Source organism: Cervus canadensis, chromosome 8 (genome assembly GCF_019320065.1).
Source record: "Cervus canadensis isolate Bull #8, Minnesota chromosome 8, ASM1932006v1, whole genome shotgun sequence".
Taxonomy (NCBI): Eukaryota; Metazoa; Chordata; class Mammalia; order Artiodactyla; family Cervidae; genus Cervus; species Cervus canadensis.
The window spans coordinates 32488369-32695204 of record NC_057393.1 but is presented as its reverse complement, the minus strand read 5'-3'; the positions used below and the strand labels follow the sequence as shown (position 1 = coordinate 32695204).

At 41.2% G+C, this 206836-nt stretch overlaps 2 protein-coding genes and 1 pseudogene across 2 annotated transcripts; 1 reads left to right on the top strand and 2 right to left on the bottom strand.

The window, feature by feature from the left end:
• Positions 1 to 6425: 6425 nt before the first annotated feature.
• TM9SF3 (transmembrane 9 superfamily member 3) lies at positions 6426 to 64138 on the bottom strand. The gene is made up of 15 exons (XM_043475854.1): positions 63853 to 64138; positions 54861 to 55056; positions 41699 to 41821; positions 38728 to 38888; positions 37636 to 37713; positions 34448 to 34579; positions 32079 to 32245; positions 26658 to 26752; positions 24999 to 25129; positions 16139 to 16278; positions 13222 to 13290; positions 12234 to 12380; positions 11699 to 11782; positions 11498 to 11574; positions 6426 to 7783 (listed from the first exon to the last, which is right to left on the bottom strand). Exons 1-15 carry the CDS (start codon positions 63946 to 63948, stop codon positions 7716 to 7718), a joined length of 1764 nt encoding a protein of 587 aa, XP_043331789.1. The 5' UTR covers positions 63949 to 64138; the 3' UTR covers positions 6426 to 7715.
• Positions 64139 to 69317: 5179 nt separating this feature from the next.
• On the bottom strand, positions 69318 to 183054 carry PIK3AP1 (phosphoinositide-3-kinase adaptor protein 1). Its single transcript, XM_043475853.1, has 17 exons — positions 182730 to 183054; positions 173808 to 174224; positions 126886 to 127025; positions 123625 to 123769; positions 121738 to 121880; positions 121085 to 121217; positions 118404 to 118600; positions 115347 to 115536; positions 102070 to 102165; positions 98056 to 98247; positions 95162 to 95227; positions 92559 to 92764; positions 89500 to 89572; positions 84662 to 84817; positions 79959 to 80029; positions 78981 to 79099; positions 69318 to 72295 (listed from the first exon to the last, which is right to left on the bottom strand). The coding sequence occupies exons 1-17, from the start codon at positions 183037 to 183039 to the stop codon at positions 72238 to 72240; spliced, it is 2712 nt and encodes a 903-aa protein (XP_043331788.1). The 5' UTR covers positions 183040 to 183054; the 3' UTR covers positions 69318 to 72237.
• On the top strand, positions 130074 to 130484 carry LOC122445991 (annotated as a pseudogene).
• Positions 183055 to 206836: the final 23782 nt, after the last annotated feature.

Sequence of the window (206836 nt, the reverse complement as noted above, 5' to 3'; positions counted from 1 at the left end):
AAATAAGCCACTCACCATTAACTTGATGGAATAAAAACAACCAATTTCTGAAGTCTGGTTAATTTTTTGCTAATTAAAAACATATGCCCAAATAATGTAAGAATAATCAAGAGATATTTGAAACCCCCTCCTATGCTGTACCTTAAATGTAAAAATTGTTAGACTGAGCCAATTTGATTTATAGACATAAAAACGCTATTACCACGAGGCTTTTCAAAGACCTTTCTACAAAAGCAAAATTGCCCCATTAAGAAGTAAAATACATCAATGTGTAGTCAGCATCACACCCAGTAGAATCTTTTTTCCATTTAAACTGCAAGCAGAAAAAGGGACCAAGATTTCCTTTGTGATTTCCACATGGTTTCACAGCCACCAATGACAAAACAGCAGACAGGGAGCCCAGAGCTGGGCTTTACACAGGATTCTGAATTTCTTGCATTATGATCATCTAATAAGTAGGGTAACAAGTCCTACAACCCAGTAAAGGTTTAACTACTGGGTGTTTTGTCTTGGCCCTTAGAAATGTAAGTTGACCCTGCTTCATGCTGAGCTTTCATCAAATGGGCACATATAGGATGGAGCCAGATTGGGCAAGAAGAACTTGACAGAGGGGAGGGAGTAATCTGGGGCAGGTGGGGAGAGGGAGGGGAATGGATGCCACCAAATGGCAGGGAAGACCAAGTGGCCATTAAATAGGTATGGGAAGGAGTTGAACGTCATTTCTGCCTGAACACTGGAAGGAGTCAAACCCAACGCCATAGGTCTCTGCATTTAACCCAGTGAAGGTCACCACCTGTCAGTAGACAAGTCCACAAAGTCAACATCTCAAAAGCCTAACAAACTTCTGTGACACTTCCAGGTCTCCAGATGGCACTAGGCGAACAGCCAACTGGCCTCATTAGCAGGGAATTCCTCCGGAAAATAGACATTACAGGCGACCTCTTGTGCAAGCACCGAGGTTGTGAGCTTTTATTGCCTCTAATCCCCACCTCGTGAGTAGCTGCCAGGCTTCTCACCAACATTCTTTGCCCAAACATTTTGAAGACAATCATGCTCTGGGATGAGCAAACTGCAGCTTTATGTCAGATGCCCTGTTTGAATGCTATCTTAGAGGCTACCAAACAAGTATGAACAAACTACTTGAGTCATAATACAGAAAAGTTAGAAACAATTGAAAGTGATGGTTAATATTTTTCTCAGCTTCATGTTTTCTGATTTCACTCACTTTTATGTTTTAAACTCTAATTAGGGCTCAAATAATTTTATAAATGTATTTTTTAATTTACATGAAAAAAACTAGAGATAGATTTGGAATAAAAGGCTCTGGGATCTAAAGCCACTCAGCTCAGTTCCATTAGTTATTTGTGGGTTTCCTCCTCCACAGCTCATGATCACAAGTCCCTACAATTGTCCCTTTTCAGTCAGATGTCTGTCATCCACCCAACTCTTTGCTGCTATGCCCTATGCCGAGTTCCACAGCTCTCTTACAGCTGCTCTCAAACGCCTCCACCCCTACAAAGTTTTATCCTCCATAACTACTCTGCAGAGTAGAGGTCCCTTCTTCCTCTTCATGCCTTTCCAGGGTACCACACCACCTTCTCCAAGGCAGGGAGCAGCCCCTTCAGGGTAAAGAGGGCACTCTCATTTGCTGGTTTACTTCTTAGTTTACACGAACTGACCACTGAGACAGTACTTTTGAGTTTTTTAAATATTTCATACTGTTAACGATTTTCAGCAGCCGTTTAAAACCTTCTGTGGCTGAGACCCCTACCCAAGCCCGTTTAAGGGAGGCACATCAGGCCCTCCATCCACCATCAGGCTGTCCTTACATGTGTATCCCAGCCTTGAGCTCTTGCCATCTCCATTATGGCTACTCACATTGCATTAAACATCTTGCATTCATCCTAATAGGGCCTTGCTGCTCCATGTCTTTGCCGGGCACAACTTCGTGACCACACAGGCTGCATCTTCATGCCAACATTACAGCAGCTACCACACCTATGACACTTAACCTATTTGTCTATCCCTTCTGGGTCTCTAACCTGTATCAGACCTGTCTTACTCTCTGGACCCTCTTTGGACCCTCTCTTCCCTTCATTGACCTCCAAGGTTAGGTCCCACAATCTTAGTGGCTTACACAGAGCCATAAGAACTGTGACATGGGCCAGTTTAAATGACTTATGTCAAAACCCCCCCTACAACTATGTCCTCCATTTAAAAAATTTGAAACTCCTACCACCTTAAGTATGCAAAACCTTGAAGATAACTTTAAAAACATTTGTAGACTGCATTATCATTGACTCCATGTGTCCCAACACAAATTTATTCCCTCCCATTCTAATGTTAAAACTGTTGATTAGCTATTTACTAAAAGCTCTCACTGTGAAATTCAGAAGTTGGTTGTATAACAGTTTCCTCTATTAAACTCCTAGTTTTCCAACCAGACAAAAGTGCCCACTAAAGAGAGCTAAAGTACCCAAATTTGCACCAATTTAAACTATTCAGCTAACAAGAATTTCCAAGTAAGGTGTCAACTGGGGCTGGTAATAAAATCAGGGGGAGAAAAGAATCAAGGAGGCTAACAAGAATTTAAATAACTAGTTAAAACTCAAGATGAAAAAAAGTACAAATAGACTTGGAGAAGTTCGCCACTACTTTTGATATATTAGTAGTACAATAAAAACAACCCCATCCATTGCTATAGAACACTCATTTCCAGCATGATCTCTATGAATATCTCTTCCATAAGCCGGAGAAGTGACGTCCCCATTTTACAGTTACAGCCGTCAAAACAATAGGACCTAATTTTGATGACTTCTGGGCTAAAAAGGAACTCTAGCTGCTCTCGTTTCTTAAAATGTAGCTGCCTATGCTATCAGCTTCACAGGATAGTTGTGAGAGGATGCAAGTGAAACTGTTGTGCAACAGTAGTACTAGACAAATACCAAATATTCTCAATCAGGAGAATGATAGGGACAGAGGGGTTTGAATGCTGGAGTCAAGAGTTTGTACACAAAGAAAGTCAAAAGAATGGTAATGAGAGAAAAAATCATTTCTTAAAAAGACAAATCTGATTCACTATACCATTCTTCCCACTTTCTGTACATTTTTTCCCTCAAAGTATGAAGTTGGGGAAAATACCCAAATCTCAAGTTTTAAATCCTTTGTTTCAGGGGTCAGCACACTATGACCTGCGGGCTGTTTCTGCTGTTTTATTGGAACAGGGCCATGCTCATTAGCTGATGTACTGTCTCCCATGGCTGTTGTGCTACAACGGTAGAGCAGTTGTGACACAGGCTGCACGGCTCTCAAAGCCTCAAATACTTCCTATTGGGCTTTTCACAGAAAGCTTGCTCACCCCTGCTTTCTTTAATTGTGGAAAGCTATTAGTAATCTCTTCATATGCGTGCCAATAACAATGGGTTATCCTTTATGCTTGGATCATCTGTTTCAAAAAGGAAAGAAATAAAGCATCCGAGGGAAGAACATTTGACTTTTTATTACTTTTAAAAAATTCAACTTCGGTTAGATTAACAGACTAGATTAGAACTTCAAACGTGATACATTATATACTGCACTGGATTTCTATTACTAAAAAGTCAGTTGGAACATGGCCTACACAAATCACAGGTGAGTACAAAAATGGAAGTCATCACTGAGTAGTAACTGTTTCCTTCCAACTCTGTCACCAATTGTCCATACTCCGGGGATTTATAGGTTCAAGTCTGACACAGCTGAAAAAGCCCAAGTGGGACTGCTTTTCCAAAGATACTCTGTTGTCCTTCAAATAGAATGCCATGTTATTTCCTCCTTTCCCTTAAGCTCTTACTTTTAATGTTTACAACCTTCAAATGACCTAAACTGATGAACTGGGGCAAGCACACAAAATCCTGCTTTATCAATTATTAGCCCTGTTCACCAATACTTCAAGATGAACACTTTTCACAACAGCTTATTTCCATATCCTAGTAACAGTGAAACAAGAACTTAATTTTTCCTTTGTCTGCACAAGTCTGCCTACAGCTCTAAAGAGGTCAAATCAGGTGGCTTTTAGAAAATGCTCACAGAACAAGGGTTATTCCTCAAACTGAATGTAAATCTTATAAACTTTCTGCACCAATATGTCAACTTTCTGATCTACCTTACTTCTAAATCTATCTAGTCTATTTCTATACACACTTCCAGTCTTGGTAAATTTTCACTTCTCTGATCTCCTTAACATATTGTTAAAATATAGCTTCATAACTATGTAATTTTTGTGAAGATATAAAACATTCATGAATACTTGTATTTTCGTCACTACTCCTGTTAATTACGTGCCAATAAATCAATAGAATTAAGCACTAAGACACACTTAAAACCCAGATGAAACTGCAGTGTATAGATTACAAACAGGCTTTTCTTTCTCAAAATTCCTACACAGAAGCCCTTCGATATGTAGCCTTTCCTGAACAAACTGCACTAATACATTATTTCTTTTTTTTACATTTGTAAAAAAAAAAAAATTAGGAAATCTTCAACTAATATTTATTTGCAAAACATTTGGCATATGGTGATCAGTAAACATTTAGGAAACAAAAGCTTTATCAAAATGAATACAATTTGTGGATATATAACCCTGAATAAAGTGGTTTTTGGAAGAACTGGAGTTTGCAGCAACCACCTTTATAAAGGGATCCATCCACTCTCAATGGAAAACACTCAAGCATACCATTCACTATGTTCAGAAATCACCACAATGTAATTAATTCCAAGGGCATGGGGCTTAATTTATGGGCAAACTCCATACAATCCAGAAGCTCAACATGATGGATGCTTTCCCAACTTTCCAGTCACTACATTTCCACCTTATCCTACTCTTGCACTGCCAGGCTCCTCTGTCCATGGGATTCTCCAAGGCAAAAATACTGGAGTGGGCGGTCATGTCCTCCTCCAGGGGATCTTCCCTACCCAGGGATCAAACCCAGGTCTCCTGCGTGGTAGGCAGACTCTTTATCGTTGGAGCCATCAGGGAAGCCCACTCTTGTACTAGAGTATACGTATTAACAATGTCACTAGTGTAGCTAAGTTTCAGGTGAAGCGTGCTTACAGATACAAATCCCCAGTTTGTGAAAATATTCAAAACTTCAGTTGCTAAGTTGAGCAAATGTTAATAAATGAAAGACAAATAGCATTTATGAAGTGGAAAAATCCTACCCTTTGATTAACTTAAATAATATATTTTGCTATTCTACAACTGAAAGCTATGGAACTATTTGTGGATTACATCTTCTTCAAGACACACACACACACACACACACAAAACCCAGCCCCTCTACAAAGCCATAAACCAATACCTATTTTCTAAAGGACTTTTCAAGGTGACTTATACTCATTTTAATAGTTCTTCACATATTTGGATATTACAAAATTATTTTTCAGTGAAGATTCCAAAGATTTTCAAATACAGATTAGTTTAGTAAAAGAACTGGTGTACCTGAATGCAGCTAAATCACTCATTCTTTAAAAACCCTGTATCTTACCTGAAAGATTCATGAGAAACAAATTTCATTTTATAAAGATAGAAGCTTGCCACCCAATTTACAATATATCAGATAGACTCTATGTTCTTGTAAGAATTTTACATGTATTTTAAAAGTTATATAATATAAGCCATTAAGTACTAACTTTTAGTTTTCTTATTAGATCTTAAAGGCAGGTGTGAGAAAAAACAGAAAATGAAGGAACTAGCAGGTTACACTTAATATTTTGACTTGAAGAAGACGATTTACCGACAGCTTTTGATCAAATTTCTGTTTGTTCATGTCAGTCGTATTTAAGTGGTAAGAAATCAAACTTGCCACCCTTTATAGTCTTTAATGCTATATTAAAGGATGCAGAGTCTATTAATTTACAGAAACATATTTTGTAATAAAAACACCTTATGTAACTGAGTGGCATGAACTTCATGTTAAGGTTTAAATACATTAAGGTTAAAATGTTTTGAGTCTTTCTAAAAACACCAATATACAGTATAGTTTTTAGGTGGTCATTTGCATAGCAAACTATTAAACTAGAAACTCAATGGTTCTAGGAAAACTTCACATTATGGACCGTTCCAGAAAGATGTATTCAAAATTAAAATTACTTCTCTTAGAAAACTGTAAGCTTTATTTGCTCATCCTCTAGTACACTAACCACTTTTACCCATCCCCACTTTACATAGTACACTGACCTGAACAGATTTTGTGCCACAATTTCATTCAAAGGGCTTCTCATTCATTTTGTGACTGCACTGGATAATCTAGATGAAAGCAATATTGGGGATTTTAAAGTATGGGTCCCTTATATCAGAAAAGCATGATAAAAAAACCCCCTGCGTTCAGTAATACTGTCTTTTGAAAAGATATCTTCAAATTGCAAACACATGTATTTTCACAAAACAATTTGGTCAGGAAATTTTATTTTAACATTCTAAAGCAGTAATGCTTCAGATGTTACTTAAGTGCCCCAGACAGGATTAACAAAATTAAATGTTTCTAAATTACAAATTTGGCTCCTGTAGGGAGTCTCAGGAAGAAAAACAAAAGAAAACAATCCCCCCTCCCAAAAGAAGTATGACACACACATTTTGAAGAAACCCCAATGTTTCATGCACTGGTAGGCAAGATGTAAAAAGCCACCCAAATTCACACATTTCTACACCAATCATCATCAGAAAAAAGTACTCCGTAGTCAATCTGTACATCCAAATGCATTTGGGAATCTACACCTACATTACATTATTTAATGTTATATACATTTATTACCCACCCCCCTTGTTTTTAATAATTTCTTATGTAAAACCTTCATTCAAACCCAAAAAAGATGTAAGACTAACTTGGGGGGAGGGGGCAGATAATCACTTTAGACATTCAGTTAAAATGTAGTTTATCTAAATCTCAAAATGTTTAATAAAAACAAATATCTTCTCCATTTAACAATTTGCTTCCTAACTGTACAGTAAATTGCATTGTAGAGAGTACACCTCTATCTTCAAACTGTATCTTCTTTGGATGGAATTAAGATGTAACTGGATAGTTTTAAGATAAATAAATGGGAAGTTGGTCCAACTAAGATGACAGCAGATATATTACATGCAGGATTTAATATTTTAAAATTTTCTCTTAAAAAAAAAAAAGGATGCAGTTGAATTGGGGGCGGAAAAAAAGCAGGTCAAAAAAGAACCCAGGTTCAATATATAAAAATGTCCCACAACAGGTTGATGATGGCAGTAAAAATAAGAGAAAAAAAGTAATCTTTCTGGAACATCATTTTTCAGTATTGTAGAAACACTAGTGCCAGGAAGATTTCTATTCATGTAATTTTAGCATCCAAGTTTCCCTCTATTTATTTTATTGGAACAAATGCTTTAAATAAACTATTTGTCCTCTTCACTGAAGAGAGCTGGTCTATTTCATCTTTAATGAGCTAGTTTTTGGGAAGTTTAGCCATGTACTGTAGTAATGCCTACTGCATAAAATCCAAGCATTTGCTGTGAACAGTTGGAGAAAGCAGTCAGTAAGAACCTAGGATCAATGGAAATAGATGTTACTTTAAGCCATCCACGAAAGAGACCCACAAAGTACCCAGTGTTAAAGCCCAAATCTCTTCTTGCGCCTTTTTTTTTTTTTGCTGTGCAAGTTCCACCCCTGTGAAAGAGAAATTGATCCGAAGTTCCAGGCTTTCTTGGGTCTTTAGTCAATTTTCACATTAGTATAGATTTTTCGGACAAAGGCACTTGTTCCCATGTAACCAATCGCTCCTGTAAAGATAAAATAAGATGTTTTGAAACAAATACATACAGAGCATATACCCATCATTTACAAACAAACACTAAATGCTCTCTGCTCTGGAAAGTTATTCTTTTTTTAAGATAACATCTAATGTTAGCATTCTCCCTAAACTTACTAAAATAGTGTCACTTGTTTTGCAAATTACCTGTTGCTGTCATATACCAAGTCTGGCCTGATGTAACATTTTTATAGTTAAATATCAATTATTTCATGAATTATGAACTATATGAATTAAAATAATCTCTTAAAAAGACAGAATAATTTCAGAATGACAAAAATCCATTAAATGGAAAAAATAAGTCTTTTAAAAATTTAAGCATAGATTATTCTAGGTTATTAAAATAATACTAACATGTTCTCCAAACAATATGATACACTTATGGATAATTTAGTAAGAAGTGACTGGGGGTTCTCTCAGGGAAGGACTGAGACCCATGGCCCAATAGCATCTGAAGCTCTAGAGAGGACACATTTCTGATGACTTCCTTTTTATGTTTAAATGTAGAAGCTGTGTGACTGGTAGAAAGGTAGGCATTTGAGGACATGGATGAGACAGACAGATAAGTAGATCAGGAATTTTGAAATGCTGTTTTTGAATAATTAGCCTCAAACAGGGCCCAAAATATCAGAAAGCAGGGGTGTTTCTGTTTTGTTAAATTAAGTTTCTGCCTCCTAGCCCTTAAAAAGTACTTGGCACATGGTAAGATACTCAATAAATATTTGTTGAATCAATGAATTAACTGTATAGTTCTTTACTGTAAATACTAAGAGATCTTTAGAACAAGACAGGTGGTCATTCGTATGATAGAGAAGATTCTCCACTGGATTTAGGAATTTACCATCAAAGTCTAAAAGTCAGTCTTCCGTGAGTTAATGATACACACACATACACCTAACTGGCTACCTTTGAACTAACTTTTATTCACCCAAGGTGTATGCAAGGAAAAAATAAGTCTTTCTGCCTTTCCTATACATATGTAAACTGTAGCTCAATGGAATCAAATGGCTGATGAAAGGAAGTTTCTCCTTAGAGAAGTGTCCCAGCTAATAAATATAAAAGGAACAATGGAATGAAAATATTGTAACCACTAATGAACTTAGTGGAAGAACTAGGCAATGATCATCAACGGCTGCTAACCTCACAGAGACAACCAGACATTTAAGTGCCTCCTTATGAAAGTTTACAAACCACCTGTTAAGTGTTATTGGACAGGTATTCTTGAGTGTGATCAGGTCTACAGATCTAACTACCACTTTACAGGAAATACAGGGAAAAGCACACAGAGAAACATTAAATAATACCTTAGGGATGCAATCAGCCTAACCCAGAGTGAAAAACTCAACAGGATTTCAAACAAACAAACCAACCAAAACCTAAGTTTCTTAAGTAATTGTAAGGGAAAAGAGAGTAAACATCAACAGACTTAAAGCTGCTTAAAAGACAGTTTTACCAAGCAATGCATGGACTTTAATTGGATCTTGATGCAAACTGTATTAAAAAAGAAATGAGGATGTGTGGGATAAAAGTGAATACTAAGTGAATATTTGAGCACCTTAGGAAATTATATATATATATATAAATATTATTATATAATGCATTCTTATATATTATAGCTATATAATAATTATATAAACACTGCACATTTGATGTATCTATATACCCACATGCATATACACACACACACAAATATTTACAGCTAAAATGACATGAAGCTTGAGATTCACATCAGAAAAAAAGGAGGTAAAGTGGGAAAAGAACGAAGACAAGACAGGATACAAGTTGACAATTCCTGATGTTATTAGGTATGTTAGGTACATGGGGACTCACTACGTATATACTACTGTTTCTCTTTTTGCATATATTTGAAAATTCCCCATAATTAAATATCAGAAATATTTTAAAAACCCACTCAGACAATAAAGGAAAACTATTTTTGTAATAAATAGACACTTATTTTTTAATATGAAATTATATTATCCTTGAAAATTAGTGATAATTCACCTTAAAATAGCTATATATAAGTTCTTACAAGATAAGTGGAAATAACCATTCAATTTTAAAAACCTGAATTCTTTTTAATTTAAAGTATCTGTAAAATTTTAGGTAGAATCAAAAATTTAACTGGCACAATACAGTACTAGTCCAATAAGCAAATTCAATTTTCAAGACTTATAAAATATTGTTCCCTTTTGAGCAGAGATATGCTTAAAAGCAAAATAGTGTCAATCTAGAGAATCATTTTTCTTAATCTTATGACTATCTCAAGAATAACCTTATAAAATACTACTTTATAAAAGGAAGAGACTGAATATGCTCTCTAGAAAAAGAAATGTCTTGGGAATAATACCAAACTTAATTTTTTAAAAACTAAAATGCTATGCTCAAAACATAAAGTCTGCAGCAATCTAATTATTTCCCCCTTAACAAAATTATTTTTTTTCTACATTACAAAATATATATATTTTTCTTTCAATTACTGATTGAAAAAGCATATTAGCAATATAACCAGATGAGTATGTATAATTTTTGTATTATGATGACATTTTAATCATTTCCAGTGTGAACTTGTTCCCCTCCCTGACAAAAACAGATTAGCACTGAAGGCATATAAACCCATTAAAGAATAAATGTTGGGACATTGCCAGAACAGCAGGGAACTGTAAATGTGCCAGGACTGTCAGGCAGCAAGATGAAATTTCAACAGGAAAAGCATTCAAAAATTTAGCTATTAAGTAGGGGCACTACGATTCACAATCAAGACTGGCCCCCCAAAGTCCTGCTCCTCCCCAAAACTCCCCACCACGTCTCATATGTCTCACCACCTAATAACAGACCTGCATTATACCTGGTGCTTTATACACACGACACTATTACAGATAACTTCTCTGAAAGATATGCCCATTTTATAGATTAGAAAATGAGACAGGTTAATATGCCCTCCCATGGCCACAAAGGAGGTTAAGTGGCAGCATGGAGATTTAATCCAGATTTCTTAAACTTTCCAGTTCATGTCTTTTCCATTTTTCATGGTGCTTCTAAAAAGTTCTTTCATTTTCTAGCTATTTCACACACACTATACACTCTATTTATGGTGATAACTATTACCTCTTCCATTTAATGGAAGACTGTAATACATCCATGAAACAGTGATATCATCCTCCTTTTATAGACGCTTGGAGAGCTTGGGGAATTGGATCAAGGTATAGAACCACAGACTGCACAGCCAGAACTTGAGCCCGGTCTGCAAACACCCAAGTGTGTGTACTCAGAACCAGTCAATTGTGCTGCCTCCTGGACACTCTTACCTCAATGAACAGGGGAACAGAAACTTCCAAACAAAAATCATTTGGCCAAAACCTTAACTTGTTTACACAATAATCTTTTCCAAACAATCTAAGCTTAAAAAAAAAAAACGCAATTCTCAACATGAATGAAAAACTAATTGTGGTATGGGAAATAGTGCTATACACAATTATTAAAAACAGGAAATTAAAGAAATCAGTGAGGTAATAAATTAGATTTTGAGGAATAGTTAAAAGGACTGAAATCAGATGTCTGAGTTTCTTTTGGTGTTCCTGATCAAACAATAGAAGGTTATTTCTCAGTTTCCAAAAACTGTATTTTTCTGATTCAGAAACACTCAGAGATTTACTCATGATATTCCAAGAATTTCAGAACTTACCACACATTATCCCCAAGGCTGTGCTAAATACCGCCATATATCCAAAGTAAAATGATGTTTGAAATAAGCCATACATCCTGAAATAAAACAAAAAAATCATATACAGCATATCCATTTTTACTTTCAACATAAGGCCTAAATTCTAGCATTTAAATGATACTTAGTTTCTAAAATACAAAATGAGAAAATGTCTCCACTTACTTTGTTTTGAAAAAATAGTAGTAAAAGGAATACATGTAAACATAAATTGCAGTGGATGCAGCAGAGAGAAAACTTGTCCATTGCCTAAAGAAAAAAAGTAACTCTTTTGAATGGATCGCACTGAAAGATTTTAAAGCAAAGCATTTTATAAAAACATCCTTTATGATTCTATATATATAAAAACAAATGCATGTATAATGGCATTTAAATATATCAACAAGGAGAAAGCCAAAGAACTGGAAGGAGAGATCCTAAATTTTATCAGATATCTAATTATAAATGACCCTAAATAAACCATTTCCTTTTTCAAATGTCTCCTCATGTTTAAAACAGTGACCCTCATTAATACTCCCAATTTTTTTGACTGATACTATTCCTTTCTCTAAAATCGTCAATATTTTTATAATTGAAAAAACTCCTACACTATCTTAAGAAAACTTGTATATAGATTTTTACTTCACTTGATACATTTCAAATGCAATCTTATTTTACATTATATGGTCCCCAGAAGCTCCTCCCAGAAGTAAGTACTCACCACCTGTAATCCTCTGCATTGAGTAGAAAGTACGTGCACACGATGGTCACACAGACAGTCACGATGCACAGGATGACGAGCACCAGCATCATGAAGCCATAGACATAATAGATCTTGTACGCCCAGAAAGAGGTGAAGATGAAATACCTAAATACAGCCCAACAAAGACACAGTTCTCCAATCTTTATTCATAAAACTTACCCTGTTCTTGCTAAATCTCATCTGCACCTTAGTTATCACTTAAATCTCAATATTTTTCTTCCAAGCAACTTTCAACAGTTTCCCTTCCTCCCCTTTCATCTCTAAGTAAAACTGAATAAATGAGAAGCTTTAGGAGTGTACTGTGGAAAAGAAAAATGAAAACAGCTAAAAATTCATATTTTTAAAATAAATTCTCTCATTTATTTTTTTCTGCATACTACTATACAAGCAACACAGTTTACAAAACACCCGATTAAATTTTTTAAAAAGGTTTGATATGGTAATAATGTATAAAATTAGGAAAATAAAAATAATTAGGCAAAGAAAGTCTAAGAAAGCTCTATGCCATTTTCACAGGACTGCAAGAGAAAGGGCACTATGATTTTATACCAAAAAAAGATCCTTTCCTCTAATTCCATTACCTAAGCCATCATTAAAACAAAAAGGATTTTTTTAACCTTTTTTCTTTTTCTTGTTTCCTTCTGCTTGCTAGTTACCTTATCTATTACCCATTCTTTCAACAGATATTTACAGAAGCCCTACACATATCAGAGAAGCAGCGAGAACACAGTTAAACAGTCTCTACCCTCAAGGAGATGAGTTCAGCACGGAATATCAATAAAGGGACAATCATGACGCACCATGACAGGCGCTTCACCAATGCACCTGAGAGGAGCATCTAAGCAGTGCTCTGGGCAAGGGAAGGGGGAGCGCCCCTAACTCCCATATTTCCTTTATCTTATTACAATGAAATCTCTCCAAACATAAATACATTGCCAAAACTTACATTTCAATAAAGATTGAGCCAAAAGGTAAAATTCCTCCTAGGCAAACAATAACTGCAGGCTCCATGAACCTGGAAAATATTGAAATTAGCAGTGAACTTCTAGTATGATTTCCACATTATATTAACTCTGATAACAGGAATCGTTGGTACTTAAAAATAATCTAAAGGACAGAAATAAGCCAGTAAAGAGAAAAAACAAAAATTCAAAGAGGCACAATAGTGAAATGGGATTTCAAATTAGCCATAGTTAAAATTTTATTGTTAAAATTCTTTTTGGCATTAAAGCCCAAGATAAGAATTTCAGGAACACAAATTCTTGATACTGGCAGAACTCAAGAAAAACTCTGTCTCCTCCTGATCTATACTTTACAGTAACTTCTAAAAATTTTAGTCCTTTACTTACAGAAAGCCATAGGAAAAGAAAATACAAGTTTTGAAACTGCCTCCCCCATCTGAAATAATGTTTCCCAAATTGTGGCCTTGTCAGTCTCTTTGCTCATGCTTTCCTTGGTTCAGTAATTCCTTTTCCTTTGAATTATACAATTAAAGTATTATGAGTTCTGAGTTATAAAAGGAGTCAAAGAATGACTCAAAAATAAAATTCAAACCTCATTCATTTACTCAACAAATATTTACTGATTGCAGTCAGTAATTCTCCAACCCTGAATGCCCTCTCTTGTCTCATATTTCTTTTCCTGCAAGTACTGGCTCGAGTGTTCTCCCTATAACGCCCTTCCCAAGTCTCCCAGCCAGAGGTGGGTTCTTCGACTGCCTTCTGAATGTAACTCCAAGGCTGCACTTACCACACTATACTGTACTAATTACTTATATAATTACTCACTAGATTATAAACCCTGGCAGGCAGAAGCTATTCATCTAGGTATTCCCAGTGCCTGGCATAGTACACTGCACATAAAAGACAGCAAACTACCATTTCTGACATGAACAAACTACAAAATTGAGAAGAAAATGAGTTGAGAGCTGAAAAAAAAAAATTAAAGATCATTTAATCTCGTCTCCTTTCTTCCTTTTATAAGAAGTCAAGATCCACAGAGGTTAAAAATGACTTGCCTGCCAGATCTAGGATGTGGATTTTGGTTCCCATATAATGACATAGAGAAAATGAAGAGACATGTGAGCCTTTCCTATACCTAAACGTCACCCATGGTTAGTAAGAGTACAGGTTACTCCTTCCTCTCACCAATCTAGTGACCCAGAGCAACTTTTGTGATTTCTGACTAGGCTTTTACTTTAATCTTATCCTCCTAAGTAATGGGTGAAGGAACATCAGGATATCAATGGGCCTTAACAGGCTAATCTTGATTTGAAGAAGATAAAACTGACTTTAAAACACAGACTACAGACATCCTCATAGCACTAATCTAAAAAAAAGAAAAAAAAAAAATAGAACATGTATAATTCCTAAGACTAGAACAGATCACTCTCCTTTAAATTATGAGGCTATTTTATCCAGCTTCCACTTCTGCAAATGTCTACATACCTCCAGGTCTTCAAAAGACTGTATAAGTACTTGAAAATAAGTAATATTTATAATACAGCAAAATATCTATGAACAGAGGCATTTCAATATATATCCCCTATTATGAATATGTAGAGTCTACCATATAGTTGTTTTAAATGAGATGAGGAATAAAAAAATATGCAGTAAGATTGTTCTATTTATGTCTGTAAGAATTAGTAAAATAAAGAATGCAGAATAGCATAAATCAGCACTAAAACATTCAATATGCTAATTTTAAAGGGCAAAACATATGCACAGTGAGTTCACATTTTATTCAAATTTGAATTACAAAAATTAGAAATATAAACATATTAGTGATATCTCATTTTATGTCCAAGGTTGAAAAAATATAAACCATCTCAAGTTAAAAATCCATCAAGAATCACTATTTCAAAGCCAACTAAATGAACTATAAACTATGTTTAAACTACTGCAATAGAAGAATAGCTTTAGCTATTAAACAGAAATACCTGTCATCTTTTTGTCAGGATTAAATCTTGAATTACGGGAGATCCTCAAAAATACATTTTGTGCATAAAATGACAAAAATGTATCTAAGAGATTTCTATACTACCCCAGAAGTGAAGATAAAGAATGTAGGCCAGTAAATTATGTGCTCAGTCACATTCAACTCTTTGTGGCCCTATGGATTGGAGGCCGCCTGGCTCCTCTGCCCATGGAATTTTCCAGGCAAGAAAACTGGGGTGGGGTGCCATTTCCTACTCCAGGGGATCTTTCTGACCCAGGGATTGAACCGGCCTTTCCTGCATCTCTGGCATTGGCAGGCAGATTCTTTACCATTAGTGCCACCTGGGAAGCCCTAGTTAATCTCTCAATTGATTCAAAATATATGGCTATAAATGTGTGTCAATTTTATTTTGAATAAAAAATGTGGAAAGGACACTGAAATTGTAAGCCAGGTGTTGGCAAACTTTTTCTGTAAAGGCTCAGATAATATTTCATGTTCTACAGGTGATATGGTTGGTGTCTGTCATAACTGTTTAACTCTGATGCTAGAGTGGAAAAGCAGTCATAGACAATATGGGAATAAACAGGCGTGGCTATATTCCAACAAAACGTTATTTATAAAAACAGACTTGGTTTATAGGCTGCAGTAATACAACAGCTGCTGCGTTAGGTCCTATCTGCCTCTATGAACTAGTGTACTGACCAAAGCATTTGATTTCTCTGTGAATGGCACTAATATTCAAAAAGTGAAATAAAGATACCATTTATTACTACTCCTAACAATATAAGTTGAAGGAGAAAGAAAAATACAAATCTTAAGTTTAAACTTATAAATACATGCCAATTCTAAAAGTTATGTATACGCAATAGCCTTAAGAATTTATATATTGTGAGAAGCAATCAAAGAAAATTTAGCATTCTCTTTACCATTTTTTCTCCGGTATGGGACGAGGCACAGCATTGACACGACAAGGAAAGTTGGGTTGACCTGACAGATTTCGGCCAAGTATTGTACCAACAAGATTTAGAGGAAGGATAACAAAAAAACAGATGCAACAAACAGCCACCTGTAAATTAAATTAAAATGTGTGTGATTACTCAGAGAACAATAATATTAACAAAAACAAATAAAAAGGATAAAAAAATTTAAACACAATTTGATTATAAAAGAAAATGTTTAAGTTCAAAATGGGTTAAAATTGTGCAGAATACATACTAATAGCAATAGGAAAAGAATGTCCTTTAAAATATTAGAATTAAACTAAATACAAGTTGAACCATATTTCCTATCAACTGTAGCTCCCAATATTTCCTATTCTTGCACACTGCCCCTGCCATAGTCCTTTTTTCTCTGTTTCAGCTGTCATGATTTTAACATATCCTTTATCTTTTATCATTATAACCAACTTATTTACTTGCCTATACTTCACTGAGCTCCTAATAAGCTCAAGGACCTTTACACGTGTTATTTCCCTACTTCACAGGTGAAGAAAATGAGACAGAGAGGCTACGTGACTTCCCATGATCACACAGTTTAGTAGGTAGCCAAACTAAGATTTCATTTCAGATCTGCCTGTCTCATTCTGTCTGCTCGTTTCTATTCTACAGTGCTTTAGGATCTTAAAAATAAGAAAACATCACTATTTATGCATATATGTATATTACTAAAATAATATGACTATTTCTCTGCCTATTAGTAATCCAAAGTCTAACATTACAGGGGAGACCATACAGAGATTCTAGAACCAAAGTTAAGGAAGCATTTTTTTTGTGATTTTTTTTCTTTTTTATATGAACTTGTATTCTTACAGAGACACACTCAAGCTCTTTTCAGCCACCATGTAAATCAGGATTAGTTCACTCTGAACTTCTAAAACTGAAACAGAACTGAATCACCTCTAGTATCTCTCAAATATATATTTTGGGGTTCTAATAAATCAACAGTGAGAGAAACGCTGAATGAAAATTGTGAAGAAATTAACTGAGAGAAATGAAGAGGTGTGGGGTAGAAAATCCACAGTGATGACATGAGAAGGAAAGAATCTAATTTGAAGCAACATTACTGAAAACTCTACATCTTCATTATACCCTGATGTGTGCTTGCATGTGTTTAGACAAACCAAAGGGCATCATCATTTTCCCTTCAGGTCGTGCTTAGTCGCTCAATCGTGTCCATTCTTTGCAACCTCAGGGACTGTAGCCTACCAAACCCCTCTGTCCATGGGGATTCTCTAGGCAAGAATACTGGAGTGGGTTGCCATGTCCTCCTCCAGAGAATATTCCCAACCAGGGATCAAACCCAGGTCTCCTGCATTGCAGGCGGACTCTACCATCTGAGCCACCAGGGAAGCCCAGTAAAACTCGTACAAAAGTAGGAGAGTTAAGAGTTCTGACATTCCATTTTAAAGCTCAGACTTAGAAACTCAAATCAGTGGTATCTCAGTTTAGATGTGTTAATAATATGAATTTTTGCTTATATGAATAATAAGAAAAGGTGAAACATAAAAAATAGGCAGATGTTTTAAAGATATTTTAAATACTAGGATATATTGTGAATTATGCATATCCCATATTTGGGGGTTGAATTCTGTCTCAATTTTTGTTGTTTTTTAATTATTATTTTGCTACCATTAAGTATATAAAACTCATAAATACTAAAACATTGTAATAAGAGACCTACATATTTTCCCTTAATTTACCAGAACTCTAATTTCAAACAAGGACTGAAGAGAAGTTGTTGAGAAAACATTCCTATGTGGAATGACATGGTCTAGCAAAGTAGTTTTCAAACTGTTCCACAGAACCCTCAGGTCCTGCTGAAAAAAGTTTTAGTTAGGAATCCCACAAGCACTTGATTTGAATATCCTTTTGAAAATAGCTTTTTTAAAAAAATTATTTTTAACTGTAAAAAAAATAAGGTGGGAGAAGGGTCAAGAGGGAGGGGACATATGTATACCTATGGCCAAGTAATAGTTGATGTATGGCAGAAACCAACACAATATTGTAAAGCAATTATCCATCAACTAAAAATAAATTTTAAAAATAAAGTAAAAATAAAGAGCAACAAAAAAATAAACAGACTCAAATTATTTTCATACCAAATATTAATACCTGGAGATACCACAATCAGGTTAACTCATTTCATGTAAACTTCAGAATAAAGTTTCTTCTGCTATCTCTGTATATATATATATTTGGACTCCTACTAAATGTATCACTGATTAGGAAGGCCTACACTGGTCTTTTGTTCTTCTGTCCCATACCCCACTCCCACCCAATTCTGGCCTGCACATATTTGCTCATTAAAAGCTTTATAAGCAAATGCACTACAGTACATGCATGTCATAAGCAATTAAGTGGCAGGTGAAGTGAAGGCATACCCTGCCTGTGTGCTCAAAGCATTAACAACAGTCAATAAAGGAACCAATAAACAGTCTCATCAAGACATTATCACTGTTTATATTTGTTTAAATCCCCTCCCCTTTTTCCTGACTTTAATACATGGTAAAAATGTGAGCAGTATGTTGGAAACTATTAGTGACTGAACTGTGAAACCAATTTCCTACTCCTTTATGTCCAAGTTCTGGATGAGTTTACTTGAAGAAATACTCTGAGACTGCAATGTGAGTTGTTAAACAGTCACATGGAACTAAATCATCTGTGAAGTCAGAATTTTTCTCAGTACTGATACTCAACCAAATAAACTGGTTACTAAAGAAGAATGTTATCTTACCCCTTGATATTAGATCTGTATTCATCACAACTTTCTTGCCTTCATTAAACTTAAAATGTTAAAGTACTGAATTAGCAAAATTTATTTAGACTAATAGAAGCATGCTTATTATCTGTTTTCTTTCTTGGGTTTCTACATTAAGCTTTCAATTAACTTGAAATTTAGCAACTAAGAGTTAAAAAATCATTAGCTTAATACACTGGAGAAAACCTGGAACTCAAACTAATATAGGGCCTTCCCTTAGAGCTTCCTAGCCTTTGTTCACGGATCAATGTAAAGTGAAAACAGGGAGGGGGGAAGGAAGGACTCACTACAGGTTGAGGGCGTCCCCTACTGACAAGAAGAAGTTAGAAACAAATACTGCATATCACTCTTTAATACTCCAAAGATGTACCAATTGGTCAACTATTCTCAATCTCAGTCACAAGGCAAGATTGTGAATATTATTTTACCTTTGTTTCCAAACTGGCCTTTTAAGGAAATCTGCGGTGTGAGTAAAATGGAAAGGGAACAGGCAGCCCAAAATGTGCTATTTTGGAATGCTGCTGCTAAGTTGCTTCAGTCGTGTCCGACTCTGTGCGACCCCATGGACTGCAGCCCACCAGGCTCCTCCGTCCATGGGATTTCCCAGGCAAGAGTACTGGAGTGGGTTGCCATTCCCTTCTCTGTTTGGGATGCTAAAGGATATAAATTTCACTGAGGGTGACAGACAGTAATTGCTTATAGGTGGGGTGATTCTCAGGCTTCCCAGGTAGTGCCAGTGATTAAAAAACCCTCCTGCCAATGCAGGAGACTTGAGAGACTCAGGTTCAATCCCTGGGTTGGGAAGATCCCTTGGAGGAGGGCACAGTAACCCACTCCAGTATTGCCTGAAAAATCCCATGGACAGAGGAGCCTAGTGGGCTACAGTTCATGGGGTCACAAAGAGTTGGACACAACTGAATCGACTTAGCACAAGGTGATTCTTAGAAAATATATCATCTTCTCAGTCATTATGTTTAGGTATTTCCTTGACATGTGCTCAGAGCAGACAATTTTTATCGCTCCTTTTTTACTTATACATTTTATACCTTTATGTCGATATAAAAATTAGCTTCAATTTAAGCATGCTGACAATAATCAACCTAATAATCAGGACACTGCCAACTCAAACACAAATACTTATAAGAAGCCTATCTTATAGATATTTTCAACACTTCTCATTCTGATTCCTGGCAACTTCAATACTATAACAGAAGAACACACTGGATTTGAAGTTAACAACTTATTCTACAGAGCTGGCCAAAAAGTTTGAGGTTTTCTGTAAGCTGGTATGAAAAAATCTGAATGAATTTTTTGGCCAATCCAATATAAAGCTAGCATTATCCTGATATCAAACCATTAAAAAAAGATATTACAAGAAAACTGCAGATCCATATTTCTCATAAACATAGATGCAAAACAACAAAAAAGAACAAATTTCAGCAAATTAAATCAAGCTATATATAAAATGAATAATAAAGTGAAAGTGAAGTCGCTCAGTCGTGTCCAACTCTTTACGACCCCATGGACTGTAGCCTACCACACTCCTCCGTCTGTGGGATTTTCCAGGCAAGAATACTGGAGTGGGTTGCCATTTCCTTCTCCAGGAGATCTTCCCAACCCAGGGATTGAACCTGGGTCTTCCGCATTGTAGACTGACACTTTACCGTCTGAGCCACTACATCATAACAAATTGAGGTTTATCAATGGAATTCCAGAGTGGTTTAAGAGTCAAAAATCAATCAATGCAATCCACCATATTATCAGACTAAAAAAAGAAAAATCATAGATCATCTCGAAAGGTGCAGAAAAAATTGTTGCAAGAGCCAACCTCCCTTCACAATAAAACAAACTCAGCAAACTAGGAATAGAGGGGAACTTCATCAACCTGATGAAGGACATGTATGAAAAAACGACAGGTAACATTTCTTGATGGCATAAGGCTGAATACCTTGCCCCTAAGACTGGGAACACGATAAAGAGTCTGCTCTCACCTCTTCTGTTCAACACTGGACTGGAGGTTCTAGTCAGTGCAATAAGGCAAGAAAAAGAAAAGAACTAGAGGCTCTAACCAGTGCAGTGAGGCAATAAAAGGTATACAGATTAGAAAGGCAGAAGTAAAACTGTTTATTCTTAGACAACACAATACATGCAAAAAATCTCTGGGAATCTACAAAAGAGAAATAAGAACTAATAAGTGAGTTTAGCCAAGTTGCAGGATGCAAAGCCAATATGCATAAATCAACTATTTTTCTATACACTAGGAACAAGCAACCAAAATTTTAATTTAAGAAATACCATTTATGAATAAAATAAAAAATATGAAATACTTAGGAGTAATTTCAATAAAAGCTGTACAAAACCAAAACATTAAAATCTACAAAACATTACAAAGAAAAAGTAAGGATGTCTAAATAAATCAAGAGATATACCATGTTCATTAATCAAGACTCAATATTGTTAAGATGTGAATCCTTCCCAAATTTATCCAATAGATTTAATGGAATTCTAATCAGGTTTTTCTGTAGAATTTGACAAGCCAATTCTAAACTTCACACGGAAATGCAAAGAACCTAAAAAATCCAAAACAACTTTGAAAAAGAATTGATTTCAAGACTTATTGTAAAGCTACAATAATCAACACAGTGTGATACTGGAAAAACAAACCAACCAACCAACCCGAATCAATCAATGAAACAACAAAGTAGAAAAGAAAGTCCAGAAATAGATCCAACAAATATATGGTCAATTGATTATACTCTTCTTACAACCTTTGAGAGATCACAAAATAGCACCCATCCATTAATCTTTGTCTCCATTCTTCCCTCACTGTGTTAATTTCTGATTACACCTCATGAATTTCATTTCTGAGACCCCTGAATTCTCATGACATTTTCCCAGTAATGGTAAAATATTCGGATCATGAGAGAGCATTTCCCTAAATATTTGTGAAATCTTTTTTCCTAAAACATAGGGCACATTTCTGATAATTCCCCTCCCAAGGTAAAACAATCTTAAAATGACAAACATGGCTCATGACCGCTTACTTCTCCATCAACTACTCTACCCACTGAGAGACTAAATCATAAAGTATGATAAGTCACGGATCTATCAGTGCATTCTGAGGTGAATGATATTTAGATTGAAAGGTTATCAGTTTCTGTGCTACTTTGTCTCTATGAGTTTAAAACTCTACAATTTGGTTCTCTGTCCTTTGAAAACCTCCAATATCATTAAGAATCTGAGATTTACAACCCAGAGAAGACTTGATGCCTAAAACATTTTTCAGAATCCCCTGGCAAATCTTTCCTCACTCCCAGGAAACCCTCACAGGACCAAAAACTCTGGGTATGACACTTAAATCATTTTTGAACAAATTCCAAAGGAAAAAGGTTACTTTACCAGATTCAATTTAATTTGAAGTACACTCTCTCTAACTCTCTGTAGTATCTTGGCCAGAATAAGCCAACTTTAGGAACGGGTATGTTCATCTCTGAACCATCTTTGACCCCGAATTTCATTTAAATGCTCTCTTATAGAGTTTTGTAATATTCTCTAGGAATCATGCCTTAAGACTAGATGCTAGACATTAGCTTAGATTACTGCTACCACCCTCTATTTATGTTTCGTTTACCTTTAATAAGCTGCTAAGATTGACAAGTACTCAACAAGTTCAATCTGGCATGGATTTAATGGCTTTTATGTACAGGTACATATGACCAGAGAATTTGGGGTCCAGAGACAAACTTCTCCCACTTTCAATCTTATCTTGGGCTAGTCCTCGGGACAACAGAAGTATTCTGACAGAACTCTGGACTTCAAGTGGACACAATCCCCATTGTTCTGGTGCCTCTGCAGGGCAACACAGAAGCTGAAGTCACTCTTACTAAGAATGAATTAAGCCCTCAATTGTGGACTCTCTGAGAAAACAGAACTAGAGAGAAGATCACCCAGAGAAAGGGCTCAACGGGTATGAAATCAAAGGAACAGGGATAGAATAAGCCTGAGGAAGAGTATACAGGATTATTTGAAGACTCTGATTTTAGACGAGGGTATTAAAGTAAGGGATCCAGTTTCTCAGACATATGGGACTCGGGAACTTTACAACTAACAGATCCATCCTCAGACGCTGAGAACTAGAATCAGGTAAACACTAGAGATTGGGTTTAAAGTAGGACAGATAAACTGGCATAGGATGAAGCCCTGGGCATTGAAATTTTTTAAACTTCCATGTGATTCTATGTGTATCCAAGGTTGGGGACCATGGAGTTTATGAGAATAATATAACCATTTTCTTCATAATGTCAACAAGCCAAATAACTTAAAATACAAATTTAAGTAGTTAAAACACTTAATGGACAACTACGTCAAATATCTCAATTCTTACATTTCATGTTCTAAACAAATTACGACACTCTTAAAAGGAAGAAAAAATTTTAGACCACACACCTGATTACAACCTGAAAGCAGTAGTCCTTCATTACAAAGACCAGGACATTGTAGGAGGATGCTAAGCACCAACAGCCAGTCTTTTTATACAATGAAGATCAATTTTATAAACCATCAATTTTATAAACCAATTTTATAAACCATCTCTTGCTCAGCATAGAGTCTGATACTGTACTTGAGTAATCGGTAAGTAATAAAGTATCTAAAGGTAAATTACATTGAATGTTAACATTTAAAACCCCATTTACAGAGTGGCAACATTTATAATTTTTGTGAAACAAAGCAACTTTGAAATAACATTTCACCGTAACAAATTATAAAAATTAAAACAGAATCTGAATTTTAATTTTTAAAGCCCTATGATAGTAATTCATTTGGCAGATCACCTCTAAGTAACTTGACTCTCTCTATATAATTTCTGATGGCCTAGAACTACTATAAAGCAAATTATTTTCCAGTTCTCAATGTTACTAATTCTTTTACCCTTTCCTAACCATTATCAGTATCCGTGGCTTGAAAAACAAAAACCAAACCAAAAAAAAGCTTGCAATTTTGAAGCAATCTGCAAAATATTCCTAAATAAAAATTATTAAAGATTTAATAAAAACATATACGCAAGGTATCTCTGAAAAACTTGGACTGTAAAACAACCAATCATCTGGACTTTTCTGGGACCATTCAGTAACTCCCATATGATAGAAAGAAACCCAAAACAAGGTTAAAATTCAGAGATATGGGTTCCAGTTGCAGTTCTGCCATTAAATCTGTATGACGTTAAATGTTACATTACCTCTCTGAAAAACAGTAACCACCTTGCAACTTGCATTATGTGTGTGTATGTGCGTGTGCATGTCTGCACAAGTGTACACTAAGACTGAAGTCTACTCTAGGCCTAAAATTCTGTTTCTAGTAAAATGGTAACAACTGGAAGAATCAAGACTGTGAGTTACCTCTATAAAGCACCAGTATTCCTGTGCTTTAGTTTTAATATATTTAAAAAATTTAAAACATTTCAAACTCTGTAATAACATGTAAGATATAAAATAGGATTTAAATATTTATAGCATGTAAGTTATCAATATTAATATAAATGCTTTCATGAGGTTCTAAAAATAGTACTGTTACAAAAAAAAAATGCTACAGTCTTCACTTCCTACCACTGCACTCAACTATCACCTTAAAACACCCATGTTTCTTGCGTGTCATCATCCTTCCTCTGAAATATACTCACCAGTTTCCCTCATTCCTAATAAAACAATACAGTGTTCTCTTTTGTCTTACTTTAAAGTTGACCTTTCACTTCATTGGTTGACAAAATCAAGAAAAAATTTTCTTTACCTAACTTTCCAGGACTGAGTAGGGACTGGCTGCAAATAGTAAAAGGTAGCGTTATACTTAAGGTACCGCCTAGTTTAGAGGTACCCTGGATAGACGGTAGAGCTCATATTAGAATGCTTATCAGTCAGTCAGTCAGTCAGTTCAGTCATGTCCGACTCCTTTCGACCCCATCAACTGCAGCATGCCAGGCCTCCCTGTCCATCACCAATATACTCTCAGTCTAAAAGTAAGATTTGAGCAACTCACCATTGTTCCAAAAGGAATGGCTCTCGAAGCATGGTAATAAATGGCTATAAAATTGATGAAGAAGGCAGTGCCACACACCATAGCTGGGATGAGGAATGCACCAATGAACATCTGCTTTATCCATCTCCTTCCTGAAAGAAAAGGGAAACTCTAACGATCAGAGAAGCTAGGTAGACAGACATACATCAATGTTTGAAAGGTGGCTATTTCTCTTCTTAAGTTCCAACTCTTTTCTAGCCTTCTCTTATCCTATACTTTCAATGTCAGACATGGACATGATCAGATCTCCTCAGGACACTGTCAATCAGAAAATAACCTTTAGATTACCCTTGGTAAGATCTGATACTCCTAAGTTTAAGTCTGAACTCTGCCAAATTTCAAGAACAAGTGTAGTAAAGTTAAGTTTGGTTGGGTGTTCTTCACTTGCAATCAGACTAAAAGCGAATTTGTGTTCAATTTCCTGTTTTGGGTAACCTGTTCCTCCTGTGGAAACTTTTCTGGAGACCATAAACTGTACAGCTCTTAGCCTAACCAGTTTTCAGATCAAATTCAAAGCAGGCATTACCTCAGGCATCCCTACTTCCTCAGGATGGTAGACCTGTGTGCTAAGACTCATTTCCCATATCTAGAGGGAGAACAGAGAAACTGAACAGCTAACTAAAATAGTCAGGAATCTGCAATGACACTCCTTCAGGCAATCCAAAGAATTATCTCTGTTTACAGTATAGACCACATTAAGTCTGACAGGACCAATTTTTTTTAAAAGCCATGGTAAACCAGGATATCCTGGGGGAATTTTAAATGATCCTGTGCTCTGAGCTCCTCTAGCCTTTATGTCTAGCCTACTAAAAGAAGGGCAGGATCCTCTAATGCTTAGGAAGGGCTAGGAAAATCTCATTAGGAAGTCTCTATCCTGAGGAATATAATTTTAACATCTTTCAACAACCTTTCATTCATAAACTGAAATATGCAAATCTATTACTTTTATCACTTTTCTGACCCCAACCAATTATAGGAAAAACAAACGAACTTAAAGACCTTAAATGCCATCACAGAAAGAAACACCACAAGGCAGAAACCTCACATCATACATGAACACCCATCATTTTCAGGTCACAATAGTAAAGCAGCAGGGGGGTATTTCAGATGAAGCTCCTTTAGCAAAAGATTGTGATAGAAAATCTTTCTGCAGGATCTTTTGAAAAGTATTTAAGGGTCAACAGAAATAAACAGCTTTCCTTCCTATTATCCTCCCACTGCCCAGACATATATCCACAAACCATGAAATATGCCTTTATGTTCAGTTGTAAAGCTATAGAGTCTATGAGGAAGCCTCCCATGGAGCACTACTAGGGAATTAGACACCTCAAAGCAAAATAATAATAGTAACTTAAATACACTCTCTCCCACAGCTTCCTCAGGCCTAACTTCACAGTGGACAATGGAGATAATCTACTAATTATTCATAATTTTAGGAAATAAAATGTAAGGATTCCATAAAGAGCAGATGAGAACATGTAACAGGTTTGGTGGAGATTATGTGAAACTGGATAACAAATGACTTTATAATGGCTGTACTGCCCATTTGAAACTACATACACCTTACAGTGAAATATTAGAATCTGTAATTAAAAACACAAACAGTAACTCAGAAATTACCTCCTTGTCTAGCATACAGACTTCCTCCAAAATAACCATTCACTGGAGATGTAGCAGCATAGACAAATATGGCTGTACTGAGCATTGACCCCCTCCTAAAAAGGCAAAACAACATATATGATAAACTAAAACCAATGATTTAAAGAAAATATCATACTATCACATTAACATCAGTTTAACATCAAAGACAAATTTAGCAGTAACAGAAAAAATATATTCCTGGACTGCAGCGGACCTCAAAAGGTTGCCCAGTAAATGAATTTCTAGTTAAAATTACATGTAAATGGTAACAGACTGATCCTACTTTTCTTTAATTTGAAGTTAAATTTCATAATATTCCTAACAAACATTTCACATTTCTTTGGCAAACATACTAGAAGCTGGCACTAAAACTGTTTTGCAACCTTGTGAACCAATCGCATCACATGGCAAAGAATATTCATCTGTTAAGAAAATTAATTAGAATATTTCTCTTTATAGTTTAACTGCTTAAGAGTCTTGCCTGCTGACAGAAATAAGATGGAAGTACTGTAACCTATATTACTACTATTACTTTAAATGGTATAGTACTGAGACTTCTATTTAGTTTCCCTTATACTGTTAAAACAGTTTTTAAAAATTCATAAGTCTACAAATCAACATTAACTCAGATCAATAATTTCTAACCTCTTCTTCCAGTAATGCTATCTAGGCAATACAGATCAACTCCCCTATTGAACAAAACTGGACAAAGATATTTTAAATGCCTAATTGCAAAGAGAAATAATAAAATGATAAAATGACAGCATCATCTGCCATAATATAGAAATGTACTTAACTAAAAATAAAGACCATTTCTGAAACTCACCACAACTAGGAAGGTAAAAGTCTGTAGACAGAACGTATAGCCTTGTTAATTTGAGTTAAAGAATACTCTTTTAAACACAACTTACAAGAATATTACACTAATGTGTGTGCTGGAAGGAAACACAACTTTCAAAAATTAACCATTTTCTGGATAATAATTATTACATTCCATTGTCCGTCTACGTGGACTTACAAAGCCACCATACAGTCTTGAAACATGTACCACTTTTCTGCTCAAACACTTAAGCTCAATTTCTTAATGTGTATGTTAAAACACTATATAATATTCAATTACATAAATATACAGCTAAAAAGAAACGTGGCAGCAATATGTTTCCCATGTTTAAAAGATTGTGGGTTTCTCAAAGTTAATCAGTTTGAAAAGCCAAATTTGTTTTTTCAAGAATACAATTAAACATTGCAAGTACTAACTTTTTTTTCCAGACTATCATTAACAAATTGATCCATTTTGCTTATTACCGGGTGTGTGGATACTGACACAGACACTGACAGAGTTCAGGCTGCTGTCATGTGGTTAAGAGTCCAAAATGACTAGAGAGTTACATTCTCAGTCCCAGAGAGATTTCCACTAAGTGGAAGTGTGAGAATAAGTTACAGTTTTAAAAATCAGATATATACCCTTGCACCTCTTCGTTCATAAATATCTGATGGGCATTTTCCACCCAAAATAGACCACTTTCATCTACAATGAAGAAACCTACTAAAGTAGAGAACCATCCTTGCTCATCTCTCTAAGACTGGGGGTGGGGGGAGAGAGGGTGACATCTTATCTAAGTAGCTGCTTTACCTACACTTGCCATCCCACCACTACAAAGCATTTACCAGACTTACTCATACCTTCTCAAACACCATGCTTTCTCCAGGGTTAATATCACACTAATTGGCACATACACATTGATGCTGATCCTCTATCTAAGTATTTTCTTCTTTCCTGATTGCCATGATCATCACTGAACAAAGTAATTGTCACAGGTTATATACATTTATCTGCTTTTTATCCTCTAGAATCCTTGAGATTTCTACTCCTGGAGTGAGTCTTACAAATTTTACATGCAAGTTTTTTCATTTTCTCATCACTGTGCATTTTTATTATCTCTATCTTCATATCTAGAGCACTGAAGGTTAAGAGACAAGTGCAGGAGTCACAGTGACAGTGGTGTCACTTGCTCAGTCATGTCCAACCATTAGCTAGTCCATGGAACATAGCCCATCAGGCTCCTCTGTCCATAGGATTTTCCAGACAGGAATACTGGAGTGGGTTGCCATTTCCTTCTTCAGGGGATCTTCCTGACCAAGGGACTGAACCCAGGTCTCCCACATTGCAGGCAGACTCTTTACCATCTAAGCTATCAGGGAAGAGTGTCGAGGTTCAAATCTCAGCTTACTAACACTCCTTACTAATAGCTGTGTTATCTTACTCAAACTACTCAACCTCCCTGAGCTTCACCTTTCTCGTCTGTGGGTTGAAGATAATAATAGTCCCTTCACAGGGCTGATGTGAGGATTAAATGAGCTAATGAGCAAAAAGCTACTAACATGGAACCTCAATAAGGTTAGTCATTCTGATCTCATAATAATATTCAGAGGTGTAGTACTTATCATGTAAGTGATTAAGTATGTTCACTTCAAATGGTAGAAAAACCACTGATAACAATGACAGGCTTAAATAACAATGCATGACTTGCCTGCTAATAACCATCTATTAGGTGGGGATTCTTATTTCTAAAAGCTGAAGGTCTATAAGCACAAGAGCTTCAGCATTAAAAAATGAATTGCCAACATTGAAACACTAGCATTTGAGAAAGAACAAAGCAAAAATTTGGATTCTAGGAGAAGTTGCCTGTGTGTGCGCTAAGTCGTTTCAGTCATGTCTGACTCAGTGCGACCCTGTGGACTGCAGCCTGCAGGCTCCTCTGCCCATGGGATTCTCCAGGCAACAGTACTGTAGCGGATTGTCACTTCCTCCTCCAGGAAATCTTCCCAACCCAGGGATCGAACCTGTGTCTCTTATGTCTACCTACACTGGCAGGCAGGTTCTTTACCACTAGCACCACCTGGGAAACCCCTAGGAGAGGTTCAGTTCAATTCAGTCCAGTTCAGTTCAGTCGCTCAGTCATGTCAACTCTTTGCGACCCCGTGAATCGCAGCACACCAGGCCTCCCTGTCCATCACCAACTCCCGGAGTTTACTCAAACTCATGTCCATCAAGGCAGTGATGCCATCCAGCCGTCTCATCCTCTGTCGTCCCCTTCTCCTCCTGCCCCCAGTACCTCCCAGCATCAGGGTCTTTTGCAATGAGTTAACTCTTCACATGAGGTGACCCAAGTATTGGAGTTTCAGCTTCAGCATCAGTCCCTCCAATGAACACCCAGGACTGATCTCCTTCAGGATGGACTGGTTGGATCTCCCTTGCAGGGACTCTCAAGAGTCTTCTCCAACATCACAGTTTAGAAGCATCAATTCTTCGGCGCTCAGCTTTCTTCACAGTCCAACACTCACATCCATACATGACCACTGGAAAAACCATAGCCTTGACTAGACAGACCTTTGTTGGCAAAGTAATGTCTCTGCTTTTTAATATGCTGTCTAGGTTGGTCATAACTTTCCTTCCAAGGAGTAAGCATCTTTTAATTTCATGGCTGCAATCACCTTCTGCAGTGATTTTGGAGCCCAGAAAAATAAAGTCTGACACTGTTTCCACTGTTTCCCCATCTATTTCCCATGAAGTGATGGGACCAGATGCCATGATCTTAAGTTTTCTGAATGTTGAGCTTTAAGCCAACTTTTCACTCTCCTCTTTCACTTTCATCAAGAGGCTCTTTAGTTCCTCTTCACTTTCTGCCATAAGGGTGGTGTCATCTGCATATCTGAGGTTACTGATATGCCTCACGGCAATCTTGATTCTAGCTTGTGCTTCTTCCAGCCCAGCGTTTCTCATGATGTACTCTGCATAGAAGTTAAATAAGCTGATAATATACAGCCTTGACGTACTCCTTTTCCGAATTTGGAACCAGTCTGTTGTTACATGTCTGGTTTGAACTGCTGCTTCCTGACCTGCATATAGGTTTCTCAAGAGGCAGGTCAGGTGGTCTGGTATTCCATCTCTCTCAGAATTTTCCACAGTTTATTGTGATCCACACGGTCAAAGCTCTGGCATAGTCAATAAAGCAGAAATAGATGTTTTTCTGGAACTCTCTTACCCACTACTAAATACCCAATACTAATTTCTAACACTGTGACTATATAGTCAGTGTCAATTCCATAGTGATGAATTTAATCCAGTATTTAATGTGAAGGATGATGTAGTCTCATGTAGAAAGGGGCTTCCCAGGTGGCACTAGTGATAAAGAATCTGCCTACCAGTGCAGCTTTTCTTGAATTTGAGATTTAGTTTACTTGAAATATATTATATCCTAAAATTAGAACTACCTACAAGACACTGAAGTTTAGGTTTTGGCCAATTATTTTAAGGTTTATGTGGTAACTAAAATACAAAGGTTACATTAAAGAAATATAACAAACTACACAGAAATACCTTTGTTGACTAACACACATTCATTTCAGGTCAGTAAGCACTGACTGAGGAACCTGAATACACAGAGCTCTTCAGGCACTCGGAGACACAAAGGTAAGGCCCAGTCTCTACTCTCGAGGAGCTTACTGTCCAGTGCAAGGAAAAATCAGTTATAGTTAAACATTTAATATGTAACTAAAGAGTCCTGCTTCCAGCAACAATCTGTCACTTGTCCACCAAATGCCAGGCATATATAAGCAAGCACCATCAGGAACTGCAACAGAGGTATGAAATGTAACAGGAGACAAGTGTCATTCTGATTGAGGACTTCATGGGGTGGCATCTACACCCCAGGCTCAGAGTGTGTTTGCTTTGTTGAGGTCATGGCTCCCTGAGCACAAGGTTATAGGACTACTCAATAAAGACAAGATATCCATGAATGTACAACTTTTTCTTAGGATCCAAAGGCCTCACATTAAAGATTTCTTGAAACTGGTTTTGTCTTCAAAGACACAGTGTACCAGAAACCATGTAAAGACAGAATAAAGGAAAAACCATGCAATTATTGTTCTAACCTCATGTGCCTTTTCCACCACTCTTTTTAGTGTTATCTACAATGCTTTCTTCTATTCTGTAGAGCTCCAAATTTTGGAGGCAAATGTGAAGTACTAACTCACTAAATGGGTAATCCTTGTGTGCTTCTTAGAAGATCTAATTGGACCTTCAGCTTTCATAAAAGTGTCTACTCACTTTGTCAAAGAACTCTTGATTTGTAACTGCTCATACCTCTAATGAAAAATAATCTTTATAACCAAGCAAAGTATTCAATAAGGTTAGTAATTTTAGAAGATAACAGGAAAGTATATTTATTATAGCTGCAGAATACTGTTCACTATTTGTTTGCAATAATGGCACTTATGCTTTTTAAATTCTAAGATAATTAGGATCAGCGATATTTAATATGATTGACTTAAAGGTTCAATTATTAAAACTATTCAAGAACAATGAAAAGTAATAAAGTTATAAACATATGAACTTACTCTGTATACAGATCTTCTATCATTGCAACAATAATAACAATGAGAGACACAGCAAATATCTGACATCCAGAACCAATGAGAGAGGAAAATATCAGTGGGTGACTTGATGGTCTAAATACATCTCCATGTACCTGCTTCCATCCATACTCATCTCCAAGGTCTCTATCCTATATATATATATATGTGTTGAGAGAAAAGAAAATAATCCAGAATGAAATTAAAATACATAAAATAGCTTAAAAAATTACAACTACAGTTGTAAGTTCCCTCCCTACAAACTTAGAGCTATTAAAAGTTTCAAAATATCAAGAAAAGACATTTTAAATTTAAAATAATTTCTGACTTAATAACTTATTATGTTATAAAGTGTGATATTACTGAAACTCAGAAAGGTGGCTCCTGGTTGTACTCAGAAAATCTCAAAGAATGGAAAAAGAAGAGGTCTGGGAGCAAAAAGAAATGGTCACACAGGGAGAAAAGCCCAGCAGCTCTGAACATTACCTTCAGATGCTGTTCTTGACATTACATCATAACTATGGCTCACGTATGACCAGGGCCCAGGTGGAGAACAAAAGAAAAGATTAAAACCAGTACTAGATGCCCTAGCAATGCAGAAATGCCCCTTATAGCCTGGAGCCTAAGAAAGTACATGGGGAATGTACTGAATAGTTAAATATTATTTAACTGTCTTATCAGTCAGTTCCGTCACTCAGTCATGTCCTATTCCTTGCGACCCCATGGATGGCAGCACACCAGGCTTCCCTGTCCATCACCAACTCCCAGAGTTTGTGCAAACTCATGTCCATTGAGTCAGTGATGCAATCAAACCATCTCATCCTGTCGCCCCCCTTCTCCTCCTGCCTTCAATCTTTCTCAGCATCAGGGTCTTTTCTAACGAGTCAGTTTGTTGCATCAGGGGGCCAAAGTACTGAAGTTTTAGCTTCAGCATCAGTCCTTCCAATGAATATTCAGGATTGATTTCCTTTAGGATGGAATTGTTGGATCTCCTTGCAGTCCAAGGGACTCTCAAGACTTCAACATCACAGTTCAAAAGCATCAATTCTTTGGTGCTCAGCTTTCTTTATGGTCCAATTCTCATATCCATACATAACTACTGGAAAAACCATAGCTTTGACTAGACGGACCTTTGTTGGCAGAGTAATGTCTCTGCTTTTTAATATGCTATCTATAGTGCTTTTCTAAACAAAACATTCAATTATGCCTTTTCAACCTGAGTAAGCAAGTATCTAAAACAGTGTTTCTTAACAAATGTCAATCAGTCCCTCAAGATAATCTCTGGGTTTCTTTTGGTGGTGGCAGGGGAGGGGGAGTGGTCTGGGTCAGCTATATTTGAGAGGCAGCAAATATTTCATGTTTTCATACTGTTCATGGGGTTCTCAAGGCAAGAATACTGCAGTGGTTTGCCATTCCCTTCTTCAGTGGACCGTGTTTTGTCAGCAACTGAACTGAACTGAAATAGTTCATCGGGCCTCTGATATTTCACAAGACATATACGCATATTAAAGTTTTAATTGAACTGTTTTCAAAGCTTATTTAATGATGGAGCATACCTACACAGAATATTCATTAACAACTGAATCACTCTGCTGTACATTTGATACTACCACAACATTATAAATTAACTACACTTCATTTTTTAAAAAGGGAAAAAAAACAAACGAATAGCCATTAACATTCCCCGATGGTCAGGACTCTGTGCTTTCACTGTCAAGGGCATGCGTTCAACCCCTCGTCGAGGAGCTAAGATCCTACAAGTCGTGCAGTGTGGTCAAAAAAATTAACAAACAAACAAACCACACTTTTGCTCATTTATAACACTGTTCTATAATTTAGTAAAAATAATTTCAAAAGCAAACCTCTGAACCATCCGAACTAAATGTAAATCGATCCTTCCACCAGCTCTTAATTTCATGCAATATTTAGCAGCATTAGAAAGATACCAATACAAGTTGACAACCTCCTAGCTGCAATTCTGAAATCAAAAGCTCTGAAAAGTGAGTCTGTTTCACAAGCTTGACATATCCTTCTCTGGTGGCAAATCTCAAGACTGAACTAACAAGAGATTACTTACACTGTTTATTTTATTCATCCCACTTAGGGTGAACATTCATATGTTTTGCTGAAAACACATTAATGTATTTGATTGTAGGACATTTAATCAGGGCAACTTAAAAACATTAAAATATTTGATTAGAGACCCCTCTGGGAGTTTATATCTTTCTAAAGCCTGAAAATTCTGAATTCTAAAGATCAGCTGATCTCAGGATTATAAACCTACTTCCAATATTCAAAAACACTTGAGTTCAATTTTTTTGTAAATACAATGTATTAATAAAATGTTTGCTTACCATGTCATCCATTTCTTCTTCTTTACTATACCGGGCATAATCTTTTCTTAAAGTTCTCATTAAAATCATTGAAACTAAGCCCACCAAGAAGATAACCATCATGAAGGAGTTGAAAATTGAAAACCAGTGAATCTAGAATAACAGAAAATAAAGTATTACTTACATGAAATACCAGTTACAAAATTCACAGGTTTCATGATGACAATGGAATGTTTATGCAAAAGAAAAAAAAACACAACACAAAAATCTTCTAAAACTTTTACATGAAAATCCAAAATTAAAATACACTGAAGAAGAGTAATCAAAGAGATTGGCTTTCTTTCCAGTAAGCTTCAGATGCATTAAAAGTATGATACTGTATATATAGATTATCACAATCAAATTGTACAAATAAAGTACAATTTGGCCACATGAAGTATGCTATTCAGTATTACAGAGAAAGAAAATGGGTTTTGGAGTCAAAATACAGTTTAAACACAGGCCCTGAACCCCAGTTTTCCTTCATCAAAGATGAAGGAAATGATACTGTATCATAAGTGATTTGTACATTTTAATACATATGTAAGCCACATGTCACCATTGTCTGGCACACGTCAGTGAATACTCAATAAATATTAGTTCCCTTCCCTCTAACTGAGCAACAACCTGAAAACCTTATCAAAATGACAAGACTAAACCCATCATAGTTGGGTGCTGTGGACTTAAGCCACCTTCCTATCCATAGTACAGAGAACTCTGATGTACTCCATAGTTTGTCAACGTCCCCAAGGCTCTTGACTTTGATTTCACCCATACATTTGTCAAAAAATTACATTCAGATGCAGCACATCTGACTTCAACTATGTCTCTGGCACTGTCCATCAATTTCTTTACATTTTAATTCCCCAAAATTCTTCCTTATGGGTAGTTTCAAAATTTCTCCTCTCTCATTTCATTTTTTCCCCTTCCTCTCCATTCCCATGCCATCACCTCTCACCTGATAGCTCTAATGGCCTCCTACGTGATGACTTTTATGTTTGGTCTTTCCCCTTCCTTTCAGTCTATGCTGTAACAGCTAATCCAGTACATCTTTCTGAAACATCATGTTCATATATCGTTTCTCTATTCTAAAACTTACAGTAACATTCCCTATTTTTTCACATATCAAAGTGAAAGTGTTAGTCGCTCACTCATGTCCAACTCTTTGCAACCCCATGGATAGTAGTCCACTAGGTTCCTCCGTCCATCGGATTTTCCAGGCAAGAATACTGGAGTGGGTTGCCATTTCCTTCTCCAGGGGATCTTCCTGACTCAGGGATCGAACCCAGGTATCCTGCACTGCAGGCAGACTCTTTACCTTCTGAGACACCAAGGAAGCTTGCATATCGAACCTAAACTATTCACATATAAAGTTTATCACAAAAGTATCTCTTAAGATTTATAAATGCACTATATAAAAATAGGTTTTTACAAAGATTTGCTTTTGTTGCTACTCTGGAAATTAACGACCCAGAAAAGGACAAGAGAGAAAAAATTATACATACATATATATGTGTGTACATATACACACAGACACACAAAACTCATAACTTTTTTCAGTCAATTTATCAAATTTTTGAAAAGAAGTTTTATACAGTTACTGTTTGGTAATAAGAACGATATGCCCCCAAATGTTAAAATTTCTAGCAAAGCTCTCTATTTTCTAATCAAAGATGCAAACTTTAATACCTATTATAATGTACTACTAATAACCTGACATTTTATAATATTCCTTTATCCCCCAAATTATAAAATGTTGTATGATTCTGAAGTTATTAACCAAGGGAAATTATTTCTTTAAAACAATAAAGAAATGAGCTGTCACACAGCAGTGACTAACCCTATGAACTGCTGCCTCCAGCGCCCTCTAGCGTTGCTAATCCTAAAAGTGGCACTCCAGGTTTACCACCACCATTAGAACAGTGGAGATTAATACACCACCAGTGCTGCTGCTTCCTGAGCACCTGCTATGGAAGGTTTTATACCAGAGGTTTTATAAACATGGTCAAATGGAGTTTCACAACAACTCTGCAAAGTAGTAGAGTTGCAACCCCCGCTCCACTGCTGAAAAGAAGCTAAAGAACTGAGTCCTTTCATCAAGGTTACAGTAAATGACAGAGACAGAGTTTACATGCAGTTGGAGCTCCAAAGTCTGTGCTGGTAAGTCACTGTATAACAAACAATCCCAATGCTTCACAGCAGATCCCATCCACTACTGCCTACTTAAGGAAAAAGGTTCATTAATTCTCCCCATCTTCTGCATCGTCAGTTTTGTATTCTTTACGGAACCCCATCAACATACAAACATGTTTTCCTTACATTTCAAAAAACAAAACATAAAACACCCCAACTCCCTCCTGATCCCATCTTTCCTGCTGACTACTGCACCATTTCTTCACTCCCATTAGTAGCCAGACTTGTTGCCTCCAATTACTCTCCCCTCATTCTCTCTTACACCAGCTCTGTTGAGATTGTGCCCCACTACTATACCAAACTTGTTCTTTGTCAAGTTCACTGATGACTCCAGATGAATCCACAGTTACTGTCAGTACTCACCTTACTGGCCCATCAGCAACAATTCAGAACTAATCTTTCTATCCTCCATGACAGACTTTCTTCTCTTGGCTTTCAGGATACCATATAATTCTTTTTTCACACCATACAAGTATCTCTTCAGAGCTCCGAGCTGGTTTCTGCTTTTCTCTCTACACTTACACTCCTGCTCCCAGTGCTCAGTTCTCAGTGCTCTTCTATTTCTATACACTCTTTCTTGGTAACTGCATTCAGTCTCACAGCTTTAAATACTACTTATATGCCAATGACCACAAAACTTCTATCTATAGCCCAGGCCTCTCTCCTGAACTCCATTTGACAGATCCAACTAGCTGGTCATTATCTCCATCTGGATGTCTTGAAGACTTCAAAACTACTATGTCCCAAACTGTACTCTGATCGTCCCCTCCAACTCTCCAAACACAGCTTTTTGCCCCACAGACAGCAGCTCTAATTTAACAGGTGCTCAGGCCCCTCTGAGCTCACATCTGAAATCAGCATTATAGTTAAACCTTTGAGATTCACAGCCCTCACACTGTGCCCTACAGATGACAATTGCTTAATGTGTGACTGACTGAAGCACATACTGAATGTCGTAAAGTACACAATTTACCTACCCTGTGTTGAAAAAAGGATGGATCAAGATATTTGTCAAATCGATCTTCAAATTTTACATCTGATTTTTTCCATTTTACCTGAAAAAAAAAATTTTTTTTGAATATCAAGGACAGTAAACAATACTCTGAGCAAAATTTGAAAAGATTTACACTCTTAAGAATAAGAAATTTGAGAAATGGTAGAAAGTTACTACAAATCTGAGAAGGTGAAATATATGATTAAAAAAACTACCCAGCTTCCCTCTCTGTGTATTAACAAAACTTATGACTTTACTTAGAGTGATCATTTCAGTTTTCAAGGACTATTACCTGTTAAATTCTCTGACCTCATAAATGTGATAATAATTAAATAGACAAAATAAATAATCTGAACATCTTTGTCTCTAGATTGCATTAGTTTTATTACAAAGATAATGTTTCTTTATAAATACAGCTATGCAAATATTATTTGTACTAGGTACATATGCACAAACCTTGAAAAACTTTCAAAACCATCTAATAGCAATGGACTCATTCTAGCTACCAGGAAAAGAAACTCGCAAAGAGAAAGGCTACCTACATCAGATTTCTCTTCTTTCCACTACTTTTAATCATAATAGAAAAGAATTAACTTAACAGCTACAAAGGGTTCTTACTCTGCAAGAGCATCTTATTCCATCTGATAAAGCAAAATACGGTAAACTATACTCATCCAGAAATTTTCAATAGCATCGTCTCTTAATCTGCAACAGTAAAAAGCAAAGACAAGGAGCACTGCTAAAAAGTAACCAGAAGAATACATGGCTAGGTTAGCTAACTGCTCAGTTATAATGGTAAACTTTGCTGAAGCAACTGGTAGGTAGGTCCTGCCATTGCATAACAGGTGTCTATTACTACAGACCTAAAGTAAATCTCCTTGTTTTCAGAAGGCTTACTTACAGACACTGGGGAAATACAGTCTAATAAGATTTTTACTATATAAATTAAATGCTGAGCAGTATTTCTGTTGCATCCCATTTCAAGCTACATTTTCATTTACTGAAGTTGTAAAACTTAATTTTTGATGTTAAGTTACAAACACTTCTTCCTGTATACAATTATTTTAATACTTACTGAATATGACATCTGGATTTTAGTATTGGGAACCAGTTTCACCTTTCCTTCACTAGTAAGATTAACATCAACAATTCGATTTCCATTAAAGCCTATTTCAAGTTTTTTATAGGTCCAAAGATAATAATCTTCTCCATTTTCATCTGCTTCACCAACTATACCTACAAAAGAAATAACACTTCACGCAGGTATGTAACATCACTTAATATTTAAAACACATTAGAAACGAAAAGCTCAGTAAAAAGCATTTTTATAAAAAACAGCAACATTACTATTATTCCTTACAGTTAGAACAAGGAAAAGCTGCAGGCTGGACTTCTCTTTGTTAACTACTTGGCAAATACAAACCATTTTCACTTCATGGTAAAAAAGTGATGAACAGCTAAGCATAATCTATCATTAATTTGATCCTCAAAGTTCATACTTTGATCCTCAAAGTACACCTTCACTGTAATAATTATGATCATATACTTTATGTTCCCTGATATCTCAAAATTTCAAGGAAGCACTATATTACCATTCGGCAAGATTCTCACTTTAGTGGCCAAACTAAAATTAAAACCAAGGTTTCCAGAGTTCTAGTCTCGTATTTTCTCTAATAACCTATGATCAATCCATTCCTAATAGTTGTACATATGTATATACATATTAGTCACTCAGTCATGTCCAGCTCTTTGTGACCCCATGGGCTGGAGCCCACGAGGCTCCTCTGTGCATGGAATTCTCCAGGCAAGAATACTGGAGTAGGCTGCCATTTTCTTTCCAGGGGATCTTCCTGATCCAAGGATCAAACCCGGGTCTCCTGCACTGCAGGCTGATTCTTTACCATGTGAACCACCAAGGAAGCCTAACTTAAAATGCCTCCTCTTTATACCTCAAGTCTTAGAATTATCCCTAGGATTTTGTCAACAAAATGACAGAAGTGTTGAAGATAAATGGTAATGAGGCAATAGTTAAAATGATCATTTTGATCACAAAGGGACACTGAAGGAGAAGACCCAAACAAGGAATCAGGTAGTAGCTGAGGACCATCTCTGGTGCCCTCACATTGTCAGTTAGTTATTCAATGTTCCCTATACCCAAGCCTATAAATTCATTAGAAAATCTCAGGTTCTAAAAGTTACTCCTTGGGTCTTCCCTCTATGGTCAGTGCAACGCATGAAAGCATTAGGGGGAAAAAAAAAAGATCATTTTTTTATTAAGAATTATTTGCTTATTAACCAAAACTGCTCTAACTGGTACAAGTTCAAGGAATACAGATGCATTTTGTTTGAGGTTGTAGAGGGATAATAAAATCTACCTAATAATTAATTTCATGGAAGTTTATTTACCCATCTTCTCTGAAAACTCTGAGGGTGGAGACACAATTACACTATATAGGAAAGTATTCTCTGAGGGACTTTTAAAAGCTCTAAAACCTTTATCCCAAGAAAAGACAGGTAAAGATTTGTTTCTGACAAGGTTTTCCACGGTTCAGACATTCTAGGACATTCAAAAGTATCTACCCAAATATGGCAGAAACCCAGAGCTAAAAAAGATTTATGCTAAGACAGGAAAACACAGCTGCCATGTTGCTATGGAGGCGGAAGAAATGACTGGAAAAGCCAAAGGTTCCAGGCAGGAAACCCATAAGCAATGCAAAAGAGAAGGAGAGGGACTTGCTCTCTCACCAAAAAGAGGAAACCCAGATTAAAGGGTTCTCCTAAACTACAGGCTCAGAAATCTTCAGCGAATATTCAGCAGATCTTCCTGCTACCCTCAGAGCTGATCACAGAAATGTCTGTTACACTAATTACAGTCACTTACATGAAATGCTTCCTATTTATACCTAATTAACATGTGACACAGTAATGACGCTGCATGCAATTATATCCTGAGAGTAACTTTCTTATAAATTCCATCTTAGTCATAGTGTTAGTCGCTCAGTCATGTCCAACTCTTTGCGACCCCATGGACTGTGGTCTGCCAGGCTCCTTCCTCTCTCCATGGGATTCTCCAGGCGACACTGGAGTGAATCGCCATTCCCTTCTCCAGAGGATCTTCCCAACCCAAGGATCAAACCCAGGTCTCCTGCGTTGCAGGCAGATTCTTTACCGTCTGAGCTACAGGGAAGATCCTTAATTCCATCTTAGTACCATATTAAACTCTGAGTTGATATGTTCAGTCTTGCAATTTGCTTCTCATGAATACATCAGTCTGCTAATAATTTTAAGAATTAGAATATTAACTATATGTACTAACTATATATAAGAACAAATGTCCAAAGATCAAAAAACAAACAACAACAAACGCCACTAAGAGAAAAATGTGATCAAACATGCTGGCTATGACAGATGGCTGTGCTTTTGCATATTAAGTAATTTAATCAAGTCCAGCACAAACAATGGTTGGATTTTGCATAAACTGATACTACTATTCCATTGCTCCTCTCTATCAACAGAGATAAACACGGACATACAATATAAAAAAATAAAACATAAAAAAGTTTAAAAATTTTTTAAACATAATAGACTTTTGGAAAACAACACAGAACTAGCAAAACAAGTCATTCAGGAGACTCTTGTACCTAAAAATCATACCACCACAGTTCTGCATGAGATAAAGCCAGAATATAATTTTAAAATCCTATTCAGTCCCTTTGATTGTATTTGATAAATCAAAATAAGATATGAGAAAAATTGGGGCAAGAGGAATATTTTAGACTGTTCAAAGCACCTTTTAATCTCTTGAATCTGAATATTTTTACTGTATAAAAGTTATATTTTCAGGAATTTTCATATAAAGTTTGACACAATGTCAAAAATCTTTCAAGTAACAGCAGACCATATAAAATTGGTGTTAAAATAATTCTGTGGAAAAGAGTGAAAACACATTTATTGATTCAGTGTATAATCACCTGAATAGTCATTACAGAAATCTTGCTAATTATGCAAATATCCCCCAAACTTTAAATGTAACATACAGTACTTACCCCATATTGGTAAGTCATCTATGTACATCTGGTACCAGTAGTGATTTTTGATAGCATACACAAATGCATCTCTCTTTTCTTTATCTAAGTCAATTTCACAGTAAGTGCCTGGCATCACATCATCTACGTAAAATAAAAACTGCAAATCAGCACTCTCGCTTGCAGAAGAGTTACAGGAAAATCAGCACACACAAAAACAACATTTATTGAAGTTGAAATTTCTACTCATAACAGTTGAACCTGGGTGACATATATATGGGAATTCTTATTTCCTCTTTTGTGTATGTTTAAGATTATCACAATAAAAGAATTTTAATCATCCTCATTTTTCAAAGATATCTTATTAGTGAAGAATGCATCTCTTATAGAAAGAAAATTATTTAGAACATTTACAGAAAAACTTTCAAATGAATAAGCTGATTTTAAAACAGAAATGAAAAGCTTAAAACACATAGGAAAGCTTCATTTTATACAAAAACTCAAGAATATAATTCTAAGTAAAGCCAATAATGTCTAGCTATAAGATCTCTGTGATAAGTATTCATTTGAACATTCTTAGAAGTGCAAGTCACTGGAGGCTTCAGATTCTATGAAAAATGCCAGTGACTTTTCATAATTCGAAAAACTAAAAGGTAAACCTCTATCCAGTAGGTGTCACTGTATATAAATTACTGGAAAGTTCCTTCGAGATGAGTCATCTCCATTCTTGACTGCTTTTAAAAATACTGTTATCTGAAAATACTGTTCAGATGCTAACTTATAAACCTTTCAAAAATGTGCTTAGGATGATTAGTTTCTACACAAAACAAAACAAAATCTGAAAAACACTCTACATGACCAACCAAAGGATTGAACTGTTTTTTTTTTATGTTACTTAAGCAATGAGGGGAAAAAAGAGAGAAATCAACCTTAACAACAACAAAAAAGAAAGCATAAATTTTTGTTTTTAAGTTCTCCTGTACTAGAATACTGGTTATTTAGAAAATGAAAAACAACTTCCTCCAAGAAACAATGTTAAATTTCTCAAATTTCTCAATGCTGATTAAAACAACTTAAACATAAATTGCAGCCAAACCATAGTTAACAGCCATCTATAAGGTTATTTAGACCAGAAGTAACAATCTGAGGTATAACTCCAGATACCACCACCATGTCTCCCCAGTCCTCAACAGAGAGAACAGCTTCCCCTCATTACTGCTCAGCCCAGAGTGGATACCCCAAAACTATAAAACCAAAGATAGCAAGAAACACTGAAGTCCCATGAAAGAGGGACAGGGTAATACTCTCACTCTCAAAGTGGGAGAAGAAAATTGCTTTGTATCCAACAACAGGCAAGTGTGGCCTTGAAGAACAAAATGAAGCAGGGTGAAGGCTAACTCATTTCTGCCAAGAGAATGCATTGGTCACAGCAAATACCCTTTTTCAACAACACAAGAGACAACTTTACATATGGACATCAACAAATGGTCAATACCAAAGTCAAATTGATTACATTCTTTGTAGCCAAAGATAAAGAAGCTGTATACAGTTAGCAAAAACAAGACCTGGAGCTGACTGTGGCTTAGATCATCTGCTTCTCATAGCAAAATTCAAGCTTAAAGAAAGCAGGGAAAACCACTAGGCCAGCCAGGTACGACTTAAATTAAATTCTCTGTGAATATGCAATAAAGGTAACAGATTTAAGGGATTAAAACTTGTAAACAGTGTGCCTGAAGAACTATGGAAGAAGGTCCATAATATTGTACAGGAAGCAATGAACAAAACCATCCCAAAGAAAAAGAAAAGCAAGAAGGCAAAGTGGTTATCTGAGGAGGCCTTAGAAATAGCTAAAAAACAGAAGAGAAGTGAAAAGCAAGGAAGAGAGAAAGGTATATCCAACTAAATGCAGATTTCCAAAGAACTGCACAGAAACACAAGAAGGCCTTCTTCAATGAAGTGTATAAAACTAGGAGAAAACAAGAGAAGGGGAAAGACTAGAGATCTCTTCAGAAAACTGGAGATATCAAGGGAACATTTTGTCCAAAGAAGGGCACAATAAATGTCAGAAACGGTAGAGACCGAGTAGACACTGAAGAGATCAAGAAAAGATGGAAATAATGCACAGAAGAACTGTACAAAAAGGATCCAAATGAACTGAATTACTACAATTGTGTGGTCAGTCATCCAGAGCCAAAATTCTGGAGAGCAAAGTCAAGTGGGCCTTAGGAATAAAGCTTAGATAATAATAATAAATAATTAATTAATAATTAGTTAATAAAGTGACAAATTCCAGTAGAACTATTCAAAACCCTAAAGGATGATGCCATCAAGGTGTTGCAGTCAATATATCAGCAAATCTGGAAGACCCAGCAGTGGCCATGGGACTGGAAAAGGTCATTCCTCACCCCAATTCCCAAGAAGGGTAGCACTAAAGAATGTGCTAGCCATCAGACAATCACACTCATCTCCCACGCCAGTAAAGGAAGTTGCTCCGTTGTGTCCAGCTCTCTGGGACCCCATGGACTCTGGCCCGCCAGGCTCCTCCGTCCATGGGATTCTCTAGGCAAGAACACTGGTGTAGGTTGCCATTCCCTTCTCCAGGGGATCTTCCCAACCTAGGGACTGAACTCGGGTCTTCCACATCACGGGCAGATTCTTTACTGTCTGAGCCACCAGGGAAGCCCCTTATGCTAGTAAGGTCATGCTTAAAATCTTGTATGCTAGGCTAAAGCGTTATGCAAACCAAGAACTTCCAGATGTCCAAGCTGGGTTTAGAAAAGGAAGAGGAACCAGAGATCAAACTGCCAACATTCGCTGGATTATAGAGAAAGCTAGGTAATTCCAAAAAAGCATCTACTTCTGTTTCATTGACTACGCCAAAGCCTTTGACTGTGTGGATCATAATAAACTGTGGAAAGCTCTTAAAGAGATGGGAATAGTAGATCTTTTTACCTGTTTCCTGAGAAACCTGTATGTGGGTCAAGAAGCAACAGTTAGACCCCAGTATGGAACAACTGACTGGTTCAGGACTGAGAAAGCAGTAGACAGGGCTGTCTGCTATCTCCCTGTTTGTTTAATCTATATGCTGAGCACATCAGGAATGCCAGGCTGGATGAGTTACAGGCTGGAATCAAGACAGGTGGGAGAAGAACCCTCAACAACTTCAGATACGCAGATGATACCACTCTAACGGCAGAAAGCAAAGAGGAACTAAAGAGGCTCTTGATGAGGGTGAAGAAGGAGAGTGAAAGAACTGGCTTAAAACTGAATATTGAAAAAACTAAGATCATGGCATCCGGCCCCATTCAGTTCAGTTCAGTTCAGTCGCTCAGTCGTGTCCGACTCTTTGAGACCCCATGAATCACAGCACGCCAGGCCTCCCTGTCTGTCCCAACTCCCGGAGTTTACTCAAGTCCATCGAGTCCTTGATGCCATCCAGCCATCTCATCCTCTGTCGTCCCCTTCTCCTCCTGCCCCCAGTACCTGCCAGCATCAGGGTCTTTTGCAATGAGTGAACTCTTCGCATGAGGTGGCCAAAGTATTGGAGTTTCAGCTTCAGCATCAGACCTTCCAATGAACACCCAGGACTAATCTCCTTTAGGATGGACTGGTTGGATCTCCTTGCAGTTCAAGGGATTCTCAAGAGTCTTCTCCAACACCACAGTTCAAAAGCATTAATTATTTCATGGCAAATAGAAGGGGAAAAGGTAGAAGTAGTGACAGATTTCCTCTTCTTAGGCTCTAAAATCACTGCAGATGGTGACAGCAGCCATGAAATCAGAAGATATTTGCTTCTTGGCAGGAAAGCTATGACAAACCTAGACGGTGTGTTGAAAAGCTAAGACATTACTCTGCCAGCAAAGATCTGTATAGTCAAGGCTATGGTCTTCCTAGGGGTCACAATGTACGGTTGTGAGAGCTGGACCATAAAGAAGGTGGAGCACCGAAGAATTGATGCCTTTGAACTGTGGTACTGGAGAAGACTCCTGAGAGTCCCTTCGACAGCAAGGAGATAAAACCAGTCAATCTTAAGGGAAATCAACCCTGAATACTCGTTGGAAGGACTGATGCTGAAACTGAAACTCCATTATTTTGGTCACCTGATGCGAACAGCTGAGTCACTGGAAAAGACCCTGATGCTGGGAAAGATTGAGGGTAGAAGGAGAAGAGGATGAGATGGCTGGATGGCATCACTGAAGCAGTAGACATGAACTTGGGCAAACTTTGGGAGATGGTGGGGGACAGAGAGGCCTGGCATGCTCCAGTTCATGGGATCGAAAAGAGTCAGACATGACGGGGCGAGTGAACAAAGCAACAATCCAACAACAGTGGCTCCTATACATGCTTTCCTTCTCCGCAGGCCCTTTCAAGGCAGCAAGAAATTGAGGGTTTTCATAATGGCAAAAACTGAGACTGAGCACAGGAGAAGGAAGAGAGAATTAAGAAAGAGATTACTACAAAAGGAGCTAAGAGAACTGCCAGCAAGAGGGCTCCAAATGGGATTTCCACAGATTGTGTTAATGCACCAAGGGCAGCAGGCAACTGGAGCTACAGAGGGGAGAGCCAGAACCACAGGAAGGTCCAGGTTGAGCAGCAACGAATGGCCCCAGTGGCCGTGGGAGAACTCACAGCTACCTCTGCAAGGCCATCAAACTCCGCGTGTTAAATCAGACATTCACTGATAACTGTCATTAACAATGCAGTAATTTCCCCAATGAAGTTATGAGGTATACAATATGACATTTACCCATATGAAGCTTTGAAAAGATTCCTCACAGTCTGAACTTTAGCTTAACCCTCTCTTTCCCAACTATCTACCATCCTCTCTCCCTATACTCCAGAGAAAGTCAACCACCTGCAGTCCCCACATCCCTTGTGCTCCCAGGGCCTCTGGATTTTTCTGTTTGTAGAGTAAACCCCACCTCACGTGTCTATCCTAGAATCCTTCCCATTTCTCAACCCTGTCCCCCGCAGAGTGATCTGATTCCCCAACCCTTTCACTGCTCAAACCACTCAGCCTGCCCCTTCACTGAAGCCCCACGGCTTTCTTTCCATACCTCCTACAGGACCTAGGCCTGCACCACCTAGAATCTCACACCAGTACCTCAGATTCTCAAAAAGACCATGAGGTCTTGAGAGCAAGTCTATAACTGATCAGTCTATAACTGATCAGAACCTTTTTCAGCCCCAGCTCTGCCTGTTTCAGTATCCTGCACAGAGCAAGCACTGAACAAATAAACAAAACATTTTAACAAATTTTAAGAGCATGATTTTCCATTTATTTGACAAAGGAAATTACTAAGTATGCACACATACATGCATCTGCCTGTGAATGTGGGGAGGGGGGTATGGATGTGTGTGGGTGTAAGGAGAAAACACCAATATAAACAAATGAAATTTCTCAGCTGAGTATCTCAGAAGAAGCGATAAAGCAGTCTTGAAGACTATCTTTCAGTGATATAAAATCTAGAAAATAAATACTGAGGTAAAAGAGAAAACATCATTATGGCAGGCTATAATAAGGACCTAGGTTCGTCATATTTGAATGAATTCCTCTTCCAAGCATGTAAGCAAATACAAACATCACCAATAACTGAAGAGCTTGGTCGCTCAACTGAAACAAGCACTTCCCTCTGGAGAAAGCCACTTTGAAGACAAGGAACGTAATGTCTAAACTGAATATACCAAATCACTACTCAGCACTCTACATGACTGGAACACAATCTGAAACATCCATCACCACAAATCACGACTTTAAAATTACAATAGGATATACCCTCACCTGCTCCAATATTCTTGCCTGGGAAATCCCATGGACAGAGAGCCTGGTGGACTATAGTCCATGGGTTCGCAGGGGAGTTGCACACAACTTAGCAACTAAACAACAATAACATACTCTTCTCACATGAAATACACACCTATGAATCCTGAAGAGGATGCAATTAAGATCTTACCAATGCAATTTTTTTTTTTTTATGGGGGAAAAAGAAAACCAAAGTTATAAAGTGGCAAATGTCAACACTGATCTTCCAAACAGAAAGCAAGGGTATTTCTGGAAACTACATGCCAGTAAATCTGTCATCAATTCTCAACAACACTCCAGACTAATAACTGAATAAACAGTGAAAGCACTGAAAAAAGAATGTGATAATTATTCATGAGTTCTCTAAGAACATATCACGCCTTCCTTTGTTTACTTTCTCTTTTGATTGCATTACTGAATTGGAAAATCAAAAATATTCTCTCAAATTCAGCAGCACTCAGCAGTTTCTCATGAAGTCACTATAGACAAATGATAGAAAAATGGGCAGAAACTTGGATTTTAGTCTGGGCATCATTACGTGAAGTGAAGTGAAGTCGCTCAGTCGTTTCCGACTCTTTGCGACCCCGTGGACTGTAGCCCACCAGGCTCCTCCGTCCATAGGATTCTCCAGGCAAGAATACTGGAGTGGGTTGCCATTTCCTTCTCCAGGGAATCTTCCCAACCCAGGGATCAAACCCAGGTCTCCCACATTGCAGGCAGATGCTTTAACCTCTGAGCCACCAGGGAAGCCCCTTTGTGAATAAAAGCAATTCACTTAACCTCTGTGACCCTCAGGTTTCTCAACTGTAAAAGAGATAACATCTACGCTATCTCTGTCCCAGAGCTGTTTTAAGGACAAGTGCCCATATAGTCACAGATAGTGACTATAAGTACCTCTCTGAAAATCAAATGAAAGTGATATCTCCCTTATCCCCCGAAATGCATATTCACTCAAAGTTAAAAGTACAATTCCAGAGGGTCTACAGACCCCTGAAGCCATAGCTTCTTACTCAACTTTGTATACCCAGAGCCTATCATAGGGCTCTGGAATACAATAAGCACTGAAAAACTGCTGAATGAACCTTTTAAAAAAGGACTGAAAAACTGGCATTTTCACTGTTAATTAATAACCATGTACATAAACAATACTAACTGACCCAACTGACTGGCAGGATAATCTGTATAATTTTTTCCTAGATGGCTATCTGGCAACATGTAAAAACAAAAGCCATGTATACCTTTTGATTCAGTAATTCTACTTCTAAGAATTTAACCTAATGAAAGATTCAAAGATGAAATAAAGTACTTATGTGCTAGTATAGACAAATATCATTATTTCTAACAGAAAAAAAGGGGAGGGGGAAGGAAGGAAAGAAAATAATGAGTAAACTGGCACTGGGAAATGGGGGGAAATTATAATATCCACTTACAGAAAACTAAATAAAAACATTTTAAACAGTAATTAACAATCTGAAGACAAGCTTATAAGATGTTAAGAAAAAAAGATTAAAAACTAATTAATACATAACATTAAATGAGCAAGTGCTCAGAACAGTATCTGGCACACAATAAACATTACGTAAATGCTCATTAAATACATTTTAAAAATCATACTAATAACATGAACCCAATATTCAAAATCTTAAATAATGCAAGTGATTGTAAAGATGCTCAGAAAAAAAGAAGAAACTATTACTAGTATTTATATCCAGGTGATTTTTATACTCTTTACACTTCTCTGTAGTTTCTAAATTTTGTACATTGATCCTATATCACTGTTAAAATCAAAAAAATATATATATATACACACACATTGTTTTGAAAACAAAAAAGACAGATGTCAATCTGAAGAAAACGTTAGCAATGGTTTGAATAAGAACTTACAGAAAGACCGTGCTTATCAAATTTTCAGTTAGTGTAAAGTTTAAAAAATTGCTAATACCATGAATTCAAAATATCTAGTCAAGATTTAATATAAGATTCAAATTGCCTGGTTGAGCTAAAACACTTCAGTTGAAGCCAATAGGACAAAATATTGCATCAAGTTCCCACTTCCAATTAAACAAGGCAGATTAACCACAAGTGTCTTTTACCTTCGAAACTCTATTAAAATGTCAATAAAGGAATAAAAAGAATGTTGGTGCACAAGGACAGAAAGGAAAACAGTGAGAAAAGATTTCAATAAACGTTGAGGAAATGGAAAACAAATGGAAGATGGCAATGACTAATAAGGCAGAGGAAACTAACAGAAGGCACACAGGAGACACACTCAGAGGACTTGGAGGCACCACAGACATTGAAAGGTGGAGGACAGACAGACACAGGGCTGAACACACTGTATGAAACTACGTTTATGGAGGACTTGGATGCCCAGGTCCCCTCCTCCACCCATCACAGAACCAGATGAATACCCTCAACTTGCCCCTGCAGTTGACCAGAAGCACTTGCCCTAGAGAACTTCAGCAGAGAGGCTCCAGCCTCAGAAGAGCAGGAACAGGAGAATCCAGGGACTGGAGATGGGGTGGGGTTATCAAAAACAAAAATCTTCATTCAGGCTGAAAGGACCTGCAGCCTCCCAAGTCCTTTCCCCACCCTTTGGCAATCAGGCCTCACCAACCTGAACAGATATCTGGAGGAAAATACTGCAGAGTGGTTAAAACTCAAATTGGTTAAAGCTCAAACTCTAACCCTGGACTGCTCAGTTCACATTCTCACTCCCCCCACTTTTCACCTGTGAATCCTTAAACAAGTTTACTTCATCTCTGGGCCCCAACTTCCTCATCTGAAAAATAGGTATAATACACCTCTATAAGTTTATTTCAAGGATGAAAATAGACAAGATTGAGAATCACTGAGTAGAAATACACAAGAGTCTTAAACAGCCCCTGGTATATCTCCATATCTGCAGTACTCACCATTTCACTCTAGAGAAGTAGAAGAAATACCAGTAAGATAAGTTAACCCCTCTGTTAACTTGGAATATTCAAGGAAGAGAAAGTTCAAGGGAAGATCAATAAAATAAACAGGAGGAAGGAATCCATCAACTTTTCAACAATTAATATTTATATTTATATGATATTTATAAATATATATACAATATATATATTTATATATATTGTATATATATTTATAAATTTATATTTATATTAATTGTTCATTATACTGCAAGAATTCTTGTAAGAGAGGGAATGGAGTGTTTGGTTACCTCCCCTGCTTAAGAATTACTATTCTAGTTCAGCACTGCTAGTTATTAGAGAAATGCAAATCAAAACTATAATGAGATATCAGCTCACACCAGTCAGAATGGCTATCACCAAAGAAATCCACAAACAACAAATGCTGGAGAGGATGTGGAGAAAAGGGAACTCTCCTGCACTATTGGTGGGAACGTAAGTTAGTAGAGCCACTATGGAGAGTAGTATGAAGGTTCCTTAAAAAACTAAAAACAGAGCTACCACATGACCCTGCAATCCCACTCCTGGGCATATAACCATAGAAAAACATGATCCAAAAGGATACACGCACCCCGATGTTCACTGCAGCACTGTTTACAATAGCCAAGACATGGAAGCAACCTAAATGTCCACTGACCAGGGAATGGAAAAAGAAGATGTGGGACATAGCTACAACAGAATATCACACAGCCTTTAGAAAGAATGGAATGATGCCATTTGCAGCAACCTGGACGGACCTAGAGAGTCCATCTTACATCTTACTGAGTGATGTAAGCCAGACAAAGAAATATCAAATGACATCCCTCATATGTGGAATCTAAAAAGAAACGACACAAATGAACTTACCTACTAAACAGAAAGAGACTCACAGACTTAGAAACCAAACCTATGGTTGCCAGGGGAAGCGCTAGTTAAGGGCTTTGGGAAGGTCATGTACACACCGCTGTGTTTAAATGGATGACTCATGAAGACCCACTGTGCAGCACACGGAACTCGTGCTTGATGTTCTGTGCCAGCCTGGATGGGGGGTGTTTGGGAGAGAGGAGATACATGTATATGTATGGCTGAGTCCCTTTGCTGTTCATCTGAAACTACCACAACACTGTTAATTGTTTATACCCTAATACAAAATAAAAACCTTAAACAAACAAACAAAAATAACTATTCCAGATCTAAAGATCATTAATGAACCAGGTATAAAGAAAAGTAGGCACAAACTAGATGCCAGACAATTTATTAGAGCTCACTATAACTTAATAGCTAAGGATGCAGCAGTGAATAAGAATTCAATTGTCCTTGCCCCTGGGGAAGTAACTAAACCACCCAGCAGGCTAGTGCAGCAGCTTGAGGATAAGTCAAATCCTATACTATAGTCAATAAACTCAATTATTGTTTTATAATTGAATTTTATAATTTAGTCAATTAACATTTCATAATTGCTAATACAAAATCAAGTCTGAAGTACAGACACACACTATGTGCTATTAGTATTCATAACAATGACCTTTTCCTGAATGTAAACTTTCAGGAACTTTGATAAATGATGTATATGCATTATCTCATTTAAATCTGATGATTCTATCAAGTGAATATTATTTCCCTCATTTCACAGATGAGGAAAGTAAGATTAAAGAGGCTGAATAATTTGTCCAGAACCATATAGATAGGCAGAGGCAGAGCTGAGATGCATCAAGTCTCTGACTCTAAAGCACATGTTCTTTCCACTCCATAAAAACAAGACTCTAAGAGAGAGGTACCCTTGAAAATTACAGGGTAATGATTTCAAGTCTCACTCAAAGATACCCACCTTGAGTATGCCCTTTTCTTTCTAACTTTCTCTAAATGTTCTCGATGCAGCATTTTGCTAAGTGGTAGCATAAAAACTATTAAGCAAGGAAAAAACAAAGTTGTCCATAAAACCTTGAGAGAGGGGTGTCCTACATCAGACTCAAAACTACCACCCTCTCCTCTAAGAATGCTGAGTCATGTCTGACTCTTGGCAACCCCATGTACTGCAGCCCTCCAGGCTCCTCCGTCCATGGGATTCTCCAGGCAAGAAGACGGGAGAGAGTTGCCATTTCCTGCTCCAGGGCATCTTCATGACCCAGGGATCAAACCTGAGTCTCTTCTGTCTCCTACACTAGCAGGCGGGTTCTTTACCATTGCACCACCATCTATTTAGTGACCTTCATTTTACGAAACACCACCAATCCATTTAGCCTGACAGAATCTGCTAGGTTAAAAAAAAAACTTATGTTTGTGTGAATGCACACCTAAGTGTGTATCTGTATCTGTATATAGATAGTTTTCCCTAGTGTCACAGTATTTCCAAAATTGTATTATCTTACTTGAATATGCCTTCAGAAGAACCTTTAAAAATCAAATACTTAAGGGATGAAAGATTAACAATATAAATACTTCTACAGTTCACACAGGGACAGAACGCTCAAGTTTCCACAAGCATTAGCATGCTGCGGTATGCCTTAGGTAAATCGTTTCATCTCTGGGCCTCCCTGAGAGGAAATCAGATGACACAATCTGTAAGGTCCATCCCACCTTTAAAATTCTACGATACAAGAACAACCAAGAAACCCCACAAAACACTTTTCAAAGCATGATCAACTTTATCTCTGAACAGGGAGAGCAAGGATCTACAACTGAAAGAGAAATCTTATTAGCATTTTCTATTGCATCTGGACCACGTAACATGGCAGTTCCTTTAGCAGCATATCCATGCCGGAGTGCAGGGTTGACAGAACTCCAAGGAACTGCCAACTCTTAGGGAGTAACATCAGCCAGTTCTGACTCTTTTCATCTAAAAGTGTTTAGTCTGAAAGGAAAATAAATTCCACTTCTACAACCCATGAAAACCATCCCTCTCTATCTAAATAATCTTTCCATCTCAGCTTCAAGAAACTAATAAAATAAGAATCGTTAAGGCAGCTGAATGAGTAACTCTTCTTTAGTTAGTAAATGTGAAGATTTCAAAAAGGTATGAAATCTGTTCATAGTAGCAACGAAGGACTCAGGGTTTTTGCCTATTTTTTCCTCTGGTTCCTTTTTAATAAATTAGACATAAGTATCAAATATGGAAGAGGAGAGAGTATGTGAATAAATGTAGTACTGAGGCTCTCAAAGACTGCATATTCTAAGTTTCCTCCTTATTTCTGATTAAATAAATTACCTCATTAAATTAAAGCAAGCCTCAGGGCATGTTATAATAATTCATAAAGTTACAGGCCATGCCACTGTGGTTTAAACTTAATTTTATAATTAAACCCCAAGGAATAATACAGAAAAAAAATGTAAATGCATATACCTATTTTCAACAATAGGGAAAAACATCCTAAGAACAACAGAATTTAACAAATCAAAATTAAACATTACATTCAAAATATTATCTTTAAAATATCTCATTTTACACTCTCTTCCCAAAAGGCTAAAAATATCAGAGGGCCATTACTACTCATTTCATACATGTAGACAATAAAGTTAAAATTGGAGTAAACAACTTTACTAAAATCAATAGAGTAAAAGAAACAGGATTAAAATTCAAAGCTTCTGATTACAAGATCCATGCTCTATTCAGACATCAAGACACCTAATCAAAGATCCTGCAAAAATTCAATTACTCAGGTGTCTGCCCACCAGGTAAAAATGTCCATGCAGGAAATACCTGCTGGGACAAACTTCACAGAGAAAAATAAAACGTATAAACACACTCTTGGGCAATGATAAAACAAATAATAAATAGCTACAGGGGATTTTCACCCCCACCCCCAATTTTAACAAGTCTTTGACTTAAAATTTTAAACCGCACTAAACAGGTGTTGAGAGGATGAAGCAATACTACACTGACACACACTGAGCCAACAGCACAAACGTGAACTGGAGACTTTACACGTAATTCTTAAGTATCCATACAGCCCATTACATCTCTGCACCTCTGGAAATGACTCCATTAGGAATCAATGAAGGCTTTCCCCAAACACATTATGTCCAATCACTAAAAGATTTATTAGAAAACACCTTTCAGAAATAAATATGGTAAGGAAATGTAATTTTATTAACAAGATTCATGAATATTTTATAAATATTCAAAACAAATCTTTGTTACTATTATACTTTTCTAAATATAATACACATAACTTAAAGATAAAAACATCTTTTAGAGTCTGGAGCAGTGGATCTCAAACAAGGGTGATTACCGATGTTTAAAAATGTTTCGACTGTCCCAACTGGGACGTGCCACTGGCATCTAGAGGGTAGAGGCCAGGAGCTCTGCTCAGCGTCCCACCATGTACAAGACAGCCCACCCCCACACCCTGGCAAAGAATCATCTGGACCCAACATCAATAACGCCAATGTTGAGAAATCCTCGTCTACAGTCTAACTTTTATCACAAGGACTATTACGGTTTACGTACCTTTGAATTTAATATCCAGACCACTAAATTCCAATTCAACTCCTTGAAGTGCTTCTCCCAGAGTTTCATGGTAATGACTGATACTTTTTTTTGACCCCACACAGAATGGAAGTGAAAAGTACTTATATGTCTCTTGGCGATTATGGTAGGGCCCAACAGTATTCATCCATAAGACAACTTCCTCTTTATCCTGATACTGAAACAAACCAAAAAAGCAAGTAAGAATATGTTTTCTTAAAAAACCTAATTCAAGTTAAGGGCATATTTTGCTATTTATTCTAAACAAAAATGTACTATCTCAGTTTTGGAAGCTTTAAAATAAAATGCTGGAAGCTTGTTTCAAAATGATGATCAGTTTCTACACATTAAAAATGAAATTTGGTGAATTTTAAAATGATGTATTCTGATTATGGTCTCAGGCAGATTCATGTTTTCCAGACTTTGTTTCATAGAAGATACAGTTTAAATAAACTCCAATAACCTGTAAGAATATGTTTATACTTAATATTTACACTATCACATAATGATAAACCTAGAACCGACATGATTCACTATGCTAACGTGGACAAAGGAGGAGGAAACAAAATCAGTAGTTTATCCAGAACCTAATCACTGGAAACTCCAAAAATCTAATGTTGTCAGCAAGCACAAATAAACTCTCACCTCCCGCCCCCCCCACAATCATTGGTCAAAAGGAGGAAATGACCAAAGAGGAAGAGAAAGCCATACTATGCAACCTCCACAACTCATCCAAGTCATCATTCTATCTTTCCCTTTATCAGCCTGAAACACAGCTACTGCATGCAAATTTCTTTGAATAAACAATTATGGCTTTACCCATCAGTGAATACTTTACGTAGCTAAACTTGTGCTGTGGTCCAATGACTTTGGGTGACTTCACCTTTCCAGGGTCCAACTGGGGAACTGCCAAAGATTTCTAAGATCTCCTCAAGTTTAAAATTCCAATGATTCTATGAAGAGTGGTTACCTGAGTGATTTTAAAACTAATAATCCTAATTAGCAATATAAATGAAAGACAACATAAGACGCAGCTTGTCAACTAACAGTGCAGAACTTATATCACCAAACAACTATTTACTGAGTACCTACTATGTGCCAATAATTGTGTTCACAACTGAGACAGCTTTGAACAAGACACATTTCCTGCCCTACTAGAGCTTAGAGCCTAAACAAAAAGATGGACACTGAATGAGCAATTATAATCAGGCAGTGTGCTATGGAGCATATAAAAGAGAAACCTATCCAACCAGCCCAAATACCAAACATTACTCCCAGTCCTCCATCTAATGGCTTCCCTCATAGCTCAGTTGGTAAAGAATCCTCCTGCAATGCAGGAGACCCCAGTTCGATTACTGGGTCAGGAAGATCCGCTGGAGAAGGGATAGGCTATCCACTCCAATATTCTTGGGCTTCCCTTGTGGCTCAGCTGGTAAAGAATCCACCCGCAATGTGGGAGACCTGGGTTTAATCCCTGGGTTGGGAAGATCCCCTGGAGAAGGGAAAGGCTACCCACTCCAGTATTCTGGCCTGAAGAATTCCACGGACTATACATAAACAGTCCATGGGGTCACAAAGAGTCAGACACAACTGAGGGACTTCCACTTCACTTTTCCTCCATCTAAAATGAATAAACATTTTCCACCAAAATCCAACATCTCCAAAACAAACTCATCCCACCCAAACACAACCCCTCAAAACTTTTTCTAATGGTATTATCCTCTCAGACACGGAGACTCAATCTCCAAGTTCCCCTGCATCCAAAAACCGTTGACTTGTCTATTCTTATATAAGGCATCTGCCTCTTTTGATTCATACCACCATCAAACTAGGACTTAGATCTAATCACCTTCAAACATGATGTCTCACTGTCCTAAGACATCATTCAGGTACCTCATCAAGGAAATAAAAAACTACCTGACTTTTTGAATACATGACACGTGTACTAAGAATAGTACTAGGTGTTAATGCTATAAAGGTAAATCTTGTCCTATAAGTAGTTCACAGTCCAAAGTGGATCCAGAAAAGTCAATGATTAACAGTGAAGAAGTAAGTGTTACAATTAAGATAAAAAGAGTTATTGTAGCAACAGTAAAAGAATGATTATTTTTGCTTTGGCACAGAAGGATTGGGATGAATAACAATATGGAAAATCACAAGCTGTTTCAAGTGAATCCAGAAAAACTGTAGATAATCTTTAAGTACAAAGAAACCAATCAAAGGTCTTAATGTACCCACAGATCCCATTCATAACTACTCTTGTTACTTTAGGGGCTTGAAAAAATACATATGACATCACCCTTCTGTCCAGTGTTTAAGGTCGCACTGCACTAATCAATCAAGGTATTCCTTTCTGCACAGATACAGATACAGCATAACAAGTCTCAGAACAGTTCTCTAAACCAATCACTATCCACTGAACAGAGCTGGTATTATAATAGAATTGAAACCTGTTCACAGAGTAGAAAGCTTTTTGCATAGTATCATGTACACAAAAAAATATTTAATAAATATGATGACAAAACACTGAAGAAAGGCTGAAATGAAAGGTCGTTAGCAACTTAGAAGAAGTTTCAAGTATGTGCACTGAATGCAATAGTATCCTTTGAAAGAAGGAGAGGTAATCACATGTATCCATTCAGGATTATAACCCTGAAAGAGAGGAACTATTCTTGTCATTAATTCTGCTGAGAGTCTGCAGGAATTTTGTAAACGTAACAACTTGTGAAAATAAACAGAACACCTTCTCTATAAATCCTAATGCTCATATTCCTTTAAAAATAGACAAAAACATTAACACTCGTTAAAATAGAGCATTCATTTATTTCACACAGATTGAAACATAAGACTAAAATAATTTAAGGGTCATAGTGTGTGTTAACTACACATTCTGACGTCACTCATTTTAAACACTCATGAAACCTTAATGCGGTAGTAGAGTTCTGATGACATGATGCAAATTGTACTATAACAAAATGTGTACAATTCTGTAGCCTAGGATTCCTTCTGGGAAGAGGACTAAAGCAGGGATTGGGGGAAAAATAATATATATATGTTATATAGACATAAACACGCATACACATACACACACCGATTAGGGCGAATATTAAGGTTAAAAATGTTTCTTTTACATTGCTTCTTATACAGACCACAAATTTCAAGAATTTAAAATGTTTACTTTTCATTATAGTTTTTGATTATCCCTGAGAATAAGTATTTCCAAAGGGCAGAGTTCTTTTTCGAGAGAGAAAAATGTGTCTTAAAAGATCTTGAAATAAGAAAATACCAAAAGGAAGAAAGGTTTTAAGGAGAAAAACCTTTCCTTCCGCTAAGCTGCTAGAAAAGTCCCTGGGCTCCCCAACTTGGTGGGAAGACAGGACTGGTAAGACTCTCCCCTCCACCTGTGGAGGTCACAAGTGTGAATCGCTTAGTCATGTCCAACTCTTTGCGACCCCATGGACTGTAGCCCGCCAGGCTCCCCTGTCCATTAAATTCTCCAGGCAAGAATACTGGAGTGGGTTGCCATTCCCTTCTGCAGGGGATCTTCCCAACCCATGATCAAATCCAGGTCTCCAGCATTGCAGGCAGATTCTTTACCATCTGAGACACCAGTGGTGCAGCCAAAAGGCTAGTCTAACCTGCTTTCAAAACATCCCATGTCTTAGCAAGCTCTTTATAAATACTTTCCTCGGAAAAACTGAGTTGCCAAAGAGCAAGATGGAATTTAATAACTTACCTGCAGGATATAATCAGAAGAGGGGGAGAGAAAAAGTAAAGCAAGCATAGCAGTGGATCAGAGGTTCCCTGAACACGGGGGTGGTTCCTTCCATGAGGCTTCTTGTTAAGGACATACCATGTTCTGGGTGCAGTTCTAAGGTCTTTATATATACAAATATTTAATGTCTCAAAGCTTTATAAGACAGCTCCTATGAGTTTCCCCATTTTACAGATTCGAAAAAACTAGAAAGAGATGTTACACAATTTGTCCAAGATCATTCTAATTTGCATCGCGTTTATAAATTTAGGACTACACTTTTGCTAATCCCTAATCAGCTTCAGTTAACTGAAGAGCAAAAACTAAATAAAGGAATCTGGGGAAAGTACAGCTGTACAAAGCACCTAAGGAAGTGCTAAACAATGAACAACTTTTCCATTTGAGCCTTTAATCTGCCCAACAGTAAAAAAAAAAAAAAAAAAAAAACAACCTTCCTAAGAAGCTCCTTGTGCTTTAATCTCAAAAGCAATGACCTTTGTTCTCAAGACGTCACCAATGTTGGGTCTCTCATTTAAATACGGTTTATGTGCTGGGACAGTGCAGGTACAGAAGTTTCCCTCCTTGACAGACATGGTGAATTACCTTTTCTCAGGAGGAACACTTCAGGAGATAATGTTACTGATGATCTCATGTAAAATCCGAATAAAGAAATCAGAATTTATGTAGACAGGCAAAGAACTGAAGACTCAGACTAAGTTCCCAAATGCCAATACTTTTATAAGATGAGGGAAAAGATATATGCTTACTTTAAAATACATATCTGAGAAAGCAAAATCCAGTTCTGAAATGTTTCAAAAATCACAGTTTCAATGCCTTTTAATTATTTAAAACACATACATCAGAATGCAAATACAAACAAATTATTAGTGTATTTTTGGATACCTCTTGAGATAACTGCTCTCTCTCAAAATAACCCTATCCCTAAATAAACTTTTAGTCTTCCATAGAGTACAGCTGAAAATAGGACAATGAATTCTGGCACTTCCTAAAACTAGATCTATATTAAAACACTCACAAATTCACTTGTAGTAAACAGTTTATCCTCTTTATAAATCTTCACATATGTTTTAAGAGTTCCATACTCCCAACAGAGATAAAGACTAAAGGCTTCCATTTGTCTAAGCAAACATCTTTTTTCTAACCCAGTGGTGTAATAGTGCTTATGGCAGATTTTGAGAATAGGCTATCCTAAGCACAGAGCGGGTCCTTCCAACATTACCTATACGAGGTACAATGGGCCACAAAGAAATGGAATTGTAAGCTAGGAAGGGCCCCTAAGACACAACATCCCCAAGACCATGCATTTTAAATGAACAATGGTCTGCATTAAGCAACAGGGTTATCAAACTTCCAACCTTTCATATTCTTACCCCTGGCAGCTCCCCAATTACTCAAGTCACTCAACAAGCACTGATTAAATACCACTTGTGCTAAGCACAGAGCCTGGTATATGACAGACCCAGAAAAAAATTTTTTGATTTTGTGACCTTGAGGCAACAGAGCTCAAAATAAGTCAAGGCTTCAGTGTAAATGATAAAATGCTTTTAAGATTCCTGTGCCATTGACTGTTGGTTTTTTTATGCTGATATTTTTACATAGTATTACTATGGAAATTATATGTACAAGACAGGTGGAAAAAACAAGGACTAGAAATCATGTAGCTCAGACTCTTCCTGTGGCCCTGGGCTAGCCACTGGGCCTCTTCAGGTCATTAGGAAAATGAGTCTTGAATTCAATGGTCCTAAGTCTTTCCAGCTCTAAAATTCTCAATTTGCAATCTTTCTAATGAGTCCTCAGGAAGCTTAGGAGACATGATAATCTAACTCTAGTTGTTTCCGAGTGCTCCAACTTTCAGAAATCCAAATAAGCATGAGCCATAACCTATACACCTTTCACTCTTAAATGTTCTTTTTATGACTCTTCAATCATTTATTAAGAACCTGTCTTTCATGAAAGTATTCTTTAATTTTTATTTAAGAGTATGTTCCGTAATTTAAAAACTGAAAGGAACTCATTTTATATATTCTGCATGTGTATATATTCCAGAAGACAGCAGCATGTTTCCTTCCCATTATTCTCCTGAGAATATTAAGAGCATTGGACAAATAAGCACATAAAAAAATACCGTATGACTCAAATGGTCAGCTGAATCCTAATCCAGTAGGTAAAGTAAGAGAAATCAAGGGCTTTGAGGAACTGCATTAAGTAGTTGGTTGCTCTGTCTTAGGATCAGTTACATAATTTGTGGGGCCCAGCACAAAATAAACAAGCAAGACTCCTTTCTAAACAAGTACTAAGAATTTCAAATGGTGACAGCACAGCCTTCAGCTAAGCAGTCTCTATGTCTTGCACACACTAAGTGGCTGCAGGGGTCACATGCCCACTTCCGTCCCTCTTTAACACTAAACCAAACACAACCTCAGTAACAATTCCCTATGAAACCAGGCTTACCCAAACATTTCTTTTAAGCACTTAGAAGTATTTTCAATACCGAAAATAACTCAATTTGAAACCAACTGTTTTACTGTCCTATTTTTTAAGGATAAAAGGCTGTAGAGCATATCCTATGAGAGTGTAGGCGACTATTAATTCAGTTTGCCTGAGTTCAAATCCTACCTCTACCTGTACTAGCTGTGCAGCCTCAGGCAAGTAACTTCTTCGCCATCCCATTCTCTCATCTATGCAGAGGACATAATCCCATTCATTTCACAAGATTATCAATACATGTTTAAAATACAAGTTAATACATATTAAGTACTTAGGACAGTGCCTACCACATATTGCTACAAAAGCTTAGCTATTATTTCTATCTAGAAACTGTCTTCACAGAAAGTTAATCTTAAGGGCAAACTCTAACTTTTAGATGGTTCTTTGGTTAACAATCCAATTTCATAAGTATTTATTAAACACTTACTCAGTAACCTTCCCTTGACAATTTTTCTCTCCCTTCAGTATCATTCTGTCTTCATTAGCTACTTTTGCCTTCTTGGTGGAAAAAAAAAAGTCACTTGACCATACCCTTTTCAGTATTATTATCGGTTTGAGGTGAATGTCTAGTTTTCAAAAATATTTTCAATAAACTTTTAAGAAATAAAATATCTTGGCTAATAACCAAAAAATATATAATGACACTTAAATTTTTTACATATATCTTCATGCTATTTTCCCTATAATTTTTAAATACCTAAAGTTTTAAAATAGGTATTAACAAGTGAGAGCAGTTCAATGTAAACATGACTGAAATAAAAGAGTCAACATTTTTTTGTCCAACAATTTTCTCATACATGACGTATTCTCTCAAAAACCTTTTATCAAGTATTTTACATTCAATTTCTGGTTTTAAAATATTAAACGTTCCTGCCATAAAATTTCAGTTAAATTGGCACTTACATTTAAAATTTGTATATTAATCTTTTTATTCACCTCCAATTTGTAGCATTTTAATTAATGTTTTTTTTCCCTATTACAGCGGTTTATATAAAACACAATATAAAAAGGGGTTTCCCTGATAGCTCAGTTGGTAAAGAAGCTCCCTGCAATGCAGGAGACCCCAGTTCCATTCCTGGGCTGGGAAGATCCAATGGAGAAGGATAGGCCACCCACTCCAGTATCTCGGGCTTCCTTTATGGCTCAGCTGGTAAAGAATCCGCCTGCAATGCGGGAGACCTGGGTTCGATCCTTGGGTTGGGAAGATCCCCTGCAGAAGGGAAAAGCTACCCACTCCAGTATTCTGTTCTGGAGAATTCCATGGACCGTATAATTTCCACGGGGTCGCAGAAAGTCGGACACGACTGAGCGACTTTCACTTTCATAATATAAAAGTAAAATACTACTCTTAAGCTTATATGCCTGTACGGTGGAACTAAAGAGACAATTCCGAGTTTTATATGGTAACTTTTCCAAAGTGCTCAAAAAAAACTGTTAAAATATTAGTACTCGTTGGCCAAAAGAATGCCCATTGGAAATGAACACTTCTTACTCTTTGAGACAAGTTTTAAACTATTTAACCTGCGAATAAAACTATCTTAAGGTGAAAAGTCACAAATACAGTACAAAAACGTCCCCGGCTCCGGACTTAAAAAATATACAGATAAGAAGTTGCTGTGTCTGAAGTTGCTGTACCTTAAAGTTTAGAATTCGTGTTAACTAAATGAAGAGCACAGCTAACCTACAGACTTCTCTGGTCGCTTTATTTCCTCACTTGTCAGAAATGACAGAAGACTTTCAGATTTAGTACTACACAATCTCTCATGCAAAGTCATATCATTAATGAGTTAAGGTCTAAAAACACAAACTACTCACACTCACCCTCTAATTTACATGACTTTACTGCCCTGCTCACACCTACCATTACGAAAGCCAGTGAATTACATTCCTAAGTGAAAGTCACAAGAGTCGTTAATATCCAAGCTTTAACGTTGAAAATGCCAATTAAACGAACAGTCGACGATTTTAGGCTAAATGCAAAGCCGACTGTTCCCAGCAAGACAAGAGGGCAACTTAAGACCCTGCACAATCAGAAGCTGCCCTAGAGACCACTGGGACGCGAGCCTCATCTCGGGGCCAGAAGAGGTAAGGAGAAAGTTACAAGGCCTCCAAGGCGGATGCCGGTGGCTGAGCGCCTGTACACGTGTAAAGTGCTCTTCACCTCAAGTTTATCAAGGTTGTCCCCACGCCAGGGTTAGATTCCGGTTTGGGCAGGAGGGGGAAATCAAGGCCGGTGAGCACCATTAAGTGGTGGATATTTCCTGATTAGGGTATGACGAGTAATACGTGGTGCATCCATCTTCCGCCGTGTCGTAGCCCCCCAGCAGCACGGGCGCAGCTCCCTTCCCTGGGGGACACCAGCCCCGAGACTGGCTGCCTGCGGCCCCCACTGCCGCGGCCAAGTGAGCCCCGACCCTCAGACTCCACTTCTTTCCCGGCTCCCGGGGCCCCGGGACTCAGAGGTTCGGCGCCATTTAGGTCCGGGTTGGGGAAAGGAGGCCCAGGCACTCGAGAGTGGAGTCCTGTCCCGGTAGCACACGGAAATGCCTCCTCCCCGCTCCCGGGGTTCCTGCTCCGCCAGGCCCAACCGGAAGGCGGCCGCGGGGCTCGGCCGGGGAGCCGAGCCGTCCAGGCCGCGCCGGGCCTGCCGAGGCGGCGGGCCGCGGAGAGCGGGCGGAGGCGGCCGCGCCGGCAGGGAGCGCTTCTTCTCACCGTGTGCTCGTGCTCGTCCGCCCGGGCCCGGGGCAGCAGCAGCAGCAACAGCGCGGCGGCCGCCGCCACGCCGGGAGCGCCCGGCAGCGGCCTCATCCTCCGCGCTCCCACCGGCCCGGCGCCGGCCCACCGACTCCTCCTCCGCCGCCGCCTCCGCCGCGGCCGATTCGCATCCACGGGGCGCGGACAGACGCACGGGGCCCGGGCCCAGCCGCTTGCTCCTCCGCGCCGCCGCCGTCACCGCCCGCTCCGGAGCCTCCCCCGCCCCCCGCGCCTCCCTGCCTCTTCCTCTGACTCAGCCACGTCATCCGGCCACCCCGGCACACGCCGGAAGTGCCTCGCGACGCGGGGCCGCAACCGCCGCCGGCCGCCCCGCCCGGGAGGCGCGAGTCCGTGGCCGCTGAGGGCCGCCCGAGGGTCCGGCCGGTCCGCCCGCCGGCTCCCAAGGTTGGCGGCACGCATACTGGCCCCAGCCTCGCGCCCCTCGCGGCTGCCTGGCCCTCAGCGTAGGGCCGAAGCCGCCTCTGTTCTAGTTGTGCGACCTGGGTCAAAACGCCCAACTGTTCCTGGCCTCATTTTCCTCGGCTGTAAAGTGGGGTAATAGTCTGACCTGCCCCCTCTCGCTTGCGGGAATCAGATCGAAGAACCCACACAGGCGCTCGGCTCCCGCCGAGAATGAATCACCAGCTCCATAATCGTCATTAAGGGAGATTGCTAAACTGGTGCCGGGTTGGACGAGTGTGATAAAATCCCTGAATATTTTTGAACATCTAGTCAATCTTTTTAAAATTCTTGTTAGTTTATTTGTTGAATCGCCCGTCCACAGATAGAAACACCTCTTAGAATCTAAGCTTCTCTCCTAAGCAGAGATCCTGTTCACTGACATGTACTAGAACGGTGTCAGGCCCATTGTGGAAACTAGAAAGTTATTTGTCAAATATATACCTGAATATACAACTGCACAGTCCTCTAAGCCAAACATCTGGACCCTGGAGTCGAGTTGTCTCTATCACCCATCAGCAGTCAACAAGTTCTAGCATTTGTTATCTTAGAAATATCTAAAGAATTAATTTTTCCTCTCCCCTCCTAGTAACAGCCAGTTGTCTACACCTCCCTCACCATGTATTGCAACAACCTCCTAACAGGATCCTTTTTACTGGTCTTCCTTACCTATTTATCCTCCCCAACAGGTACCAGAGGGATTCTTCTATAAAGAAACCTGACTGTATCACTGCCTTGCTTAAAATACTCCTTGTATATTGTTTACATAAATCAAGAAATCACAGCTAATGTTTTCATCTGCCAGGCACTATTCTGAGCACTTCACATGTATTGACTCCAATCCTTAGGCAACGGGCACTGTTTGTTCATTTTACAGAAATGGTAACAGAAGCACAGAGGGGTTAAGTAGTTACTGAAGGACTTGATCCAAGCATCTGACTTCAGAATCAGTCTTTTGTTTTTAATATTTATTTTTATTTATGTATTATTTGGCTGTATTCGGTCTTCATTGCAGCACTTGGTTTTTTTATTTGCAGCATATGAACACTTAGTTGTGGCACGTGGGATTTAGTTCCCCACCAGGGATCGAATCTGGGCCCCCTGCATTGGGAGTGTGGAGTCTTAGCCATTGAACCACCAAGAAAGCCCCAGAATCATTATTTCTTACTACTTATGGACCGCCATCCATACAATCATTTTAAGAAATGAAGTAGACTTGTATACACTGGCATGGAATGATAGCCAAGAGACAATTTTAAGTGAAAAAATTTGCAAGTATAGATTAATTCCATTTTGAATGATATTAGTCTAACCACAGAAAATAATCTGAAAGATTATGACTCAAACCACTAACAGTGTACATGACTGCCAATATTTGAGTGTTTTATACAGTGGGTATGTGCTATCTGTGTAATTAGAAAAAAAATTCCTTCCTAAAGGATAATCCTATTAGCATGCAACTGAGGAATCAGTTCCCAATTTATCTCCTCAGCTTTACCTCCCACTGATCTCTGCTCAGGCTGAAAGTGAAAGTGACATGGGTCTTTGCGACCTCATGGACAGTAACCTGCAGCAGGCTCCTCTGTCCATGGGATTTTCTAGGCAAGAGTACTGGAGTGGGTTGCCATTTGCTTCTCCAGGGAATCTTCCCGATCCAGGGATCGAACCCAGGTCTCCCGCATTGTAGACAGGCGCTTTACCATCTGAGCCAGCAGGAAAGTCCTGCTGTCTGCTCAGACTACATCCCTGTATTTCCCAAATACAACAGATTCTTTTATACCTCTGTACCTTTGCTCTTGTTTTTTTAATTTTTATTGCAGATAGTTGATTTACAATGTTATATTAGTTTTTGCTGTACAGCAAAGTGACTCGGTTGTATATACACATTCATCCACTCTTTTTTAGATTCTTCAATGTTCCCTTTGCCTAGAATGGAAACGAATGGACAACCTTTATTTACTCATTTTCCTGGCCTAAATGAATGACCTCTTCAGTGAAACTTTGCATGATGCCCTCAGGAAGTTAAGTATCCCTTCTTCAGGATTCCAGCTGCATTTATGTCATAAAATAATTTATGTCATAATTACCATAGTCTCACATCCTCTTCTATACTGCATTCTGACCCTTTTTGATGGCATCCACTACCATTTGTTTATATCTGTCCCAGCTGTTGGGACAGTGCTTGTCACATCATAGACATTCAATAACTATTTACTGAAGACATACATAAGTGAAAAGTCAAATAGCACAGAAGCACTCAAAGAACACTTTCCAAATAGTCTAAGAGGCATCACAAAGGCAGTACCTGATTAATTGCTGAATGAATCACACACCAGTAATTGCAACAGAGGTCAGAGGAGGTGTCTTATCCATCTTTGTATATCCCTCAGAGCACCTAGCACTGTGACTTGCTCATAGTGTAAGCTCAGTGAATGCTCCGTGAATGAATAATCACAGCTCTTGAATCAAGTGATGATGGGCAATTGAAGAATAAGCAGTGTAAGTGCTGAATTAAGATGGATGAGTAGTTTCTTGGTTAACATCCATCACCAGCCTCCACAGATTTGAGGCATTAAGCATTTGCTCCGTATTGTCAGGAGCACTAGGTTGGCGATTGCTTGAGGGTGGGGATAACAGGGCTTCCCTGGCGGCTCAGACTGTAAAAAAATCTGCCCATAATGCAGGAGACTCAGGTTCAATCTCTGGGTTGGGAAGGTCCCCTGGAGAAGGAAATGGCAGCCCACTCCAGTATTCTTGCCGGGAGAATTCCATGGACAGAGGAGCTTGGTGGGCTACAGTCCATGGGGGTCACAAAGAATCGTACACAACTGAGTGAGGGAGGACACAAGAAAAAGTATTCATTTGAGGAGTGTAGACTTAGAACTAGGAAACGCTACACACATAACAGACAATAGGCGTAACAGTGTACAAAAAAAGAATTGCACAAAATGTGACCAACAGTGCAAATGTTCAAAAGGCAATATGAACAATGAGCAAGAAGAGAAAAGCAGACCCTGTTTTGGCAGCCTATTTGGTAAAGTTTAATGAGGGAAAGAGCATGTAGGGCCATTAATGCAAAGAGTGTTTATTGAACATCTGTTATGTGCCAGGAACTCTGGTAGGTACAAGGAAATGATGATAAATAGCTTTAGGTGTTAAAAGTCTGATAACGAGTAGGCTTGGGAAGAAGGAATAGGAGATAAAGTAATTAGAGGAAAAGGAATATGGCTTCAAAGATTTTTGGAGCCTGATGACCTCAAGGCTCAAAAATCACTAGTGCTAGGCTTCCCTGGTGGTCCAGTGGTTAAGACTCTGCCTTGCAACGCAGTGGACACCAGTTCGATCCCTGGTCTGGGAAGATCCCACATGCCATGGGGCAACTAAGCCCACGCACCACTTAATTTCTAACCCTGTGCTCTGGAGCCTGCAAGCCGCAGCTACTGAAGCCATGTGCCTAGAGCCTGTGCTCTCCAACAAGAGAAGCCGCCACAATAAGAAGTCCACACACAATAACTAGAGAGTATCCCCCGCTCTCCACAGAGAAGGCCCATGCACAGCAACAAAGATCCAAACAAAGCACAGCAAAAAATAAATAAATTTTTAAAAAAATCATTAGTACTCAAGGGCACCATCAAAATCAAGGTTGTTCTGCCAAACTGGGGACTGAAAAACATTGATAAATCTTATTTCATCAGTTTCTTCATCTAGATTTATGACCTCATTCCCTGACACCAAAAATATTGAGGGGGAAAATGCCAGTGAAAGGCCCATACCCATATATCACTCAGTCGTGTCCGACTCTGTGACCCAGTGGACTGTGTAGCCCACCAGGCTCCTCCATCCATGGGATTCTCCAGGCAAGAATACTGGAGTGGGTTGCCATTTCCTCCTCCAGGGGGTCTTCCTGACCCAGGGATTGAACTCAGGTCTCCCGCATTGCAGGGCGGGACTTTAACCTCTGAGCCACCAGGGAAGCCCAGTGAAAGGCAACCCCTCCCAAATGGTTGTAAAACCTCTTTTTTCTGGTCCTTCTAATAAGGCTCAATTGGTTAAAGAGTTTATGACTACCGAATGATCCAGAAAACCACAGTTTCAATCTTTTATTTTTGGTAAACATGACCGTCAGAAGTTTTGGTCTATAGATGACAAAATATCTTCTGATTTCCATCCTCAGCTACCCTTTCTTTGAAATTCTATTTCTTCTTTCTACTTTGTTATGTTTGTCTTGCTAGTAATCTACTTTTCTATTGCTATTTTTCACCTTCTGCCTCTACCTTTTCTGTTCTAGCTGAAATGTTCTAGATACTGAGGAACTTTATAATTGTTCTGAATTCTTTCTTTAGGAAGCAATCACTTAAAACATTTGGTTCTTAGACCAAAGAACAACTGAGGCTATTATAAGTTATAATATTATAAGTTGTATTATAATACAACTATGTTCCCATTTTACTGTTTCTCATACATTTCTTTTAACTGATCTGTCATACCAATAATAGAGGGCATGGAATAGGAGCTGCCACATAATAAGACCCCTTGCTAACTAGGTGGTCACTCCAGTATGGTGGTCTCCTTCCTTCTTCAGAATGCGTGATTCCTCACTCCTAGCCTTAGTCCTAAATTTACAGAGTTGAAGGGACTTAGGTTATTACTAAACACAAAACGTTTTATTTCACAGATGATGGGTAGTCAAGGTAGGTGAATTCATCAAGTCAGCAGCAGTCCAAAATAAAATTGTTTTCCTGACTTCCAAGCCAGTGTTCCTTCCCTGCATCATGCTAACTCTTACTGCATGGCTAGCTAAGACATTTTAAATGGGCTTTGGCAGGCTAGCCAGGGAACCCACGATTTATTACAGTTTTTATGAGAAAACTAATTCTGAGTTGTGCTCAGAATTCAGAATACATCTTTCAACCTCCTACTCATCCTCTCACCTCTCTGGTGAACATAGTATCTGGCCACAGGAATGAATAGAGAAGACCGTTTTTTATTCTTAATAACTTATTATACTTGCAAACGAATAGAACACAATTTGTTTATCAAACCAAAGCAAACATTTATACAGTCAGAGTCCTCAAAACTGAGGATCAATTTTTAGGATGAATCTTCTAGAGATATCCAAATTAGCTACTTGTCTTCTTTGGAAATAAGTCCGTTACTAATGCTTCCTCAGCCAACCAGTTGCAAAACCACACAGTATTCTTTGAAAGACAAGCACAGAAAACCAACTTACTTCCTGGAGCAAATGGGAGAGGGATCTAAAAATCCCAGCTATTGAGGTAATGTAGGGTGGACTAGGATCCCTGTTTTTTAATAACAAAGAAAGACAAAAGGAGGGGGAAAGAGTAGGTAGCTTAGCTTGATGAGAAAAATATTCATTGAAGTCATTTACATACTATTACTTTACCTAATTATGGCAAAGCCTTAGGGATTATTCACATCATTAAATATGTCAAGTTAAATTATTCAATTGTAATACAAACCTCCTGTTTAGAGTCTCTCAGTATTCATACTTTGTTGCTCATATAGTTGGGTTATCTGCTCACAGGTTTTAACATAAGATGAAGGAACAGTGCTGGACTGGGAACTGGAGGACAAAGTACCCTGCACAGTTAGGGGCAAAGGCAATGGCGGTGAATATGACTAAGAGCTTCACTGTCTATTGAGCCAGTTTATAACATCTTGGGGAAGGAGAGGCATCCTATAAGGAACTTTTTAACTGTCTCTTTGGATACCTAGTTACAATTTAGTTTCTGATTCTCATTGTACTTAAATTCATGGTTTTGTTACATTCTGTATTCCTAAAAATGTATACTAAGGTTGAGTGTGTAGAAATTGAGTAAATTTAAATTATAATGAGTGGTTCTGTTTCTGGAGAATGAAAAATTTCACCCCATCATTTAGAGATATTCCTTGATAACATGGTCCCCATGCTTCATACAAATTTTTCATTTCCTCCTTTTACACACAATCATTGTGGATGTTCAGTGAACATTCAATGAGGATTTAAAACTTGCCATTTTTGACTTGGCACTCCTGATCATTTGAGGCCACATCTCAAGTGTGCCACATTTATGAAACCCAGATTTCTCATAAGTACTTTCAATTTTATGTTTTCCACTTATTTTCCTACAAGAATAAAATGCCATACAATATTCCAATATTACACAGTGATGTGCATACCAAGATGGTAACACCATTGGCTAGCAGTAGGTTTTGTCATGTGACTGATCTAAATGTTTATTTATCAACGAATCTAAAAAAAATTAAATTTGTCATCCAAAAGGAGGCTTAGAGGCATTAAATATTTTTAAAAGTATAGCTTTATCAAGATCAAGCATGCTTAAAATAGAGACTGTCTATAAATAAGAGGAATACCAGTCTCATACTTCTTGTTCTTTTATCTCATATTTCCTTATTTCTCCCAGATAAGTGACAAGGAGAGTAAAGGGACCATTCCAAAACAGCTACTGTGTGCCAGGAATTGCGGTAGGTAATTTGCACAAATACTCTCTTCAAGGCCAGTGACAATAGTGTATTTTATGTCAGGAAAAAAAAGAAAAACAAAACCCCAAGATCCCAGAAGCTGTTAACTTCACTCAATCATTGTTTGCTGAACTGAGGAATTCACCTGAAAAAGAATCATTAATCATTAGAAGAGGACTCAATAAAACTGTACTTAAATGGATCTTTAATAGTATAGTTTTTATATCTTTGTGTGGGATGGAGAATAATTTCATGGAGAACCATCAGATTTCTAATAATTTTTAAAGAAATGGGTCTGATACTAATTTTACTGTATATTTAAGCATCAAATTAAAGACCTGTGTTTTCAAGGTAGATTTATATGCTAAGGACTCAAAATTAATGATATACCTAAGGCTCTACATTCTCTGCACAGATTTCCCAAACCTGGTGTTAATAACAAGCTTATAGTAAAACAGAACTGTTTTAAGTTCTTCCTTCTTCTTCTGACCCCTCAGCAAAGTGAAAGTCAAGGATCCCCCCTGTCTCCTATGGCCAGAACTAAGATCTATAAAGGATGCAGAGCAATAAGTGGAGTCCCTGGCATGCCAAGCTTTTGGTTTCCAACCATTTTTAGATGTTCTTTGGCAAGCATACTGAATTATAAATGCCCCAAATACTTGATAGTCCCATACCTGGGAGATATGGAAAAAGGAAACTTCTAAAAGGTCAATAGTCACTGAACACATTTCTACATCTGGGCATCTTTTGACTGGCCATTTGGATATGGGAAGTGTGATGACCTGGAATCAGCGGGTCCAGATTCTAGACCCACCTCTTCCTCTAACCAACTGAGTACTCTTGCCCCAGGCTTCAGTGAAATTAGATTTTCCTTCTATCTAAAAGGAGTTAGGACTAATCCCTCTCTAAAGTCCCTTTGAGTTTGCTGTATGTGACCAGCCCTGGCATTTAAACACCCTCCTGAAGCTACAGAAAAGCTGAAGAATCATTTAAAAATCAGGTACTGTAAGTCTTAAATCATAACCACAGAAGTTAGATTGGACTAGCAAACAAGTAAGACCTAATATAAGTGCATTTCTGTAAAATCACTTGTGCATTTCTGATCAATCTTCTCAGGCTCCTGACATGTCAAATTAGTCCAGTTCCAATTAAGTTGTCATCCTCTTGGTAAACAAGGATATGGGTCAATAGATGATGGTGAATGAAGTTCTTAGTTTTTTGATTCTTTGTGCCTTAATAATATCTTCTTCAAGGTAAGCCCAAACCAGCAGGGCCACAACAATATCAGTGATGAGAGTGAGTCTTAAGGTCAGCAGTCAGGCCATAAAACTCAACATGAAGACTGAGGCTGAAAACTGCAAGTCTCCAAGTCTGGAAGGAGGTAGCCTTTAAGAGGTGGAATCAGCGACCTCTGGGTGGAACAGGTGGAGGAGGATGGAAGGTCTCCCTGGTTGGAGGCCTGAAATGAAAGACAAAGCAATTATGATCAAACAGATTTGATGAACTACTTTTTAGGAATCCATGATTTGTTGCAAACTTGGTATACTACGGTATACTATGCAAAGGACACATCCTTCAATTAATAAAACTGGAGACACATACAGACCTTTCAGTGGCATACATGCTCATCTGTGGATTGCAATCCTAGCCAACAATAATCACTCTGGGTGGGGGGCTTTGAAAAATACCAGTTCTCAGGCTCAATCCCAGACCTATTCCATCATAACCTCTGGAGGATAAGGCTCAAGCATGACAACATGTAAACAGTGTTCCTCCTTCAACCAGTTGTATTAACCATGTGGTTTATTTTGTGAAGCTTTGACATCTGGGTCCTGGTTGATCCTGGTAGGCCTGCCCCTCTGAGGGTAAGCTAATTCCTCTAAACAGCCTGCAGTTTGCACACATTTCACATGCAAACTAACCAATCCAGAGTCCATATCCCAATCACCTCCAGTACTGGGACTCTTAAAGTCCAGGCCTCTATCCACCTGCCCTAATCACCCCAGGGCCAGGTGCCGGGCCACTGGAGACAGCCCCTGAGCCCAAGAGCCTGCAGAAATTACTCAAACTAGCCAATCCTACATCTGCCTAGCCTGCCTCACTGGTTCCTTCCTGCAGAACCCACAAGAAAAGTTCCTGCCCATCCTTCTCCGCTCCCTGCCCTTTCTCCTGCCTACACCTGGGGCTTTCCTGTGTGTCCCGCCCCAGCATAATGTGCCCGCCTCCTCTTGAGATCTAGGAGTATAACAAACCACCTATTCAATGGCAATTGTCTCCTGATATGCTGACTTTGCCACACCTAAATAATAATAAAATCTATATTTTAAAACTCCAGTGATTCAGATATGCAACCAGGCAGCAGACACACTACAGTAGGGAGATCCCTTGAGACAGGACTTAAGAATTTCTGAAGTCAGCTTCTCACAACTACTTCTACTTGGGATCACTCAGTGTTGTCTCAACTCCACATCCGCTTTCCTAGAGGCCTCCCTCCACATTAGCCTAGATGGCTTTTGAACAATGCTAAACGACACTCCAGATAGACCTGGTGGAATGTATTTACAAGAGGTTCAACAATCGAGATGGTATTTCCATACATGTGCTGTAAAACCAATATTTAATTCTTTTGGAAGCAAGTCAATAAGTCAAGAAAGGGCGCTTTGTCAAGTGCTGTAATTGAAACGTGCTACCCTGGAACTGCATACTTGGTTGAATGAATCGATGAGTAAATATTTATTAAATGTCTCTTGAATCCAAGTTTTGCGTAGGTCAAGGAAATGATAAAGGAGTTGGGAAAAGACGGGCCATCTCAGAAGGCAGAGAGGGAGGCAGAAGTAGAAAAGAATAACAACGGATATCCTCAAGAGGTCCTACAGTGGCACCTGGGAGTAGATGGTTTTGTGTGGTTGTCTCTTTATCCAGAGAAAACAGACAGTCTCCTTCCATTGCCCCAACCTGCCCTATGAACCGTGAGCTTACAGGAGAAAGCTGAAGAACCCTCGGGTGTTACCAGTTATCACCTAAGTGAGCTAAGGCTGGCTTGATGGTTTCTTTCCTTCCTCTCAACAAACATATATCTATAATGCATTAACCTCTGGTGGGGGATATAACAGTAAGTAAAGTGGGCATTGATCCCACCCTCAAAGTGCTGAGACTATAATGGATGAGACAGATAATAGGGAAAGTCAGTGCACTGTACCAGATGTTTTGTTAGGGGACGTTCATAACCTATGAACACATGGCAGAGGCATTCATGCACACATCTGAAGGACAAGGTCAACAAGTTCAAATTTCTCTGTTTCTCATCTGCCAGACAGAGGTAAAGATGCCCACCTGGAGTAATGTGTGCCACCTGGAGATGACAGGTGGAAGACGGAGAGCACTTTCTGGCTTAAGAGTAGCTTTACTCAAGAGGTAAAGCTAATAATTTTATTATTTGTGGTTAAAGACCTGTTCTTGGACCTTTTCCCCATGTATGCCCCATGAGCCTTACATTTTACCTTCTATCACAAAGAGAGGCACGATTCCCTCCTGGTCACTCTTCCTCTGTTGACCCACTCTGCAATTGAGCAGGTCTGCAAGCAAATCTGGAGAAGGAAATGGCAACCCACTCCAGTACTCTTGCCTGGAGAGTTCTGTGGACAGAGGAGCCTTGGTGGGCTGCTGTCCATGGGGTCGCACAGAGTCGGACATGACTGAAGCAACTTAGCGGCAGCAACAAGCAAACCATTTCCGTATTTCTTTCTGATGAACAACCCAGCTAAGGATTGGAAGCCCTGTCTTTGGGAATGGATTTGTGATTATAGACGTAGCAGAACCACGGAAGTAAAGTGTATCAAATCAGAACTGAGGGGCAGTCTGTGGGGAAACAGCCTCCAAGGACACTGGGAAGCTGGAGTTGGACACAGGATTGTCCAGTCCAGAGACCTGGGCACTGGTTGCTCTCTCCTCCATGTTGAGGAGATAACTTTGGTTCAAGAACCCAGCAATCCTAATGTTGGTTAACATTCTTTTAAAGCAGGTCTGTTATTTAGACAGTGTGCTTTTGTATGATCACAACATTGTTAAAAAATATTTTTAAGCTTCCCTATTAGTAAATAGCCTCATGTCCAAGTCCCCTTACTCTCTTGACCACCCCCCCTGCTCCTGCCTAGGGATTCCACAGATATCTTTACAAGTGAAAGTCACTCAGTCGTGCTTGACTCTTTGCGACCCCGTGGGCTAGACAGTCCATGGAATTCTCCAAGCCAGAATACTGGAGTGGGTAGCCTTTCCCTTCTCCAGGGGATCTTCCCAACCTGGGGATCGAACTCAGGTCTCCCACATTGCAGGCGGATTCTTTACCAGCTGAGCCACCAGGGAAGTCCAAGCAGCTAAAAGGTTAACTCTTGGTACTCCAGGAAGCCTTCAGAAATATGTTCTGATTTGTCAGCACCTAGGCTGTGCCTTCAAGGGGAGTGCACAGAATGTTGTGCTGGGCTCATTGTGCTCAGTTGTGTCTGACTCTTTGTGACTCCATGGACTATAGCTTACCAGGACAGCTCCTCTGTCCATGGAATTTTCTAGGCAAGAATCCTGGAGTGGGTTGCCATTTCCTTCTCAAGGGGATCTTCCCCACCCAGGGGTCGAACCCGCATCTCTTGCTTCTCCTGCATTGGCAGGAGGATTTTTTTTACCACTGCACCACCTGGGAAGCCCATAGTGATTGGCAAAATCACTAGTAAACAGCAAAACATATTCAAAAACAAAGGGGCAATGTCTCAGCAAGATATTGGCTTTTTTTTTTCTCTACTGGCAGGACTTTGTACCTATGAAGAATGTGACACTGTCAGCTGCCCACTCTGTGGGAACTGCAAGGGAAACGCCATACAAGGATATAATGCATCTGCTCCTGTTCATGTCACCATCTGCCTTCCCTAACTTTGAAGTCTGTTGGGAACTTACAGCCAGTGGGAATGTGAAGCTTCTTTCTACTGATCTGTAACCCACCTGCACTGTGGTACACGACTTGATGGCTAGCTGTCAACCCAACCAGTACCAATCTATCATCTGCCCATTCACTTACTTGCATGATAAATATTTGCTAAGTTCCTAGCATGTGCCAACTACTGAGTTAACTCCATATTGCACTGGGGAGAGTAGAAAAAACTTTTTTAATCAAAACAATCTTTATCATTTTGAGGTTTACCATCTACTTCGGGAGATAGATAGCAAACAAGGGCCATGTGGAGTGAGTTATAATAGAGGTATTTGGGGAACACAGAAGGTTCACACTGCAGAGGAACATCAGGGGAGGCTTCAAAGAAGAGGTGAGGTTTCGACAGAGTCCTAAAGAATGTGTAGGAATCTTCTAGGCAGAGATTGGAAAGGAGTAGGAAGACAGCATTCTAGGCAAAAGGAACAGATTGGGCAAAGACTGTACAAAATGGCACAGCTCACTAGGAATGCTTAAGGGGTGGAATATCAATGAATACAGGAGAGAGATGGGACTTAGGGCTACAGCATGCTAAAAAAATACAGAAGTAAATGCAAGGCTTTTATGTCAGGAAGTGACATCATCAGCTATTTCTGTTCTAGAAAGTGCACTCTTGTGCCGTGTGGAGGAGGGACTGACTGGAGGCAGGGAGGTAAATGCAGGGATGAACTTAGGCATGGGCAGATGGAGAGGAGGGGGTGGAGCTGAGAGTTTCGAGGGCAGCAGAATGAACAGAGCCTGGGGAGCTGCAAAGGAGCAATGGAGACTGCCTCCGGGGTTAGGGACTTGGGGAAGAAAGAGAAGCGTGTCATGTCTCTGGCTGGGAAGTCATGAGAAGAAGGCAGTTCAGGGCAGAGGAAGGCAGGTGGGATGATGAGTTCAGTTTTTGCACCCATGTTTGAGATCTCTGGGACCCCTGGTGAGGTCCCCAGTGAAAAGCAGGAAACAGAAGGCCAAGGTAGAGATGGAGATGGACTTGGAGCTGACAGTTCAAGCTCTGGGGACAGCATGCAGAGTGAGGAGAGGAAGGGACCAGGACTGGAGACAGTGATGAGCGGGATGTGCTGTTTGGGGAAGGCAAGTTCAGGAGAACGTAAAGGGGGAAGAGTTGCCAGTTCCCAGATCTGGAAGTGAAGTGAAGAAAGAATATTCAGTCAGCCTCCCCTCTTATCCATCAGTGGGTCAAGCATTCAGGACAAAGGCCCACGTTATTTGTTGCTCAAACATCCCCTCATTTTATTATGAACATTACATACAGTTTCAGAACAACTGCATCTTTTCCAATCTTCACACCAAAAATGCACCCTTTTTCTATCAATTACAGATTTCTTTGTAAACACCATTTCTTTAGTCAAATGTTTTTTCCTCTTTTTTCTCTCCCTATCTTTATCACAACATGCTTCCAGAATCTCCCAAACAATTCAACTGCCATCTCTCTTTACACATTAAATGCATCCCCGTTTCCAGTCTTTAATTTCTGGAATCCACTTCCATAGTTGTTTTCTCTCCTGCAGACAAAGTTCCACAGAGTCTTTGAAGTTCTACATTCAAGACTGACATTCTTTTTAATCTTGGAACAATTAGATAACTCCCTCCTTACCTTCAAGAATAAAAGGTCTTAGATCTTAGATCTTCTCCCATGACACCTGGACCTCCTTGGACATGTATAACACAATGACTAAACAACTGGACCCTGGAGTCAGGCACACCTAGGTTTATCACACAGATAAAGTCTCCATCCAGTCTCAAGCCCCAGTCTCTGTCTCTGCAAAATGGGATAACTCTAAACATCTACCACTTGAAGTTGTGGAGAGAATTAAATGAGTTAATGCATTTAGCGAGTTTACCAGAATGCTCAGCACATAGTAAGTGCCAATAAATACAAGCATTTATTACCATAACTGCTCTCCATAAACATCCCTCCCCAATCACCAACTATATATAATTTTCAAGTAACAGAACATAATGCAGATTCAGCAGACAGGACTAGATTATCACTAAAGTTCCTTCTAGGGCTAATGCTCTAATATGTGACCTCTAGTCTATAACAGAGAAACATGTTTGGTGAGTGTGAAGCATTTTGGGACTGTGGGAGGTTTTTGTAGCAAGTGTTAGTACGTGAATGTTGCCAGGAACACACAGAAAAGCCTCAACAGCAAAGACAGAAATGGAGAGATCCTCAGTGCAGAGTCAGCTGCTCTTTCCAGAAAAACAGAAGAAAAACCTCCCTGTGGCACTTTCTCAACAAATCTCACTGATGAGGTTCATTTGAGTTAAAAGATTCAAGATGTAAAACAAACAAACAAACAAACAAACAAAAAAACCTAGTTAATCACCTCTTACCCACACACTGTATTTTAGACATCAAAGAATTAAACTCCTAAGACAAACCTAGGCTTTTATTCCCAAAGGTTCCTTTCTGCCTTAGCAGACAGTTACACAAGCTAGCTTTGACCACCTTTTCAGTGATTCCATAAGACCTTAAAAGGGTTCCTGCCAGAAACCAGAACACAAACATACATCAGAGCCCCATAAGTCAGTGACACTCTTTTGTCTAATGCCCAGCCTCCAATCTCCATAGGCTCATCCTTCTGTATAAAGAATCACACAGACAGTTGTGCTCTTATTTAGGGCCAGAAACTCAATCCTTACAACTCTGTGAGGAAGTCCATTTATTACCTCCATTTACTGGACACAGAAATAAAGTCTCATGAAAGTTAAACAATTCATCCATGGACACAAGTGGCTGCCGGGGTCTTCCCAGGTGATGCTTTCCCACTACCACACCATACTGCCTCTCACCTGCATTTTCATCCCCAATTCCTTCTTATCTCCTGGTCCTCCAGAAGCACTGTCCCGCAATACCACCAAGGGAATTAATTATTCAGGAGTTGAATTCTAGCGAAACAGATTTAAAAAAATATGCAAAATGTTGACCTTTCCCAGTGTATTTCACTGACAAAATATTGAATTTGTTACTTAGAGTCTGCAACTGCATAAAGCATCACTTAGGTGAATGAAGAGTCCACGTTGAAATGTGTCCAAAGTATGCAGTTCAGTGAGCTTAGCTCTGTACTCACTCTTAGGTCACCTTAGATGTCCCCAGACCCTACTCTGCCCTGAGACTCAACGAGCGAGGAAAAAAAGGTTCTGTCAGCTTCCTTGTTACCTCTGTGAGGCAGCTCGGGGTGGCACCCTGGGGGGCCTCTCAAGGGGCACGGTGGGCATGCTGTCCATTTGTGAGGGGCCTGGACTACGACTCCTGGTAACCTCGGGGGCTTCATTATCCTACAGCAAAAAAAAAAAAAAAAATGAGAGAGAAGGCTGAAAATGACATTAAGCAGCAGCACAGCGGGACAGAGCCAACCCCACAAGCTCCTCCGCTCTCCCCAGGCTTCGGCGGAAGGCTACTCACTGACGGAAAATCTACCCAGCAACACCAGGGGCAGTTTTCCACCGACTCTGACAACCAGGGTCACAGAAGAGACAATGGGACCTGAGTTATTGATATTATTAGTGATCTGAGCTTGCCTTCCTTGCTGCCCCAGGTGATTCGTGGGGACCAAAGAGTGTGTGGCCTAGGGGTGATGTCGGGGCTGGGGGGGGGACACAGGCCACCAGCCCCGGCTCTGCATGCCTGCCGCTCCTGACCCAGGCCCAGAAAGGTTGACCCCACCGCCCCTGGATTCCCGGATACTCACCCAGTTCCCTCTCACAGATGCCCCTTTTGGTTTAATCCTCTCCCTCCTTTCTTCCCTCCCTTCCTTTCTTTCTTCACCTCTTTTTATTGATGGGAAATCAATATAACATAAAACGATCGTTTTTAAAGTGAACGATCAGTGCCATTCAGTACGTTCACAATATCGTGCAACCACCATCTCTGTCTAGTCCCCGGACATTTTCCCGACACCCCCTAAAGGAAACGCTGTATCCCTTAGGCAGTTTCTCCCCATTTCCCCTATCCCCAGCCCTGGTAACCACCAACCTTCTATCTCAATGGATCTACCTATTCTGGACGTCTCATATAAATGGAGTCCCACAATGGGTGACCTTTTGTGTTTGGCTTCTTTCTCTTGGATTTCTCTTTCCTGCAGTGAAATGACCCCTGAGACAAAGACCTATGAGGGTAGGGTGTCCCAGCTCTCACCTCGTTGTCCCCCTCCATCCCGCTGCTCACACTGAGGAGGCTCCGGGTGCTGGACCGGTTACTTGCGCTGCCTGAAGGGTACAAACAGAGTCAGCTGGGCTGTGCAGGCTCTGGAGATGAGGTAAAAGGCAAAAATCTAGCACTTACTGATAGAAACAGTACATAAGCTGTGAATACGGGATTCTTCAAACTGCTGCTATCTAATAACATACCATGTTATTAGAGTTCAGTTTTTCTTTCAGCATAAAAACGGGTTATCTTTTTATGACCACTTTTTGCTTTCTAGCTACCATTTACGGAGAGCTCACACCAGGTTACATGCTTTAAAAGCATGACTGCATTTAATCCCTAGGAAAACCTTATCTGATACTAGTGCTTCGATTTGACAGACTAGGAAGCAGAGATGCTCTATTTCTCACCTGTTCAGTGGTGTTTCTTAAATCTGCAAACAAAGTTGGTTACTAAAGTTTTTTTACCTATTTAGGAATTACACGGCAAGTATCACTCGTATATGCATACCTTCTAAAAGGGGGCCAGTGTGACGCAAAACAAAGCACAAAGCACAAATTCAGAAGTATAATTTACACACCAGATAGGAACTTTGACTGTGTGAGTTCAGCTGCTTAGAGATGTAAGCTGAGGATGTATCACCTAAATTACTGAAACAGCATTATCCAGTTGAGTTTTCTGGAAATGTTCTGTTGTGTGCTGTTCAGTTTGGTAGCTGATGTGACACAGAGCAGCTGAGGAACTGAATTTTAAATTTTATTTCATTTTAATGAACAGATTTACATAGTCACCTGCAGTTATGGGCTACTGTACTTGACAGGACAGCATTAGAACAAGCTCAAGGACGTGATGGTCTGGCAGTGAAGAAGGAAGGTTAACAGTTAATCAACTAAAACTTTGACTTTCATTTTTCCAATACTGTTACCAGTATTGCCAGCACTTAGGCTTAGCTGAATGTTCACTCAAAATAGCTACTTATATTAGTTTATAGGTAAATTGTCTTAGTTTTGACTTCATTATGGCATCAACTTTGACCTAATTAATTTAGATACCAGCTTGACAAAAGCAGGTTGAGATTATAATTTTGGATTATTTCTTGGAGGCAGATTTTTAAATTTAAGATAATGTGTCAAAATATTTCTAGAAACCAGGGGATTCAGAGTTTGTTTCAGAGTTAAGGACCACACGACCCTGTCTCTATCTACCTAGTTACCCACATATAACACTGTTCGCTCAGCTAGAACATCCTTTCCTTCCCACTTCCCCAGCCCACTCCATCCACAAATTTGAAACCTCCTCAGGCTCCAACGCTCAGGACAAATGCTATCAAAACCTTTCCTGATTCCCCCAAATGGAAGTAACCCCTCCTGTGCATGGGCTTCCATCCCTGTGGGGACAAGCCTCCCACGTCATTCATCACTGTTCATCTTATTCCTTTACAACAAACCAGACTCCTTCCAAAGATTATCTGCTGGGAGGGAGCAAAAAGGTGTCCAGGAGCTGATTCTAGGATCCTGGAAATTCATATCCACCAGCTCTCACTATCCTTTCCCTTGGTGTTGTTGAATTTTTAATCTCCAGTGCTTGACTTTGAACCCTCACTCCTGGTTTATCTGCCCTGGCCCTCTCCCTTCTCCAAGGCCGATGACCTGGTTGGCCCCAACCCACCTGGATGGCACCGTTGGTAGGAGGTTCTGGCCCTGGCCCCCCATCACATTCACTCTTGTTGGGGGAAGGGGCAGTGCCCATGCCTTGCCAGGCTTCTGTCACCAGGGAAGTAGGATCAGACAAGCCTATAACTTGTACTCTTTTTACACTTTCTCTCCTCCATTATAAGCTCCCAGAGGACAGACCCTGTTTCTTTTTCAGCTTTATGTCTCTAGTGTACAGTCTAGCTTCATATGCACAGAGAAGTCCTCAATATTGATGGAGGTATGAATGAGAGAAAAAAATGATCATGTATATGACTCTTAAGAAACTTGAATCAGGCAAACTAGAAGAAGCTCAATGGTCTTCCTGTAATGAAACTTTTGTTATCTTAAACATAACACAAATATCTTGTGCTTAAAATTTTAGATATAACTAGATTTAACCTGAAACTGTTTTCCTATAGTTTCCAAGAGATGACAGCTGCAGCACAATAAAATAGTGCTGTTTTTAGGGCATGGTTCTGGGGCTTGAAGGGCTGCTGGTGGCTCAGAGCGGGACTATCTTCATTCTCTCTCCTTGCCCTGTGAACTATCTCTCTCTGGAAGGAAATATGTCCCCAGTGTTGAGTACACAGAAAGATCTGTATGTGAATCCCAGATCCTCTGCTTAATTGTCAAGTGACCCAGGATTAGATGCTTAACCAATGTCTCTGTTTCCTGATCTCACAGCACTATTGTATAGAATGAGATCGTATGATAACATGCTTGGTACAGAGCCTGTAAGAGCAAGCATTTAATTAACTATAGCAGCTATCATCATCATCATCATCAATTTCAAGATGGCAGATTATCTATTAGTGACTCAAGGACCCCACCTCCAGTATCCACACCTTTGTACTGCCTCCTCCTCATCTCCTTCTTGGCTTAGCCATGGGACTCACTTTGGCCAATATGACATTATCAAGTGTGATGTAAGGCAAAGCTTGATAAGCACTTGCACACCGGGGCTTGTTTTTCTGGAATGCTCCCTTTATGGATCTTGTTACCACACAAGAAGTTCAGGCTATTGAATTAGAGGCCATATATAGAGAGGCCCTGAAGAATGAGAGGCCATCATGGATGCTCCAGTCCATGCCAAGCTTACAGCTGAGTACAGTTGCACAAGTGACCCCAACTGACCACATGGGGCAGGGGTGAACCATCCCTACTGACTCTTGGCCAAGTTTAGAATCAGGCATAAATAAATGATTATGTTTCAAGCCACTGCATTTTTGGATAGTTTGTTACACAGCAATAGATAACTAAATAACAGGGACCGGATGCAATCTACAGCCACAGAGTAAAATAAAACCTTCTGGTCTGTCATTTAATAACATTTTCTTACCCAATTAGCTAGCGATCCCCGGGCAGTAAACCACCACACAAGGTAAAAAGCAGAATTTATGCTTTCCATTCTATTCTCACTCCAAGGTAACTCAAAGTAAAACATACAGATAAAATAGTTTAAATGAATCCAAACCTGAAATGAGTATTCTACGTTTATCTTGTTAAATTTCCCCTGCCCTTACCCCAGAAAGCCCTGCATTCACCCCCAGAGTGTCTACACCACTTCTCTCCTCCACAACACATCTAAGATGGGCTGCCTGCCCCTTGCTTCCTCTGCCATCTGTGATCGCTGGGAAAATCTCTTCCATTTCTGAACTTGTCAGAATTCGCTAATTTGCCTCAAGGGGGTAGTATATATTATTAACCTCATTATGTAAGGGGAGATTTTCTTCTCTATCAAGTCTAGACTTAACATTGCTGTGTGATACGCTTTGGGTATGTTTCAACAGGTAACAGTGGCAGAGGGAAGAGCTGGGTTCTACTCCTATTGCCATTGACTGGCTGTGGGACCTGGGGCAAAATTCTTTCCCTTTCTGGGTTACAAATACTCTGCTAATTAAGTCAGGAGGAGGAACAGTTCAGAGGCTCTTGACCTAAGTCCACGGATGGGCAAAATTGTGTGTGTGTGTGAACACGTGCAAGTGTATTTTTATATAGGGAGGACATTTAGAGCATATGTCAGATTCTCAAAGGGGTTTGTGGTACAGAAAAGATAAAGAAGCCCTGGGTTAGATGAGCTTCCAGTTCCTACCTCCACATGGCGGTCTTCCACCTGACATTTAAGGAGAAATATTAGGTCATGAAATTCAGCTTGTCTCTTGCTCTTTTATTTTTTCCCCCTAGCCACCTTTGTTAACACTGAAATGTATGAAAGCAGGGAAACTCAATCTATTTGGTTTGTGAAGCTGGTGTGTCTGAAGTCAGTGAACATTGCCCTGGATCCGGAAACAAAGCCCCAGCTCCTGCCACACATCAGCGGGTATTGTCTGTTGCAATCAGGCTCCTATTCAAGCTCTCAAGCCAAAAGGAAGACATTTCCAAATCAGATCCTCAATTGCCTATACAGTTGGAATTCTCAAATCTGAATCCACTGTTACCTAATGTTTTTGACTGTGTGCCCTTTCCTTTCCCTGACCACGGCTGAAGCAAAAAGAAGAGTAAGCAAGGGTCTTGACCCTGATCCAGTCCTGCCTGAGTTCAAAATCCAAGTGCTACCCCTTGGTGGCTATTTAACCTAGAGGAAGGCACTAAGCTGCCTGTTTCCTCCTCAGTAAATAGAGGTGATAGTACCTATCCTGCAGAGTGATTAAATCAGAGAATCTGTGGAAGAGGCTTAGCATATAGTAAATGCCCAATAAATATTAACCAGTATTATTACTAGGGTTTTTCATTTATAAAAGTGATAGAGTAATAATTATCACACAATCTGCCTTCCGGGGATATTTGTGTAAAGGGTCTTCTGTGCCCTAAAAAAAAGGCAAACCTCACAGGCTAAATGTCCCTCATTTCTTACACCTCCTAGGCCCAAACCAGGCTCCAGTTAAGATCTTCTGGGCTCATCATAGAGCATGTTTCCAAGACCCAAAGGCACCTGCTGGAGTCCAGCTGTGAAGGCACCTGGGGGCCAGCTGTGAAGGCGCCTGGGGGCCACCTGCTTACTTGCTGTGCTGGAGGTACTGTCTGTTTTCCAGTCTCCTCGTCTTAGCTCTGTCCTTGGGGGAAAGATGCTTTTCCTGGGGCCACTTTCATAGACTCCATACTCCACTTTCCCAGGCAGGTGCTGTGAGTGCCGAATTGGGACTGTGATCTCCAAGTCTGGAATTAGAGAGAAAGGGATCAGCTTTAAGGAACCGGGATGCCAGTTACCAAACTGCGAAGCTGCTTCCTCTCTACCTGCCTCCTTCCCCTGAACCTGGAGGGGAGAGGAAGGAGAGGAGGGGAAGAGGGGAGGGGAAGGAAAGGAGGGGAAGAGGGGAGGGGAAGGAGAGGAGGGGAGGGGAAGGAGGGTGGGGACCCTGCCCAATTCAGCACCGAAGCTCGGCAGAACCATGCGTGGCAATCACTGACAGAAGGTTGGCTAGGGGAATGCTGGAAAGGGCAGAGAAGTGCTTTTGCATCAGGTGACAGAAAGAATGTGCCATTAGGGAAAGGTTGGTAGCTCAGACTGTAAAGAATTCATCTGCTGTGCAGCAGACTGGGGTTCAATCCCTGGGTCAGGAAGGTGCCCTGGAGAAGGGAATGGCCACCCACTCCAGTATTCTTGCCTGGAGAATTTAATGGACAGAGGAGCCTGACGGGCTATAGTCCATAGGGTTGCAAGGAGTTAGACACGACTGAGAGACTAACATGTTCGTGGGTGCCCCAGCTCTGCCACTCGCCAACTGTGGAACTTGAGTTAGTCAACCAAGCCTTCTGATTTCTTCCTTTTCTAAGGAGCGGTTACGAATGCCATTGATTATAATACTAGGTTATCCTGCATGTCATGCATAGTTCCAAGAGCCTCCATACTCTTAGGTTCTTCAGTCCTCCAACACCCATGAAATAAATACTATTGTCAGCATGCGCAATAGAAACTAAGGTATAGAGACGTGAAGTAGCATGTCCCAAGTCCCTGTCAAGCAGCCGGTAAGTGAGATAGCTGGAATGCGAACGCAGGCTCCAGAGTCCAGGCCCTTAAGCACTCAGACTGCCTCCCATACGGAGGGTGGGTGGTCCACAATGACAGTAATGATCCAGAGAATTTATGGCAAGAGGTCCATAAGGTCCAAAAAGATTTTGTGACTTGCAAGGCTGATCAGTGGTTTGAGACCGCACAGATTCAGCAAGATAATTCCTTTGTCCTGCAAAGCATTAACCTGGCCTCTTCACTGGCTTAGCCCGGCCAGTGACTGGTCTTTCTTCCCCGTCCCCCGCCGCCCCCCACCCTGGGGATTTCCACCCCTGGTTGCTATGAGCAGAGAACAACTCCAGCTGACAAGTAGAACAAAGTATCTGTGGGTGCCCAACGCAGCTTCCTCCCCAGGGAAGTGTGAAAGCCAGCTGAGCTCCTGTCACAGCGCTCCCCATGAGGCCCCAGACCTTCCCAAGTCTCAGGGCAGAGACTCTAGGAAGAGGTGTAAGCGTGGGTGCGCTTTTGGGTATGTGTGCCCTTCATCTCAAGGAACTACTTCTTCCTCTGCCTTCCCTCTGCTAGGGAGCAGGTGTGGCAGGAAGGGAGTGTGGCACCTGCCAAAGCCAGAGGTCTGCCAAGAAAGGTGAACGTGTAAACTAGCACAGCAGGGAAGAGCGGGGGTGAGGATGGGGTGGATGGAGCGTGTGCTCAACATTCTGCATGGAGAGTATTAAAACAGCGGATTGCTGGCTTGCATGGGCTCGAACTTGCCTCATTCTAGAGACCCTGATCCCAAGGGTAGTGTATGGTCCTAGCTTTCCAGACCTCTGTGTAACACAGATCTTTTTCACATCCTTAGCCTCTTTTGGTTATAACTGAGCAGTGGGAGCACCCATCCACTTGTGTGCCCAAGCTTGGAAATGTGTGGGCAGAGACTAGTCAGTGAACCCACACATGGGTGTGAACCCACAGTGTCTCAGAGCCCAAACAAGTAACACATTTCTCCCCCTCAGCTTTGACTGAGGTTTTTAATGACAATCTTCTCAAGGTAAATTCGTGACTGCTTAATTCACTTCAATGAATCAGTTTTCAGCTCACAACCAGTTCAAGGAAAGGTAAGTAAAATACAGAGGAAAGAAGTTGGGAGTCAAAGTTCAAAAAAATCAAGAAGGACCAGGCTAAATGTCCACAAAATCCTGATATTCTTTGAACAGAGGAACAGTGTCAGGAAAAATAATTATCATCACTATACTGGGAAGCACTTTTCCCAAAGTGCATTCACATGTGCTAATATTCCTCCTCCAAACTTTGCTACTCTGGTAAGTGGGCTTTTCTGATGTTTCAGTAGTAAAGAACTCTCCGGCCAATGCAGGAGATGCGGGTATGATGCCTGGGTCAGGAAGATCCCCTGGAGAAGGAAACAGCAAACCCACTCCAATATTCTTGCCTGGGAAACCCCACGGACAGAGGAGCCTGGCAAGCTACAGTCCATGGGGCCACAAAGAGTTGGACACAATTTAGTGACTAAACAACAACAACTCTGTTAAGCAGATAAACCAGGTGTGACCACAGATGGGGAAACTGAGGCATGAAGTGGTTAATGGAAAAGTCTTGGATCATGAAATGATTTGGAGACAAAGCTGGGATCAGAACCCAGGCTTCCTGGGACCCAGCCTGCTCCTCCAGGTCCCGCCCTGCACTGACCACAGACACACCCAGAACACAAATATTGGTATTCTTCTCTGTGGGGCCAGGGCATTCAGTAAGTCCTGAGCCAGCCAGCCCTCTTCTGACTTCCTACACTATCAGTGCTCTGCACTGTCTCAGTGAGAGCAAACCAACTTCCAGGGCTGAGAACAGACCGGCAAGTTATGAACAGACTGTTGCTTCTTAATCGTCCTTGGTCTTTTAACCCAAATTAAAGAAGAATCATCATTGTTTTTCTTTTCTAAGGCAAATGAAGTTTCCAAATGAATAGAGTCAGTCCTTGAGTGGGGTGGCCTCCATTCCTGGAAAAGATTGTTCAAGCAGAAATGCCATTCATCAGCCCTAATTCTCCTATAGGTCAATGTTATCCTGTGTGGACAATTTTCAAATGTTTTTTTTGTTTTTTGTAAAGCAGAATTCTTTCCTCTAAAGAAAACAGAAGCTCAAAATGGAAACAGATTTTTTTGTAAAGGAGTTGCAATGGTTGAAGGGTAAGGGGCCCCAAGTCCGGTCGCATTCTTAATCTACCCTCTACCCCATCCCTAACTGCCACCCTGTTCCTACCTGCTACCCTACAAGCATGGAGGCACCAGCCACAAATGACGCCTTTGCTTCGGCAGATGCTCTGATGCCCAGGGGCCTCGCCAGGTAGCACAGGGTCCAAGCTTCCACCTGCATGAGCTTTCTCTGGGAGCCAGATTCCAAACCCCCATCTCCCAGCAGGCCTCACCCAAAGACACAGGAGCTGGTGCCTAAATGCCCCATGGGAAAGATAACCATTCCAGAGTGTTCTCCGTGGACAACTAGCATCTGTGCGAAGATGAAGCTGCAGTCTCCATGGTGCTAACTGCAGGCTGCTGGCCACCTTTTCTTCCTCTCTCACTTCCCCACCCCCTACCGTGCTCCCCAGGATCACCTCCCAAATCAGCTGTGGGTGTGTGTGCTTAGTCGCTCAGTTGTGTCCAACTCTTTGCAACCCCACGGACTGTGGCCCAACAGGCTCCTTGGGGATTCTCCAGGCAAGAATACTGGAGTGGGTTGCCATGCCCTCCTCCAGGGGATCTTCCCAATGGAGGGATAGAATCCAGGTCTCCCACATTGCAGGTGGATTCTTTACCGAATGAGCCACCAAGGAAGCCCCCACATGCGCTGCCAAATCACAGCTTTTTTGACACTACATATATTTAAAAGCTTGAAATGTTTCATTCAGTCAAGTCTTCTTCTTCTTTTTTTTTTTTTTCAGCCATGTTGTGCAGATTGTGGGATCTTAGTCCCCTGACCAGGGCTCAAACCCATGACTTTCTACAGTGGAAGCATGGAGTCCTAACCACTGGACCACCAGGGATGTCCCATGGTTCATGTGCTCTAGTTTTAAAAAGCACCTCCGCCCTCTACCACCAGGTACCCTGCCGTCTGACCCTAGGATGAATACAGCTCTTGAACTAGATTTTCTTCCTCCTCTCCTTTGTCCTCTTCCCAACCAGAAGGCAGACAAGTATGAGTGTGGCTAGTGGCAGCACACATTTAAAACCTCGTCACCCAAGCAGGAGTCTGAGGATGACCCCTCTGACCTTCTGCCCACTCCTTGCCCAGGGATGGTGCTGCCACATGGGTAGCACCTGGAGAAGGGAGGGTCAAGGGGAGCAGAGGGTTCTCAGTGCACACAACTGGAATCCATGGCCCTGCTATTGGACCTCCACTACACGTGGCAGGAGCTCTGCTGCTCCTGAGATCCGGGCTTCCAAAGCAGCATGTGGTGTGGACACTGATGACACAGTAGACCTGCTTGAACCAGAAACTGACGCTACATGAATGGGACTTTCTCCTTTCTCTGCTCAGAGAAACATGTCTTCCCAAATGCCAAGGGGAGAGTCAGGTGCCTGGGAGAAAGCATTATCGTCCTCTTTCATGGGAGGAGGGAATCATACAGAGTTCAAGCCTTCCTTTCTTTCATTTGCTGACGTGCCTTATGTGCCAGCCAGGTACTAGATTTACAGAATTAACAAGACAAAGTTGTTCCAAAAGACCTTACAGCCTACTGGGGGACCCAGATCTATAAAGAGGGTGACAGGTGCTGGGCAAGTGGTCTGCCCATTCAGGCCCCAGCAGAAAAGAGAGTCAAGGAAAACAGACCATAGCAAAGTCCCCCAGCGTGCAGCAGCCCCAGGAAGCCACATACCTGTCTGCTTTCCTGATTTTTGCTTCTCTCTCTGTCTTCGGGTGATGCTATCTCTTAGTCGTTTAAGATTTTCCTGGAAAAATTTAGTTTGTTTTTAAAAATATACACCAGAATTATACCCTCTAGGCATTAGAGATTCTTTCTGATTTTATGACATTTGCAAGATATATCACATTGCAATAACATTTCCAACATGCAAATGAGGCTGAGTGCATTTGTAATCAGCTCCCAGAGAAATTCAAGTCCTCTTAGAAGCTATGCCTGAAGAGAAGACATCTTGTCCACAACAAAGGGTCTCCCCTCCTCTCTGGTTCCCAGTTCCTTCCCAGTCTCATAACCCACCCCCACCTTGTATGCCCCTTAGACAGGCCAATCTCCTACCTGCTTACAAGCTCTCCACCCTCATTCCCACCTCTGAGACCGTGTTCTCGCACATTCCCCTGACCTTGAGGGACACTGATTCTAAGACTCTGTTCCAAGTCTGGATCAAGGCCCACCTTCTAAACCACCTCCCCCGACACCAGACTGTCCCAGTCTTTAGTGATACCCATGCCCTGTGGCACTGGGTTATGATGCCTTGCTGTGTGTATGTGTGTGTGTGTGTGTGTGTAGTCTCTTCAGAGGCACTGTGAGCTCTTAAAGGGCAAGAGACCAGCTCTTGCACCTTCCTGTAATCCTGCTGTTTAGGCTATCACAGTCATTCAATAAATGTTAAACAGACATGTGAGGAGGAATATTTGTTATAATTTTAGTTCATAAACAACAATCACCTTGAAATTAAGTGTCTGAGCGTACTAGGGAAATGCCCCAGGGACTAACACTCAGACCATCTGGCTGGAGCAGAACGTTCCTGTGAGGTAGCCACAGAGGCAGAACAGAAAGACTGGTTGGGTTGTGACTGCAGCTGAGAGACTGAGCTTGGTCCAGGAAGCAGCAGGGAGACACTGGAAGTTGGGGGCTGGCCATAGCTTTAAGGTCGGGCAGAGAGGAGGGGGAAGGCATTGGAGGCAAGGAGACCCACCTGAAGACGATGTGATAGGGCAGACGGAGGTGATACAGGTCAGCATGAGGATGTGGCAGAGGGAGCGCAAAGACAGGAGCAGAGGCAAGAGGGAGAACGCACAGAGCAAGACCAAGCAAGACACACAGCTGGCTGGATGTGGGGGAGTGTGGGAAAGAGCCCAGGAGAGTCTGAAGTCTGGACATCAGCCTCTGGAAGGTAACAATAGGCGAACAGACACAGGGAGTCAGGACAGGGAAGAGGCCTCAAGGAACTGTGTGTTGTTGGATGTGCTGCAGGTCTAGGATACCTCGGGGGACACGCCCAGTTGGTGGCTGAAAAGATGTTACCAGAGACACAGATGCAAGAGTCACCTGAAGAGAGAAGGAGCTGAAGGGAAAGTGCCTGCTCACGCGAGGGGAGGTGCGGGAGAGAGACAGAGGAAGATGGGGCACAATGGGGCGGCCCCTGGTATGGTCTTCCCACTGTCCAGTCCTTGGACTCCTTGGCTCTGTAAGTGCCAGGAGGCAATCAGAGCATGGAGGACTCTCAGCATTTACTATGTGCCAGGCACGCCAAGGGCTTCACAAGGTTTAGCCCTCTCCCTTCACACTTCAGAGATGGGAAAGCAGAGGTACAGAGAGGCTGTGGTTGTCCAGTCCAAAGAGGCAGAGTAAGGCTGAACTCAGGCTGCCTGGCTCTGGAGCCCTGGCTACTCCTGACGACCATGCTGCATGGCACCGACTTGGCAAGGACTCAGAAGATCAGTGTTTGGCCAAGACCAGCCTGTTCCCAGCAGTACTGCAGCCTCCCTGGGTCTCCTGGGTGAGGAGGGCCCTGGGTTTCTGCATCCAGACCACCAGAGGGAGGGAGATAGGCTGGGAGAGAGGGTGACCCTGCTTTAGGAGCACTCAGAGGGCAGACACAGCATTGAGAAGGGAGCACAGGCTCTGAAATGAGAAAGGTTTCCTTTGAAGCCTGACTCTGCCTCCCCACCCCTCTGAGCCTCAGTTTTCTGTAAAGTGAAGTGAAAGTGTTACTAGCTCAGCTGCGTCTGACTCTTTGCGACCCTACGGACAGTAGCCGACCAGGCTCCTGGGTCCACGGAATTCTCCAGGCAAGAATGGGTAGCCATTCTCTTCTCCAGGGGATCTTCCCTATCCAGGAAGTGAACCCAGGTCTCCTCCATTGCAGGCAGATTCTTTATCGTCTGAGCCACCAGGGAAGCCCAATGACATTTATGTCCATGCCTGCTGTGAGGGGTGGAAGAGATTGGGTCCACTTAGCACCGAGCACAGTGCCACAGACTGTTGTCAGAGCTGGACAAATGCAGCTTTAGGACTCACATTCCCGTGTGTCACTGTGTGGAGTTACATGTCCTCATGTAACAGCAGGAGTCTCCCTCTGATCCCAGTTTCCTCTTGAGTGGTAACCACTGGGGTGGGTGTGGGGTCATCCTTTCCAGACCTTTGCATTGTGTGCATGTGTGCATGTTTGCACACAAACATGCCTACAGTTTGTGTGTGTGCATCTGTGTGTGTGGGGGCAGGGGGCGGGAGGTGGGTGTGTATATATGAGAGTGTGTTTTAACTTGAGTGGTTTTATGTCAGTGACTTGCTTTGTTCACTTAAGCATAATTCTTGGGAGCTATCCAAGTTCTCTGAGTTCTAAAGTGTGATAGTTCTGTGGGAGTGTCGGCACTAGGAGTAGAGAGAATGCCTCTGAAAAGCAAAAAGCTAGAAAGCAAAAGTATAGGGCCACATGCAGAGGGAAGTGGCAGGTATAGAACTGGGGGTTATAATTGAGTCTCGGTTCCTGATCTGGAGCCTCATGACACCAAGAAAGGCCAACCAGCTCTCGGCCAGGGAGCCATATGGTTACAGACAACAGGTGACAAATCCAAGTATGCACTGACTTATCATGAATCTCAAACAAACGTTCTCAGACCCAGCCCCGGGTGTGCCGTTACAGCAGTATACAGGACAGCCAGGGACTCAGCCCTTCTGTACTGTCCAGCGGAGAGACAGACGTGAAACAAAGTCCATCCAGAGCCAGTTACCTGCTGGAAGCGGAAGGACTCTGACCGCCTCTTCTGGTTGAGCTGCCACTCTTTGAAGTGTAGCACGGCCTCATCCACATTGACGATGCCCAGCTTTACCTGCTCCTGGAGGGTAATGAGTTGCCGCTGGCCTGGTGTTTTCATCCCAGCAAAGGGATCATATATGCTCGACTGAGGCCTGTCCCTCCACGGTCTGACAGGTGGCTCTGGAAAGGAAAGAGAAACTCAGTTTCCAGGCTCCTCCACTGCAAAGAGCTGACCGGGTGAGTGGGGTTCATGATGCCGGCCGTGGGTTCAAGAGGACATGTCTCAGAAGAACAATTACATGCGGAATCAAGACAAGGGAGATGCTACATGGAATCAGAGAGAGGGAAGCAGCTAATAATTTCAAAGCCTATGACACTAAAGTAGACAAGGTCACAGCATTTTAGAAAGGTATAGCAACCAGGGGGCCTTCCCAGGTCAGGCTGGTGGTAAAGAACCCGCCTGCCAATACAGAGACATAAGAGATGTGGGTCCAGTCGCTGGGTGGGGAAGATTCTCTGGAGAAGGGCATGGCAACCCACTCCAGTGTTCTTGCCTGGAGAACCCCATGGACAGAGGAGCCTGGTGGGCTACAGTCCATGGGGTCATAAAAAGCTGGACACAACTGAATGAGTTAGCACACATGTAGGCATGCAGCATCCAGTAGATAAGTCAACATGAATTACTGAGAAGTCTTTAGACCAGCGTTTCTCAACCTTGGCACTATTGACATTTCAGGCTAGGTAATTCTTGGTTGGGGTCGGCTGGCTGTCTTGTACACTGTAGGATGTTTAACCTCATACCTGGCCTCTACCCACTTGATGATAATAGCATCTCCTTCCTCAGTTGCCACAACAAAAAAAATGTCCCAGGGCTTCCCTGGTGGTCCAGTGGTTAAGAATCTTCCTGCCAATGCAGGGGACACAGGTTCTGTCCCTGCTCTGGGAAGATTCCACATGCCATGTGACAACTAAGTCTATGCATCACAGCTACTGGGCCTGTGCTCTAGAGCCCAAGAGACACAGCTACTGAGCCTGCATGCACAAGAGTCCATGATTTGCAACAAGAGGAACCACCGCCAACGAGAAGCCCACACACAAGTAGAGAGTGAGCCCCTGCTCACCACAACTGAAGAGAGCCTGGCTGCAGCAAGAAGACCCAGTGCAGCCCAAATAAACAAATAATCTTTTAAAAAAACGTCCCAGATGTTGCCAAATGGCAGGGTGGGGCGGTGCTAGCGAGTGGAGGAGAAATCACCCCGAGTTGAGAACCACTGATTTAGACTAAAATCCTCCCAGAAGAGACTATACAGGAAAGGCTAACCAGGATGCTTCTCCCAGCACTTCTAGCCCTCCCCCATCCTGCCTTCCTCAAAGCAGCATAGGGCACAGTGATTGTGAACCAATAGGTGTGAAATGCCTGAGGAGACTGGAAGGCTAATGGGATCATGACCCAGGTCCAAAGTCACCAGGTAAAAATTAGGTGCTGGGTCCCAAGTGAGTCTCCTTGGGTTGTTCATGTGCCAACCTCCCTCCCACCTTAAAAATATATAATTCTCTGCTTTAGATGTTCTAGGGAAGTATGACGCCAACTCCTCTCTCTCCAGGCTGTGTGGCTCCTCTAGGTTCTGTGGGGAGTGAGCTAGATTTGCGGAAGTGATGGAGCCATTAAAGCACATGAAAACAACGTGACATTTCACTGCTCATTTCCTGTGGGGCTATCTTTGATTCTAAACGTCTCCAGGAGGACCCCATTTGGACATTGTGATTCAAGGAGGTGGCATGAAGGAAAAAGAGAGATGACTTCACCCAGTGGGTACTGAAAAAGCTTCAAAGAAACATATACATCATCCTTACCCACCATTCTCTTTGTCCACACACACTCACATACCTTTCTCCCAGGTTTTCCCTATAATCTTTAATTACATTGGGAGATGGAGTGTGGGGACAAAATAAAACTGCACAAGTCAGTCAGTTCCAGCCTCCTACGACCAAAGTCTTTAGGGATGCTTTCCATGTTTAGATGGTGTCATGGCTCCTTTTCAAAAGAATTATCAATGGGATACTACTCAATACCTCTGTTTAGCACAAGGAAATGCATCAAGAACAAAAGAGCACTTATCTCTTCAAACTTCCTTTAAAAAGCTTTCAAAAAAATGTCACCCAGTGGCAAACAAAATGTCTCAAATAAAAGTTGAATTAAAGTATACTTTAGCTAATACAGATAGCCTAGGTAAATAGCACGGTAGGGCTGGATCACTAAGGAAAGACTGGGTGCTGGGCTGCCCACTTTCATCTTGTTGGTATCAGTTTCAATGTCTAAATAGTATTTTAGTGTGCTGTTACAGACACTTTGTCGGGTACTAAAGTCATTGGTATGATCAATTTGTACAGTGTTCTAAGTCACCTCAATCTCTTCTCCTCTCCCTTCACCTTCAGTTCAGTTCCCCTTCAGGTATTTCTTGAACCTCTGTTTTTCAAGGATAAGGAGTGATTACACCTGGAAATCTCTGAAACATGAACACTGCCACCACCAAGAAGTTCAGGTCCTAAGAAAGAAAGCTGAGGACATCTGCTTACCTTTCTTGATGCTCTCTGAGGTAACATAGAAATTCCCAGGCCTCTCTTGACTTTTTTCTGCAAAAACTATGAGATAAAGAGTATTCTAAGTAAAGCCAAATAGTACCTCTTTCTAAGAAGCTTTATAATATTTTATACATTTAGCAGAAAAATTACCAAAATCTTGTCCAAAATCAATAGTAATGGATCACAACTTGGACCACTGTACGCAGTTCTAAAAATCAAAATTCTAGAAAGTGAAGTGTTAGTTGCTCAGTTGGGTCTGACTCTTTGTGACCCTGTGGACTGTAGCCCTCCAGGCTCCTCAAATACTGGAATGAGTTGCTATTCCCTTCTCCAGGAGATCTTCCCGACCCAGGGATTGAACCTGAGTCTCCTGCATTGCAGGCAGATTCTTTACCACTGAGCCACCAGACAAGCCCCTTTAAAGGAGGCAACCAAAGAATGGAAGTTCTAGGGATTACAACATGAAGACAGATCAAACAGACAAGGTCTCAAACCAGAAAGACAAAGCCAGCCAGAGGACACCATCGGCATTTATGAGATCATTAAAGAAAAGGATAAAGTGAACAAGGATGTGTGTTGGATCCTTGAATATTTGAAGCAAGCTATGGAACACCCCAAAGTTTGAGAATAAAAGGAAGTGCCACTTAACATGTCAACAAGTGCCATAGGACAGAACTCAGAGCAGTGGGACATGTAAAATGTGTGCAAGGCTCCAAAGTGACTTAGATGATGTCACTCATGCACGAGGAATCCATAAAGGCTAGTAGGGAACACTAGGAAGTGACAGATGTTCACTCAGTGGTAGGATTAACAAGGGATTAAGGCTCCTTGGGCTCTGCACATGACTCCCTGCATTTAAAGCCTGGGTCTACCATTTATGAGCCACATGATCTAAGGCAAGAGGCATGAACTCTTCTTGTCTCAGTTTTCTGATCTGTAGAATGAAGATGATATTGAACCCTTGGCTATGGGTTGTTGTGGGGATTATATGAGTTAATATATGGAAAGTGCTTAGAACAGTGCCTGGCATGTGTAAGCACTTCATGTTAGCTTTTATTATCATTGCAAGCATGCTCAGTCACATCAGTCATGTCTGACTCTTTGCAGCCTCATGGACTGTAGCCCACCAGGCTCCTCTGGAATTCTCTAGGCAAGAATACTGGAGTGGGTTGGCATTTCCTTCTCCAGGAAATCTTTCCAACCCAGGGATCAAGCCTGCGTCTCCTGTGTCTCCTGCATTGCAGGCAGATTCTTTACCCTCTGAGCTACCTGGGAAGCCCTTTATTATCATTATTCATATCTAAACCTTGAGATTGATGCCAATAGGACAGAAATCCCAATAAGAGATAGGATGTCTGTATAATGCTTTATTTGAAAAGACCCTAATGCTGGGAAAGATTGAGTGCAGGAAGAGAAGGGATCTCAACAGAGGATGAGATGGTTGGAAGGCATCACCGACTCAATGGACGGGTTTGGGTAGACTACAGCAGTTGGTGATGGATAGGGAGGCCTGGTGTGCTGCGGTTCATGGAGTTGCAAAGAGTTGGACACGACTGAGCAACTAAACTGAACTCCCATGGATTATCTCATCTGACCTTCATAATAAGGTTCTGACAGAGTATATTACTAGGCATAAATTTATACATATATTATTATGATATGTACTTCATAGGTGAGGAAACTAAAACTAAAGAGGGCGAAATGATTTACCCAATGTCTCATTTTGTAGAATTGAAAAATGCAAGGAGCTGAGACTTGAACCCAGAGGTTCTGGCCTCCTAACCATTGCCCTTTTGTCATCTCCTGCCTCTCTCCTTTCCTTTGCTCTCCACAATGTCCTAGCAAGTCCTCCAGGGCTCTTTAGGAATTGCCTGTGCCCCTTCTAACTGAACTCCCACAATGAGCCGGACCATCATGGCAAACCATGAGGACTGAGGGCACTAGACAACACGGAAACATCCTTCCACTGCATTCCTACCCAGCTTCGGATTGCTGGATTTAACAAACCAAAATAAAGACTGAAAAAAAGAGTGCCGCTTTTCTGGAATTCATACTTAATGAGGGATGGCTGTATTTTATTTGACAACCACAGCCCTCTAGTTGAGGGCTATCTTCCCAGTTTATAATCTTTTGCCATGCCTTCCACAACCTGTTATACTATTAAACGTGAAATGGAGGTCAAGTGCACAGATCTGGCAATTCTTATACTCTTAGAGTACTTGTAATCATATTAATAAAATCAAGTTCTGAAAGATAGTGAAACTTACAATGCTATGAGCATCTAATGTCCCACAGGTCATTGTGAAGAACTCAAAACTCAATTATCATCCTTTTATCAATGTAGATAGGTAGGTAGATAGCCTAGCATTGTGATTGAAAACCAAAGTTGTAGAGAGAGACTCCTTGAATTCAAATCCTAGCTCTGCTACATGGTTATCAAACAACCTCTGTAAGCCTCCATTTTTCTCATCTGTAAAATGGAAATGATAATGGCCTGTACCTAATAGATTATTATGACATATTCCAAATAAAGCACTCAGTAGATTTCAATAAATGTTAAATATTGAAAATTAATAATAATAATAATAATAGTTTCAGGAGATAACAATTACCAGTGATCTTGCTATTTGGAGTTGAGAGACATCTTATTTATCTCTATCTTCCCATTATGCGCCAATTCCTGCAGGAAGGCCAGAACTGAATCTGACCACTGCCCCTAGTCTAGCTCCAGAATCTGCCCCAAACTCTGACCCTGTCTCCGGGGACTGGTTGGAGACCATTCAGGAGGGAATACTCTCTGAGCAATAATTCAGGAGGTAGAGGATCCAGGGAATTCCTGCTGAGAGGCCCTGAAGACCCCACAGGGCATCATTCCCTGCCACACTTGCCTTTAGAAATGTATGATTCATTGTCAGATAGCTGGTGAGTGGCAGATGCGCTGGCCTCTGGTCTGGGCACTGGGACAGGGGGCCTGTTGGTCAAGTCCACTGAAAAGGCCTCATCATCATCCACTGTGTGATATACATCTTCTTCCTGACCAAGATGGTCTTTCTCCAAACTGGACATTCCCATGCTGTTGCCTAGAAACAGAGAGAAAGGTGACTAAAACAATTGTCAAACCCTGGGATGCCCAACTTCTGCAACCAGCTGCCCTGGATCCCAGCCCTGCCCATCAGTAAGCTGATAGCCTCTGCATTAGGTAGGGCCTGGCAGCCAACCAGGCCAGGGACCAGCCCCACCTACCAGCACCTCCACAGTCGTTGGCCCTGCCACAGCAGAAAGGCCCATGTAGCCCAAGTAGAAGGCACAACTAGAGTATATAGCTCTGGTGACCAGAAGGGTGTATGCTACTGGGCCCCATAGATATCTGCTATATAAGGCCACTTCTCTCAGATTGGGAAACATTTCCAAGCTACCAAACACAAAAATTAAAAGAGAGAATTATTCAAAATGAGGGGCAGGTAAATAATGCCAAACAAAGGAACAAGAAAACCCCCAGAAGAAGATTAGAAAAAGTAGATTTTAAAACAAAGACTGTAACAATAGACTAAGACAGACAGTATATAATGATAAAGAGAACAATCCAATAAGACAATATAACAACTAAAAGTATATATGCATCTAACATAGGAGCACTAAATACATACAGAAAATATTACCAGCATATGGAAAAACTGACAGTAATACAATAATATAGTACAATAATAGGAGGCTTTAACATATCACTTACATCAACAGATACATCATCTAGTCAAAAATTCAGTAAGGAAACACTGGCTGTAAATGACATATTAGACCAGATAGACTTAATAGATATATAAAGGTCCATATAGTTAAATCTATGGTTTTTCCAGCAGTCATGTATTGATGTGAGAGTTGGACTATAAAGAAAGCTGAGTGCCAAAGAAATGATGCTTTTGAACTGTGGTGTTGGAGAAGATTCTTGAGAGTCCCTTGGACTACAAGGAGATCAAACCAGTCAATCCTAAAGGAAATTAGTCCTGAATATTTATTGGAAGGACTGATGCTGAAGCTGAAGCTCCAATACTTGGGCCACCTGATGCAAAGAACTGACTTATTAGAAAAGAACCTGATGCTGGAAAAGATCGAAAGCAGGAGAAAGGGACGGCAAAGAATGAGATGGTTAGATGGCATCACCAACTCAATGGACATGAGTTTGAGCAAGCTCCAGAAGTTGGTGATGGACAGGGAAGCCTAGCATGCTGCAGTCCATGGGGTCACAAAGAATCAGACATGACTGAGCAACTGAACTGATTGACTGACTGACTGGTAGAACACTGAATCCAAAAGGAGCAGAATACACACTTTTTTCAAGCACACATAGACTATTCCCCAGGGTAGATCACATGATAGGCCACAGAACTAGCCTCAATAAATTTAAAAAGATTTAAATTGTATCAAGTATCTTCCAAACTACAACAAGATGAAACCAGAAATCAACTACAAGAAAAACTGCAAAAAAAAAAAAAATAGAGGCTAAACAATATTCTACTAAACAACCAATGGGTCACTGACGAAATCAAAGAGGAAATAAAAAATACCTGGAGACAAATGAAAATGGAAACACAATAATCCAAAATCTAGAAGACATATCAAAAGCAGTTCTAACAGGGAGCTTCAGGCCTACCTCAGGAAGCAAGAAAAGTCTCAAATAAACAACTTAACCTTCTACCTAAAGGAATTAGAAAAAGAACAACAAAGCCTAAAGTTAGTAGAGGGAAAGAAACAATAAAGATCAGAGCAAAAATAAATAAAATAGAGACTGATAAGTATTTAGCCAGACTCATCAAGAAACAAAGAAAGAAGTCCCAAATAAATAAAATCAGAAATGAAACCAGAGAAGTTACAACTGACATCACAGGAATACAAAGGATCACAAGATATTACTACAAACAATTATATGGACAATAAAATGGACAATCTAGAAGAAATGGATAAATTCCTAGAAACATACAATCTTCTCAGACTTAATCAGGAAGAAATTGAAAACATGAACAGACCAATTATCAAGAATGAAACTGAAGCAGTAACTTTACAAATTTGCAACAAACAAAAGCCCAGGACCAGACAGATTATAAGTAAATTCTAGAAAACATTTAAAGAAGAGTTCACATCAAAAATTTGCAGAGGAAGGAATGCTTCTGAATTCATCTATGAGGCCAGCATCACACTGACACCTAAAGCAGACAAAGACACCACGAAAAAGAAAATTATGGCCAATATCCTTGATGAACATAGATGCAAAATTGTCCTCAACAAAATATAAGCAAATGGAATTCAACAATGCACTAAAAGGATCATGCATCATGATGAAGTGGGATTTAATCCAAGGGATGCAAAAATGATTCAATATCTGAAAATCAGTGAATGTGATATGTCATATTAACAAATTAAAGAATAAAATTGTGTAATCATTTCAATGGATGCATAGAAAGCTTTTGACAAAATCCGACATCCATTTATAATTTTAAAAAACTCTCAACAGAATGCATACAGAGGGAACATAATTCAACATAATAAAGGCCATATCATATGGCTAACATCATACAAATGGTGAAAAGCTGAAAGCATTTCTGCTAAGATCAGGAACAAGACAATTTCATACAACATAGTATTGGAAGTCCCAGTCATAGTAATCACATAAGAAAAAGAAATAAAAGGAATCCAAATCAGAAAAGAAAAAGAAAAACTGTCACTGATTACAGATAACATGAGACTGTATATAGGAAATCCTAAAGATGCCATAAAAAAGCTATTAGAACTAGCAAATGAATTCAGTAAGGTTGCAGAATCCAAAATTAATATACAGAAATCTGTTGTGTTCACTAATAATGAACTGTAAGAAAGGGAAATTAAAATAATCCCATTAACAGCTGCATCAAAAAGAATAAATACCTAGGAATAAAATAAAATACATAGGAATAAATCTAATCAAGGAGGTAAAAGATCTATACTCTGAACATTATGACATTTATGAAACTAATTGAAGACAACACAAACAAATGGAAAGATATACCACATTCATGGATTAGAAGAATTAATATTGCTAAAATGACCATATTCCCCAAGGCAATCTAATAGACTCAATGCAATCTCTATCAAAATACCAATGGCATTTTTCACAGAATCAGAACAAATAATTCTCAAATGTGTACAGAAACATAAAAGACCCCAAATAACCAAAGTAATCTTGAAAAAGAAGAAGAAAGCTGACAGTATCATACTCCCTGATTTCAAACTACATTACAAAGCTACAGTAATCAAAACAGTATAGTACTGGCATAAAAACAAACCACTGTAGACCAATGGAAAAGACTCAAAAGTCAAAAATAAACTCATGTTTATGTGATCAATTATTTTTGACAAAGGAGCCAAGAATACAAAGGGAGGCAAAGACATCTCTTCATAAATAGTGGGGAAACTGGGCAATATATATATATATGTAAATCACTATACAATACAGCCTTGATTTAATGCAACCTTTAACATATGTATGTCCCCCATGCTCTCCTCCTTCACCAGAAAGTAAAGTCTCTTGAGGGTATTGATCATATCTTATTTTCCTTTGTGACCCTAGCCCAGCATCTAAAATAGTTCTTTGCTTATAGTAGGTACTCATGAAATTTTGGTCAAATAAAAATGAACCTGTGTATTTCAAAAGAGGGCTTGCTAAAGGCAACTTGTTTACCCAAAGTAGTGGCTCCACTGGTGGGAACTTCTGGCTTACTTGTAACAGGCTGATGGGGGAGCCCATGGGTCTTCTATCACACCATGTGCCATGTACATTTGTTGAGTGGAGCAACCCTCATAGGTAGCCAGGCAATGTCTATATTTGTTTCGCTTTCCTTCTTTTTGCTTTCCTGCTCACTGATGCAACGTACCTTCTAAAAACTTGCGAATCATAGAGTCCTTAGTAGTCCGAGAGAAACCATCCCTGGGGATTGGATTAGATGTACTGGCCTGAAGCATCTCAACATCTAGAAGAAAAAGGAGAATTGATATGTCCTTCCACACATGCAGACATTTTATAAATGGATACATTGTTCAGCCAAAAAAGTTTGTTCAAGTTTTTTGTGTAACATCTTATGGAAAATTTGAACAAACTTTTTGGCCAATCCAATACAAGTTTTGACAAATTAAGAGATTCAAAAATTGATTAAACCATCCATCTATCCATCTAATCAACCATGCATCCATGGATCCATGCACGCATGCATCCATTCAATTTACCTACTCAGCAAGGCTACCTAGTAAGTATTGGGTATAAACGAAAACAATATTTACAATCTTCAGGCCCTTTCCTGGACCACAGGACTTAAAAGGTATAGATATGCTCATTTGCATTTCAAAGAATAGGCTTAATTTTTAAATATATAACTGTAGTCTTTTGCATGACAGAAAAATTGGAAGCAAAAACAACAAAGAATAGATAAATTGTAATTTATTTAAACTACAAACCATTTTGTTACAGTTAAAAGCATGTATTGGAGCTACTCTAGTACCATCTCATAAACATAACAACCAGAACTCTTTTTAGGTCATCGATGTAATTGGTCATTTATAAGGAGGGAGTTCACAGACCTTTGATTTTTCACTATTAAGCATAAACCCATGGAGACCAAAACTATGTGAAAACTACTCAATTACTGTAGCAGATTATACTTAAACCTGAGTAACTAGCTGTAGCTGTTACTTTATGACTCTGAAGTATGCATTTTGGGAGCAAAATTGCAGCCTTGCGTTTAAAAGTAGAGCTTTGATATTATCAAGAGTTTGCATTCAGTAAGTCATACCATACAATTACTGGAGATTTGTTTCCTTAGGCAAAATATGTAATTTGAATACTATGCTTTGAGAAAAAAAAATCATTTGAATTTAATCACTATACATAGATATACTGTTTCCTACTACTTTAATCTTTGGGGACCAGTTAAATACAATCTGGTGAATCTGTATGAAAAATTTATATCACATTTCCCAAGAATGTTCACTGAAAAGAGGTCATGTTCATAAAATCATGTTAAGGATAATAAACTTCATATGACATAATTCTAGTTTTGAAACAAGATATTTGTATGTACATAGAAGAAAGCCTGGAAAAAAAATACATCAAAATGCATATAGTGACTATTTCAGAATTAGTATAGGTAGATCATGGACAATTCAGATTGTGAACATTTTATTTTCTATTTTACACTTTTCTTTGTCTTCCAGATTATCCACAGTGGCTTGTGTTGCATTCATATATGAAGAAAATCCTATCAACACTTTAAAGTCTAGGTAATTATGATCAAGTCTGTACAATTAGATTCCCAAAGCAAAAATAATTTTAGGTTATTAAAAAATAAATTATGGCTCACCTGTCAATTACCAGGTTATTGATTTAATTATAAAAATACTGATTTTTAAACTTTCCAGTGAGCAGATATGACATTATTACATAGCATAGCTTTTACTCGACCTTATTTCAAACGTTGACAATCTTTTGATAATCAAAATATAAACTTTGTGACCATTAAACACGACACAATATTGAGTGAAAAAGTTGCAGACTGGTGTTTGTAGTATATAAAGTATTTTACATAAAGCACTTTGCAGTATATATAGTAGTTTATATAAATTTTAATACCTGTAAAATGATACTACATGTGGTTTACGAATTCATAAATATCTAATAAACATATGAAAAGTTGCTGACATGCTGGAAAGGATAAATGCTGAATTCATGGTAGTGGTTACCTCTGGGAGAGAGGGAAGACAATTAGGTGCCAGAAGGGGCTCATGGGGGAATATAATATGTAGTTTAAAAAAAAAAAAAAAAAGATTTGAGGCAAAAGAAAAAAGAAATATATACTCTTGATGAATCTTTTTTCCAATTCCTTTCCTTTTTTCTACTTTTTCAGTTTAATATTTCTTGAAATAAATGTAGTAAAGACATTACATTGAATATAATCTACCTTGATACCCTCTAGTCCAAAAAGCCCTGTGATTCCAAATGGGAAACTGTTAACTCAGTAAACATCTCTGGTCAACACTGAATTCTATAAACTAAACTGTAGAGATTAAGGTAACTGTATTGATCCTGAAACATACCTAGAAATATTTTAAAAATAAATCTCAGATAAGAACTCACAATCCATTTCTTAAAAACTGAAGAGGAGAGAAATTCTGCTTATTTGAGATTTCTATTTAAATTGCTTAACTGCGGTTTTATGGAACACTTTCCCCATGAAGTTAGAAAACAAGGGAAGAAAGACATACCTTACAGATGTGCCCTGCTGGTCATAGGGCCCTCCTCTACCCTCCCCACTTCTATCCCTACACCCCTTCACCCCTCAGCTGCCTGACCCTGACCCAGGCAACTTTTGAAACTCCTAACTCACAAAGCAATAGAACACAGAGGGAAAGACCCTGTATGGAAAGACTTGCTTGCATCAGACACTCCTAGAGATGAGGATGGGCTTATCATTGGGCTCTGTTACACCCAGTGCTGCATCCTCCAGGAATCGCAGCCCCCTCAGGCTCCGGCATCTCTAAGAATCTGGTGAGGGCAGAGCAGCATCAGGACAGTTTCGATCACCAACAATCAAACCTCCCAGGCTGGCAACACCAGAGTGCAAACCTCAATCGGTCACCCCCACTGACAGTAGTAAAAGAGTCACACATGGCCTAGCTATTTCACTAACAAAGTTCAGTTTGACAGAACTGATTCCCATATTCAAGATGTAACTGGAAAAACTGAAGAAGCTACAAAGAGTTAGAAAAGCAAAATGTAGAAGAAAAATGAAAGCAGCCAGAGCATCCCTGGCTGGATCTCTCACACTTCTATAATAAGGATGAGGGCTTCTCTCCTGGTACTATGACCCCATCTTAATGTGCTGAGTTTTTTGTGGGTTAAAGAAAGACATTAAGAAAGGAAATAGAGAAGAAAAGAATGAGCCCCAGTAATAAGACATATCAACATCATGATCCCTTAATACAGTGCATGGAGGAGGATGTAATGTCATTGCTATGGTAGTCTTGCTCAAAACTTATAACCTCAGTCCATTCACAGAAAGCATCTAGCAAACCCAACTAAAGGGCGTTCTACAAAATAACTGACTGGGGTTCTGCCAGAGTATCCAAGAGGGGGAATGACCAGGAACTGTGGTTATACATTGGAGGAGACTAAGGAGAACGACAGCAGACACTGCGGCTTCCTTTCTAGGAACAGTATCTAGTCTCACCTACGAACAGAAAAAGAGCCTTGGGGAAAAACTAGTGAAATTTGAACAAGGTCTTAGAGTTTAGTTGGTGGTATTGCACCAATGTTCATTTCACACCTTTAGTAACTATGGTTATGTAAGATGTTACTATCTGAGAAATCTGGATGAAAGGCATACAGGAAGGGTAACATTTCTGCAACTTTTCTCAAAATCTAAAAGTAGTTCAAAAGTTTGTGTTGTTGTTGTTGTTTTATTTTTTTAAAGGAGAAGAACAGAGAGGAGGGAAAGATGAGAAAAGGAGAGGAAGAAATGCAAGCATAAGCTCTGGGAATGACCTACACTGACCCCTTCTTGTCCACATACACTATCAAGTCACCTTCCAGGAAGTCCTGTGAACCATGTATCCATGGGTACGATGAACGAGGCAGGGCTACCTGTAACAAACAGATCTTTTTATTCTATAGCCACGCCTTCACTGGTGGTTAAGAGCATGGTTTTGGAAGTAGACAAACTAGGATCAGATAAACATCAGTCCTGAGACATCTGTAGAATTATTTCTCTTCCTTGAGGCACTCTAGATGGATGGTGACAGATACGGGCATTTGGGTCGGAATGCATAGGTTCCAATTTTGATTCTTCCACTTCTGACTGTAGGACTGCAACACCCCGGGCCAATTCACTTCTAGATCCAACTTTTTAGATCCAGCTGATCATTGGGACTTACAAGATGACCATGGGCTATGCTGGTGCCAACCTACTCAGAAGGTTGGAAGATACACACCAGCAGGACAGTACCAAGTCGCCTTCCTCATTCTGGGAGTCTCGCAACTCTCATGCCACGAGACCAGAGCCATATCAGGCAAGTGGAGGGGATGTCCTGGTGCCTCAGAGGAGCAGCATCTCGCAACTCCTGAGTTATATCAGCACCTCCTGAGGCACAGATTCCAAGGTCCCCGTAAGAGGCATCCAGAGACACTGCCTTCAGGGAAGCCCAAAGTATGGTGTCCTTTTCAAGTATTTATAGTTCACATACAACTCCTTCTAGTTCCAGATGCAATTTGCCAACCAATTAAGGGTCATTTTTATCACAGGCAATGTTGCCTAGAGACATAATGGACATATGGCTCTTATCAGGTTACCAGGGTAACAGAGCGGAAGTCAATGAAGGTCAAATTCTCCTGGAGAAGGGAAATGAGAGCTGTTACATTAACTCTTTGCCCACTATTATCTTGGGCCAAGTTGTTTACATCCTCTCAGGTGGTTTTCCTGTCTCTAAAATGGTGATAATAATGATACCTTGCAGGGCCCTGTGGGGCTCCTGGGCACAGAGCCTTTCTGTGTCCCAGTTTCATTGATTATAGGAAACAGCCTTCATTCAGCCTCCATGACCTTCCCAGAGTTCCAAAGGGTAGATTCAGGCAGTTGTTAATCAGGGAAGGGTGGGACCAGGGAGAAACAGTCAAGAGCGCCTTGGAACAAGGTCCTGTTTCCCCATCAATGGATACATACAACATTATCTTTGACCTATTCTGCAGATACTGAAACACCTTCCAGGTGGGAGAAGTTATGGTATGCTGCCCATAAGCATGTAGACCCCAGGCCAGTTGACCCTGAAGGTTGACGATGCTGACTCCTACTTAGCTCATCACCAACCTATCAGAAGAATGTTCACAAGCTGATCACCCCCACTTTTACTATAAAACTTCTCACTGTCTCCCCCAGGTTGGGAAACTCGGTTTTGAGGGCATCAACCCACTATGTCCTCTTTGGCCTGGCAAAGCAATAAAGCTATCCTTTTTTACTTCACCCAAAACTCTGTCTCTGAGATTTGATTTAGCACTGGTGTACAGAGAAGCTAAGCTTTCTGCATCAATAATAGTACATATCACATAGGTTTGTGTCATGAGTACTTTTTTTTCTTTTGCCACACGGTGGGGCACACAGGATCTTAGTTCCCTGACCTGGGATCAAACCTATGCCACCTGCAGTGAAAACATGAAGTGTTAACCACTGGACTGCATAAGTATCTTTGAACTGGCTATTCTGGTGGCTCAACGGTAAAGAATCTGCCTGCCAATTCAAGAGATGCAGGTTTGATCCCTGGGTTGGGAAGATCTCCTGGAGAAGGAAATGGCAACCCACTCCAGTATTCTTGCTTGGAAAATTCCATGGACAGAAGAGCCTGGTGGGCTATAGTCTATGGGGTCACAAAAGAGTCAGACATGATTTAGCGAATAAACAACAACAAAACAAAACTATCTTTAAATTAGACAAGGAACAGCAGATGCACACTGGCCTCCACACCACTACTCCGTATTCAAGGTAAATATCTTTATTCAGTCACTGCCTTCTTTGTGGCCTCAGGATCCTTCTCAACACAGCTTCCCAGGACCTCAACACCAGCTTACTGATGTGGAAATTATTTTTAAAACACTATTTGCCATAGCTGTATTAGGCAGTAAGTCCAAGTGGTAGCAGATACTACCTTTGTAAGAACAAAGAAAAGAAAAAGCTCCTGGTTGTTTCAAGTTAATGACAGTTCAAACCCTCAGACTCTAAATTTGACAACCCATGTGTGCATACAACCCAAGCATACAGTAACACAAGAGTAACTGAAATACATAGGAAATTCCAGAAATGAATGGAGTCAGTTTCCAGACAGAGGATATTTTGAAAAGGACAGCAACAGCAACAGATCCTGCATCCCTGGATGCTCAGGCCTTGTACTTCAGATTCTAAGCATTTAACCTTCACCACTGGTCAGTTAAAAATAAACTGAAATGTGCTGAAACCTGCTGATCTAAGGAAAAAATGCAGGAATCTAAGGAAAAAATTATTTCATTTCATTGGGAAAAAAAAACAACCCAAAACAATAACAAGGAGATTCTGGGACCACAGTCTCCTTTTGGGAAAGCCAGCTGCAGAGTTACACTATGGTTTTTTACAGGAGTTGATCCCAGAGAAACCATTCCTAGGAAGAAAGAAGCTGGAACAGATGAGTTAAGGCAGGCAGGCACTTAATTAAGGAACAAGTCAAGAGCAAAAATGAATTTTCAAAGGTGCTCATATGATACTCTTCCTGGGACATAAATCTAGATTGCTTAGCCGCGGTGGAAACTCCATTCAGATTATGTGTTACTAATTTAATAGAAAACCTAATCTGAGTATATAATACAGTAAAATATCAGATACTGAGTGACTATTCTTCTGGAAAGGCTCTCAAACACTGAAAGCAGGCCAAAAACTTTTTATTTTCAGCAAGTGCTATTGTGACTAGAAAAGAGGCTTAAAGCAAGGAGCAGCATGGTGAAACATTTGAAAACAAACAAACAAACAAACAAACTTGAAACCTGATTGGTTCTATTGGCACACAGGTAGAAGGATGGCTATGATTGACCATGTCAACAGGAAAGTCCAACCTTCCTCCACCCTCATGGAGAAGTGGGGGGAAGGTGAGAGAGAGACAGTGACAGGCAGAAACAGGGACAGAGAGACAGAGATAGTCACACACATGCAGACGTGGGAGTCAGAGGAGGAGAGAAGGAGAAGGAGAGAGACAACGAAACAGGAAGAGGGAGTTGTGGAGGGGAGAAACAGAGATAGAGACACACAGACAGAAAGAGGAGAACGGGAGTCTGAAATTAGAGAGACTGAGAGGTGATTTGCAATGACACAGAAGAGGCTAACGTGAAAGGGTTAGGAGAAGCAGCATGTCAAGTTCTGTGAATTTCTTAGCAGACAAGCAGGGCCTCAGTGCGGTTGCCCCTAGTGAGCACACAGACCCTCTGCCTTGCAGGAAGGAATTCACAGGTCAGTTTCCTGGTGGGGTGCAGTGGGTACTACGACTTGCTAAGATCCATTCTCTATTAGCTACCCTCTCGAGGGCCTCATGTCGTTTTCCTCTGCAGCACTGTCAGTTTGTAGTTATATATTCAGTTATGCAGTCTCTTTGTTTAATATCCAGCTTTCCCACTAGAAGGGAAATGCTAGAAGGCAGGGGCCATGCTGGCTTATTTGCTGACTCCTTATCACCTGGTGCGGTGACTTAAACACTTGAGTGGATTGATAAATGTTGAATGAATGTGAAAGTGAACAGACTAGTGAAGAAGAAGCAAATGAATACATGGCTATGGAGGTCTTCGGGTTTGGGGAAGGGATCTGGGCATTTTCCAAGCTGAGAAAAGAGAAGGGCAACGCAGGCAGCAGGACCAGCATGGGCGGATGGATGGAGACACAGCAAAAAAAAAAAAATGGGCAGCCGGGAGCAGCCACAGATGTCCCACCTTTGGGGGCATCTCACAGATGTCTCACTACCACCTGTCGGAGAGGTGAAGTCCTTGCATTGTAATGTCAACAAGTAATTTCACACCACAACATCTAGGATGACTTCTTATTTTCTGGAAACTCTCAAAGTCAAGAAATAATCAAACGTCTGTGGTGCAGGGCCTGTGGATGATACTTGCTAACGTTAGTAGGAGCAGGTAGCCAAAGAAGCTGGTACATGACCAGATGCAAACTGATTTGTGGGCAGTGCCCTGAGGAAGGCCTGCCCACAGCAGTGCGGCTGCAGAGGCAGGCAAGGTCGCTGCTGGTGGTGAGGAGTTTAACTTAATTAACTTGAAAACATTCAATCCAGTGCTCTTTCACTAAGTGCCTATATTTGCAACACCGTTCTTGTACATCTAAAGGACAGAAAAGCTATAGAAGTCGGAAGTGTCTTGAGGTTGCCTTGGCTTCACTAGGTCAGTTTCAGGCCCAGACAAGACAGGAATAGCCAGCTCTGCCTCAGAGTGAGTTCCCTGCGGGTAAGAACTCATGCTGCTGCAGGAAGGAAGACTCTTGAGAGAAAAGTGTGCAGATGGGGAAGGTAGCATATTCCAGTAACTTAACAATCAGTAACCTAATGATCTGCTTACAAATGGTCCTTCGGGGGGCTCAGATCTTACATGGCGGGGCTGTGAGGACCTTCACTGAAGCCCACTGGACCTCAGAGGGGACCCAGCTGGCAGAGAAGGACTGTAATCAGAGAGCTCTGGTAAAGAAAACACTGCTGGAGATGATCTGTTACAAAGACGCCGGTTACCAAGGAGGTTGCTAAGAGAAGTCAGCACGTTTGTTAGCTTGGGCCATTAGCTTGGGCCAAGTTGTCTCTCCCCACTGCAGGCAAACTTGATTCACATAAGCAGGTGGAAGAAGCAGGGGCGCAAGAGAAAGGTTCAAAGCAGGAGTCCCAGAAGCAGAGCAGCCCTCTGGGATGGATTAGAGTGACACGTGTGAGTTTAGTTTCCAGTAGCAAGTCACTGCATCTTTCTTCTTCTTTTCCTTTTTCCTGATGGAGGAAGACAAGCCTCTGAGATATTCAAGCAGCGCTAAATCCACAAGTGGAATACCTGGGAAACAGCTGGACCCAGAAGAGACTCCTGAGGCCTTAGCACCCAGAGCCTCAACAAAGTGACCTAAATGTATTACCTAAGTCAAAGGACCGACAGGAACACTGTACCATTCTCTGAAGGCAAAGACGGAAGCAAAAGAAGTAAATGAGAAAAAGATCAACAGAGAGTGAAGTCACCCAGAGAGAGATGTGCTATAATTTTCGTTTAGTGTTTCCATAAGCTTACCCTAAAAACATTTATTATCTAGTATGGTGTGGAACATGATGGTTTAAATTTGTGGGGCTCTTGAACACAAACTTTTCAAGAGAATTGGGAGCAAAGTTGAAAGTCTGATAACAAACACATGTAGCTACCACTTGGTGGCAGCATATTTAAACTAAAGACAGCGATGGTGAGGAGTGTGTGTGTGTGTGTGTGTGTGTGTGTGTACATGCACGCACATGCACAAGTTCAGGGGAAGGGCCCAAAAATCTCAGGATCAGAACTCAACACTGCTCCCTAGCCCCTTTCATTCAACACTGGGAGCCTCTCTGACAACCTTCCTACTTAGTAGTTGTTTGAATTCCCTTTGGGGACCATATTACTATCCCCTTTCCAAAATTTAAGTCAGAAAGGGGCAGATTTAAAATGGATAACCAACAAAAACCTATTGTATAGCACATGGAACTCTGCTCAATGTTATGTGCCAGCCTGGATGGGAGGGAGTTTGGGGGGAGAATAGATACATGTATGGCTGAGTCCCTTCACTGTTCACTTGAAACTATCACAACATTGCTAATTGACTATACCCCAATACAAAATGTTTTTGGTGTTAAAAAAAAGAAAGGGGCAGATTTGTCCCAACACAGTTAGATGACCTCCGGAGCAATGGTATGAGCTGGCCTAGCTGCATCCATTACGTTGTCCTGTGAGCAGATGAGTGAATGAGCCATTGAGTCAGTTAGTGAATAAACACAGCCTAGTTTCCTTAATATATTTATTTTCAGCTTCTAGGGTTGAGTTGTAACAAGGCGAGACACTGATAACCTCTGCTATTCCATTTGAAATAACTCTCCTTTAAGTATCTGTCCCAGGGCGGGCAAGTGCAGACTTGAAAGGAAGGGCAGGCCAGGAGGGTCCTCCAGCCCAGTGGGCAGCTGAGAGCCTTGATCCCTGGGAATCTGCAAACCCAGCTTCCTGACCCAGTTCTCCCTTGACAGGACTTAAGAAAGTTACTTAGTTTTGGCACCTTAATGGCCATTTCTCTCTAAAATGAAGATGACTACTCGCCAAGCCCCAGATGATCAGATGAGATCACAGAGATAAAATCAGTGCACTGAGAGGAAAGGCCAATGTTCCCAGTGATAACTCTGCTGGGTGCTGTTACAAACATACGTCTTAGATTGATCGGTTTGCCCTGCTTGTTTATGACCTAACCTGCCTTCTCTCCTAGACTTACTGGCCACTGGTAGTGAAATGAATGGTTCCTCCCCATGTACCAGTGGCTGCTGCTTCTGGGCCAGTAGTCATTCTCAAGGTTAAACCACAGACAAAAACACAAATCATATCTAGATTCAGAAAATTCAGAGATTACAGGATCTAGCAAGTGAAAAATGCAGCAGGTTTCCTTTGCCCATTCCTCCAACAGCCGAATTTTATAGCCTGCCCGTCTATGACCTCCTGCTAGCTCCAAGGCAACCAGAATCTCCCCCCACCCTATCCTGGCCCCATGTAACTTTACAAGTTGCCAACTGGCCGCAGACCAGGCAAGCTCCCTAGCACTCCACTGCCTTGGAAAGTGCTGGAGAGGCTCAGGGCTCCCACTGTGAGAGGCCTGGCAGACTAGGAGGAGTGGGATGGCTGCCCTTAGCGTTCCCGCCAGCTCTGCACTGATGTGGTAGGAGGATTCGTGTGCTGGAGCATCCAGAGGCATAACGGGGGTTAAGGCTCTCTGTCAACACTAAATCAACTGCCAATAAAGTGGGGGCTTCTCTCATTGTCCAACTGCTCCACCATAGGGACCCAGGGCAGAAATGTTGATGCGTGGTCTCTGGCTTCCCACAGGGGTACTTCTTGTTCTCCAAACGTTCTTTTGTGAATGGGCCTGTGTTTCAGATTGCAAGGGACCGTGTCTCCCTTGCACCTCATTTTCTCACCAACAATGGGGAGAAGTAAGTGGCTGAAACACCGATGCTCCAGAATTGCTTGCTGGGTCCATGGAGAGAGGGATGGGTGTGCAAGGGCCACAGGGCACCAGAGGCTGTTTTGTGAGCCAACATCTGGGCCACAGAAAGAGGAAGCCAGGCTGGAGCTGCTGGATGGTTTTTCTAAAAAGAAACCAGGACTACAAATTTGTGGTTTTAGATGGAGATTTCTGGAACGGAGTAAGGAATGTAGTCCTAGAGACAGAGAGACCTGGGTTCAAACCTGGGCTGTATCACTTACTAGCTGTGAGACCTTGGGAGAGCTGCTTAACTTCTCTGTGCCTCACTTTCCCCGTTTGTAAAGTGCAGGTAATTAAGAGTAACCCTGTCCGGCTGCTTGGACGATTCAGCGGGGTAGAGGATGCGGATGGTGGGGATGATGCCTTCTTTCCTCACCTCCCTGCTGGGTCACAGCTCATTTGGGAAGAGCTTCCATCAGCACCTCCGGTCCTCCCAGTCAGGTGCTGGAAGAGACTTTCTACCACTCTTTCCCTCTTTCTTCCCCTCCCCCAGAGGAGCAGCCAGTCTGACGGGCAAGCACCTAGCAACCACAGGACCACACCTTCCAGGTGTTGGGGTTGCAGTGTCAAAGGCCCTGTGGTATCAGGGTTCACTTCTGGCCACCCAACCTGCCCACATTTGCGTCTCCAAAACACCCTCTTTATGCCCGCTTTTCTGTTCATAGGTGGGAAAATCAGGCTCCACTCCCTGCGGGGCCAGATCCACATGGTCTTCTTCTCAGGCCGAAAGTTGGCAATACTCAATCCAGCCCATTCCAGAAAGTCCTCTATCAAAAGAGCTGATAGATGCATTGATGAGTATTTGTCTTGTCTTTCTTGAATCTACTAATTAGACCAGAGGGAAGGACAGTGAAGATGTAGGCAATGTTTCAGAGTTCTTAGCATCTCATAGCAAATAATGGTAACATGAAAAGAAGGCTCTTAGAGGGCCTCTCTGTGGTCCTCCTGCTAAAACGCTGATACGTGCATTGAAATCCAATGTTATTTAGACCAGTGGTTCTCCAGGGGAGCAGCACTGCCCTCTAGAGGGTATTTGGAAGATTTGTGAGGGTATTTTGGGTTGTCACCATGATACAGGGACACTACTGACATTGAGCAGAAGACAGAAAGAGGCTACAACACCTTCAGTGCCCGGGGGGACAGCGCTATTTTGGGTCCCTTGTGACTTTAAAATAGTTCGCTAGACCCACACATGTGTTTAAAAAATAACTGCTTATGATATGTATTTATACATATATGTGTATTCATATAGATCTGTTAATACATATACACATGTGTATATATTTTTAAAATTAATATCAGCAGGTATAAGGAAAAATATGGGCAAAAAATATCTACCAAACTATTTAAAGTGCTATAGTGGTTGGTGGAGTGGAGTCATAGACTTGTAATAACTTGGTTATACATTTTTGTTTCCAATTTTTGGAAGAATGTGCTATTTTTGCTATTGAATAAAACAATTAAGATAAACAAAAAAGGGCAAAATTTGTTAAGCAATTTACAAAACAAATTATGCCCTGGAGATATGATATTTTGGAAATAAGCTTCTTCTACATTAATCCAGTAAAATTAGGTTAATGGGAAAAAAAAGGTTTTCATAATTTTCTGAGCCTAGAAGCTAAACTACTTCATTTATAAAATACAACTTGTACTTTTGCATGGTTGTCATATACATTAAAATTTCCAGGAATTCCATTACTATAAAAATGGGGAGGAGAATGTGAGAAATCACTCACCATTTAGGAAAATCCAGGCATTGATGCCAGCACTTCTGGCAGTAGCCAAGTCACCAAAACAACGAACATATCAGCCAGCATTTGAGACTGTGCCAGTGGCAGTGATTCAGAGTGTAGGTGACTGCATCTGCCTAATGCACCATGTCCTCAGGTGCAGGTACACCTCAGCATTCCTCTCCTAGTTCTCTTCTATATTTCAATCAGGGCCATACTTGATTTCTAAAAATTTCATGTGTATTGTTAGGTGGCTTATATTATACGAATCTCATGTCAGTGTAGTGGATGGGGGAGCATTACAGAATGTGTGCTATAAAAAAGGAGCCACTGGGACTGATAAGAGTCAAAAGCCACTGATGTCACTTCTGGGATCTGAAGGCAACACTTTCATCAACTCTGCCTTCCAGGCCCTTGCTTAAACTTTCCCGTAACAAAGCAGGAAGTTTGGAGAACAATTCTGCTTGTCATAGCACATAATGACCTGTCTAACTTTGTGTAAAATGGGATCTTCATCTCTCTGGAGCTGGGGTAAGGGTAAGCAAGGGACTTCCCCCACATACAGCAGAAGGAAGAAACGCTTTTGTCAGCAGAAAGACAGAAGCAGAACTGAGCCGGGCTACTTACACAGGTCCTCGGTGGCAGCTGGGACCAAGGCCGCCATGGACTCGTATAGCTCCTCGTCACAGCCGGGGTTGAGGGAGCATTTCATGAGCAGGTCTGTGGACAGGTGGGCCATGGACTCATACACAGAGTCAGCCTCCTCCCCTTGCATCAGCTCCTCTTTAATGTGACTCTTCAGCATGTCCACAGTTTCCTGAAAGAGAGGGAGGGCCCCACGGGCACGCTGACACAGCCGGGCTCTCTGGGCAGCGTCAGGTGCGCGAGTGGGCTTGTGACAGTTCACAAGAATCAGGGTTGCAACTGGGTGTGCAGGTCTGTATTTCCCACCAGACTGAAAGCTCCTTGAGGAGCCAGGCTCCAAGTCTTTGTTCCATGTCCTTTGTTTTCACCTTTGATTCTTCCTCCAACACTAAGGAGCAGTTAGGCACTCAGAGGGGACATCTGTTAAATGTCCAATGCCCGAAGGATACAAATCTCCCACCTTCTCATGAGTGCCTTTGATGTGTCAGGCAAGGGCTAGGGATGGGCTCATGCAGTGTCTCCCAACATCCTTTCCACTGCTGCTTCTGTTCCCTGGCTCACAGATGAGAAAACCAAAGCTCAGAAAAATCTAGTGCCTTACTCAAGGATCCGCAATCCTGGCTTCTACTTTCCTACCACACCTTCGTGGTTCCGCAAACGGGAACAAATGGCACACAAAGGTGGAACCGTTGCTGATTAATCAGATGGAAATTCAAATGGGCTAAACAGGGCTGCAGCTAAGTTGCATAGTCAGAAGTCCCTTGGGAACTTGGTTCACCTGTCCTTGTTCCTTACATTAGGCTGCTCCAAAGTGCCTGACAGCACACTTCTCCAAAGTGCCCACCTCAGTTTTAAATCCTGTGTCCGAGGGAGAGGTGGTCTTGGGTGAAATGCACTGAAGTCGGAGAGACCCTCCTGCCTTTGGTCATTCTGCCTCCAGGTGGTGGTGAAGCCAGAGAGGTGACTTCTCTGAAACCCCTGCACAACTTTTCCTGGTAAGAAACTCTGGTGTTTCACAATCCTTATTTCAGCATCAACCCACAAAAATCCTCATTTTCATCATCACCACCCCACGAGCACTAATCTGCTCTTGACACTCTGCATTGGTTTCCTGATGAACCCCAAGGAACAGATGATGTGACAACTGTGGAGTGTTGGAGACTCAGAGTCTGGCTTTTGGTTTTGATATGGTGGAAAGAGGAAACAAATGGGATGGTTCTTTGGAGTCATGAACAACATGGAGGGATGACCTTTGTGGGGTAAAGCTGGAGATGCATTGGTTGAAGTGATTGTAGTCTGAGAACAAAGATGATACGACAAATGTGAACCAGATTAACTTCAGTGCAAACTGGACATGCATCTTTCCATGTCCCTATGACATAAAGTAGGATAACAGGTCCCAGCTTTAGCATCAACTAGGTTCACATCCTATCTCCACCCTGACAAGTGTGGGGCCCTTGGCACAACTACTCTGCCTTTTGAGGCCCTATTCCTCCTTTGTTGAAGAAAGATAACAATATTGTCAATTTCAAAGAAGAGTGGTGAGGACTCAAGGAGACAATGCACTTGCCAATCAAATAAATGCAATAAATAGTGGTCACTAATATGAACACAGTATGCTCTTAACAAAAACTATTGGCAGGGAAATGAAACACTGCCTTTTATACATTTTTGACTCCAAAGTGAAGCCAAGTAAATGCTTCTAGACTGTTAAGTACCTTTTAGCTTCATTTATGCCAATGATACACCAAATAGGCACTCATGCTATTCTATTCATTCAATATATTTAATCACCTCCCAAATTTTGGGGGCCTCTCTATATAACTCAGTGAGTCATTGCCTTGTAGATTGTCAAGTCCAGAGCAGAGAGGTAAGTTTCTGGGGAGGTGTCAGGCTCACTCCTGTCTGACTGGATTGTGTTCATTGTTCCTTTTGAGGTCATAGCCTCATATGAGAGGCTGAGCTATTTCTGCATTGTTGCTGTGAATCGGAAACGGAAGAAAACCAGAAAAGGGTGGAGTCACAAAGGGCATCTGCCTCCAAAACAATGGAAGGAATTTGGGGGCATGTATCAAGGCCAAGATACAGGATGAGATTACACTCAAAGAAAGACCCCCAAGTCAATGATCAAGGAGGATCTGTGGATCCTAAATTAGAGAAGCAGTTAAACCTGAAGACAGGCAGAGGCTCAGAAAGACAGAGAGGTTGTCAGGAGGTGGGGCCTCACGGCTGGCCTCCCTATAGCCTCAGTTGCAGAGTTTTACTGTGGTCAGTGCCAAGAAAGGAACCAAGCTTAACAGTTAACCTGGGCTTGACGGTGGGCGAAGCAGCTGGGAACATCCTGCCAAGTGCCTTGGAGGTTGGTGGGGAGGCAGCTAGAAAGAGGAGTTGGCCTTTGCCCTCAGCAGATTCACTCGACAAATGTCTCTGTAAATTCTTCGAGGGTGGATCTTAGGGCTTTACCTACATTATCTCTTTTTATCCTCAAAACAACCCTAAGAGTAAAACTATTATCATCTTTCTCCTGCATATGAGGAAACTGAGAGAGAAAGAGGATAGATACATGATTTGCCCAAAGTCATGTGGTTAACAAGTATTGATAAGGAAACCGGACCCAGGTCCATGTGACTCCAGGCTTCCCAAGTGACACTAGTGGTAAAGACCCTGCCTGCCAATGCAGGAGATGTTAACAGATGTGGGTTTGATCCTGCGTTCAATCCTGGGTGGGAAAGATCCCCTGGAGGAGGGCATGGCAACCCACTCCGGTGTTGCCTGGAGAATCCCATGTACAGAGGAACCTGGTGGGCTACAGTCCATGGGTCGCAAAGAGTTGGACACGACTGAAGTGACTTAGAACGCACGCGTGCACGACATGTGACTCCAGGGCTCATCTCTTCAGCCTGCGTATACTGGCCCTGCCAGCAGAGGCACATGAGGATGTGCTAGAGATGAAGTCCACCTAGATCTTTGGTGCAAAGGCAGCCCTGGGGACCACATCGTGCATTTCCATTTCCCGGGGCCCCCCTGCCTTGACCTTACCACATACTCGTCGATGAACTGCCGCAGGTCCCGGAAGCCGTGCTTCTCGGCGATGGTGTTAGGATAGTGGCCGTGCTTGTTGGCGACACTGTAGGCCTGTAGGGCTCCCGGGCAGGTGAGCAACAAGGCAGTGAGGTTCTTTAGTCCGTACTTGGCAGCAAAGTGCAACAAAGTGGGCAGCTCTTCATCCCTTTGATCTGAAAAATTGTCAAGCAAAATGTAATGATCAGAGAAAGCCCAGGGTACCATGCTCATGGAGATGACACTGGAAACCTAGTATGGCACCCAGCGGATGCTCAATCTTTGCTTCTTGGTTGACTGACCTAACATCTAATGGCTTTTCCTCTGGGGCACCACTGAAGATGACAGAAGAAATGATCTGTCAATTAATTAGCAAATCTATCATGAATATCCTGCCTCCTTTCTCTAAAAGGACTGGAGAATCCTGAGAAATAACACCAGTTCAAAATATGTGGATGTTCTAAGGGTTTTTTAAAAAAACAGCCATGAAGAACAACAGGGATCGTATTTTGAATGTCTCTTCAAATTTCAGAACACTTTCAAACAACCGCTTTATGCCGATTAAATGAAAGAAATCCTGGGACTTCCCTGGTGGTCCAGTGGTTAGGACTCGGTGCTTTCACTACTGTGGGCACATGTTCAATTCCTAGTCAGGGAACTAAGATCCCACAAACTGTGTGGCACGGCAGAAAAAAAAAATCCATCTTCTTAGCTCTTATGCCCAGTTTCATAACATGTGCCAAGTAATCCTGAGGCTGTTACTTAGACTTTCCATGACCTTTAGTTTTGAACTAGAAAATATTTCCAGACTACCTCAAAGGGACCTGGGAGGATTAACAAGGTGGTTTTCAGTGAGGTCTTTGTTGAGGACAGGCTTTGAGTGATGGTATGAACGTACACGAACCCCAGGATGTCCATTAACCTTCCGATTTGTGAGAAATCAAGTGCTCCTGAGAGTCATTGGTCCCCAGGAGCCCCTCCACCTACTAACACGTGATACAGCAAGTCAAACTCAACCAGGGAATAGACGTGTTTGTTTTGGGAAGTTGGGGACAAACCTCTTTTTTTTATTTTTATAAAAGTTGATTTCTAAGCCCAAAGTGAAAGTGAGAGTTGCTCAGTCATGTCCAACTCTTTTTGACCCCATGGATTACACAGTCCATGGAATTCTCCAGGCCAGAGTACTGGAGTGGGTAGCCTTTCCCTTCTCCAAGGGATCTTCCCGACCCAGGAATTGAATCGGGGTCTCCTGCATTGCAGGCAGATTCTTTACCAACTGAGCTATGAGGGAATCCCAAAAGTGATAGATAACTAAACAGATAAATATATGCATATATACATATGTCATATATATATGTGTGTGTGTGTGTATAAATACGTATATGTATTTTTTTAATAAGACAAACCCAGGGACATCCTCGTGGTCCAGTGGTTAAGACTTCGCCTTACAATGCAGTGGGTTTGGGCTCAATCCCTGGTCAGGGAGCTAACATCCCACATGTCTTGCAACCAAAAAAAACAGAACATAAACAACAAAAACAATACTGCAACAAATTCAATAAAAACTTTAAAAATGGTCCATGTTGAGAAAAACCTAAAAAAAAAAAGACAAGCCCAGCATCCTATTCACCAGGATATAATCTTTGGAATGAAGGTCTGAAAATGTCCCCAGGATCGCCCATGATTGTCAAGCTATGAAATATTCTTTCCTGAGCCCGAATAGGGAATATTAACACCCACTGAAAGTGATGCAAGAACATTCCACAGTAGGAAAATGGGGAGAGGCAACAAGAAAATGCCCCCAGGAGAAGTACTTGAAGGTAACATAACCTCATCCTTATGGTTCTCAGAGGCTGTGGAAGGATAAAATGCAGGCAGTGAGTAACCAGAGACTTGGGCTCCTCCTGGGCAGTGCAGCTGTGGCGTGAAGGAAAAATGGCATCCACACAAGTGCCACAACAAGCATCCAGTCCAGCGTGCAGGGCACCATCCCCATGCAAGTGGTTCTCCAGCTCCCAGCAAGGCACACATGCCCACAAGACTGCTCCTCCCTCGTCAAACAAATAATCGTTTTGTGCCTACCATGAGCCACCAGGCACTGTCCCTGTGTTCATCCAGCTGACAGACCAGCAAAAAAGACAGACAAAGCTGAAGAGTACGAGAACCCGACATGCTAGGGGAGCCTACAGCATGCAGGTGGGACCTACTTGGGAAAGTGCTTCCTAAGCTGCTACAGCAGGAGGGGAGGAAGAAGCTGTAGTCTCACAGTTTGAGGTAGCAAGAGGCAGGGTGGAATTTTCATTACGTGAAAGAAGTTCATACCTTCTGTAGAGCAGAGCATAGAAGCCAAGGGAGAGAACAGAGAGGGGTGAGAGCAGAAACACTGCAGAAGCCCCTGGGGAAGGGCTTGTGAAAGGTTAAGCAGTTTGGACCTCAGAAGACAAGTGGAAACCACAGAGGGTATTCAGTAAGGGAGTGAGATATTTGGGCTTATAATTTAGAAGAATCTCAGGCTGACCAGAGAAGAATAACTGTTTCTCAGAGGATGAACGGAAGAGCAAGACCCAATAGAAAGCATGAACACAGGCTGACTGCATGCTGAAACTGACCAACTGAAATCGACCTGCTGCCTTTTCCTTGAGTTTTGACTGTTGACTTACTTGTCATCATGTCTTCTTCTTCCAGCTGGTTGATTCCAAAGAGGTGCAGCCCACTCGCAGGAATGTTGTTCTTCAGGGACTCCGTTAAAAGTTTATCAAGGGTCTCCGTGTTGTAGGGCACAATTTTGAAGGCCTAAATACAAAAGTGAAGACGGTCAGATTTTAAATCCAGCTATCTCCCACCCTTTTCATACTGTTACATCTTTTTGCCTTAATTGATGCTTTCGAACTGTGGTGTTGGAGAAGACACTTGAGGGTCCCTTGGACAACAAGCATATCAAATCAGTTAATCCTAAAGAGAATCAACCCTGAATATTCATTGAAAGGACTGATGCTGAAGCTGGAACTCCAATACTTTGGCCAGCTGGTACAAAGAGCCAACTCATTGGAAAAGACCCTGATGCTGGGAAAGAATGAGGTCAGGAGGAGAAGGGGACAACAGAGGATGAGATGGTTGGATGGCATCACCGACTCAATGGACATGAGTTTGAGCAAGTTCTGGGAGATGGTGAGAAGGACAGGGAAGTCTGGCGTGCCACAGTCCAACTGAGCAACTGAACAACAACAATCTCCCACCCAACAGATTTCAGATTGTGAACCATGAGCAGAAACTATAGGTACAGAAAACTCTGGGGTCCTTTCATCGTCCTTACCTGACACATGAACTCCACAGGATTTGCAGCATTGGACAATAAATTCCCAATTTCCTCCATGTCAGTATAATAGCTGATAATGGTGTCACATACCACTAAGTCCCCAGAATATATCTTCAGAGAAGCATTCCCAGATGAAAGGTCTGGATGGAAGAAAAGATACTAAAAAACTGTTGTTGGTTTTTTTTTTTTATAAGAGTACAGGGGAAAGTCTTCCTGGATTACTTAAACAGAGAAGACATGAATTGGGGACTGGAACAAAGGGCTTGGAGGTGAACTGTAGGGTTGGGAAGTGAGGGGCAGAGCAGAAGAAGCAGTGGGCAGACTGACACACAGGAGAGCTCTGGGTCAGAGGGATTATCCGCACTGGGTCTGCAATTTAACTTTTCGAAGATTGCCATCTGCTTTACTCACTACTGCAGGCCCCGAGTCACAATAGACAGGAAGAAGAGCTGAATTTAAAGCACTTTATATAAAGGCCAGTGGTCACCAGAGGCGGGGGAGATGCTGGCCAGTGGTCACCAGAGGCAGGGGGGATGCTGGCGGTGGGACTCTGCACTTCACCCATCACACCAGTAGAACTGATTCACTTGCTGTGCTGCCGTCATTACTGTGCGCTCTCCCTGAGGGTTCTCTCTTCTACACCACAGGAAGGGGTTTTGAGGGGGAAAGAAAAAATTAAAAATACACCAACCACAAAGATTCGATTCACAAAAGAGGAAATGTGACAAGTAGAGAACATGGAAAAATACTTAACCTCGCTAGTAATCAAAGAAAGGCAAATTAAAACCATGGACTACTTTTTAGAAAGATATTAAATTAGCAAAAATATTCAAAGTGACAAGGCCTAGTGTTGGTGATGAGATAGCAGATAAACTTGACAGTAGTAATATCCCATAAAGCAACTAAGCATCATCTTTCAGGACCCTTAAAAACGCCCAATGTTTCAGGAATTCCATCTCGAGGACACTAACCTGCATGCATAAAGGGGCTCAATACATCATCACTTAAAATAACAAGAAGACAATAAGAAATAAAAAATGACATAAATAGGCAATAATGAGGAAATGAAAATTAAAAGATATTTCTATTCAGCTGAGTGTTATATAGCTTTAAAAATTATGGTTTTAAGATATAGGTCCAATTCAAGGGGCTAGTTTTATAAATTATGGTACATCTACACATTGGATTACCTTGCAACCATTAAGCATCATTTTGTCAAAAGAATATTTATTAACATCGGAAAATATTCACAGTGTATTTTCAGGTAATGATAGTCGGTTGCAAGACAAAGTTATGTACACAGATGTGGGAAAATACAGAAACCAGTGATTTCCTTTGGGGGCATATGGGTAATTTTCCACCTACTTTCTTTTCTGGTTACTGTATTCTCCAAGTTTTCTATATTGAGCACACATTACTTTTGTAATAGAAAAAAAAATTATAAAATTGAGAGTTTCAAAGTCCATGTAATAGTACAGTGGTAAAAGGATGGAGACAGGATAAATTAAGATTACATAAAGAAAATCAGAATATAAGGTAATAGATACTATTGGAACAAATATGTTTTTAAAAATTAGGAACAAAGGCAAAGAAGACCTAGTGACAGGGTGTCAGATGACTTTATCCCTACTTCTCCTATTTTTCTCTAATTTTAAAAAAATGTTAATACATTAACTTTGTAAACATTGTAATATATCCATTTCCTCCCCATCACACATGTATGCTTCTACAACTTCTTTTTCCTTTCAAGAGAATATAACAACCAACCCAAATCTTGGTTGTCACTTTTCTCAATGACTGATAAAGACAGCTGTCAACAAGGTAAAGAAAGAAGGGGCCTCTTCACACCAGGCCTAATTTCTGGAGGTCAATGGGACTACTTACTGGGAGCTTTCACGGAAACAGTGTACTCATTCTCCAGCTTGGCTTCCACCCTTATCGAGGGAGAATCCTCACGAGAAAATTCGGCTTCTGTTGTCACCTTCTCATCCAACTTACATCTCACGATGACGTAGACAGTGGTTTCTGCCTGGAATGGGAGACCAGTCATTGTTCCTTCTCCCTGGTTTTTGGAGCCCCAGCTCTCCCCAGTGAAGCTGCTCCAGAGCAGGGTGGGGTCTACAGTCCAGTGCCAGGCAGTGACTGCTGGCCACAGGTCCCAAAAGACCAGTTACAAAGCCCAAGAGTGAACATTTATAACCCTTAATAGCAATTTGATCATCTTATGTCTGTCAAACCCAATAATAATTTTAAAACCTGGGGCTGGTATTTTATATGTCTATTCATTTACTTTTTTATAGCATTTCTTTTTTGTTGTATTATAAAAGTATTGGTCTATGGCAGAATTGGAAACTTGAAAGAACAATATTTTTAAAAAGTTCTTAAAAAAAAAAAGTTCTTCACCACAGATAGTTTGAGAAGCAGTATTCTAGACCAGGGTCTTTTCCAATGAGTCGGTTCTTCGAATCAGGTGGCCAAAGTATTGGAGTTTCAGCTTCAGCATCAGTCCTTCCAAAGAATATTCAGGACTGATTTCCTTTAGGATGGACTGCTTGGATCTCCCTGCAGTCCAAGGGACTCTCAAGAGTCTTCTCCAACACCACAGTTCAAAAGCATCAGTTTTTCAGCACTCAGCTTTCTTTATAGTCCAACTCTCACATCCATACACAACTACTGGAAAAGACCCTGATGCTGGGAAAGATTGAAGGTGGGAGGAGAAGGGGATGACAGAGGATGAGATGGTTGGATGGCATCACCGACGCGATGGACATGCGTTTGAGCAACCTCTGGGAGTTGGTGATGGACAGGGAAGCCTGGGGTGCTGCAGTCCATGGGGTGGCAAAGACTCAGACACGACTGAGCAACTGAACTGAACTGATTCTAGATCAGCTTTGGTACCCAAACTGAGGCCAAGGGACCAGCAGCATTGGTATCTGTGGAAGCTTGTTAGAAACACAGAATCTCAAGCCCTGCCTGGACCCACCAGACACCACATCGGAGTCTGCATTTTACCAAGACCCCTAGGTGAGTCAGCCTTACAGAGCAAGAGGCACTGATTTACAGAAGGCTTCTTGAGTTTTGGAATTTATGCTCTTCTCAGAGGGACAAAAATAACTGATTGGAGGATTAATTTCCCCAAGGCATTGAGCAACCTGAGTGCAGTTTTATATTGTTTTGAGATCTCTTGTCAAACCTGCCAAATGGAATTATCTATTTTACTGTGATGGTTATGCTGGTTAAGTTCTTAAGACATTGAACTAGAAAGGACACGCTGTCCAAAAAACAGGGGGAAAGGAGAAATTTCTGGCCATAGCTAATCCCCAGAAATTCATTGTAAAATTCTGCTATCAAGCCTTTAGAGTAGGCCTTTGTGATGAGGGCCACTCTTGATTCCAGAGCAGCTGGGAGGGGGGCTGTGGTCCTGGCTCACAGAGGCTGCTAAGGGTGAATGTGAGTGTGTTTGTGGTGGACCTGTCTCCCACTGTGGGTCCAGCCCTGTCCAACCTGCTCCTTCTCCCAAGGAGGGTGGGGAGCCAGTGAAAATGAGTGTGTCTCCCCCTTGACAGTCATGACCCAACTCCAGCCCAGCTGCCCCAGGATCCAAAGACCTGGAGCAGGCAGCAGAGAGAATCCTGGGTCAGTGGGAGCCAGCACAGGAGAAGGAGCCAAAGCCTGGAAAACCAGGGAGGTATGGGTGGGGTATTATTCTTCAGTTCCAAACCCTTCTCAGTCTCCAGCCTGATGTCAGGATGAGAGGGGCGTGGGGAAGGCAGGAAAGAGTATAGGGAGACTAGAAACTGCATGCCCACCACAAAGCCTGGCTGGTCAGGAAAAGGAGTGAAGTGGGTACAAAAAAAAAGGGACTGATGAGAACCAGGGATGCATCTAATGGCCCAGCTGCTCATCTCAGACCTGGTTATTACCAGATTCTGATCCAGAGGAAGCTGGAAACAGATTTTCATGCCTAATTTTTAAAACACTGAGCAGCTCAAACCAAACACATCTATGAGTTCAATCCAGTCTGAAGAAGCAGCTTGCAACCCCCATGGAGGGCGTCCTTGCCCAACACCTTGAGGTCTCAGGCTGCACAGAAAGCCACTCACAAGTGCAGAGAAGCTAAGACTTCCCATTTCCATGGCCCTTCCGCCCTCTTGCCTCCAGGAGCCCACAGTGGCAAACCTAGCACAGGCTCCTACCCACAAAAAAGCATTTCACTGCTCTGAACCAAATACTACACATTTTTCATCAGAAAAGGAAAGATAATGAAAAACTATCAATACTGTGGTAGTATTCAAATGACAGTGGCTCATCAGTTGGTTATCACATTCAAATCATCTCTTAACGTGGGTCCTACCCGTGAAAATGTTAGTCATGTTATGCTCAGGCATTACGGAGAAGGCAATGGCAACCCACTCCAGTACTCTTGCCTGGAAAATCCCATGGACGGAGGAGCCTGCTAGGCTGCAGTCCATGGGGTCGCGAAGAGTCAGACATGACTGAGCGACTTCACTTTCACTTTTCACTTTCATGCACTGGAGAAGGAAATGGCGACCCACTCCAGTGTTCTTGCCTGGAGAATCCCAGGGACGGGGGAGCCTGGTGGGCTGCCATCTTTGGGGTCACACAGAGTCAGACACTACTGAAGCAATTTAGCAGCAGCAGCTCAGGCATTAAGCTTCTTCCTTTTGCAAATGATACTGGCCGGCAAGTTTCAGCCATCACGCTTTGAGGCACTTTGGGGCCATACAAGGAGCCAGCTGACAGAGAAGCAAGCTGTCAAAATGCCCAGCACTGGGCTGGAAGGACCAGACGCAGGCCTCTAACTCCAGTATTGGCATATAGTGTACTGTAATGTTCATGTCTGCTGGCCTTCAACACATTCTAAGTTTTCGTCTCATGAACTTCATGTCTTGAATTGATGACACATACATTCCTGGGCTCTTCTCCCTTTGACTTAAAGGAGTGAGGCATGTCCAGGGCCCAGGCCCTGGGAGTCCCAGGGTGGCTAATGTATATGGAAGCCCTACAAGAAAGCTGGGATTACACAAAGGTGTGACAGGAGAATACCGCTCCCTTGACTACATCCACTGAAAAGCCCCAAAGCCCGTGCTCCAACATCCATCCGCCAGCCCCAGAGGTGCCTACCCCACAGCGGATGCGCTCCGGCTGCACCACCATCAGGTTCCCAGGCGGAGTCTCCGGCGGCGGCAGGCTCTGCTGCTTTGAGTAGGGAAGGAACTTCTCGTCCTCAGTCTCGGTGTCAGTGACTGAGTCGCAGCCAGAATCTATGGCACAGAGAACACAGCTGAATGGAAAGAAAGGGAAGCGGAGCTGGGCATGTCCCACCCCCATTAAAACCCCAAACGTTACCAAATAGGAAATGGCTCCGAATGTCAAACAAATACAAGCTGAAGGGAGTGACTCAGGAAATCATGAAAGAGGAAAAAGTCAACCCCCATGGAGGCCACGAGGATAGGGTGACGGCAGGAAGATGATGGTGGAGAGAAAGGCCAAGACGTCTGGGGCAGGCTGCTGTCTGGGGCTGGCAGGCCTGGCAGCAAACAACAGACTTCTGCAGGCTTCACCTCTGGACTTCTTGCAGGGCTGGCTTTGGTGACTGCGGAAAGAGGCCCCTTCTCCTCAAAGGGAGGGGTGTCAAGACTAGGCTGTCCACTTAAAGGCCATCTTTTGAACATCAGGTAAAACCTGTGCTTTCCAGGAAGTCATTATTCCTCAAGGTCATGGCTAGCCAGCCTACTCCCCCCAGGGCAATGGTAAAAGGCAATCACTTTCAACAAACCTTAGAGAGTCACTGGGTCCCAAATCAGTACCACAGCCAACACCCTTGCCATGGGAAGACTGGAGCGTGCTTGGATTTGGAGCAGGTGAGCAGGGGTGTGCAGACAGAGCATGCCATGGAGTGAGATGATGCTGAGATGGGGGTACTTGCAACCTACCAGAGCTCTAAAGCAGGGACTCTTAACCAGGGCTCAACAACTGATAGGGTGCCTGTGTGCAAGATTCTCTGTGTGTCTGTGTGTGTGCATGTGTGTGTGTATTTGCCTAAACTTCCCTGGAGATAGTCCAGAGCTTCATCAGATCCTCAAAGAGGAACAAAATGGTTAAGAACAGCTGCAAGGAACAGGAAAGTCCATCTAGTCCCTTCCTCAGGCTTGTTCTTCTCCATTTCTGAACCACCGACAGAGTCAGCCAACTGTGCCAGGTGTTGCAAGAACACGAGCATGAACCAAACACCCATCCCGCCTTCAGAGAGCCCATCTTTTAGAAAGGCTGGAGAGAGATTAATTTGGCTGATTCTGGCAGGCTGGCCTCCCACAGAAGGAGTGACATACGTCCTGGGAGAAAGCTGGGGTGGCAGATCAGGCAGATATGTCCCCAAAGAAAGCTGTAACACAGGCTTGTTCTCAAGATCCCAGGTCATGCCAGGGGAGGGCTGTGCTCCCACCACCATGAAGGCTGAGGTGCCAGAGCAGGTGTGGGGAACCAATCACCACCTTGTCCTAGGGCTGTAACTGTGAGCCAAGGGTCTCCAGAACCTGCCCAGGCCAGGGGAGGGCCCAAGGTCTCCCAGATATGCAAGTGAAAAGCTCCATAGCCTTGGGCAGGGGTCTTGTCCTGGAGCCTGACATGTGTTCTGACAGATGTCTACACACAGGTCCAGAGTGTGATGGACAGCCAGGCAGGTACCGATTTCATCCAAGACTCACCAGTCCAGAAGGCGGGGCTGAGTGCAGCCTGGTCTCTGACCTTGTTAGCACAATGGGAATCCAGGCAGAAGTTAGTGCTGAGTCCCAAGGAGACAGATACTGTTTCTCACTCTGCGCCAGAGTCACAATCTCCTCTATCTCTCCTTTCCTTTCAGGCCTACTGACCCCTCTCACTCAGGGCTAATGACCAGTGCCCCTCGACCCCTGCACACAGGCTAAGTGCAGTAGTCTCCCCACCTCCGTGCCATCCAAGCCAAATTAAGGGAAGGCTGACATTTTCTCCACTGGATCTGCCCTTCTCCACAACATTTTCTCCTTGAAAGTGAAAAGTGAAAGTTGCTCAGTTCTGTCCTACTCCTTGCAACCCCATGAACTATACGATCCATGGAATTCTCGAGGCCAGAGTACTGGAGTGGGTAGCCTTTCCCTTCTCCACGGGATCTTCCCAACCCAGAGATCAAATACGGGTCTCCTGCATTGCAGACAGATTCTTTACCAGCTGAGCCACAAGGGAAGTGCAAGAATACTGGTGTGGGTAGCCTATCCCTGCTCCAGCGGATCTTCCTGACCCAGAAACTGAACTGGGGTCTCCTGCATTGCAGGCAGATTCTTTACCAACTGAACTATGAGGGAAGCCCTTCTGCTTGACTGGTCACTATTAAAATGGCCAGGGCCCATCCCCATGAACAGAACTACACATGCTACCCGGGCACACTCCCACCCACCACGGGAACTTGTGAAAGAAAGAGCCAAAAAATCAGGGACAATTAATATTCTTCCTGTTAATAACTATGTAACACCACATCAAGCTTTAGTTCTGTATCATTCATTGCCTAAACATGCCAGTTTTTCATTTCTATGGTTCTTCCTGGATGAGAAAATAACCTCATTGACTTAAAACATTCATCAGTCACTTAAAACTGCAAGAAATTCCCTGGAACTACTTATGGATCTAGAATTGTTTAGATACTATCCTGAGTGGGTAGAACTTTTGCCAACTACCTATTCTAATTTATTGTACAGATATAGTTGCCTTAGGATAGACTCACAGTACGGTCTATTGCTTCAAAAAAGAAAATCTCTTCATTTCTCCCAAATTGCTGACCCAGTTAGTTGGCTGGCCAAAGAACTAAAGCTCTAATAAATACAATCAAGAAAAGAATAGAGAAATAGAAATAAGCCAAACAAGAAAGAGATGATAACAACAAATATGGAGAAAATTTTAGAAATATACTGATGTGAAAATTTGTTGCTAATAGTTTTTTTTAAATTTCAATACAATTTTTACAGAAAATATATAAACTATCAAAACTGTTTCAAAGTAAGTAGAAAATCTGACTAAAACAATAATCACAAATTTTTCTGACTTTCAAATAAAATGTAAAGTACAGGTCACACACCCTTCCTGTGCTGAATTTTAAAATTGTAGTTGCCACAGTGTTTCCTATCTAGAAAAATTCCATTTATATAGGTTTTCTGTCTTCTACTAAAGTTTACAAAAACAATAAAAGATAAGTCTTATTTTATATTAAATGTATAAAAAAATTTAACAGAGCAATTAAATACAATAGACAACTCCCAAACCAAGTTTCATCCTCACAAAAACTTAGTATGTGGCAATCCCTTGCACTCTCTTTCCAACCCCACCCCCGCAGGATGGCTCCCACAAAGAAGGGTGGCGAGAAGAAGAAGGGCCGACCTGCCATCAACAGAGTGACCAAAGAATACACTATCAATGTTCACAAGCTCATCCTTGGAGTGGGTTTCAAGAAGTGTGCCCCTCGGGCACTCAGAGAAATCTAGAAATTTGCCACGAAGGAGATGGGAACCCTAAGTGTGCACATTGACATAAGGCTCAACAACCCTGTCTGGGCCAAAGGAATAAGGAATGTCCCATACCCTAGTTGTGTGCACTTGTCAGAAAACATTCACCAAACAAACCACACATTGGTTACCTATGTGCCTGTCACAACTTTCAAAAATCTACAGTTAATGTGGATGAAAATTAACTGCTGATTGTCCAAAAGTTATTGAACCGCCAAAAAAAACACCTAAATATGTAATAAAGAAAGCACTAAAAATCAGTACAGAATAAAGAAAATGTTTGGTGAAAGGGATGACTCAGCAGGCACTGCTGAAAAAATTTAGCTATATGGGATGGACATAGAGAGACAGAGAGACTGTTTAGAATCTTAATTCTCATACACTCCGAAAGAAAATTTAGATGGATTACAGATGGAAATGAACAATAAAACAAATTTTAAAAGATAAAAGTATATCAAAACGTGGGTGAAAATTTTATCTTTGTTTTGAGAAAAGATTTGTTTATCTTAAAAACAACTGAAGAAATACAAATGAAACAAGCAATAGCATTGATGACATTAATTTAAAACTTAGGTAAACAAATTTAATTAAAAATAAAATTGTAATGCTTTAGCAGCATTAGTCATAATAGTCAAAGGTGGAAACAACCCAATTACCCATTCTTTGATGAATGGATTGACAAATTATTCACCACAAAAAAGAATAAAATGCTAATACATATTACAACATAGATGAATGTTGAAAACATTATGCTGAGTGAAAGAAGCCAGCCACAAAAGATCACACATTACATGATTTCAAACATACGACATGTCTAGAATCATCACATCCATAGAAACAGAAAATAGACTAGTAATTGCTTAGGGCTGGGGATTCTTGGGAAGGGGTGGGGAGGTTGGGAGATAACAGCTAAGAGGTATGAAGTTTCTTTTTGAGGTGATGAAAATATTTTAGAATTGATCATAGTGACAGTTGAACTGGTCTGTGAAGATACAAAAAAGATCATAGAATTGTATACTCTAAATGGGTAAATTGTTTGCTATGTGAATTATATATCAATAAAGCTGTTACCAAAAATTCAATGGCAAACCACAAACTGAAAATCTGAAATAAATAGGCCAAGGGGACAATCTCCTTAATATATGAAGAGATCACAGAAATCTCTTTAAAGATACCCAAAGCCAAATAAGTAGATGATTCACAAAGGAAGAAACAAAACTTACCTCCCCATTCAGAAAAATTAAATCATTCATTATCACTAATCATCATGGAAATGCAAATAAAAATAATATACTGCTATTTCACCTTTTTCCAATTAAGAAATATTTGAAGGTGAGGTAGGACAGGTACTCTTACTGGTTGCTGAAGAAAGTATAAACTGGCACACTCTTTCTGGAAAGCCATGTGACCAAGAGAGCAAGTCTTTACAATGTTCGTATCTTCGGCCACATAACTCTACTTCTAGAAATCTCTCTTAAGGTAGGGAAATAAATGTTCAAAATGTAGACAAAGGTAATGAACCAAGATGTCTGCTAAATCATTCTTTGCATCTCTGAGAAACAAAGAACAACCCGATAAAAGAATATTAAAAGTATATTTCACTTTAAATATTATTTTATGTAAAAGTTTATGACATGTTAAGCAAAAAAAAAAAAAAACCAGAATATAAAGTCATATATCTCAGAGTATAAGATACCAGTTATATAAAGGAAAATGCATTTTAAAACATCAGAAGAGGACTTCCCCAGTGGTACAGTGGGTGGGAATCTGCCTGCCATTGCAGGGGACGCAGATTCAATCCCTGGTCCAGGAAGATTGCTCCTCCATCCATGGGATTTTCCAGGCAAGAGTACTGGTGTAGGTTGCCATTTCCTTCTCCAGGGGATCTTCCTGACCCAGGGAATGAACCGGGTTTTCCCACATTGTAGGCAGACGCTTTTTACCGCCTGAGCCACCAGGGAAGCCCTTCAACTGGGATGGTGTGCCCCAACTACTGAGTCTGGCTGCAACGACTCAAGCCTGCATGTTATAGAGCCTATGCCCTGCAGTGGGAGAAGCCACTGCAATGAGAAGCCCTCACACTGCAACTAGAGAGTAGCCTCTTCTCTCTGCAACTAGAGAAAGCTCTCACATGGCAACGAAGACACAGCGCAACCAAACATTGAAAAAGAAAAAAAAAAGTCAGAAGAAAAAAACAAGTGTGGATACTGTGGCTGATTCGTGCCAATGTATGGCAAAAACCACCACAATATTGCAAAGTAATTAGCTTCCAATTAAAATAAATTAATTAAATTTTTTTATAAAGAAAATGTGTGGATAAACTGTGCATGACCCTTCCCTCCATCTTTTCTACCTTCCAACCATTCATACATTTTCATATTCTCCACAGTGAGAAAGCACTTTGATAATGGGGAGAGGTGAAGATGGGCAGAGAGAAGTAGCAGCTAAGTCTTTTGACTAATCACTTCACCAGTTTGGCATCATTTATGATGAGATTGGTCCTAATAGTAGAGCATGTTGCAGATATTCTCCAGTGTTCAGGTCGGCCCTAGAAACAGCTCCTTCCAGTAGGTCTATTCATTTAGTCACCTGAAATGAATGAGCTACTGGAGGCTAATTCGTTTCAAGAAGTCAGGCAGGATGCCATTCACTCTGCAGGGCAGTGAATTCCAGTTGAGCATCACTTTCATTTCTTCAGCCACATCGGCCTCTTCCCAGCCCACTGTGCACTGGGTCAGGGTCCAACCACTTCAGCAGATTCAGAGTTTCCTTTGAAGGAAATACCAACCCAGACAAAAGCACCATCAAAACCCACCTGAAAGAATGAGATGGCACCAAAGTTTCCCACTTACACATGTAAATTCCTCTCACTCCCTCCCCACATTGACGATAATACTATCCTTACTGTCCTGAGACTCAAATAAATAAATGTTTGAGTGAAAACAAAACACTGAAAACCCCAAGGATCCTCCCCAGTTAAAATATTATCAAAACACCAATAGTATCCTTGTTCAATCGCTAAGTCATATCTGACTCTTTGCGACCCCATGGACTGCAGCATGCCAGGCTTCCCTGTCCTTCACTGTCTCCTGGAGTTTATGAACTTCAACATTTTGGGAATCAGTGAACTAAAATGGGTGGGAATGGGCAAATTTAATTCAGATGACCTTTGTATCTACTACTGTGGGCAAGAACCCCTTAGAAGAAAATGGACTAGCCCTTATAGTCAACAAGAGTCTGAATTGCAGTACTTTGATGCAGTCTCAAAAATGACAGAATGATCTCTGTTCATTTCCAAGGCAAATCATTCAACACACAGTAATCCAAGTCTATGCCCCAACCACTAATGCCAAAGAAGCTGAAGATGAACAGTTCTATGAAGACCTACAAGACCTTCCAGAACTAACACCAAAAATAGTATCCTTATTGCTTTAAAATTTAACAATATTCCTCTCAGCTTTTATGAGGCCTGGAGAAACCGTGGAAAAATTATAGAAAAAGACTTTGTATATCTAGCTTATCTATTAAGGACCCATGTGGCAAAACACTCCTTGAATTCAGTGTCAGAAAGTCTGTCTCTCCAGAGAACTTGCCTGCTTTCTCTCATCAACACAAGCTAACATGGTGTGTTTCGTTTTCTGCCCTTGCTGCCAGGTAGCTCAGTTTCCATTCTGTTTCTTAACCGCTGTTAACACCTTCATCCAGGTCTTCCTCTTGCCATTTCTCTTTTTTATATTGTGTTTAACTTTGGAGTTTGCTTCAAACATTTTGGGGATCTAGGTAGGGTGTGAGTCAATGTTTCTCAAACCTGGTATCTGCCAAAAGTCCTCAGATACAGTCCTTACGAGAATTAGTGCTTGGGCTTTTCATTTAGATGACGGTGCCTTTAAAATGTAATGCAAAGACATTCCAGATTATCCAGGTGACCATATTATAAATGGTTCCCTGGCGGTCCAGTGGCTAAGACTCTGCATTCCCAATGCAGAGGACTCCCTCGTCAGGGAACTGGGTTCCACATGCCACAACTAAAGATCCTGCGTGCCACAATGAAGATTAAAGATCCCCCATGCCACAACTAAGACCTGGTACAAGCAATAAACAAATATTAAAATAATAGTAACAATTGGGCCCAGCCACAGGATTGTGGTGTCCATGTGTCCATGCGTGTGTGTGTGTGTGTGTGTGTGTGTAATCATTTTGCCGCTAGGTCATGCTAAGCTGACTATCAGGGGCTAATCAGGAAAGAAGACAGGGGGCAGGATGACACATACATGAGGCATTTGTGTCAAGTGAACACAAGAAGGTTTCTCCACACACCACTTCACATTGAGTAATGTGGTGGGAGATAAGTCCCCCAATAATACAGGGGAGTTGTACAAGGCCCTTTGACAGAATCAGCAAGCACCAGAGCCTCATGTCACGTTCATGATGCTGTTTCAGAAAATGACCATGATCTATGACAAAAAAAAAAATATATGCCCTGTATTTATTTCACACATGTACTGTGTAAATCTGGTTCATTTGTTTTGCTTTTGGAGTTGGGAAAGAACAATAAGCATTAGGAGTTGAATATGTTTATACACATCTGAACAACATCAAAATAACTTATCACACTGAAGGTTCATAATTTTTTTTCCTTTATAAGGAAGTCTAAATAGTTATTTAACATTATTTGAGTCTAAATAAACTATTAATTTTAAATGAATTGAGTATGTGTGTGTATTTGGATCTGGGGCTTTCCTGGTGGTTCAGATGGTAAAGAATCTGCCTGCAATTCAGGAGACTGGGTTTCGAACCCTGGGTCAGGAAGATCGTCTAGAGAAGGGAATAGCTAGCTCCCCACTCCAGTATTCTTGCCTGGAGAATTCCATAGACAGAGGAGCCTGTCAGGCTACCATTCAAACGGTCGCAAAGAGTTGGACATGACTGAGCAACTAACTTTCACTTTCACTTTATGTACTTGGAATCACACCAAGCCACCTGGACAACTAATATTGATAACAATAAAAGTTACCATTTACTCAATATTTTAATAAGAGGGCTGGGTGACAGACTCAATATTACTAACAATGATAACAATAAAAGTTATCATTCATTGAATGTTGTGGTGACTGCCTTACTAGACAATCTCATTTAATTCTTACGTCCACCCTGTGAGATAGAAATCAACAACCTATTCCTATTTTATAGATGGAAACACTGTGCCTGAAGGATTGAAGGAATCCAGCCCAGGCCGTGCCACAGGTAAGCAAGGGGGAGCGTGGGCGTTTGCCCAAAAGCGTGGGCGTTTGCCCCGAGGTGACTGTGCCCTGCCTTCTGTGGATGTGGATGAGGGCAGGAAGCAGCATCACTCGCTACTCCCGGTCTGAGGTTCTGACTGTGGCTCAAGAGACATGTTGTGGGCTTTTGTTCACCAGCACCTGGAGGTCCTGCCTTGTTCTGAATGATGCTGCCTTGGTTAGGTGTCATGACCCACCACCAGGGCCAACAGGCACATCCCAAGGATAGAATTTAAGTCAGAGGACACTGAATTCCAGCTGAACCAGTCAGGGTTCCGTGTGCTCCAGGGGCCTCTGCCCGAAGCCGCACAGTCTCAGTTTTCAAACAAGTTTTCAGACCACAGGGCTGACTGCTTCTTTCCTGTACATTGTCTGGCACTCCATCAGGACAATTTTTTAATAGTCTGAGGGACAGGAAGGGTGAAGACGGCCAGAGAAGGATGTTTGCTGATCTTGAAACATTTTCTCCCCACTCCCCTCTCAGAATATACAAGCTCACTTCTCTTGTAAGGTAATGCTAAGCTTTGGGGAAAGTACCATAGGCAGGGGTTGTTGTTTGGTCAAAAAGTGTGTCTGACTCTTTGAGACCCCATGGACTGTTGCTGCCAGACTCCTCTGTCCATGGGATTTCCAAGGCAAGAATATTGGAGTAGGTTGCCATTTCCTTCTCCAGGGGGTCTTCCTGACCCAGGGATCAAACCTATGTCTCCTGCACCGGCAGGCAGGTTCATTGACCACTGAGCCACCAGAGAAACCCCACCATAAACAAGTATCATTCTTCAAAACGACCACCAATGCCATTGCTGAGCATTTACTATAGGCCAGGAACCAGGCAAAACCCTTGACATAAATGATTCTATTTGATCACAACTAATAGATTAGAATAATTCTGCCCATTTCACAGATGAAAAAACAAGGGCACCCAAATTGAAATAAATTGTCCAAGTCACACAGTGCATGCTGTATAGAAAGTTAACCCCCAGATCCATGCTCTCATGCACTCTGATAGTGTTTCCCACTCTGGGGACCATGTGACCAGTACACAGGGGATGATTTCAAAGCGTACAGCAAACACGCGCTGACAGTGAGCCACATGTAAGAAAGCAGTCCCCTTTCAACCCTCTCAGTCTCACTTATATCAAGAAGAAAGGCTCAATTTGGTAAGAGGATGCCTTTAACTTCTCCTTAACGTGCTTACCTCCCTCTGAACCATGGAGAGAACAAGGCACTAAGCCCATAGGCTTCTGCAGGCATTAGTATATAGTAGAAGTTAATATCACTGTTCTGTTTTTATTGTCTTTATTTTTATAGTTACCTTGTCTCTATCCAGAGATATTGGTTTTTAATTTACAGCAGCAAACTTTCCTTTTAAAATAAATTTATTTACATGAAAAAACAGGAACTGACTTAAAGAAAGTATTGTTAAAAGTACCATGAAAAAATCTGGAAATAGATACTGGTAATGGTTGCACATTGTGAATGTAATTAATGCTGCCAAATTGTAATTTTAAATTGGTTAAAATGGAAAATATGATGTTATATATACTGTCACAATTTAAAAAAATTGATAGTGCAATATACCCACAAATCACTGAATTGCACACTCCATATGGATAAATTTGGAGAAGGCAATGGCAACCCACCCCAGTACTCTTGCCTGGAAAATCCCATGGATGGAGGAGCCTGGTAGGCTACAGTCCATGGGGTTGCTAAGAGTTGGACACGACTGAGCAACCTCACTTTCACTTTTCACTTTCATGCATTGGAGAAGGAAATGGCAACCCACTCCAGTGTTCTTACCTGGAGAATCCCATGGACGGGGGAGCCTGGTGGGCTGCCGTCTATGGGGTCGCACAGAGTCAGACACGACTGTAGTGACTTAGCAGCAGCAGCAGCATATGGATAAATTATATGGCATATAAATTATATCTCAAAAAGGTGTTTAAAAAAAAAACCAAAACCATGTTGAGGATTCTCAAATGACCAAAGTTTGGGAAAAGCTGAATTATGCTGTACTGCTTTCATTTTGTCAAATTAAATTTATTAGCGATTTTTAGAATGAGGTAAAGCAAAGCTGGGAAAGCAGGAAAAAGGCCTGTAGCATAAACATGCCAAATTATTTTCTCCAAGTTTTAGATGACAAGGAAAAAGAAAGTGAACAAAGAAGGAAACTAAGGAGATAAATTTCAACTGAGAATTAAGAGCTTTCTACCAATCAAGCTGAAAAATGGGATGAAATAGAAGTGGTCATCGAGGCCAGTCAGGGGCTCATGGGTGTCTCTTTGCTGATATGAAGTAGGACACCATCATTTTGTGCTCAGGATTCTACTGTGTCTGATGAAAGAAAGAGTGAAGAAGATTTAAAGTTCTTCAGTTCAGTTCTGTTCAGTCACTCAGTCGTGTCTGATTCTTTGCGACCCCATGAACCTCAGCACGCCAGGCCTCCTCCATCACCAACTCCCGGAGTCCACCCAAACCCATGTCCATTGAGTTGGTGATGCCATCCAACCATCTCATCCTCTGTCATCCCTTCTCCTCCTGCCCTCAATCTTTCCCAGCATCAGGGTCTTTTCAAATGAGTTAGCTCTTTGCATCAGGTGGCCAAAGTATTAGAGTTTCAGCTTCAACATCAGTCCTTCCAATGAACAGCCAGGACTGATCTCCTTTAGGATGGACTGATTGGATCCCCTTGCAGTCCAAGGGACTCTCAAGAGTCTTCTCCAACACCACAATTCAAAAGCATCATTTCTTCGGTGCTCAGCTTTCTTTATAGTCCAACTCTCACATCCATATATGACCACTGGAAAAACCATAGCCTTGACTAGACAAGACAAAGGTTCTTGGAAGAAAGCAAAAATGAATAGTCAAACAACCTAGGCAGTGTGGCCCATGAAGAAAAAGGAGCCATGTTCCCTCTGCAATTGTATCCCGGGTCAGGGCCCAAATTTAACCACCACACAGATGGGGCAGAGGTCTAGAGAGTTGTCTGAGGTCTGGACAAACTTCCAGAGACTTCTCCAATCAGGATGAAATTTCTCAGCTGTTTTGACACTCATCCATCCTATCTAAACCACGATGATGAAATCACAAAACAACTATTTCTCAAAGTCCAAGTCTTGCTTCCTAATCACCAAGTAAGTATCCACTGAATATGCAAGACAAGGATGCCACAGGGGTTCCCAAGAGTGCACCTGGAGAGCATCAGCCTTAAGGAGACGGCAGCTGAACTGGGAAGATAAGGCTCCACATGAAACAACTGAGAGAACTATGTCATACCAGGAAGCATCACGAGACCATAAATACAACTAAATAAAGTGAGTTGGGTTTCCAGCTGTTTATAAAAGTGCTGGCACATGAAAAAAACATAACAGAAGTTTAGAGAAGTTGAGAATAACCTCCTGAAGGATGAAGAAGTTAATTTACTTTAACCAGAGCAAATGGCATTTGGGTGCTGGGATTACCCTTTTGATGAAAAAAGCATATTTTCCATTTAAATTAATAAAATAACTGGTAATTCATTCCTCTATTCCTTCAACAAACATCCAATGCCTTTCAATGAATAACAAATATTCAAACCCTAGACTAGGCCTCCCAGGAAATGTCACAGTGAGAACATCTTAGCTTCACTGAAAGTGAAGGGACCACAGAGGAGAGAAACAGGTTCTCTCCACCTTCCAGAGACAAAAGAGAACAGGAATAACTTCAAATGGACAAGCAGGGATTTATAAAACAGCTTATGGCCACTAGAGGATCAAAGAAGGGTCTCCCCAAAGATGTGACAAGTAGGGCCTTGAAAGGCACAGAGAATGAGGACATGGGGCTGGAAAGACTATCCTGGTAGAGGTAAAGGCAAGCTTAAGGACACAAAGGCATGAGAGCAAATGATGTGTGTGGACCACAGGAAGCAAGGGGGAGAGGCACCTTCTGTATGAAGTGGGGAGGGAGGGTGATGGGAGAGAGGAGGACAGGAAAGGAATCCCAAATGCCATGTTACAAGTTTGGTCTGCACAATGAAGACCTGTCAGCAAACAGTATTCATGAGAAAAGGAAATTCTGTGAAATATAGATTAAAACCATAAGTCTTTTTTGTTTTAGCTGTGCCACGTGGCTTGTAGGATTTTAGTTCCCCAACCAGGAATGAACCCAGGCCCACTGCAGTGGGAGTGCAGGGCCCTAACCATTGCATTGTCAGGGAATTCCCAAACCATGGCTTCATTCTGTTCTGAAAGTTTAAGAATTTTCTTTGCTTGTTTTTGAAATAATTCCAGACACACAAGCAGAGTATGTCAGCTCTTTTCTAAATCTTAGTCAGAATGGAGAAGTGGAGCTGCTGACCACCCATCACACCTTGAGCAAGCAATGCCTTTAAATCTGTAAAATAACACGAACCAGTGGCTAACAAAGTGTTGCCAAGCCAACATCCTGCTCTACCTGCTTTCATGAGCAAATAAGATGCTATAATTAACCCAGTGTCTGAAAGCATACCACAAGCACGGTTCACAAAATGCTCAGAAAAATGGTTCTTAAGTAGGCAAAACACTTCTCCTACTGTTTTTCTTGTTTACACTAGCTATAAGCTTAAAAAATCAGTGTCATTGCTAGTGCTATGTCCGTAGTACAAAGGGAGACCTCAATCCTGGCCTTGTCCCCAGATTCCAAATGTGTGGATCCCAATGAAGGAGCTTCTGTTCCACTGCAAAAGCATGTGGGTTCTTGGGGGGAGGTGAGAGGGACTCAGATCTTGGGTTTCAACAACCCCACCTCTTCGCAGCTTCCTGACAAACATCAAGACTGCTTTCTCGTTTTAGTCATCACCCATGGGTCTTTCTTCCCCGCTTTTCACCCACCTCGGTTAATAGGTATCGAATTTCCCGACCAACTAACCGTTTTCACTTAAAAAGCCCCAAACATAGTAAGTATACCCAGCCAGCAAGTCACCAGCTACCCCCTTAAGTCATATACAGTCATGAATCAGAACGATGTTAAGAGGACTCAGTGGAATGCCAGACTCTTACCCCCCATGGGTCTTACTGGAACTGGTCGGGGTATGGGGAGGAGGTGATGATTATTTAGTGGTGCTAGTGTGAATCCATTACAGTGACATCAATCATTGTCCTTGTCACCTTCATCATCATCATCCTCATGATGCCAAAAAGGTAAGGCAGAGAGAGCCCTATGGACAGAGCCCTGACCCAGACTTTAAACGAATTCATGGCGGCCTCTCTACCTCTCTGGAAACAAGGAGAAAGAAGTAGAAAGGAGAAGGAAGGATGGATCTGCTCCTCTTATAAGTCCACACTGACTTCCTGTGGCAGTCGATGCTGCTGATCTTCCCTGCACAGGCTGGCTCACCTGTCACATCCGACCTGCTCTGCCATCCAGTGGTCCGTGCTAGCTGCAGATTCCCTAGGCTGCCGGGTTTCACCACACATCGATGGCTTCCCAGCACTTGGTAGAGGGTTCTGGATCAGTAGTCTACTGTACATCAACCCCAGTCTTATCCAGCTCACACAGACAAGCAATCGTTTTTCCTTCATTCACCAGGCAATTCCCCTGGCCCTCCTCAAGGTCCTCAAAGTTCAGGATAAGAGGACAGGGCAAGAGGAGCAGAGCCCTAGGGCAGCCCCCACCTAGCTGCTCTAAATGAGCTATTCAAAGTGTCAGTTCAGTCGAGCTTTAAAGCAAAGGATGATGGTTCTTCCCGTCCCCTCCCCAACTCACCCCACTTGCTCTTCAGCTTGAATAAAAATAGCCCCACAGCTGAGGCTGCCATGACAACCGATGAAAGTGTGGGCTCACCCTTGTCCACTGATGATAAAAATCTGCCTGCAGCCTTCCCACCCGCCCAGCTGGGGTTGAGGCCCTCCAGCCCTCTCCCAAGTTCAACCTTCAGGAAAAACTTCTCTGAGTAGCACAGCCAAGTCGCTCCATACTCAGCTGAGAAGCCGAGGGATATTTGGAGCTCTTGCACCACCCAGTGCCTCAGAACTTTTTAGTGTGTTTTTGTTTGTTTCTTTCGGTATCCCCAGGCACATATGACAGATATGACCACCTCCCTTTTGCAGATGGATAACTGGGGGCACAGGGACATGAACTGATGTCAATGCCCTCGGTCATTAGCTGCTGGATTAAGGGTAGAACCCCATTAAGAACTCAAGGCTCCCATCTCTTCTCCAGTTCCGAGATCAAAGGAACAGCTGCTCTTGGGAAACACAGTGCCAGCGGGGAAATCATTTCCTTGTATGAGCTGCTTCCTGGCCACAGGCTGAAGTGCCCTCAACCACTCTCTGGGATAAATCTGGAAAGGGTTGGGGGAAAAAAACTGCTGCCCCACCGTCGGAACAAGGTTCCATAGAAACCCATTCTATCCTGGACCCATGATCTTTGGGGCTGCTCCAGTGAGTGGGGCTGCTCAATAGCCAGGTTTACCAAGAGTCTTAAGACGCACTGTCCACAACCACATTTCGAAGGCCACCACTGGGGAGAAAATTCTCCACCAGGGATCTCAGGGCTGGAGGCCAGCAGGCCCCTGTTTCATCGTTCAGGAAACCCCAGTGTTGCTAACAAAGCAGGGGCTACCACAGCCCCCCATGAAAGCTTCCTCTTTCTTCATCTCTTTCCAACACTTATAAATGTGCTTCCTCTCTCTATGTAAATTTCGTTCAAATGGCATGACACAGGTTTGTAATGAGGCCATTAATAACTAGCTTTTAAACAGCTTCTTCTTGGTTTCCTGGTTCGGGAATCAATTCTAATCTAAGCAGACACTGATATCTGGATTTGCTGCTATGAGGAGAGACAAATGGGCTTTGTTTGGGGCAGACTACGATAATGCAGTTCATTTTCCCCCAGCCAAGAACTGAGGCTGAAGGCAACTCTTGATAGCAGAACTGAGCCTAAGAAACTGTAAAGAAAATTCTTCTTTCATTTCTCTGCCACTCAGTCATCACACTTCCAGGAAAGGCCAAGTGGGCATTTAACTTCCCCCACTTTTGCAGACCTTTAGCATTCTGACCAGCTGAAACTATGAAACTGGACTGGTCAGTTTCACTTTCCATTTCTGGAATGGGTAACTTTCTCTCACTCTTCACCCTGAGACGCTGTATCTGGGTTCCAAGTACTGTCAAGCTGGGATGTGAGCATGCTCTCTTCGGTGATTGGCTTAAAAAATAAAGAACAAGATGGCATCCAAATCAGCTTAAATAATTGTGGGCCAAAATAAAAATTTCTTTAACACAGAAGCTGCTGACTGCCCCCAATAATTGAAATCTGGGCTATGAGGGGCAAAGCTCTAAAGATATGGTGTAATATCTTCTAGCAACATAAATGCAATTACTGAGGAGCTCTGGAAGAGATAAGAGTCAAGGAGAGAGGCCTGGATTCAAGTCCCCTCTCCCAAGTCACAGGGTACCATGACTTTTCAAAGCTTCAATATCATTTTCTTTAAAATGGAAATATTCACACCTGTCTGGTCTGCTGTACAGGCTTACTGGGATGAAGTGATAAACGAAGCCCTTTGAAAACTGAAAAGTACTAGACAAAGTTAAGTATTTGTTATTTTTGTTATTAGTCATTTAACGAGTGGCAGTTCCTATGAAATGATTCTCTGTGTGGAAGTGGGCATACAGTAGTACAGGGCAAGTCAGTCACACGTGACCCAGGAAGTGACTGTCAGGCAACCCAGGGATGCTCTGGGTAACCATGGAGACAGACACCAGCAGAGATCCTCCTACCTCCAGGCAGGCAGGAACAGCAAGCCTTGATTATCCACAACGAGCAGGCGTCTGCACCCACCAGACTGCTCAGCAGATCACTGTGGCAGCTGATATGGATTTTTAAGGGGGAAACTGAGCTGCTTTGGGCTCAGGGTTCTGTCACAATAGAAGCCTGCCTTCCCTGGGCACAATCACACTCTCTAAGAAGTGGCATGGCGAGGGTAGCGTGGCACAGCAGTGAGTGAGAGGACTCTACGCATTCAAACTCTAACTCTGTCACTTAATTCCCCGTGCCTCAGTTTCCCCCGTGCCTCAGTTTCCCCCATGTGCAAACGGCAACGATAATACCACCTACCTCACTCAATAGTGTGCAGTGAGCTGATTTATATGCAACACTTAAGGAGTACCTGAGAAAGAGTAAGTACTTAACAGTGATCAGCAATCAGAGCCGTCTGTTTGTCAACCAAATTGTTCTTCCACTAGACTGTGATTTCTTTGAGGGCAAATTCCCTGACATTTATCTCTGGATCCCCAGGGTCTAGAAATCACAGTGAGAAATCAATAAATGCTTCTTGTGTGAATGGATGAATTGATGAAAGAGATAAGACCAACCACCTTAGTTGCCAGACGGGGGGAAATACAAACAGGGAGGACCATTGCAAGGCCTCAAGCCTTTTAGTGTGGAATTTAAAGACAAACAGGAAACTGTCTAATCCCCAGTTTACCTTGGCAGGCTGAACCAAGCTGTCCTCAACAATTGGTGTGGTACACTGTCTCAGTACTGGTCTTCTGAGAAACAAACACTAAAATTGGATTAAATATGCAAAGATTTTACTAGAGAAAGTGCCTGCAGCAGAAAATGAAGAGGGAGGCTAGGAGAAACACCAGATGGCCTGAGCCTGAATGAAGAACAGCAGGAAGGAAGGATGGGTGGAAGCATTCTAGAAAGTTCCACAAGCTGAGGCTGGCTACTGGACGAGTCCTGTGCTGTCTGGGAGCCAGTCTGCTGCAGCATCCCCATCATGTGGTCATTGGCTGGGAACAGCCAGTGGGAAGCAGGGCCTTGGTCAAACTCCATGATGGATTCAGAGCGCAGGCCTGAGGCTCCCAGTCAGTTGCACTCCTAGAGCTGGAGGTCTTCCAGATGCCTTCTCATGGCCATCACGGGGTAGTCCTTGAGAGCATGGGGATTCAGTGCTCTTACCAATCTAAGGTGAATCCTCGCTTTTACTGGCAGGCTACCTTAAACGAGCAACTCCACCCCTCCACGCCTCATTTTCCTTATTTGTAAATTGAAAATTACAATTTCAGCCTCTTACTATTATTATTATTGAGCACTGTGCCTACACATATTAAGTGCTCAATAAAAAGGCAGCTGTCCTTTCCTTGACCATTATTATTACTAATCATGAAGTACTTCTATTAGCAATTAGGATATGAGAACAACATGCTTGAATTTGAGTTTCATGAGTCTACATAAGCCTTAAAACCATGGTTTGGCGTGATCACAATTCAAACAAGTAAACCAGTTTGTCTACAAATGAAAGGTCATAGGGACTTTTCTAGTTTGGCTATTTCCTGAAGGGGAAGGGTAGGTCTTGTGCCAGAATCCACCTGCAGCCACAAATCCCTCCGCTTTCTTCCACTGGTTGCACTTCGCCTGCAGTGTTCTTGGCCCATCCCCTGCCAGCTGTCTGCCTTTGAAGGAAACAATCATTCGCACACCTTCCCCCCAAGAACAGGCTCTGACAGGCATGACCCTGCTATGCTATATGTTCTGAGCACCTGTGTGGGACTCCTTGCTTGCCTTTGTGACCTTAATTGTTTCGTTAAAACCTTGGCTGACTTTCTGGCAGTGGTCACTGATGGCCGCTGCTGGCTTCTGGCCACTCCATCTGACTGGAGTCCACAGTCCCCTTGCTGGACTGGCTCTGACCTGAGGCAGTCACAGCATTCATGGCCTCAGTTCAGCGGGCTTGGGCCTCTCCCCGACCTGGCAGACTCTGTGCCATGGTGGCAGTGACAACTAAGAACCCACAAAAAGGAGTCCCCAAACTGGAAACCATACTCTGATCCCTTTCATTGCCACCTCACAGGCTTTTTCTCTAACCCCCACTTCCCGGAGGGTCACCAAAAACATGCCGGGATTTCTGGATTTCGCTTGTTTTTTTTTTAATCTTTGAAGGAATGACCTTCAGTTGTTTTTTTAAACTGAAAAGAGTCAAAATCAAACTAAAGATTATTGATTTTGCTTAATAATTAACCTCTTAACAGAGCTGATCAAACTGTTTCTTCCAGAATGATATTCTCCATTTTATAGGGACTTTTTCAGCAAATTTTAAGCTTCCGTGTTCGAGCTGGAATCCAATGCTTGAACTGCTATGTGTCAGCCGAGGTCAGAGTTGAGGGCAGGAAGTTAAGAAACTGGTTGAGTGCCCCCAACCAGGCTGAGTAGGTTTTCCCATTCGAGAGAATATGAGGTTTCTCAGAAGTGGAGGTAAAACCTCAGAGCAGTAACCATGCTGGCCACTTGTACATACAACCAACAAAAGCACCAAGCCCATCTTTGAACTCGGCTTCTTTTTCTCCTCTGGTTATTCAGTCAGAGCTAGGAAAGCACTGGCTACCCTGACACCAGACATGCCCCGTGCCCGAGACAGAGAACTGCCACCACCAGGGAGGAAACACTGGTTGGACAGTCTTCTGGCCCCATTACACATGAAAATATCCACAAGCTTAGTAATTAGCCTCTTCACACCACCTTGGCCTCTTGTTCGCACTGATCCCTCTCACTAACTGGAAAATCAATCAGATTCAGTTTCCCTGCAAATCCAAATTCTTAAAAAATGATCCCCTGAAGTTAAACCTGGACATTCTCACACTCCCACCTTCAGGTCAGTGATTCATTAACCACCGGGCCCCAGGGAGTCACATGCCTGCTCACAGAGTGCCTCCTCTGTGGTAAGGCAGAGTGGACAATACAGTTGTATTTCCGGTTCTCTGTCCAGCCCTGACCCCTGTGAGTGACACCACAGCAGCCTCACCAACTACATTCTCAGTTTCTGTGAAATTTCTCCCCAACAAGCCCAGTCTGGTTATGTGTCATACAAGATATACAGTGTGAGATCACACTTTCTGTCAGAATCATCAGCATGAGGGCAAATATAATTTTTACTACTATATTTAATTACAGAAACCACTAGAAACCTAATCAACATTGGGACCAGTATTAAGAAAAATCTATCTCAGAGATTCACGTCTTCTTGGAGGGGAGAGAGGAGTGTTTGCAAATGTGATGGGTTAGGATGGAGAAGCTGTGTAGCTTGTTAAGCACAGTCAATATTCTGCTTAAAATTTTTTAACTATAATTCCGTAATATGAACTATGGAAGGGGGATGTTTATCAAAAGAGGCCATGAGTTATTATAAAATGCGAGGAAAACTGCATCCCTGTAAACCTGGAAATGTTTTGTCTACCTCTTCCCCTCCCCCAGCCTCTGGGCCCCTCCCACTAAGAGCCCACAGTCCACAGAACCTTGTCTCGCTCACTTTTCCTCTCCACATTGTAGCCCTTTGCATGCTGTGTTTTGCAAACCCGGCAGTCACAATATGGTTTATTTCCCTTTTGGTTAGGGTTCAGCAACCTTCCAAAAGTGGAGAGCCCAGACACAGACTCCTATAGGCAAAGAGGACCATGACTCACTCACATGATGCAGCCAAGGAGCACCTGGAAGGCTCTCATGCACAAAACCTCCCCCACCTCCACATTCTACTAATAAAAGTTTCATCTGAGCTACCCTGGAGATAATGCAAATGCCCTGGGGAAAAGTTCAGCTTCATGGTCACTCACACCTTAGTAAGAATTATTTTTGAATCTTAGATCATCAGGGTTTGAATGACACTTGAGAATCATTTAGAGCAAAATTCTACTCAATAAAGGCTTTTTTAAGAAAATCATAGTCAATCTCTATTTGAATAGTTAACAGTAACAAAAGTTCCCTTCTTGAAAGGGTCTAACTCCACTGATGGGTATTTGGAATTTTGTGTGAAAACTCATCCTTATCTTCAACCGAACCCTGTAGAATCTATTAAGATGATTCTGCTGCAAGTAAAGGTAATTCCAACTCAAGACGCCTTAAACAATTAGGACATTTATCTCTCAGAATAGCAAGTCCAACAGTTGGGGGGTTTGGGGGTGACAGACATAGGGATTCAGTAACATCCTCAACATTTCATGCAAAGATGGGCACAATAAAGGACAGAAATGGTATGGACCTAACAGAAGCAGAAGATACTAATAAGAGGTGTAGTCATGTAAGGGTGTGAGAGTTGGACCATAAAGAAGGCTGAGCACTGAAGAAGTGATGCTTTTGAACTGTGGTGTTGGAGAAGACTCTTGAGAGTCCCTTAGATTGCAAGGAGATCAAACCAGTCAATCCTAAAGGAAATTAGTCCTGAATTCCTAGAGGAAATTAGTCCTGAATTGGAAGGATGTATGCTAAAGCTGAAGCTCCAATACTTTGGCCACCTGATGCAAAGAACCGACTCATTGGAAAAGACTCTGATGCTTGGAAAGATTGAAGGCAGGAGGAGAAGGGGACGACAAAGGATGAGATGGTTGGATGGCATCACCAACTCAATGGACATGAGTTTGAGCAAGCTCCAGGAGATGGTGATAGACAGGGAAGCTGGCATGCTGCAGTCCAAGGGTCGTAAAGAGTCAGACATAACTGAGCAACTGAACAACAGTAACACCCTCAAGGCCCCAGGTCCTTTCCATTTCTCTAGTCTATCATCTTCAGCTTGAGCTTCGTTCTCAGTTTGGTAGCAAGATGGCTGTGGCAGTTGCAGATTCACTTGCACCAGAAGAAAAAGAGAAGAATATTCCCCCAAGCATGGAATATAAACTCTTCCTGTCACTCTGTTTCAGCTTCTATTATATGCACAGTAACTGTCTCCAAGGGGATGCCATGTACTTACTGGCTCCACTCACCATCCAGCATGGAAAGAATGTTGGAACTTCCACTGTAACTCCACCATCCCTACCTCCTAGGAACATCCACCTCAAATAGAGTTTTCCTTCCCCCTACAATTCAGAACACAGCCTCAGCCCTTTCAACAAAACCATGGTTCATACATATTTCCAAACTCCCTGGCTGGCCTTCTCTGGACATAATCTAGTTGGTCAGTTTCCTCCTAAAAAGGTGTCATCCAGAATGAAACCCCATTCTAGGTAGAACAAGTGAAATTACAATATTTCACAACTGGGGAGCTATCTTTTTATTAATGTAGCTTAGTTTTGTAATAGCTTTTGGTGGCAAGATCATACTGTTATCTTTACAAGTGAATATCACACCAGATTTCTAACCTGTTGCACAAACTGAGTTGCTTTTACAACATCAGAATAGAACATAGGATCATCCCCACTGAACTAGATCAAGATAATTTTGAATGATGCTTCTGCCACTCAAGTGGCGCTAGTGGTAAAGAACCCATCTGCCAGTGCAGACATAGATATGTGGGTTTGATCCCTGGGTCAGGAAGACTCCCTGGAGGAGGGCATGGCAACCCACTCAGTATTTTTGCCTAGAAAATCTCATGGACAGGGAAGCCTGGAGGGCTACAGTCCACAGGGTTGCAAAGAGTTGGACATGACTATAGTAACTTAGCATGCATGCACTCAATGTAATAACTATCCAGCCACCTATAAATGTTATCCATCTATTAATATAAATTTGTATTAGTTTTCTAGCGTTGCCATAACAAAATAACAGACTAGGTGGCTTAAACAAGAGAAACCTATTTCCTCACAGTTCTGGAGGCTAAGTTCAAAATCAGTATATCAGCAGGTCTGCTTTCTGAAAAGGAAATCTAAGACCAGAATCTGGTACTCCACTAGATAATCCTTTAAAGAGGGCCATTAATGAACAGCCTAACCTAATTAGCTTCTCATGTTCAGCTGACATCAGTCACTTTGGAGAGGCGATCTGAACTATATCAAGAAGAGTTTTAGAGAGAAAGATTGTTCTGGAACCTGGGGCATTTCTACTAGAGTGTTTCCACAGCTGGAGTGCATGACTTTGGACATGAAGGTGCTGAATCAAGGGCCTGCTGAGCAGTGAGTTGTATGGATATTGGAAGAAAAAGAGCTACAAGGTTATCAAAAGGCAAGTTCAGTTACTTCCCAATTTTACATAGGACAAGAGTAGTGGCAAATGAAATTGAGACACTGACAATTACCCTGAGTGTCCATAGCAGGGGCTTCCCTGGTGGCTCAGTGGTAAAGAATCTGCCTGGGCAGGAGGCGAGGATTCAGTCCCTGGTCTGGGAAGTTCCCTTGGAGAAGGAAATGACAACCCACTCCAGTATTCTTCCTGGGACAGTCCCACGGACAGAGGAGCCTGGCGGGCTATAGCCCATGGGGTCACAAAGAGTCAGACATGACTTAGCGACTGAGTTTGAGCTTTTTTTGAGTTTTTTGTCCATAGCATAGATTAGCCATGCCTGTCTTCACTACTCTGGTCTGTAATTAGTCAGGTGGGCAACAACGACTTGGTATTCTGCCCAGGGACTTGAAGACCCCTGTCTCTATAGACATGATGAATAGAAAGCAATTGCTAGGCTTTCTCACTGTAGCCCTCTTTAAAAAACATACCCACAAATATGAATAATAAATAAGTATATTTATTACACTTAAATAATAAGTATACTTATTATTGTGTGTACCATTAGAGCAACTACACATAAATACTGAAGAATTAAGTAGGTAGCAATAAACAGTAAGAGTAAACAAATACCTATTTGTATAATAATTAGCTCAGTTACTTACTGATCCTTAACTGTTCCTTCTTAGATTAAATCCATTAATTTAAGAGGCAAAAGCCTACTCTCAAGGTAGATTTACAGCTCTAGGGCCTGAAGCTATCTGGTAACATGATGTTATTAACCCCTCTGGCCAGGCATTTGCTTGTTTTTCCTTCCTATTGATTTGAGCAAGCACTCAAAAGATGGGAGTAGAGACTAGAAGGTCTGCAGAGGACATTCAGCCCAGCTCCTACATCCAATGCTTGAATTCCTTTCCCACAACCAAATGCCTGTTTCAAACTAATGAAACTGGCACATGGGGCTTCATCTTTGCAAGAGCTGCCTCTTCTCCGAGGAAGCACTCTTGTCTTCAATTTCCTCAAGGAAGAAATTGTCAAGGGAAAAAAGCACCATTTTTCATTTCCTGCTCTAATCTGTACTGCCTTGGTCACCACTACGTGGTTAGTATGTGCTGACCTGATACCTGGGGTGGGGAGAGAGCTGTGTGACCCCATTCTTCTTTTTTCCCTTTTGCCTCATTAAAAAATGCTTTTTAGTCACTTCACCAACTGACACCAAGTCTTGCCTCTGGTCTCTAATCAAAACCTTAGCAGGATTTTACATAAACTGAAATTTACATTCAACCATCACCATAGCAACCATCACAGAGAATTAAATACAACTTTTCCCACTCTGATATCATCTACTTTTTTTAAGAGCTGTTTTTCTTTTCAGTTGCAAATCCAAGCTATTCAGAAGATAACCATTAAAAATCTATTTTGAAAACTGCATTTAAAACGATTGTAACAAGGTTCTAAAAACAGGCATTTGAAGTGGATTTTAGACACTTAGCACCATACACTTTCTCCCTCAACTGGCGGCTGTACATTGCTGAAGTCTCAAGGGTTTGCCTCTGCACTAAGAACTGTTAAAATCAAAACAAGGCTTCACTTATAATTGTGACAACCATCTCATGAAAAGTGCCCCAAGATGATGACCCTGAGCTAAGGCAGAAAATTCTGCTAATTTCAAAATGGATTTGCATCATGTTGAAAAAAAAATTTTTTTTAAATGAAACAAGATTTTAGTTTGAATATTCAATGTGCAGTCGGCAAATCTGAAATTTTCAGGATTCACCTGTTGACTGAAGAGGAGATATTCAATTGTGGGTGTGGCTCACAGCCATGTGGAAATATGCAAAGGTAATGGAGAGTAAACTAGAAATAAAAAAGGATAAAATATCCCCACCCAAGAGATCTACTTTTTTCTTAGTTTAGAGTACAATGCCACAAGAGCCCTGAGTATTTGCAGCTGTTGGAAATATATTTCAGATTTAGACAAAGGTAAGAAAAGATACCTTTCTAAATTTTACTGAGACAAAAAAAGGTCTACTTATGACACTAACCTCAATAACAAATTAATATACATCCATCTCATCACTTCCTCTCATTCTCTTGCTACTTAAAGTCTCAGAAATTGGCAATTCAGATGTACTGAAAAATTGAGACAACAAAATTATCACTTTTCATAAGCCAAATAATTTGATCTTGCTTATTTCCTGAAAACCAAACTATAATGTGATACTCCAATTGTTCATTTATTCATTCATCAAATATTTATCGAGCACTAGATACTACCATATGCTGAGAACTACATCTCACAAAGATGAGTGAGACTTCATCCAAGACCTTGAGAGTTTTACTTTTATAATTCCATCAGATGGCAGATGTTTTACACCAAAATGTCAGTGAAATCTTAACACCTTTTCTCTCAATGAATTCTCTCAAGGTTCTGTCTGTACACAGGAGGTGATGCCCATCCCTTGGCTGTACCTATGACCTCAGTATGGACACCAGAGACTAGACCAATGGCTCAGTTTTACTACTAAGACCTAGCAGAGCTCACCAGAGGACATTCATTTTGAAGTTTCTGAAAATGTCCTGACTTGTTCCCAGGGCAACTCTGCTCCTCAGGAGATATGGATGAATTCTACCCTAAATGATAAAGAAGCCTCCCCCAAACACTTCTAACAGTCATGTGCTGTGGGAATCAAGGCAGCTCTTGAAGGTATTTGGTCATCCTTTTCCACTTAAGTGTTGACATAGCTAGTTAGGCAACATGAGCAGAGGTAGGGGTATTTACAGATAATGGCCAAAATATCTCACATGCCCAGAAGTGAGAAATCTTAGATATTAAGAGAGTGTTATCTCACTTAATAAATGGGGAGAATGCAAGACCAGGAATGGGATGCTGGTTTCACATCAAATGCCAATTCCAGTGGATGGGGTTGGATGTCCAGACCCCTGAGTGAGACCAATGCTGAAGCCAATCAGCATTGGCTGAGAAAAGATGGCTTGATTTATGAAGTCTGACCTGGGAGCAGGCAGGCAGTATTGTACAATATATGCTGCTCTACAAGACCATGGTGGGGGGAGCCTGGGTCATGCTGGAGGAGGGGTGAGGAGATACATGCCACTGAGTTACCTAGGACAGTGTAGCTGCTGCTGCTAAGTCACTTCAGTTGTGTCCGACTCTGTGCGACCCCACAGACAGCAGCCCACCAGGCTCCACCGTCCCTAGGATTCTCCAGGCAAGAACACTGGAGTGGGCTGCCATTTCCTTCTCCAATGCATGAAAGTGAAAAGTGAAAGTAAATTTGCTCAGTCGTATCTGACTCTTCGAGACCCCATGGACTGCAGCCTACCAGACTTCTCCATCCATGGGATTTTCCAGGCAAGAGTACTGGATTGGGTTGCCATTGCCTTCTCCGAGGACAGTGTAGAGGAATAATCAAAAAGAAGATCCCCAATGCACTTAAAGACCAGTGAACTGGTGTCAACAATCTCAAGAAAAAAGGTTGAGGCACAATCAGCAGAATTTAAGACAGAATGGGTACCTTCCAACTGACCAGAAAAGATGGGTCAACTGAACACATTCCATATTAGAAAAAAATGGACCAAGAAGGGTAAGAAATGTAAAGCATAAATATAATCTCAGAATTCAGAGGTCAGAACATTTGAGATGACACCCTTTGATGGATATGCCAGTTGTCAATTAACAAGACAGGGTGAGGATAAAGTTCAATTCCTTTTCTAACAGTTGAAGAGCCTACCCAATACATACAATGCAACCAACAGAGGAGTTCTTGGCTTTTCGTTTGTTTTCGCTTTTTTAAAGATGAGGAGGAAGATTTCAATCTTCCCCAACACAGCCTCCTAGTAATAAAACAGATGTGTGGCTTTTGTGGTCAAAAGAAGCAAAGAATGTCATTTTGAGTATCTTAAGACTACAGATTAACTGCTTTTGAAAAATATAAATAGATAGATCCACAAAAGCCACAAATTTTAACTTGAGTTATTTATATCTTGATTTTTTTCAGAGTTTCTTATGACTGGTGTTAAATCTAAAATAATTCAAGCATGGTTTTTGGGTGGTCATTCAGTGGTCATCAAACTCAAGATGCACAAGCCTATCACTGGTGTGAATTAAGCAGAGAGAGCACCTCAAGTTTCCCCTTTCTGTTACAGTCCATGCAGCTGGGAGAAGCAGAGTAAGCCTGGCTGTGGTTTGGCAAGAAGAGATGCTGACCAGCGTCACCTGCTACAGTCCTGGGGGCCACTTCCAAAGCTATATCAACAGCAAATTATCGCCACACGCCTGGCAATAGGAACGACTGTATCTCTTCCTCTGTGTTGCCAAGGGAACTGTCATACCCAACATGCTTTCTGGGGATGAAAAGTTTATTGAACATTTATTATGTGCCAGGCACTGAGCCAGATACTGGGACCACTCAGCTGGATTCATTTTGTTTTGCAGCTGTCTTTCTTAGCTCATGGACAGCTGTTCTCTAATAGATCTTGTTTCAATCCTAAAGGATCTCATAGTCTTCGGACCATAAAGATCGAAACATAATACAATAGTTACTCCAGAAGAAAGAGAAAGGTCAATAAGAGGAGAATGCCTAATGTGACAAGAATGAGTCCCCAAAACTGGCTTTCTAAATCTCCATGTCTAAGTTTGGACATCTTAGAATCTTCAAGGAATCATTCAGGACATGTTACAAAAAGTTAACACATAGGGAATTCATTTCTTCCCAGTAACAAGGTTAACATAAAGCTTCCAAATTTATTGGGGGTTTTTTGGCTGTGAACTGCATGACTTGCCGAATCTTAGTTCCCTGACCAGGGATTGAACCCAGGGCCATGGCAGTGAAAGCACTGAGTCCTAACCACCAAACCACCAGGGAACTCCCCCAAATTTGTTCTTTATTGAGCTGCAGTCCTGTACGAATAAAGAGAAACTGGGAAAGTTTGTATACATCTCTGATCTTTTTAGGCTGACTTCAGAAGGACCAACAAGCTGCAAGAGAATATAAAACAAGATAGAGAATTGTGCTTGGGGTATAGGGGAGGGTCTCTGAGCAGCTGGGGTCTGTAGGCCCCACCAATGTACACATTAACCCCAAGAGCTCCATGTTTACCTGTTTTAAACACTGGGTAAAAACAGGTTTTGTTCAGAGAACAAAAAGTTTCTGCTGCCAACAACACAAATCTAATACTGCAACAAAATTACAGAAGTCAGCAGGGGACAGATGGTCCAGAGCTTTGAACTCTTCATATTAAGAAGTCTAGACTGTATCCTGTAGTCAGTGGTTCCCCATCTGTATTTAGGTAAGTCTTCTGGCAGTTTAGTGGAGGATGGGCTGGAGAGGTATGAAATGGAAACATGAAGACCAATTAAAACACAGTTGTCCATGAGGTCAGATAAAAAGCAAGCTGCAAAACAAAATGTATACAATAATCTACTTTGTAAAAAAAAGAAAGTCTATGTGTATATATGTCATAAATTCACAAGAAAGGATCAATTAATTGAAAGAGAATAAAGAATAATATGTATACAATGATTCTATTTATAGAGAAAAAAATCTGTGTGGATTTCATAAATTTATAAGGATGATCTGGAAAGGCACACCAAACTGTTTATGGTCGTTACCTCTAAGAGAATGAGGATTTGGGGAAGCAGACAAATATTTTCACTTTTTCCTATACAGATTTCTGATGGTTAAAAAAAATTTTTTTATAACAAGCATGTATTACCTTTATAATTTTTGAGATTTCTAACACTTTAAAAAATTAAAAATTACCATAAAATAAAAGAAACAAGTTTCTGTGACAAGAAATGATCAGGGCTTAAAACCAAACCAGTCGTCATGAAGATAGAAAGAGGGGAACAAACTCATCAGACAAATGCTGATTAAAGAGCAGATATGAACCTGGGGGAAGGAGGAGGCTGTGGGGGAGTGGAGGGGCGTGTGTTTCCATCATCTGCTCTTGTGAGGTGGGCATTTTCACCACATTTTACAGATAAAATGCGAGTCTCGGAAATGGACTCTTGGAGAATCTTGCCCCCGACCCCAGAAGATACCAAAGCCAGGATTAGAACCCTGGCCCTCCTGACTCCAGGTCTTAGACTTAACTGCCTTGGCCAACTGATTTCTTCCTCTTCAGGGTCCTCTTAATAGCCTCTTCTGTGCTCAAGTTCTGATCCCAGGCAGCAGTAGGAAACAGGGAGCTAGTTCTGACAACACAGGTCGGAAAAGGAGAGAATGGTAAGGCCGAAACCTATTCCCATCCCCCACGCCGGGAAGCAAGTCCTAGACGCTGAAACTGTTCTTTAACAGAGAAATGCCCACATATCAGCTTCGTTCATGAGGATTCTTGAGAGCACAGCCTATGTTTCCTACAGAATCTGTAATGCATCCAGAGCATCTAATAGAGCACCAAGTCCTCACTGCATTCGCTGAGTGGGTGTTTAATAAATACATATTAATGGAAGGGCAGCAAGATCACCTGAAGCAAATATGAAACTGCATTTGATTCCTTATTTAGATCATGAGTGTTCTGAAAGCATTTTTTTTTCTGAACAATTCAGGATGTAGGCAGTCAACGCACATTTGTGATGGATAATGACTGTGACCCTACTGAAAGAGTAATTTAATCACTCTGTCAAAGCGGCTTCAGTTGCAAAGTAACTATAATATCTGTCCTCCAAGATTTCAACCAAGCGGCCAACCAACTCAGTAGCATTTACTAAAATCTGTGTTCCCACACTGTGCTAGGCACAGTGGAGAATCCCATGGAATAATACACAGGCCCCACTCCTACAGAATTTAAACTCTTACCTGGGGAACCCAATTGAAATTCAGGAAATGACTAGATAAGTGAGTATTACCTGTGGATGTCTTGCAAATGAGTTCTAAAGTCCAGAGAGAGGAGAAACCATGGATATCAGAGTCTAAAGAAGATGGACATGGCTGCTCAGTTGCTCAGTCATATCCGTCTCTACGATCCCATGGACCGTAGCCCACCAAGCTCCTCTATCCATGAGACTTTCCAGGCAAGAATACTGGAGTGGGTTGCCATGCCCTCCTCCAGGGGATCTGCCCGACTCAGGGATAGAACCCAGTCTCCTGCATTGCAGGTGGATTCTTTACTGACTGAGCCACCAGGGAAGCCAGTAAAGTACAGGATAGAGAGAAAAACCAGGGCTTTCCTTAGCCTCTTAGAAGCATAATGGCATTTCACAGTATCCATAAAAGCACCCGTAGCTTTCAGGTTAATTCACCCTCTGTATGGTATGGCTGCTTGGTCACAACTATTTAATGCCCTCACCACCCTTGGTTTCCCTCATAGCTCAGATGGTAAAGAATCTGCCAGCAATGTGGGAGGCCTGGGTTTAATCCCTGGGTCAGGAAGATCCCTGGAGAAGAGAATGGCAACCCAATCCAGTATTCTTGCCTGGAGAATTCCATGGACAGAGGAGTCTGGCGGGCTACTGTCTATGGGGTTGCAAAGAGTCGGACACGATTGAGTGACTAACACTACTAACCCTCAGTTATGTACAGATTTAGGAACAAACAACCCCACCCCACCCCAACACACCATGGTGTTTCCCTTGTTTATTCAATAGGCTATACTAGGTCTCTGCTCCTTCGAGCCAACCATCACTCCCCACCCACCGGAGATGAGGCCTTGCACAAACACACCGCCTGAGCTCTCCAGGGTATGTACCACTGATAGTAAAGGGGGGCTGATAAGAATCAAAGGGCAAGAATAAGATGTCAGAGGAACTTAGCATTTGATGCTATCTCAAGAAAATACTCACACGGGCCTTTGGAAATTGACTGTAATATTTCATCAGAAAATCTGCATGTAACCTAGGTTTCATTTCTCATTTAAGTAGGATCTGTTTACATTGAGCTCTACGCCCAACCTCTCCCATGAAGGATACAAGAGCCTTCTGCTCAGTCTCTGGCCTCCAGCCATGCCCACACAGCCACCAGACTGAACTTACTGAAAATCAATCCAGATCAAGTCAGATTTGACTTTTAGCTCTTCAAGGTCTCCCCCTGGCCTTCAGAAGAAAGTCTAAGCTGTTTAGAGAATTATGGGGCTTTTCAGGATCTGGTCTACCCTCCAGCTTTCCTTAGAAAGCTCTAGACCAGTGGTTCTCAAACTTTACTGCCCATCGGAATCATACTGAGTACTTGGATGTATTGGAAATACATATGTATTCCCAAATTGAAATACATACCTCACATCCATTCCACACAAACATTCTGATTCCTTGGTTAACAGGTAGGGCTCAGGAACATAAACATTTACCAAAAATGCAGGGTTCAAATACATGAGGAATGTGAATATTTACAAAAATATGAGTTTCAAAAATATTTGGTTCTCCATCAAACCCCAAAATATACGGTTCTCACATGGGTATTTTCAGGATCACACTTTGAGGACACCTGATAGAGACACTGTAAAAATGGAACTAAAAACAAGTAGTTTTTGAGACGTCATTGAATGTAGTGGTTAAGTCTAGGGGCACTGGAGCAAAAACAAAGTTTTCACATGCCATTGGAAAAGTAACTTTATGTTTCTGTGCCTGAGCTGTGAAATGGAGATGATAAGAGTATCTACATGATAGGTGAAGATTCAGTGAGGTAATCATTATAAAATGGTCAGCACAGCATCTCACACTATAAACACGACACAACTGGAGGAAGTTGTAGGAAAAAAGTAAAAAGCAACACCACCCAGGTTTTTACTTGAAAGTGTCTCTGGGTTGAAAGGGATTTGAGGGACTCCTTCTTCAACATCAATGGCAGATGTTTGGATAAACATCTTTATCTGGGGGTTTGAGGTGACCACATGCTCAGTATGGATCCACAAGGTAGCATGACTGCTCTAAGATACAGTCTTTAGCCCGAAGGCTTCTGACAACAGGACTTCTGTCCACCACCTTCTGAGGAAGTCTGCTCCATTGCTTAGCCACTTCAGGGGTTGACATTCTTCCTTAAATCTAGTAGAATTCTGCTTTTCGGTTACCACTGCCCATGAATTCTCACCTGCCCTTTGAAGCATCATCAAACAACACCATTCATATTTCCACACACCAGTCCTTCAAATGTTTGAAGGTAATTTTCTTGTCTTCCCTTGATATTTTCTTCTTAGGAAGACAATCAAGTATAGTGAATGAAACTCTAAGTTCAGAGTTAGAGGCCTGGGCTTTTGTCTCCACCCAGCTGAGCATCCCTGGGCAAGTCCTTTGACAAAAGTGAGCCTCCCTTTTACTCTAGCCCCCAATTCTATAATTCTATGATTAAACACCCTCAGTTAGTTCCTCTGTTTCCTTAGGCACAAGCATGTTTCCAGATCCCTCATTGAGACAACTGTTTTTTCAATAAAAAACAAAAAACAAACTTCTCATTTTGTATTGGAGTATAGCCAATTAGTGGCTTCCCTGGTAGCTCAGCGGTAAAGAATCTGCCTGCCAATGCGGAAGACGCAGGTTCGATCCCTGGGTTGGGAAGAAAACCTGGAGAAGGGCATGGCAATCCAGTCCAGTATTTTGCCTGGGAAATCCCGTAGACAGAGAAGCCTAGAGGGTTACAGTCCATGGGGTCACAAAGAGTCAGACACAACTTAGCAACTAAACAACAACAGCCAATTAACAATGTTGTGATAGTCCGGCAGACAGCAAAAAGACTCAGCCATACATATACATGTATCCATTCTCCCCAAAACTCCACTTCCATCCAGGCTATGTGGCAATTGTCTTTTGCATCAGTTGATAAGGACAGAATATCAGATCCTCTTTGGGATCTGGTTTGAGTGGAAGCTGCCAAGTTTTTTAGAAATCCCACTCCCTGGGCTATCAAATGGGACATTCACAGTCCTCCAATCTCCTTGGCGTAGAGTTAGGCACCTGACCCAAGTTCAACCAGTTAGAGCCTATCCTGGGATTTTTAAATTGTGGACCTGAGAGAATAAGTGTCAGTTCCTCTCTGGAGCTGGAATTGGGAGGACTGAGGAGTGGCAGTTCCTAGAAGCTTTAATTCTCCTTCTTGGAGATGCCTCATCAGAGAATGATTCTAGTTTGCAGAGAGACACAGGAAGAGAGGTGAAGAAGTAACTCTGGAGTTCAAGTCTTTAGTTCCATGTTATCTCTGAGGACTAACACTCTTATCCTTCCCATAGCTTAATTATTTCCTCTTGGGCCCAGGTCAGGGCTCTTTCCTTATAAGCAAGAAAGTCCAGAATAATACACTAAGCTTTCTAAGTAGGCCCCCAAAAGAGACAGCTTTGGCTTATAGGTCTCCTCATCCCCCTAACCTAACTTTCCACCCCCTCACCTTCTGCCAACAGTTACTCCAGATGGGTAGCTACAGTCTGGGTGTAACACAAGAAGGGCCATCATTTCTTCCAGTTTGGCTGTTGTTCAGAAGGGAAGCTCAAGACTGCATCTTAGAGCAGGTGTGCCACCTTGCTGATTCATACTGAGCATGTGGTCACCTCAAGTCCCCACTTCTTCATGTAAACCATGGAAGCCAGGATTTTTCCTCCACCATGCTTTTTCCTCCACATGCTCCACCAGTTTTGTTTGGGGGTGGGGGGTGGGGGATGAGGTTTGAGACCTAACTGCAAATAAACACCTAGCCTTGTAAAATGTTGTATGTTGGACTGGAGCCAGGTTCCTGCCTGCCAAGATTGTTTTGACTCAAGGTTCCATCATCAGTGGCAAAGCTTCCCAACTGGTCACTCCCAGTTGGGGGCAACAGTGCTCTGTTGACCATGCTTAGCTTGCCTTCAACTAAAACCACCAGACCTTACAAGCACAACTCTTACATATATATTCCTTCATCCTGCTCTTGTACAACTGCTTAATTATTTTCTTGAATACTGAATAGGATTTTATATTGATTCTTATTCATTTTCAACTTATCTTCAGCCTGTCCTTCCAACCAACTCACATTTAGGTAAACAAGAATGTAAAAGTTCTAAATTGTGGGAACATAGTAATAAATACCTCTCAACATCACTGCTGTCTATAAACTTACAGAAATGATCAAAATGCTCATTTTAAAATTAAGTAAAACTATGTAAAATTTTAGACAGTCCTAATCACTACTTGGAGAATATGAAAGCCCTGCCTGAAAGCCATGGTTAATTTGGGCAATACATTACCATTAGATAAGCAGGTGTATAATATTTGCCAAATCAACAGCATGCCTTTTCTTCTCTTTTCCAAGATGGATGCTCAGGAAACTCATTCTTTCCTTAATGGATGACAGTAAGGAATTATCAAAAGGGCCCTTAGAAAACCACAGATCCCCTTTATTATTCATAGGGAGCTCACTGACTTCTGCTTCATAATGCTGTACCCTCTCGGCATTAAGTAATTAAAAGAACAACTGGCTGTTTAGTCGCCTTCTACCTCCAGGACACATAAACTCCTGAAGAGCAGGACTTGAGTATGACTTTTCCATCAGGTCTTCCCAGTACCTTGCAGAGTACCACCCCCATGGCAGGCACTCCATTAGCTCAATAAACATTTGTTGACTAGAAACAGAAATTAGCATGCTCATCTCTGCCATTAACTGAGTAACACTGGGCAATTCTTCTACCTCTCTGAGTCCTACTTTGTTCCTTTTAAACTAGAGAGGCTGAGCCAGATGATCCCAAAGTTGCCTTTTCTCATGTTAATATTTTGTATTTCCATCTGGTTGACTGTACAGTTCCCTGTCCCTCTTTTGCCATTAGAGACTCTAAAGCTAGACTGTTTCCAGAGCATGGGCAAGTTTTGATCAAATGAACACCCTGTACCATGTACAGGTACCATGTACCCTGTACCATTGGAGTGAAACAATGTCAAAGGATTTCTATAGTCTATAGGACTCTGAATTCAACATGAAAATAAACATTTAGGCTGCCCAATTACTGTACGATTATTTCAACATTACATTTTGCCCAAAAACTTCTCCTATAAAAATGCTTTATAATTAGAGCTGGAGACCTTCTCTAGCAACAAACCAAGACTTTAAGAGATGATATTCAGATAGTTTTAGAAAATGAAAAGGGGGGCTCTGCTTTAGAAAAAGTAACAGGCTGACTCTGTAAGCAGATGGGTCAGAGAGTCCCTGGAAAGAAAACTGGGAATGACTTTCTTGACTCTAGAGAAGCCCTTTCGGCCTAAGTCATTTTGTGGTCTCAGCCTGGCCACCATGCTTGCCCTTGAAGCCTCTATGATCTTTTTGTTTTCCTTTTTCTTTTTTGGCTGTGCCATGTGGCTTATAGGATCTTAGTTTCCCAATCAGAGACTGAACTCCAGGCCCCAGCAATGAAAGCAGGACCACTGGACTGCCAGGTAATTTCCAGTAATCTATGATCCTAAGGAAACAAAGAGAAGGCAGTCAAACAATAGTGCAGTGATAAACCTAGTTCCTCCTCAGGGGCTATACATAATAGTATATCTTTGAGTTCTATGGAACTAAGGCCCCAACCCAGGTGGAGTATGGAATGATGAAACTGATCCTCCTGAATTCAATCAACTAAAGCTTGGACTCTGTCCACATTTGCCCCAAGTCTATGCTGAATTCTCCTCTGCTCCAGCCCTTTCATGAATATGCATGTATTCTAAGCTTCCCCAGTTTTGCTGTTCATGGAGACGCTGCTTCCGGAAAGATCCCCAGAGTTCTCCTTACTTGCTACAAGTAATAATAAATCATTCTCTTGATCTTTGGCTAGGTTGTGTCTTTCGGCTCAACACCAACCAAGAATCCAGTTTTCTTTTCAGGTTACAACTCCACTTGTGATGCTAAATGCCATATCCTGCAACAAAAAATGTTTCCCCACATTTTACACACTCAAAAAAAAAAAAAAAATCAACAGCTAACACTGATATTCTATCTGCTAGTTTTGATGAATGTCAATTCCACTGCAAGCTTTAACTTTAGCTACAGCCTCAAACGTTAGCTGACATATATAAAAGGAAACTTGTTTTAGTCCAGTTAAAAAGTAGAGCATTTTCATTTCATCATCAGCTTCCTCTCTATTTCCTGTGTTATCAGATGTTAGAGAGCGAGCCAGCAATCTGTTTATGAAACTGGCAACTTGGCAGACAAAATATGCACGTTCAACCAGCATTCTTTTAAATGAAAGGCTAGTATGGGTCTAATCTTGAAAGAGTGATAAGGAAGATACGCAAATGCAGAAGTTACAAACCCAGGGGGAAAAAAAATATCAAGGAATTCCCAAAACCACTAAGCCAGTCCTAGAGGTCTCATCTGAACACTTCAGATTTCTTCACTTCAATGCTCTCCTTCAAAAGGATGCACTCAGTTTAAGTTCTGCTGCTAATGATCCATGCACACCCTCATGGAGTTAACAATTCAAGTTACTAGCTGCCCTCTATAATGGCATACCTGGTTCTTTTCTGGGAGAGGTTGTCATATCTGGTACATGTTTAAGTATGGACACAGCAAAAAAAAAGATGCACTCAGTAGACGCTGTCTCGCTCTGAATCAGTTTGACGAGTTTCTGTTTAGACACATCCTGACTATGTGACCACAAGACAAATCTGCTCCATGGAAACAGCTGATGATCCACATGTCACCAGCAGCCCGGCTCCATAAGAAGGGTGCTCACAGGAAGGATATCTTTTTCTCCAACTAGGACCTTCAAAATGGGCTCAAGAACAAGGAAAACTGGAACAAGCCATGGATGCACCCACAGAGCCACTCATCCATCCACTATCATTTACTGAGCACAAAACATTTGTCAGTGGAGACAAGTATTTTCTTTAAAAACATAAATACAGTGAAAGTAAAACAGTCTCCAAATGCTTTTTTCCCTAGAGAAAAGGCAACTTTATCAATTATTAACTTTGTTCATTTTTCTGTGCCTTAGAAAATCAACTGACCACTGTTCACATCTAAATTTTACCAAACTGGCTAAATTGGCAAGTTTTCTGCCCAGAGGTCTATATGACAAGCCTGCCATGATTTCAATAACTTCTCCAATTAGCAGATAAAGAGTCTTTTACAGCATGAATCATCCTATTTCCTCAGCCATCTCAGACACACTCTCAGTCATGTGAATGGCAATGGAAACTAAATTGAAAAACTGTGAAAACATCCTGCAAAAATAGGGAAGTTAACAAAGCCATTCTGTCATGCATATTTGCCCCCATTTCCCTTGCCCCCATTATCTTCCTGTGAGCCACAACCAAGTATCTACACATCCACAATAAACAGTATATATAAAATGTGAAATACACTCATTCTTTCATTCCCACACAGATAATGGCATACTGCTGTGTTCTTCTAAGACTGAATTTAGGCTAATGTCCATAAACAGGAAGCTATTTTTATGTCATTTAAAGTTTTATTTAAATTCTGTTGGAAAGGATAACTTGTTAGCTGAAATAATATACAATACCTTGATGGGATTTTGAAAAATATCAGATTGAGAACAATGAAATGTAAGATATTTAAAATTACATGTGGTTGGAACCATGGAATTTCACGACTTTAAAGGTATGAGATGTCAATCTGTGCACCTCCCGGCATTTTAATGAGGACAAGAATAGGTCCAGGGTGGCCAGGTGACTTGCCCAAGGTGGCACAGCCAGTTGGTGTCAAAGTCTGTGAAATATACACCCACATTCTCTTATTTCTTGTCACAAAGACTGAAGTAACCTAAGGAGACATCAATCTAAATTCCAAGAGTCAAATTCCATTTGAGAAGAGTAAAACTACGACTCAGTGGTAAGTGGCTGTTCCCTCTTTTCAAGCAGAGCCCACACGGAGTGACTGATGGGACAGTCATTACAGCAATAACACAAACCAGTGTCACTTCCCCTTACCCAGAAGATCAATCTAACGAAGCTGAGAAAAAGGCCAAGGAGTTTGCACAAAGGAATTTAACCTGAAACTCAACCTACTCGGAGTAGTTGGGTGTTAGTCCAACTCCTTCCTCTAGATTCATAAAATCCCTATGACCCCCATCAGTTTTCTCTTTTAAAATCTCAAAGAGTTAAAACTTAGCATCGTAGAAAAATTAAAACACTGGAGAAATGTCTAAAATAAAAAGTTCAAAATGTCCTCCATCTGCCAAAAGGCAACCACTATCAACAATTCCTTGTGTATCCTTGTAGCGAAAAAGCTCATAAACTAGTATAAAATACATAGATACATATACAGTGGCATAAATATATATAACTGCTGCTCTATACATACTTGTAAAATTTAGATAGATGAGTAGGTAGATAGGTAGGTAAACAGATAGACAGAAGCACCCTGGTTAGTTTCTGCCTTCAAATAGGTTGCCAGGAGTCCAGTCTCACTAGTATATATGATAAACTGGTCATTCCAAGGACAGAAACGCTGTTGTTAATCAAATTTAATTTTGTCTTAACCAATGCTATACTTGCAGAGCCTGGGAACATAGCTAAATAGCTGACAAAATATAGAAAGAGACAAAGAAAGGGGAGGAATAAGGAAGAAAAGCCAGAAAAAGGAGATGAGAGAGGAAAGAAAACAATGAATAGACGTTCCCTACAGACTAGCACAGGACAAATGCTCATTCAATACTTGCTAAATGACTGATAGAATAAATTAACAAAAAAAACCAGGACAAACATTTCTAAAAACATATATGACATTTCATGTATTAAAATATTAACAGATATGGCCCCCAGTTCTCTAAGAAGCATCACTCTTGATCTACACTGTCCAATATGATAGCTACTGGCCACATGTGGCTATTGAACAGTTAAAATGTGTGCTCTATGTGTAAAACACACACCAGATTTCAAAGATTTAGTATGAGGAAAAGGATAGAAAACATTTCATTAATAATTTTACATTGGTTATAGGTTGAAATTTTAGATATATTGGGCTAGGTAAACCACATTATTGAAATTTACTCACTTGTTTCTTTTTATTCTAGTATTTTATTTTTTTTACAATGGCTACCAGAAAACTTGAAATTTCACATGTAGCTTGTGTTATACATTTTTTGAATAGTGCTGGTCTAGAACACAGAGACTATTATAGCAATGACTATATCTGGCTTCCCTGCTCTGTTCCAGCACCTAGCACAGGGCCTTGAGAAGGGAAGGCTCACTGTAATGTCTGGATAAGAAAATAGTTAGGCCTTGGACTACAGGCATGAGGGCTTGACCTGATCCTGCTCTAATGGAATAACAGCTGTGTGAACCTGCCAGGCCTTGTTTTCCTCATTTTTAAAATGGTGATGATAATAATGTCTGCCTTATAAGAAAATGCAATGCAGGAGACCCAGGTTCGATCCCTGGGTTGGGAATGGAGAAGAGAATGGCTACCCACTCCAGTATTCTTGCCTGGAGAATCCCATGGACAGAGGAGCCTGACAGGCTACAGTCCACGCGGTCGAAAAGAGTTGGACACGACTGAGCAAATAACACTACAAGAAAATAGCAGGGACCAAATGAGATAATGTTTACAAAAGGGCTTTGAAGGGGTAAAGCAAATGTCAGATCACTCCTCCATCCTAGTATTTTCCTCTAGCAATAATCGCAGGAGAAGTGAGTAGCAGAACTCACTACAGAACTACAGAAACAACAGGGTAAGAAACCAACCGATAAAATTCCTACATCTGATATTTCCATTCCGGCCTGCATTAGACAATGTATACAAAAACAGGTGCAAACTTGAGATTCTCACACCAGTGGAAACTTCAGCATTCATCACTCCCTTTTCACTGCACCTCACCAACCACAGTTGACAAGGTGACTGGCAGATATTTTCCTTGAGGGACCACAGAAAGTCTAACTGGGAGAAGAAGGCTGTCTCTGGGTGGCTTTCGAAGCAGCAGGGTGGCCGATTCCACAACACCACCTGGGCCCACAGCTCTGTGGGAAATTCATACAGATCCATGGGCACAAAAATCTATCATGGGCATTAGTCGTCGTTGATTGTTTTTAGGTGTAGCTAGGAGGAAGCATCTCGTTCTATGAGGTGGTCAGGGTACCTGGCAAGGGAAATCCAAAGACCCTGGGACATGTTGCAGCTTTTTAGTGACACTGGGACAGACTTTACCACCCCAGCTAGGCATCTTCTCTCCAAATCAAAGATTATTTCAAAAGAGAAGACTGTGCGAAGGAAACATATTTCTGCAAGGGTCATTTAAGGAGGAACCTTAAGTGTGGACTAAACCACAGCAGAGAGACAGCAGACCCACCAACCCAAGGCCACAAGGCGGGAGGACAGCAGAACAAAAATTGGCTATTTTAAGAGGCCCCAGACCAGATTCTCCCCTCAGTCTCTGCAAGGCAGCACAGACGCCCCAGAAGCCATCACAGACTTACCATCAGCGAGGCTGCTACACCAGGGAGAGCAAGGAGGCTGCAGCCACTTCCCCTCTGCTGGGAGGGTCTGTCTCTCTTCCCCTCTCTAAAAGCTGCTGCCTGTGACGTGGAAGTGAGCTGTGACCTGGCCAGGCTCTAAGCCCCTGGGAACACTGCCCCGTGACCTGCCCTGTGACAGCCCACAAGGCCTGAGCTGCTGCCAGCTCCTCCAACCAGAAAACCAATGGACAGGGCTGCAGGCACGGAGCAGAGCCTCCAGAGCATGGCTGCAGATCACAACCCACCGCAGAGTCTTTTTGAAATTCATTTTGTCTGAACCAACCTCTGAGATTCTTGTTCAGTCGGTCTAGAGTAAGGCGGGGACACCAGCATGTTAAACAAAGTAGGCGGCAATGCCAATATCCAGTCTGACTTGGGATCCTGTGGTCTAGAGAACTCAGGGAAGCCTCCTTGTCCTTAATCCTTTCTCTTTCCCAGGCTTTCTTCCCACTTCTTGTCTCCATGAGGAAGAGGAGGACTGGGGGGAGAGGCTTAGAAGTAAGCAAGACAAAGCAGAGCATGAGTCTGAAGGCCCAGTGTTTCCATGTGAGCTGCTCCCAGTCCGCATGCAAGTTACTGAACCTTGCTGAACCTCGGTTTTCTCATCTGTGAACTGATGGTAAAACCATCTACCCACTCAGGGCTGTGGGGGGGAATAAATACCCATGAAGTGACCAGTGTATTACACACAGCAACTGTCACAGCATCACCTTAGTATTAGCTCTTTCCATGAGGAGAAGGAGCGGTTCAGGGCAGTTCTCCATATGAGTATCTTTGCAAGAGAAACTGCAAACATAAATCACTGACTTAGGCATAAAGGGAAAGAAAAATAAGTACATAAACTGCAACAACAAAAAACCACAGTAAGGGGCCATGAATTCAGGTCACACGGGGAAAGTGGGGAGATGCACATAGCAGGTGAGCACCATCTCTAGGAACTCTACGGAGACTGGCTAGGTGGAAATCCACAGAGATTGGCAAAGATTTAGGCATAAAGCTATGTGGAGATTTATTGCAACATTATTATTTTTTAATTGGAAATAGCCTACAGGTGTATTTTTCACTTTCTTTTTTTCAACATTATGATAAACATTCATTACAGTTGACCTCTGAACAACATGGGTTTAACTGCACTGACAAGTTATGCACAGATTTCATTTTCAATAAAAATGATCAACTACATGATCCCCTGTTGGTTCAATCCATAAATTTAGAACCAGAGATACCAAGGGCCTGTGTGGGACTTGAGCATGCATGGATTTTGGTGTCCTACATGGGTCCTGGCAACAATCCCCCACCAATACCAAAGGATGACTCAAAGATTTTTGCCTACATGGGTGGGGGCAGGGGAGTCGGTGCCCCTAACCCACAGGTTGTTCCAGGGTCAACTGTATTTTATTTCAAAAAAGAAAATGTTTCTTTTTAAATCTGGGAGAAGACTTTGGAATCCATCTGATTAGCTAAAAGTATTTGTACCTCAATTGTGTTCCTTTTAAACTCCAGTTTAACAATCAGATTAGAATACTAACATCAACAAAGGAAGGCCAGAGGGACATATCCCTCTAAATTTTCCCCATGTGAAAAAGGCAAAATTCATTATGATTCTGAGCATAAGAAGCAAAAAGAGCATGAGAAAAGATAGGGGAGGTAAAGAGAAAATACATATAAGAAAGCAGACAAGATCTCCAATGTAATACTGAATAATACTGGAAGAATTGGTTCAGTGGTTCCCTTTCCCCTCAACACACACACACACACACACACACACAAATATGAACACACTAAATTATGAGAACTTTTGAAATAAAACTCCGTGTTTCCCATCAAGACCTCTCCCACACAGACTAACAGAATCTATTTTTACATTCCAATGAGATTTGCAGTAAAGAATAGAGCGCTTGAAAAAAAAAAAAAAAGAGCACTTATAAAAAGAGGAAATAATTTCTGCACTGTACCTGGGTTTTTCTCACTTCCATATTTTAAAATAATCACCTAACAAATCCAAACAATTCAGAACAATAGTACAGTTTTCTATGCCTTGGGTATATAACACTGCAAACATTTTGGAACTAAACTAAACTGGTTAAAAGATTCTGGGTAATTTGCCATCTATTTGGAAAACTCACAATGATATCTTACAGTGCTGGGGTACTGGAAGAAATCTTCCAAATCATCTGGTCCAACCCCATCATTTTACAGATGAAGGCCTTGGGAAATAAACTGGCTGTTACAACACATGGAAGACTCTATAATTAAAGCGTCTGCTCAGTTTTAAGGTGACTGACAAATTTGGAGAGAGGGGGTAGGAAATAAAACCTCCCAAACATTTTTAGTGGCGTAGTAATTATAATCAACACGCTTGTTAAATGAAGAAGCAGTAAGGATTGTGATGGAAGCATACCCCTACTCTGATGTCAGGACCACTTACGCCTGGAAAACTAAGAGGTTGAAAGCTGTCAGAGCTAACACTGAATCTGTGAGTCAAGGACCAGGAAGAGAACTCAAGAGCCCTATCCTGAAGTCTACTGGGCTAAGCACCAAATACTGGTCTTATTTTATACGTAAACACTGGTCCAGGAGATAACCTTATGAGATAGTGCCTTCATTTCCAGAAAAGTAGAGATCTGAGAAAATGATCCAGGCATAACAGAAGTACAAGACAACTGACTTGACAAAGGAAGGGTGACTTAGACCTTAGCTCAGTTTTCAGCAGACCCCTAAACAGCAGCATAAACATCACCTGATTGCTTGTTAGAAATGCAGAGTCTTGGGTCCCATCCAGACTCCTGGAGTAAGAATCTGCATATTGACAAGAATCCCAGGTCCTCCCGCCCTCATTAAAGTTTGAGAAGTACTTATTTAGATAACACAGCAGCAAGTGAAAGTATAACTAACTACCTGTAACCTCATTCAGGGCTTCCCTGGTGGCTCAGGGGTAAAGAACCTGCCTGCTAATGCAGAAGATGCGGGTTCAATACCTGGGTTGGGAAGATCCCCTGGAGGAGGGCATGGAAACCCATTCCAGTATTCTTGCCTGGGAAATCCCATGGACAGAAGAACCTAGTGGGTTACAGAAAATGGGGTGGCAAAAGAGTTAGACACGAACAACCACCACCACAACCAATCCAAGTTTCTGGAATAATTACCTCTATTACCTGTTCTATTCTCTAAAGCTTTTGATCTTTAAGCCTTATTTTAAATTTTAAGTGGTCTAAAATTTAGCCTAAATTTTAAATGGTCTCAATGAATATCTTACTAAATAATAATATTTGTTGACAAAAATTCAACTAATTATCAAGTTAAGAAGACAAAAAGAATTTTATTTGAGTCATACTGAGGGTTATAACCTAGCAAGTAGATCCTCAGAAAGCTCTCCTACCTGCTAGAAGTCAAAGGCACAGTCAAAAACATTTTTGAGACAAAGGATTGTACATCAAAATGACATACTGATGTTTTACATAAAGTTCATCAAGGATAGATGGTCCAGGTAGGCACAGACAAAGCGAGCAACAAGTCATCACGACCCTGTACAAAGTTGGGAAAGAAAACTATTATTTTAAGTTACATTGTTAGTGTCAGAAGAAAGAAAAAATTGATTTTTACGGTCAAGCAGGCACTCCCATTCGTGGGCCAGTGTGCAACGTGGATGTACACTGCACATGGGGGAGGGGAAGAGAGGTCCAAATACACACAGAGAGTTTGATGTTTAATTTTTTTCTTGCCCTGCCTTAAAATAAAAATTTATTTCATCACATTTTCTCACAAAATACCTTAAAATTAAAAATATATATGTATATAAATATTCTGGGAGTTTTACTGTTTTCAAGGGTTACATAGATTATGAACTGAAATCTTTTTCCTGTTATTTTCTGTTGGGGTTATAGTAGGAATATGACCAATATTTCTTCAGTTGGGAATTAGAAACCCCAGGGAGATCTGGTGAAGCGGGAAGACTGGATTCAGTATAGACATGTTTCCTTAGTAAAAAAAAAAAAAAAAAACCCCAGAAACTTCAAGTAAGAGAACTTTATGATCAAAAAATTGTGAAGGTCACATGGTCCCACCATGGTTCCAAAGCTGAATTCCTTTTACCATACATGCAGTCTCTGCTTGCACACTCCTGGTGATGTGGAACGCACCACCCCAAAAGGCCACCCATCCCATCTTTGCACGCTTCAGTTGTTAGAAAGATGCCTGAAATGTGTCTCCCTGTAGCTTTCAAGAGCTCTACAATCAGTAACCCCACAATTATTGTCTCCACCATTAGTGCATCCCCATTATCAAATTTCCATTATGTTTCCCACTGGAATTGTTTTAACAGAGAAAGTCAAAGAAACAAGTTGCATGTATTTATTTCTCAAAGGACTGGGGCAGCTTTTACTAGTGGGGTGTATGAAAATTTTATTTTTGACTTTTATTTTGAAGTACCTTAGGAAAACCTCACGTGTACAAGAGGGATATTAAAATAAATTATCACAAGTTATAGAGACTATAACTAAGGACATACTCATACCAGAAACATAGTATAGGGATAATATGATCCTTAAACACTGTTTTAGCTCTAAGCTTCCTGGGAGTCAAAGCAGGTACGAAATAGGACAAGATGGTGGTGCTTCAAAAGTATTTCAGACTCTCTGGCCTAAGGGACTCATAGATTTCAGCCCTGGAAAGTGTCTTAGATCAAGTGTAAGCCCGCCTCTTGAAGAGAAGGAAGTGTTAGTAGTAGATGCTCAGTCGTGTCTGACTCTTTGTGACCCCATGGACTGTAGCCTGCCAGGCTGCTCTGTCTATGAAATTCTCCAGGCAAGAATACTGGAGTGGATAGCTAATTCCCTTCTCCAGGGGATCTTCCTAAGCCAGGGATCAAACCCAGGTCTCCTGAATTGCAGACAGATTCTTTACTGTCTCAGCCACCAGGGAAGCCCCACAAAAGAGGAAACTGAAACCCAAAGAGGCTACATAAATTGCCCAATATCGGGCATCCACTTAGCATCAGAGCCAGGCAATAGAGTGTCGTTACTCATTTTTGCTACAACGTTAAACTTTGAGTCTTCCATTTGTTAAGAAAGCTTGTCCAGCACAAAAATCAGAGATATAGCCCCCCATTACTGGGCCAACTGAGAGAGACAGCTATGGACATTCCCAAAGCAAATCTAAGCCATTCTAGCCTCCCCACACAGAGACCTCAAATCCCCAAATTCACAAGTCTAATATCAGATATGAAAGTGACATTGGCGGCAGAAGCCATCCTCCCTCATACTGTTTCCTATAATTCCATTCGTCCCTACATATCCATTGATTCTGAACCACATAGATTTTCCACTAAGCAGCTGGTTTTAATCTCCCATTTAAAAAATCTCTTTCTGATGAGAGGTTATTTGATTTCAGAACAGAAATACCACTGTGAAACATGTCATTCCTTCTGAAACACTTGAAGCTAAGGGCTCATAGCACACTGAGCCAGAGTCACTAGTGAAAAGTAAAATATTATAAGCGATCAATTTGTCTAAGCATCTGAACATCAGACACAGCCAAACAATAGTCAGAGAATCCCTTTTACCATCTATTTTTAAAAACAATACCACTGTAGTATTTGAAAGAACAGTCTGTTAGTGCACACACCATGAAGCCAGTATAGTGACGACATAGCCACGGTGTGCAGAATGATGGACAGGTGGGTCACAGCAGCCTGCCCACCAGATCATAAGCTAAGCAGTGACAGAAGCTCTGCAACAACCAGTTGCATCTCACTTCTCTGTAAATTTCAGCAGACCCCTCAAACAAATGAAGTATAATCGTGCAAGTATGAATTATGCATTTTTTCCCCTATCCTTGTGTCCTTCTGAAGTAAAGATAAGCAAACTCTGGAAAAATCCAGGTCCCAGGAGTTTCAAGTGAGACTTCTTCTATACTCACATTTGTCATTTATATTACAGAATGGCCTGGGATCCTACTGTGTTAGGTCACCTGGTCATATTTATTGGTTTGGAGCAGGCCATCCCTGGGATAAAAGCATCTAGGAACTCTACTAGCTACTTAAGATCACTAAGAATTTGTGAATTCTTGATTCACAAATCAAATCAGACGGGGTGGATGAGTCAAATTTTAATGACCAAGGCACACCAGGAATAATTGAGCATAGTTACATCGCTCCATTATTTTCCAAGTTTCTTTGCTGGCATCAGGTGTATAAGAGCTCAAATGGCAAGAGAATAAAAGATAAACACATAGCTCGCTCAATAGCCCACAATGAAACAAAAACAGAAAACAAAAAGAGGAAGAAAAGCTGTGACATGTATCCATCCCAGAGCACATCTTCCGGTACTGCTAATCGGAGCATTTGTCATACTTCCTGGGGCCACTGAAGTCATTAGTCCCGTCAGAGAGGCTCAGAATTCTCCCAGTTTAAAAGGAGAAACAAGGCAAAGGACAGAAGCTAGGCTGGTGGAAAATAAGAGAAGGGAGGTTTTTCTCTATAATCATGTTACCCAAAAGTGACACCTTTTCAACCAAAATCTTAAGGTCACCTGATGATAAAAAATGGAAGTGGCTTGCAACAGGAAGGTTGGAAGTCATAGTCCGCACATCCCAACCAAACTAAGTCTCAGCCTCCCACCCCCACCGTCCTCTAGGCTAGAGTCTCTGTCCAATGTCTTCTGAGGTGTAGACAATTCTAAAAAGAGGGCTTATCCTAGCACAGAACTCAAGGAAAAGTGTCGTCTTTCTTTCCTGTGGTCCAGGAGACCTACCCTATCCTACCCTACCCAGGAGACCTAACCTACCCTATTCTGGAATGGGACAATCCCATTCCAGAAACAGGCTGCTCTAAACCAGTAAATACAACTGGGGCTCTTAGCATAGTGAGGTCTAGGTTCAGTCTGTAAGAGGAATGATGACCATTAATACCACAATGTCTCGCCTGAAATGCCTGAGGCCTGGATGGGTCATTTTTTTCCAGGGCTTGCATATCTCTACTCCAGAAGAGACCCTTACCTTCAGAAATGGCCTTCTTCACAGCTGCTATGTAAGTCTCAGGCTCATCGTCACAGGTGAGCTCCTGCCAGTGGGCCCAGTCTGGAAAGAAGTCCAGGAACTCCTCGCTGTCCTGTACCCCGCAGAGCAGCCGCACCACGCGGTGCGGAGGATGAAAGGCTCTCTGCAGCAGGGGCAGCAAGCTCGGCTGGCAGAAGCACTGCACCAGCTCCGCAGACAGCAGCACCACAATGCAGCGCACATGGAGAAAGAAGCTCAGGTCCTCGGCGGAGAAGGATGTCTTGGGGCTCAGCCTGTAAGTCAGCGTCTTCTGGCCGCGGACCTGCCGACTGGAAAGGAAAAGGTCCTGGAGGTACTGGCACCACTCCTCAGCATCTCGGCTGTAAACGACGAGGATGTCGCATCCTCCCGGCATCCCTGAGCAAGAAGGAGACACGGAAGCACGTTAACATGTCTGCTCCCACGAGGGCTTCCCATGACCTGCGAGAGTCACCACCCAGACGAGGGGCCTGGCACCCACAATCTCTCACGCTTCACCCCCAGCATACCTGCCCCACTTCTTTCCCACTTACAGCCTGTGTTCCTACCATTCCAGACTCCCTGCCATTGTCCAAACACCCCATGCTGTTTCAGATCTTTGCATATGCTATTGCTTCTGCTGGTATCCTCTCCTGCCCGTGGCTGATGTAGTATAGGATGACAGTGATGAAAGAAACTGCAAGCACTTACTTAGAGCTTACTACATTGCAGCTTGTCCAAGCTTATTGCCTAGAAAATTCATTAGATGTTCACAGCAACCTTCCAAGATACCACTACTAACCAGATTCTAAAGATGAGAAAATTGAGGTATGGCAGAATAAGTAATTTATCCAAGAGCCCCAGTGGCAGAGTTAGAATTTGAACCAATGCAGTTTGATCCCTGGTGGCTCAGATGGTAAAGAATCCGCCTGTAATGCAGGAGACCCAGGTTTGATTCCTGGGTTGGGAAGGTCCCCTGGAGAAAGGAATGGCTATCCACTCCAGTATTCTTGCCTAGAGAATTCCATGGACAGAGGAGCCTGGCGGGCTACAGTCCATGGGGTGACAAAGAGTCAGACACAACTGAGCGCCTAACACTTTCACTTTCAGTTTGATCCCAGAACCTAGCTTTTCCAAACACAGTGGTTACAAGCACAGATTTGGAATCAGGCAGCCAGACTTAGCATCTTGGCTCTCTGAAGTAGTAGCCATGAAACCCTGCGCAAGTTGCTTACATTTTCTAAACTTCATTTACTTATCTGTAAATGGAAATATAAAGGCAATATTTATCAGCGTTTCATGAGAATTAAATTAAATATGTTATGTAAATTGCTAAGCATAGTGGTTGGCATGTAGTAAACCCTCAGTAGCCGGTGTCATTATCCTCACAGTAATATAAACAATGCATTAATGTAAAGGTAACCATGGTTGAACTAACACATTGACCTATACAGTGCCATTTATAAAGTTCCCCTCACCACACATGGTCTGTCACATAGGCTTTCTTCTTGTTGTAATAAAATACAAATGCCAGAAACAGAGTCCAAAGCCTCAGAGAAGTGTTGAATCTTTGGAGGATCACAAAGTGATCCCAAACTCCTCGTTTACAGATAAAAGATATACTTCATCTGAAAAGATAAAGGAATTTATTTAAATTTACGTTCAGCAAATTAGTTCAGAGTCTGGACTGAAACTGAGGTTGCCCCCCTGGTTTCCTATCCCGTCCTCTTGCCAACTTCACCTGCTACCTCCCATCAGGAATTCTGTCAAGAATCTTATGAGCAGTAACTCTTATTTTCCATTATGGAAGTTCAAAGAAGCTTGGCTCTTAACATAACACTTGTGAGTCCTCATCTCCCATTAATTCAAAGAACTATTCTAAGGGATTTGGAAGGGGTGAGCACAGAGAAGTATCTACGAATCTACAAGGCAACAGGGAGCCTTCCTCCCACTCAGAGATGGAAGCTGGGAACTTTGTGAAACAGGATTCATCTAAGTTGTGGATTAGCACAATTAAATGCCATCCTTGGGCCACATTTATCTGAATGTCAGAGGCGGGACTGGGGCAAGACCTGAGCTTCTCAGTTCTGAAAACATCATGGAAGGAAGTCCCGTTCCTGGCCCCATCCATCTCCATATTCAAAATAAAAATAATGGCATATAAAATGTAAACCCAACACCAGTTCTGATATCCCCCCAGGATGACAGTACCAAATCTTTTAAAACAGTAAATAAAACAAAAATGTGATGTTTCTTTTCGGAGCGCCTCATTCAGTACTAATATAAAACCCAATAGGCTTCAGTAGGAACAAGTGCATCAGCCTCTGTGAGTCCTTCTGAAGGGAAGGTGCGCAAAATTTAAAAGAAGCCAATTTGAGACTGGAATAAAAGTCAGCAATTCTGAAGACACCATGGACATCTGTAGCTCTATAGCGAACTCAATCCTGAACATGGTCTGTTTCCTCAGTTTTGAATAAAACAGTCCCTGTTAGGAATGCTTACTCTGGTCCCAGAGTTAAGTAGGTCAAGGACAAAATTTAAATGTACCAGTGGTGCAGGCTTCCACAAAGTGAAATCTTTGCCAATTTCTTCTGTGTAGAATATTTCTTTGAACCTAGATGGAAAAATAATTTCTGCACTACAAAAGGAATAAAATTGGCAAAGCTACATAACTATGGAGCTCACACTGAGAAAAAGCAGAGTTAACATCCAGTCTTCTTTATGCTCCTCCTCCCTACATGGCTGTTTTATACTAAGAAGCAAATGTTCTTCTAAATGTAAAGGGTAATTGCATATGAATGGGCATGAATATGGCCCATCAGGTAGGCAGTGTGCAAGACTACATTTCATTACAATATTAAGGATGCAAAGTTAGTGATGCTGTGCTCAGGATTTACTTAAAAGCACAAAAGTAAGAAGCTGTAGTCACATACCCTCCTTCCACATACATACAGAGACAAACATACTAGCAAATAGTTTATGAAAAAAAACTAGGAGAGTAAGGTTTCAGAAGAGACTGGTTGTGGTCCCATACATTAGTGATGGAGAAACCATGGGTAATGTTTTCAACAGGGTTGACAAGTGATGGCTAAAGAGTAAGGAAGAAGCAAGAAAATGATTTCTGAGAGCACCCTTAAAAGGTACTTAAGAAATACCCTTAAGAAGGAAACTTGGGTCTCAGAGCACTGATTGTCTTAGCAGGAAAGCAGCAACGGTACATTGCCTGACTATGTAGCTATGAGTGATTTATACCACTTTTCTAAGGAGTTTATTCAGATGCTAAGTCATGTCTGACTCTTTGTGACTCCATGGATTACAGCATGCCAGGCTTCCCTGTCTTCACTATCTCCTGGAGCTTGCTCAAACTCATGTCCATTGAGTCGGTGATGCCATCCAACCATCTCATCCTCTGTCGTCCCCTTCTCTTCCTGCCCTCAATCTTTCCCAGCATCAGGGTCTTTTTCAATGAGTCGGCTCTTCGCATCAGGTGGCCAAAGCATTGGAGCTTCAGCTTCAGCATCAGTTCTTCCAAAGAATATTCAGGGTTGATTTCCTTTAGGATTGACTGGTTTGATCTCCTTGCTGTCTAAAGGACTCTCAGTCTTTTCCAGCACCACAGTTCAGAAGCATCAATTCAATGACTCAAAAGCAAAACAACATTTTTAAGACAAGTTCTGGGGCCATGGACGAGGGAGTACTCAGTTCCCCCTGGATCCTGCCTCACCACTTCCTGCTCCTCTGTTAACAGCACATTGCAATACCTACTACTCACTAAAGACTTCTAGCCATCAAGAAAACTTTAAATGTTAATAATAGGGGAAATGAGGTATACAATATATGAGAATTCTCTGTACTATCATCCCAATTTTTCTTTAAATCTAAAATTTCTAAAATAAAAGTTTAAAAATAGAATTTAAATATAATGTGTCCGACTCTTTGCAACCCCGTGGACTGTAGCCTACCATGCTCCTCCGTCCATGGGATTTTCCAGGCAAGAGTACTGGAGTGGGTTGCCATTTCCTTCTCCAACTTAAAGGGTTAGCCTCTTCTAAATGGAAATCTACTTAAACTGTCTCACTCCCGAGGTTCTGGTGCTAAATTTCACTCACGCTCTTTGAGTGAAAGTATAGGCATCCTTCAGAGTTATTGTAGGTTTGGTTCTAGACCACCATAATAAAGCGAATACTGCAAAATCAAGTCTCCCAAATTAGGGTTTCCCAGTGCATATAAAAGTTATATTTATACTATACCGTGTAGCCTGTTAACTGTGTGAAAGCATTAAGTCTAAAAGAATAATAAAAAACCAATGTACATATCTTAATTAAAAAATGCTTTATTGCTAAAAAATGCTACCATCTGAGCCTTAACCATGTTTTGCAATAGTAAAATCGAAGGTCACTGATCACAAATCATCATAACAAATATAGTAATAATGAAAAAGCTTGAAATATTGTTAAGAATTATCAAAATGTGACAGAGAGACAGGAAGTGAGCAAATGCTGTTGGGAAAAAAATAACGCCAATACTCTTGCTTGATGTAGGGTTGCCACAAACCTTCAATTTGTAAAAAATAAAACGCAATATCTGCAAAGCGCAATAAAGCCACGTGCAATAAAATGAGGTATGCCAGTACTTGAGAAGGAAGTGGTTAGTACCTCAGGCTATTTAATATCACAACCTACTTGGTCACCAACTCCTGGTGTGACTTCAGACCAATATACTTTGTCTAAGCAATTTTGCCTCAATGTACATGAGGACAACGAGATCTATCATCTTCCTGAATTTCACTCTGCTGCTGAAACTGAAGCTTGGGGAAATTCTAGAAAAGTCCAAAGTGGAAGTCAAAGTCCTTCCACAACCTGCTGGGACTAAACGTTTCATCAGGGACTCTCTCTCATACGTAGGGACACCCTTTTCTTCAATGAGAATTCCCTTCCTTTAATCATAAGTCACTTCGTCACATGTGCCAAATCATTCCTCCATTTTTGTTTGTTTGTTTATTTAGAGAAATGAAATACAAGAGCCAATAAGGAGTCTATAAATTCCAGACAGAAATAAGGAAGGGTCTTTATCCTTGGGGAGCTTAGAGACCAGGTCTGGCTTTCAAAGGAGAAAGGAGTGGATAACAGTAGAGGCACGGCTGGCTGGTGGCAACAGGGAATGACGGTGGTAAGGAACAGTGACCGAAGGACAGCTTCCTTTGAAAGATCCAGAATCCACCCCAGAAAAGACCTGAGAAGAGCTTGGCAGCTTCTCAAACTACCCAGCCCAGACCACTCCATTCATCCAACCTGGAGCCCGAGTTTGAATCTGGGCACCATATTGAAGAGGGGCGTGACACAAGGAAGGTGACCGGAATAGGGAGAGATCTGGAAACAACACGAGGGGCTTCCAGACTCTGAAAGTTTCAAGTTCAGAGACTTCGCAGGAGTACTGAGGGACTTCAAGGATCAGACAGAAAGTAACGTGACAGAAAAATTTTAGGTCCCTTCAAGCTCTTTTGTCCTATAAGTCCAGGAATGGAAGAAGGATCTAGAGGTAAGAGAAGCCTTGTGGGGGTAGAAAAAGGTATGAGAGGTTTCTTCAAATACCTGGAGGCTGATACACAGAGGAAAGGATTCTAGTTTTCACTCAACCAGGCTTGGCCACTTGGGAAAATCACTTATGGCTCCTCTCTCCTCTCTCTCAAGAGTAAATACAATAGACATCATCAGGAGCCTACAGAATATTCCAGGGTAGGCTGATTCCATTTCATTTCACCTCATTTTCCAAGTTTTTTCAGATAGAGAGTCAAGATTCTCCTCAATTTCAACAAGCAAATATTCATTTCCAAAAAAAAAGAAAAGAAACTAATGCTCACTCTTCAGTGGAAGGGAACTGAAGAAGACCACATGATTGGATCATAAGAAACGAAGTACTGATGCATGCTACAACTTGGATGAACCTTGAAAACTTTATACAACGTGAAAGAAGTTAGTCACAAAAGGCCACATACTATATGATCCCATTTATGTGAAAGTCCAGAGCAGGGAAATCTAATCTTCAGAGACAGAAAGTAGAACTTGGGGCTAGAGAGGAAGAGGGGACAATGGAGTGATGGCTGAAGCATATGGAATTTCTTTTTGAGGTGATGAAAATGTTCTAAAATTGACTGTGATGATGGTTGTACAATTGTGTCTGATTCTCTGCAGTCCCATGGAGTGTAGCCCTCAGGTTCCTCTGTCCATGGAATTTTTTCAGGCAAGAATACTGGAGTGGGTTGCCATTTCCTACTCCAGAGGATCCTCCCGACCCAGGGATCAAACCCACGATTCTTTAACCCTGCACCACCTGGGAAGCCCTGTACATGTCTGTGAGGATACTAAAAACCACTGAATTGTATACTTTATTGGGTGAATAGCATGGTATGTGAAATGCATCTCAAAAAAAAACTATTTAAAAGATGGAGGAGAACAGAGAGGGGGAGGAAGAAGGGAAAAAAGAGGCAAAGGAAGAAGAGAAAAGGAGGAAGACATGTAGAAGAGTGGCCTGGATGGCTCCAGAGACTACAGCATTCTGGCAAAGAGACAGTCTCACCGCTCTCACCTGTGTGCCGTCCACCACGGGACCTGGTCCTTCCAGACCTCAGAAAGGCCCACTTGCAGAAACTGGAGTGGTGACTCACCACAGAGAATGCTTATGGCAAGAAGATTTGAAAGCTTTAACCATTACAGATATCTGCAAAAAGCCACTACAGAGCCCATAAAGGGGCCCAGGTTTGGCCACTGAGCTTGAGTCCCCGTATGAACAGAAGCACATCATTCTAGCCCCTTTGGCCACACCTACTGAGGCAATGAATACTGGACACTGGTGGGGGGTGGTTTTCTCCACCCAAAGTATGCTATTTCCTGGACTCAGCAGCCGGAACTGTTCCTAGCAATAGATGGAGGTGGGAGCATCACTGATCTTATCTCCTACTTCTCCCCGATCACCCACCTACTGTGGCCACTCTGGCCTGCTCCCTGTTCCAGAAATATATCATATCCACCCATTTATTGTCCCCCTGCCTAAAGTCCTCTCTCCCACAAGCCTCCTCTCCTGCTCTCCTTCAGGTCTTTGTTCAGATGACCCTTTCTCCATGAGACCTAACCTTGCAGCCTCCTTTAAAAATGTATCTCCAACCCCCTTTACCCCTCTACTGTTTTGCCACCACACTTATCACATAATGTACTTTCCTTGGGCTTCCCACGTGGTTCAGTGGTAAAGAATCTGCCTGCCAATGCAGGAGACACAGGAGGAACAGGCTCAATCCCTGGGTTTGGAGGACCCCCTGGAGGAGGAAATGGCAACCCACTCCACTATTCTTGCCTGGAAAATCCCATGGACAGAGGAGCCTGGTGGGCTATGGTCCATGGGGTCACAAAGAGTTGGACACGACTAAGCATGCAGGCACACTGCACTTTCCTTATTCAGTGTAGTGCCTGCCTTCCCTCGCTGTTCCACAAGTTTCAAGGAGTCATGGCTTATGTCTGTTTTATTAAATATACACCTGACACCTAGAACTGTGCCTGCAATAAATATATGTTGAATGAATTGACTCCCTCTAGTTAACTCTGCACTGGCTTTCAAATGGAATGTGTGGACTATGAACCTACTATCACCTTATTCACAGTACAAGTTCTTCTAACCTGTAGTGCCCAGCTAGAGAGCCAGGAGGCTAAGGTTAGCTACCTTCCCAATTCCCTTAAATACGGAGTCTGCATTACCAAATCTAAGGGAACTGTCACCGTTGATTGGCCTTCTCTTTCAAATCACAATTAGAAGGGTGTATCTCAGGGGACCTGGGGAAAGCTGACCCTTCATTCTAGCATCTGCCCACAATTTCTCCAAAAACAGCACCTCCTCCCAGCCAACTAGATATTATTTTTCAAGAAGATTTTGCATCCTGTTTTCACATGTTATCTCTACTAAAACATCATAAGATGGGATGGAAAGATACTAGTAAACGCACTTGCAAACATGGTAACTCTAATCTTCTCATTTAATAATTCCCTGTTTTAATTATGGCTTGCCTTCACAGACTATAAACTCCTTGAAGAGCAGAGATTAGGGTGTCCTGGTCACCAGTGAGGACGTATTTAGGTGCACAATATCCACTACACTGCATAGTTAGCGCTCATTGGTTGTCTCATCATCATTACTGTGCTTGTTCTGGATCTCAATGAGTGAGAAGCTTGCCAAGTGTACCCGCCACGGACCAGAAGGGAGCCCAGGTCTAATTAGAAGAGACTCCTGGCAACTTTTGATGGGTAGATTACCCAGTTACCCTCACCTCTCCCCAGTCCCCAAAGTTCTGACAAGGACATAAGAAAAGTAAAGCTAAAAGGAGTGGTGTTCTTAGAGTCCTACTGAAATTCTAGACAAAAAAACAAAGCCCAGGAGGGAAGAGGAAGCGGGTTAAGGCAGGCGGCCCAAAGCCCATCTCCAAACTCGGACTGTCTGAGCGCCCCCTATTGGCCCGATGGGACCCGAAGAGAAGCATTTCGCCGGCGGAGAGACCAGTGGGCTCTCCACATTCTTTAAACTTTACTCTCGGCTCACAGAGTTAGTTCAACGGGGAGATCGACCCTCGGAAGTTCAAGGGCCAGTGCTGGAGGGAGAAAAGGAGACGCAGAAGATGAGGGACAGGGGAAGGTCGGGCAGGGGCCGAAGAGAATCGCGCAACAGCCTGGGAAGGGGAACGTGAGAAAGCTGGGGAGGGAAGTCTGCGACAAGAAGAGAGGAAAGAACAGAAAGAACACAGATCCCGCGCCAAGCCGAGGGAACAGCCGGGGACAGCGAGAGGGGACAGCGGACGGCGGGCGGCGGCGGCGGGAGGGTGCGCGGAGGGAGACGGGGGAGGGGGACCGGCGCCGGCCTACGCACCTGAGGCTGCCATGCCGCCGGCCGCGGTCCTCCGTGCCCGGCTCGCTGCGCGCGGGGCCCGGAGCCGGAGCGGGCCCGGCGGCGGCCCTGGCGCAGGACGGGAGCGGCGCCCGGCTCCGCGCAGCACCAGCCGCGGCTCTGGCGCTTCCTCCTGCGGGGCAGCGAGGACTCGCCGCGAGGGCGTGTCCACAAGGCCCGCCTCGCCGACGGGGCTCGGCCCCCGGCACCTGCTCCCGGGGCGGTTGGGGAGGGGAAGTGAGAACGGCCCCCCACCGGCCCGCAGCCAGCCAGCTCCCCGCGTTACCCCCATCGCTCACTCAGGGTAGGGAGGAGGCAGGGGGGCTTCGTGCGCCCGGCTCCCCGTGCAATCAGTCGGGTCGGCCACCAAAGGGCTGCCCGAGTCGGGGGAGCGTTGAGAGAGGACGGGGGCAGAAGGGTTAGCTGCACGGCCTCTGCGAACTGGGGCGGGGGCTGTCAGTGCGCACAGGTGGCCCAGCCATCTCCCCATTCCCTGGGGCTTTCTCCCTGAGCCGCTGCCCAGGCAGGAAGGGGAGGGGGCAGGAAGGGGAAGAGGCATCTTCTCTGGCACCTGGCCCTGGTGCTTGGTGTTGCCCTTGATTACCCTCCAGTGACCTTCCCGGAATTCCCGATCTCCAGACGGCACAAGAGCGTTAATGATAATCTCGTATGTCAAATGCACGGTATCGTTGCCATTGCCTTTTGTGCCTTTGAGGTAGCACCTATCATGGCCTTCAGGTTAGCGCTGAAGAAACAAGCCAAATCTCTTGCTCAGACTCCCACAGAGAGCAGATGCTCCCCGAGGTTCTATACCAGGCCTGTGTGAAACCAGAGCTAGAACTCTCCCTTCACCCTCGCACTCGCTTGACACGTCTTACCAGCTGCCTTTGCCGCTGCTGTAGTGGATCTGAACGGAGCTGTGCCCTTGCAGTCCTCAGCGATGTCCAGAGAGCAGAGATGACAGAGAGATAGGTTTTCTGTGCAAGTGGAAAGAAATGAAAGACATTTTAAAATGGAAATATCAGGGTTCAGTCCAAGAACTAGTTTTCTACTGTTGCCATAACAGATTACTACAATTTCAATGGCCTAAAATAAAACAAATTTATTATCTTACATGAATAAGATATGAAATTAAAAGATGCAGTCATGAAATTAGAAGATGTTTGCTCCTTGGAAGAAAAGCTATGACAAACCTAGACAGCATATTAAAAAGCAGAGACATTACTTTGCCGACAAAAGTCGGTTTAGTCAAAGCTATGGTTTTTCCAGTAGCCATGTATGGATGTGAGAGTTGGGCTATAAGGAAAGCTGAGCACCGAAGAATTGATGCTTTTGAACTGTGGTGTTGGAGAAGACTCTTGAGAGTCCCTTGGATTGCTAGGAGATCCAACTAGTCAATCCTAAAGGAAATCAATCCTGAATATTCATTGAAAGGACTGATGCTGAAGCTGAAGCTCCAATACTTGGGCCACCTGATGCAAAGAACTGACTCATTGGAAAAGACCCTGATGCTGGGAAAGATTGAAGGCAGGAGGAGAAGGGGACAACAGAGGATCCATGGGATTGCAAAGAGTTAGACATGACTGAGTGACTGAACTGACTGATTATCTTACTCTTCTGTATTTCAGAAGTCCAACATGAGCCACACCAGACTAAAATCAAGGTGTTGGCAGGTTTGGGTTCCTTTCTGGAGTTTCTAGAAGAGAATGCATTTCCTTGCCTTTTTCAGCTTCTACAGGAAATTACACACATTTCTTGATTCATGCCCCCCTCAATCTTCAAATCCAGTAACAACATCTTTCTGACCCTGCTTCCCTAATCACATATTTCTGTGTTTCCTCTGCCTTTCACTTTTAAGGGCCTAGCACTTACATTGGTCCCACACAGATAATCCAGGAAAATCTCCCTGTTTTAAGGTCAGCAGGCTAGCAACCTTATTATTGTCTACAACCTTAATTCTTCTTTGCCGTGTAACAGTGTATTCACAGGTTCTAGGGGTTAGGATGTGGACATCTTTGGGGGATAGGGGCATTATTCTAGCTACCACAGACCTGGAATTCTGAAAAAGGAGATAAGCTTACTACCTGCTATACGTTATAGCTATTCCCCATGTTCAGGATTTCTCTGACCTCCACACCCTGTCAGCCACACCTCCTACCCACCCCCAGGCCCCTATCAATGCACTGTCACAACTCTGTACAGTTCTTTCATAGAACTTATATAGATCATTTTCTGCGATTATAAGCAGCTTTTTAGACAAGTTCTAAGAACCTAGCCCTCTTTTGAGCTTCCTTCCTTACCTACCAAAATGGCCACTCCCCATGAAGTTTCTGCCACTTGTCTCCTTGGGGCATTTTGAGCAATGGCAGAGGCCATTTCCAATTTGGACCTCCAGTTCAGAGAAGCAAATTGTTGGGCATCTGCTATGTGGCCAGCTCTGCTCAGAGTACCGTCACTCATTCAGCTTTCATGAATCTTTACCTGAAACCTGTGAGGTAGGCATGTTATTAACATCCTATTTCACAGGGGAAGAAACTAAGGCTCCAAAAAGGTAATCTGCCTGATCCATGGTCACGTATTTAGAAGGATCAAAACTAGATTTTGAATTGAAATCCATGCGCTACGCAAGAGCTGACTCTCTTGTCATGACTTGTGACTCACAAGCCACACCAGCTATTCCATGCCAGTTCCATGATCTCCAAACCCAAAGTGACTGTAATAACAGGAAAAAGGAGTGCTGTAGAGATCGCTGACTGCATACCCAATATCTATTGTCCTTAGTAACACAATCACCCCTTTATTTGGAGACAGTAATGTGCCCCCCTAAAAGACTTCATTCCCCAACTTAGAGGAGTCTAAGAAGTAAGTGGAAGTCATTAGCTGGGGGATCCAAAAAGTTCTCTATTGTGTGCTTAACTCTGCTGCCAGATACTCCTTTTGCCTTTTTCTCTCTTTTAGCGCCTACTTGGAATGTGAATGGATGGCTGGAGATCTGACAGCCCTGTTAGATTCAAGGTGACCATGTGAATGGAAGTCACACACTAAGGAAAGCAGAGAAAGATGTCCACAAAGGTGGACAGAATCTGGTTCCCTACTGATCATGGAGCTCTCATACAAACTCCAGCCTTCCCACCTTCGAATTCTTTTACATGAAAGAGAAATAAACACATCTCTGTCTTGCTAGAGCCATGATTATTTGTGTATTCTGCTATATGTAACCAAACTTAATTCTTTACTGAAGTGGAAATGGAAGCTAACATTTATTGAGCATCAACTATAATTCATGAATTTTCTTATACTATCTTATAATCATCCCTCAAAATAATTCTGAATCACAAGTATTATCTCCACTTCAGAGATAAAGAAACTAAGATTCAGAGATGTTAGTTTTTCCAGTCATTCAGTAGTTAGCATAACTGATTCAAATCCAACTGATTCTAAACCCAAAGTCCTTGGTCTTTTCCATGGCATAAGGACATACTGGATGACTTCAGAGAGTAAATTAAAATTACTTCCTGAGGACACACGGGTGCTCTCAAGTGAGGGGTCCCCCTTGAGTCCTCGGCAATTCAAGTCTCACACAGATGGTGTCTTCATTTGTGCATGAAAGCAAGTCTTGCACGTTTTCTACTTCTTCCTTCTGAGGTGCTGAAGCAGAAAGTTTAAGCAGCTGTGAGAAAAAGTTTAGGACTTGGCCTCATATGCTCTTAGAATATTAAAGTGGGAAAGGCCCTAAGAGGTCATTATTGGACACGTGTGGAAACTAACACCAAGAGAGGCAAAGTGACCTTTCTAACAAACTTTGAGTTGGAAGCACAACCAGGATTAGAATCCTGGTCTTGATTCTTAGTCTGGTGTTTTTAGCTATATCTGACCACTTTTCCCCCCATTAGTAAAAGAGAGCAATTGTGGAAAAATGTTTTCCTTAATCTCATGTTTCATCTTTGTCTGCCACAAGTTCCTAGAGGGTTAAACCAGTCTTGAATGTTTGGAATAAACCCCACTTGGTCATGATATATCATCCTTTTTACATGTTGTCAACTTACTAATATTTTGTTAAGGATTTTTCTATCTGTGTTCATGGGGGATGTTGGTCTGTAATTTTCTTTTTGGTAACATCTTTTGTTAGTTTTTGTATCCAGGTTAATCTGGGCTCATAAAACAAGTTTGGAAGTATTCTTTTCTCCTCTATTTTCTAACAGAACACTTGACATTGTAAATGTTTAATAGATTTAACCGCTAAAACTAGCCATGTCTAAAATTTCTTTTGTGAGGTTTCGCTAGCCAGTTCTATAGCCCCCTCAAAAGACAAGGTTCCTGGAGTGTGCCGATATTGATAAGTTGTATTTTTCAAGGAATTTGTCCATTTAATCAATTTCAAAAATTTATTGATATGAAATCAGTCTTAATATTTTCTTATTATCCTTTTAATCTCTGTAGGATTCATAATGATAGCCCCTGTTTTATTTCTGATATTAGTCATTTGTGTCTTCTGTCTTTCTCTCTCAATCTTACTCTCTCAATCTCTGTCATTCTAAATAGCTGTTTATCAATTTTATTAATCTTTCCAAAGAATCAACTTTTGGTTTTGCTAATTTTTCTACTTTTTGTTTCCTACTTCATTGATTTGGACTCTTTTTTATTTCCTTCTGCCTGTTTACTTTGTGTTCACTTTTAAGTGCATTTTTTGCACTTACCTAGCTTCTTAAGGTTGAACATGTGGCCACTGTTTTTATTCCATTCATCTTTTATAATATAAACATTTAAAGCATAAGTCTACCCCATTCAATGCTTTGGCTGCATCCCCCAGATTTTATATGTTCTATTTTTATTATGATTTAGTAAAAAATATTTTCTACTGTCCCCTGTAATTTCTTCAAGTGATAGGTAATTTAAAAGTGAGATCTCCAAATATTTGGGTTTTCTTTAAGATAGTTTAATGTTGTTGATTTCCAATTTAGATCCATTATGGTCAGAAAGCAGATTCTGCTGGCAGATACACATATTGTAAACATGTAGATGTTATCTATATGACAATTGTAGCTTAAAGTAGGGATTCCCTGGTGGCTCTGTGGTAAAGAATCTACCTGCCAATGCAGGAGACATGGGTTCGATCCCTGGGTCTGAGAGACCCCCCTGGAGAAGGAAATGGGAACCCACTCCAGTATTCTTGCCTGCAAAATCCCATGGACAGAGGAGCCCAGCAGGCTACAGTCCATGGGGTTGCAGAAGAGTCAGACATGACAGTGACTGAACAACACCAGTATAATGTAAGGGGCTGAGGAGAGAGTAAATTGTTCTCAGTTCAGTTCAGTCGCTCAGTCGTGTCCAACTCTTTGCGACCCCATGAACCCCAGCACGCCAGGCCTCCCTGTCCATCACCAGCTCCCGGAGTTTACCCAAACTCATGTCTATCGAGTCAGTGATGCCATCCAACCATCTCATCTTCTGTCGTCCCCTTCTCCTCCTGACCCCAATTCCTCCTAGTGTCAGGGTCTTTTTAAATGAATTAGCTCTTCGCATCAGGTGGCCAAAGTACTGAAGTTTCAGCTAACATCAGTCCTTCCAGTGAACACCCAGGACTGATCTCCTTAAGGATGGACTGGTTGAATCTCCTTGCAGTCCAAGGGACTCTCAAGAGTCTTCTCCAACACCACAGTTCAAAAGCATCAATTCTTCAGCGCTAAGCTTTCTTTAGAGTCCAATTCTCACATCCATACATGACCACTGGAAAACCATAGCCCTGACTAGACTGTCTAATTTCTTAAATTTTATGGGAAGCATTAAAATATTAATTCTAAGTGGACTGTAAAAAATTAAGAATGCACAGTATATTTTCATCCCTAGAACAGTCACTAAAAGTTAATTTTAAAATGTATGGCTAAATAGTCAATAAATAAATTAAAATGCAAATCTTACATATACCAATAAATGTAAGTAGTCAGGAAAAGGGAATCAGAAGAGCAAAATACAAGAAGGGACCAATAGTAAATAAATAGTAAAATGGTGGAACTATATATTAATCATTATGTTAATATTAATTACATTAAATGTATATTAATATTATGTATAATAATTACATTAAATGATTACATTAAATTACATATTGGGTTGGCCAAAAAGTTTGTTCAAGTTCTTCCATAAGATGGCATGGAAAAATCTGGAATGAACTTTTTGGCCAATCTGATATTTTTTTTTCATCTTTGATTTTCAGTAGTTTGCATATATTAAGCTCAGATGTGATTTTTCTCTGTATTATTCTGTATGAGGTCAACTAAGCTTCCTGAGTCTGTAATTTTATGTGTCTTACCAAATGTGGGGAAGCTTCAGACATTTTTTCTTTAAATATTTTTTCTGCATCATTCTTTTTTTTTCATCTCTTCTCAGATTTCATTAACACATATGTTAGACCTGTTAATATTATCCTATAGACACTTATGTCTCTGTTCATTTTTTTTCAGCCTTTTTTCCCTTCTGTGTTCTTCAGATTGAACAATTCCTATTAATCTGTAGTCAGGTTACTGATTCTTCCTGCTGTGGTCTCTAAAATGCTTTTAAGCCCAAACCAATGGATTTTTCAGTTCTAGAATTCCCATTTGGTTCTTTATTAAAATTTCCATTTCTCTGCTGATAGTTTCTCTTTGTTCAATCACTCTGAATACATCTTTCTTTACATCCTTGAATATAGTTATAATAGTTCTTTGAAAACTCTTATCTGCTCATTGCAACATGTAGCATATCTTGGGGTCAGTCTTCACTGATTGCCTTTTCTCTTAAGGTGAATCCTACTTTCCTATTTCTTCATGTACCTAGTAATACTGGATGGTGGCCTAGATATTGTAAGTGATATTTGGTGAGACTGATTTCTACTTTGCCTTTGAAAAGTGTTCTTCAAGAGGAGGCAGTGATTCTGGCTGCACTCAAACTTCCAACTCTGTCTTCTCCACTGTGGTGAGCAACAAGCAGATCTCTGTCCACTTCTTTCAGCCTTAACTGGGGTGCACAGAGTCTGCCCTATATAGTGTAGTATAGTTCAAGGGTTAGCAGACCATATCATCCTTCCTGAAATACTCAAGGCTGCTAGGTGACTGAGAAGACTCATACCATGAATAGAAAGTGACTGAGCAATGCACCCAAATTTTGTGTTTTCTGGAAAAGTACAAGTTCTTAATTTCCAACTTTTTAATTTTGCTAAGCAAGGACATTAAAAAACAAAACAAAATCTATCCATACTATCACTATCATTTCACAAGAAAGGAGAGGGATTTTAACACCAAAAAAAGTAGAAACAGTATGATTTCAGAAAAAAAAGAAATATTTTAAACTGAATGTATTCTGTGTTAGGTAAAAATTCACCACATTACATTACTTTTCTCCCTTGATGACTTGATGAAAATTCCATCCCAGCTGGGTTCCCAACCTAGGAAGGGAAGCTGAGAATTTTTGTGATGAATGTACTAAGGATCTCAGTGTTTGCCAAAACCATTGCTTTAAAGGAAATTTCAAAACAGAAAAATCAGGACAATGTTTCCCAACTTCAATCATGTGAAAATACCATCACAAATATTGTCATGGCTGCATTTCACCTGCTTTATTTACTTTCATTATTTTATTTCAGTCATTTGTTTACTTAAGTTTATTTTAAAAGGAAAGTCTTATATGAATACCATAAATGGAAAGCCATATCCCTTGCCATAAAATTAAGAAAACACAAAATGCTGGAAGGCCCCTCAGCCTGCAGCCACCCCTCTGTTGAAAAGGGAGATTAGCAGAGATTAGGGGCTCAAGTCATACCTGCACCAGAATGAAACTTTCTGTTTGATTTAAATTTAAGGACAAAATAATTGAAAAGAATAATTTTCTTATTGTGTAATTAAATGTTATTCAATGCCATGTTCATGTACCATCTAAAGAAGGGATAGTTAGGGAGTTTGGGGTCAGCATGTACACACTGCTATATTTAAAATGGATAACCTACAAGATTCTTCTGTATAGCACAGGGAACTCTGCTCAATGTTATATGGCAGCCTGGATGGGAGCGGGGTTTGCCAGAGAATGGATACATGTATATGTATGGCTAAGTCCCTTTGCTGTCCACCTGAAACTATCACAACATTGTTAATTGATTATATTCCAATATAAAATAAAAAGTTAAAAAAAACAAGGAAGTATATAAAGGGGAATGGAACTTCAATTATTTATTATATTATATATTATAATTACATTACATATATTGGGCTTCCCTCATAGCTCAGTTGGTAAAGAATCCACCTGCAATGCAGGAGACCCTGGTTTGATTCCTGGGCCAGGAAGATCCGCTGGAGAAGGGATAGGCTACCCATACCAGTATTCTTGTCTTTTCCTTGTAGCTCAGTTGGTAAAGAGTCTGCCTGCAATGCTGGAGACCTGTGTTCCATCTCTGGGTTGGGAAGATCCCCTGAAGAAGGGAAAGGCTAGCCACTCCAGTATTCTGGCCTGGAGAATTCCATGGACGACAGTCCACAGGGTCGCAAAGAGTTGGACACGACTGACCGACTTTCACTTTTCACTTTCACAATATATATAATTATATATTATATATAAATATATATATAAATATTGTATATCATATCAAAGCCTTCTTTGAAAAAGATATTATAATGAGATGAGAGTCATTTCATAAAAAACTTAAAATATATATAGAAAAGTTGCAATAGTACAAGAAACTCCTTCCCCCAGTATTGAAAAATAAAATCATCTCTTATGCCAAATAATAGTATCTTGGTAGATAGTCTATTGAATCAGAGGCACTATCACACTATAATTAAGACCACTGGCTAAATTTTTTAAAAAATTCAGCAGAGGTTTGGGCGGTTTGGAGCTCCCTTCTCCTGCTCTCTCCTTTTGAGATGATCCGTCTCCTAGACTTTCCTGGTGGTTCAGAGGATAAACCATCTGCCTGCATGCAATGAAGGAGACCTGGGTTCGACCCCTGGGTCAGGAAGATCCCCTGGAGAAGGAAATGGCAACCCACTCCTGTATTCTTGCCTGGAGAATCCCGTAAACGGAGGAGCCTGATAGGCTACAGTCCACGGGGTCACAAAGAGGCAGACACGACTGAGCGAATTCACTTTCACTTTGTTTTCTCTCCCTTACAGCTGCTGTATCCTCTGAGTCTTCAAAACAGTTCAATTGTACTTCTACTACCAAATATCAATGAGCCCTTCTACATGGATGTTGTCTATTAATAAGCAATTGAAGCTGTTGGTATATATTGTAGTTACTTATAGAAAAAGTTGAGCTTTTATTTAACAGCAATCTGCCTGTAGTTTAATCCATTTCACATACATGGATAATTTGTGACTCTATCCTTAAATATGGAAGCTCTATTTTAATACGCTTTTCTAAATATTTAATATTCTATATAAAATTATATCATGACATTTCTGTTTCTTGATATTTTTATTCTTGATCAGTGGCAGATAGCAAAATATTTGCTTGCTATCTTTGATTCTTCTAATAACCAAGTCCATAACTACTCATAACTCCTTTATAAACAGTTGCTTCTCATAAACAAACAACTGCTGCATAACAGGTAAATCAATGCATGCTTTCATCCATCAGAAAGAAGCTGATAGATGAAATAAAACTGTGGGTACAGAGCAAGAGTGAGAAGCTGCAAATATAGTAGCTGAACTTGTTGATTTGGGAGAAAATTAAAGTCATTTATGCCTATTAAATCAAGTTTCCTTGTAATCATACCTATTATAATTTTTTCAACTTTATTTCACTTTTTAAGAAAACCAGCTTGATGGTGTATAGAAAGAAAAAAGAAGTGAAAGTAGCTCAGTTGTGTCTGACTTTTTGTGACCCCATGGACAATAGTCCATGGGATTCTCCAGGCCAGAATACTAGAGTGGGTAACTTTTCCCTCCACAGATCTTCCCAACCCAGGGATCAAACCCAGGTCTCTCACAGCACAGGCGGATTCTTTACCAGCTGAGCCACAAGGGAAGCCCAAGAATACTGGAGTGGGTAGCCTGTCCCTTCTCCAGGGGATCTTCTTGACCCAGGAATCGAACTGGGGTCTCCTGCATTGCAGTAGAGGATCCTGCATTGCAAGTGGATTCTTTACCAACTGAGCTATCAAGGAAGCACTTCAGGGAACTTTCCCTGTCAGGGAAGCATAACAGGAAAACTGTTATTCAGCAGTTATTTGTTTACGATGGTGTAATGCAAAAAAGCAAAATGGCTGTCTGAGGAGGCCTTACAAATAGCTGCGAAAAGAAGGGAAGTGAAAAGCAAAGGAGAAAAAGAAAGATATACCCATTTGAATGCAGAGTTCCAAATAGCAAGGAGAGATAAGATAGCCTTCCTCAGCGATCAATGCAAAGAAATAGAGGAAAACAATAGAAAGGGAAAGACTAGAGAGCTCTTCAAGAAAATTAGAGCTAGCAAGGGAACATTTCATGCAAAGATGGGCTCAATAAAGGACAGAAATGGTATGGACCTAACGGAAGCAGAAGATATTAAGAAGAGGTGTGAAGAATACACAGAAGAACTCTACAAAAAAGATCTTCACGACCCAGATAATCACAATGGTGTGATCACTCACCTAGAGCCAGACATCCTGGCATGTGAAGTCAAGTGGGCCTTAGGAAGCATCACTACAAACAAAGCTAGTGGAGGTGATGGAATTCCAGTTGAGCTAATTCAAATCCTGAAAGATGATGCTGTGAAAGTGCTGCACTCAATATGCCAGCAAATATGGAAAACTCAGCAGTGGCCACAGGACTGGAAAAGGTCAGTTTTCATTCCAATCCCTAAGAAAGGCAATCCAAAAGAATGCTCAAACTACCACACAATTGCACTTATCTCACATGCTAGTAAAGTAATGCTCAAAATTCTCCAAGCCAGGCTTCAGCAATACATGAACCGTGAACTTCCAGATGTTCAGGCTGGTTTTAGGAAAGGCAGAGGAACCAGAAATCAAATTGCCAACATCCGCTGGATCATCAAAAAAGCAAGAGAGTTCCAGAAAAACATCTATTTCTGCTTTATTGACTATGCCAAAGCCTTTGATTGTGTGGGTCACAACAAACTGTGGAAAATTCTGAAAGAGATGGGAATACCAGACCACCTGACCTGCCTCTTGAGAAACCTGTATGCAGGTCAGGAAACAACAGTTAGAACTGGACATGGAACAACAGACTGGTTCCAAATAGGAAAAGGAGTACATCAAGGCTGTATATTGTCACCCTGCTTATTTAACTTCTATGCAGAGTACATCATGAGAAATGCTGGGCTGGAGGAAGCACAAGCTGGAATCAAGATTGCCGGGAGAAATATCAATAACCTCAGATATGCAGAAGACACCACCCTTATGACAGAAAGCAAAGAAAAACTAAAAAGCCTCTTGATGAAAATGAAAGAGGAGACTGAAAAAGTTGGCTTAAAGCTTAACATTCAGAAAACTAAGATCATGGCATCTGGTCCCATCACTTCATGGAAAATAGAGGTGGAAACAGTGGAAACAGTGTCAGACTTTATTTTTCTGGACTCCAAAATCACTGCAGATGGTGGTTGCAGCCATGAAATTAAAAGACGCTTACTCCTTGGAAGGAAAGTTATGACCAACCTAGACAGCATATTTAAGAGGAGAGACATTACTTTGCCAACAAAGGTCCGTCTAGTCAAGGCTATGGTTTTTCCAGTGGTCATGTATGGATGTGAGAGTTGGACTATAAATAAAGCTGAGCGCTGAAGAATTGATGCTTTTGAACTGTGGTGTTGGAGAAGAGGGTCTTGAGAGTCCCTTGGACTGCAAGGAGATCCAACCAGTCCATCCAAAAGGAGATAAGTCCTGGGTGTTCATTGGAAGAACTGATGTTGAAGCTGAAATTCCAATACTTAGGCCACCTCATGAGAAGAGTTGACTCATTGGAAAAGACCCCGATGCTGGGAAGGATTGGGGGCAGGAGGAGAAGGGGACAGACAGAGGATGAGATGGTTGGATGGCATCACCGACTCAATGGACATGGGTTTGGGTAGACTCCGGGAGTTGGTGATGGACAAGGAGGCCTGGCATGCTGCAGTTCATGGGGTCTCAAAGAGTGGGACACGACTGAGTGACTGAATTGAACAACTATATATAAAATAAGGCTTCCCAGGTGGTTCAGTGGTAAAGAATCTGCCTGCCAATACAGGAGATATGAGTTTGACCCCTGGGTCAGGAAGATCCCCTGGAGAAAGAACCGGCAACCCACTCCAGTATTCTAGCCTCAGAAATCCCATGGACAAAGGAGCCTAGCGGGCTGTAGTCCACGGGGTCGGTAAAGAGTTGGATACAACTTAACAACTAAATAACGGTATATAAAATAGGTAAACATGGACCTACTGTATAGCACAGGGAGCTATACTTAATGTTTTGTAATAACCAGTAATGGAAAAGAATATATATATATATATATATAATATATATATATATATATATAACTAAATCATTTTTCTGTACACTTGAAATTAGCACAATGTTATAAATTAACTATACTTCAATTTAAAAAAAAAAGAAATATGGTGACAATTTGCTCAAGTTTCCTCAGTTTACTCCTTCCATAATAGATGAAATACAAATTGTTTCTTCTGTTGCTTAAGTGAACACAGTTCTCAAATAGACATTCGAGAACTTGAGAAGTTCATTGATTCAGACATGACTCTAGGTCAATACACATCTAAGTCATTCTTTTAAAACTTGTATAATACTCCATGGTGGCCATAATATATCAATTCTTTTCTTTTCTACTGATGAAATTCAAAGTAATTTATTTTTCTTCATCTTTTGTCTTTTGATTTTGCTTATAGTTTCTTTTGATATATAAAAATGCATTTACTTTTAAAAGGTAATATATGACTATTATTTTCAGGTACTCAATCACTCAGTCGTGTCTGACTCTTTGCGACCACATGGACTGAAGCCCTCCAGGCTCCTTTGTCCATGGGATTTCCCAGGCAAGAATACTGGAGTGAGTTGCCATTTCCTCCTTCAGGGGATCTTTTGGACCCAGAGATTGAACACACATCTCCTGCATTGGCAGGCAGATTCTTTACCACAGAGCCACCTGGGAAGCCCATTATTTTCAGGTGGCGACTCTTAGTTTCGGCATTTTATCTTTTCCTTCAGAAGCTCTTCTTTACGATCTTATAAATAATCCCTCACATTTCTATCTAATATTTTTATATTTCACATTTAGATTTTTAATCCATCTGGAGTTTATTTTTGCATGTGATGTGGGGTAGAAGTGTAACCATGTTTTCTTCCAGATGGATTGTCAGTTCTGCCAGCACCATATATTAAGTAAACCATCTTTCCCCTCTAAACAAAATGTCATCTTTATTTATAAAGTCCCCACTTGAATTTGTTTCTGGACTCTTTATTAGGTTCCACTTGTCTTATTTATTCTTATGCTATGTATGATTTTATTATAACAGCATTACAATAAATTTTATTATCTTGTATATAATGTAGGAATTGTGTTTAGCTAGTAGCATAGATACAAATAACAGAAGCTTAACCAATAAATAAGTTTATTTCTTTCATGTAGAAGAAGTCTGGTACAGTAGGCTAGGGTTGGCATGGTAGCACCATGTTCATTAAGAATCCAATCTCCTTCTATTACTCTGCTCAGCCATCCTTTAGCAGTGACTTTCACTCTCAGGATTGCCTCATGCTCCAAGATGGCTACTGAAACTCCAGCCATATATCCCTTATCCCAGTCATGAAGCAAGCAGAGCAGGGAAGGGCAAAAAGAGTACATGCAGCTGTCCAACATCCCTTTTAGGAAGCTTCTGGAAGTCCTATCTAACAAGTTTATTTATATCTCTATCTGAAAGTGAAGCATTAGAAATGCAGTCTTTTAGTAGCTGGATATTGACTGTGAATCTAGCTAGTCTCAGCCCTCTCCCATCCCATATCCTTGTAAATTTTTAAAAAGTTGTTCTCAGACATTTATGTTTCTTAGTTAAATACTTTATTTTTTAGAACAGTTTTAGATTTACAGAAAAATTGGGGATGTGGCACAGAGACTTTGCATCTACCCTCTTCCCATATACTCTCCTACCCTCCCACCACACACACTCACACACACAGAATTTCTGTTATTAACATCTTGCATTAATACGGTACATTTGTTCACAATTGATGAACCATTAGTGATAGTGTTACTATTAACTGAAGTCCATAGCTTGCATTAAGGTTCTCTGTGTTCTACATCTATGAATTTTGGTAAATGCATAGTGCCATGTGTCCACCATTACAATATCACATAGAATCATTTTACCATACTAAAAATTTACTGTGCTCCATTTATTCATCCCACTCCCAACGCCTCTGGACTCATGCTAATCAGTTGCCTTTTTACAGTCTCTATAGTTGCCTTTTTCCAAATGTCATGCAGTATATAGCCTTTTCAACTTCTTTAACAGAAATATACATTTAACTTTCCATCACGTCTTTTTGTGGTTGAGAACTCATTTCTTTTTATCACTAAACAATATTGTATTGTATTATATGGATATTTCACAATTTATCCATTCACATATTAAAGGACGTTTTGGTTGCTTCCAGTCTTTAGCAATTATGATTTAAACTACTATAAATGTTTGTGTGTAGATTTTTATCTGGACATAAGCTCAACTCATTTGGGGAAATATTAATACCTAGGAGCACAACTGTATGGCAAGATTATGTTCAGCTTTGTGAGAAACTGCCAAACTGTCTCCTAAAGTGGCTGTACCAGTTTGCATTCCTGTTAGCAAAGAATGAGAGTTCCTGTTGCCCTGCATCGTCTCTGACATTTAGTATTGTCAGTGTTTTGAATTCTAGCTATTCTCACAGTTTTGTAATGTATTTCATTGTTTTAATTTACAGTTCCCTAATGATATGTATGGATGTGAGAGTTACTATGAAGAAAGCTGAGCATCAAAGAATTTATGCTTTTGAACTGTGGTGTTGGAGAAGACTCTTGAGAGTCCCTTGGACTGCAAGGAGATCCAACCAGTCCATCCTAAAGGAGATCAGTCCTGGGTGTTCATTGGAAAGACTGATGCTGAAGCTGAAACTCCAATACTCTGGCCACCTCATGCGAAGAGTTGACTCACTGGAAAAGACCCTGATGCTGGGAGGAATTGGGGGCAGGAGGAGAAGGGGACGACAGAGGATGAGATGGTTGGATGGCATCACCGACTCAATGGGCATGAGTTTGGGTAAACTCTGGGAGTTGGTGATGGACAGGGAGGCCTGGCGTGCTATGATTCATGGGGTCACAAAGAGTTGGACACAACTAAGTGACTGAACTGAACTGAATGATATAGGTATGATGTTCAGTATCACTTCATGTGTTTGTCATCTGTGTGAAGTGTCTGTTCAGATCTTTTGCCCATTTTTTTCAATCAGGTTGTTTTCTTATTGTTGAGTTTTACGAGTTGTTTTTGTATTTTATATTTTGGCAAGTCTTTTATCAGATATGTGTTTTAAAATATTTCCTCTCAACCTGTGCCTTGTCTTTCTATTCTCTGAAATGTCTTTTGTAAATTTTTTAAATTTTAATAAAGACTGTTTAATCAATTTTTTCTATTGTATATTATGCTTTTAGTGTTGTATCAAAAAAATAATAGCTAATCCTGTGGTGACCTAGATTCTCTCTTCTATTATTATCTAGAAATTTTAGTTTTTTGGTTTAGAGCTATATCTGTGAATCATTTTGAGTTAATTTCTGTGAAATGTGTAAGATCTGTGTCTAAATTCATTTTCTTGCATATGAATGTCCAATTTTCCATCACAATTTGTTGAAAAGACTGTCCTTTCTCTGTTGAATTGCCTGTTCCCCTTTGTCAAAGATCAGTTGACTATATTTGTGTCAGTCTATGTTTGGACTATCTATTCTGTTGTATTGATCTATTTGTCTATTCTTTTGTCAATACCACCTCATATTGATTCTTGTAACATTAAAGTAAGTCTTGTCAGTTCTCCAACTTTGGTCTTTTTTCAGCACTGAACTGCTTATTTTCAATCTTCTGCTTTTCTATATAAACTTTAAAATAAATCTGTTGATACATACACACACACACAAACTTCCTGGGATTTTGACTGGGATTAAACTGAATCTATAAATCAGTTTAGGAAGAATTGATAACTTAACAGTATTGAGTCTTCCTATTCATGAACATGAAATATTTCTCCATTTTTTAAGCTCTTCTTTGATTTCTTTCCTGGTAGCTCAACTGGTAAAGAATCTGCCTGCAATGCAGGATACCCCAGTTCTATCCCTGGGTCAGGAAGATCCCCTGGAGAAGGGATAGGCTACCCACTCCAGGTATTCTTGGGCTTCCCAGGTGGCTCAGACAGTAAAGAATCCACCTGCAATGTGGGAGACCCGGGTTCAGTCCCTGGGTTTGGAAGATCTCCTGGAGGAGGGTATGGCAACCCACTCCAGTATTCTTACCTGAAGAATTCTATGGACAGAGGAATCTGGTGGGCTACAGTCCATGGAGTCACAAAGAGTCAGACACGACTGAGAGACTTTCACTTTCACTTGATTTCTTTCATCGAGTTTTGTAATTTTCCTTTTGCAGATTATATATATTTTTGTTAGGTTTACATCTAAGAATTTCTCTTTCTTTCAGTGCTAAGATAAATGATATTGTGTTTTTAATTTCAAATTCCAATTATTCATTGCTGGTATATAGAAAAGCAATGGACCTTTTATCTTGGAATCTTGCTATTATAGCTTATTAGTTCTAAGAGTTTTTGTGTCAATTCTTTGGGACTTTCTACATAGACAAGCATGTCATCTGTGAGCAAAAACAGTTTTATTTCTTCCTTACCAATCTGTACACCTTTTACTTCCTTTTGTTATCTTTTTGTATTATCTAGCAGTTTCAGTAAAATATTTAATAAGAGTGGTAAGAAGGAACATCCTTGCTTTGTTCCTAGTCATAGGGGGAAAACATCTATTTTCTCATCATTAGGGTGATGCTAGCTTGAGAATTCCCTGGCAATTCAGAGGTTAGAACTCTGCACTCTAACTGCTGTGGTCCCAGATTCAATCCCTGGTCTGGGTACTAAGATCCTGCAAGCCACATAGCAGGACCAAAAAAAAAAAGAAAGAAAGAAAGAAAGAAAAAGCTGTAAATTTTTGTAGATATTCTTTATTAACTTGAGAAAGTTCTCTTCTGGTCTTAGTTTTCTGAGGGTTTTTATAATGAATGAGAATTAGATTTTGTCAAATGCTGTTCCTTCTCCTACTGACATAGTCATACGTTTTTTTCTTTTTAGCCTGTTGATGTGATGTGTTACATTAATTGATTTTTTAAATGTTGAACCAGCCTGGTATACTTGGGATAAATCCTACTGTGTTGTGATGTATAATTTTGCATACATTGTTGAGTTTGATTTGCTAATATCCTGTTGAGGACTTTTACGCCTACATTCCAAAGAGATATTGGTTCATAGTTTTCTTTTCTTATATTTATCTGGCTTTGGCATTAGGGTTATGCAGGAATCTTACAATGAGTTAAGATGTGTTCCCTCTACTTCTATTTTCTGGAGGAGATTATATAAAATGGGTATCATTTATTTCTCAAATGTTTGGTAGAACTCACCAGTGAACCCACATGGGTCTGCTGCTTTCTGTTTTGGAAGGTTACTAGTTATTGATCCAATTTCTTTAATAGCTATAGGTCTGTTTATATTATCTATTTCTCCTTGTATGAGTTTTAGTAGTTTCTTTCAATGAATTTGTCTATTTCATCTAAGGTAGCAAATTTGTGGGTACCAAGTTTGTTCTTTTTTAATAATATCCTTTTATTCTTTCAATGTCTAGTAGAGAAGACTCCTTTTCCATTTCTGATATTCATTTTTTGTGTCTTCTCTATCTTTTTTTTTTAAACTTGGCCTGGCAAGAGGTTTATCATTTTTATTGATTTTTTTTTCAAAAGACAGGATTTTTTTTTCATTAATTTTTCTCTATTGCTTTTCTGTCTTCAAGGGCATTAATGTTTGCTTTAACATTTTTTCTTTTTTTCTGGTTGCCTTAGGCTAGTATTTCTTTACTTCCTCTAATTTTATAAGGTGGAATATCTTGTTTCTTTTCTAATATATATATATAATGCTATAATTTGCCTCAGCCCTCTTTTTGCTACAACTCACACATTTTGGTAAGATGTATTTTTGTTTTCATTTAGTTCAGTATGTTTTTTAAATTTCTCTTGACATTTCTTTTTTAACCGAGGCATTATTTAGAAGTACATTATTTAATCTCCAAATATATTGGAATTTTCCAACTATCTTTCTGTATTGATTTCTAGCTTAAATCCACTGTGGTCTGAGGGCATACTTCTATATGATTTCTATTTTTTAAAATTTGTTAAAATGTATTTTATGGCCCAGAAATATATTTTTATATGAACTTTCCAATCCCTTGGTCCTGTTTATTTATTTATTTATTTATTAGAGGAAACAAGATTGGCAAAATGTTAACATTTGTTAGGTCTGTGATTGTGAAAATCTCCATCATGTAAAGATTTCTAAGATTACTTTAAAAACATAACAAATTTTCTGACACATAGTCAGGGATAAAACTTTGGGATAAGCCATCATCATCATCATCAAACAAGATGGTTGTGGGTCTTTGCATCTCCTCCATCTTCAAATTCTTCCTCTCAGACATGCTGTCTTTTTTTTCTATGACCATGCTGCATGACTTTCATGATCTTAGTTCCCTGACCAGGGATTGAACCCTAACCCTTTGTAGTGAAAGTGTACTGAATTGCCAGGGAATTTCAGCTCTTTCCCATTATTATTTAAACATGTTTGTCTCCCTCCATCTCTCTTCCACTTCACAGTTTAGTCATATTTGACTTTCTTGATTGATAACTTCTTGTGTCTCCCTCTCCCCTTCTGGCTTCTGAGCCACCTTCTCTCCTGGTTTCTCTCCAGTCTCTCTGATCACCCATTCTGTCTCCTCTGTGGACAGTTTTCCTCCATCTGAGTCATATACATTGGTGTTTCCCAGGGTCTCAGGTCAGCTTTCCTTCTATATACTGTCATTGGATGATCTCTTTCAGGCAGTTTGAGTTCAATTATCATCCAAATCTGACTGGCTCCAAAATCTATAAACCCAGTCCAGTTTTATCTCATATGTTCAGAGACATATCTCCAACTGTTGTCTGCATACTTAAAACTCAGTGTCCCTAAAACTGAAATTTATAAACTGGTTCTTATAGTCTCCAGCTTCACAGGTGGCTCAGCCATAAAGAATCTACCTACCAGTGCAAGAGACTTGGGTTTGATCCCTGGGTTGGGAAGATCCCCTGGAGTAGGAAATGGCAACCCACTCCAGTATTCTTGACTGGAAAATGGACAGAGGAGCCTGGTAGGTTACTAATCCACAGGGTCATGAAGAGTCGGACATGACTGAGCATGCACACATACACACACACTGATGGTTCCCATCTTGATGTGGGGCACCACCAACTACCGAATGGCCTAAGCCAAAAGCTTCTTCCTAACTCAAACCTTCATCATCTCTTCTCTTCTTCTCTTAATTCAAGCCTCCTAACTCCTTTTCCTGTCTGGAGTCTTTGTCCCTCCAATCTGTTCTCCACCAGAATGATCTTTCTAAAGCAAGATCATCATGCCCTTTGCCTGTTTAAACCCACTCAATGAAAACTCAAAATGGATTAAAGATCTAAATGTAAGACCAGAAACTATAAAACTCCTAGAGGAGAACATAGGCAAAACACTCTCTGACATAAACCACAGCAAGATCCTCTATGACCCACCTCCCAGAATATTGGAAATAAAAGCAAAAATAAACAAATGGGACCTAATTAAACTTAAAAGCTTCTGCACAACAAAGGAAACTATAAGCAAGGTGAAAAGACAGCCTTCAGAATGGGAGAAAATAATAACAAACGAAGCAACGGACAAAGAATTAATCTCAAAAATATACAACCAACTCCTGCAGCTCAATTCCAGAAAAATAAAAGACTCAATCAAAAAGTGGGCCAAAGAACTAAACAGACATTTCTCCAAAGAAAACATACAGATGGCTAACAAACATGTGAAAAGATGCTCAACATCACTCATTATCAGAGGAATGCAAATCAAAACCACAATGAGGTACCATTTCACACCAATCAGAATGGCTGCTATCCAAAAGTCTACAAGCAATAAATGCTGGAGAGGGTGTGGAGAAAAGGGAACCCTCTTACAGTGTTGGTGGGAATGCAAACTAGTATAGCCACTATAGAGAACAGTGTGGAGATTCCTTAAAAAACTGGAAATAGAACTGCCGTATGACCCAGCAATCCCACTTCTGGGCATACACACTGAGGAAACCAGAACTGAAAGAGACATGTGTACCCCAAGGTTCATCGCAGCACTGTTTATAATAGCCAGGACATGGCAGCAACCTAGATGCCCATCAGCAGACGAATGGATAAGGAAGCTGTGGTACATATACACCATGGAATATTACTCAGCCATTAAAAAGAATACATTTGAATCAGTTCTCACTAGGTGGATGAACCTGGAGCCCATTATACAGAGTGAAGTAAGCCAGAAAGAAAAACACCAATACAGTATACTAATGCATATATATGGAATTTAGAAAGATGGTAATGACAACCCTATATGCAAGACAGAAAAAGAGTCACAGATGTATAGAACAGACTTTTGGATTCTGTGGGAGAAAGTGAGGGGGGGGATGATCTGAGAGAGTAGCATTGAAACAGGTATATTATCAAGTGTGAAACAGATCGCTAGTCCAGGTTTGAAGCATGAGACAAGTGCTCAGGGCTGGTGCACTAAGATGACCCAGAGGGATGGGGTGGGGAGGGAAGTGGGAGGGGGGTTCAAGATGGGGAACACATGTAAATCCATGGCTGAGTCATGTCAATGTATGGCAAAAACCACTACAATATTGTAAAGTAATTAGCCTCCAACTAATATAAATAAATGAAAAAGAAAAAAAAAAAACCCACTCAATGAATCTTTTCTAGGTAGATTCTATTCTCCACCTACTCACTATGCTATTCTCTTTCCCTTCCTCACCATTCTCTCTGCTCCTCCCCAACCCCTAAACCACTTTCTGCTTGAAATAGATTTATAGTTCCCATGAATGGGCCGAGCTGTTTCGCTTAGCCTCCACACTTCTGTACATTTTGCCCCCTTTACTGGGACTGCTCTCCCTCGCTTCCTTTCTCAGTACTCAGGTCAGAGAGCCTCTCTCTGGGTAGCTCTCCTAGCTTAGCTTCCTCCCAGTTCCCCTCACCCACCTCTTGCTACTTCAACTTGCATTACTCTGTGGCAGATTCTATCATCTATCACCTCCATGGAACAAAGAGCTCTCAAGGGCCCAGACTGTGCCAGCTGATCATTAGACCCACACTACCTGGCACATCATAGATACTCAGAAAACGTTTGTCAAACAAGTGAAGAAATGCCTATAGGTCAGGAACAGAGGGACAGAGGAGGCAGAGTTTGAGCAAATGACAAGAGTGTTTATTTGCCTTTACTCATGGGGTGGATGGAGAATGAAATGGCAACACACTCCAGTGTTCTTGCCTGGAAAATTCCATGGACAGAGGAGCCTGATGGTCTATGGTCCAGGGGGTTGTAAAGAGTTGAACACAACTGAGTGACTAACACTTTCACATTGGTTGGAGCTCCTGGGCAGCACAATTTCTTTCCACCACTCAAATGTTGATATATTAAATAAATATATAGTTTATGTGGGCTTTCCCTGGTGGCTCAGATGGTAAAGAATCTGCCTGCAAGGCAGGAGACCTGGGTTCAATCCGTGGGTTGGGAAGATCCCCTGGAGGAGGGCATGGGGACCCACTCCAGTAGTCTTGCCTGGAGAATCCACATGGACAGAGGAGCCTGGCGCGCTACAGTCCATAGAGTTGCAAAGAGTCGGACACAACTGAGCAACTGAGCACTGCACAGTTTAAGAACCACTGCTGCTCTGAAGCTCCTTTCTCAGGCTTGCCCTCAGGGACTGGAGGCCATAAGGGGCTGGCCGTCCCAACAGGCTCAGATTCCCATGTGGATTATGCTTAGTAACTGTAAAGAAAATCTGAGCATTCTGTCCCGGGCAGTCTGTGGACTTCACTGGTAGGGCTGGGGTGGAGGTCCTCTGTGAGCTTTGAGAGGGAGTTAGCTCCTGGAGTCTTCTCTGGAGGGAGGGTCTTCTCCCTTTGAGATTGGTGCTCCTCTGTCTCCCTCCACCAGCAGATGTACTTGGGTCCTCAGGGCAGGGCTCAGGCCAAGTAGCTTGGGGCCATTAGTTTTGTAGGTACCTGATTTCTTCCTCAGCTGGCACTTTCTACCTTTCAATGTGTTTGAAGTTTGAGCCATGACTTGCCTGATCAAAAGCTCCGTTTCTATCTAGATTTTCTGCAAGTGCTTTGCATCCCTCTTCTTCTGTGATTTCCATTGGCTTAGGGTCACTTCCTTCTTCAAGGCAGCCCATCCTTCGGGCAAAAGACCCTCTACAATCAGCAGTCCAATCTTATCATATATTATATATTATAAAGAAATACAACATATTATTTAAAATCTTATACATATATTTTTCACATTCCTGGTTTTACATTCTAAGAAATTCTCAGCCACTAGAAAATTCTACATACACTCATTGAAATTTCCTCTTTATTTTGTAATTTCCGTCCTCAAATTGTTCAAGCGCCCAAGTAGTTGGGCAGGAAAGGGCCCCAGTTCCACTGCCTGTAGGACCCAGCAGGGCCTCTGCAGACCTTCTAACGTGGACACTTCCCCTTGGGGCCCTGCCGTCTCCTCAGCTGCAAAGTTAGCCTCCAGCAGCAACCTCACCCCGCTTCGCTGGACCACAGTTTTGCTCAACTACCTACACCTCCTTCCTGGCTCTTGACACAGTTCACTCTTCTCTGCTTCTCACTCACTGTCCCTCTACCTGCTTCTTTGCTCCACTGAAACCCCTCCTACCCCTTCCTCAGAAGGCAGGGAAGAGAACTCTGCCTCACCTGCTCCTTTTTCCTTTATTCCTTTGACACTGTCCACACAGACTTCCCTCTTCCCTCCCACATTCTCACGATTCTCTTCCAGTCTGTTGCTGCTGTTGTTGTTATTGTTGTTTTACCTTTTAATATAAAACAAGTACATACTTAGCAGGAGACATTTGGTAAGCCCTGGTTAAATTAAGACTCCTGGGGGCTTGATCTTCCAGGATATTGACTGTTGGCTGGGATTGGCTTAAAGGCCCAAGAAAAGGATTTGAAAACTCCATTCCATCTACTTAGGTGTTCCACTTTCACCAGAAAAATATTTTCTTAAGGGCAAAAATGAGAATTGTGAGCCTGATATTGACTAAGATCCTTTTGAGGTTCATGCATTACTCCTCCTGCGTTATGTTTATCAGAATAGATGAAAATTCAGGAAACTATAGCAAAGTAATAATAATAAATTCTAATTGCAGAAAAATTTAAAACATGACTAAGTCAAAAGTAAAAATAAAAATGATCTGTAATTCCATCAACCAGCAACAGCATTTTGTTTCCTGATGCCCATGTGGAACACAGGCTTACAACCCCTCATCTATGATTCAGAAAGTAAAACCTTTTTGCTTTTGTTTTTTAAGTTTTCAGCAAATTTGTATGGCTGTGCAGCCTGATCCAAACTGAAGTAGTGCTGTTTACAGTCTTTAGTTATCCCAGTTAGTGTGAATAGTCATGCCTCACTGTGGAAAGATTAATGGGTTTGGTTGCTGCCTCAAACAGACTGAATGTGTTCCATAATTGGGCACCTTTGTAAAATTTGAAAAATTCTAAATTCCAAAACACCCCCAGAGGTCAGAATTATGGACCTGAATACAAGAAAGAAGTGATGATGATAATAATAATTGTCATGATGTATGACATCTACAATTTCCAGGTACTGCTCAGTCCATTACATATATTAATCAAATTCTTATAGCACCCCCACAAAGCAGGTACTGTTATCTTCACATGAGAAGAGGATATATTGTACTTATTGTTTTACCCCTTGCTTTCTGCACTTAAAATGTCTTGAA

Excerpts from the sequence above, each read along its gene's own strand:
- PIK3AP1 (XM_043475853.1), bottom strand. The coding sequence starts at position 183,039 with ATGGGGGTAACGCGGGGAGCTGGCTGGCTGCGGGCCGGTGGGGGGCCG. Across the intron at positions 127,026-173,807 it reads GAAGAAGGCCATTTCTGAAG|ATTCTGGCTGCGACTCAGTC; the intron begins GTAAGGGTCTCT and ends TCTGTGCCATAG. Across the intron at positions 115,537-118,403 it reads AGTTCATCGACGAGTATGTG|GAAACTGTGGACATGCTGAA; the intron begins GTAAGGTCAAGG and ends CCTCTCTTTCAG.
- TM9SF3 (XM_043475854.1), bottom strand. The coding sequence starts at position 63,948 with ATGAGGCCGCTGCCGGGCGCTCCCGGCGTGGCGGCGGCCGCCGCGCTG. Across the intron at positions 41,822-54,860 it reads TCTGGATATTAAATTCAAAG|ATGATGTGATGCCAGGCACT; the intron begins GTACGTAAACCG and ends TATTTTACGTAG. Across the intron at positions 26,753-32,078 it reads ATAGAAGATCTGTATACAGA|GAGGGGGTCAATGCTCAGTA; the intron begins GTAAGTTCATAT and ends TTGCCTTTTTAG.